Source organism: Pristiophorus japonicus, chromosome 5, assembly GCF_044704955.1.
Source record: "Pristiophorus japonicus isolate sPriJap1 chromosome 5, sPriJap1.hap1, whole genome shotgun sequence".
NCBI lineage: Eukaryota > Metazoa > Chordata > Chondrichthyes > Pristiophoridae > Pristiophorus > Pristiophorus japonicus.
In genome coordinates this window covers 65,603,529-65,891,886 of record NC_091981.1, presented here as the reverse complement: position 1 = coordinate 65,891,886, position 288,358 = coordinate 65,603,529, and the positions used below count along the sequence as shown (strand labels likewise).

The 288,358-nt window shown below is 46.3% G+C and overlaps 1 protein-coding gene across 1 annotated transcript; it reads right to left on the bottom strand.

Moving 5' to 3' along the window:
- Positions 1 to 47,171: 47,171 nt before the first annotated feature.
- On the bottom strand, positions 47,172 to 245,023 carry gfod1 (glucose-fructose oxidoreductase domain containing 1). Its single transcript, XM_070879875.1, has 2 exons — positions 244,771 to 245,023; positions 47,172 to 48,295 (listed from the first exon to the last, which is right to left on the bottom strand). Exons 1-2 carry the CDS (start codon positions 245,021 to 245,023, stop codon positions 47,376 to 47,378), a joined length of 1,173 nt encoding a protein of 390 aa, XP_070735976.1. The 3' UTR covers positions 47,172 to 47,375.
- Between the last annotated feature and the right edge of the window lie 43,335 nt (positions 245,024 to 288,358).

Genomic DNA, 288,358 nt, shown 5'->3' with positions numbered 1-288,358 from the left:
TCTTGTCAACTAATTTCTCTTCCTGGCCTACACCCTAGAAGGCATTGCAAATATTTCCCTCTCTTTGTCCTCTAATTCAAATCCGCCAATATTACTCTGCTCCTCAAAAAAAATCCCCCTGGATCCTCTGTCCATACTGACCGATCTCCAATGTCCCATTCCTTTTAAATATTCTCCCAAATCCTTGCCCACCTTTTCCAGAACTCCCTGTTTGAATTGCTCCAATCATCCCTGCCAGAGCACTGAAACGGCCCTAATCCAAGTTGCAAATAATATCCTATGTGGCATGACCACAGTGCATTATCCTTCTTCATCCCCTTCAACCTTTCTGCAGCCTTTTACATGGTCAACCCGCACTATTTTCCTCCAATGCCTCTCTGTTGTGTAGCTCAGTGGGACTGCTTTCGCACGGTTACACTCTTACCTATTCAATCGTAGTCAGCGCATCTCCAACAATGGCATCTCCTCCTATCTTTGTGTTTTTGGCTCCAGAGATCCCTTAGCAACATGACTTTTATACATGGGATCAGCTTAAATGTATGCTGACAACACTGAGCTCTACCTCTCCACCAACTCCCTCGACCACACCACTGTCTCTGTGTTGTCAGACTGTTTGTCCGACATTAGTTTTTGAAGAGCCATAATTTACTCAAGCTAAACACTGGAAAGATCAAGGCCTAGAAATTCAAACCTTTAGGGCCAGCCATTAAGGCCAGTTTTGAAAAAAAAATGGTGGCTGTCTCCCCTCCGCCCACTTCTAGTGTGGAACAAGGCGACTGCCATACTGGTCAGCCATTGCCAGCGCTCGCTTCAAATATTTTAATGATCAAGAACATGACATCAATCGGTGTGCAATGCCAAATTGACACATGCTGAGCAATTTTGAACATCGCCGCTCCTTTTAACGCACTCTCCAATGCACGTAGCTGTTTCCAGTGCATGGACTGGGAGTAAGCGGAGGAGATCTATATTTTCTGAGGAGTCTTCAATAATTATACACAGTATGTGCAGCTTCATTGAACCGAGGCTCTGTGGCAGGGTTACATTTTTCACTGATCACCGTCTCAAATGCATTTGACATTGTTTGCACTGGATGGTGTAATCAGAAATGTTATGACATATGTAGCATGAGTTTTCATAACTTCAAGTATTTGGAACCTCAAACTGCAAGAATGAGTCCACCCAAATTGCAGTCATTCAATCAGGTAATGATTACTTTTTTTGATTAATAATTGTATTTGACAAATTAGCCAGCTAATTTGAGAGTATCAGCAGTTGAAACAGAATATATAGCTATTATTAAAATTAGTTAACTGTTTGCACTGAGCAATGCAAACACTAATATAATCATGCCTAAATACAAAGGGCTAAACATTCCACTTTGCTGGCTATCGCCCAAAAAATGGGCGATGTTCCAGTGATGTACGATATCTCAGCCTTACCGATCGCTGGAACATTGCCAATTTTTTGGATCGCGATTTTCCTCTTGGCGATAGGCCAGCGATGTGAAATGGGCGATGCAAAAGATCGGCGATGTGACGTGCGCCCAGAAAACAGCCAGCGACATGGAAGGCAAAAGCTTCCCTAGCAACGGCCTTCTGCGCATGCAATTTTTTTTTCTTGGTGACTAGTTTTCCCGAATTTCAGGAGCTCAGGGGTCATCCACACATGCGCAGAAGGCACAGGGAGGGGCAGAGAGAGAGAGAGAGAGAGAGAGAAAATACTGAGAAGGCAGTGGAGGAGAGAAGAGAACAGAGCAGGCTTAAAAGATATTTTACACTTTATAAAACATTATAATATACAGTTTAAACTTATGTCTAAATGCATATGCATCATGATGCTGAGGGGAGAGGAAGAGGACAAAACCCTTTAGTAACGAGGCCAATGAGGCCCTCGTCGACGAGGTGCATTCCTGGTGAGGACAATTGACTCGGGGTGTGCACGAGAAACCCCCACCCCATGTGTATCGGAAAATTTGGACGGAGATCGCTGACGTGGTGTCCTCGGCATCCCATGAGGCGAGGGGGTCAGACCAGTGCCGGAAATGCTGGAACAGCTTGGTAGCTGCAGCAAAAGTAAGTTGCATTTTATATTGTACTTATGCAAATTTTAATTATAATAATGAATCTCCTGGATTGAATTTAAGTTTGTTATTCATAGATGTATTACATAAACTCCATGTAAGATCCGGACAGGGCTCTGAACCTGGGACTATGTAGAAGTAGCTTTACCCTGTAAATAACCCCATGCTGTAGCTGTCCTGGGAGTGATTGATGGGACAGTGTAGAGGGAGCTTTAATCTGTATGTAACTTGTGATGTACCAGCCCTGGGAGTGTTTGATGGGACAGTGTAGAGGGAGCTTTAATCTATATTGAACCCATGTTGTACCTGCCCTGGGAGTGTTTGATGGGATGGAAGTCTCTCTGGCTGCTGCAGTATAGAGAGATGTATATGTGTCAAGCTGTAGCATGTAATCTTTTAAACTGTCGTGACTCCATGATACTACCTAGTCAGTTAGCTTATGCTATGCTCTTTTCTCATTTGCAGAAAAAGATATCTAACAACTGTGCTGAGCAGAGGTGCACCGTTCGGCCATCACCTGCGGTCTGGCGGAGCCCAGCTATGCGTCTCGTGATTAATGTGTCAGACAGTATTAAAAAGTAATGTAATGTCCTGTAATTATAATGCAATATGCAATATACGAATTATGTCATGTCGTACATGCAACCTTTGTGCATAAGAAGCAGGGGATGCAGCCGCTACAGCTCTCTGGGGTAGTGAAATGTATTGATATGTAACTTCCCTCATTAATGTGCACTGTTATCTTCTAATAAGCTCTGTAATAAGCTCAAATGTGCTGTTAAGGTCATCCTGAGAAGCTGGTTGAGCACCAACACCTGGTGAACAGGAGGAGGAGGAGTGCGACACCACCATTACCACCACTGTAACAATGGCAGATGACAAATGTTGAGGGGGATGAACCTGCGGTCATCTCATTTGAGACTGAAGAGGTCGGGACCAAACGGCGTGCAGCCGGCAACGCCAAGGTGCATTATATTGCGCATGCCGACCCCACGGAGGCCAGGTCAGCGAAGTCAACAATCGCCTCCCTCGGACGATCAGTTGGAGGGCTTGATCTCCCTGTGCCCGGAGACGGTTGCGATAGGTCGCGAGCTTCTCCAGGGATTCTCTCAGTTTGCGCGTGACTTTTCACAGGTATCTGCAGTGTAAGTCAAGCTACTGGAGGTAGCACGGCAGACCCTGGAAGTGATGCGCGAACAGACCGCCGCAACAAATGCCCTTCGGCATGCGCTGCTGGCTGAGCACAGCGCTGCACCCCAAGATATCGTGTTGGGTTTGAATATGACCCCAAGCACTCAAGCGAGTATGGAGAATACACTTCCTCTTGACTCGGAAGACGAACCGGCAGCTTTGTCTTCCACTCCAAAACTCCCACAACGGCAGGAAGTCTGTCCGTCGCCCGCTGAACGCCAGCGTCATCTCGGACTGGAGGGAGCAAAATGGGCGGGTGGTGCTAAGACACGGGGGTGGTTACAGGATCCGGAGAAAAACGTGGCCGCAGGTAGAGAGGGGGGGTGTTTTTGCAATGTTAGCTTATTCTGTTCATGTTCATGTTCATGTTAAATTTTTTAGTGTTGATGTTAAAGTGTTAAATTGTTACTGCTAATGTGCGTTCATAGTTGTGGGGGGGGGGGGGGAGGGGGGGTATTGATAAAAAAAAATTTAAATTCTTTGTTTGCAATAAATTTTTTTACTGAATTTTACAATTGTTGTGCATTCTCTTATAATAACATAAGTTTAGTTAAGTTAAGCATTACTGAAAATATTGTACAACAATGGACAGGCCAGGCCAGTGCAGGCAAGGCTAAAACGTAACTCAACGCAAATGCAACTTTTGTTTAACCATAACTGTAACTGTATATGTGACTGTCCCCAATGTAAGTTCATGCAAAGCGTTCATTTATGAGCTGCTCATGCGACAGCTTTGCAGCCGCATAACTCCCACGGGGTACTGGTCTTCGGGGGGGGGGGGGGAGGGGGGGGCGGGGTGGTGGGACCATAGCTACATCACCAGGCTGATTGTCCTCCCCGACGTCCTCACCAGCCTCCTCCTCCTCCTCCTCTTGCTCTTCGCCATCTGGCTCTTCCATCTCCTCTCCTTCTAGAGGTGGACCTGCAGCCCCATCTAGCATTTGTTGTCCTCTCCTTATAGCTAGGTTATGCAACATGCAACACACCACAAAGAACTCAGAGACCTGGTCAGGGTAGTACTGTAGGCTGCCACCAGAGTCCAGGCATCTGAAGTGCTGCTTTAGGACTCCAATTGTCTTTTCGACAATGTTGCGTGTAGCTATGTGGCTTTCATTGTAACGTTTCTCGGCTTCAGTGACATGATTACGCTGGGGGGGTCATCAGCCAGCTGGCAAGGCCATATCCTTTATCCCCCAGCATCCAACCGTGACCTTCTGGCTGATTGACAAACAGGTCAGGGATAGCACTCTCATGCATGATGTGCACATCATGGATGCTGCCAGAAAATGTAGCATTTGCTGTCATAATTATTTGGTTGTGGACAAGCTGCACATTCAGAGAGTGGAATCCCTTTCTGTTATGAAACACCTCCGTGTTCTGTAAAAGGGCTTTCAGGGCGATGTGCGTGCAGTCTATTGCTCTCTGCACCTTGGGGACGTTTGCTATTCTTGAGAAAAATAAAGCTCTCCCAGTCTGTGCCTCCCTGGTCATAGAGAAATTTATAGTCCATCCTGCGAGTGTAAAGGGCTTCAGTCACCTGCCGAATGCAGCAGTGTGTGGCTTGCTGAGGGATACACAGATGTCACCAGCTGAAGCCTGAAAGGATCCAGATGCGTAGAAGGATAGTGCCGCAGTAACCTTTACCTCAACGGGCACTGCAGTTCTGATGGTGCTGGAAGGCTGCAGATCCCCCTTGATGAGCTGGCAAATCTCATCGATGACCTCCTTCCAGAAGCGCAGCCTCCTAAGACACGCATTTTCAGACAAGTTGAGGTCAGATTGCTTTTCCTTGTACCTTTGTTGGCTATAAGCTCACCTCCTCTGTCTCCTCTGTCTCCACATTATTCTGCCACTTCTTCGATTGATCCTTTCAGAAACCAGTGTGTGAGCAGTTACACGTAATGGCAGAGAAAGCATAGGCCCCGTCACTATCAATAATTATTTTCACTTGCTATAAATGCACATTTTAGTAAAAAAATGCCTAATCTACTAAGCTATTATTAATACAATTAAATATAAGTATAAATGTGAGTGAATCTATCTGTAAAAGACCCTTAAATAACTCACAATATATAAGATCAAGTTTTTTTGCTGCCTCCTCTCTTCCTTCGAAATTTAAAATGGCGTCCGTAGTGCCCAGTTCGGTGAGGAAGGCCCAGGAAAAGCAATTATTATCCAGCGATATTCTCGGCGAGCGATGTGCTAGCGATATATTGAAAGTTCCACTTGGCGATGTGCAGGCGATCACCTCAGCGATCAGCTCAGCGGTGTGAGCCCAAACTTGGGGGCTTAATTTTCCAACGATACTCCAGCCTGAATTTCCAGTTTTTGCTCAAAATGGGCGATAGCTGGCCGTTTTGGGCGATATATGGACGATATATGTATGGGCAATGTGAAGTGGAAAGTCTAGCCCAAACTTTTCCTTGGTCTACTTACATGTGCATATGGTCCACTAGGGGGCAGGAGCATCACAGCACTTAATAACAGTTGAGGCATTGAGTGTGTGGCTCAGCTTCTAATTTCAGATTGAAATCACCAGTGTATCGGTTATTAGTGCTGTACAGAATATCAAGTGTCAATGCTGTAAATGTCATTATGAATTTAAAAGCAACTACAATTCATGTGTTTGATATCTGCATTCCTGCTGATCAATGGAGCTTGAATGATTTTCAGTGACACTAATGCAGTGACTGAACCCTGATTTTCATTTAAATTTAGATGGTATCACAGCATGAGTTGCTGTCTTCAGGAGAGGAGAGATAAGAGAGGGGGTAAAATCTAAATTCTAATCAGGAAAGGATTGGCATGCAGGAAAACTGTTAAAGTGCCCTGGTGTATCCATGATCACAATTTTGATTGTTCCAGGGATGATATTTTTGTAACCCCTAGTGCTATACCAGCATGAGCTCCCGGATGTTTTTAATTCACAGTAGAACTATACAGATATTTATTGTCAAGCACCACTTCCGATGCCTGTTCCGCTCTGGAGCATGCCTTCAATACTCCCCTCAACAGGTCTCCGAATTCATTGTGGTGTGCTGCATGCTACACAACTTGGCCATCATCATCATCATAGGCAGTCCCTCGAAATCGAGGAATACTTGCTTCCACTCTAAAAGTGAGTTCTCAGGTGACTGTACAGTCCAATATGGGAATTATAGTCTCTGTCACAGGTTGAAGGAAAGGGTGGGTGGATAATCTGGTTTTCCACACGCTCCTTCCGCTGTCTGCGCTTGGTTTCTGCATGCTCTCGCGACGAGACTCGAGGTGCTCAGCGCCCTCCCGGATGCTCTTCTTCCACTTAGGGCGGTCTTGGGCCAGGGATTCCCAGGTGCCGGTGGGGATAGGTTGAGTAGGTTGGGCCTATACACATTGGAGTTCAGAAGAATGAGAGATGATCTTATTGAAACTTTTAAGGTAATGAGGGGACTCGTTAAGGTGGATGCAGAGAGGATATTTCCACTCATAGGAGAAACTAAAACTAGGGGACATAAGGCTAGAACCTGGACTTTTTTTGCATGCTTAATGCCCATTTAACACACATTTTACTACTGAAATGACGTATAACGCCCATATATCGCCCATTTTGGCAGAAAATGGAAAATGGCGGGCAATTTTCAGAAACTTATCGCCAAGTGTTACTTTCCCCATGTGCTTAATGCCAAGAAAAAATATTACTGCCCACCCACTGTTTTGGGGCAGAATCAGCAGAATGGGCAATTTCAACGGCCATAATATCGCCCAGCTTTACTTTCCGCGTGGAATTAACGGCGAGATTCAATATTAACGCCCGCCCACTGTTTTTTGTCGTAAAGAGCATATTTACCCAAACTAGCAGTCATGGAAACATAGAAACATAGAAACTTAGAAAATAGGTGCAGGAGTAGGCCATTCGGCCCTTCGAGCCTATACCACCATTCAATATGATCATGGCTGATCATGCAACTTCAGTACCCCATTCCTGCTTTCTCTCCATACCCCTTGATCCCTTTAGCCGTAAGGGCCACATCTAACTTCCTTTTGAATATATCTAATGAACTGGCCTCAACAACTTTCTGTGGTAGAGAATTCCACAAGTTCACAATGGAGATCGGCCATCGTCAATTTCACCACCTCGCACACATATCGCCCACAATATCGCTCGCCCAAAAAAACACCCACAAAAAGTGGAACTAACCGGAACATGGATGCCATGTTCCAGATCACATGCAGCGTCCTTTAAAAGGCTGCTGTGCTTCAACCTCGGCGGAGTTCGGATGTACTCTGCAGGTCGTTGGAGTTGATGTGAACATCTCTCAAAACATTTTGACCACACTGTAACCGAATGGAATTGAAGAGGTGTGTTCGTCGGGACATTCCTTGTTTGTGAGCAATCGGTGGAAAGCAGAGAGCTACTGCAATGGGGCCTGTCCTTTCTCACCGTCTCTTGGTGACCAAATACATGCAGCAGACTCGACATCACCGAAGGAACGCTCCACTGCATTATGTGCCCAATTTAAGAAGTGACAGTCGGATGAGGACGACCGGACATTACACCTCCCGCAAGTACAAGGAGAAGCATTCTTACCTGCCTGACACCACCTGCCTTCGGAAACTGCGCTTCCACAAAGAGGTTATCACTGAGGTATGCCAGCTGATAAGGGCAGATCTGCAGCCTGACAGCACCATTAGTACTGCACTGTCCGTTAAGGTCAAAGTCACCGCGGCACTGTCGTTCTATGCCTCGGGTTCTTTTCAGGTCACAGCTGGCGACATGTGCAGACTTTCTCAGCATGCCACACATCACTGCATTAGAAAGGTCACTGAAGCCCTGTATACACGCAGGAGGGACTTGATCAGCTTCTCTATGACCAGGGATGCACAGAGTGAGAGGGCTCGAGGATTCTCTAGAATTGCAAACTTCCCCAAGGTGCGGGGAGCAATAGACTGTACACACATTGCGATGTGAGCACCTTTTCAGGATGCTGAGGTTTTCAGGAACCGTAAGGAATTCCACTCCCTGAATGTCCAACTGGTTGTCGACCACCAGCAAATTATACTGGCAGTGAATGCTCAATTTCCGGGCAGCATCCATGATGCTCACATCTGTGTGAGAGCACTGTATCTGACTTGTTTAACAATGAGCCACAAGGTCAATGCTGGATGCTTGGGGACAAAGGATATGGCCTTGCCACCTGGTTGATGACCCCCCTGTGTGACACCCATGCCGAGGCCGAGAGGCAACACAACGAGAGCCACAGAGCAACTTGCAATATCGTGGAGAAAACCATTGGAGTGCTGAAGCAGTGCTTTGAATGCCTGGACCACTCAGGAGGCGAGCTCTAATGCCACCCTGAGCAGGTAGCTCAATTCGTGATGGTGTGCTCCATGCTACACAACTTGGCTAACAAGAGGGGACAAGAATTGCCTGACGAGTCTGACAGTCCACCTCACCAGAGAGAGGAAGAGGGGGCAGACGCTGACATCAGCCCAGACAATTAGGCTGACACTGAAGCCATGCCCCCACCCCACCCCCCCCCTGTAGACCACATGAAAGGGCCCATGGTGGCATGATAGCTGCAAGAGCCTTACATCAGGAGCTCATAAATGATCGCTTTGCCTGAAAGAATGTTGGTGTTATTTACAAGGCTGACACACTGCTGTGTGTGCAGGTCATACATCAATGGTGGGCATCACCTTGGTGACAGTTAAAGTTTAAGTTGATTGAAGTTAAGTGTAATTATACCCTTTGATGTTAAGGAATCACCAGCATGTAATGGTGCAGCTATCTGAGCCAATGTGCTACAAGGTTTTGTTAGATAAAAAACATTTAAACCGAACATTAGTCTGAATTCATCAGTATTTCTGTAAAAAACAACCCTTCCCCTGCTTCTCCTCCCCACCTCTATCCCTTCCCCTTTTCCTCCTGACTCCAAGCCGCCTGGCCGAGGAGGTCCTCACGTGATGCTTCATTGGGAGGGGGGCAGGGGGGGTGTGATAGCCGAAGCGCTGCTTGAATGGATACGGGAGAGGACGGTCCCGAGGTGGGAATGTGCTCCGAGCCATAAGCAAGATGTTGCTGCTGGCTCTCATGTGTGGTTAGCAATGGGGGTGCGTCACCTTGGGGTGCAGTGTGGCACTCCAGGACTACTGGGAGCCCTCTGCCACCAGTGTTCCTGGCTACCAGCTCCAGGGCCTCCTCCATCCCTTCCATGTTATATCTTATTGGACAAAAACTCGGTGCTAACTATGTTCTATGTTCTTGGTGCTTAGTGAGCTTTTTGCTGGTGGTGAATCTCTGTTGTTCCTCCCACAACAGCCAAACAAACACACACCACAGCCACACACACTTTCAATGCCTCTGAGCTCCCTCTCTCTCTGTCTCCTCATCTGTGCATGTCATGATGACCCTTGACCTCCTGAATTGCAGGAATCGAGCGTTGCCATGCCGTTGCTAAGGATGGCCACACTTTACGGCAGAAGGTCAAAAAAATTTAACGCTACCGCCCATTTGATATCGCTCACGGTAACGGCCATTTTCAAAAATGTAAACTAGATGTTTTGAGAATGGGCGAGAAGACGGCGATCTGAAAACTCTTTTTTAACGCCCACACCGGAAATAATGCCCATTTTTGGGCGATAAGCACAAAAGTGGAGGTTCTAGCCCTTTGTCTTAGAATAAGGGGCCGCCCATTTAAAGCTGTGAAGAGGAGAAATTTCTTCTCTCAGAAGGTTATAAATCTATGGAATTCTCCGCCCCAGAGAGCTATGGAGGCTGGGTCATTGAATATATTTAAGGCGGAGATAGACAGATTTTTGAGCGATAAGGGAGTAAAGGGTTATGGAGAGCGGGCAGGGAAGTGGCGTTGAGTCCATGATCAGATCAGCCATGATATTGAATGGCAGAGCAGGCTCGAGGGGCCAAATGGCCTACTCCTGCTCCTATTTCTTTGTTCTTGTGATATTGCACTTTATCAAGGAGGCTTTGAGGGTGTCCTTGAAATGTTTCCGCTGCCCACCTGAACTTGGCCACAATGAGGGGCCAGGCATCGCCAGTGGGGATTGCAGGTCCACCTCAGGAAGAGGAGAATGACGAGGAGGAGCCTGGCGAGGCACCCTTTGAACAGCCACCCCATTCGCGGGGAGGCAGCGTGGAGATGTACGTCGACAGCTCATAGTGGTTGGTTTGCTTGAATGGAGGAAGCTGAGGGATGCAACTAATACTGGCCACGCTATGTGCCACCATAAAAGCACAGCTCCGGTGAACTTTGGAATTCTACATATGACACCAATGGCAAACAGTTAAAGTGACAATTTACTAAAAAAAATAACAAACAGCCAACCCCCACAAAACAAAACCATACAATAAACAGCGTTCTGCTGCAAGGCACTCAAGAACAATAAAGTGGCTTACTTCAACTCAACTATTTACATCCGTCATCACAATACATCAGGACATCTCTACAAGGTTGTCCCACCCTTAATGGGACTTGCCCTGTGCTTTCCCCCCTTTCCCTCATCCTCCTCCCACGCCTGATGCTCTTCCTCAATGAGGCCTTAGTGCTTACAGCAAGGCTGCTTAAGGGCTGCTGTGTTAGTGGGCCAGACAGTGCAGACGGCCAAGGATGACGCCCTGGACAAGCTCTGGGCCTGGAAGGCCTGGCTGCGGACTGCTGCGCCTCAGCATCGGCGGCAGCAATCTCTGATGGCTCGGGTGTGGACTGCGTAAGGTGCATGGTGGGAGAGTCAGTGGTGGGAGCCGCAATGCTGTCATGATGAGCAAGGACAGCACCTTCCATTTCATGGAAACCAATGTCACTCACATGGGGCTGGGCCTCAGCATCCAGAGATTGATGTGTCACCACTACTTGCTGGTCTGCTTTGGCATCGTCACTTCCCCGTTGGACAGTGGGGAAGACAGAGAGGATGGAAGCTGTCAGTGACCACATGACATCACCAAGCTGGAGCGTAGTTTGTGCCTGCGATGCGATCATTGCGACCACATCACCCATGGCACACGCCACACACTCTGGAATGCCACTGCCGCTGCTGGAGCCGATCTGCCTCTGTGAGCGACCAAGGATGGGCTCGCTGGAGTCCTCAGATGCACGTGCAATGCATGAGGCGGCCTTCGCCACACACAGCAAGTGCGTCTATGCTCTGGGGGACCCTAGCCAATACACCCATGAGCTCGCGTTACATTTCTGAGGTCTCCCTGGACATTGCCACCAAGTCCAGCTCCACGTCTGCCTGTCCTTGAGCAGGACTACTGGGCTGACTCGCCCTCCGGAGAGCTGGCCTCCAAGCTTCCCCTCCCGCTCAGCGTTGCTGTCGGCCACTGGGGCCAGGAGCCTTAGAGACCTCAAACCCCTCGAAGTTGTCTTCGTCCCCTGATGTTGTGTCCCCACACGGTGTGACTGGTGAGCTCTGACGCTCAGGCAGTAGACGATCAACCCCTCCTTCATCATCTGCCCCATGGCCAGACGTCGATGGCTCACGGGAAGGCTGCCGTGCTTTTGGCTGCTCATCTGTCAGCACAAAATAGCAGATAGAAACATAGAAAACATAGAAAATAGGTACAGGAGTAGGCCATTCAGCCCTTCGAGCCTGTACCACCATTCAATAAGAGCATGGCTGATCATTCACCTTCGTACCTCTTTCCTGCTTCCTCTCCATACCCCTTGATCCCTTTAGCCGTAAGGGCCATATCTAACTCCCTCTTGAATATATCCAATGAACTAGCATGAACAACTCTCTGCAGTAGGGAATTCCACAGGTTAACAACTCTGAGTGAAGAAGTTTCTCTTCATCTCAGTCCTAAATGGCTTACCCCTTATCCTTAGACTATGTGCCCTAGTTCTGGACTTCCCCACATCGGGAACATTCTTCCTGCATCTAACCTGTCCAGTCCCGTCAGAATTTTATGTTTCTATGAGATTCCCTCTCATCCTGCTAAACTCCAGTGAATACAGGCCAAGTCAATCCAGTCTCTCCTCTTATGTCAGTCCTGCCATCCCGGGAATCAGTCTGGTGAACCTTTGCTGCACTCCCTCAATAGCAAGAACGTCCTTCCTCAGATTAGGAAACCAAAACTGAACACAATATTCCACTAAGGCCCTGTATAACTGCAGTAAGACCTCCCTGCTCCTATACTCAAATCCCCTAGCTATGAAGGCCAACATACCACTTGCCTTCTTCACCGCCTACTGTACTTGCATGCCAACTATCAATGACTGATGTACCATGACACCAAGGTCTTGTTGCACCTCCCCTTTTCCTAATCTGCCGCCATTCAGATAATATTCTGTCTTTGTGTTTTTGCCCCCAAAGTGGATAACCTCACATTTATCCACATTTTACTGCATCTGCCACACGTTTGCCCACTCACCTAATCTGTCCGAGTCACCCCGCAGCCTTTTAACATCCTCCTCACAGCTCACACCGCCACCCAGCTTAGTGTCATTTGCAAACTTGGAGATATTACACTCAATTCCGTCATCCAAATCATTAATGTATATTGTAAATAGCTGGGGTCCCAGCACTGAGCCCTGCGCCACCCTACTAGTCACTGCCTGCCAATCTGAAAAGGACCCGTTTATCACAACTCTCTGCTTCCTGTCTGCCAACCAGTTCTCTATCCATATCAGTACATTACCCCCAATACCATGTACTTTAATTTTGCACACCAATCTCTTGTGTGGGACCTTGTCAAAAGCCTTTTGAAAGTCCAAATACACCACATGCAGTGGTTCTCCCTTGTCCGCTCTATCAGTTACATCCTTTAAAAAATTCGAGAAGATTTGTCAAGCAGGATTTCCCTTTCATAAATCCATGCTGACTTGGACCGATCCGGTCACTGCTTTCCAAATGTGCTGCTATTTCATCTTTAATAATTGATTCCAACATTTTCCCCACTACTGATGTCAGGCTAACAGGTCTATAGTTACCCGTTTTCTCTCTCCCTCCTTTCTTTGGTTAGCAGCAAGGGAGGGGGCAGGGTGATAACAGGAAGGTGGCATTGGACATCTATATATAAAGGGGCTATGCCACTTGATATTAGGAGTCAAGAAATTCACAGGAATTCGCAAGTGCCACTGCATCCCGTCACTACCCGAAAGGGGGCTCGGCATCGTCCCTGGCCATTGTGTGAACTGGGGTGCCCATGAGGGCCGACACTCGCTGCTAGATTTCTGTCAGCTTCAGCAGTTCCGGCTGTCCACCTCCGGTACGACGTTGCTCCCTTCTATTATGGGAGAGCTTGGCCTGCAATAAGAGCAAGAAGAAGGGTTCAGTCAGAGTCCACCTCCTCTTGTGTCACATGTGCCTTCCATAGTTCAATAGTTGCCACTGTGTGGATGTACAAACGTGTTCAGTTCAATCTGTGTTGACTTGAGATTTTTCAAAGACTGGGAGGAGGTGAGAGGCAGGTAGCATAGTGACTCAGGGTGAAGTTTGGACAACACATATCAACAGTGGGAGTGGAATGCGCAAAGGCTTGACAATGATTAGGGAACAAGAGGGTACATGCATCCTGAATGCAGAGGGAATGGCTGGAGAAGTGAACTTCCAGCTTTCTGCTGGATTCAACAACACACACCATGGCCTGTAACACACTGATAAGGGCCAGCTGCATTAAAGACTTAACATTGTGTGAGACAGTGATCTTGCAAGCATGGCAGGCCTACATAAATGTGAAGGGTACTCACCCTGACGACCCTCGTGAGGTCGTTGAACTTCTTGCAGCATTGTGTGCCAGTTCTCGCCACTGTGTCTGCAGCTGATACCTCCCGGGCAATCTCCCTCCAAATTCTCCGAAAGATGCTGGGCACGTGCCTCTTTCCACCAACCAGATGGAGTGCAGGCCATCTCCTCTCAATGGCCTGCACCAACACCTCAGCAGTTGCTAGAGAGAATCGCTGTGCATGCTGTTGCCCTCTTGCTGCGCCATCTCTCCCGCTGTGTTGGAAGTGGGTCGGGTCATCTGCGCATGCGCGAAGGAAACTGCCACGCTCTGAAGTACCGCCTGTGCCCAGGAAAACCTAAACATGTCTGCGTTTACAGTTTGTGTACAGAGTACCCAAGGAAGGATATACATGCCATATAGGAAGTGCAACGAAGGTTCACCAGACTGATTTCTGGGATGGGGGGATTGTCCTTTGAGGAGAGATTGAGTAAAACGTGTCTGCGATTGTAGGATTGCTTAGCTCTATAGCATGCTGCTTCCACTGATTAGCATGCATGTAGTCCTGTGTTGCAGTTTCACCAGGTTGGCACCTCAGGTTGATAAAAGTGCAGAAGTAATGTGAGGTAGCTATAGAGAAAGGACTAAGGATTTTTAGGTTGTATTGCTAGGACCATTGAATACAAAATGAGGAATGCTACACTTGGGCCATATGATACCTTGGTGCATCCACACTTGGAGTATTGCATCCAAATTTGTCGCCACACATGGCAAAAGATATCAAGGCTCTAGAATGGGTGCAGAGTAGGCCAATTGAACATTAGTTATGAGGATAGGGTCAAGGTTATTTTCTTTGGAGAAGTACAGAATGGATATGATTGAATGGTGAAGAATTGGATGCCACCCAGTTAGATACCATGGCCCAGAAATCCAGGTTTCTCCTTCCCGCGGGCATTTGACTGGATTATAGAAAAAAGAAGAACACTTACATGAAGCTGCTGCGCCCACGCGAGTTCCCGGTCCTGAGGCCTCCACTGACTGCGCGTCGCAGCACGTGCATGTCAGGATGTACGCAGGGCTGGAGCTACAGTCACATGGCTCTGGGCAGCCAATCCAGGTAAAGTATGTTCTCAAAACACATTAATAAAAAATAGAAAAAATACACTACATATTTAACATTAATTTAAATTAAAGTTATTTATGTATTTTTTTTTTTAAATTCCGATTTTTTAAAAAGTTTTAAAAATTATGCTTTAAAATAAATTTAGCGTCGGGGGCAGGGTTTTTAAAAATAAAATGTGTTTTTTAAATTTTATTTTTTATGTTTTAAATGTGTTTTAAAACACTTACGCCTGTAAAAGTAGGCTATGCACCTGCTTTTATCAGGCGCAAGAGTTTTCAGGACATTTGCTGGGCAAGATATGCGTTAGCTCTGTCAAACTTCAGCTTGATAGATCGGAAAAGCCGACTTTCAGCGCCTGCGCATTGTACACTGAAAAACGGCTTTTGCGATGCCTTCCCGTGTCCGTACACACTCCGTACGGACCCAGGAGGCTGGAATTTATGGGCCATTATTTGAAATGGATAGGAATAGTAAGACTACAGGTCATACGTATAAAATCTATAGGTAAAGTATTAGTTTAGATATCAAATGTTTGAATCCTTGTTTCTTTGGTTCGTTTATTGTGGGCTCACCATTCAAGTTCATATGAGCCTCCAACTAACATGGATTGCCTGAGTACGGAATAATGGATTACTAGGAGAATCTTACAAGGCATTAACACATGAAAGATGTCAAGATGCACTATTGCCTCAAAAATATATAGGGGCCGAAATTCATCAGCCCACCGCCCGCTGCCGCCGACTGCCACCCACTCCCGCCGACATTCCTCCTGAAGATCCATCTAGTGCCACTTTCCAGGTGGCCTGGAGCTGGTGGGAGGAGAGAGCCGCCGGGAACTGCCCGCTGACGTCAGCGGACGGCCAAGTGGCACAACTGACCTCCCGCCCGCCGAGCTCCCAGATTCCTGCGGACGGCACTCATTGCTTCCCAGGATGCCTGGACTATCCTCATTATTGCGAGGTTCACATAAGTTCCACCAGTCCACCATGACACAATGCAAAAGCCACTCCCCCCCACCCCCCCACCTCCCATCCCCCACCTCCAATGACACTAAAACAAAGCAGTCCTGCAAACAACCAAGCATCCCTTTCACGGCCCCCCATTGCTCGATGTTAATTCATGTCTTGCCATTCATCACAGGTGAAAAGGCCACTTGTCAGGCAGCATCCAAAAATGGGCAAGATTAAATAATATTTATGTGGCTCAAAATTAAAACAAAATCTTACCAATCTAACATTGTGTAATACACCCATGTGCATATCCTTGTGCAATACAAATCTTTACTCTTCCTCTTCCTAACACTTCTACGTGGTGCAATCCTGTGGCTTGAGCAGAGGTAGAGGCAGACAGCTCAGATCCCTGCTCTGACTGCTGAGATACTCTTGACCAATGTCCTCTGGGTTTTGGAACCCATGAGGTCTTCGGCAAAGACTGCTCCACCTGCATCTGTGCAGGGACAGATACGGCCATTGGAACATGAGGCAGCATGTAGGGTACTGATTGAGGGGAGGGAGCAAAAAGTGAGAAATCAAAGTGCTTTGAGCTGAGTCCCCACTTCCATGCCCCCTTTTACCATCATCCCTCTCAAGGTCTACCCACACTTCCCTGCTAGCAATGAGCTGGAGAACTCTTTTCTGCAGATCAATGGGGTGATGAATGGCCACTGCTAGGGTACCATTCATCCTATTTAAGGTGGTGTAAGAAATCATGGATTGGAAGAAATGATAAATTGTAAAGAAATAATAGTCTTATATGGGTTCCCTAGCTCAACAGTTTGCCTAAGTTGATGACACAGAAGGATTCCAGTCATATCAGATAAGGAGTTGTACAGATAGTTGAGTTACAAGGGCATAATGCAAAAACAAGCCTTGATAAGAGGTTGAGCAAGGAACCTTGAGATAAACAAACTATCCAAGAGAAGGTATGATCTCATGGGACAGGGAGGGTTTTCATCTGAGAGTTGAGACAAAGAACTCAACATACCATTGGGCATCTTGGTTTGGGAAGAGCCCTTACAAGTTAGATAGTCCTGTCCTTCTACCCCAGGCCTACCCCTAAAAAGAGAATAAAAGAGAAATCTAAAGGGCTTTTTAGCACAGACAGTGCAGAGAAGAGCTGTTCGCGCTCGCCAGCCTTCTATCCGATCGGGGCCTGCTTGTCATGGTCGTATGTCTACTATGTCTATCCTGATTATGTGTTGTATTTGACTATATTTGAAGTACCGCTCCTTATGACTCCCAAGACCCTTTGGGTAATCTGTGTGAGCTGTGATCCAAATCTTACAGTGGTATTCAGAGTGTGCAAGCCATTGGTGAAGGCCAGCATGCACTGATTTGATTGCCGCGTTTGATGCTCCATGAAGGTGGCCATTTTCCCATGGATGAAGACATCATCGTAAAAGCTTCTGACATCATGCTACTCATACTTGAGAACGACTCCTCCAATCTCTCTCCAAGCATGCACAGTGTGGCTGGAACGCCTGCCAGTACATCACACATTCTCTTCTACTGCTCTAGAAGTATCCTGTTCAGCAAAGGCCCCCGAGTTACACCATCCATGTCTAGCTGCGGACACTCCACTGCTGTCCCTGTCTCCCCATCTGCTCTTGCTCACTTGTGATGTGTGAGTCACCAGGTGAAAACCCAACTGGTCCTTACTTCCTTACTGGTCCCACTGAAGTGAGGGTATCTGAGCTGGTGCATAGTCTGCATGCGTCCTATGATGTTGCACCCTCAGAGGGAGTGACCTCCTTTGAGGAGTCGTTGTCATCCTCCTGAATCATCTTATGCAGGATGCTTGAAGGCCCTGTGGTAGATTAAGGACATGAGTTAGAACTGTCAATGTAATAATGTTTTAAATGATCATTATGCACATGATCATATTTCACTCTCTACTGACATCAAGTTAACATGAGTGAGTGTTGCATGCTGTATGGCTGACTGATATTTAATTCTGTCACCAGGTAGCTGGGAGGCCCCCATCTCCCCATTTCTGATGGCCAGGCACGCCGATACTCCACTGATGTCCAACGCCTCCTCCTATGTAGCTGTCAGTTGCGCAATGCGCCACCTCTGATTCTTCTCCTGCAAGGAGGGAAAGAAGAAACCTATGAGCGAGAGTAATGGCGTGTGTTGAACAAATGAATGGATGGAGATCATTTGTTGAGGGTAACTATGAGGGAGAGGCATGACATTGCACAAGGATGAGGGTGAATGCAGCGGTGGTTGGATAGTGGGGATGTGAGGAAATGCATAGCCAGAGGAGTGATGTGCTAGAGTAAGCTTGAGAAGGCAGAGTGAGAGGGTTGGGGTGATATGCAAATTAGGATGTAAGTGAATGTGCCACTGTGTTCACCTTTCCTGCCTTGTTGAGGTCATTAAACCGCTTTTGGTATAGAATCCATGAGCATGGTATCACGTTCCTGCTGACCTCATGGGCAACCTCCAGCCACACCTTTTTGTTTCACCTGCAGGCTTCTTCCTCCCATCATTAAAGAAGAGTCCCCATTACAGCCCTTACAACCCCCAGCAGCACCTGCAGGGAGGCGTCTCTAAAACAAGGCACAGGCTTTGAAGGTCTGGACTCCATTCTGCCAATTCCTTCTGTTGTGCTCCCAACTCCAAACTTCATCAAATTGCATGTTTGGAGTGTCCCTTTAAATACTGGAGTTGAAATCGTCGCATGCGGGTTGTCATCATGCCCGCTCATGCTGATTGGTTGGGAAACCTGGAAATAATATGGTAATACAGTGACTGGGTTAAAAAACTACTGACAGAGGCACTGCACTTACTTGCCACGTACTACCCCCACTCTCAGTATGTCATGAAGTTAAAATCCAGCTGATTGTTTTAACTTTGTGGTGTCCACTAAAATAACTGCATAACTTGTCTTACAAAGAATGTACAGTACAGAAACAGGCTATTCGACCCAACTGGTCTGTGCCAGGGTTTATCCCACACACAAGACATCTCTCACTCTAATTATCCCTTCCTGTCCTGCCCTTGTATTCCTCTATTCCCTTCTCCCTCATATATGCATCAAGCCTGCCCTTAAATACAACAGCACTATCTGCTTCAACCATTCCTTGTGGCATTGAGTTTCACAATCTCATCGCTCTGTGTAAAATAAATTTCTATTCAATTCTGTATTTGACCTGTTAGTGGCTATCTTATATTTGTGCCCACTTGTTCTAGACTCATCCACAAATGGAAACAGGTTCTCCACATCCACTTTATCAAACTCCTTCATAATATTGAAGATCTCTATCAGGTCTTGTCTTAGACTTCTCCTTTCCAGAGGAAGTAACCAGCCTGCTCAATACTTCCTGATAGTTGTGTCCTCTCAGTTCTGGTATCATCTTTGTAATTTTTTTCTCGGCTTTCTCCAGTGCTTCAATATCCTTATTGTAGTATGGAGACACAGTACTCCAAGTGCGATATTATTTCCGTGCTGCTTGAGTGAAGGTTAATGATGAAATAGTGCACTTTCTGTGGCAAATAATGGGGCCTGAGTACAAATTAAAAATTTTAGGTTAATGCTGTGGCTCAGTGGGTAGCACACTCACTTCTGAGTCAGAAGGTAGTGGATTCAAGTCCCACTCCAGGGACTTGAGCACAAAAAATCTAGGCTGACATTCCAATGCAGTGCTGAGGGAGTTCTACACTGTCGGAGATGCCGTCTTTCAGATGAGACGTTAAACCTAGGTCTCGTCTGTTCTCTCAAGTGGATGTATTTCGAAGAAGAGCAGAGGAGTTATCCCCGATGTCTTGGCCAATATTTATCTCTCAATCAACATAACAAAAAAACAGATTATCTGGTCATTATCACATTGCTGTTTGTGGGAGCTTGCTTCTGCGCAAATTGGCTGCCACGTTTCCTACATTACAACAGTGACTACACGCCAAAAGTACTTAATTGGCTGTAAAGTGCTTTGGGACGTCCGGTGATCATGAAAGGTGCTATATAAATCCAAGTCTTTCTTTCTTATCTGGTTCTGTGACGATTGTAGAAGCTGATGGCCACTTGCCTTTAGGGCAGGTAGCTATTCAAAATGCCAAGTTTCTCTCCTAGAGTACTGGTACTTGTGGAGAATTTATATGGAGCTGATTTGTCATTTAAAGACAAAGGGGGTTAAGTTCAGAAGCTGCCTCAATGCAGCGTTATTTTCCTGTGCACAAATAGTGAGGTCCAAGGAGCACCAGATTTTGGGTCTTAGACACTCATCATCATGAATACGGCTCTGCAGGAAGAGGTAGGTTCTCCAAGATTAGGCCGCTCAGGTAGGTACTTGAGCACAGGGTCGGGGGTTCAAATCGTGATCAGGAGCCTGAACTTGGGATCGGGAGCTGGTAAGTCAGGATTGGGGGCTCGAGTCATGATCAAGGGCCTGAACTTGGTATCGGGGAGAAGGATCAGGGCCTCGGAGGAGGGATCGGAAGCCATGGGGGGAGGGGGACTAAGGCACGGAGGAGCGATTGGGGGCCAAAGGGGGCCTGGATCTCGATACTGGGGAGTGTGGGTTTGGAGTGACTTTGATTGACAGCTGGTCGTGATCCCGCTCTGAAGCCGCCTCCGTATGAGTTTCTCAACTGGCAGGTCGGCATTCGGATGACCGACCCGACAGCAAGCGGCAGATAATTAACATCATTAAAAAGTACTTAAATGCTAGTTAACAGGCTTAAAAGCAGACACTTACAATTTTACCAATCTTTTGATAGTTTTGCCATCCCTCGGGTTTCACGCCAGGTAAGTGTGTCAGGTTCTCAGTGACTCTCTATTGCTTTGGCTAATTAACAGCTGCAGAAGTGGTATAAAAGCTACCATTTCACAGCTGTTCCCTTTCCAATGTCAGAAGCTGAAGCCTTCAGGTTTTGGAAAAGATTTATGAGATGAATGTACTTTGGAAGTGTTTGCAGTGAACTCTCTATTCAGTGTCACTTCCTTGGAGCAACCTCTCTCACCACTGACAGGGTGCTTCTGTCATCTCAACCTCACCTGCCATCTATTCAAGCAGCATCGGTGCCCTTGAAAAAATCTCATCTTGATCTTCAGAATCTCATCATGATCAGCCCCGACACCAACATTACTAAACAGACCAACATCACTACCAACAATACCAACCTTCTCCGCAATCACCACAATGCTGCCCGGGAGGCTAGTGATGGCCTCACCATGGCCACTTTTACTTCACTTCAAGCTGTACACCCTGACTACCACATGATGCGCCAGGTTGGAACCACCCCACACCAGCTCTATAAAGCATCCCTGCACTGCCAAACCTATTCCTTTCACACTCATCACCATTGTGGGAGGTACCCTTATGTCTCACCATTCACTATAACTCACAAAGCCACTTCCAAAGGTGCTCACAAATCTGTCCAAGAACACAAAGTCCTGAAAATAAAGATTTCAATGTTTGACAACACGTTAGCAGAAACATTACATGAACATTGGCTATAGTACCTTGGGGCTAGACTTTCCACTTGGTGGCTAAGGCCGAAAAAAATGGGCCTTGTTCCAGCGATGTGGAACGTATTGCCCGTGCTGATCACCGGCTCAAGGCCCATTTTTTTTTGTGATTTTCCACTCGGCCTTACCCCAGCGATGTCAAATGGGCGATGTGATTTCTCGGCGATGTCACGATCGCCCAAAGAAAACAGAACAGAATGAAAAAAAAAGCTTCCCTAGCAACGCATTACTGCACATGTGCAGGTTGATTTTTTTCTTCAGGTTGATGCTCTTTCCCGCGTTTTGAGAGGTCAAGGGTCTTCGCACATGCTCAGAAGCTCTGTGTGGGTCTGGGAGAGAGAGAGAGAGGGGAGACAGGAAGCAGGTAATTTGAAAAAGCCTTAATTCATATCAATTTAAAGAATGGAGGGATCTGTAGAAAGGCGGAGGACCAAGCCCTTCAGCGAGGAGGCCAATGAGGCCCTAGTTAACAGTGTTAGCGTGAGGTGGGATGATCTGACACGGGGTGGGCATGGGAAACCTCCACCCCGTGCATAGCGGAGGATTTGGGCAGAGATTGCCGACGTGGTCACATCGGCATCTAATGAAGCCCGAACATGGGACCAGTGTCGCAAAAGATGGAACAGTCTATTGGCAGCTGCAAGAGTAAGCTTAAATTTATATTTGAAATCATCCATATTTATTATTTAATAATATATGGAAATTCTAATTAGAATCTGCAATGTTATCTCGTAATCTTTAAGCATAACTAAATAACTAAATTAGGATTAAATTATGATTACATTTATGCACCGCAACATAAATTTGAATGTTACAGTATGAAATATCTTATTCCTATGCAATGTCGTGCAAACTTGTAACTGAACTTATAAATCTGTCAGTCATAAATGTTTATTGCCAAATCCATTTGCTTATGCCGTGCAATGTTACCTTATCCATCAACCAGCGAGAGCAACGCAGGACGGGCGGGGGCTGTGCCATGCTGCAGTTGCTCAACATCTATGAGGAGCTTGCAGTGGCCTTGGTGAGGCCAAAAAGCCGTTCGGTCACAACCCGTGGTGTGGCCGAACCCACCCTAGAGTCACGTGAGTAATGAGAACTGTGCATTGTGCAATGTGAGAATCAATAGTAAATATTTGTTACGCGAGTAATCCTATGCAATGATACTTTAATTTGATATATAATTAAGTTATACTATTGAGATGTACTATTGATCTTCAAATGAGGTCATGTTAGGCCTGGTGAGCGCTTGTGCATGTGGGCTAATGGTAATGTTTTGAGTTCTTGAAAAATTGAGATGAATTGATTTGATTTGTTAAACGTTGTTTATAACTTCCATTTGTCTTTCAAAGGTCAACAAGTATTACTGGAGTCAGCGGACACGTCCACTGAACATTCAGGAACCTCCCAGGAGGAAGAGCCAGAGGAGGAGCCAGTGCAGACTCCTGCTGCGGCTGTGCGTGAGGAGGAGGAGGAGGAGATTTTTTTGTGGAGGGGGAACAACCTGAGCCCATCTCTTTTGAGACAGATGAGGCACCGGGACCAAGCGGTGTACAGGTGGTGACGCCAAGGCACGTGACATTGCAGACGCCGACCCCACGGCGGTCCGGTCAGCGTGATATGCACTCGCCTGCCATGGTGGACCAGACGGAGAGCTTACTATCCCTGTGCAGGGAGACGGTCGCGATCGGTCGCGACCTTATCCAGGGGTTCGCGTGTTTCTCAGCCAATTGGAGCCAGTTCTCCACAACCTGGAGCGGGTTCTGCTCGCGCTTCTCCAGCTGGTCTTCTGAGCAGTCACAGACTGCTCGGGAGACGTTGGAGGCGACCAGGGAGCAGATAGCCACAACAAATACCCTACAGCATGCGTTGCTGGCTGAACATGGCACTGCACCCCAAAGTGTTGTGTCCACTCGCAGCGAGACCCCAAGCACACAAGCGAGTACGGAGGACACAGTTCCTCCTGACTCGGAAGTAGAGCCTGAGGCTTCCGCTTCTACCCTGTTACCTCCACCATGGCAGGAAGTCTTGCCGTCCCACTCTGCACGATGTCTTGGTGTCGGTCTGCGTAGACCAAAACGGGCGGGTGGAACTGAATCTGGAGGGAAATGTGGCCGCAGGTAGGGAGGGGGGAGTGCTTTTCAATAGTTCACTTGTTTCATAAATGTTCACTTGTTATTATCACTTTATTATTCTCTTGTTATTGTTACTAAATTGGACACTTGTATTCAATACTTAAATGTTCACTTGTTATCATTACTTAACTGTTCACTTTCCATTCTTACTGAAATGGTCACTTGTTATCGTTACTGAAATGGTCACTTGTTATTATAGCCTAAATGGTCACTTGTTAGCATTACTGAAATGGTCACTTGTTATCATCATTGAAATGGTCACTTGTTATTATTACTTAAATGGTCACTTATTTCACTTGTTATCATTACTTAAATGACACTTGTTATTAATATTAAATGTTCAATTTCTTCTTCTAACGTTTTGGGGATTTTGAGGGAAGGGTGGGTTGGTGCGGTGGGTGGGGAGTTGGAGGGAGGGTGTTGTTCATTAGTTCTTAAAAAAAATTTTGTTCCTTAATAAAAAAAAAATTTCTACAACTTTTGTACCTTCTCTCTTAGTTATATAAGTTTTACAATGTACAGTTTTTCATTCTTATTTGTTTGTTTATTCTGTTTCCCCACGGAAATGAAACTTTTGATTAACCGTAACTGTAATTGAACGTTTGAATATCAACAATAATAGTTCACGCGAAGCGTTCATTAATGAGCTGCTGACACAAAAGCATAGCGGCCGTGTAACTGCCACTGGCTACCGGTCCTCGGGAAAGGTGTGGTGGTACCGGTGCTAGATCGCCATGCTGATTCAGCTCCCCTATGTCCTCGCCCGCGTCCTCTCCCGCCTGTTCCTCCTCTTCATCTTCGCCGGCTGCCTCATCTGTCTCATCTCCTTCTGGTGGACCTGCAGCATGATATAGCATTATTTGTCCTCTCTTTATAGCTAGGTTATGCAGCATGCAACACACCACAATCTGCTACCTGATCAGGGTGGTACTGGAGGCTGCCTCCAGAATGATCCAGGCAACTGAAGCGTTGCTTTAGGACTCCAATTGTCTTTTCAACGATGTTGCGAGTCGCTATGTGACTTTCATTATACCGTCTCTGTGCTTCAGTGACAGGATTACGCAGAGGGGTCGTGAGCCAACTGGCAAGGCCATATCCTTTATCCCCCAGCATCCAACCGTGACCTTCTGGCTGATTGGCAAACAGGTCAGGGATAGCACTTTCACGTAAGATGTGCGCATCATGGATGCTGCCAGGAAATGTAGCATTTACTGTCAGAATTGTTTGATTGTGGTCGACAACAAGCTGCACATTTAGTGAGTGGAACCCCTTTCTGTTACGAAACACCTCCGCGTTCTTTAAGGGTGCTTTCAGGGCAATGTGCGTGCAGTCTATTGCTCCCTGCACCTTGGGGAGGTCTGCTATTCTCGAGAAACCCAAAGCCCTCTCGGTCTGTGCTTCTCTGGTCATTGGGAAGCTTATGAAGTCCATCTTGCGAGAGTAAAGGGCTTCAGTCACCTGTCGAATGCAGCAGTGTGTAGCGTGCTGAGAGATATGGCAGATGTCGGCAGCTGAAGCTTGAAAAGATCCCGATGCGTAAAAGGCTAAAGTAGCAGTAACCTTCACCTCAACGGACAGTGCGGTTCTGATGGTGCTGGAAGGCTGCAGATCACCTTGACGAGTTGGCATATTCATCGATGACCTCCTTCCGGAATCGCAGCCTCCTAAGACAAGCATTTCAGACAAGTTCAGGTAAGATTGCTTTTCCAAGTACCTTCGTTGGCTGTACGGTCTCCTCCTCTGTCTTCGTCTCCGTCTACGCATTACTGTGCCACCTCTTCGATTGATCCTTTCAGTAACCTGTGTGTGAACAGTTGCAATTAAAGGCAGGGAAAGCATGGGCCCCATCACTATCGATAATTGCTTTCACTAATTTTAATAATCTCTCTACTCTATACTCTCTAATCACTGTACTCTGCACTCTCTGTACTCTCTAAGCCGTATGCCAGTCAGTTTGATAGACACCAACAATATCATTACATAACTTCACTATGTAAAACCTATTTACAAAATAATTCCAATATATGAAATCTATTTAGCATAAATAAGTTGATAATAGCTATTTATATTCCCTGTCCCAAATTTCTGAGTACAATTTTCTTCAATTTTACTCTCTAAATGACTCACAACTAATTCTCCACCCTTCCTCCAAAGTTCAAAATGGTGTCCGTAGTGCCCATTTCCTTCTCTTAGGTCCTGAAAAAGCAACTATTTCTCAGCACTCTTTTGGGCCTTGCATCGGCCCAGCAAAGTGCATGCTAGGTGCCGAAACTTGGGATGGGCCTTGTGTGGGCGATCATTTCGGCGATCAAAGTGGAAACTTAGGCACCTGTTTTTCCGGCGATGTTTTGGGCCTAGTTTTCACTTTTTGCACAAAATGGGCAATAGAGGTCCATTTTGAGCGATAGATGGGCCATAGATGGGCGATGTGAAGTGGAAAGTCTAGCCCTAAGTGCCTACCCTTGTGTGTTGTTAATTGGTATGATTGGACAAGGATGAGGGTGAGTGTGAGGAGTGGCTAGTGAAATGGGGAACTGATAATGTAGATAGAGGGGACTGGGTGGAGGTGCAAGGTAAGTTGGTGTGAAAAAAGATGTGCAGGAGTAGAGTAGGGAAGGCAGAGTGATGGGAATGTGATGAATGGCAAAGTAGGATAAGGTTAGTGTGTCTTTGCAGTAACATTTTGTGATCTGCTGAGATCATTGAAGGGTTTGCACCACTGCAGCCTGGTCCTCCTGACGACGTCCCTGCTTGTGCACTTCTGCACAATGTGCACCCAGGCTGCGTTGGTATCCTGGGGAGGTCCCTTCCGCTCATGGGAAGGGAAGAAGACTTCCCTGCATGCTTTGACTCCCTTTAATAAGATCATCTTCTACCTCAACTTCACTTTCCTGCACTATCCCCATATCCCTTGATTCCCTTAACATTCAAAAATCTATCAATCTCTGTCTTGAATATACTCAACGACTGAGCTTCCACAGCTCTCTGGGGTAGAGAATTCCAACGATTCACCATCCTCTGTGAAGAAATTTCTCCTCATCACAGTCCCAAATGGCCGACCCCTTATTCTGAGACTGTTGACCCCTGGTTCTAGACTCCCCAGCCAGGGGAAACATCCTCCCTGCATTTATCCTGTCAAGCCCTGTAAAAATTTTGTGTGTTTCAATGAGATCACCTCTCATGCTTCTAAACTTGAGAGAATATAGGACTGGATTACTCAATCTTGGAAATCAGCATTGTGGGCCTCACTTCTACTCTGATGTTATCCCTCCTTGCCCCGGTTGAACTTTCTCATGGTTGGGTGGAACTAGAAGGTATAAAGCTCTGGTTAGTCCCCATTTAGAATACAGTGCTCAGTTCTGGGCACCATACTTCAGGAAGGATATATTAGCCGCAAGTTTTCATACCGGGTCGGGAGTAAGGCAGGCGATTTCGCATGCGGACTGCAACCTTGCTCTCTTTTCATCCGCCTCTGTCCAAAAGATTTAACATGGATGGGGCTTGTTAAGACTGCCCTGCGAGGTTCCCGGCCAATTAAAAGGAAGCGGGTCTGATGACATAATTCGATGATGGGTCATCGGTCAGTTTTCTTAAAGGGACCATGTCCACATTCATTTTGATAGTTGTGCTGTCAGTGTTGCACCCAAGCTCTCCCATGACTCCCTCCAGATGCTTATGGAGGGAGTCACAACACTCAGGTGAGGTTCTCTTCCCTTCCAATGGGTGGAAGTGACCTCCCCAGGACACCAATGCAGCCTGGTTGCACATTGTAGAGAAGGTCACAAGCAGGGACATCAGGAGAATCCGGGTACAGTGGTGCAAACCTTTCATAGAAACATAGAAAATAGGTGCAGGAGTAGGCCATTCGCCCCTTCGAGCCTGCACCACCATTCAATAAGATCATGGCTGATCATTCACCTCAGTACCCCTTTCCTGCTTTCTCTCCATACCACTTGATCCCTTTAGCCGAAAGGGCCATATCTAACTCCCTCTTGAATATATCCAATGAACTGGCATCAACTCTCTGCGGTAGAAAATTCCACAGGTTAACAACTCTCTGAGTGAAGAAGTTTCTCCTCATCTCAGTCCTAAATGGCTTACCCCTTATCCTTAGACTGTGTTCCCTGGATCTGGACTTCACCAACATCGGGAACATTCTTTCTGCATCTAACCTGTCCAGTCCCATCAGAATTTTATATGTTTCTATGAGATCCCTTCTTATCCTTCTAAACTCCAGTGAATACAGGCCCAGTCGATCCAGTCTCTCCTCATATGTCAGCCCTGCCATCCCGGGAATCAGTCTGGTGAACCTTCGCTGCACTCCCTCAATAGCAAGAATGCCCTTCCTCAGATTAGGAGACCAAAACTGAACACTATATTCCAGGTGAGGTCTCACCAAGGCCCTGTACAACTGCAGTAAGACCCCCCTGCTCCTATACTCAAATCTAGCTAAGAAGGCCAACATGCCATTTGCCTTCTTCACCGCCTGCTGTACCTGCATGCCAACTTTCAATGACTGATGTACCATGGCACCCAGGTCTCGTTGCACTTCCCCTTTTCCTAATCTGCCGCCATTCAGATAATATTCTGCTTTCGTGTTTTTGCCACCAAAGTGGATAATCTCACATTTATCCACATTATACTGCATCTGTCATGCATTTTCCCATTCACTTAACCTATCCAAGTCACCCTGCAGCTTCTTAGCATCCTCCTCACAGCTCACCCAGCTTAGTGTCATCTGCAAACTTGGAGATATTACATTCAATTCCTTCATCTAAATCATTGATGTATATTGTAAATAGCTGGGATTCCAGCACTGAGCCCTGCGGCACCCCACTAGTCACTGCCTGCCATTCTGAAAAGGACCCGTTTATCCCGACTCTCTGCTTCCTGTCTGCCAACCAGTTCTCTATCCACATCCGTATATTACCCCCAATACCATGTGCTTTAGTTTTTCACACCAATCTCTTGTGTGGGACCTTGTCAAAAACCTTATGAAAATCCAAATACACCACATCCACTGGTTCTCCCTTGTCCACTCTACTAGTTACATCCTCAAAAAATTCCAGAAAATTTGTCAAGCATGATTTCCCTTTCATAAATCCATGCTGACTTGGACCGATCCTGTCACTGCTTTCCAAATGCGCTACTATTTCATCTTTAATAATTGATTCCAACATTTTCCCCACTACTGATGTCAGGCTAACTGGTCAATAATTCCCCATTTTCTCTCTCCCTTCTTTTTAAAAAAGTGGTGTTACATTAGCTACCCTCAAGTCCATAGGAACTGATCCAGAGTCGATAGACTGTTGGAAAATGATCACCAATGCATCCACTATTTCTCGGGCCACTTCCTTAAGTACTCTAGGATGCAGACTATCAGACCCTGGGGATTTATCAGCCTTTAATCCCGTCAATTTCCCTAACACAATTTCCCAACGAATAAGGATTTCCTTCCATTCCTCCTTCTCACTAGACCCTCGGTTCCCTAGTATTTCCGGAAAGATATTTGTGTCTTCCTTTGTGATGACAGACCCAAATTATTTGTTCAATGATCTCATTAGATCATGAAACGTTAGTACAAAGCCACACTCACTTTCATCCTGCTGTAGTTCTCATCACATCCCCATCACTCTGCCTTCCCTACCCTACTCCTGCACATCCTTACTCACACCAACTTACCTTGCACCTCCACCTATTCCACTCTCTCTAGCTACATTATCACAGCCCCATCTCACTAGCCACCCCTCACACTTATCCTCATTCTTGTCCAATCATACTAACTAACAACACACAAAGGTTGGCACTTGGACGTTATCGCCAACGTTCATGTAATGTTTCTGCTAATGTGTTGTCAAACATTGAAATCTTTAATTTCAACACTTTACCTTCTTGGACAGATCTGCGTGCACCTTTGGAAGTGGCTTCGTGAGTTGCAGTGAATGGTGAGACATAATAGTACCAGTGTGAAAGGAATGGCTTGGGCATTGTAGGGATGGTTTATGGTGTTAGTGTGGGGTGGTGCCAACCTGGCACATCATGTGGCAGCCAGGGTGTGTACAGTGTCAAGTGAAGTAAATGTGGCCATGGTGAGGCCATCCCTGGCATCCCAGGTAGCAATGTTATCAGGTGCTGATGCCCTGTGTACTGTGCAGCATCAGGTGATTGCAGAGAAGGTTGGTGTTGTTGCTGGTGATGCAGGTGTGCCTGGTGATGTTGCTTTTGGGGCTGATCGTGGTGGGATTCTGAGGATCAAGGTGAGATTTTTTTCAAGGTCACCGATGCTGCTGGAATAGATGGCAGCTGAAGTTGAGATGACAGAAGCGATCTGTCAATGGGGAGCTTTGTTCCTCGAAGGAGGTGACACTGGATAGAGAATTCATTGCAAACACTTCAAACCTCCATAAAGCTGAAAAGTTTATTCCAATTCCTGAAAGCTTCAGCTTCTAAGTTTGGAAATTAAACAGCTGTGAAATGGTAGCATTTATACCACCTTTGCCGTTGTCAACTATTCAAACCAATCCAGAGTTGTTCAGAACCCGACACACTTGCCTGACATGATCCCCGTGTGATGGGAACCATGTAATAAACTTAGAAAAATCATTAGGACCTGGTAAAAATGCTGCTTAAATAGCTAAGCAGCTTCTTAACTACCTCAATTGCTTGACACGCCGCTTAATGCCAGAACTGCAAGCCGCAGGCAGAGCCGGCACTTGGGAAATTCATAAAGAGGCGGGTCCGCTGTCAATCAGGGCTATTTTGATAGCGGACCCGCCTCCAAACTCGCACTCACAGTGCTGGTAAGATGCCGAGCATTGTGTGCTGTGCAGATTTATCAGAATTATATCGGCGCTAAAAGGGTTAAATTATGAGGAAAGTTTGCATAGACTAGGCTTGTATTCCCTTGAGTATAGAAGATTAAGGAGTGAACTAATTGAGGTGTTTAAGATGATTAAAGGAGTTGATGGGGTAAATAGAGAGAAACTATTTCCTCTGGTGGCGGTAGTCCGGAACAAAGGGGCATAACCTTAAAATTACAGCTCGGCCGTTTAGGAGTGATGTCAGGAAACACTTCTTCAGACAAAGGATAGTGGAAATCTGGAACTCGCTTCCCAAAAGCTCTTCAGGCTAGGTCAATTGAAAATGTCAAAACTGAGATTGATAGATTTTTGTCAGGCAAAGGTATTACGGGATATGGAACCGAGCCAGGTGGATGAAGTTAAGATGCAGATCAGCCATGATCTAACTGAATGGTGGAACAGGCTCAATGGCTGAATAGCCTACTCCTGTTCTTATGTTCCGATATTCTCCCAGGCCCATATAAGTCAGAAAATGTTTTACATATGTTGAATGAAGTCAGAAACTCAGTAGCCTGTCATTACAACATAGAAATATGTCCAGTAACATGAGAAGAGAGTACATTACATCCTATTCTTTACCATATTAAAAAGTTCGTAAAAAGAAAAATGCCATAGTGCAATTTGTGTCTGAATAACCTATCAGGCAAAATGACTGCTACCCACTTCCTTTTTTACTGCAGTAAAATTAATGTATTGTTAACTGCGCTGGACTGAACACTTGAAGGTGTAGAACAGAACTCAATGAATCTAGGGCACACAATTTCAAATGCAAGACTCAAATATTAAAACTAGGTCATCTCTAAACCCTCAGATGTGAGGTTACTTGCAGCTATACATAGCAACGAGATCCTTTTTTAGATATCATCCTGCAGATTTATGCCAATTTAAAATAGAATAAGCATTCATCTCCAGGTTAAATACTAAACGCCATATTAAATAAACACAGTACAAGAGTCTGGCATCCAGCAATCCAGTAAGGATTGTATTTCAGTTACAATCCACAAACAAATTAAAGAATGATTTTGTATATAGCGTTAGTGAATGTCAATAGGTTCTTCAACTGTGGGGAGCATCATAGCAGAGCCCGATTCTCTCCTTACCCAATAGCATCCTGTACATACTTCCCAACATGGGTTACTAAATAAGATCCAGAGGATATCTTGAGTTGTTGTATCCCCTCTCTATCCCAGAAGCACTAAGGCCAATTGTTGCAGTAGGATTGGCTATCTCAGCACAGACCACGGATTGTACCTGAGACTTTCCTTGTCTATATGGCTCAGTTCCATAATAGACAGTGCACTTAGTAATGGAGCCTTAAGGGGAGACATTTGGCCCAAGTTTCCACACAAAAAAAAATGGGCGCCCCTCCGAGCTGGGCGCCCGTTTTTCGCGCCTAAAACGGCGCCTAAAAAAAACTGTGCTAATCTCGAGCGCCCTGCAGCTCCTTGTCTGCCTGGCGCGGCGTGCAGGGGGCGGAGCCTACACTCGCGCTGATTTTGTAAGTGGGAGGGGGTGGGTACTATTTAAATTAGTTTTTTTTCCTGCCGGCAACGCTGCACGTGCGCGTTTGAGCATTCGCGCACGCGCAGTGTGAAGGAAACATTGGCACTTGTAGTTCTTTGCAGCTGTTTAATTTTTGAACATTTTTTAATAAAAGCACATTGCCATCAGCATTGAGGCTTCTTGCAGCCTTCTCACTGTCTCCTCCCCCCCGCCCTCCGGGAATGAACGGCTGTTTCCTTCCCCCCCCCCCCCCCGCACAGCGGCAACGGACGGCTTTCTCCTCCCCCCCCCCCCCGCTCAGCGGCAACGAACGGCTGTCTCCTCATCCTCCCCCCTCCCGCTCAGCGGCAACGGACGGCTTTCTCCTCATCCTCCCCCCTCCCGCTCAGCGGCAACGGACGGCTTTCTCCTCCCCCCCCCCCCCGCTCAGCGGCAACGAACGGCTGTCTCCTCATCCTCCCCCCCCCCCGCACAGCGGCAACGGACGGCTTTCTCCTCCCCCCCCCCCCCGCTCAGCGGCAACGAACGGCTGTCTCCTCATCCTCCCCCCTCCCGCACAGCGGCAACGGACGGCTTTCTCCTCCCCCCCCCCCCCGCTCAGCGGCAACGAACGGCTTTCTCCTCATCCTCCCCCCTCCCGCTCAGCGGCAACGAACGGCTTTCTCCTCCCCCCCCTCCCGCTCAGCGGCAACGGACGGCTTTCTCCACCCCCCCTCCCGCTCAGCGGCAACGAACGGCTGCAGAATTCTCCCTGGCTGAAGCACTTTCACACAGGTAGGAAGATGGTTTATTTAATCTTTTCTTTGCTTATAAATGTTTATTCAGGTTGGATTTATTTGTATAATATTTGTAGAAGTATAAATAAGGATTTATTGTAGAATTTAATGACTTCCCTTCCCCTCCCCCCTCTCCCCCTCGTTCTGGACGCCTAATTTGTAACCTGCGCCTGATTTTTTAATGTGTAGAACAGGTTTTTTCAGTTCTACAAAAATCTTCACTTGCTCCATTCTAACTTAGTTTGGAGTACGTTTTCACTGTGGAAACTTTGAAATCAGGCGTCAGTGGCCGGACACGCCCCCTTTTGAAGAAAAAATTCTGTTCCAAAGTAGAACTGTTCTACCTGACTAGAACTGCAGAAAAAAAAATGTGGAGAATTGCGATTTCTAAGATAGTCCGTTCTGCACCAGTTGCTCCTAAAAATCAGGCGCAAATCATGTGGAAACTTGGGCCCTGTGTGTCAATATTAGCTGATCTCAACCAGGGCACATTAACGATGCTGTAATTGGTCTTACTGCCGTGGACTAAGGAAGGGACAAACAAATCAGTTTATGTCTGACCTATCTATTAGACAGCCACTTTCTAAAGTTATAGGAAGAATGGCTGAGGTACTGATGGAATGTGTGAACATAAATCTCAGCAAGTGTCAGCATTTCGGGGGGGTGGGGGAAGAGTGATGGGGAAGAATAAAAAATTAAGAATATGTGGTAAAGTCCACTTGGCTCATTGAGACCGTACCTTACAACATCCCAACAAAAACAGAAAACAATGGGCTGGATTTTCGGCTTTGGAGATTTCGGGGCGTTAATCACAGCGGGTGGTCCTGATAGCGATTGGAAAAAGTTTGCACCTTCGTCTGTAAAATTCAGCCGAAACTAAGGATCAATGATCAGGAGCGCTAAATCAGGCATTACACACCTGTGCTTGGCCGCCCCAGCCGGAAATCACGGCGCAAAAAATGCTCTAGAGTTTGCACATCGCAGATGCGCTCAAAACTTCCTGGACCCAAGTGAAAGTTTAGGGAGCGCCTATTTTGTTTGCGCATGCGCAGATGCACCGGCCCACTTTGTTCAGAGCGGGAGACATAGCGCAGCATGCTGCTTCTCTGCAACGGCTGCTGAGGGCCTAGTTCAGGCCACAGAGAAGAGGTGGTCTGCACTGCATCTCGTGGGAGGAAGGAGGCCCATGCCAAGGGTCTTCAGAAGGATTTGGATGGAGATAGCCCTGGAGGTGTCAGCGACAGACACGGTGACTAGAACTGCCACTCAATGCCGCAAGAAGTTTAACGACCTCACGAAGGTCATCAGGGTGAGTACATTTATGCACCCCTGCCACGGTGGCAAGATCACTGTCTCACACAATGTTAAGTCCTTGACGGAGCTGCCCCTTCTCTATGTGTTCCAAGCCATGGTGTGGGTTGTTGAAGCCACCTGTAAGCTGGAGGTTCAGTTCACCAGCCATGCCCCCTGCATTCAGGCGGCACAAACCCTCTTGTGCCCGAATCATTGTTACCCCTCCTCGCACTCCCCTTCCAGTATTGATATGCGTTGCCCAAACGTCACCCTGAGCCACAATGCTAGTAGGCTCTCACCCCCTCCCTGTTTTTCCAGTCCACAGCCACACAGATTATACTGACCACATTTGCACTTCCATACAGTGGCAGCTATTCTATTATGGAAGGCACATGTGGCACAAGAAGAGGTGCACACTTACTCAACCCTTCTTCTTGCTGTTATTGCAGGCAAAGTTAGAGCCTATTCGGAGGGAGAAGCATTGGACCAGAGGCAGACAGTCTGATCAGCAGGACCTTACCGAGGTAGAGCAGTGATTGTCGGCCCTCATGGGCACCCCAGTTTGCTTGGTGCCGGCAGCAAGCTGAATCCCCGATAGGTAGTGATGGTATGTGAATGGCTTTTGCAATTGATGTGACATCCTTGTCCCCTAATATCAAGTGGCCTAGCCCCATTACATATACATGTCCATTGTCACCTTCCTGTTATCTCCCTTCCCCCTCCACTGCTGCTAACCACACGTCTGTTGCTTTGTGCTTACAGATGACCAGCCAGAAGCACAGCAGCTTCCCATGAGCCGTTGACATCTGAGAACGGAGAGATGACGAGGGAGCGTGAGACCCCATCAGTCCCACCGTCTGGAGACACAACATCAGGGGAGGAGGCTGATTTTGAGGGGTTTCATGACTCTGAAGCTCCTGGCCCCAGAGGCCTACAGCAACGCCCAGCGGGAGGGGAAGCTCGGAAGCCAACTCCATGGAGGGTGAGTCGGCACAGTAGTCCTGCTCAGAGACAGGCAGGCGTGGATCTGGACTTGGTGGCTATGTCCAGGGAGAACATGGAAATGCACCGCGACCTCCTGGGTGCATTGAGTAGTGTGCCGCAGAGCATAGATGCACTTGCTGTGAATGTGGCGGAGGCAGCTACACGCATTGCACATGCATCTGAGGATTCCAGAGAGCCCATTCTTGCCTGCTTACAGACGCAGATGGGCTCCAGCAGCGACAGTGGAGTCCCAGAGGGGATGGCGCATGCCATGGGTGACATGGCAGCAGCGATCGCATCACAGGCACAAGCTATGCTCCAGCCAGGTGATGCCATGCAATCACTGCCATCCTCTCTGTGTTCCCCATTGTCCAACAGGGAAGTGACGGTACTGAAGCAGGCCAGCAAGTTGTGGTCACACATCGTGCTCCAGATGCTGAGGCTCAGCCTCATGTGAGTGGCAGTGGTCCCCTGGAAATGGAAGGTGCTGTCCTTCCTCAAGATGACAGCATTTCGGTTCCCACCATTGCCACTCCGGCCGTGCACCTAACGCGTTCTGCACCCGAGCCATCACAGACCTCTGCCACCGATGCTGAGGCGGAGGAATCCGCAGCCGGACCTTCCAGGCCCAGAGCTGGTCCAGGTGTCCTCGTAGGCCATCTGGACTGTCTGACCCACTCACACAGCGGCCCTCAAGCAGCCTTGCTGTAGTCCCTAAGGCCTCATTGAGGAGGAGCATTAGGCATGGGAGGAGGTTAAAGGGTAGGACAAAGCTCAGGCCAAGTCGGATTAAGGACTAGTACCACATTGGGGTGATGCACTGAAAATTGTTAATTCTGGCTGTAAATAGTTAAGGTACATTGCTGCACTTCATTGTGGTTCAGTGCGTTGCAACAGGACGTTGTATATTGTATGGTTTTTGGCGGGGTGGGGGGGGGAGGTGGCAGTTTGTTTCTTTGTTTCAGTAAAATGTTACGTTGACCGTTTGCCATTGGCATCTTCTGTATAATTCCAAATTTCACCAGTGATGTGCTTTTATGGTGTTACATAGCGTGGCCAGTATTAGGTGCATCCCTCAGCTTCCTCCATTTAAGAGAACCGATCCATTATGAGCTGCCAATGTGTGGCTCTTGGTCTGGTAGCATCTCCACGCTGCCACCCCTGTGGATGGTATGGCCGTCCATTTGGGGCCTCGCCAGGCTCCTGTTCGTCGTCCTCCTCCTCCTGTGGTGGGGCTGCAATCCCCACTGGCAATGCCTGGACCCTCATGATGGCCAAGTTGTGCAACATGCAGCACACCATAATGAATTCTGAGACCTGTAGAGGGGAGTACTGAAGGCTGCCTCCAGAGCGGTCCAAGCAACGAAAACGCTGCTTGAGCACCCCTATTGTCTGTTCATTGATGTTGCGGTGGCCGCATGGCTCTCATTATAGCGCTGGCCACTTCTGTGGTGGGGTGTCATGAGCCAGGTGGCTCGTCCGTATCCTTTGCCTGCGAGCAGCCAGCCACACCCTTCCCCTGGTGGCCGAAACAATCATGAGACAGTGCCCTCATGCAAGATGAAAAAGTCATGTGCGCTCTCTGGATAGCGGGCATTCACTGCGAGGACGCACCTCGTGGGGTCGCACACTGAGGGAGTGGTATCCCTTTCGGTTTCTCAATACCTCTGCATTGTAGAATGATGCTTGTAAGGCCACGTGTGTGCAGTCATTGACTCCTTGAACCCTCGGGAAGCCCGCTATTCTGCCAAACTCACATGCCCACTCATTCTGGCTCTCCCTGCTCATTGGGAACATTATAAGATAAGAAATACGAACAGGAGTAGGCCATATGGCCCCTCGAGCCTGCTCTGCCATTCAATAAGATCATGGCTGATCTGATTATGGACCCAGCTCCACTTCCCTGCCCGCTCCCCATAACCCCTTATCCCCTTATCGTTTAAGAAACCGTCTATTTCTGTCTTAAATTTATTCAATGTCCCAGCTTCCACAGCTCTCTGAGGTAGCAAATTCCACAGATTTACAACCCTCTGAGACAAGAAATTTCTCCTCATTTTAAATGGGCGGCCCCTTATTCTAAGATCATGCCCTCTAGTTCTAGTCTCCCCCATCAGTGGAAACATCCTCTCTGAATTCTAATGAGTAGAGGCCCAACCTACTCAACCTTTCCTCATAAGTCAACCTCCTCATCTCCGGAATCAACCTAGTGAACCTTCTCTGAACTGCCTCCAAAGCAAGTATATCCTTTCGTAAATATGGAAACCAAAACTGCACGCAGTATTCCAGGTGTGGCCTCACTAATACCCTGTATAGCTGTAGCAAGACTTCCTTGCTTTTATACTCCATCCCCTTTGCAATAAAGGCCAATATTGATTGGCCTTCCTGATCACTTGCTGAAACTGCATACTATCCTTTTGTGTTTCATGCACAAGTACCCCCAGGTCCCGTTGTACTGCAGTACTTTGCAATCTTTCTCCATTTAAATAATAACTCGCTCTTTGATTTTTCCTGCCAAAGTGCATGACCTGACACTTTCCAACATTATACTCCATCTGCCAAATTTTTGCCCACTCACTTAACCTATGTCCTTTTGCAGATTTTTTGTGTCCTCCTCACACATTGCAAACTTGGCTACGAAACTTGGTTGTGAAGTCCATTCTGCATGTGTAGAGTCTTTGTGATGTGGCGAATACAGCAATGTGCAGCGTATTGAGAGATGCTGCATATGTCCCCTGCTGCAGCCTGGAAGGAGCCGGAGGCATAGAAGGCCAGTGCCACAGGCAGCTTTACTTCGATGGGCAGCGCAGTCCTGTTGGCGCTGTAAGGCTGTAGGAGATGGCATATCTCTGTCAGCACTTCCTTTCGGAAGCGCAGCCTTCTCACACTCTGCTCCTCAGAGAGCTGGAGGTATGAGCGTTCATGCCAGTAAACCCGTGGAGGATAAGCCCTCCTCCCCAGACGTCTTCGGCCTCTCCTCCTCCATGGGCCAACATGGCCAATAGCCCTTCTTCTATCTTGACTCCATCTTGCAATAGCATGGAGCATGATACACTGGGGAACTAGTAATGCCCCCATTAAATTCTTTCACTGAAGTTGTAAGGACCCTGTAATGGCAGATAAAGCTACCACTTTAAAGTCTGAGGTTCATGGAGTATGCTGTGCGCAAACGTTGCAGGCAATGTGACCTCCGATTTAGGATCCTCCTCCTTCAATTTAAAGACATGGCAAATACCACCTACTCAACCATGGTACTGCCTGGTTTTTCAGGCGACACTTGGGGCGGACGTTTATTGTGGCGCTACCACCTAATTTTTCAACCGGGACACTATCGGAACGCCGCATGATGATTGACGTCATGATCTGATTGAAACTATAGGGCGGGCCAGTAAGTTTTTGGGTCGTCGCAAACCCTGAGCTGAATTTGCCAGTCGGGGGGGATAGATTTTTGGAGTCTAGGGAGATTTTTGGAGTCCAGGGGAACCAAGGGATATGGAGATTGGGCTGTGGAGGCTAAATCATTGAGTATATTCAAGACAGAGACTGATAGATTTTTGGATATTAAGTGAATCAAGGGATATGGGGATAGTGCAGGAAATTGGAGTTGAGGTAGAAGATCAGCCATGATCTTATTGAATGGCGGAGCAGGCTTGATGGGCTGTAGGGCCTACTCCTGCTCCTATTTCTTATGTTCTTAAAAGCTGGCTGCCCGGCGTTATGCCTTTAGACACTGTTTACCGCCCCTCTGGGGCGTGAACAGAGGCGCATGCTTGCCGAAAATCCAGCCCAATGAGGTTTGATGGTCAACATGTGTACACTACACAGCTTCAATTCATGAACTGTGTCTGTTATATGAGCAGTCTGTTAGATTAATGACCTTGGAGGTTGCTTTGCTACATTGATTGTGTTGAAGTAGTATTATTAAAGCGAGACAACTGAAAAAGTTGCAAATTTACTGGCCTGAAACAGTATTGAGCTGAATGTAATATATTATGATGTGATTAAAGTGTAGGAAATATGGTTATATTAATTTAATCCCTTATCTCAATCAAACCATTAAAAATAGTGACCGTCACCATGGTGGCTGCTGTGCTTCTGTATTGCCTTATAGGTCATACTTTCTTTCCCAGCATTTTCTAATTTTTTTCGACACTTCTTGAAATTAGACATTGGCCGAAATTTAAATATGGAGGCTGGTTAGGAGCGGGGCTGGGGGGGTTGGCGGCTAGAAAGTGTCCAGGAAACAGGAAACCCGGGAGAACAGGTTTCCTGAATGCCCTTCCAGATTTAACGGTAGGTGATCGCTGGCTCAGGAAGGTGATCAAATGGGGGAATCGTAGGCCTCGTGGTGGGATCAGAGGCCTCATGGGGGGAGGATTGTAGGCCTCGTAGAGGGGATCCGCGACCTCGTAGGTAGTATTTGAAGCCTTGTAGGAGAGTCGGAGGCCTCATGGGGAGGGATTGGTGGCCTCACGGGGGAGGTGGGGGGTGGATAAGGCAGGAACACTGGATCCAGGAGTTCAGTGTTAAGGCACCTACCTTCTGGATCCAGCAGTACTTGCCTTACATTAGCTGGCGGGTTCCCCGAGACCTGCGAAACCCGGCCAGCCAGAGATAAATTTGTAATGTGGTTAAATCTGAGGCTGGCCAGCCTCATTATAATATTTAAATGAGTGACCCACCTCCTGGGAGCAGGTTGGCACTACCACCTGTCCCACCTCTAATACCGGACGGAAGTGGGCAGGTTGGAGTCGGGATTCAGGTTTTTAACACTTTAACCTCCCACCCGACCCCAACCCACCCATTTTGGGGGGTTAAAATTACCCCCCCCCCCCATTGTTTCACAAATCATAGGTTCTGAAGTTAATTTGTATTTTGAGTATAATATTCTGTCTTCCCAAAGTTCTTCATCAAGTGAGCCGTAAAAGTCTCTCGAATAGTTTTGAAACTAATTGCTACTAATTGCTGGTCTTCCCAGCCAGGTTTCCACAGCTAAAGTCGGATTGTATCTGCATTATGATGTTTGAAAGTGGCGTATTTAAAATGTTATTTAAGTAATGTTTTCATCCATGTTTCCTTCTAAATTATGTTGAACTTAAATCATACTTGTTATGTATAATATTCATAACATAGCTTGAAATATGTTACAATGCTGGAGAACACTCAAGATATTTTGCTGAAACTGTAACCAACAAGAACAAATCTTAGATTATGACCAGTCTCTGAACTCCTTTCAGTGTGTTATATATAGCCTTGAATGTACTCCCAGCCAATTCTCATTCTCACCTTTGATCTTTAACAATTTCACTTTCGTTTGTGGCCAATGAGAGTTCAAATCTTTGGTTGCAGTTGATCATTTTCCCCTCATGTTAATACCTGCCACTTGTATTAATTCCAGTTGATTATGATGATTTTATCTGACCTTGTAACCACATATGAACTGCTCCATTTGAGAGACGTGCAGATTTTCTTTGTTCCTATGGCACGAATGTTGTGTTGAACAGCTGTAATTAAAATGCCAGGTGCTCCCAGTTATACTTCCTTCAGTTTCATGCAATATAAATCCATTAATAATCAGAAAAATGGTGAACCACAGCACATTATTAACAATAATTAAAACAGAAAATGCTGGAAATCTCAACAAATCAGGCAGCATCTGTGGAGAGAGAAACAGAGTTAACATTTCAGGTCAATGACCCTTCGTCAGAACTGACGAATGTTCGAAATGTAACAGATTCTTAAGGAAGTGCTGGGGCTCTGAAAGGGGAAGAGGAGGGGTGGAAAGAACAAAAAGGAAGGTCTGTGATGGGATGGAAGACAGAAGAGATTTGAGAGACAAAGGGGATGATGGGCTGAATTGAGATGGTAATAGAACCAGTTAGGAAACAAAAGATAAGTCTAGATAGGGTGTGAATGGTGGAATAAATGCCAGCTGCCGTGGAAAACAGAGAGAAACAAAATAAAAATAAAAAAGGGGGGGAAAGTTTTTGTAAAAAAAGTGAGGAAAGGGAACAAAATATGGGCAGAGGTTAAGCTCTGAAATTATTGAACTCGATGTTGAGTCCGGAAGGCTGTAAAGTGCTTAAACGAAAGATGAGGTGCTGTTCCTCGAGCTTGCATTGATTTTATTGGAATAGAAACATAGAAAATAGAAAATAGGTGCAGGAGCAGGCCATTCAGCCCTTCTAGCCTGCACCGCCATTCAATGAGTTCATGGCTGAACATGAAACTTCAGTACCCTCTTCCTATAGAAATAGTGTAGGAGGCCGAGAACGGAGAGGTCAGAGTGGGCGTGGAGCGTAGAATTAAAGTGACAGGCGACCAGAAGCTCGAGGTCACCCTTGCGGACTGAACTGAGGTGTTCCGCAAAGCAGTCACCCAATCTGCATTTGGTCTCCCCAGTGTAAAGGAGACCACATCTTGAGCAGTGAATACGGTATACTAAATTGAAAGAAGTACAAGTAAATTGCTATTTTAGCTGGAAGGAGTGTTTGGGGCCGTGGACAGTGGGAAGGGAGGAGGTAAAAGGGCAGGTGTTACATCTCCTGCACTTGCATGGAAAGGTGCTATGAGAAGGGGAGGGGGTGCTGGGGGTAACTGCGGAATGGAAGGAGTGGTCTCTTCGGAATGATGAAAGGGGAGGGCAGGGGAAGATGTGATTGGTGTTGGGATCACGCTGGAGGTGGCGGAAATAGCGGAGGATGATCCATTGAAAGGTGAGGACAAGGGGAACCATGTCGTGGTTCTGAGAGGGAGGGGAAGGGGTGAGAGCAGAGGTGCGGGAAATAGAACGGACACGGTCGAGGGCAATTTTAACCCTGGTGGAGAGAAACCCTCGGTTGAGGAAAAAGGAAGACATGTCAGAGGCACTAGTGTGGAAGGTGACGTCGTCAGAGCAGATGCGACGGAGACGCAGTATTTTGCTTTGTACACTATTAACAATGCTCTTCTCTCACTTCTGAAATAACAGCCTTGTCCCTACTGTCTGGAATTTTCTTCTCAATCCCCCATCCCCCTTCTGCCCACCTCTCCCATTCCATCTTATACATTTTCTCTGACCATATCCCTTCAACCAACTTTCTGGTTTATCTTTCCTAGTCCTACTTTTTCCCTTTGTGAAATTCCTTGAGACTTTTTCTACAGTAAAGGTGTTATATAAATGCAAGTTGTTATTTAATTACCGGTAGTATAATAGACAACAATGTAGTTAGCTCAGGTATGTAGAGTGAGAAACTGATAGTATTGAAAATGGCTGCCCGAAATAATGATAGATTGAGATGCAATAATTAGGATTTGGATGTCCTGCTGGACTCCATTATTGAAAAGCTGGATACACTGAGCGTGTGAGCCACAAACATCCCCGGAGTGACAAGTTTAGGAGGGGGATGAAGAAGAATGACCCCACTGCCGCAATCACCATGACTTAATATTTTAAAAGCACCACATCAATTTGCTTGAAATAAAAGTTCTCTTAATTCTTTTTATTTTCATCAGAGGAAATGTATTGTTCTAACATTTTCACCGATCACACAATATATGACTGAGTAATGCTTCATGCTGTCATTACAAAAAAAGGAATATTTCACATTCCACCACTATCAATACTTTTAAAGAGTACACCTCTACATATTATACATGTAGCCTGTTGAATCACAAGTACTCTCTTAGCTACTTTTGTATAATGGATACCTTATAAGTATTAATAGGCAATCGATGAAATTGTGCTCATTTTACTAGAATTTGTCTATAGCCACACATTAGACTTGAAATGCTCTGTACCTATGTCCATAAGGCAATCAATGTCCTAAAGATACAAACAACTTGTAAAATTTAAAATAAAATAGATAGATTTCAACACATTATTGCATTTTCTTCAGAAATACGTAACACAATTTCTGGTAATCCTTTCAGTGGATAGTATTCCTTAAGTTGCAAATGAGGGCATGTAGCATTAGAAAACTGATAAACTCAGTTGGACAAACTGTAAAAAGAATAACAGAATACCACAGTGCATACAGAATCATTTGCATCTTACAAGCTGCACATACCAGGAAGCTCAGACAAAGAACACCACATTCATTTAGCATTACAAAAAAAAGCACAAACTACGTGTAACAAGCAGAGACAGACAAACACACAATAAGCTTACCTAACATTATAGTATCTTTAACCCTCTTCACAGTACTAGGATCTTAAAGTCCGATTGTTTTGTGCATATTTTAAATAAGAATATTTATTTTAACAAACCAAGTATGTTTTGGTCTGTCCTATCTATTATATTATATAAAATATAAACTTTGTATAGTTTCTAGTACTTGAATGTTTTACCTTGATAAATATCTTTTCCGCATATATACAGATATTCATGCTAAAAATACATTACCATAAATAACACAAATAATTGATGGACAAGTCTCCTCTGTACATATATCTAACATTTCAAAAACCATTAAAAGAACACATTTAGTAATGATTATTAATTCACATCTTGTCATCAATAACATTTAATTTCAAGTACAAACACAGACAGTGGTTTGAGAGAGCATATTTAATGTTCTAATTCAGCCATTGTTTTTATCTCTGAGTGCTTGTTTTACAAATTGTTTTTATGTTTCGTTATATGACTCTGGATGGTAAATGTTACAGACCTGTGTATGTTAGTAAACTGATCTTGCTATTCTAGAAACTGGTGCGTCAGCCTCTATTGGAACTCATGTTTTGGTTTCACCTCGGTGGGGACAGGGGTTAGCTCTATTCTACTCCATTTGCATTGTTTGGGTTCATATCCATTTATACTAACTCTGAGTCACAGCTAGCCAAATCTAAATAGGGGTGGCTTGTAATACAGTATTGAAGTCACCCCAATACGTGTGATTTTTATTATTGTACGCCTTTAGGTATTGCTTACCATGCACAGTTTTCATTTACCTCCTTAAGTAGTTTATTGTACAGAGCTGCATTATCTTACACAAATTAAAGTTTTGATGTAAAAATACTGTAATACAGGTATTGCAGAATAAATTGTTCTTAACTTTTTTCAGCTCCCAGTTTCCTCTAGCCACAAGTAATATATTCTCCGACAGAGAACTGATTTCCCTTTCCATGATATCAGTGTTTGGTATACTGCTTAAGAATCCACTACTGGACGCAAATCAGATTATACCCTACACCGCTATCCAAACAAAATAAATACCTAAAGGGCACTTATCTACTTTATGGCTTTTTTAGCCTTTGATTGCATGTGCCTTTGGTATAGGGAGTGGTCAAAGTAGATAATTTTGACTCTTTTTAATTTATTTTTTAAGATGATGGGACAATTTTACAAATTAATGCTGGGAGCTTCACTGACTGGGAGCATATATTAGGAATTTGGGCTCGTCCCCACAATTTTCCTTCCTGAATTCTTGATATATGCTCATGGTGGGTGAAGCTCCATGGTGGGAGCGCAGATTATTAATATTACCCCTATATGTACGTTCCGAATCCATCAGTGCTGAATGGAAGGTGAAAGTAACATAGTTAGCACTTATGGATTTCTGTGCTATCACAAGTTCAAAGCCTCAGGGAAAAGATCATGGCCTCTATCTTATGTGGTCCAGCAAAGCAGAAGAATTGTAGAGATTGCCATTGTAACTACAGAGAAATCCTTCAGAACAAGAATCTGAATTTCCTAATAATAGGATCAGCATCCAAAAATCAATCTGTCATTTTTTAAGATGATATAACTTTAACCCATGGGTGAAATTTACTTCACACAATTTGCAGGATGTAAAGTACAATTTTCACCACAGAACAAAAAGTGCCATTATTTTTGACTAGAATAAATATTACAACTTGGCAGGGCCTGCCTCTGCACCCATTTTAGGCTGTTTTGTTTATATAAGGAATGTTTCAGGGATCAAGTTATGTGTCCAAAACATTTCAAAATGTATATTTTTAAAAAGTCAAATTAAACATTTTATTTTTTACTGGCTCCTGTTCTGCTGTGGTAAGGAATTCATTTACAGCCATTTTTTGCCTCCTGTGGAGCAAGGTTACATATAACATGTTTCAGAACTTAAATTTGCATTTGGACTCATAGAGGAATATTCAGTGTCAGTCTGCCCAATGTTTCCTGGTGCCTATTAATGCCTATTCACACATTCTCCCTCATGATGGCCAGCACCATCTTCTCAGTGCCAAAGTAGGGGGGAGGGTGAGAGTTGCATGGTTTCTTCACAGTATCTTGGCAGAAAGCTGCCATAATGAGCATTCAGTGTGTGTGGGGGAGGGAAGGAATTGAACCTTTTCTAGCATACTAGTAGCTAGCTCCATCTTGTAAACCCAAATGAAATTGCACTGTTTGTGTTCCAAGCATCACTTTCTTTAAATTTCTGAAACTTCAGATTTTAAGAAATGTCCTTTAGAAGGGAGAAAGTTAGCTCCTAAAGTTATCTTCTACCATGGAAACTATCACAACTACTATTCATTAGCATTCGTTGTGTGTACAGCACTAAAAACTTTTGTTGGCAAGGCTTACAAGGATTGGATGTTAAAATTCTTGCTCTTCAATCCTTTTTATTTATTTTATGGATTTAAATGTTGAGAATTATTTTATACTCTTTTTCCCCATTATATGCTGCATAATTTCTTCAGCTGCAATGCAAATATTAAGCAAGGCTGTGATACGTAAACAAAAATCACAAATATCTGGACTTTGGCAGAGGGGATAGGTAAGTGACTTGTGAGCGTCTCCACAGCCTTCATCATTGTTGCTGTGCAAGAGGTGATGAGTGTTGACCTGAGGTGGAACTTATGCTTGCTGGTTATTTTTGATTCACTACCTCTTCACTGCTCAGTGATTTGCCTACTAGTCCTACTGAGACTGACAATCTATCACTTGGATGCAAATGCAAATGTCAGCAAAGGGTGGGATGTTTACCCTTTTCCCAGTTTATGGCACAACTTATGCACCAGTGAGCCATGCCTATTTGTGATTTTTATTTACATATCCCAGTCTTGCTTAATACTTGTATTACAGCTTAAGAAATTATGCAGCATATTAAGGGATGAAAAACAGCACCCACCTTCATGGTCATTTTATTCATTCTGGGGGTGAGGCATGTCGCTGGCACGGCTGGCATTTATTGTCGATCCTAAGTTGCCCTGAGAGGGTGATTCTTTGGTAGCCCCACTGAGTGGTATGCCAGGCCACTTAGAAGGGCAGTGAAGAGTTAATCATATTGATGTGGGACTGGAATCACCTATCGGTCAGATTTCCTTCCCTAACGGATATAAGTGAAGCAGGTAGGTTTTTTTAGACACATTTTTAAGACAGCTTCATGATCACTTTTACATTGATTTTTTTTAATTTCCAGATTTTGTTTTAAGCTGAATTCTCAAACTGTCAGGTCTCTGGATTACTAGTCCAGTAACATAACCACTACACTATCGTACTGAATTATAAAACACACCATATGTTATTTAAACAAATTATAATTTAAATAAAAAGTAGTTTTCATTTTTTAATTCCCCACTTTATCCTTTCCTTCTTTAGGTCTTCCCATAACACGCACCTGGTGAAAAGGGAACTGTGCAATCTACTTTCATGTGTTCACCAATGGTGTTCTCCAGCCAAGCACCAGGAAATCTACATGTGTCAGGTTACAAGGAATATTTCTGTCACTTCACTGTGAAAGCCACTAAGATTACAATCACATTGCATAGTAAACTGCTAAATCAGACCCGGAGCCTACTGGCTGCAAAATTCTAAGATTTAAAAAAATGATTTCTGAGTGTAGGGGATAAAGTTTAAGATTAGCGCTTCTGGCACAGAGCTTTGTGCAGCACTGCGCATGCCAGGAATTCATGTGTAGAGGTTCGTGGCCAACTCCATTTTCAGTCAACTAAAATTAATACATCTCTTCATGCACTGATATATGCTCCAGTTCTGCAAAGTTCTGTGCCTGGAGGTGCTAAATTGTAAAATTTACCCCTTTCCAAACAAGATGAGCTCTTGAATTCAAGTCACTTGAATTATTAGGAAGTTAACATGTCACACGGTAATGAAAAACTCTTTTCAAAAGCTTACAATAATCATCAACTGGGATGGTCCTCAATAGTTATTAATACTTGTTTGCTTTAATAATATTTTTGTTGTCAGACACATCTTTTTAATCTTAATTGGTATGTTGCAAATAAACTCTGTAGATGTGTCAGGAAGTCCCACTGGTACAGCATTAACATATCTGCTCATCCAGAGCTATTAATTCCCTTTACATACTGGCCTGAATCTACTTGTTATGAGAAGTTGTTAAAAGTAGTTAGTATAATAGGGACATTCTACTACGACGCATAGCCTCACTGATCAAATACGCAGGGCTAATCTCTGGTTCTTCTGTCATAATCACAATATTTTGCCATTCACCAGTCTCATTTGATTTTTTAATAGTATCCACAACACACAGTGCATACAAGCAATCCTCAAATGTTGCTGCCATAGTTAGTGGTCTCCCATCCCAGGTCCGTCGATCTTCTTGGTCTTGAAATGCTTGTCGAATGGCTTGAACCATCATGATAGTACCCCTGAGGAACGGGGATGGGATATCCCTGAAAGCTTTTTCTGGGAGCAATGCATTACTTACAGGAGTTGTGTCTTCTAAAATCAGTTCCTTTTGAGTTGCGCTATTTCTTTGTCCAAACAAGTCGCTACCACTTACCATCAATCGGCCAGTGGACCCCACCACAATGATTTCCTGTTTAAAATCACCAGGGACATTGAAATTCAAAGTCACAGTACAGCACACACCGCCTTCTAAAACCATCTGAAAGGTGCAGAAGTCATCACTGGTGATCTGACGGATCCCTCTAATATGCTCTGTCTGCTTCACAAAGGTTTTCAGGAAGCCATGGACTTTGACTGCTTTTTGGCTGGTCAGAAAAGTCAAAAGGTCAATAATGTAGCTTCCCACTGAATGAAGCCCTCCACCGCCCATCAGGTCATCACAGCTCCAGTTGTACTTCTTACCCAGAAGACTTCCACTATGAACCTGAACCTCACAGATCAACAAGTCCCCCACGTAGCCCTCTTGAATCATTTGCTTCATCTTAACAAAGGCAGGGAGGAAGCGGAGAACATTACCCATTATACTCATGAGTTTGGGATAATAATGTGCTGCGGACATCATCCTAAATGCATCCAGAGGAGTTGCAGCTCTGTCACAGATGACATTCTTCCCAATTCCTAATTAAAAATTAAAAGAAAATGCATTAGCATACAGTCACAAATACTTATGCCTACTCACAAGCACAGTGTTTAACCCACAACTAGATAAGATTTCTCAGAGTCAATCCGCAGTCTGTACTGAGTTAGTTGATCTCTGCTAGGACAGCAATACGGGCACTCCAACTGACCTCAATGTCCCTGGAACATGGGAAGGAAATTTGTCCAGGATTTCTACTCCTGTCTCCAGCTGGAAGTATGTGCCAGTGAACATTGCTTGTGGGAAGTAACAAGCTTAGATACTCCACAGTCAAATAACCTGCTGACTCAAAGCTCATACATCAATAATGGGTACTTGGGTATAGTACCAGAATACATTCATGGAACTGGAGAGAAAATTGGCAAGTAACTTAAAAAAACCTCAGCAATGTTATTTCTCTGTCTCCATATCAGAAGAATATAAAGAAACAGCACAATACAAGTCATAGTGGAAAATACCAATACTAGTCACCGATACTCCAACAAAAAATAGAAAAAATATAAATGTAGAGAGTTCAAATAACTACCTTACATTATAACTGGGAGCCAGAAGAATGCTCCAATATATTTATTATATGTTAAAAATGCTCAGTGGGGTGCAACATTCCATTTCAAAATGCATTGAAAACTCCCATGTCACGCTCTGTCTATGGAAAAAACCATTGTAAAAATGTCAATATTTGGAAGCAGTTCCCGTTAATAAACCGTTGTTAAAAAAAAGAAAGACTTGCATTTATAAAGCTCCTTTCATGACCACCGGAAGTCTCAAAGCGCTTTACAGCCAATGAAGAACTATATTTTTGAAGTGAAGTTGTAATGTAGGGAATAAGGGATGGTATTAAATTGAAAACAAGAGCATATAATATGGCCAAGACTAGTGGGAGGCCAGAGGATTGGGAAATTTTTAAAAGCCAGCAAAGAACGACTAAAAAAATGATAAAGAGGGAAGATAGATTATGAAAGTAAACTAGCACAAATATAAAAAAAGATAGTAAGAGTTTCTACAGGTATATAAAAAGGAAAAGAGTGGCTAAAGTAAATGTTGGTCCCCTAGAGGATGAGACTGGGGAATTAATAATGGTGAACAGGGAAATGGCAGAGACATTGAACAAATATTTTGTATCGATCTTCATGGTAGAAGACGCTAAAAACATCCCATAGTGGATAATCAAGGGGCTATAGGAGGAAGGAACTTAATACAATCACTATCACTAATGGTAAAATAATGTGACTAAAGGTGGACAAGTCCCCTGGACCTGATGGCTTACATCCTAGGGTCTTAAAAGAAGTGGCTGCAGAGATAGTGGATGCATTGGTTGTAATCTACCAAAATTCCCTGGATTTTGGGGCGGTCCCAGCGGATTGGAAAACCGCAAATGTAATGCCCTTATTTAAAAAAAGAGGCAGACAAAAAGTATGAAACTATAGACTGGTTAGCCTAACATCTGTCATTGGGAAAATGCTGGAGTCCATTATTAAGGAAGCAGTAGCGGGACATTTGGATAAACATGATTTAATCAAGCAGAGTCAGCATGGTTTTATGAAAGGGAAATCATGTTTGACAAATTTGCTGGAGTTCTTTGAGGATGTAACGAGCAGGGTGGATAAGGGGGAACCAGTGGATGTGATGTATTTGGATTTCCAGAAAGCATTCGATAAGGTGCCACATAAGAGGTTACTGCACAAGATAAAAGCTCACAGGGTTGGGGGTAATATATTAGAATGGATAGAGGATTGGCTAACTAACAGAAAACAGAGAGTCGGGATAAATGGGTAATTTTCCGGTTGGCAAAAAGTGACCAGTAGGGTGCCGCAGGGATCGGTACTGGGTCCTCAACTATTTACAATCTATATTAATGACTTGGATGAAGAGACTGAATGTAATGTAGCCAAGTTGGCTGATGATACAAAGATGGGTGGGAAAGCAAATTGTGACGAGGACACAAATAATCTGCAAAGGGATATAGACTGGCTAAGTGAGTGGGCAAAAATTTGGCAGATGGAGTATAATGTAGGAAAATGAGAGGTTATCCACTTTGGCAGAAATAATAGACAAGCAAATTATAATTTAAATGGAGAAAAATTGCAAAGTGCTGCAGTACACAGGGACCTGGGGGTCCTTGTGTATGAAACACAAAAAGTTGGTATGCAGGAATAGCAAGTAATGGAATGTTCGCCTTTATTGCAAGGGGGAATAGAGTATAAAAACAGAGAAGTCCTGCTACAACTGTACAGGGTATTGGTAAGGCCACACCTGGAGTACTGTGTACAGTTTTGGTCTCCGTATTTAAGGAAGAATATACTTGCAATTGGAGGCTGTTCAGAGAAGGTTCACTCGGTTGATTCCAGAGATGAGGGGGTTAACTTATGAAGATAGGTTGAGCACATACGCACTGGAGTTCAGAAGAATGAGAGGTGACCTTATTGAAACATATAAGATAATGAGGGGGCTCGACAAGGTGTTTTCAGCAGGAATCGAATAACATAAAAGTAATTTTTTGTAAAAATTGAATATAGGAATGGGTATTGTATGTATACTGTACGCTCCACCTGTGTACATATACAAATGATGGATACAGTGCGTTCTACCTGCACATAAGAACATAAGAACATAAGAATTAGGAACAGGAGTAGGCCATCTAGCCCCTCGAGCCTGCTCCGCCATTCAATAAGATCATGGTTGATCTGGTCGTGGACTCAGCTCCACTTACCCGCCCTCTCCCCGTAACCCTTAATTCCCTTATTGCTTAAAAATCTATCTATCTTTGACTTGAATACATTCAATGAGCCAGCCTCAACTGCTTCCTTGGGCAGAGAATTCCACAGATTCACAACCCTCTGGGAGAAGAAATTCTTTCTCAACTCGGTTTTAAATTGGCTCCTCCGTATTTTGAGGCTGTGCCCCCTAGTTCTAGTCTCCCTTACCAGTGGAAACAACCTCTCTGCCTCTATCTTGTCTATCCCTTTCATGATTTTAAATGTTTCTATAAGATCACCCCTCATCCTTCTGAACTCCAACGAGTAAAGACCCAGTCTACTCAATCTATCATCATAAGGTAACCCCCTCATTTCTCGAATCAGCCTAGTGAATCGTCTCTGTACCCCTTCCAAAGCTAGTATATCCTTCCTTAAGTAAGGTGACCAAAACTGCACGCAGTACTCCAGGTGCGGCCTTACCAATACCTTATACAGTTGCAGCAAGACCTCCCTGCTTTTGTACTCCATCCCTCTCGCAATGAAGGCCAACATTCCATTCGCCTTCCTGATTACCTGCTGCACCTGCAAACTAACCTTTTGGGATTCATGCACAAGGAACCCCAGGTCCCTCTGCACCACAGCATGTTGTAATTTCTCCCCATTCAAATAATATTCCCTTTTACTGTTTTTTTTCCCAAGGTGGATGACCTCACACTTTCCGACGTTGTATTCCATCTGCCAAACCTTAGCCCATTCGCTTAACCTATCCAAATCACCTTGCAGCCTCTCTGAGTCCTCTACACAACCCGCTTTCCCACTAATCTTAGTGTCATCTGCAAATTTTGTTGCACTACACTCTGTCCCCTCTTCTAGGTCATCTATGTATATTGTAAACAGTTGTGGTCCCAGCACTGATCCCTGTGGCACACCACTAACCACTGATTTCCAACCATTTATCCTGACTCTCTGCTTTCTGTTCGCCAGCCAATTCTCTATCCATGCTAATACATTTCCTCCGACGCCATGTACCTCTATCTTCTGCAGTAACCTTTTGTGTGGCACCTTATCGAATGCCTTTTGGAAATCTAAATACACCACATCCATCGGTACACCTCTATCCACCATGCTCGTTATATCCTCAAAGAATTCCAGTAAGTTAGTTAAACATGATTTCCCCTTCATGAATCCATGCTGCGTCTGCTTGATTGCACTATTCCTATCTAGATGTCCCGCTATTTCTTCCTTAATGATAGTTTCAAGCATTTTCCCCACGACAGATGTTAAACTAACCGGCCTATAGTTACCTGCCTTTTGCCTGCCCCCTTTTTTAAACAGAGGCGTTACATTAGCTGCTTTCCAATCAGCTGGTACCTCCCCAGAGTCCAAAGAATTTTGGTAGATTATAACGAATGCATCTGCTATAACTTCCGCCATCTCTTTTAATACCCTGGGATGCATTTCATCAGGACCAGGGGACTTGTCTATCTTGAGCCTGTCCAGCACTACCGCCCTAGTGATAGTGATTGTCTCAAGGTCCTCCCTTCCCACATTCATGTGGCCTGCAAATTTTGGCATGGTTTTTGTGTCTTCCACTGTGAAGACGGAAGCAAAATAATTGTTTAAGGTCTCAGCCATTTCCACATTTCCCATTCTTAAATCCCCCTTTTCATCTTCTAAGGGACCAACATTTACTTTAGTCACTCTTTTCCATTTTATATATCTGTAAAAGCTTTTATTATCTGTTTTTATGTTTTGCGCAAGTTTACCTTCGTAATCTTTCTTCCCTTTCTTTATTGCTTTTTTAGTCATTCTTTGCTGTTGCTTAAAATTTTCCCAATCCTCTAGTTTCCCACTAACCTTGGCCACCTTATACGCATTGGTCTTTGATTTGATACTTTCCTTTATTTCCTTGGTTATCCACGGCTGGTTATCCCTTCTCTTGCCGCTCTTCTTTTTCACTGGAATATATTTTTGTTGCGCAATATGAAATAGCTCCTTAAAAGTCCTCCACTGTTCCTCAATTGTGCCACCATTTAGACTACTTAGCCAACTCTGCCCTCATCCCACTGTAGTCCCCTTTGTTTAAGCATAGTACGCTCGTTTCTGACAAAAATTCCTCATCCTCAATCTGTATTACAAATTCAACATGTATACCAATTAATGTACTCGTGGATGTATACAGATTGTGTTGCACTTCTGTATGTGTACAGTGCTGCATATACATAAAAACAACAAGCATACAACATTCTGTATACATATACAGGTAGAGAACTGAACACAGATAGCATACTGTATACATACAAAGGTAAGCACTCTGTGTACATATATAGGTAGAACATTGTGCATATTTATAGAGTGTTCAATGTATGCATATGGACAGTATACTCTACCTGTGCTTGTATACAGAACATTGTGCCTGTGTGAATTGTGTTGTATCTGTGTGTGTGCAATTTTCTACATGTGAATGTATGCGTATTGAAGCTGTATCAACCACAGAGCCGATTTTAGTATCAGCTGCAAACTTCTTAATCATACCCCCGACATTCAAGTCTGAATCATTGATATATACCACAAAAAGCAAGGGATCTAGTACTGAGCCCTGCGGAATCCTACTGGAAACAGCCTTCTGGTCACAAAAACACTCATCAACCCTTTGTTTCCTGCCTCTGAGCCAATTTTGGATCCAACTTGCCACTTTGCCCTGGATCCCATGGGCTTTTACTTTCGTGACCAGTCTGCCATGTGGGACCTTATCAAAAGCCTTGCTAAAATTCATATACATTACATCAAACGCACTATCCTCATCGACCCTCCTTGTTACCTCCTCAAAAAATTCAAATCAAGTTAGTCAGACACAACCTTCCCTTAATAAATCCATGCTGACTGTCTTTAATTAATCTGTGTCTTTCTAAATGAAGATTAAACCTGTCCCTCAGAATTTTTTCCAATAATTTCCCCACCACCGAGGTTAGGCTACCTGGCCTGTAATTACTCGATCTATCCCTTTCTCCCTTTTTAAACGAAGGTACCATGTTAGCAGTCCTCCAGTACTACACCTGTAGCCAATACAAGTCATTAGAAAAAAAAAGAAACTACATTAAACAGCTTAGAAAAAATTGTTTTACGTTAGTTCATATTCCAGCACTAAAGAAGGAATTTGCCATGTTAGCTCAAGGTGCCACATAAAAGGTTACTGCACAAGATAAAAGTTCACGGGGTTGGGGGTAATATATTAGCATGGATAGTGGATTGGCTAACTAACAGAAAACAGGGAGTCGGGATAAATGGTTCATTCTCTGGTTGGCAACCAGTAACTAGTGGGGTGCCGCAGGGATCGGTGCTGGGATCCCAACTATTTACAATCTATGTTAACGACTTGAAAGAAGGGACTGAGTGTAACATAGAAAAGTTTGCTGACGATACAAAGATGGGAGGAAAAGCAATGACACAAAAAATCTGCAAAAGGACATAGACAGGCTAAGTGAGTGGGAAAAAATTTGGCAGATGGAGTATAATGTTGGAAAGTGTGAGGTAGAAAAAAATCAAAGAGCAAGCTATTATTTAAATGGATAAAGATTGCAAAGTTCCGAAGTACAGTGGGACCTGGAGGTACTTGTGCATGAAACACAAAAGGATAGTATGCAGGTACAGCAAGTGATCAGGAAGGCCAATGGAATCTTGGCCTTTATTGCAAAGGGTATGGAGTATAAAAGCAGGGAAGTCTTACTACAGCTATATACGGTATTGGTGAGGCCACACCTGGAATACTGTGTACAGTTTTGGTTTCTATATTTACGAAAGGATATACTTGCTTTGGAGGCAGTTCAGAGAAGGTTCACTAGGTTGATTCCGGGGATGAGGGGGTTGACTTATGAGGAAAGGTTGAGTAGGTTGGGCCTCTACTCATTGGAATTCAGAAGATGATCTTATCGAGACGTATAAGATTATGAGGGGGCTTGACAGGGTGGATGCAGAAAGGATGTTTTCACTGATGGGGGAGACTCGAACTAGTGGGCATGATCTTAGAATAAAGGGCAGCCCATTCAAAACAGAGATGAGGAGAAATTTCTTCTCTCAGAGGGATGTAAATCTGTGGAATTCGCTGCCTCAGAGAGCTGTGGAAGCTGGGACATTGAATAAATTTAAGACAGAAATAGACGGTTTCTTAATCAATAAGGGGATAAGGGGTTATGGGGAGCGGGCGGAGAAGTGGAGCTGAATCCATGATCAGATCAGCCATGATCTTATTGAATGGCGGAGCAGGCTCGAGGGGCCGTATGGCCTACTCCTGTTCATATTTCTTATGTTCTTATGTTCATTTTGGGAGCAGAACAATGATTTGCTGCATTTGGTTGTGTGTGTTTGCACTTTTGAGCAGCAAATCAAATCTGCCACTTAGCTTGGCCATCAATCACTGTGCTGTGTTTTACTTTCAATCAAATCTACTAACTCCCACTATATGATTTTTGCTGATCGTGCTCATTTTCCAACATGTTCACCAACTCCCTAGCACCTGTCAGTAATAATTCTTGGATACTAGACTTTATAACCAATCTGCTTATGGAGCTACCAGATGGGTTTATCAACGCTGGATGACAATAAACCTAAGATGAAAAAAGTTAATGGTTTTTGAAAAGTCAACAGGCACGTTAGAAAAAATCTGAAGGACAAACATCTTTCAATACATTTCATTTATTATGAAAATATGACTCAAAATAGAATAAAGGCAAACCACCAAGTGCGGTGCAGCAGTTGTATATTGCCCTTTATCTCAGGCTTCAAATCCTGCACAGGCTATTGAGATAACAGTCTTCTCTCTCTCTCTCTAACTGTCTCTGTTTCTATGGACTGGTTGGTAGGTTCCAAATTCAATTAATGAGTTCAGTCTTAACTCCTTCTTGGTGGGAATGGGTCCACGACATAAAACGGCCCATAAATCAACACTAAACTGAAAATCTTGCTCAGGGAAGCTGTAAAGATGACAGATGTTGAAAATGAAATGTCACAATGGTACAGAACAGGATCTAGGCACCAGATCGAAGAATAGGGAGTTTTTTTTCCATATCTAACTCATTCTGTACCTGACCTGGGACGGCCTGTGGGCAATGTAGAAGGAGGTTTTCTGTGTATCTGACCAATGCTATATCTGGCCTGGGAATGCTTGATGGGTAGTTAAAGAAGCTTTACTCTATATCTGACGTATTCTAATAACCCATGGTAAAAATAATATTTTGAGATTTGCATGGGCAACAATACTGCATGCCTTATTTTGCTTCAAAGCAATCTTTTGCAAACTACTGCAAGCTGCCATTACTCACTATCCTTCATGGTGCACTGCAAAAGCAAGTATCACAATTAATGAATGATATAGCAAAATAAACCCAATTACTTGAATTGTGGTAAATGGGATTGTCACAACACAAACTGAAGGAATGAACAAAATGCCCTAAACCCTGAACTAACGCCAGATGGAACTATGACACAAATTGAATATCTGGTCAGTCGTTTATTTTTTTTTCCATTTATTAAGGTTCTTTGTTGAAAATTCCTTTTAAAAATACCTCCCTCAAAATGCCAGCATATTCAACTCATAGGTTGAGGCAACTGCACAATTCTACGATGAAACAAAGAAGACAAAATGTCTTGAGTTACTTACCCACCCTGGAGCCGCCATCCCTGATTTTAATGTGCTCTCATGTGCAGGCTAAAAGAACATCTGTCCAAATCTGACAAGGTCCTTCTTTACATATGCATGTCAAGTCTGGTTCACCATCATTAGGACCTGACTGCTATTTTAACACGGCTCCATGCATGGATGCGGTTGTGATTTTCCTGCCAGGCCATTCCAGGACAGAAGAGGATGAGCCCCATGAGGCTGAAAAAGATTGTGTTTTTCTTTCCTTTGTGGGGCAAGGAGGAGTAAGCGTGCTCCTCCCGGGCTCACAAGGAAAGCTTAGGCCTTCCGTGCTCCTGACGTCCTCCCTGCCCACTTTCCTGAACATGAGACTAACCTCCTCCCACCGAGAGACACCCTTGGAATCGTTCCTGCGTCCTTGTTAATGTCAGCAGTGTCATGTCTCCTACATGGTTACTGCTTGCACTATTACAATGTGTGCCACCAGAGGGCACCGCAGTGGGAGACTTGCAGATGTGCCTGGCCTAGTATAAAATGCAGGCCACCGTGTGTGATCCTCACTCTGGAGTGATCAAGTACAACACATTGCCTCGTGGAATCATTGTCAGGGCATCTAAAGATATAACAATTGGTGACGAGATTACGGACATTCACGCGAAAACGGCTACCCTTGGTACGTTGCAGCAGTTCACCGATGGTGATGCCTTTGTGGAGAGGCTCAACCATTTCTTCACAGCAAACGACCTGGCAGGTGACAATCCGGCCACACTGGCTGATAAGGGCAGAGCTATCCTGCTAACTAGTTGTGGGCCCACCGTCTATGGCCTCGTCAGGGATTTTCTGATGCCAGCGAAGACAACGCCCAAGACGTACGAGGCGCTCGTAACGCTGATACAAGAGCAACTGATGCCCAAGGAGAGCATCCTCACAGCCAGACACCAGTTCTACACCCACTGACGGCCCAAGGGCCAGGAAATCGTGAAATATGCTGCAGACCTCAGGAGGCTGGCGGCACCGTGTGATTTCGGCAACCACCTCACCGAAGCGCTGCGGGACATTTTTGTCATTGGAATCGGCCATGAGGGCTTTCTTCATAAGCTACTGTCTGCGGCTACTACAGTCACACTGCAGAAGGCCATCTCTGTGAGCCAGGCATTCATGACCTCGACCTGCGGCTCTAGAAAGATGACTCATCCTCAGGACTCAAACCCGGCAAGTACTGTGCACAGAGTGGCGCCTTTTAAGAGGCTGGACTGTAGAACGCGAACCCTCTCAGGGAAGAGAGAACAGGCCCCCGAGTCCCTTAACACAGAGTCTGCCGAGGGGGGCTAGTCGAGTAGCTCCATACTGGCGTTGTGGAGGGAATCACAGGGCTCACCAGTGCCGTTATAAAGACTATATGTATAAAGGCTGCAGAACAAAGAGCCACCTCCAGCGAATGTGTAAGAGAAATATGACTCACTGTGCCGATGAAGAGTCTGCAGATGGCCATGAATTTAGCGCGGATTATGAAACGATAGGCAGAGAGGCAGCTCAGCCCCACGATGAGGTATATAGCAAGTTTACCAGCACCACCGAGTGTTCCCCATTGAGGATGGAAGTCGAGATAAATGGCGTTCCAGTCTTCATGGAAGTGGACACGGGGGTGAGCCAGTCAGCAATGAATCAAGAGGCCTTTAAGAGGCTATGGGATAATCAAGCTGAACGACCCAAATTGGTCTCGGTTCAGGCAAAGCTGCGCAACTACACCGATGAACTTATCCCAGTCGTTGGTAGTGTGGATGTAAAGGTACTCCATGATGGCGCGGTGCACAAGTTACCTCTGTGGATTGTTGCAGGTGATGGACCAACGCTACTTGGAAGAAGGTGAGTGGAGAAGATTCTTTGGAAGTGGGAAATCTTCATCCCTCCAGCGATCGACGTCCTCCGCGCTTGGAGGCAAAGCAAGCCCTCACCTTAGGTTGGATCCGGCACCAGAGAGCAGACCAGCACAGCATCCGAGGCACAGACCGCTCAGCACGACTGCGTGGAGATGATCCAGCTGAGATGACCCGAACGCACCTTCCAGGCTCCAGTGGCAGGACTCCGGAGGAAGAAAATCGGATCCAAAGGCGACTTCCCAGCTTCAGTGGCAGAACCCGGGGAGAAGAGAATCATGCAGTTGACATTGTGGATGGAGGAAAGATGCCGCCCAAACCATGAGGAGATACGCTGAAGAAAAAGATGGCCGCGGCAAGACCACGAGGTGCAGCGCTGATGGAGCAACACATAGCACCAAGCGGAGAAGAGGATTGGGGCAGAGAAAGCAAGGTTCTCTTAAAGGAGGCCTGCAACCCATCACACTTAAAGGGACAGTTCCACATTCTCAAACAATGTAAGAGCAACTGTGTGTTAGATGTAAAATATTCAATTGATGATCAGATTGTGTACATGCAATAAGCAAAAAAAAAGGCACGTGTTCGCGATCAGAGCTACAGGTTATTTACTATGAGTAATGAAACGTTGTGCGATGTAGGATTTCAACTGGACACCGTCAATGCAGCGGGCAGACACCCATTGGGAGCACACAGGTCGAGCGAGCTATCCAATGTAGTAGCCTGCGTCCCTGGGACAAGAGTTTTGCACCATCGATTGTGGCTACAAACAGCCAATACATACGAGCTGCAGAGCAAGCGATCTCAGGAGGACAACGGCACCGGTATCCTGCCCCTGATCGGCTTCACCTCTCAGGCACCCGTTGGCACCAACCGCCACGAGCCGGAACGAGCAAACTATGCTAAGGCGCAGCCCCCAGACCCCATCGCCATACCCAGGAATGAAGGGTCACTCGTGACATTTCTCCCAAAGGGGACTGGGACCAGCCAGGATTCCAAACCAAACAACGCCCAGGCAAGCGAGTCAGCAGTTTCCTGTACACTGCTAGACGACAGCTCCTCAGGGAGCAGCAGTGAACCAGGGTGCAAAGAAAGGACAGGGAGGTCACAGATATCTGTGAACCTGCCCGACGCTAGGAGCAGCGGCAATATAGAAACATAGAAACTAGGTGCAGGAGTAGGCCATTTGACCCTTCGAGCCTGCACCACCATTCAATAAGATCATGGCTGATCATTCACCTCAGTACCCCTTACCTGCTTTCTCTCCATACCTCTTGATCCCTTTAGCCATAAGGGCCATATCTAACTCCCTCTTGAATATATCCAATGAACTGGCGGCAGGAAATTCCACAGATTAACAACTCTCTGAGTGAAGAAGTTCCTCCTCATCTCAGTCCTAAATGGCCTACCCCTTATCCTAAGACTATGTCCCCTGGTTCTGGACTTCCCCAACATCGGGAACATTCTTCCTGCATCTAACCTGTCCCATCCCGACAGAATTTTATATGTTTCTATGAGATCCCCTCTCATCCTTCTAAACTCCAGTGAATACGGGCCCAGTCGATCCAATCTCTCCTCATATGTCAGTCCTGGATCCCGGGAATCAGTCTGGTGAACCTTTGTTGCACACCCTCAAAAGCAAGAACGTCCTTCCTCAGCTTAGGAGACCAAAACTGAACACAATATTCCAGGTGAGGCCTCACCAAGCCCCTGTACAACTGCAGTAAGACATGGCTGATGTACCATGACACCCAGGTCTCGTTGCACCTCCCCTTTTTCTAATCTGCTGCCATTCATATAATATTCTGCCTTCATGTTTTTGCCACCAAAGTGGATAACCTCACATTTATCCACATTATACTGCATCTGCCATGCATTTGCCCACTCACCTAACCTGTCCAAGTCACCCTGCAGCCTTTTAGCGTCCTCCTCACAGCTCACACCGCCACACAGTTTAGTGTCATCTGCAAACTTGGAGATATTACACTCAATTCCTTCATCTAAATCATTAATGTATATTGTAAATAGCTGGGATCCCAGCACGGAGCCCTACGGCACCCCACTAGTCACTGCCTGCCATTTTGAAAAGGACCCGTTTAACCCGACTCTCTGCTTCCAGTCTGCCAACCAGTTCTCTATCCACACCAGTACATTACCCCCAATACCATGTGCTTTAATTTTGCACAACAATCTCTTGTGTGGGACCTTGTCAAAAGCCTTTTGAAAGTCCAAATATACCACATCCACTGGTTCTCCCTTGTCCACTCTACTAGTTACATCCTCAAAAAATTCCAGAAGATTTGTCAAGCATGATTTCCCTTTCATAAATCCATGCTGACTTGGACCGATCCTGTCATTGCTTTCCAAATGTGCTGCTATTTCATCTTTAATAATTGATTCCAACATTTTTCCCACTACTGATGTCAGGCTAACCCGTCTATAATTACCCGCTTTCTCTCTCCCTCTTTTTAAAAAAGTGGTGTTACATTAGCTACCCTCCAGTCCATAGGAACTGATCCAGAATCGATAGACTGTTGGAAAATGATCACCAATGCATCCACTATTTCTAGGGCCATGTCTTTAAGTACTCTGGGTTTCAGACTATCAGGCCCCGGGGATTTATTGGCCTTCAATCCCATCAATTTCCCTAACACAATTTCCCGCCTAATAAGGATTTCCTTCAGTTCCTCCTTCTCACTGGACCCTCGGTCCCCTAGTATTTCCGGAAGGTTATTTGTGTCTTCCTTCGTGAAGACAGAACCAAAGTACTTGTTCAACTGGTCTGCCATTTCTTTGTTCCCCATTATAAATTCACCTGAATCTGACTGCCCTGAGAGCAGGCAACTTGAGTCAACCAGGTTCCCACTGCCGGCACGGAGCACCGTGCTGCCACCAGACTGCCTGGACACCATCCAGCAGTTTGGGACTAGCTTGTCCTTACACATCGGTTACCGCTCCCCAGTACGTATCCATAATGTATCTCATCATTCGAATGCACTTGCCTCACAACTGAACCACAAATGTAATGCAAACTTTTTTTTCTGGACTTGAATGTATGTGGATGTAATGAGCCTCCGTCATAATCTATAAGTCGGGGGGAGAGAATGGAGTGGTCATGGACACACACAATCAGAAACCACAAGCACTCTACTGCCAACGAAACACCAACCACTCACCCAAGATAGAAACGACCCACCAAAGGTCAACCAGATAGAGGTAAGCCCAGAGCACAGTCAATGCAGAGGCGATTTGCACTAAAGGCTTGGGGGAGAGTGATGTCATGTATCCTACATGGTTACTGCTTGCACTATCACAAGGTGTGCCACCAGAGAGCACCACAGTGGGAGACTTGCAGGTTACCTGTACAACTGGTGTGACTGGTCTAGTGTAAAAGGAGTTATCAATAAAGGACTAAAGTCACTACAGTTCAAGTACAACACATTGTCTCGTGGAGTCATTATCAGAGCATCTAAAGACGTAACAAGCGGTGGCGTTCAGGCTATGCAATTGTCTGCTGCTTCCCACCAACTTCCTCCCTGTTCCGGACAGGATGTCATCCAGCAGGATTTAAATGAGGACTGACCATTAAAATTGACCGGGTCTCATTCTGCCGTGGGTGAATGGGTGGGAAATTAACTCACCAGAAGCCCGCTGAGAATTAATTACTTTGACCCTGAACTTGGTGGATTCAATGCCTGCTGCCGCCGACTGCCGACGAGTTTTCTGGGCGGTCTCTTCTCGATGCCAGTTTCGTGGAGGTCTCCCGCAGGTGCGAGAGAAGACCACTGGGAACCGCCTGCTGACGTCCACTAGCACACAACGCACGTTAGTGTCCTCCCGCTCACTGCGCTGCCAGTTTGCTCCGGGCGGGAGTCGGCGGGAGCAGGGGCATGGATCGCCGCGTGGAGGCAGGTCTAACCTCAATGGTAAGTAAGAAGACCTGCAATAAAAGATTAGTAAACTTCTTTTCCTTCTTTTTTTTTAACAGCGATTCAGGTGGATGGGGTCCCCTGAAGGTTTTACAGCATTTTCTTTGGTGTAAATTTTTATTTTTATGTGCTCTCCCCTCCCTGGGCCTGACTCGATGCTCGGCAGTACTTTGCTGAGGATTGCATTTGCCGCCGAGATTCGGAGCTCCCGTCCACTGCCGCCCAGATTCATGGTGTAAGTTGTTTTTTTTGCTGCAGGGCGGTTATTCCAGGGCTTTTTAACGAAACTCCCGCCTAAAGTACCGTCAGGTCTCTCAGCGGTCCTTTGGGCGGCACTTGGGCGGCACTTAGCTTCCATCAAGTTCAGGCCCATAGAATTTACAGCACAGAATCAGGCCATTCGGCCCAACTGGTCTTTGCAAGTGTTAATATTTCACACGAGCCTCCTCCACCCTACTTCATCTATCCCTATATGCAAAGCTTTCTATTCCTTGGTCCTTCATGTACTTATCTAGCTTCCCTTTAAATGCATCTATGCTATTCGCCAAGCCAAAAAAGGAGATATGATGAATGGTAACCGAAAGCTTGGTCAAAAAGGTGGGTCCTAAGGAGGGTCTAAAAGGATGATCTGAAGATGGAAAAGTAGAGGGATTTAGGGAAAGAATCCCAGAGCAAGGGGCCAAGGAGACTGAAGGTGCTTTGTATATAAAGTCATACTTTAGTTCATGGGGAGCAAGGGCTTGCTCATGGGAGTGTTTTTTGTTTTCCTGAACAAAATACCTGGTAAGAGCTTGAATTGTAAAACAGCCGAAAAATCATACATAATCTGAAAATGATGAGCTTAAGGAGCTGAGAATGATTAAGGAGGAATTATTGGTGCCAAAATGAAATGCTTTCCACAAGATATTAATCCCTGGAAGAACTGGTTATGGTAGGCAGAGAAGAGGCTGAGATTAGTGTTAATGCTCATGCTCTAGCTCATGGATATTAGTATGGTCCCAATTTTTGACTCCCTCAATGCACTCATACTATACTTGAGGACTTTCTCTTAAATTAACACCACAACAGCCAATGGGAGGTTATCCATAGCAAATTGCTCAACATTCAAAATAGTGCTGGCATATCTCAACAAAACAAACAAACTAAACAATATCAAAGTGGTCACAAGTTTAAAAGAAAAAACAAAATGGAAAATAAATGGAGTGAAGATCAGAAATACAAAATAGTCCTTTTATATGAAGTCACTCCACTGTGTGGTCAGTTTTGCTGTTGCCTGTTTTTCTTGCTCTGAGGACTTTATTATGCTATCTGTAGTGATGCAGTGATGCTATAGGAAACATTACAAGAACACCCTCAAAGCCTCCCTGATAAAGTGCGACATCCCCACTGACACCTGGGAGTCCCTGGCCATAGACCGCTCTAAGTAGAGGAAGTGCATTCGGGAGGGAGCTGAGCTCCGAGAGTATCGTCGCCAAGAGCATGCAGAAATCAAGCGAGGCAGTGGAAGGAGCGTGCGGCAAACCAAGCTCCCTGCCCACCCTTTCCCTCAACAACTATCTGTCCCACCTGTGACAGAGACTGTGGTTCTCCTATTAGACAGTACAGCCACCTAAGAACTCATGCTAAAAGTGGAAGCAAGTCTTCCTCGATTCCGAGGGACTGCCTATGATGAGTGATGCTATTTGATCCACATAGGGAAATTTGACAACATATGTTGACCAATTTCAAAACCTGGTCAGTGAACTGGTTAATGGAATTTGTTTACAGAAATTGCCTGCTTATTTTCACTTGTAATTCAGAGAACCATGGAAACTAGTCATAAATTAGTCTTTAAATGAAAAACCAAAGTCCTATATGCCTGGCCAGATGGAAATAAAATATCCCATGGCACTTTCCACGAGCAGGGAGCTCTCCTAATGTTCTGACCAACATTCCGCTTTCAACCATCCTCCAGAGCCAGATCATCTGATCGTTCGTCCATTCTCTGCTTATGGGACCTTGCTGTCCATAAAATGGCTGCCCATTTTCCTAGATAACAACAATGACAGCACTTTAAAAATAATCCATTGGTTGTAAAGCACTTTAGAATGCCCTGAGGATGTGATAAGATGATATATAAATGCAAGCGTTTTATTTCTTAAACTAATCAACAGATTTTCTTTGTGTCAGACAGTTAGATTTGCTGGTTTCGTGTTTATAGTAGCTACTAGGAAATTCCAGAACTATACAATAACTTGTGATTTGTTGAAAATAAAGCAACAAAATATCAGCTTTTTTAAAAACACTTTATTATGCATTTTATCTTCCAGTCAGAAGTGTGAACAACAACTTCTAATGGATAAGGAACAAATGTTAAGGTTTATATCTGAAAACAATGGCTCATTGAATTTGGTTTAATGTTTGTGGTTTTATGATTTGCCACCTTTCATTAGCTTCCCCTCTAGCATTGTTCAAGATTCTGGGTTGGTCTGCCTCCAGATCACTGGAGCCAAGCAATTCCATGCATTCAGGATTGGCAACGATGTTCAGTCACTGGTGGTGACCTTTAAGATCAGCCAAAGTTTCATTATAAACATATCTAATGGCTTTAATAGTGTGAATGATGATCCTGACCTGATGGTCCTGGACTCTCCAGGGAGTCATTAGTCAGGTTACCACGCCTTTCCTTTGCTTAATAATTAAAAGCTCCCAGATAAGCTTTGGCTTGTTGCATGGAGGTGGCCTCATGAAGGCGGGGTGAGTGAGACTCGAAAACTGCCTGCCAATGCAATTTAAACAAAAGTGACCACATAGAGGGGACAAAACATCTTAAGAGTCTTTAGAAAGGTTCAAAAGGCATATTAAGATGATAGGAACCTTTAGCAAAGTTGTAGAAGGAGGGGGAGAGAATTGACAGACAAAAAGAATATCCAGTTTGGAGGCACCATATATAGTCAGGGCATTTGAAGAAGCAGCCCAGCTCGTGAACCCTTTGTGGCTGGAGAAGTGGGCGTTGTGCTGCCTGAAGTGAGTGAGCAAAGTGTTGGCCCTCTTTGGCACTCCAAGATACCTGCCCATAGGGCAGCAGTGTAGCATGTCTTCAATAAGCCTGAGGCACAAAATAAAAAGGCCTATAAATTTGTCTCAGGCAATGGCGCAAACAGTTGGTATGGGGTTGGTCACCCGTTATACACAGCGCCTGATATTCAGTACCATTGACTGCACTGGGACTGAACATATAGCGTATAATGGGCGGCTGATCTGAAACTGCCCGTTTTGTGCCACCGCCCTTGACAAATTTCAAGGTGCTCAGCGCCCTCCCGGATGTTCTTCCTCCACTTAGGACGGTCTTTGGCCAGGGACTCCCAGGTGTTGGTGGGGATGTTGCATTTTATCAAGGAGGCTTTGAGGGTATCCTTTGAGGGTTTCCTCTGCCCACGTAGGGATCGCTTGCTGTGTAGGAGTTCCGAGTCTTGTGTCAGGCATGCGAACAATGTGGCCCGCCCAATGGAGCTGGTCGAGTGTGGTCAGTGCTTCGTTGCTGGGGATGTTGACCTGATCGAGCACACTGACCACACTGCATCTGTCCTCCCAGGGGATTTGCAGGATCTTGTGGAGACATCGTTGGTGGTATTTCTCCAGCGATTTGAGATGTCTACTGTATATGGTCCACTTTGGACATCCCATTGGATGTGAGTACCCCGCGGATGTCAACCCAGTATTCAGAGACTGGAACTCCCGTCTTTGCTTGCCGGGGCTATCTGTACTGGGGCTCGAACCCAGAACCTCATGACTCAGAAGCGGAAATGCTGCCACTAAGACAAGGCTCATTCCTGTCCTGCCTCCATTAGTATACTGAAAAGAGGCTCCATCTCCTGGCAGGAGCTTCCTGTACTGACTTAAAGAGCCCTTGGAAATGAGTGTCAGATATAAAATGGGGGCTTCACTGATCTCGGTCTCTATCTTTTCCGTTACACCTTGTGTGTGCGCATTTATAAAAATGAAAATCATGCCCTCGGTATCATATCTTCAAAAATAGCCCTGAAAACAAGTCCCTATTCCCCTCCCAGCTCATGTAGTTAGACTGAAAGTACATTGGGGTATGGGCTTATCATGGTTTAATTGCAGGTATGCCAATATTCCACTACCTGCATAGCAGAAGATTGTGACAAAGTATTACAGGAATTTATTTGTTATTTCTTGTAGAGAAATTATAGCCTATTCCAGGGGTGGACACTTAATAAGTTTTAGTGAGCTGTAGAGGGCCGCACACATAAAATAAATTGTGTTATCAGCTACCATTAAAATTTGTTATGACTTTTATTGTATAAAGAAACCTTCATGTCGCTTCCACACTTAATAAAAATAACACTTATTAACATGCTAACGAACATGATACAGGTTTGCCCAGTACTTATCTTAGCCATTGATATTATTCTGTCGTAATTAAAACTGTAAAACTGGATTCTTGACAACATCAGCCATGATCTTACTGAATGGTGGAGCAGGCTCAAGGGGCCATATAATTTATGCCTAGTCCTATTTCTTATGTTCTTATAAGCACCGGCATTGAACAGTTGGGCCGAATGGCCTGTTTCTGTGCTGCACGTTCTATGTAAGCAGAAAATATTTACCCCACTTGCTTCTGTTCAAACTTGACTATAAGCATCTGGTTGTCATTCACAAGCACGAAAGTTGTTAACATTAACTGGCCTTTCACACAAGATGTGTAGTCAAGATGAAAGCTTGGATTGGACGACAGTCCATTAATCACATTGATCCCCAAATGTACTCCATCCTGAGCATATTCCAGAATATGTTTAATTTATTGCGTGCACTATCACTTTACAAAATCCTAGAAGAGATTTTTTTTCCCTCAGCCAATTAGTGATTAATTGCAAAGAAATAAGGGCTAAAAATTCGGGTGTTTTATGCCACCTGTTACTGGAATAATGTTGCGAAAACATAGCATCCGCCGCTCTTTTGCCAGCTGATGGCAGATCTCATGGAGTCTGCCATTTTCCGAGGGCCAGCAGCACTGCCGGTAAAAGTGATGGCCTTAGCGAGAGGGTAACATCACCGTCGACTTAATGTCATCTCAGTGAACTTGGACCTTATCGCTGAGTTCAGCGCTGGGTCCTAAGCTTGCCATGAAAATCTAGCATTCAGCAAACTGACAGAGGAGCTGTCAGCACCTTCTAAAGGGACACACACATCTTTCAGGTAAGTTTGTAATTAAGCTTTTGGACTGGATTTAAAAAAAATTATTGAAGTATTGGCTTGCTGCGATACATGTGAAAAGATTTTTAAGTGTGCAGGGAGTGCTGCTAGAGGCTTGCAATGCCTCGGATGGTAAATGAAAGGCCTCGGAGAAGACAGAAAATGCTAGAAATACTCAGCAGGTCAGGCAACATCTGTGGAGAGAGAAACAGAGTTCACATCTCAGGTCGAGATGCTGCCTGACCTGCTGAATATTTCCAGCATTTTATGCTGTTATTTCAGTTTTACAGCATTCACTCGCAGAGGGAAGAGGAAGACGCAGAAGAGAAAGAAGCAGATGAGAAGGAAGCAGAAGGAAGGATGCAACCCAGACAGTCCCTTTCTGGCTGAGATATCTAGGTTGGAATCATCCGCCTCTGGTACCAGTGACTACAACCCCGATTCCCCTTTCAACATTTGTCTCACAGCTTACCTTCCTTCTGTTACTGACCATCACTGTGTTCTCTTGACTACCATGCTGAAATAAAAGGTGCCAGAAAACAAACTTTCCAATCCAACTTTATACACCTATCCATCCAATATGACATTGAGAAATCTATTTTCTACCTGCAGAAAACCGCAGGCTGGCAAGCGCAAAAGCAGAAAATTTCCACCAAAATGTAATTCTATTACAAATCTGTGATTTGTTGATTTAAAATTATTGTCTAAAATTGTCTAAAATTGCATATGCAGGAGGAGGTGGGGTTGGTTAGAGCAAGATTATTATTATATAGCTAACTATTGGGAGAAATTCTAGAGTGCCTCAATTGGTGTGCAACCTTTTGAAAATCGAAAAGATTTACAGCAGGCGCTAACGTTTTTCAGCTTTTAAAAATTTCGGTGTTTACACTCAAGGAAGGAAGTAGAGCGTTAAATCAGGTGCTCACTTCCTTCTTCGACTGCTAAAGGACGCAGGCGGGGCAGTAGTTGTGCAACGCTGCTCGATGGGCTGTGTGTCGTTTCCGCGTTCCGAGGCTCCTTTCCTCCCTTAACAGGAAGGGCCATCGTGCAGGCTCTGCATTGGGACCTGTTAGTTGGATCCCAACGGCAACCGAGTGGTGCGGAGAATTAAAATGACAGGCAATCGGAAGCTCAAGGTCCAATTTACGAACTGATTGGAAGTGTTCTGCAAAGTGGTCACCCAATCTGTGTTTGGTCTCCCCAATGTAGAGGAGACCACATCTTGAGCAGCATATAAGTACAAGTAAATCGCTGTTTCACCTTGAAGGAGCCGTGGGAAGGGGAGGGGGTGTTGGAGGTGATTGAGGAGTGGACCAGGGTGTCGCGGAGGGAGCGGTCCCTTTGGAATGCTGAAAGGGGAGGGAGGGGAAGATGGGTTTGGTGGTGGGATCATGCTGGAAGTGGCGGAAATAGCAGAGAATGATCCATTGAATGTGGAGGTTGATGGGGTGAGGACAAGGGGAACCCTATCATGGTTCTGGGACGGAGGGGAAGGTGTGAGAGCAGAAGTGCAGGAAACAGAACGGACGCGGTTGAAGACCATGTCAACCACGGTAGAGGGGAAATCCTCGGTTGAAGAAAAAAGACATATCGGAAACACTAGTATGGAAGGTGGCATCATCAGAATAGATGCGATGGAGACGGAGCAATTGGGAGAATGGAACGGAGTCCTTACAGGAAGCGGGGTGGGAGGAAGTGTAGTCCAGATAGCTGTGGGAGTCAGTGGGAATCGATATGAAAAAGTGTTGCAATACAGGATATGCTAATAGGGTTAGATGAAGGAGGGTGAGAGGTGGCTTGTGTGGAGCATAAACGCCAGCATCGACCAGTTGGGCAAAATGTTCTGCAGCCTCTACAGGTCTGAATTTTAATACTTTGGCAGGTTGGGAATGGAACGGCTCGGAAGCGGTTGGGAATCCCGGGAGAACGGACTTCCTACAGGCCCTGCCGAATTTAACGGCAGAGCCTGATCTGCATTTGAAACCTCTGTTTATCACCCGCAGCCAACCAGATTGGGAGGCTGGCTGCGGCATTAGGCCACAGAGAGGAGGGAGGGATCGCACTAAGGCTAGGGGTTGGTCGGGGAGGCTGGAGGAGCACGGGCAGGGAGTTCCGGGCACTTATGGGGGCTAGAGGAATGGGGGTGGTGGGGTGGGGGTGGGAACCGGGAGCTCATCAGGAGCTCTCTGATCAGCCAGAACAGCTGATCGAGGGCAGGAACGGCACATCGGGGGAAGGGGGGGAGCAGAGGAGCATGGGGGTTGGGGGGAAGAGGCAGAAGACATCGGCGGTCTGGAGGAGCGATGGTGGGGATGGTGGCCTCGTGGAGGGGGATCGGAGGCCTGGGATAGAGGGATCGGAGGCCGCGTGGGGGGGGGGGGGGGTGTCACTCATCGTGGGGAGTGGGTTAAGCAGCGATGCTATCCAGGAGATAAATGTAAAGGTTCTTAACTCCTGGATCCAGCAGTCCTTATTCCATTAGCTGGCAGGTTTCACAAGGCCTGAAAAACCCGACCAGTCATAGTTAAATTTAAAATGGTGGTTAAATCTGAGGCACGCCAGTCTCATTATAATTAGAAGGCGCGCCCCACCTCCTGGGAGCGGGTTGATTTCCCAACCCCATCCCACCTTCACTAAAACTTTAAGTAGGTGGGGTGGAAGCGGCTTCTGCTCGGAATTTAGATCTTTAATGCTTTAACTTCCCACACGACCCCAACCAATCCGTTTTTTGGGGTTAAAATTTCCCCCTATGTAACTCAGTGCAATATTGAAAATATTACTTCCCAGTAACCATTTTGTGATTATTACTTCATAAATCTGCAGTAAGTATGCCACAGTTCCGTGAAACGGGTGGGAAATTGGGCTGCGTCATTTAAATGAGACCCGAATGTTAAAATATGCCAGGCTTCTTTTTTGCTGCAGTGGCAGAGTTTAGAACTGACACCAAAACTCAACAAAGATTGTCCCTCAGTTAAAATTGGGACCAAAATGTTTGAAGCTGTGGATACCTGGAGCATCCGTGTGGGATAAAAGTTGAGGATCATGGTGACCTTCACTGCTACTGCAGCTGATTGTCTCTGCATTGTCCTGTCACCAGATTGTGCATCTCCCTGGTGAGCCTCAACCTATCATGTGCTCGTCTCCCACTCTGTTGCAGTAGATGCATTGCGTGGGACAGTACCTGCTCTGTCTTTGGACTAACAAGTGGTCTTTCTTACTGTTGCTCTGCTGCGATGCATCTGCTCCTTTCTACGTTTCGCTCCTTTCACTGCTATGGTGGTACAGGTGTAGCGTCCCAAATCCGGAACCCTTGGGACCAAGGCCGTTCCGGATTCCGCGTTTTTCCGGACTTTGGAACGTTTTTCTGACATCACGAATCCAGAAACACCCGAGCCCAGGTTCGGGTATTTCCGGATTTCGGAATGTCAAATGGGGGTGGGGGGGGTTTGCTCTCCGAGGAGCTGATCGGGTCGCTGGCCTCGTCAAGGAGGTCATTGGGTGGGGCCCCGCTGCCGAGGAGTTGTTTGGGCGGGCCCCGCCGAGGAGAAGGTGTTTGGGTGGGCCTCGCCAAGGAGGAGGTGATCGGGTGGACCCCGCCGCCGTGGAGCTCTTCGGACGTGGCCCCGCTGCCATTGAGGTGTTCAAGCAGGCCCCGCCACCGTGGTGCTGTTCAGGCGGGCTCCGACGAGGAGAAGGTATTCGGGTGGACCCCGCCGAGGTGGAGCTGTTCGGGCGGGCCCCGCCGCCAAGGAAGTGTTCGGGCCGGTGGGCCCCATCGCAGTGGAGCTGTTGGGGCGGGCCGATGAGGAGACCCCGAGGTAAGGGCAGTGGCGGTGAGCGGGGCAAGGCGAGCGGCAACGGGGTAAGGTCAGCGGCGGCAAGGTGAGGCCCGAGGTTGAGCAGTGGCGGGGCCCCGAGATAAGGGCAGTAGCGGCGAGCAGGGCGAGGTGAGTGGAGGCGAGGTCCGAGGTCGGGCAGCGATGGGGCCCCGATGTCGGCAGGTTCGGCGGGTCTGGATTCCAGAACATTTTACAAATTCCGGACGACCCTGCTACCAATCGTCCGGAGTCCGGATTCCGGAACATTCCAGATTCCGGAACTCTGGATTTTGGACGATCAACCTGTACCCCAAAATCTTCCCTTCAGTTAAAATCACTCATGTCCGTCTGATCTGGGGTATGAAACTATTCCTCTGCAGCTGAGGAATGCTTTGTGAGTTCATCATTAATCTTTAACAAGCAACAAAGCTCAATTTCTCACTGTTGTATTTTACTTTTTTTTAATAAGTAAAAATCCTCAGAGCAGCAGAGATGAATTGTCTGCTGGTGCTTTCTCATGACATTCTGCTATACTTTACTCACCAATTTCTTTGTTACAGGCTGGTGAGAACAGGAACGTTGATCTACCAAGCCTGAAAATCTCCTCTTCTGAAATGCTTCAAATTAGGAGAGAGAAACTGGAACAGTTTGTTTTCGAAGTGCAAGCAGTAAATAGTAATTGGAGAAGAGTAAATGATCTTGTGCTTCCAGTGGGGAGCTTGGGTCACACAATCAACACCGTGGTATAATCCCGCCATCTGTGCTCCTTTCCAATGCAGCTCCCGTTAAGAATTCAAAGCCAGCACTTTTGTGAGTTTCTACTGAAACTATTTATTCAGCTGTGAGTGCCATCCTTACACTCTATGCTAGTATGAATGAATCCCTGCAATACGCCAGTGACAAAAGCTGTGGCACCTCAGTTGTCAGCAATTCAATTGATAAACACATTTGCTATTGCCATGTGCTGACATCAAGTACACAGGAGCAAGAGCCGGCACTTTAACCAAAAACTTTGAGGCTCCAGTTAGCGCCCCCGGCTTTTCACCCGGGCGTGGCGTCGTTACCTATTCCAGTGCAATTCCGCAGGAATTTAGTGGCGACGGTAACCGTTAGCGCCCCGGTCCAACTAGTAGCGCACCGCTCCGCTGTGCTGGCGATGACCATGTCATCATTGTGCGCAGCAACCTGTTTTTGCCCCGGAGTGAAAATTCAGTATTTGCTGCGGGCAAGCCTGTAGGCCGCTCGCGCAGTGAAAATTAAAGGGGAGGTGTGGAATTTTTTTTTTAATTGCCGACTTACCAGTCGTGGCCTTCTTCCTCCTCAATCGCGGGGTCTGTGCCGTGATCTTGCTGCTGCGGCACCCCGCTCCCTGGTGGTCCTGGGATTGACCCGTTTCCCGCCTGCTGGGTCGACAGCTTAAAGGGGAGGGCCCTGTCTACGCGACAGCGATACGCGTTCCTTCGTGGAGTCCTACTGCCCTGCTCTCGCTCGGCTTGCACTCCACAGAGCAAGTGGAGCCTCAGCGGCGGTAAGTCGAATTTAGGTTGCAGGTGGTACTTCCGCGCCTTGCGGCAGTTACCGCCCTGAAACGGGGCAGTATGCAATTTCGGCTCTTAAGACTTTAGCACAAAATCAAGGCTGACTCTACAGTGCAGTACGAAAGCGCTGAGTTGTTAATGTGCTGTTTGTCCAGGTGAGAGATTACATAAAGGCCCTGTCTCCCTCTTCAAACTAATGTTAAAGATCGCATGAAACATTTTGATGACGAGCAGGGAGTTCTCCCGGTGTTCTCTCTTGGCTAACATGTGTTCCTTGACCACTAACATTAAAAACAGAATAACTGGCCATTTCTCATAATTGCTGGACCTTGCTGTGCACGAACTGAGAGTCATGTGAGTCTACATAACAACAGTGACTGCACTTCCAAAAGTAACTTATTGGCTATGAAGCACTTGGGGGTGTCCTGAGTATATGATAAGGTGCTTTATAAATGCAAATTCTTTAAGCTAAACCAAATGATGCCCACAATATAATTAACCATTTTTAAATTAAATTACACCCTTATGTTGAAAATCTATTCTATTATTTGGTATGGGTATAACGCAGAACGCAGCTAAAGTCTCACTTATCACTAGAATTTAAGCAAGTACCCTTAAGATCTCACATCAGATGGCATGATAAGAAGTTTTCAGGGCCTCCAGTCTAACAACAACAACAATAACAACTTGCATTTATATAGCGCCTTTAACATAGTAAAACGTTCCAAGGCACTTCACAGGAGCCTTATCAAACAAAAATCAAACTCCTCTTGGATGGGGAGATGCATAGATTTTCAAAAATGTTTGATTTTTTAAAATTGTGATGCAGCACATTGGCTTGGCTAATGTCAGAGAATCCTGCAACACTAACAAAAAAGTTGTAAATCAAATGCATTGGCTTACCCAAACCCTACGAGTACCCTCGTCCAAAAAACCTTATACAGGTTATTTAAGAGGCGGAATTTCCCACTGAAGTAACTCAACATACTGCAGCAATTGGGAGATTATTGTTGGATCCATTTTCCTGGTGGCTTATGTGGTACTTCCTTCTTTAGTCAAAACACCAGCTCTGCTGATGTCAGATAAGGAGCATTGTTTAAAATTTCTTTCACACAAAAGCAGTTGGCCAAAAATTACTCCTCAATCATAATAACAGCAATTATAGTGACTGGAAACTCATTTGTGAAGGCATATAATTTTACAGTTCCTGTCACCGCATTTGTTATCCAAATTGTGTGGAGCAGGATTCAGTACACTACCCTAAATTTCTGAATATAAGGCTGCTTTCTATTTTATAGGATTTTTGGTCTCCATGCATCCCTCTCTATTTAGTCAGCTCTGCATCAGGGAACTAATCCCTGCATCGATGCTCGGCTGTACAGCATAGGTCCATAGCACTGTTATAGTGCAGCCAGTGGACAAAGAACTACCAGCTGCAATCAGCTGCATTCATTAGTATAAAGGAGATGAAAAATTCACATCCTTGGATCGCACCTTACTTGTGTGTAATAACTGCAGAGTTGCCTACAATTTAAAATGAACGATGGCAACCTGAGCTGCAGCTAAGAGCAAGCGTTGTCATTTTAAACAGCAAAGTTCAAAAAGTGGAGACTGTCTCTGGTCAGTCAGGAGCTGGTAATCCTGGAGACAGTCCCTGGTAGGTCAGCTGTAGATAATCCTGGAAATTGTCCCTGGTCGGTCAGGTGTAGGTAATCCTGGAGACTGTTCCGGGTTGGTTAGGAGCCGGTAATCCTGGAGACTGGTGCCCATTCAATCTCGTAGAGGAGCATTTGTTGAACCATGACCGGGTTCATTTGCCAAAAGTGAAACTTCAGATATTCAGTAATCGATTACATTGGCCTGAAAATTCCGGTAGGAGGCTTCCTGCGGGCAATTGCCTCCTACCGGAGAATTTTTACAAATCTACCTGGTGGTCTAGGAGACGCCCTGGATTCCGTTGGGGAGGCCTTCTCTTTCCGCTCTGCGAAGCGCGCTCCCGTCCGGAGGGTTCCCACGCAGAATATGCAGTCATGTGTGACTGCTCAGCCAATCAGGTATGTATTCCACAGCTTTCCCATTAATAACAATGAGACCTCCTTATCTTCGAGTTCTCATTGCTATTAATGGAAAAAAATTAATAAAAAATAAAAAACAGACCTCACATAATTAAAATTAATTGAAATTAAGGATGTCATAGCAGCGCATTTGGAAAGAGGTGACATGATAGGTCCAAGTCAGCATGGATTTGTGAAAGGGAAATCATGCTTGACAAATCTTCTGGAATTTTTTGGGGATGTTTCCAGTAGAGTGGACAAGGGAGAACCAGTTGATGTGGTATATTTGGACTTTCAGAAGGCTTTCGACAAGGTCCCACACAAGAGATTAATGTGCAAAGTTAAAGAACATGGGATTGGGGGTAGTGTGCTGACATGGATTGAGAACTGGTTGTCAGACAGGAAGCAAAGAGTAGGAGTAAATGGGGACTTTTCAGAATGGCAGGCAGTGACTAGTGGGGTACCGCAAGGTTCTGTGCTGGGGCCCCAGCTGTTTACATTGTACATTAATGATTTAGACGAGAGGATTAAATGTAGTATCTCCAAATTTGCGGATGACACTAAGTTGGGTGGCAGTGTGAGCTGCGAGGAGGATGCTATGAAGCTGCAGAGTGACTTGGATAGGTTAGGTGAGTGAGCAAATGCATGGCAGATGAAGTATAATGTGGATAAATGTGAGGTTTGGTGGTAAAAACAGAGAGACAGACTATTATCTGAATGGTGACAGATTAGGAAAAGGGGAGGTGCAACGAGACCTGGTTGTCATGGTACATCAGTCATTGAAGGTTGGCATGCAGGTACAGCAGGCAGTTAAGAAAGCAAATGGCATGTTGGCCTTCCTAGCGAGGGGATTTGAGTACAGGGGCAGGGAGATGTTGCTACAGTTGTACAGGGCCTTGGTGAGGCCACACCTGGAGTATTGTGTACAGTTTTGGTCTCCTAACTTGAGGAAGGACATTCTTGCTATTGAGGGAGTGCAGCGAAGGTTCACCAGACTGATTCCTGGGATGGCGGGACTGACCTATCAAGAAAGACTGGATCAACTGGGCTTGCATTCACTGGAGTTCAGAAGAATGAGAGGGGATCTCATAGAAACGTTTAAAATTCTGACGGGTTTAGACAGGTTAGATGCAGGAAGAATGTTCCCAATGTTGGGGAAGTCCAGAACCAGGGGTCACAGTCTAAGGATAAGGGGTAAGCCATTTAGGACCGAGATGAGGAGAAACTTCTTCACCCAGAGTGGTGAACCTGTGGAATTCTCTACCACAGAAAGTTGTTGAGGCCAATTCACTAAATATATTCAAAAAGGAGTTAGATGTAATCCTTACTACTCGGGGGATCAAGGGGTATGGCGAGAAAGCAGGAATGGGGTATTGAAGTTGCATGTTCAGCCATGAACTCATTGAATGGCGGTGCAGACTCAAAGGGCCGAATGGCCTACTCCACCTATTTTCTATGTTTCTATGTTTCTAAAGTTAATAAATGCCTTAGAAAAAAACAATATTTTTCCGATTTTTAAAAAAGTTTTGTAATTCGGGTTAAAAATAAACTTATCTTAGTGGACAGAGTTTTTAAACAATAAAATGTGTTTATTTAATTTAATTTAATTATGTTTTTAAACACTTGCGCCTGTAAAAGTAGGCTATGCGCCTGAATTTTGAGGACATTTGCTGGGCAAGATACGCATAAATCCCGCAATCTTGCCCAAGCAAATATCCTCGCTCCCGATCTGCGGATCCTCTGTCAAGCTCCAGCTTGACAGATCGGAAAAGCCGGTTTTCAGCGCATGCGCATTGCGCGCTGAAAACTGGCTTTTCCGATGCATTCCCGGGTCCGTAGACACTCCGTACGGACCCGGGAGGCAGGAATTTCTGGGCCATTGTGTTGCTTAAACAGACTAATGTTGTAGCTTGACTTTTTCCCACAACTATCAGTACTAGCCTTGAGGTACTCATTAATTGTCTGAGTTGCAGTTATGGCAATAATACTCTCCAAAGATGGTTACAATGAATCTTTTATTCTGGAGTCGGATGGCAGAGATGATTAAAAGTCCACCGAGCATTTAATCGGTTCAAATGGGAACTTTCATTTTAGCCCATGCTGAGTAACAATTGAACACAAATGCAAAATACTGCGGATGTTGGAAATCTGAAATAAAAACAGAAAATGCTGGAAATACTCAGCAGGTCGGGCATCACCTGTGGAGAGAGAAACAAGAGTCAACTTTTCAGGTCGAACATCTTTCGTCAGAACTTTCTTTTGGGTCTGAGAGAATGGAGCTTTGCAAATTCAGAGGGAGTAGATTAGACTGAGTGAGTGGAGCAGGGAAATTGAGAAGGGCGATGTCACGCCAGCAGTTCACAATTAAAAGATCTAGAGAGGGTTAGAGCAAAGTGAGGGTTCCAAGTGGAATGAGAATTCTGAACGGTGTGAGGACTGCTGGCCAAAGAAGTGGGTGCAGAGGCGTAGACGACGGAAGAAGAGCTCAGTGTCGTGCTGAGCTCGAAATTCTTTGAGGTGTTAAAGGGGATGAAGCTGTGGCCTTTGCTGAGGACTAATTGCTCGGGGTCAGGCAGGGGAAGGTCAGAGGGGATAGTGAAAACACAACAAGGGGTGAGTTTGGAAGAAGGGATAGAGTCTGAGGAAAGTGAAGAAGAAGAAGGTTCTGGAGGGGCATTGGTGTCCAAGAGTTGTTGAAGCAAGGCAGGTTCTGATGAAAGGTCATCGACTTGAAACGATAACTCTGTTTCTCTCTCCACAGATAAGAACATAAGAAATAGGAACAAGAGTTCCTTCGAGCCTGCTCCGCCATTCAATAAGATCATGGCTGATCTGATCATGGACTCAGCTCCACTTCCCCGCCGCTCCCCATAACCCCTTATCCCCTTATTGTTTAAGAAACTCTCTATTTCTGTCTTAAATTCATTCAAATTCCACAGATTTACAACTCCCTGAGAGAAGAAATTTCTCCTCATCTCAGTTTTAAATGGGCGGCCTCCTATTCTAAGATCATGCCCTCTAGTTCTAGTCTCCCCCATCAGTGGAAACATCCTCTCTGTCAAGCCCCCTCATAATCTTATATGTTTCGATAAGATCACCTCTCATTCTTCTGAATTTCAATGAGTAGAGGCCCAACCTACTCAACCTTTCCTCATAAGTCAACCCCCTCATCCCCGGAATCAACCTAGTGAACCTGCTCTGAACTGCCTCCAAAACAAGTATATCCTTTTGTAAATATGGAAACCAAAACTGCACGTAGTATTCCAGGTGTGGCTTCACCAATACCCTGTATAACTGTAGCAAGACTTCCCTGCTTTTATACTCAATCCCCTTTGTGATGAAGGCCAAGATACCATTGGCCTTCCTGATCACTTGCTGTACCTGCATACTATCCTTTTGAGTTTCATGCACAAGTACCCCCAGGTACCGCTATACTGCAGCACTTTGCAATCTTTCTCCATTTAAATAATACCTTGCTCTTTGATTTTTTCTGCCAAAGTGCATGACCTCACACTTTCCAACATTATACTCCATCTGCCAAATTTTTGCCCACTCACTTAGGCTGTCTATGTCCTTTTGCAGATTTTTTGTGTCCTCCTCACACATTGCTTTTCCTCCCATCTTTGTATCGTCAGCAAACTTGGCTACATTACACTCAGTCCCTTCTTTCAAGTCGTTAACATAGATTGTAAATAGTTGGGGTCCCAGCACCGATCCCTGCGGCACCCCACTGGTTACTGGTTGCCAACCAGAGAATGAACCATTTATCCTGACTCTCTGTTTTCTGTTAGTTAGCCAATCCTCTATCCATGCTAATATATTACCCCCAACCCCGTGAACTTTTATCTTGTGCAGTAACCTTTTATGTGGCACCTTGAGCTAACATGGCAAATTCCTTCTTTAGTGCTGGAATATGAGCTAACGTAAAACAATTTTTTCTAAGCTGTTTAATGTAGTTTTTTTTTTCTAATGTCTTGTATTGGCTACAGGTGTGGTACATGGAGGACTGCTAACATGGTACCTTTGTTTAAAAAGAGAGAAAGGGATAGATCGAGTAATTACAGGCCAGGTAGCCTAACCTCGGTGGTGGGGAAATTATTGGAAAAAATTCTGAGGGACAGGTTTAATCTTCATTTAGAAAGACACAGATAAATTAAGGACAGTCAGCATGGATTTATTAAGGGAAGGTTGTGTCTGACTAACTTGAGTTGAATTTTTTGAGGAGGTAACAAGGAGGGTCGATGGGGATAGTGTGTTTGATGTAGTCTATATGGATTTTAGCAAGGCTTTTGATAAGGTCCCACATGGCAGACTGGTCACGAAAGTAAAAGCCCATATGATCCAGGGCAAAGTGGCAAGTTGGATCCAAAATTGGCTCAGAGGCAGGAAACAAAGAGTTGATGGGTATTTTTGTGACCAGAAGGCTGTTTCCAGTAGGATTCTGCAGGGCTCAGTACGAGATCCCTTGCTTTTTGTGGTATATATCAATGATTCAGACTTGAATGTCGGGGGTATGATTAAGAAGTTTGCAGCTGATACTAAAATCGGCTCTGTGGTTGATACAGCTTCAATACGCATACATTCACATGTAGAAAATTGCACACACACAGATACAACACAATTCACACAGGCACAATGTTCTGTATACAAGCACAGGTAGAATATACTGTCCATATGCATATATTGATCACTCAATAAATATGCACAATGTTCTACCTATATATGTATACAGAATGTTTACCCTTATATGTATACAGTATGCTGTTTGTGTTCAGTTCTCTACCTGTATATGTATACAGAATGTTGTATGCATGTTGTTTATGTATATGCAGCACTGTACACATATGAAATGCAACACAATCTGCATACATCCACGGGTACAATAACTGGTATACATGCGCAGGTAGAACGCACTGTATATGTATACAGGGACCATCATTTGTATATGTATACAGGTGGAGCTTACAGTATACATACAATACACATTTCTATATTCAATTTTTACAAAAAATTACTTTTATGGTATTCGATCCTGCTGAAAACAGTATGTAATATGCTGTTTTCAAAGCACTTTCAGGAGTTAGATACGTCCCAGACTGTCTGCTGAGTCATGCTGCCACCTCGATAAAACTTCTTTATTCATGATAATTAAAAATCTATCACCTGCCTGAAGGGGCAATTGCTGACTCAATAAAGAGAAGTACTATGTAATGAATACCTTTCCTCTATCTTTCACCATTTAGCTGCCTCTGATCTGCAGTGCAAGTCCACAAATAGCATTATTTTATTGAAGAGAGAATAAACACTCATTATGTTGTGCAGACTAGGCCTATATTCTCTCGAGTTTAGAAGAATGAGAGGTGATCTCATTGAAACATACAACATTCTTACAGAGCTTGACAGGGTAGATGGAGGGAGGATGTTTCCTCTGGCTGGGGAGTCTAGAACCAGGGGGTCACAGTCTCAGAATAAGGGGTCGGCCATTTAGAACTGAGATGAGGAAAAATTTCTTCACTCAGAGGGTGGGGAATCTCTGGAATTCTCTACCCCACCTTGTCAAATGTCTTCTGGAAGTCCAAATACACCACATCGACTGGTTCCCCTTTATCCACCCTGCTGCCTGATCTGCTGAGCATTTCCAGCAGTTTCTGTTCTTATTTTGTATTAATAACAGTTGAACTATTGGAGTTGAACTTATTCCTGGAATGTGAATTTTATCATGTAACAAAGCCTATTCTCTAAATGCCCACCAATATTGATTCAACATCTCTTGATGTGAGAATGTTGGCGTGGATAAGGGGTGGCCTAACATTGATATACTCTGGAATACACGGAGGTCTTATTGGAAATTCTTTTGGATGGGGTAGGGGTCATGGTAGTTTGCTAAAAGCCTTGTATTATTGACCCTTGTTTGACATGAGGCTCATGGATTTTTTGGGGGTACATTTTGAAGATGTTTTGTGTATGAGTTGCCTTATATGCAAGTATACATGGATTGCGGTGCAGTGGATTAGAATGCTGTCATTTCTTGTCCAGGACCGGAGATGAATTCAATCTCAAATAGGTATTATGAAAACCTCCTCTTTCAGACGGCAGACAGAGAATCTAAGTGAAAATTTGTTGAGTAGTCTCAACCTAGTTCCAAATTCACTAGTGTCCACAGCATAAAACTGTCCATAATTTAGCACGATTTGGCACCAATCGTCAGTTTCAGCAAAGGCATTTTTATACTTTACAGAATTTTTGATCCTCCTTCAGGAGAGCAACGTTTGTGGGTTGGTCTCTTCAGTATCCTCCAGCTGATCTGGGATGAGGGTATGATTTATCTGGAGGTTGTCACAGTATATAAATATAAGGGTAACCATGCTAACTGTAGAAAGTAGCATTGCATCTCAGCCTATCTGTTGCTGGGGACATCCTTCCCATTTCCGCCTAAACAAGATCATTATAGACAATGTGCTCTCCTGGGATGAGGTGTGTGCATGATTTTTGTTGCAGGGCAAATTCAGGAGTAATGTAAAGAACAAAACAGAGTTCTGTTTATGGTCATCATTGTAACAATATAAAGTCCTCAGTTACAAAATGGAATTTGGGTCATCAAGCCAATCATGTATAATCATAATCATGTATGATTATCTTATCATCACAGTATTAGCTGTGGCTCAGTGGGTACCACTCTCGCCTCTGAGTCAGAAGGTTGTGGGTACAAGTCCCACTCCAGAGACTTGAGCACAATAAAATCTAGACTGACACATGTGCTGAGGCCCCGTCTGCTCTCAAGTGGACGTAAAAGATCCCATGGCACTATTTCGAAGAAGACCAGGGGAGTTATCCCCGGTGTCCTGGCTAATATTTATTGCCCCTTTCGCGGTATTGGCCCGTGGGAGCAGTCCCACCGCCGATCGGTGTCCCCGATTGCTGTCAGTACATTCATTGTGGCATGGTGGCCCAGCCCTTAAAGGGGAGTTGCGCACTGCTGCGGCTGCCATGTTGTTTGTTTTTGTCAGCTGACTGCCAAGTCGGTCCGGAAATTATGTCAGCGCCCTTGGGTGCCAGGCCGCTGGCCTGGCCAAAACCCTCCCTGGTGGCCCAGTGTTTGCCACTACAGTGGCTGCAGAGTTCGCAGCTGCTCTCTCCTTTAACTGAAGGGGAGAGATGTAGTGACGCGCTGATGACTGACAGCCTTGGCTACTCCGCCCCACCCCCACTACTGACGGCCACTCCACCCTGCTCCCACTTCCGCCCCCATAATGAGGCCACTTCCGCCACGCTCAAAAAAAACACCGAACTGCTGAATTTCTACAGTTAGGTCGCCCCAATGCATGGGGCAGCCAGAACACATTGAAACCGGTAGGTGCGCCTCTTTTCGGGCGATGGACAATTGCGGCCCCATCATCTATTGATCCACTTTAAAGAAAGCTAAGTTCCTTCTCGAACCTGCCCCCCCCCCCCCATAAATCAAACAGGGCTGTTAATATCTCTATAGCTTTCAATTCCCTTTCTCAACAAATCCAGTTTACTCTCCTTAATTCAAAGTTATTTAACCCAAATTATTTGTTAATTGGAATTAAATGCAAATAGAGCCTCCTGTGTTGCTTCATTAAAATTTCTTAATTCAAATTACTGGATAATGCAACTTTGTTTCAAGTAAAAAAAAATTCTAATTAACAGGAGTAGACTGTATCGATGCAGCCCTTTTTAAAGTTGTTCATTGACCCTGAATCAGTTACCTCTCTGGGGGTTTACTGTGCCGTTAATTTAACAAAGGTTTTAAACACGGACCATGACAGCTCCTGGCTAAGTTTGGCTGTCACAACAAGTTTATTAATGCCATTCAACAGCTACATGATGGGATGTAGGAAAGGATGATTACTAATGGGGTGATGTCTGATGGTTTCCCCGTCATTAATGAAGGCAAGGCTGTGTTCCGACACTCATCCTGTTTAGCCTGTTATTTTGTGCTATGTTGAAGGAAGACATGTCTGATCTCTGGGAAGGAGTATACATCTAGTTCAGGACAGAAAGCTGTTCACCTTACACATCTACAAGGTATATTCAAAATTACAGAAGCCATCGTACATGAGATCCTATTCCCTGACAACTGTACTCTGTTGGACAGCCCACAGACCTTCACCAACCATTTTGCTACAGCCAAAAAGTACAACCTATACATCAATTTGAAGAAGATTGACGCTATAGCCAGGGCTAAACAATGCATACAAACCCACACACATTCTATTCCCTGGGCAGTTCAAGTGTCATAAGGACACACTGAAAATGAATCTAAAGAAGAGAGATCAATGTGGAATCCTGGGAACAGCATGCTAGTGTCTAGTGGCTGAATGTCATTCACAAGAGTATCCTCGACTTTTGATTGGCATTATTTTAATGCTGGATTGGTATTATTTTAATGCTGGATTAACCCATTTAAAATAATTGGATTGATGCCAGCATTAAAATGCCAAATTAGAAAATCTGGGCTAGTGTGCACAAGAGAAAAGAAAATGGAAAATAAGGAGAAAGACAACCAGACTGGAACAAACTCTGAACTCACCTATAAGCAGGGAAGTCTTGTAACAGTTATACAGGGTATTGGTGAGGCCACACGTGGAATACTGCAGCAGTTTTGGTTTCCATATTTACGAAAGGATATACTTGCTTTCGAGGCAGTTCAGAGAAGGTTGATTCTAGGTTGATTCCGGGGATGAGGGGGTTGATTTATGAGGAAAGGTTGAGTAGGTTGGGCCTCTACTCATTGGAATTCAGAAGAATGAGAGGTGATCTTATCGAAACGTATAAGATTATGAGGGGGCTTGACAAGGTGGATGCAGAGAGGATGTTTCCACAGAGGGGAGACTAGAACTAGAAGGAATGATCTTAGAATAAAGGGACGCCCATTTAAAACAGAGATGAGGAAAAATTTCTTCTCTCAGGAGGGTTGTAAATCTGTGGAATTCGCTGCCTCAGAGAGTTGTGGAAGCTGGGACATTGAATAAATTTAAAACAGAAATAGACAATTTCTTAAAAGGTAAAGGGATAAGGGGTTATGGGGAGCGGGCAGGAAAGTGGGCCTGATTCCATGATCGGATCAGCCATGATCGTATTAAATTGCAGAGCAGGCTCGAGGGGCCGTATGGCGCACTCCTGCTCCTATTTCTTATGTTCTTATACTAAATCCGCTTGCATCTGCCTCTCACATATTCGACTGGCAAGCCATACAAAAGCTCATGAGAGGAACCACACCACCCAAATGTCACGTGATCAAGATGTCATTGTTATTCTGATGCGTAAATAATAAGCTAGAGGAAAGGACTATCAAGGTGCCTCTACATTTGGCAATAGTGTCAGCTGTGGCTTAGTGGGTAGCATACTTGCCTCTAAGTAAGAAAGTTGTGGGTTCAAGTCCCACTTCAGAAATTGAGCACATAAATTGAGGCTGACACTCTGGTGCAGTGCCGAGGGAGTGCTACACTGTTGGGGTTGCCGTCTTTCGAATGAGATGCTAAACCGAGGCCCCGTCAGCTCGCTCAGGTGGAAGTAAAAGATCCCATGGCACTATTTCGAAGAAGAGCAGGGGAGTTATCCCAGGTGTCCTGGCCAATATTTATCCCTCAATCAACAACAAAAACAGATTATCTGGTTATTATCACATTGCTGTTTATGGGAGTTTGCTGTGCGTAAATTGGCTGCCATGGTTCCCACATTACAGCAGCTACTAAACTCCAAAAGTACTTCATTGGCTGTAAAGTGCATTGAGATGTCCAGTGGTCGTGAAAGGCGCTACATAAATGCAAGTCTTTTTTTTAATTTTTCTGTAGTTCGGATTGTGAGAGAGCAATGTTCATGTGGCAGCTGCTCATGATCGCATCACTAAAACTGGCTCACTTATCCCAAAGGCAGAATCACAGACCTACATATTCATACATCTATACTACTGCTGTTGGCATTAGGAAGCCAGTTTTAATAATATAAACACAGGGGCAAGTCTGGGCCGGCCGGCATTGGTGGTGTATGGAGAAGGCATTCCCGGCTCCAGCCTGCCCTCTCAACAATCTTCCATTGATGAGGCTTGTTAAGCCCACCCGGCGAGGTTCCCAGCAGAGTAACAGGAAGCGGGTCTGATGATATCATTTTATGACGCGTCATCAGTCAGTTTCCTTAAAGGGACCATGTTCAACATTTTTTTGACAGTTGTTTTGTCAGTATTTTGCAGCATTGAGGTGCTACAAACACTGACAAGCACTGCACAAAGGTGTATCGCTACACGCAGGCTCTCCCATCACGCCCTCTAGATGCTTATGGAGCGAGTCACAGCATGCAGGGAGGTTCTCTTCCCTTCCAATGAGCGAAAGAGACCTCCCCAGAAGACTAATGCAACCTTGTTGCACATTGTACAGGAGGGCACAAGCAGGGATGTCGTCAGGAGGAACGGGCTTCAGTGGTGCAAACCTTTCAATGATCTCAGTAGATCACGAAACGTTACTGCAAAGCCGCACTCAACCTCATCTTGCTGTGCCACTCATCACATCCCCATCACTCTTCCTTCCCTACCCTACTCCTACACATCCTTACTCACACCAACTTACCTTGCACCTCCACCCATCCCTCGCTCTTTCTATCTACATTATCACATCCCTATTTCACTAGCCACCCCTCACATTCACCCTCATTCTAGTCCAAGCATACCAACTAACAAAAGACAAGAGTAGGTACTTGAGTGTTTTAGCCAATGTTCAAGTAGAGTTCCTGCTAATGTGTTGTCAAACATTGAAATCTTTATTTTCAACACTTTGTGTTCTTGGACAGATTTGTGTGTACCTTTGGAATTGGCTTAATGAGTTGTAGTGAATGGTCAGACATAACATGATGAGTGATGAGTGTGAAAGGAATGGCTTGGGCATTGTAGGGATGCTTTATGGTGTTAGTATGGGGTGGAGCAGGGTGGTGCCAACCAGGTGCATCATGTGTACAAGTGAAGTAAATCTGATCTTGGCGAGGCCATCCCTGACATCCCAGGCAGCAATGTGGCCGAGTACTGATGCCCGGTGTCCTGTGCAGCATTAGGTGATTGCAGATAAGGTTGGTGTTATTGTTGGTGATGCTGGTGTGTTTAGTGATGTTGGTGTTGGGGCTGATCGTGGTGGGATTCTGAGGACCAAAGTAAGATTTTTTCAAGGGCACTGATGCTGTTGGAATAGATGGCAGGTGAGGTTGAAATGACAGAAGCGCCCTGACAATGGTGACAGAGGTTGCTCCAAAGAGATGAAAGTGGATAGAGTTAACTGCAAACTCTTCCAAACTGCATACAACTCAAAAGTGGCTTCCAAAGCCTGAATGCTTCAGCTTCTGAGATTGGAAAGTGAACAGCTGTGAAATGGTAGCTTTTATACCATTTCTGCAGCTGTCAACTAGTCAAAGCAATGGAGAGTCACTGAGAACCCGACACATTTACTTAGCGTGAAACCCGAGGGACGGCAAACTCGTTAAAAACTTGGTGAAATAGTAAGTGCCTGGTACAATTCATTTAAATTACCTTTAAAGTGCCTCTTAACAAGCTGGCTGGCCTGCCGATTGGTGTCAGGTCTGACAAGGAGGCAGGTTCAGAGTGGACTTCTGACCCGCTGTCAATCAGGGCCGTTTTGACAGTGGGCTTGCCTCCAAACCCGCACTCGGATGGCTGGGAAGATTCCAACTCGAGAGTGGCACTTGATGTTTCTGCTCCATGATCTGAAGTCATCATCATCATAGGCAGTCCCTTGGAATCGAGGAAGACTTGCTTCCACTCTTAGCATGAGTTCTTAGGTGGCTGTACAGTCCAATACGAGAACCACAGTCTCTGTCACAGGTGGGACAGACAGTGGTTGAGGGGAAGCATGGGCAGGGAGCCTGGTTTTCCATACACTCCTTCCGCTGCCTGCGCTTGATTTCTGCATGCTCTCGGCGACGATACTCGAGGAACTCAGTGCCCTCCCAGATGCACTTCCTCCACTTAGGGCAGTCTTTGGCCAGGGACTCCCAGGTGTCAGTGAGGATGTTGCACTTTATCAGGGAGGCTTTGAAGGTGTCCTTGTGACGTTTCCTCTGCTCACCTTGGGCTCATTTGCCGTGGACGAGTTCCGAGTACAGCACTTGCTTTGTGTCGTGACTGGCATGCGAACTATGTGGCCTGCCCAGCGGAGCTGATCAAGTGTGGTCAGTGCTTCAATGCTAGGGATGTTGGCCTGGACGAGGACGCTAATGTTAGTGCTTCTGTCCTCCCAGGGGAGTTGTAGGATCTTGCGGAGACATTGCTGGTGATATTTCTCCAGCGACTTGAGGTGTCTACTGTACATGGTTCACGTCTCTGAGCCATACAGGAGGGCGGGTAGACACAAGTGCCAAATGTACAACTGCCTTCAAATATTGTTCAGGTGCTTAGTTTGCAGAGTGTTGTTGTTCACTAGTTTATTGAGTCCTATTTTTTGACTGCCCTATCTGTTGTCTGTCTGTAACATTGGTCTCCATTAAATCTCAAATCATATCTTTCATCAAAACAGCCTCCATGCAACTTTGTCGGCCTCCACCCATATTACAGCTTTTCACTGCTGAAACTTTGCCTTTCCTACATTACAACAGTGACTACATTTCAAAACTACTGATTGGCTGTAAAGCGCGACATCCTGAAGTTGTGAAAGGTGCTATTTAAAACGCAAGTTCTTTCTTCCTTCTTTCTATATCTTTGTCACCTCCAGACTCGGCTACTCCAGAACTCTGCTAGCTGGACTCCCATCCTGCAGCCTTCATAAACTGCAACTTGTCCAAAACTCTGCCTTATGTATCCTGTCTCACACTAAATCCTGCTTGTCCATTACCCCACCCTCGAGGACCTATACTACCACCTGGTCCTCCAATGTAACACATTTAAAATCCTTCCACTAGCCTATAAATCCCATGTCCTATTTCAGGATTTCTAACTATTTCATCATGAATAGATCTTTGTATGATTTTTATTAAAATATTACTTTTAATTTAAATGGTTGCCCATAAGGGATTAAAATCGTCCACAGCAGTCTAAGGTGAGGGGGAAGATTGTGTTTTAAAGCTAGATGAACCAGTTTGCTTGAGACAATTGAAGTTCATCAAAAAACTTCCCAGCATTCACACATCAGGAATTGGAAATTCTTAGCAGGAGTTAGTTTCAATGGGCTCAAAATCGGCCTCTGGAGCAAGTTTATTGGGGAAAGTGGGGATTTTTAACTTACGCCAGAAAAACCAAGTTACTCCAAAAAAAACGGAGCAATTCCTGGCCAATTTTGAGCCCTATGAACCCCACCTGGAGGAGGAGGGCAGTAACAAGGTTACCTGGTCAATCCCCAAAGAGGGGAAGCATCAAAGGTCAAGCTGTTGACTTCCTGTCTAGCTAAGGAACAAAAGAGCAGAGGAGAAAATATGTCTAGTGGAGGTCTAACAAGTTTGCTGAGAGAGACAAGAAGCAAGGCTTCTTTTTTTACGAGCCAACTAGGTCTAAAGGAAACCTTGGTCCAAAAGGTTAATTTAGTCTGATAACAGGGAAAGTATTTTGTTATTTTCTCTACTATGAAATCTATGGAAGTAATTTAACAACTGTAAAATAAAACAAGTTTTCATTTGCAATCAGTCTCATCTCACTAAAGTGTTAATCAGTCTGCCTTTTGGAAGACAGGAGCAGCACATGTGGGGGCACATGCAAGATTACAGTATCCAGTTCATTTCACATGGGGTTTAATTGTTATGGCCCAAGGTTACACATGATTAATATCGGGAAGTAATGGTAAATTCCTGATCATAAAGCATATGGGATCCTCTTACAAGAGAGATACTGAATTTGAGAAAATATCTGGAGCAAACCCAAAATTTGTAAGGACCCCTCCATACTCCACCATAATCTCCTCTAGTTATATATCACCTCACAAATGCTCTATTTCTCTAACTCTAGCCTTCTGTGCATTTCCCCTCTCTTTTTTGCGCATTGGTGGCAGAGCCTCTCCCTACTTAAATCTCTCTGCCTTGCCACCTTAAAAGTCCCATCTCTTTTAGCAAGCTTTGATTCACTCATCCTAATCTCCATCTTCCAGCTCAACATCTGTTTGTGAATTAACTTGGGAATAATTTCTTACATTAAAGACACTTTATGGGCCCAAGTTTCCACAAGAAAAAAAACGGGCGCCCCTCCGAGCTGGGCGCCCGTTTTTCGCGCCTAAAACGGCGCCTAAAAAAATCCTCGGTATTCTCCACCGACTTACAGGTCCTCTGGCACTTGGCGCAGTCAGCACGAGCTGTGGGGGGGGGGGGCGGAGCCAGGTCCCTGCGCTGAAAACAGTGCCGGGACCTCTGCACATGCGCGCTACAGTCGGCACGCATGTGCAGTAGCTCCAGGCGCCGAACTGTGTGGGAGGGGCCCGAAGCACGCAGCCCCTAGCCCTGGCCCAATGGCCTCACTGGGGCTGCGTGAATAAGGCTCCTCCCACGGCCAGCTCCTGCTCCCCGCCCGACCAGACCCGACACTCGCTCTCCCCCCACCCCCCCCCCGCCGACCCGACCCGACACCCGAGACCCGCTCCCCCCACCCAGACCCGACCCGACACCCGCTCCCTCCCCCGACCCGACACCCGCTCCCTCCCCCGACCCGACACCCGCTCCCTCCCCCGACCCGACACCCGCTCCCCCCCCGACCCGACACCCGCTCCCTCCCCCGACCCGACACCCGCTCCCCCCCCACGACCCGACACCCGCTCCCCCCACCCAGACCCGACCCGACACCCGCTCCCTCCCCCGACCCGACACCCGCTCCCTCCCCCGACCCGACACCCGCTCCCCCCCCGACCCGACACCCGCTCCCCCCCCACGACCCGACACCCGCTCCCTCCCCCGACCCGACACCCGCTCCCCCCCCACGACCCGACACCCGCTCCCCCCACCCAGACCCGACCCGACACCCGCTCCCTCCCCCGACCCGACACCCGCTCCCTCCCCCGACCCGACACCCGCTCCCTCCCCCGACCCGACACCCGCTCCCCCCCCACGACCCGACACCCGCTCCCTCCCCCCCCACGACCCGACACCCGCTCCCCCCTCTACGACCCGACACCCGCTCCCCCCCCGACCCGACACCCGCTCCCCCCCCCGACACCCGCTCCCCCCCCCCCACGACCCGACACCCGCTCCCCCCCCCGACACCCGCTCCCCCCCCGACCCGACACCCGCTCCCCCCCCCGACACCCGCTCCCCCCCCGACCCGACACCCGCTCCCCCCCCCGACACCCGCTCCCCCCCCCCACGACCCGACACCCGCTCCCCCCCCGACCCGACACCCGCTCCCCCCCGACCCGACACCCGCTCCCCCCCCCGACACCCGCTCCCCCCCCCCACGACCCGACACCCGCTCCCCCCCCGACCCGACACCCGCTCCCCCCCCGACCCGACACCCGCTCCCCCCCCCGACACCCGCTCCCCCCCCCCCACGACCCGACACCCGCTCCCCCCTCTACGACCCGACACCCGCTCCCCCCCCGACACCCGCTCCCCCCCCCCCACGACCCGACACCCGCTCCCCCCTCTACGACCCGACACCCGCTCCCCCCCCGACACCCGCTCCCCCCCCACGACCCGACACCCGCTCCCCCCCCCCCACGACCCGACACCCGCTCCCCCCCCCCCACGACCCGACACCCGCTCCCCCCTCTACGACCCGACACCCGCTCCCCCCCCGACACCCGCTCCCCCCCCCACGACCCGACACCCGCTCCCCCCTCTACGACCCGACACCCGCTCCCCCCCCGACACCCGCTCCCCCCTCTACGACCCGACACCCGCTCCCCCCCGACACCCGCTCCCCCCCCCCCACGACACGACACCCACTCCCCCCCCACGACCCGACACCCGCTCCCACCCCCGACCCGACACCCGCTCCCCGACCCGACACCCGCTCCTGTTCCCCGACCCCCCCCTCTCTTCCCCGACCCCCCCCTCTCTTCCCCGACACCTCCCCCCCTCTCTCTCCCTCCCTCCCTCTCCCTCCCTCGCACTCTCGCTCAGCGGCACGAACGGCTGCAGAATTCTCTGAAGCACTTTCACACAGGTAGGAAGATGGTTTATTTAATCTTTTCTTGGCTTATAAATGTTTATTCAGGTTGGATTTATTTGTATAATATTTGTAGAAGTATAAATAAGGATTTATTGTCGAATTTAATGAGTTCCCTTCCCCCCCACCTCGTTCTGGACGCCTAATTTGTAACCTGCGCCTGATTTTTTAATGTGTAGAACAGGTTTTTTCAGTTCTACAAAAATCTTCACTGGCTCCATTCTACTTTAGTTTGGAGTACGTTTTCACTGTGGAAACTTTCAAATCAGGTGTCAGTGGCCGGACACGCCCCCTTTTGAAGAAAAAATTCTGTTCTAAACTAGAACTGTTCTACCTGACTAGAACTGCAGAAAAAAAAATGTGGAGAATTGCGATTTCTAAAATAGTCCGTTCTCCACCAGTTGCTCCTAAAAATCAGGCGCAAATCATGTGGAAACTTGGGCCCTATGTCAGCAAATTTGCCTGATGAGACAATTCTTACCTACACCAACCCTCCATTGGTTTCAACTGAGAACCAGAGTGCAGAATGTTCCAACATGGAGTCTCTGCCCCTTGTTGCTTCCTCTTGTGTCTCTGGCCTTGCAGGAATTGGCAAAAGTTTCACCCTCAAAGGCTAGACCGGAAATGTCAGTGCAAGGTTTCCGAAAGATCGTTTGAATTGCCCTACAGCAATTTAAAATGAGGAACAAAAGGAAACGTGGTCAAACTATTTTGACTTTTAGAAAGGCTGTACAATAATTCAACCCACAGATAACAGATAAGACTGGATGACACAATCACGCTATTTATGAGGCAACGTCCCAAGATACCAGTTTCATATTGATGTCGTAATTTAAGCATTTTAAGATAATTTAGAGTTTTTTTCCTGTTCATGCATGCCAAAGTACTTGTTAAAATTCCTCAGTATTACAATAATTTGTTAATGTAGAAGAGTAGAACTTTTGATTGGCGAAGCTCACCTACGAACACTTAACGCACTTGGACGACATTCATACATGTCATTTTTATGTAGGCTTCATTACAGGGCTGCACTATTGAAGGAATTTTTAAGACGGATTACAATCTACTTTAATGTTATAAATTTGTTATGGTGCTTGCAAAACCCATCCATGTTTGTAGAGCAACTTGGTCCTTAAAGATGAAACTCACAAGATATTTTATAATATTATCAGACATTATTAAACCCAATCCCATTTACAGCGCATTTGCTGTAATGTGAGAAGATCCACATTGTCAAATGATCCAAAAATAAGTCTCAATTCCTAATACCGCAACATACTTCATGGGTAATTTGACAAATCTAGCCAGCCCAGACAGTGATGCTTATCACATAAGTACCTAGCAAGATGGGTATGGCAAGACCAGCTATGTATGATCTATGAGGCCCATGCTTCACTAATAAGATTAACTGTACGACCTGTGTTTATGTTTTGTGAAATGATTTGCTCAGACCAGTTGAGTGTGTCTGTATATTCACTAAGATGAATGAATACAGACTTGAGGAAATTTGGTCAGGATTGGCATGGGTTTAATGAATACTAATTTTTGGTTATAGTCTGAATATTTAATTTCCTATACACCACTACATATTCCTGCCAGAAGCTGCAGGCAGTTTTATGCTGCAAATTCTGGGAATTGGAATGAAACATTTTTCTTAAAGTTCAGACTCACCTCTTTGTGTCTAGGATGTATTCAGTTTTAGGTCAAGGAGGTGAAAGGTCATTTTGTTGTCCTAAAGGCCCCAATATTTATGTGGAGGCAGGGCGGGAGCGAGCGATGGTGCAGAGGCACATATCTGCTGCCGGCAAACCAGGAAGGTAGAGGTCCTGCCGAATTTAACGGCAGGGCCTTATTACAATTTTATTTACTCCGTCTCCCACCCAGCAGAGTGCAGGGCCTCCTTGACATTATTACAAATTGACTGAATCGATGTATCACCATACCCAAAACAATTTTTCAAAAAATCACGAGGCAGACCACAACAGTATGAATATTTTGGAGCTGGTCTTTTGGTTTTGCTACGAGTTCACTCTCTAGTATCAATTTGTCAGAGCAGCTATTTTATTTGGTGCCAGAGTATTTTGATTGTTCTTCCATTGCTTGCTTTGAGGCTGTAACTTCACTTGCATAATCTGTTTTCTATTTCCATTAATCTTCATCCATTTCCCATATTTATCTCTATTTGCTGCTGATAGTGTGAGCCATGGCTCAGTGGTAGAGTCTTGCCTCTGACCCAGACAGTTGTGGGTTTAAACCCCACTCCAGAGACTTGAGTCCATAATCCAGGCCAACCCTCCAATGCAGTACTGAGGGAGTGCTGCACTGTCAGAAGTACTATCTTTTGGATGAGACATCTGCGCTCTCAGGTGAATGTAAAAAATTCCATGGCACTATTCAAAGAAGAGCAGGGGAGTCCTCCCCAGTGTCCAGACCAATATTTATCCCTCAACCAGCATCACGAAAAACAGTTTATGGGACTTTGCTGTATGTAAATTGGCTGCGGTGATTTTTATATTACAATAGTAACTACACTTCAAAATTACTTAATTGGCTGTAAAGCGCTCATGGGCATTCTGAGATCATGAAAGGCACTATATACATGCAAGAAAGGGAACGGTAGCATAGTGATTATGTTACTGGACTAGCAATCCAGAGGCCCAGACGAATGATCCACAGACATGAGTTCCGGAGTTTAAATTCAATTAAATAAATCTAGAATAAAACATTAGTATCAGTGATGGATTGTTCACTAAGGTTCTTTCGGGAAGGAAATCTGGTCTATCTGTGACTCCAGACTCACAGCAATCTGGCTGACTTTTACCTGCCCTTTGAAATGGCCTAGCAAGCCACTCAGTTGTAACAAACCACTACAAAAAACAATAATGAGAATAAAACTGGATGGATCACCTGGCATCACTGGCTTCGGACATGACAATGGCACACCCAGCTTAGTCGACCTTGCAAAGCCCTCCTCACTAACATCTGGGGACTTGCGGCAAAATTGGGAGAGCTGTCCCAATAAGTGATCCCACAATTAACGGATCAAATCAAAGCTCTGTAGTCCTGCCACATCCAGTCGTGAATGGTGCTGGACCATTAAACAAATAATGGGAGGAGGAGGCTCCATGAATATCCCCATTCTCAACGATGGCAGAGCCCAGCATGCAAAAGCAAAAGACATAGCTGAAGCGTTTGGAACCATCTGCAGCCAGAAGTGCCGAGAGGATGATCCATATCGGCCTCTTCCTGAGGACCCCATCATCACAGAAGCCAGTCTTCAGCCAATTCGATTTACTCCACGTGATATCAAGAAACGGCTGCACACACTGGATAAAGCAAAGGCTATGGGCCCCGACAACATCCCAACTTTCATGCTGAAGACCTGTGCTCCAGAACTAGCCGCATCTCTAGCCAAGCTGTTCCAGTACAGCTATAACACTGGCATCTACCCGACAATGTGGAAAACTGCCCAGGTATGTCCTGTCCACAAAACGCAGAACAAATCCAATCCAACCAATGACCGTCCCATCTGTCTATTCCCAATCATCAGCAAAGTGATGGAAGTTGTCGGCAATACTTACACACCAATAACCTGCTTACTGACCACAATGACCACTCAGCTCCAGACCTCATTACAGCCTTGGTCCAAACATGGACAAAAGAGCTGAATTCCAGAGATGAGGTGAGAGTGACTGCTCTTGACACCAAGGCAGCATTTGACTGAGTGTGGCAGCAAGAAGCCCTAGTAAAATTGAAGTCAATGGGAATTAGGGGAAAACTCTGCACTGGCTGGAGTCATACCTAGCACAGAGGAATATGTTTGTGATTGTTGGAGGCCAATCATCTCTGCCCCAGGACATCGCTGCAGGAGTACCTCAGGGCAGCGTCCGAGGCCCAACTATCTTCAGCTGCTTCATCAATGACCATCCCACCATCATAAGGTCAGCAGTGGGGATGTTTGCTGGTGATTGCACAGTGTTCAGTTCCATTTGCAACTCCTCAGATAATGAAGCAGTCCATGCCCGCATGCAGCAAGACTTGGATGACATTCAGACTTGGGCTGATAAGTGGCAAGTAACATTCACGTCACACAAGTGTCAGGCAATGACTATCTCCAACAAGCAAGAGAGCCCAACCTACCGCCCCTTGAAATTCAACGGCATTACCATTGCCCAATCCCCCACCATCAACATTCTGGGGGGTCACCATTAAGCAGAAACTTAATTGGACTAGCCACATAAATACTGTGGCATAAAGAGCAGGTCAGAGGTTGGTGTTCTGTGGTGAGTATCTCACCTGCTGACTTCCAAAAGCCTTTCCACCATCTATAAGGCACAAGTCAGGAGTGTGATGAAATACTCTCCACTTGCCTGGATGAGTGCATCTCTCACTACTCTCAGGAAGCTCAACATTGTTATATATGTAAACCTGTAAATACAATGTTTAACCACCAGAGGGCTCATCCCCTGGAGTCGCAAGGGATCCAAAAATCCCTTGGGAGCACAGGTACATAAGGAGGCCTCACAGGCTGGAGAGGCACTCTGAAGACCTGTAATAAAGGACTACGGCCACACATTACTTTGAGCTTACAGTATCTGGTCAAATTCTTCATTCAATACATAACAACTGGCAACGAGATACAGATGTCGAACCCCAATGCAACAATGCAGAGAACCGTGGGCATCCTGGAGAAATTTTCAGAGGGAGATGATTGGGAAACCTTCGTGGAGCGACTCAACCAATACTTCGTGGCCAACAAGCTGGAGGGAGAAGCGAATGCTGCCAAACGAAGGGCGATTCTCCTCACCGTTTGCAGGGCACCAACGTATGGCCTCATGAAAGATCTGCTTGCACAGAGAAGTCGTACGATGATTTGTGCACACTGGTCTGGGAGCATGAAGGAAAGCATTCTGATGGCGAGGTACCGTTCTACATGTACAAGAGATCTGAAGGCCAGGAAGTGTCGAGCTACGTCGCCAAGCTAAGGCACCTTGCAGGACATTGCGAATTTGAAGGACACTTGGAGCACATGGTCAGGGACTTCTTTGTACTTGGCATTGGCCATGAAATAATACTTCACAAACTTTTGAATGTAGAGGCACCAACCTTGAGTAAAGCCATAACGATAGCCCAGGCATTTATCGCCACCAGTGACAATACCAAACAAATCTCTCAGCACACGAGTGCTGTTACAAGTACTGTGAACAAAGTAATGTTGTTTTCGATTCGCAACGTACAGGGCAAGACTCACATGCCTGCAGCTGCACGTCCGCAGATGTCTCAGAGTCCACCATCAAGGGTGGTGAATGCACGGCCATTAACACCTTGTTGGTGCTGCAGGGGTGATCATCGTTTCTATTCATGCAACTTCAAAGGGTACGTTTGCAAGGGCTGTGGAACAATGGGACACCTCCAGTGTATGTGCAGGCATGCTGCAAACCCTGCTAATCCTGCAAACCACCATGTTGCAGAGGAGGGCAGATCCACAGTGGATCACGACGAAACAGAGCCTCAGGCTGAGGAGGCAGAGGTATATAAGGTGCACACATTTACCACAAAGTGTCCCCCGATAATGCTGAAAGTTGAATTAAATGGACTCCCGGTGTCAATGGAGCTGGACACAGGTGTGAGCCAGTCCATAATGAGCAAAAAGACTTTTGATAAACTGTGGTGCAGCAAGGCCTCCTGACTCCAATTCGTACCAAACTGAAAACGTATCCAAAGGAACTGATTCCCGTAATCGGCAGTGCTACTGTAAAGGTCTCCTACGATAGAGCAGTGCACAAATGACCACTCTGGGTGGTACCGGGCGATGGCCTCACGCTGTTCGGCAGGAGCTGGCTGGGAAAGATACTTTGGAATTGGGACGAAGTCAGAGTGCTCTCGTCCGTCGACGACACTTCATGTGCCCAGGTCTTAAACAAGTTCCCCTCGCTGTTCGAATTGGGTATCGGGAAGTTCCAAGGAGCAAAAGTGCAGATCCACTTGATTCCGGGGGCACGACCCATCCATCACAAGGCGAGAGGGTGGAGATCGAGCTGGACCGGCTGCAATGAGAGGGCATCATTTCGCCGATCGAATTCAATGAGTGGGCCAGTCCGATTGTTCCAGTCCTCAAGGAAGACGGCACCATCAGAATCTGTGGCGATTACAAAGTAACTATTAATCATTTCTCCCTGCAGGATCAATACCCGCCACCAAAAGCAGATGACATATTTGCGACGCTGACAGGAGGAAAAACGTTCACGAAGCTGGATTTGACCTCGGCCTACATGACTCAGGAGCTGGAGGAATCATCGAAGGGCCTCACCTGCATCAACACGCACAAAGATCTCTTCATTTATAACAGATGCCTGTTTGGGATTCGATCAGCCGCGGCGATATTCCAGAGGAACATGGAAAGCTTGCTGAAGTCGGTCCCGCGCACCATGGTCTTCCAGAACGACATCTTGGTCACAGGTCGGGACACCGTCGAGCATCTGCAGGACCTAGAGGCGGTTCTTAGTCGGCTTAATCGTGTGGGGCTCAGGTTAAAATATTCGAAGTGCGTTTTCCTGGCGCCTGAAGTTGAGTTCCTGGGGAGAAGAATCGCGGCGGACGGCATCAGGCCCACCGATTCGAAGACGGAGGCATTCAAGAACACACCGAGACCACAGAACTTGATGGAGCTGCGGTCGTTTCTTGGACTCCTGAACTACTTTGGTAACTTTTTACTGGGTCTTAGCACACTGTTAGAACCACTGCATGCCTTATTGTGTAAAGGAGATGAATGGGTATGGGGTAAAAGCCAAGAAAATGCCTTTGAGAAAGCTAGAAAACTGTTACGCTCAAACAAATTGCTTGTGTTGTATGATCCATCTAAGCGTTTGGCACCAGCATGTGATGCGTCGTCATACGGTGTAAGGTGTGTATTGCAACAAGCTAATGAATCAGGGAAATTGCAACCGGTTGCTTTTGTATCCAGAATTCTGTCTAAGGCTGAGAGGGCCTACAGCATGATCGAAAAAAAAGCATTAGCATGTGTTTATGGGGTAAAGAAAATGCATCAATATCTGTTTGGGCTCAAATTTGAATTGGAAACTGACCATAAGCCAGTTATATCCCTCTTTTCTGAAAGTAAGGGGATAAACATGAATGCACCGGCCCGCATCCAGAGATGGGCGATAACGCTGTCCGCATACAACTACACCATCCGCCACAGGCCAGGCACAGAAAACTGTGCCGATACTCTCAGTAGGCTGCCATTGCCCATCACGGGGGTGGAGATGGCGCAGCCCGCAGATTTAGTTATGGTAATGGAAGCATTCAAAAGTGAGCAATCACCTGTTACCACCCGACAGATTAGAACCTGGATGAGCCAGGACACCTTACTGTCCTTTGTAAAAAACTGTGTGCTCCACGGGAGTTGGTCTAGTGTCCTGTTAGGGAGTTGGGAGGCGGAGCGGCAGCGTGGTGAGGCCTACAAGAGGCCCAACGTCGGAGAGGAGGCCCAGCAGGGAGTAGGGAGGCAGAGCGGCAGCGTGGTGAGGCCTACAAGAGGCCCAACGTCGGAGAGGAGGCCCAGCAGGGAGTAGGGAGGCGGAGCGGCAGCGTGGTGAGGCCTACAAGAGGCCCAACATCGGAGAGGAGGCCCAGCAGGGAGTAGGGAGGCGAGCGGCAGCGTGGTGAGGCCTACAAGAGGCCCAACGTCGGAGAGGAGGCCCAGCAGGGAGTTGGGAGGCGGAGCGGCAGCGTGGTGAGGCCTACAAGAGGCCCAACGTCGGAGAGGAGGCCCAGCAGGGAGTTGGGAGGCGGAGCGGCAGCGTGGTGAGGCCTACAAGAGGCCCAACGTCGGAGAGGAGGCCCAGCAGGGAGTAGGGAGGCGGAGCGGCAGCGTGGTGAGGCCTACAAGAGGCCCAACGTCGGAGAGGAGGCCCAGCAGGGAGTAGGGAGGCGGAGCGGCAGCGTGGTGAGGCCTACAAGAGGCCCAACGTCGGAGAGGAGGCCCAGCAGGGAGTTGGGAGGCGGAGCGGCAGCGTGGTGAGGCCTACAAGAGGCCCAACATCGGAGAGGAGGCCCAGCAGGGAGTTGGGAGGCGGAGCGGCAGCGTGGTGAGGCCTACAAGAGGCCCAACGTCGGAGAGGAGGCCCAGCAGGGAGTAGGGAGGCGGAGCGGCAGCGTGGTGAGGCCTACAAGAGGCCCAACGTCGGAGAGGAGGCCCAGCAGGGAGTAGGGAGGCGGAGCGGCAGCATGGTGAGGCCTACAAGAGGCCCAACGTCGGAGAGGAGGCCCAGCAGGGAGTAGGGAGGCGGAGCGGCAGCGTGGTGAGGCCTACAAGAGGCATGCTCGTGCAGCTGCAGCAGGCAGAGAAAGCAAAAAAGAAGTAGAAAGAAATCGAAAGGTGACGTCACAACCAAGGAGGTAAGTGATGGGCTGGTGATTGGTAAGTAGTTTTTCTTTTTCTTTTCTATATCAGTAAATAACCTTTAGCATTGTTGTTGCTAATTTAAGTTTATCTAAAGGTTAATGCATGGCAGGATAACTCGGACATGTGTTATGCTCCTCCTGTACTATGTGGGAAGTCAGGGACGCTTCCGGTGTCCCTGATGACTACGTGTGCGGGAAGTGCATCCGCCTGCAGCTCCTCATGGACCGCATTGCGGCACTGGAGCTGCGGGTGGATGAATTCTGGAGCATCCACGATGCTGAGAATGATGTGAATAGTACATTTAGTGAGTTGGTCTTACCGCAGATAAAGGGTACACAGCCAGATAGGGAATGGATGACCAACAGGAAGAGCAGTGCAAGGAAGGTAGTGCAGGGGTCCCCTGCAGTTATCCCCCTGCAAAACAGATACACCGCTTTGGGTACTGTTGAGGGGGATGACTCATCAGGGGAGGGCAGCAGCAGCCAAGTTCATGGCACCGTGGGTGGCTCTGCTGCACAGGAGGGCAGGAAAAAAGTGGGAGAGCTATAGTGATAGGGGATTCAATTGTAAGGGGAATAGATAGACGTTTCTGTGGCCGCAACCGAGACTCCAGGATAGTATGTTGCCTCCCTGGTGCAAGGGTCAAGGATGTCTCGGAGCGGGTGCAGGGCATTCTGAAAAGGGAGCGTGAACAACCAGTTGTCGTGGTGCATATAGGTACCAGCGATATAGGTAAAAAACGGGATGAGGCCCTACAAGATGAATTTAGGGAGCTAGGAGTTAAATTAAAAAGTAGGACCTCAAAAGTAGTAATCTCAGGATTTCTACCAGTGCCACATGCTAGTCAGAGTAGAAATCGCAGGATAGCTCAGATGAATATGTGGCTTGAGGCGTGGTACACAAGGGAGGGATTCAAATGCCTGGGACATTGGAACCGGTTCTGGGGGAGGTGGGACCAGTACAAACCGGACGGTCTGCACCTGGGCAGGACCGGAACCAATGTCCTAGGGGGAGTGTTTGCTAGTGCTGTTGGAGAGGAGTTAAACTAATATGGCAGGGGGATGGGAACCTATGCAGGGAGACAGAGGGAAGTAGAATGGGGGCAGAAGCAAAAGATAGAAAGAAGAAAAGTAAAAGTGGAGGGCAGAGAAACCTAACGCAAAAAGCAAAAAGGGCCACATTACACCAAAATTCTAAAAGGGCAAAGTGTGTTAAAAAAAACAAGCCTGAAGGCTTTGTGCCTCAATGCGAGGAGTATTCGGAATAAGGTGGACGAATTAACTGCGCAGATAGCAATTAACGGGTATGATGTAATTGGCATCACGGAGACCTGGCTCCAGGGTGACCAAGGCTGAGAACTCAACATCCAGGGGTATTCAACATTTAGGAAGGATACACAGAAAGGAAAAGGAGGCAGGGTGGCATTGCTGGTTAAAGAGGAAATTAATGCAATAGTAAGAAAGGATGATGTGGAATTGGTATGGGTGGAGCTACGGATTACCAAGGGGCAGAAAACGTTAGTGGAAGTTGTGTACAGACCACAAAACAGTAGTAGTAAGGTTGGGGACAGCATCAAAAAAGAAATTAGGGATGTGTGCAATAAAGGTACAGCAGTTATCATGGGTGACTTTAATCTACATATTGATTGGGCTAACCAAACTGGTAGCAATGCGGTGGAGGAGGATTTCCTAGAGTATATTAGGGATGGTTTTCTAGACCAATATGTCGAGGAACCAACTAGGGAGCTGGCCATCCTAGACTGGATGATGTATAATGAGAAAGGATTAATTAGCAATCTTGTTGTGCGAGGCCCCTTGGGGAAAGAGTGACAATAACATGGTAGAATTCTTTATTAAGATGCAGAGTGACACAGTTAATTCAGAAACTAGGGTCCTGAACTTAAGGAAAGACAACTTTGATGGTTTGAGGTGTGAATTGGCTAGAATAGACTGGCAAATGATAGTTAAAGGGTTGACGGTGGATAGGCAATGGCAAACATTTAAGGATCGCATGGATGAACTTCAGCAATTGTTCATCCCTGTCTGGAGTAAAAATAAAACGGGGAAGGTGGCTCAACCGTGGCTAACAAGGGATGTTAAGGATAGTGTTAAATCCAAGGAAGAGGCATATAAATTGGCCAGAAAAAGCAACAAACCTGAGGACTGGGAGAAATTTAGAATTCAGCAGAGGAGGACAAAGGGTTTAATTAGGAGGGGGAAAATAGAGTATGCGAAGAAGCTTGCTGGGAACATAAAAACTGACTGTAAAAGCTTTGATAGATATGTGAAGAGAAAAAGATTAGTGAAGACAAACGTAGGTCCCTTGCAGTCAGATTCAGGTGAATTTATAATGGGGAACAAAGAAATGGCAGACCAATTGAACAAATACTTTGGTTCTGTCTTCATGAAGGAAGACACAAATAACCTTCCAGCTGCACTAGAGACCGAGGGTCTAGTGAGAAGGAGGAACTGAAGGATATCCTTATTAGGCGGGAAATTGTGTTGGGGAAATTGATGGGATTGAAGGCCGATAAATCCCCGGGGCCTGATAGTCTGCATCCCAGAGTACTTAAGGAAGTGGCCCTAGAAATAGTGGATGCATTGGTGATCATTTTCCAACAGTCTATCGACTCTGGATCAGTTCCTATGGACTAGAGGGTAGCTAATGTAACACCACTTTTTAAAAAGGGAGGGAGAGAGAAAGCGGGTAATTATAGACCAGTTAGCCTGACATCAGTCGTGGGGAAAATGTTGGAATCAATTATTAAGGATGAAATAGCAGCGCATTTGGAAAGCGGTGATAGGATCGGTCCACTTCAGCATGGATTTATGAAGGGGAAATCATGCTTGACAAATCTTCTGGAATTTTTTGAGAATGTAACTAGTAGAGTGGACAAGGGAAAACCAGTGGATGTGGTGTATTTGGACTTTCAAAAGGCTTTTGACAAGGTCCCACACAAGAGATTGGTGTGCAAAATCAAAGCACATGGTATTGGGGGTAATATACTGACGTGGATGGAGAACTGGTTGGCAGACAGGAAGCAGAGAGTCGGGATAAACGAGTCCTTTTCAGAATGGCAAGCAGTGACTCGTGGAGTGCCGCAGGGCTCAGTGCTGGGACCCCAACTCTTTACAATCTACATCAATGATTTGGATGAAGGAATTAAGTGTAATATCTCCAAGTTTGCAGATGACACTAAACTGGTTGGCAGTATGAGCTGTGAGGGGGACGCTAAGAGGCTGCAGGGTGACTTGGACAGGTTAGGTGAGTGGGCAACTGCATGGCAGATGCAGTATAATGTGGATAAATGTGAGGTTATCCACTTTAGGGGCAAAAATGCGAAGACAGAATATTATCTGAATGGTGGCAGATTAGGAAAAGGGGAGGTGCAACGAGACCTGGGTGTCATGGTTGATCAGTCATTAAAAGTTGGCATACAGGTACAGCAGGCGGTGAAGAAGGCAAATGGTATGTTGGCCTTCATAGCTAGGGGATTTGAGTATAGGAGCAGGGAGGTCTTACTGCAGTTGTACAGGGCCTTGGTGAGGCCTCACCTGGAATATTGTGTTCAGTTTTGGTCTCCTAATCTGAGGAAGGGTGTTCTTGCTATTGAGGGAGTGCAGCGAAGGTTCACCAGACTGATTCCCGGGATGGCAGGACTGACATATGAGGAGAGACTGGATCAACTGGGCCTTTATACATTGGAGTTTAGAAGGATGAGAGGGTATATCATAGAAACATATAAGATTCAGATGGGACAGGACAGGTTAGATGCAGGTAGAATGTTACCGATGTTCGGGAAGTCCAGAACCAGGGGACACAGTCTTAGGATAAGGGATAGGCCATTTAGGACTGAGATGAGGAGAAACTTCTTCACTTAAAGAGTTGTTAACCTGTGGAATTCCCTGCCGCAGATGTCAGTTCATTGGATATATTCAAGAGGGAGTTAGATATGGCTCTTACGGCTAAGGGGATCAAGGGGTATGGAGAGAAAGCAGGAAACGGATACTGAGGGAATGAACAGCCATGATCTTATTGAATGGTGTTGCAGGCTCGAAGGGCCGAATGGCCTACTCCTGAACCTATTTTCTATGTTTCTATGTTGGAGATGCAGGATGAAATAAAGCCGTACCAGCGGCGCAGAGCTGAAATGTCCATACAGGCAGCCTGCCTCCTGTGAGGTAATCGGGTAGTGGTGCCTAAAAAGGACAGGGACTCTTTCATTAGTGACCTCCACAGTACCCACCCATTGTAATGATGAAAGCGATAGCCAGATCCCACGTGTGGTGGCCCGATATCGATGCGGACTGAGAGTTCTGTGTGCACAAATGTAACACATGCTCCCAGTTAATCAATGCACCCAGGGAGCCGCCATTAAGTTTATGGTCCTGGCCCCCCAAACCGTGGTCCAGGGTCCATGTCGACTACACAGGCCCATTCTTGGGAAAAATGTTCCTTGTGGTTGTCGATGCATATTCCAAATGGATTGAATGTGAGATAATGTCGGCAAGCACATCCGCTGCCATCACTGAAAATTTGCGGGTCATGTTTGCCATGCACGGCCTGCCTGATATCCTTGTAAGTGACAATGGGCCGTGCTTCACCAGTGCCGAGTTCAAAGAGTTCATGACCCTCAATAGGATCAAACATGTCACTTCGGCCCTGTTCAAACCAGCGTCCAAAGGTCAGGTAGAGCGAGCAGTGCAAACAATCAAGCAGAGCTTGAAGTGGGTAACTGAAGGCTCACTGCAGACTCGCCTATCCCGAGTCCTGCTTAATTACTGCACAAGACCCCACTCGCTCACTGGGGTTCCCCTTGCTGAACTGCTCATGAAAAGGGCACTAAAGACAAGACTCTCGTTAGTCCAACCTGATCTACACGAACAGGTAGAGGACAGGCGGCTTCAACAGAATACATATCATGATCGCGCAAATGTGTCCCGCAAAATTGAGATTAATGATTCTGTTTGTGTGCTAAACTATGGACAAGGCCCCAAATGGCTTCCTGGCACTGTCATGGCCAAAAAGAGGGGAGTAGGGTGTTTCAGGTTAAACTTTCAAATGGACTCACCTACAGGAAACACTTGGACCAAATCAAACTAAGATTCACAGACTATCCAGAACAGACCCACAATAGACTCTACCTTTTTTGACCCCCCAACACACACACACAAGTGGCAACCGACTCAACGGTTGACCACGAAGCAGAACCCATCACCTGCAGCAGCCCAGCAGGACTCACCACACCCAGCAGCCCTGCAAGGCCAGCTGCGCAACAGCCCAGCAAGGACCCAGCAAACGACTCACCAAAACCAGCATTTGCACCAAGACGATCAATCAGGGAAAGGAAAGCCCCAGATCAACTCACATTGTAAATAGTTACACTATTGACTTGGGCTGGGGGTTGAGGGGGTGGGGGGGTGTTGTTATATATGTAAACATGTACATACGATGTTTAACCACCAGAGGGCTCATCCCCTTGAATCTCAAGGGATCCCACAATCCCTTGGGAGCACAGGTATATAAGGAGACCTCATAGGCTGGAGAGGCACTCTGGAGATCTGTAATAAAGGACTACGGCCACACATTACTTTGAGCTTACAGTATCTGGTCAGATTCTTTATTCAATACATAACAAACACCATCTAGGACAAAGCAGCCTACTTGATTGGCACCTCATCCACCACTTTAAACATTCACTTCCTCCACCAGCGGTTCAACGTTCCATCTACAAGGTGCACTGCAGCAACTCACCAAGGCTTCTTCGGCAGCAACTCCCACACCCACGACCTTTAAAAAGAAGGTCTTGCATTTATATAGCGCCTTTCACGACCACTGGATGTCTCAAAGCACTTTACAGCCAATGAAGTACTTTTGGAGTGTAGTCACTGTTGTAATGTGGGAAACAAGGCAGCCAACTTGCGCACAGCAAACTTCCACAAACAGCAATATGATAATGACCAGATAATCTGTTTTTGTTACGTTGATTGAGGGATAAATATTGTCCAGGACAACAGGGATAACTCTCCTATTCTTCTTCGAAATAATGCCAAGGGATCTTTTACGTCCACCTGAGAGGGGTTAACGTCTCATCCGAGAGACGGCACCGCCGACAGTGCAGCACTCCCTTAGTGCTACACTGGAGTGTCAGCCTAGATTTATGTGCTGGAATGGGACTTGAACCCATAACCTTCTAACTCAGAGGCGAGTGTGCTACCCACTGAGCCACAGCTGACACTTGCCTAGATGAGTGCAGCTCCCACAACACTCAGGAAGCTCAACACCATCCAGGAGAAAGCCTACCACCGAGAAAGACAAGGGCAGTAGCTGCATTGGAGTACCATCACTTGCAAGTTCACCACCAAGTTACACAACATCCTGACTTGGAAATATATCACCGCTGTTCCTTCAGCATCGCTGGATCGTAATCCTGGAACTCCCTCCCTGACAGCACTGTGGAAGCACCTTCACCATATGGACTGCAGCGTTTCAAGAAGGCAGCTCACCACCACCTTTTCAAGGGCAATTATGATGGGCAATAAATGCTGCCAACGACGCTCACATCCCAGATATTAATAAAAAAATATATTTTATTCATTTTATGTGGTTACTGCCATGACTCCGACTGCAGCCATTCTGGGATCTACTGAATGTAACAACACTCATGGTAGGATCAGAGGGGGAATTCTAGTTTTCTGCTCATCCATCTACCTGCCACAAGTTAAACAAAATGCCTAATATTGGAATCTGATAGATTGAAGCAATCAGTCTGCTTCCTATTTAGTATATTATTACCAACCTACTATTCCAGTGGGAGAGGCACAGCCTTGTGGTAATGCTGTCCATCTGTTTGAATTTAATACCATCAGTATTCCAGAAAAGATCAGTTAACATTTCAGGTGTCGATCCCTCTTTAGACCGCAATGCTCTGACACAAGTATTTACTCAAAACATTAACCTGTCTTTACTCTTTTCATTTCTGACAAACCGGTTGTGTAATCCCAGCAATTTCTGACTTTTTCCCCATAGGATTACCTGTCACAGGCTGTACATTTAGACTTTCTGAAAACATTTCACCTCAGGGGATAGAAACCTGTCACTGTCCATTCAACATGCAACAAGTTGAGCTATAGTTAAAACGCAATGGTCCAGAATTTGCGGTCGGACCGCAAAGATTTCTCCGAAAGTACCTGTTGTTCTCGGAGTTTCGGAGACTTCTGGTCCTGGGCCTCTACGCGAAGGCCTGCGTAGAGGCCCATGTATCCCAGCAGCATAAGCACTTCGTACGCATCACAGGGATCACGTGGGCAGGCCCAGGCTATTAGTGTAGGAGTATTCCCATTCATACTTATGGTGCACCATAAGTATGAATGGGAATACCCCCAAAAACACACAAACACTCGAGATAATTTTTTATTAAAAACATTACATATTCAAAATTAATCAAAATGGAATTTAGTTAATTATTTAAAACAAACATTTTATTTTTTGAAAAATAAATGTACATATTTTAAAGGGTCTAAAATAAACTTAGCTTATTTAATAGGATTTGAAATGTTTAAATTGTTGAAAAAAAATATTTTGTGCTTTAAAAGTCTTATGCGGATAAAAGCAGGCCGCTTTTATTAGTCTTAAGTATTTAAAGGGCATTCACTGGGCAGGAGTTGGGCAACTCTCCTCCCGCGGAGGCCTTTTACTTTCACATGCATGCAATCTGTCAAGAGGATTCTTGAAAGATCGCAATTTCCGGGTTTAGACACATGCGCTTCGCATGCCTAAACCCGGAACATGCGCAGCACCTCATATGCACCCGTAGAGGCACGAATTCAGGGCCATTAAAGTACTGACATCAACAATAAGTCCCAACAAGTGAAATAACAGTGATAACAGCCGCTAGCAGACGGACAGCTGATCCTACTCAGACCAGACTTTAGTATCTTCCATCATGCACAGTGCTATTCATATTTGTATAGAAAGACTTTGTTAGTTCCATACTCTATACTGTTCCTGCCTCAGAATTCTATAGTTATAAATCATCGACATGAGAAAGTTACTTATAAAATGTATAAAACAATCATGCTTTGTTCCTGAGTTAGCACAGCCAGCGCAAAGCCTCGGTTGGTGAGTGGGTAGTTAGGTGCAAGAGTGGCGCACCCAATTCACATCCCTTCCAGATTTTTGGTTATTAATTTTAATGACCAGAATATTGGCGGCTATAAATCAGGTGTGCTGGCATTGCACTGAGCAAAGCTCCATGCTAGGAGTGCTCACTTGTAAAATAATCCCATAAGCAGCTTATGAGTTTCTGATGTCTATAACAATCATTATTAATGATTTAATAATAACCTTCCTATGATGAATGTGTGCACTTCTAGATACTTGGCTAGAATTTGGATCTCATGCCTGTTTTATGGGCAATGTCAGCCATTGGCTCAGTTGGTAGCACCCTTGTCTCTGAGTCAGAAGGTTGTGGATTCAAGTCCCACTCCAGAGACTAGAGCACACTCCAATGCTATAGTGAGGGAGTGCCATCTTTCAGATGAGACATTAAACTGAGGCCCCACCCGCTCTCTCGGTTGGATGTAAAAGATCCCATGGTACTATTTTGAAGAAGAGTAGGAGAGCTGGCCAATATTATCTCTCAATCAACAAACCAAAACAGATTATCTGGTCATTATCACATTGCTGTATGTGGGATCTTGCTGTGTGCAAATTGGTTGCCACATTTCCTACATTATAACAATGACTACAGTTCAAAAAAACACTTTATTGGCTACAAAGCACTTCGGGCTGTGAAAGGCGCTATATCAATGCAAGTTTTTCTTTCCTTTCATAAGAAGGGCATAACAGTGTCAATTTCAGGAACCAACATTCCATGCAAAAAGGTCACCTGAAAGACGTCTAACCTGATATTGGGTCTAGCCATTGATCAGCTGTTCCTAGCAACCACCTTCCATATTTAAAAGAGAAGTCAACTGCCTGTTTCAGCCCCCATTGCCGAAATTACAGTGGAATGAGAGGAGTAGGAGCCGGGCCTGCTCTGCTGGATATTCTTCAGGACCTGCTGCGGACTAAGGGGTGTTTTTTTTTACCCATCCCCTTTCACTTAGAGAATGGTAGGGCAGCATATGCTCCTCGTCGGTAGCATGAACTCAGAAAATCATCTCATAATTACAGAGAGAATAGAACTTTGCCTGGGGTGGAGTACAAAGATGAACTATAGAGATAATTCTGAGTATCAGAAATTTAAGTTGTGAGGAAAGGTTAAGGAGTTAGGGTGTGTTCTCTTTGAAAAAGTGTCTTCAACATAACTGAATTAGTGTTCCCAAGATAGTGAAAGATTTTATCTGAATATTTCACCAAGGTGAAGAGTTTAATTACGAGAGAAAATTAGTTAGGAGCAAGCAGAGAAGTCAGATGCAACTTTTGAAAGAATCAATTTGCATTTATGTACGACTTGTCACATCTTGCCTTTAGTAGCCAAGGCATAGAATACAAGAGCAGGGAGATTATGCTTGAACTGTATAAAACTGGGATGCGCTTATTTGTACTGCAAAAATGGCCACCATGCTCCACCCTTTGTCTATGACTGTTCCCCGTTGAGGATAAGCCACACTCTGAAGTTTCACAGGAATGTGTAACTGGAACCGCCCATCCCAAGGTCTCACTGACTTTGTAAATTGTAACTCGATCCACTTTGACTTCCTGAAGCGACAGAGGACAGAGCTCCCCAGAAGAAATCAAGGGCCAGCCAAAGTACCTTACATCAATCCAAGTGCATGCCTCCCCCAGCCGAAGTACCTTACCCCATTTCAAGTGTATGCCTCCCCCAGCCGAAGTGCCTAACCCCAGTCCAAGTGCACCTTTCCCCAGCCAAAGTGCCTTACCCCAGTCCAAGTGCCTCCCTCCCCCAGTGCAAGTGCCTTAACCCAGCGCAAGCTCATCATCCCCCCCACCCCCCAACCATAGATGGGGCAGGCATTGTGTATGGATTGTTAACAGGTTTATTGGGTATAAAATGAATAGTGACAGTATTGTGACTTCTGGATATCATCCACTCCAATTATGTCCCTTGTAGGGGGTTGGAAGAATGAGATCCGTCTTCCCTGAGTTCCCTCTCTCCTCTCCGATCCACCCCACTCCCCCACCCGTGTCTCTCCCCCCACTCCCCACCTGTGTCTCTCCCCCAAGCTCTCTCTCTCGCAGTCTCTCATGTTCCCCCTAGCCTCTCTCTCTCTCTCCCTCCTTCTCTCCTAGTCTCTCTCTCCCAGTCTCTCCCTCCCCCAGTCTCTCCCTCTCTTCCACGTCCCTCTCGGCCCCCTGCCGCTTCTCTGCCCGCCGCCGCCGCTCTTGGCCCCCCCCCGGTGCTGCTCGCCGGACCTCTTGGCCACACGGCGCCGCTCTTGGCCGCCCACAGGCCCTCTCGGCCACTTACTGGCGCTCTCGGCCCCACAAGAGGGGTCGGGGTCGGAGCGAGGGAGAGAGTCGGGGCCAGGGACTGAGCGGGGGAAGAGAGTTGGGAGGGAGAGAGTCGGTGGGGGGGGGGGGGGGGGGGGGAGAGAGTCAGGGTTGGGGCCTGAGCAGGGGAAGAGAGTTGTGGTGGAGAGAGTCGGGGGGTGGGGGGGCGGTGGAGAGTCGGTGAAGTGGGGGGGGGGTGGTGCGGGGGGAAAGTTTGGGTCGGGGCCTGGGCGAGGGAAGAGAGTCGGGACCTCAGCGGAGTCTCGGGCCTCAGGTCCTGCTTCTCGGCACCATGTGGAGGAAATGATTCGGGGCCAGGGGGCAGAGCTTGACAGGGGGACTGGGCTTAAATGTCTGTCAAAAAAAGTGCAGTACAAATAGCTACACTGATAAAACACTAGTTAGGCCACAACTAGAGTACTGCAGCAGTTCTGGTCACCACATTACAGGAACGATGTGACTGCACTAGAGAGGGTACAGAGGAGATTTGCCTCGACTGGAGATTTTTAGTTATGAGGAAAGATTAGATAGAAATATAGAAACATAGAAATTTACAACGCAGAAGAAGGCCATTTCGGCCCATCGTGTCCACGCCAGCCGACAAAGAGCCACACGGTTACATATAAATCTATGAACGATGACAGAAAGGCAAAGAGCAACCAGCCCAACCAGGCCGCCTCACACAACTGCGACACCCCTTATACTGAAAACATCTACACTCCACCCCAACCTGTGATCTCCTGGGAGAGGCAAAAATCAGATTAAAAACCCAGGCCAATTTAGGGAGAATAAATCTGGGAAAATTCCTCTCCGACTCATCTAGGCGATCGACAGTAGTTAGGCTGGGTTTGTTTTCTTTGGAACAGAGGAGGCTGAGAAGAGACCTGATTGAGTTGTATAAAATATGAGGGGCCTAGATAGAGTAGATAGGCAGAACCTATTTCCCTTAGCAGAGGGGGGTCAACAACCAGGGGGCATAGATTTAAAGTAACTGCTAGGAGGTTGAGAGGAGATATGAGGGGGAAATTTCTTCACCCAGAGGGTGGTGGGGGTCTGGAACTCACTGCCTGAAAGGGTGGTAGAGGCAGAAACCCTCACCACATTTAAAAAGTACTCAGATGCTCACTTGAAGTGCCATAACCTGCAGGGCTACGGACCAAGAGCTGGAAAGTGGGATTAGGCCTAAATGGTCTCTTTCCCTGCTGTAAATTTCTATGATTCTATGATCTCAGAAATGTCCCAAAGTTCTAACACCCTGAGACTATCACTATAGAAAAAGTACTAGACAAATTACTGGGACTAAAGGTGGACAAGTTCCCTGGACCTGATGGCCTGCATCCTAGGATCTTAAAAGAAATGGCTGGAGAGATATGGATGCATTGGTTTCAATCTACCAAAGTTCCCTGGATTCTGGAGAGGTCCCAGTGGATTGGAAAACCACAAATGTAATGCCCCTATTTAAGAAAGGAGGGAGACAGAAAGCAGGAAACTATAGACCAGTTAGCCTAACATCTGTCCTTGGGGAAAATGCTGGAGCCCATTATTAAGGAAGCAGTAGCAGGACATTTAGTAAATCATAATGCAGTCAGGCAGAGTCAGCATGGTTTTATGAAATGGGAATCATGTCTGACAAATTTGCTGGAGTTCTTTGAGGATGTAACGAGCAGAGTGGATAAAGGGGAACCAGTAGAGGTTGTGTATTTGGATTTCCAGAAGACATTCGATAAGGTGCCACATAAAAGGTTACTGCACAAGATAAGAGCTCACTTAGTTGGGGGTAATATATTAGCATGGATAGAGGATTGGCTAACTAACAGAAAACAGAGAGTCAGGAAAAATGGATCATTTTCTGAATGGCAAAAGGTAACTAGTGGGTGCCACAAGGATCAGTGCTGGGGCCTCAACTACTTACAATCTATATTAATGACTTGGATGAAGAGACCAAGTGTAATGTAGCCAAATTTGCTGATGATGCAAAGATAGATGGGAAAGCAAGTAGTGAGGAGGACGCAAAGAATCTGCAAAGGGATATGGATAGGCTAAGTGAGTGGGCAAACATTTGGCAGATGAAGTATAGTGTGAGGTTATCCACTTTGGTAGGAAAAATAAAAAAGCAAATTATTATTTAAATGTGAAGAGATTACAAAATGCTGAAGTACAGAGGGATCGGGGGGTCCTTGCACATGAAACACAAAAAGTTAGCATGCAGGTACAGCAAATAATTAGGAAGACAAATGGAATGTTGGTCCTTATTGCAAGGGGGATGGAGTATAAAAGTAGAGAATTCCTGCTGCAACTGTACAGGTTATTGGTGAGACAACTACGAGGTTGATTCCTATGAAGGGTTTGTCTTATGAAGAAAGGTTGAGTAGGTTGGGCCTATACTCATTGGAGTTTAGATGAATGAAAGGTGATCTTATTGAAACGTATAAGATTCTGAGGGGGCTTGACAGGGTAGATGCAGAGAGGATGTTTCCCCTCATGGGAGGGATCTAGAATTATTTTCAGAATAGGGTTCGTCCATTTAAAACGAGATGAGGAGGAATTTCTTCTCTCAGAGGGTTATGAATCTTTGGAATTCTCTACCCCAGAGAGCTGTGGAAGCTGGGCCACTGAATATATTTAAGGGAGATAGATGGATTCTTGAATGATAAGGGAATCAAGGGTTATGGGGAGTGGGCAGGAAAATGGAGTTGAGGCCAAGATCATATCAGCCATGATCTTATTGAATGGCGGAGCAGGTTCGAGGGGTCAAATGGCCTACTCCTGCACCTATTTCTTATATTCTTAAGACAGTGCCAAGGTCAAAGGTTATTGGCCACCACCAGCTGTTAAAAGGTAATTGTCTGCTCTTAAAGCAGTGCCTGAATTTCTTTATATGACTTATGCAATGAATCTGGGCGGCAGCTCCCAATCTCGCCGGCAAATGCAATCCTCGGTAAAATACCGCCGAGGATTGAGTCGGGCCCAGGGAGTGGGGGGGAAACACATAAAAATAAAAATGTACACAAATAAAAAAACACTGAAAAATCTTCAGTGGCCACCAGCCTTCTCCCTGCTGCCGCTGACTCCCGCCCGGAGCAAACTGGCAGCTCGGCGGGAGGGAGGACACTTATGTCAGTTGCGCGCTAGTAGATGTCAGCGGGCAGTTCCCAGCGGTCTTCCCTTGGGAAGCCTCCACGAAACTGGCACCAAGGGAAGATCGCCCAGAAAACTCAGCAGCAGCAGGCGGCAGCGAGCGGTGAATCCACCAAGTTCAGGGCCTTGGTTTTTAATATTTTTGGTTGCAGTGAGTCACTGATTTCAGTTAGCTAAGTAGAAAATAATATTTTTTGTGTGATATAATCAAAACATTTCATTTTGAAATCGGATTTTCAATTTGGCAACTAAACACCTGTGGAAAGTGGCAAATTACCCATAATATTCATTATAGCTGCCATCAAAAATGTATAAGTTATTATTGGCCCAAATTTTGTGATAAGCGACGAAGGAACATGTTCACCACGCTGACAGCTACCCACAGAAATTTTGTGGGCCTTTGAAAGTAGACTTGCGTTCATCGGGCATCTGATCCAGCACGGTGCCCTCCACAAGAATGTTTGGCATGTGTGAGTAGGTAAAGCTACAGCAAGGCTCTTCAACCAGTCAGATTGAAAAATGTTCACTGAACCATGCAGACTAAGCCAGGAAGTATAAACCAGGAAGTATAAATTTAGATTTAAGAACATAAGAAGTAGGAGCAGGAGTAGACCATCGGCCTCTCGAGCCTGCTCTGTCATTCAATGAGATCATGGCTGATCTTCTACCTCAACTCCACTTTCCTGCACTGTTCCCATATCCCTTGATTTTCTTAATATTCAAAAATCTATTGATCTCAGTCTTGAATATACTCAACGACTGAGCTTCCACAACTCTGTGGGGTAGAGAATTCCAAAGATTCACCAACCTCTGAGTGAAAAAATTTCTTCTCATCTCAGTCCTAAATGGCCGACCCCTTATTCTGAGACGGTGACCCCTGGTTCTAGACTCCACAGCCAGGGGAAACATCCTTCCTGGAGCTCTCTGTCAAGCCCTGTAAGAATTTTGTATATTGCAATGCGATCACCCCTTATTCTTCCAAACTCTAGGGAATTTAGGCCTAGTCTACTCAATCTCTCCTCATAGGACAATTCCCCCCATCCCAGAAATCAGTCTGGTGAACCTTTATTGTACTTCCTCTATGGCAAGTATATCCTTCCTTAGGTAAGGAGACCAAAACTGTACACAATACTCCAGGAGCCCGAAATGCAGTACTGCTGGAAAGCTGGTGCTTCCCCCAACTTTTTGGGGCCATTAGCACCGAAATTTTTTCGTAGATGGGCCATCCCACATTTAGCTCTAAAAGTGAAAAAATGGGTTCCAGCGCTAATGAACCCTTCCAAAGTGTATTTTTAGCGGTGTGGCTGTCTTGAGCGTTATGACCACTGAGAAATTCAACATGCAGGTAAGGGTTTCTAATGAACCAGCTGCTCCCTGGCCTTTTTAAAGGCCAGAGTTTGCAGCAAGGCCCTGAGGGGGGAAGGAGTTTGGAAGGAGGTTGGAAGGATGGATCGTGTAAGAGGTACAATGAGAGCCAACAGGCTCACTGATATGGAGCTGGAGACACTGATGGACAGTGTGGAGGACAGAAGAAGAATACTGTGGGTAGACTTGGCAGACCGCCAGTACATAATGCATGGAGGGAGATTGCAGGGGAGGTGCCAGGCACCTCCATATATGTGAGGACGCACCCTCCCAGGAGGGTGCTGGCCAGTCTGCACCTGGTCCTTCCAGGTCCAGAGATGTTCCAAGGCGTCCTAGAAGGACAGCTATAGTTTCTAGACAACAACCACAGCAGCCTCCCCGGCCCATGATGCAGCCACAGGGATGACAGTTAGGCGTAGTGTTAGAGTAGTCACGCGTAACAGGTGTTATAGTGAGATGCACAGGGGTAAAAAATGATTACAGTATTATTATAATGGCCCAGAAATCCCGATCGAAGTCTTCTTGTGGCAAACTACTGAAAAAAGGAAAAGAAATGCGCACTTACCTGAAGGTGCTGCACCCGCTCGAACTTCCGATCCTGAGGCCTTCACTCCGTACTCCCTACGCATCGGAGCGCATGCACATTGGGACATCCGTATGCTGAAGCTGGAGTCACATGGCTCTGGGCAGCCAATCAAGGTACAGTATTTTCTCATACATAATAATGGGAACTCCTCAAACACACAAAACACTAATAAAAAATAGAAAAATACACTGCATATTTAAGATTCATTTAAATTAAAGTTCTTACAAAAAAATCTTTTCCCGACTTTTTAATTATGCCTTAAAATAAACTTACTGTGGTGGGGAGGGTTTTTAACAATAAAATATGTTTTGATATGTGTTTATTTAATTTAATTTTAATGTTTATGTATGTTTTTAAACACTTGCGCCTGTAAAAGTAGGCTATAAGCCTGCTTTTTCAGGCGCAAGATTTTTGAGGACATTTGCTGAGCAAGATATGTGTAAATATCGCAAATCTTGCCCTTGCAAGTGTCCTTGCTCCAGATATGCGCGAGATCTGTCAAGCCAGAAACTTGACAGATTGGAAAAGCCAGTTTTCAGCGCATATGCATTGCGCGCTGAAAACCGGCTTTTCCGATGCCTTCCCGGGTTCGTAGAAACTTCGTACGGACCCGGGACATTGGAATTTCAAGCTCGTTGTTCTTTATGTTCTGTTTTTGCAGTGATTTGGATAATTTGATAAATCTTTATTTTTGGCACATATATTTGGCCAGGGGTTTCATTTGGAAGTGGGCAATACTGCATTCAGGCACTCATTGCTGTGGCCATTGAAAGTGGGACCTGAAGGGTGATGTGTAGATGGGATCATCTGAAGCGAGCAGCTATGAGACACAGCTGCACCTCCCTTCTAGGATTGCGATGGGGATGCCTCCTAGCTGTGGGGCAATGGGGATCCTCCTCCTCCTCCTCCTCCTCCTCAGGTGGTACTGCTAGCTCGATCTCCGGCGGCTGTCCCCTCATGATGGCCAGGTTGTGCAGCATGCAGCAGACCACGACAATTATGGAGACCCATTGAGGAGAGTAATGCAAGGTGCCACCAGAGCGGTCCAGGCATCGGAACCTCTGCTTAAGGGTGCATGTGTGCATGCTCTGGCGCTGTCCTGGGGTTCCGCAGTGTAGTGAGCAGCCAAGTGAGCAGCCAGCCGCAATCCTGATTTGGGCCGGTGAAGACAGCGGGCACACTGGTCTGGCACAGAATGAATGAATCGTGGCTGCTGCCTGGTTACCTTGCATCAATTGCCAGGACGACACTGGTGGTCACACACAAGCTGCACATTCAGCGAGTGGAAGCCTTTGCGGTTGACAAAGATCTCGGAGTGATGATATGGCACCCTCAGCCCAACGTGTGTGCAGTCATTGGCACCCTGCACCTTCGGGAAGCCTGCCATTCGGGCAAATTTGGCCTGCCGCTCCACCTGTTTTTACTTGTCATCGGGAAGGAGATGTACTGGGCCCTTCTCCTGTACAGTGCATCTGTGACCTGCCGGATGCATCGATGTGCCAAGAATTGTGAGATGTTGCCAATGTCTGCAATGGCATACTGGAAAGACACCGTAACATAAAAATTCAAGGCGATGGTGACCTTGGTCGACAGAGTAATGGCAGTCCTGAGTCTTGTTTGAGGCTGCAGATCTTCTTGCAGGACAGTGCAGAGCTCCCTGAGTACTTCTTTCCGAAATCGTAGCCTTCGCAGGCATTGCTCATCACTGAACTGGAGGAAGGAGAACTGAGGTCTGTAGACCCTTTGAGGGTGTGGCGTCCGTCCTCCATGTCTGCGTTGGCCACCTTCCCTGGCCGCTGGCTACTGGCCATCTCCCTGGTTCTCCTCATTATCGGGTTCCTCTGGAGGCTCTTGCTGGAAAGGCTCCTCTCCCAGTATTTGGAGGGAGGGGGTCAGCATCCTCCTGATGCCATCTCCCTCCGGGCCACCCTCTCTTGCTGCACCTCTGCACACATCTGCACGCCCTTCTCTCCGTTGTGCAGCCATGGCTGTTGCCTCACTTGCCCGCTGCCTCTGTGCAAGCCGCTGATGGTGACACCTTCTCCTGCGTGCCGCCCTGTTTCTGACCAGGTGTACCAGGTGTCGTCCTCCCAACACTCCTCCCATCCTCAGGGTGCACCCTGCCAAGCAGGTCTGTAGCCCACAATGAGGCTTACAGGCCTCCTAAAGAGTCAGACCTGAAAGTTGTACAAAAGTCTGTGAAAACCTCTGAGTATCACTCAGCAAGTTTAATGGAGCCAAAACAATTACTAAAACTATTTACCTACCAAACGGACCTGATCGTGGCCAAAACTCCAGTGGTGTTGCGTTCGTGCACTGACTGGAAAACCTCGCAGGGGCACTGCCTGAAGAAGTCCTTTAGGGACGGTGAATTTCGGCCCCTAGGTGTAGTCTCTCCAGGACCCTATATAATTATAGTTAGACGTCTTTACTCTTATACGCAAATCCTCATAATAAAGCCCAACATACCTTTTGCTTTCTTAATTGCTTGCTTTACCTGCATGTTAACTTTCAGTGATTCATGGACAAAGACACCCAGGTCCCTCTGAACACCAACACTTCCCAATCTCTCACCATTTAAAAAATACTCTGCTTTTCTATTTTTCCTACCAAAGTGGATAACTTCACATTTCTCCACTTTATATTCCATTTGACATGTTCTTGCCCACTCATTTAGCCTATTGATATTACCTTGAAGATTCTTTGCATTCGCCTCACCATTTACATTCCCACAAATCAGCAAATTTGGATATATTACAATTTGGTCCCCTCATCCAAATCATTGATATAGATTGTGAATAGTTGGGGCCCAAGCACTGATCCTTGCGTACTCCACTAGTTACAGTCTGCCAACCTGAAGATTACTCGTATTTTTCCTACTCTTTGGAGGCGGTAATCTTCCAGGGCCGGGACATTTATCGACCGGCCTGGATGTTTCGCCCCCGATTGGAATTTGCCCCTTCTGCCCCTCAATGGAGGAGGAATGCTATTGGACGTGTCCGGCAATTCCCCCCATGGGGCGCAAAGGATTTAGCACGGAGCGGTGATGATGTCATCGCCGTGTGTGCGCCTTCCCGGGGCGTTAACGGTACAACGCCCCCCAAACCTCCGCGGCAATTTCCCCAGAGATGCTATCGACCTCTTCCCCTGGTGGATAACCTTCTTACCCCCCATTAGTGCCCCATCCCCATAGGCTATTTGATCAAACCTATTCATTACTATCTGCACTATTAACTGATCTATTTTGTTGCGAATGCTTCATACATTCAGATATAGTGCCTTTAGCTTTGACTTTTTCTATTTTTCCCTGTTGTCATCTTAGTCACTATTACCTTTGTTACTCTCTCTGTCCCTTCCTGACCCACTCTGCTTATTTTTACCCACAATTTTGCTCTGCTCTGGAGCTTTGACATTTCTCTTGCTGCTTTTAAATTGACTCTTTCCTGAATTCTCCCACCCCCACTTCATTCGTTTAAAGCCTTGTACAGAAAGCAAAATGAAGATTGGGAATGAAAGATGGGATTAAGAAAGAGAAATAAAAGACAGACAGAAAAGGTAAAAATATTAATTTAAAAAAAAATCTCTAGCACTAATTAAATTCTGAAGGAATCAGACTCCACACTTCTAAACTCTAAATTTCAGGGCCAGAGAGGTTGTTTGGCAGTAATTATGACTTATGCCGTTAAAAATTCACTTACACCTGAATGCATCAGCCCTAATTTTTCTGCAGTGTTTAATGATTATCAAGTCGGTAAGTACAGCAACTTCACGCCCTTATGTTGATTTCAATGCCGAGTCTATGGGTGAGGTTCTGTCATAGCTCAGCCTGTGGAGGAGCAGGTTAACTTGAACTGTAACTTCCCGAATCCGCATTTAACTGCACATGTGCATACTCCGGAAGTTGCTGTCCAATTTACTACCTAATAAAGGTGAGCGCTGTTAGCCTCACCGCTATTCACAACGCAAAATCCAGGCTAATCTGTTAAAAAAATTGTTAGAGTGGTGCAGGCAGAATATTGTATGACCTTCACTAATCGCTCCATCGTTGGTAGCATAGCCTTCAGCTGACTCAGCGACATGTCAATCAATACTGGTGTAATGTTGCATCCATAGCCAAGTACATAGTGTTCCCTGACTGTTCCCTCTGACCTGGAACTGTTTGTATTATTGACAGCTGCATGTAGCCCAGTTGATTACATCCGAGCCAGGGTGTCCCTGGAGATGGAGCACGCGGTGTCCACCGGTACACTCGCGGCCTTCCGCGAGAGGTGGGCGCTGGAGGGACTGGAGTGCATCATTACCTCGGCAACCAAATTTTTATTTGATTTTATATGTTTTAAAGTTTAATTTGTTTTATTGCCGGGTTTTATTGTCCTCCTCCCCTTTTATAGGGGGAACTTGTATAGTTTATGGTTTTAGTGCCCAAAAAACCCCACAAAAAACACACAAAAAAACCAAAACACAAAAAAGGACCTTGATAAGTGTTTGGAGTGTCCCCCAGATCAGGGGGCACTTGATTTAACTGTTCAATTTTGTTTTCTACAAAAAGAGTTCTAGCCCAGTTGAAATGGCTGATCGATAAACAGCACAGCACCAATGATTCTAATGTGATTTCACCGGTCAGGTATCTCTGTCATTGACACCAATGGACTTTCTGAGTCATGGGAGGTTCGCTAACTGGACTGCCATTGGCAGTCACCCGTGCCACTAGGGGCGCATCTGGGGTGTCCACCATCACAGCAAGGTAGGAAAGTTGGTGAAAGGCTGGCTGAGGGGGGTACCGAGACCCCCTGTACTGGGAGAAACCTGAAGGTACCACCATGGCTTTAAAAAAGTTTTAAATTATTTTGTGGCCTGTTCTTTGGAGATCCAGGCCTCACCTACAGCCTGGACCTTCAGATGTTCTCAACATCCAGTGGTAGCCCAAGAGGTACACCTGGTCTGAGTTGGCATACATCCAGTGACTATACGCTGGGTCTTTGGAAGGCATGAGGCGCTGGAACTCCTGATGTTATTATGTTCCCTTTACTTCTTAAGACGATGGCCTTGTAAGGGGTAGGTAGAGACAGGAGTATGCCAGAACACCTGCAGATTTTCAGGACGCACGGGGGAAATTTCAATTAGCATATAAAATGGGCGGGTAATGGGCGAGGCGTCCACTTCGCCCGCCCGATGACCCAAACCGATTTAAAGGTCGGGCTTCATTTCGATAATATCGATAAGCTGCCAGCATTGAATATGTGCTAATAGATATTTTGCCAATCGAGGGGGCTGTGGAAATTCTGCAGAACCTCCGCAGAGCTGAATCAGAAGTGAAGCATTAAAGGTAGGAAGAGGCAACCCCTGGGGTTGGGGGATGCGGGGTGGGCACAGAGGGACCGGCAGTGAGTGGGAAGATTTTTGTGGGGCCAAGAATAGCATTAATGCTCCTGGCCCAACAACTTTCTTTTATCAAAGCCATTTTTAATAATTTTCTAGGTGGCCTGCAGCTGTTTGATTAATGGTTGCTAGTCTGGCTGCTCAATCGAGCAGTTGACCAAAATTGCATTTGGGTCCTAAATATGCCATATGGTCTGCCAATCTACATATTGTAAGTAAGTTACCGCCTGCCTGTTTCGGGCAAGGGCACAGAAGTCGGCGGGAAGGGGGCAGTAACGGCTGCGATGCAATTTTCGGCCCGGAAACGTGGATGAAAATCACCACCCACATTTTGAATTCTGGGATTGAAATTGTTCTTGGGCAGGATTGATGATAGCCAATCCAATTTTACTTTCTATTAAAGTTAATGAAAAAGAAAATTAAGCGGAATGTAAAATGGGCTCCCGATTCACTAACATCTGTTTTGCACTGCTGGCCAAGACAACTTTCACCTCCTTGACTTTTTTTCTAGTGTGTTACTAACAAATGCTACAGCCCAAGTCTTTGGAATTCCTTTCCTAAACCCAATTGCTTCTCTATCTCTGTCTGCGGTTAAAAGCCTCCTCTCTGCCCATCTTCCTCTCTTGGGATGTTTTTCTGCTAGCAAGTCCAAAGTCTCCACTTTAAGATATGGATTTAATTCACTGAATCAATAGGAAGTCCACAGGACAACACAACAAAAACTGGGACCTGTCCTTTGAAGGTTACTGAAAGCATTAGATTTCTCAGGCCATTTGGCATTTAGCCAGTGAGGTAACTTTGATGCCCCAGAACACATGGTTAGCAAATACTGCATTGACAGGCTAGTCTTTAAACAGTTATTTTAATGCTAATCAACAATTTTAAATTTTAGCAAAGTTCTGAATTCAAAATGAACTACAAGAGGGTTGTTATTTCATGACATTTCGTGAATTTATTCTTTCATCAAGTAAAAGCTAATACTTAACAAGCAATATTTTGGAGCTAAGTTCAAACCAATAATACTTCTATTTAGAGCACAAATAATGCTTCATCATAATTAAATTATACAACGGTAAATGGATGTACACTCAATATTAGGATTACCCCTAAAATGTTGCACTATTCATAACATGCATGTTTTAAGTAACACACATTAACCTGTATTGGGCACTTAAAAATGTTAAGGAAGAGTTGCATTTATATCATCATCATCATCATCATTATAGGCAGTCCCTCGGAATCGAGGAAGACTTGCTTCCACTCTAAACATGAGTTCTTAGGTGACTGTACAGTCCAATACGAGAACCACAGTCTCTGTCACAGGTGGGACAGACAGTTGTTGAGGGAAAGGGAGGGTGGGACAGATTTGCCGCACGCTCTTTCTCTGCCTGTGCTTGAATTCTGCATGCTCTCGGCGATGAGACTCGAGGTGCTCAGCGCCCTCCCGGATGCACTCACTGCATCTCAGGCATATTTCAAATATTTGCTGTACAATGAAGTGTAGTCACTGTTATGAACGTGGCAGCCATTTTGCACACGACAATGTTCAACAAATCATCATAGGCAGTCCCTCGAAATGAGGATGACTTGCTTCCACACCAAAAAAGGATGAGTTCACAGGTGTTTCAATGAAGGACCTAATATTCCAGGTCCTGAACTACATCCTGAAGGGTGGAAGATGCCTGTGCATGGATTTTTTTTAACTTGTGGTGGCCATTGCACACCAGCCACCACACGGGCTCGACAGAGCTGGGTGTTGGTCCAGTGGCAAGGGTTACCCAAGACGACTGGAGACCTGCTCTGCTGCACGGACCTAGCGCACACACATATTGCAGTATGGGTTGGCCCATGCTGCCCCTGGGCCCCTGGCCCCGAACTCACGCCTCTCCTGGACCCCGATCACAACTCTTCACAGTCTCTCGCCGCTCCTGCTGTATCTGCCCACACTCCAATCACCGACTTGGACCTTGATGATGTCACTCTGCACTGCTCCCTGAAGTGGCATGCCTCCACGCTGCTCCCGGGCCGCCACACCTCCACTCCTTTTATGGCCCCGACCTGCTGCTGATGTTCTCACGCAGGTCGGGGTTCAACAAATAGCAATATGAATGACTAGTTTATGTTGTAGTATTGGTTGGGGGAAAAATGTTGGCCACGACGCCAAGGGAACTCCCTACACTCCTTCAAATAGTGCCATGGATCTTTATTGTACATTTGAACCATCAGAACAAGTAGAGAAGTCCTTACTTTAACATTTCATCTGAAAAGACGGCAATGGTTAAATTAGTTAGCCCCTAAAAACGGGCGCAGGGATCGCGATACATGATTAAACCATGCCCGTTGAGTACAATGCAGGCAGCACCCCAGCTCATTATAGTGATTTCAACGTGTAGCCAGCTGTTCATTGGCTGCACGCTTCAGCAGGGGGCGCTTAAAGCTAGCCTGCATTATTTAAAGCTAGCCTGCACCTCTTAAAGGAGAGTTGCAATGTGGCTGAAGCAGGTGCTAGGAGTCTTTCTGTAAGTGAAAGTGAGCTGGGAAAGAGTGAAGAATGGCTAAGCATGGGAGAGAGCAGGCGTCCAGGATTTCAGACGCTGCACTGGAGGCCTTGGTGGAGGAGGTGTAAAGGAGGAGAGATGTCCTATATCCTCAGGGGAGCAGGAGGCCCTCCAGACAGATGATGCGAAGGCAGTGGAAACAGACAGCCGCAGAGGTCAATGCCAGAAGTATAGCTCCAAGGACCTGGATGCAGTGCTGGAAGAAGTTTAATAATCTCTTACAAGTGGCCAAGGTCAGTGAATACATCTTTAAAAGCCATACCCTATCAACTGCACCACCAGCCTCAGCCACATCTCAATTCACCGTCCCCGCTCTTTACTCAGCTACCAACAATCTCTTTACTCAGCTACCAACAATCTCTATCAAACAAGTCTTATACCCAACATTCGTATGCTTCACCTCGCCCTCATACACTTAGCACTGTTGTAAGCCTCGAATTCACATCTCACAGCTTGCACATACTGGCAGCTATTCAACCACGATAGCCACGTCACCCAAAGCATGACACTCAGTGACACATTTCCCTCTCTCTTGCAGGAGAAGGTGGTGCATAACCGGAGGCAGCAGGAACTAACTGGAGGGGAACAGACACGCCTGCATGTTCTAACCCCATGGACGAGATGGCGCTGGCCATTATGGGAAGGGCCATTGCCTCAGCAATGGCCACCAGCAGGACTGAAGCTATTGAAGATGAGGGTATCCACATACTCAATCCTCCTTCTCCCTCATCTCTCAATCTCTACTGACTGAGAATCTGCTGATGGTATAAGCATGCACTTCTTACTTTCTCCTCTCCCCTCACCACAACCCTACCCTTGTCACTTTTTCCTTTCAGATATCCAAGAACTGCAATCTGCCCAGGCAGTGGAGGAAGACCAAGAAAACAGTGAAGATAAAGGGACATCGTCACTCAATTTCACAGTCGCAGCCATTGACATTGCACATAATTTAGAGGATAAGATAGAGACGGGATCTGCATGTGGGGAGATAACGGGCACAAGTACGCTACAACCAGGGCAGGGGAAAAGAATAGTGCAGCTGCAAGCTCGCTGGAGGGTCAGGTTACACACTAGTTCTGCTGCAGAGGAGTCAGATGAGGACGTCGATGGACCAGACCTCAAAAGAAGGCTGATGGATGTACCCACTAAAATGCTTAGTGCACTGGAAAGCCTGCCAGGAAACCTGCGCTCAATGTCAAGGAGCATGGAGGAGTCCAGCACCAAGTTGGCACAGGACTTTGTGCAGAACTTGGAGCCTATCCTTTCCAATATGAAATGGGTGGCCACCTCCAACAATACATCTGTGGAGCCAACCATGATGCAGCATCTGATGGCCGATGTCTCAGCTTCCATTGCAAATAAGCAGCATCCACCCAAAGTCTGAGTACTGCAGTGGAAGCTCAGACTGCTGTCATCATGGTTCTGGATACCAGTGTGAAAGGAGCTTCCAGCGTGTCACAGCACCCCAATAATTTGTTCTCCAACAGACCTGCTCCCTAAAGACCACCTGCGGATATGGCCTTGTGCTGAGAGCCCTTCTCCCTCTCCCTCTTCTAGCAACATGTCCTGCTCTGCGTGGCCTCTGCCTATTCGCCCAGTCATGCTTAATGCAAAGAAGAAGCCCTACTAAGCACCCACGTCTGGAAGCAACTGATTTGTGTACAAGTTTTGCAGCACCAGCCAGACCACTCCTTGTAGACTATTGAAACTTTAACCAGCTATAGGTAGCATCCAAAATGCATAAAATTTCAGCCACAGCCAGTAGAAATCAATCAGCAACTAACATACAAGTAATTGATAATCCCTTTAAATAATGCAGGTGGTGGTGGCTGAGGCAGAGGAACCTTCATGCTGCTGAACGCCTGTTCAGCTGTGAGAGGTTAAGAAAGTGTGTAGGCTGGAGTGTGGAGCTCCAAAATGGCATCAGAAAGGTCATCGATCTCACCAGCGGAGTATTTCTAGCATTTTTTATGTTTATTTCAGATTTCCAGCATCCACAGTATTTTATTTTTCCAAAATGGCAGCACTGGCGTCAAATCAGCATTGCACGCTGGTGGACTTTAGGTGCACACATGCGTACCACTTTACCAATATGGAGTCCGGCATCAGAAGTGTGCGTGCGCGCCGTGGACTCCATTTTGAAACCTTATGAGGCCTTGCCAATTTCGCCCCTGTCATCTCTCAGTAAAGTAGATCATTGAAGTGTCAGCCTAGAATATGTGCCCAATTTTATTGAAAATCTACGATAAAGTGACATCACCAAGGTTGGATTTTAAAAGCTTAAAGATTGTGAGAGGAAGGTAATGAATTCCACAGTATTCAGTTTTAAATTCCTGGAAAAGCATGAGTTGGAGTAGAAGACGATTTGATGACTCTTGATTTCAACACAGTGAGCTATAGGAAGCAGGAGCATGTATAATGGCATATTTAGAGCTTAGAAGGAACAAGAGAAGAAAGTTCAGAGAAGCATTTACTATAGTATATTGATAAAATAAAGAGGTTGAAACAGAAGAAAAAAAAAGACTTGAATTAATATAGCGCCTTTCACAACCACCAGACGTCCCAAAGCACTTTACAGCCAATTAAGTACTTTTTGAAGTGCTGTAATGTAGGAGATGTAGCAGGAGAAATGTTGGAAACTAGAATCACATAGCTATAGTTTTCCTTGTGTACTTCCCAGGAGTGTGCAGGAGATGCTGGATGATATGGGAGCAGTTTTCATGTTTTAGAAGGCCTCGAACTTTATAAAGATTCATGAGTTGTTGAAGGGAAAAAAAATGTTTGACACTAAAGAGGAAACCACAGTGTTTAGAGGTGTCTTCAACAATGGAGGCGACGTAGGAATTCTGCTTAAGGACAGAAGAGATAGTGAGATCAGAAATGGTAACAGATGAAGAAGGACTAAGGAAGGTGTCATCCGAGGCCAAATATGTAGCTATTTACAAGAAACATGATGAAACTATGTTATTGACAAATGTTTTGGGGCCTTGCTGTGTGCAATATGCTTGCTGAATTTAGCTACATTAGAGTAACTACACATTGTAATCCACTGCATGTGAACATAGGAACAGGAATAGGCCATTCAGCCCCTCAAGCATGTTCAGCAATTCAATGAGATCATGGCTGATCTGTGGCCTAACTCTATATACCTGCCTTTGCCCCATATCCCTTAATACCTTTGGTTAACAAAAATCTATCAATCTCAGATTTAAAATTAACACCTGATCTAGCATCAATTGCAATTTGTGGAAGAGAGTTCCAAACTTCTACCACCCTTTGTATGTCGAAGTGTTTCCTAAATTCACTCTTGAAAGGTCTGACTCGAATGTTTAGACTATGCCCCTCGTTCTAGATTCCCCAACCAGCAGAAATAGTTTCTCTTATCTATCCGATCTGTTCCCCTTAATATCTTGAAAACTTCGATCAGATTACCCCTTAACCATATAAATTTCAGGGAATACAACCCTAATTTGTATATTCTCTCCTCGTAATTTAACCATTGGAGCCCGAGTATTATTCTGGTAAACCTTCGCTGCACTCCCTCCAAGGCCAATACATCCTTCCTAAGGTGTGGTGCCCAGAGCTGCTCACATTACTCCAGGTGTGGTCTAACCAGGACTTTGTACAGCTGCAGCATAACTTCTACCCCCTTGTATTCTAGTCATCTAGATATAAAGAGCAGCATTCCATTAGGCTTTTTGATTATTTTCTGCACTTGTTCATGACATTTTAATGGTTTATGTAACTAGACCCCCAAGTCTCTTTGGACCTCCACTGTTTTTTAGCTTTTTACCATTTAGAAAGTATCGTGTTTCAATCCTTTTTAGGTTCAAAATAGATGACCTCACATTTGCTGACACTGAAATCCATTTGCGACAGTTTTGCCCATTCACTTAATTTATCAATATCCCTTTGTTATGTTATGCTTTCATCTACACTGCCTACAATACTGCCCATCTGTGTGTCATCAGAAAATTTTGATATATGGCTTTTTATGCCATCATCTAAGTTGTTAATAAATACTGTGAATAGTTGAGGCCCCAACACAGATCCCTGCAGGACACCACTAGTCACATCCTGCCAATTAGAGTACCTGCCCATTATCCCTACTCTCTGTCTCCTGCCACTCAGCCATTTCCTAACCAGGTCAATAATTTGCCCTCAAAGCCATGGATTTCAACTTTAGCTAACAGTTTCTTATAAGGGACTTTATCAAATACCTTCTGGAAGTCCATATAAATAACATCCATAGACATTCCCCTGTCCACCACTTTAGTCATCGCTTCAAATAATTTAATCAGGTTCGTCAGGCATGATCTACCATTTCAAAAATCTATGCTGGCTGTCCCTGATCAACTGAAAATTTTCAAGGTGTTCAGTCACCCTATCCTTAAATATAGACTCTAGAAATTTGAAGCACTCTAGTAATTTGAAGACATGATAAGGCGCAACAAAAATGCAGGTTCTTTCTCTTTCTTCAATTTCATTTCCCATTGTCCTGATTACCTTTTTAACAGGCTTCTGAAGTTCCTTCCATTCCTCTGAAAGAACCCTCCAATAATCCTCTCATTTTACTAGTCAGCTGGCACTTTCCTTGTAATTCATTCCTTTTATCGAAAGTATTTTTGAGAAGTCTGTTTACCATCATTCATCATTGATGATTGGGATTGATTATATTTCTGAGCCTGTTACTGCTCAGTTATAAACGCTATTTATAATGGGGAACAAAGAAATGGCAGACCAGTTGAACAATACTTTGGTTCTGTCTTCATGAAGGAAGACACAAATAACCTTCCGGAAGTACTAGGGGACCGAGGGACTAGTGAGGAGGAACTGAAGGATATTCTTATTGGGTGGGAAATTGTGTTAAGGAAATTGATGGGTTTGAAGGCCGAATAATCCCTGGGGCCTGATAGTCTGCATCCCAGAGTACTTAAGGAAGTGGCCCTAGAAATAGTGGATGCATTGGTGATCATTTGCCAACAGTCTTATCGATTCTGGATCAGTTCCGATGGACTGGAGGGTATTCTTCCCGCATCTAACCTGTCCAGTTCCGTCAGAATCTTATACATTTCTATGAGATACCCCTCATCCTTCTAAACTCCAGTGAATAAAGGCCCAGTTGATCCAGTCTCTCCTCATATGACAGTCCAGCCATCCCTGGAATCAGTCTGGTGAACCTTCGCTGCACTCCCTCGATAACAAGAACGTCCTTCCTCAGATTAGGAGACCAAAACTGAACACAATATTCCAGGTGAGGCCTCACTAAGACCCTGTACAACTGCAGTAAGACCTCCCTGTTCCGATACACAAATCCCCTAGCTATGAAAGCCAACATACCATTTGCCTTCTTCACCGCCTGCTGTACCTGCATGCCAACTTTCAATGACTGATGAACCATGACACCCAGGTCTTGTTGCACCACCTCTTTTCCTAATCTGCCGCCATTCAGATAATATTCTGCCTTTGTGTTTTTGTCCCCAAAATGGATAACCTCACATTTATCCATATGATACTGCATCCACCATGAATTTGCCCACTCATCTAAATTGTTAATGTATATTGTAAAGAGCTGGGGTCCCAGCACTGAGCCCTGCGGCACTCCACCAGTCACTGCTTGCCATTCTGAAAAGGACCCGTTTATCCCGACTCTCTGCTTCCTGTCTGCCAACCAGTTCTCTATCCACGTCTGTACAATAATCCCCATACCATGTGCTTTATTTTGCACACTAATCTCTTGTGCGGGACCCTGTCAATAGCCTTTTGAAAGTCCAAATACACCACATCCACTGGTTCTCCCTTGTCCACTCTGCTAGTTACATCCTCAAAAAATTCCAGAAGATTCGTCAAGCATGATTTCCCTTTCATAAATCCATGCTGACTTAGACCGATCCTGTCACTGCTTTCCAAATGCGCTGCTATTTCATCCTTAATGATTGATTCCAACATTTTCCTCACTACTGATGTCAGGCTAACAAGTCTATAATTACCCGTTTTCTCTCCCCCTTCCTTTTTAAAAAATGGTGTTACATTAGCTACCCTCCAATCCATAGGAACTGATTCAGAGTCAATAGACTATTGGAAAATGATCACCAATGCATCCACTATTTCTAGGGCCACTTCCTTAAGTACTCTGGGATGCAGACAATCAGGCCTCGGGAATTTATCGGCCTTCAATCCCATCAATTTCCCTAACACAATTTCCCACCTAATAAGGATATCCTTCAGTTCCTCCTTCTCACTAGACCAACTGTCCCCTAGTACATTCGGAAGGTTATTTGTGTCTTCCTTCGTGAAGACAGAACCGAAGTATTTGTTCAATTGGTCTGCCATTTCTTTGTTCCCCATTATAAATTCACTTGAATCCGACTGCAAGGGAGCTACGTTTGTCTTCACTAATCTTTTTCCCTTCACATATTTCTAGAAGCTTTTGCAGTCAGTTTTTATGTTCCCCGCAAGCTTCCTCTCGTACTCTATTTTCTCCCTCTTAATTAAACCCTTAGTCCTCTGTTGAATTCTAAATTTCTCCCAGTCCTCAGGTTTGTTGCTTTTTCTAGCCAATTTATATGCTTCTTCCTTGGTTTTAACACTATCCTTAATTTCCCTTGATGGCCACGGTTGAGCCACCCTCCCCGTTTTATTTTTACTCCAGACAGGGATGTACAATTGCTGAAGTTCATCCATGTGATCTTTAAATGTTTGCCATTGCTTATCCACCGTCAATCCTTTAAGTATCCTTTGCCAGTCTATTCTAGCCAATTCACGCCTCATACCGTCGAAGTTACCTTTCCTTAAGTTCAGGACCCTAGTTTCCGAATTAACTGTGTCACTCTCCATCTTAAAAAAGAATTCTACCATATTATGGTCACTCTTCCCCAAGGGGCCTCGCACAACAAGATTGCTAATTAGTTCCTTCTCATTACACATCACCCAGTCTAGGATGGCCAGCTCTCTAGTTGGTTCCTCGATATATTGGTTGAGAAAACCATCCCTAATACACTCCAGGAAATCCTCCTCCACCGCATTGCTACCAGTTTGGTTAACCCAATCAATATGTAGATTAAAATCGCCCATGATAACTGCTGCACCTTTATTGCATACATCCCTTATTTCTTGTTTGATGCTGTCCCCAACCTCCCTACTACTGCTTGGTGGTCTGTACACAACTCCCACTAGCGTTTTCTGCCCTTTGGTATTCCGCAGCTCCACCCATACCAATTCCACATCATCCAGGCTAATGTCCCTCCTTACTATTGCATTAATTTCCTCTTTAACAAGCAATGCCACCCTATGTCTCCATGATGCCAATTACATCATACCCGTTAACTGCTGTCTGCGCAGTTAATTCGTCCACCTTATTTCGAATACTTCTCACATTGAGGCACAGAGCCTTCAGGGTACACACCTTCACCACGAAATGTCCACCGATCATGTTAAAAGTTGAACTGAGCAGAATTCCAGTATCCATGGAATTGGACACGGGTGCGAGTCAGTCTATCATGAGCAAAAAGGCCTTCGAGAGGCTGTGGTGGAACAAGGCACAAAGGCCCAAGCTGAGCTCTATTCATACCAAGCTGAGAACTTACACGAAAGAGCTGATCCCTGTAATTGGCAGTGCAGCAATAAAAGTCTCCATGATGGAGCGGTGCACGAACTACCACTATGGATTGTACCAGGAGATGGCCCCACACTGTTCGACAGAAACTGGCTGGGGAAAATCCGCTGGAACTGGGACGACATCCAAGCGCTTTCGTCTGTTGACGATGCCTCATGTGCCCAGGTTTAGCAAGTTCCCGTCGTTGTTTGAGCCAGGCATCGGAAATTTCTCTGGGGCGAAGGTGCAGAGCCACTTGGTTCCCGGTACACGACCCATCCACCACAAGGTACGTGCGGTGCCATACATGATGCGAGAGAAAGTGGAGACCGAGCTGGACAGGATGCCACGAGACGGCATCATCGCGCCGGTTGAGTTCAACGAGTGGGTCAGTCCAATTGTTCCGGCTCTCAAGGGCGATGTCACGGTCAGATTTTGTGGGGACTATAAAGGAATGATTAACCGTTTTTCGCTGCAAGACCAGTACTGGCTACCCAAGGCAGACGACCTATTTGCGACGCTGTCAGGAGGAAATACGTTCACCAAGTTGGACCTGACCTCGACCTACATTACGCAGGAGCTGGTGGAATCATCGAAAGGCCTCACCTGCATCAACACGCACAAAGGTCTGTTCATCTACAATTGATGCCCGTTTGGGATTCGATCGGCCACGGCTATTTTTCAAAGGAACATGGAGTGTCTGCTAAAGTCGGTTCTGCGCACCGTGTTTTTCCAGGACGACATATTGATCACAGGTTGGGACACCATCGAACACTTGCAGAACCTGGAAGAGATTCTAAATCGGCTAGATCATGTGGGACTCAGGTTGAAACGCTCGAAGTGTTTTTTCCTGACGCCAGAGGTCGAGTTCTTCGGGAGAAGAATCGCGGCAGACGGCATCAGACCCACCAACGCCAAGACGGAGGCCATCAAGAATGTGCCAAGATACAGAACGTGATGGAGCTGCGGCCATTCCTGGGACTCCTCAATTATTTTGGTAATTACCTACCCGGGTTAAGCACCTTGCTAGAACCTCTACATGTGTAGCTACGCAAGGGAGATGACTGGGTATGGGGGAAATCACAAGAGATTGCTTTTGAGAAAGCCAGAAATCTGTTATGTTCCAACAAACTGCTTGTTCTGTTTGATCCAGGTAAACGTTTAGTGCTAGCTTGCGATGCGTCTTCGTACGGGGTCGGGTGTGTGTTACAACAAGCAAACGAATCGGGATCATTGCAACCGGTCGCTTATGCGTCCAGGAGCTTGTCCAAGGCCGAAAGGGCCTACAGCATGATTGAAAAAGAAGCTCTGGCATGCATTTACAGGGTGAAAAAATGCACCAGTATCTGTTTGGACTTAAGTTCGAGTTAGAAACTGACCATAAGCCGCTCATATCGCTTTTCTCAGAGAGCAAAGGTATTAATACCAATGCCTCTGCTCGCATCCAAAGATGGGCGCTCATGCTGTCTGCATATAACTATGTAATTCGCCACAGGCCAGGCACAGAGAACCGCGCTGATGCTCTCAGTCAGCTACCATTGCCCGCCACAGGGGTGGAAATGGCACAGCCTGCAGACTTGCTCTTGGTGATGGATGCATTTGAAAACAAAAAGTCACCCATTACGGCCCACCAGATCAGGACCTGGACCAGCCAGGATCCTTTACTGTCCCTTGTAAAAAACTGTGTCCTCCATGGGAGCTGGTCCAGCGTCTCAGCGGAGATGCATGTAGAGATCAAGCCGTTCCAGCGGCGCAAAGACAAAATGTCCATAAAGGCGGACTGTCTTTTGTGGGGTAATCGCGAAAGAAGGCAGGGATACGTTCATAGAAACATAGAAACTTAGAAAATAGGTGCAGGAGTAGGCCATTCGAGCCTGCACCATCATTCAATAAGATCATGGCTGATCATTCATCTCTACCCCTTTCCTGCTTTCTCTCCATACCCCTTGAGCCGTAAGGGCCATATCTAGCTCCCCCTTGAATATATGCAATGAACTGGCATCAACTCTCTGCGGTAGGGAATTCCACAGGTTAACAACTCTCCGAATGAAGTTTCTCCTCATCTCAGTCCTAAATGGCTTACCCCTTATCCTTAGACTATATCCCCTGGTTCTGGACTTCTCCAACATCGGGAACATTCTCCCTGCATCTAACCTGTCCAGTGCCGTCACAATTTATATGTTTCTATGAGATCCCCTCTCATCCTTCTAAACTCCAGTGAATACAGGCCCAGTCAATCCAGTCTCTTTTCATATGTCAGTCCTGCCATCCCGGGAATCAGTCTGGTGAACCTTCGCTGCACTCCCTTAATAGCAAGAACGTCCTTCCTCAGATTAGGAGACCAAAACTGAACACAATATTCCAGGTGAGGCCTCACTAAGGCCCTGAACAACTGCCGTAAGACCTCCTTGCTCCTATACTCATCAAATCCCCTAGCTATGATGGCCAATATACCATTTGCCTTCTTCACCGCCTGCTGTACCTGCATGTCAACTTTCAATGACTGATGTACCATGACACCCAGGTCTCGCTGCACCCCATCTTTTCCTAATCTGCCGCCATTCAGATAATATTCTGCCTTCGTGTTTTTGCCACCAAAGTGGATAACCTCACATTTATCCATATTATACTGCATCTGCCACTCATTTGCCCACTCACCTAACCTGTCCAAGTCACCCTGCAGCCTTTTAGCATCCTCCTCACAGCTCACACTGCCACCCAGCTTAGTGTCATCTGCAAACTTGGAGATATTACACTCAATTCCTTCATCCAAATCATTAATGTATATTGTAAATAGCTGAGGTCCCAGCACTAAGCCCTGCGGTACTCCACTAGTCACTGCCTGCCATTCTGAAAAGGACCCGTTTATCCCGACTCTCTGCTTCCTGTCTGCCAACCAGTTCTCTATCCACGTCAGTACATTACCCCCAATACCATGTGCTTTAATTTTGCACACCAATCTTTTGTGTGGGACCTTGTCAAAAGCCTTTTGAATTCAAATACACCACATCCACTGGTTCTCCCTTGTCCACTCTACCAGTTACATCCTCAAATAATTCTAGAAGATTTGTCAAGCAGGATTTCCCTTTCATAAATCCATGCTGACTCGGTCCGATCCTGTCACTACTTTCTAAAAGTGCTGCTATTTCATCTTTAATAATTGATTCCAACATTTTCCTCACTACTGATGTCAGGCTAACTCGTCTATAATTACCCGTTTTCTCTCTCCCTTCTTTTTTAAAAAGTGGTGTTACATTAGCTACCCTCCAGTCCATAGGAACTGATCCAGATTCGATAGACTGTTGGAAAATGATCACCAACGCATCCTTAAGTACTCTGGGATGCAGACTATCAGGCCCCGGGGATTTATCGGCTTTCAATCCCATCAATTTCTCTAAAACCATTTCCCGCCTAATAAGGATTTCCTTCAGTTCCTCCTTCTCACTAGACCCTCGGTCCCCTAGTATTTCCGGAAGGTTATTGTGTCTTCCTTCGTGAAGACAGAACCAAAGTACTTTTTTAACTGGTCCGCTATTTCTTTGTTCCCCATTATAAATTCACCTGAATCTGACTGCAAGGGACCTACGTTTGTTTTCACCAATCTTTTTCTTTTCACATATCTATAGATGCTTTTGCAGTCAGTTTTTATGTTCCCAGCAAGCGACCTACACAGTATCCACCCAGGCATAGTAATGATGAAAGCTATAGCCAGATCCCATGTGTGGTGTCCCGGCATCAACTCAGATTTGGAGTATGCATGCGCCAATGCAACACTTGCTCTCAACTGAGCAATGCACCCAGGGAGGCACCGCTAAGTTTGTGGTCATGGCCCTCCAAACCGTGGTCTGGGATCCACGTTGATTTTGCGACCCGTTTCTCAGAAAAATGTTTTTAGTTGTTGTGGATGCTTATTCAAAGTGGATTGAGTGTGTAATAATGTCTGTAAGCATGTCCACTGCCACCATCGAAATCCTATGAGCCACGTTTGCCATGCATGGCCTGCCTGATGTCCTTGTCAGTGACAATGGGCCGTGTTTCACCAGCGCTGAATTCAAGGAATTCAGAACCTGCAATGGGATCAAGCACATCAATTCTGCCCCGTTCAAGCCCGCATCTAATGGCCAGGCAGAACGGGTAGTCCAAACCATCAAGCAAAGCTTGAAACACGTGTCGGAAGGCTCCCTGCAGACCCGCCTGTCCCGAGTCCTGCTCAGCTACCGCACAAGACCCCACTCGCTCACCGGGGTTGCCCCTGCCGAACTGCTCATGAAAAGGGCACTTAAAACAAGGCTCTCTCTAGTCCACCCTGATCTCCGTGATCATGTCGAGGGCAGGCGGCATCAACAAAGCACGTATCATGATCGTGCAAATTTGTCACGTGATATTGAAGTCACGCGATATTGATTATTTGTACTCAACTATGGACATGGTCCCAAATGGTTTGCTGGCACTGTTGTAGCCAAAGAAGGGAGTAGGGTGTTTGAGGTCAAACTTGCAAATGGACTAACTTGCAGAAAGCATTTGGACCAAACCAAACTGCGATTCACAGACAGTCATGAGCAACCTGAAGAGGACACCATCAACTTCGACCCTCTGATACACACACAAGTGGAACTGACATCACGATTGACCACAAAGCTGAACTCATCATCCCCAGCAGCCCAGCAAGGCAAGCTGCGCAGCAGCCCAGCGAAGGCTCAACCAACTCACCTGCACCGGTGTTTGTACCGAGACGATCGACTAGGGAGCGGAAAGTCCCAGATCGTCTCACCCTGTAAATAAGTGTACTATTGACTTTGAGTGGGGGAGTGATGATATGTATGCAACACCTTGTAACCAGCATTCTCCCGCTACCAGAGGGCACATCTGTTGGAATCCCAAGGGATCCCAGCATCCCTTGGGAGCACTGTATATAAGCAGGCCTCCCATGCTGTGCCAGCACTCTAGAGTCAGAATAAAGAGACTAAAGTCACATTTACTCAAGTCTACAGTACTCAGTCACATTACTTTATTTGAGACATAACAGAGGGCATGCCAGGCGATTTCAGAGACGCCGTAATCGGACCATCTTCAAGAAAGAAGACAGGTCCAATTGCAGTAATTACAAAGGAGTTTCCCTGTTGTCTGTCACAGGGAAAATTGGCGCAAGAATCCTCCTCAATTGTCTCCTCCCAGTGGCAGAAGAGCTCCTGCAAGATTCGCAATGTGGATTCCTCCCACTAAGAGGCACAAAGGACATGATTTTCACCGCATGACAAATTCAAGAAAAATATAGGAAGCAGCATCAACCTCTGCACGTGGTCTTTTTTGACTTCACAAAGGCTTTCGACTCTGTCAAGCAAAAGAGATTATGGAGTGTCCTTCTCAAATTCAGCTGTCCTCAAAAATGTATTGCCTGATTCACGATGACTTGCAAGCTGTGATCCTTACCAATGATACACCACAGACCCGATTATTTTGTTTTTCATTTTGCAATAACCGAGTCACTCTCTGTCTTCATAAATAGGCAGTTATGTGGAGTGGTCAGATCATATGTGATTATGGAAATGTACAAGATGTCTGAGTTATAAATAACAAGACATAGGTAGGACAAACAAAGAGGTTCTGCTGAGGGATTATGAGCAGCTAGGGGCCAAATTAAAAAGCAGATGCACAAAAGTAATAATCTCTGGATTACTACCTGAGCCACGAGCAAATTTGCATAGAGTAAATAAGATCAGAGTTAAACACGTGGCTCAAAGACTGGTGTGGGAGAAATGGGTTTTGGTTCGTGGGACACTGGCACCAGTACTGGGGTAAGAGGGAGCTGTTCCGTTGGGACGGGCTCCACTTAGACCGTGCTGGGACTAGGGTCCTGGCGAATCGAATAACTCGGGCTGTAGCGAGGACTTTAAACTAATTAGTGGGTGGGGGTGGTGGGGGAGGATTCAGGTGAGCAAAAATTTAAAAAGTCAAAGAATAAGGAGAAGGCAATAGAGCAGGGTAGCACTGGGGGATATGAAGAGCAGGGTAGCACTGGGGGATATGAAAACCAGAGCGTGACAGGAAGAGACAGAATATATAAACATAAAAGTGAATCAGAAAGTGGGGTCAAAGCAGGAAAAATGGTAAAAAAACAAATTTAAAAGCTCTTTATCTGAATGCGCGCAACACTCGTAACAAAATAGATGAATTCACAGCACAAATAGATACAAATGGGTATGAGCTGATGGCCATTACAGAGACATGGTTGCAAGGTGGCCAAGGCTGGGAACTAAATATTATGGGGTATTTGACAATTCAGAAGAACAGCCAGAAAGGAAAAGGAGGTGGGTAGCACTGTTAATGGGATCAGTGCGTTAGTAGAAACGATATTGGCTCAGAAGATCAAGATGTTGAATCAGTTTGGGTGGAGATATGGAATAATAAGGGTAAAAAGATACTGGTGGCCATAATCTATAGGCGCCCTAACAGTAGCTATACTGTTTGACGGACTATAAATCAATAAATAATGGAGGCTTGTAAAAAAGGAACGGCAATAATCATGAGCGATTTTAACCTTCATATTCATTGGAAAAAGCAAATTGGTCAGGGTAGTCTTGAGGAAGAGTTCATAGAGTGTATCCGGGAGAGTTTCCTTGAACAGTACACTGCAGAATCAACCAGGCAGCAGGTTATCTTAGATCTGGTACCGTGTAATGAGACAGGATTAATAAATGATCTCCTAGTAAAGGATCCTCTAGGAATGAGTGACCATAACATGGTTAAATTTCAAATTCAGTTGGAAGGTGAGAAAGTTAGATCACAAACCAGTGTCCGAAGCATAAATGAAGGAGACTACAAAGGTATGAAGGCAGAGTTGGCTAAAGTGGACTGGGAAAATAGATTAAAGTGTGGGACGGTTGATGAGCAGTAGCAGACATTTAAGGAGATATTTCATAACTCGCAACACAAATATATTCCAATGAGAAGGAAAGACTGTAAGAGAAGGGATAACCATCCATGGCTAACTAAGGAAATAAGGGATGGTATCAAATTGAAAACAAGGGCATACAGTGTGGCCAAGACTAGTGGGAGGCCAGAGGATTGGGAAACTTTTAAAATCGAGCAAAGGATGATTAAAAAAATAATAGAGGGAAAATAGATTATGAAAGTAAACTAGCAAAAAATATAATATCAGATAGTAAGAGCTTCGACAGGTACATAAAAAGAGTGGCTAAAGTAAATGTTGTCCCCTAGAGGATGAGACTGGGGAATTAATAATGGGGAACAGGGAAATGGCAGAAACTTTGATAAATATCTTGTATCGGTCTTCATGGTAGAAGACACTAAAAACATCCCAACAGTGGATAATTATGGGGTTAAAGGGAGGGAGGAACTTATTACAATCACTATCACTAAAGAAGTAGTAGTCGGTAAAATAATGGGACTAAAGGCGGACAAGTCTCCTGGACCTGATGGCTTGCATCCTAGGGTCTTAAAAGAAGTGGCTGCAGAAATAGTGGATACATTGGTTGTAATCTACCAAAATTCCCTGGATTCTGGGGAGGCCCCAGCGGATTGGAAAATGCAAATGTAACACCCCTAGGAGGTAGACAGAAAGCAGGAAACTATAGACCAGTTAGCCTAACATCTGTCGTTGGGAAAATACTGGAGTCCATCATTACAGAAGCAGTAGCAGAACACTTGGAAAAGCATAATTCAGTCAAGCAGAGTCAGCATGGTTTTATGAAAGGGAAATCATATTTGACAAATTCTCTGCCGTTCTTTGAGGATGTAACGAGCAGGGTGGATAAGGGGGAAACAGTGGATGTGGTGTATTTGGATTTCCAGAAGGCATTCAATAAGGTGCCACATAAAAGGTTACGGCACAAGATAAAAGTTCACGGGGTTGGGGGTAATATACATTAACATGGATAGAGGATTGGCTAACAGAAAACAGAGAGTCGGGATAAATAGGTCATTGTCCGGATGGCAAACAGTAACAGGGGTCGGTGCTGGGGTCTCAACTATTTACAATCTATATTAATGACTTGGATGAAGGTACCGAGTGTAGTGTAGCCAAGTTTGCTGATGATACAAAGATGGATGGGAAAGCAAATTGTGAGGAAGACACAAAAAATCTGTAAAGGGATATAGACAGGCTAAGTGAGTAGGCAAAAAATTGGCAGATGGAGTATAATGTGGGAAAATGTGAGTTCTCCAATTTGGCAGAAAAAATAGAAAAACAAATTATAATTTAAATGGAGAAAAAATGCTGCAGAGGGTCCTTGTGCATGAAACACAAAAAGTTAGATTGCAGGTACAGCAAGTAATCAGGAAGGCAAAAGGAATTTGGTCTTTATTGCAAGGGAGATAGAGTATAAAAGCAGAGAAGTCCTGTTACAACTGTACAGGGCATTGGTGAGGCTACATCTAGAGTACTGTGTACAGTTTTGGTCTCTGTATTTAAGAAAGGATATACTTGCATTGGGTCTGTTCAGAGAAGGTTCACTAGGTTGATTCCAGAGATGAGGGGGTTGATTTATGAAGATAGGTTGAGTAGGTTGGTCCTATGCTCATTGGAGTTCAGAAGAATGAGAGGTGATCTTATCGAAACATATAAGATAATGAGGGGGCTCGACAAGGTGGATGCAGAGAGGATATTTCCACTCATAGGGGAAACTAAAACTAGGGGACAGTGTCTCAGGATAAGGAGACGCCCATTTAAAACTAAGATGAGGAGGAATTTCTTCTCTCAAAGGGTTGTAAATCTGTGGAATTCTCTGCCCCAGAGAGCTGTGGAAGCTGGGTCATTGAATATATTTAAGGCGGAGATTGACAGATTTTTGAGCGATAATGGAATCATTGGTTATGGGGAGCGGGCAGGGAAGTGGAGCTGAGTCCATGATCAGATTAGCCATGATCTTATTAAATTAAATGGCAGAGCAGGTCGAGGGCCAAATAGCCCACTCCTGCTCCTATTTCTTATGTTCTTATGAGTGCAGACCGGAGTCAAGCAAGGCTATGTCATTGCAGCAATGTTCTTCTCAATCTTTCTCGCTGCAATACTTCACCTTTAAAAAGCTCTATGCTGGAGTGGAACTAATCTACAGGTCGAACAGGAAATTGTTCAATGTCCGTCGCCTCCAGTCCAGAAGCAAGGTTGTTCCAACCTCTGTCATTGAATTACAGTATGCAATGTACTGTATTGCTGGAGGCCAAACTCGAAACATCATTGGCACCTTCAATGAAGCATTTGAGAGACTGGGCCTTACATTAAACATCCATAAGACAAAGGTTCTCTACCAACCTGCCCCCGCCGCACAGCACTGCCCCCTGATTACCAAGATCCATGAAGAGACCGTGGACAGAGTGGATCACTTTCCTTGGGAGCCTTCTGTCAATGAGGGCAGACATTGATGACGAAATCCAACACCGCCTTCAGTGTGCCAGTGCAACCTTTGGTTGCCTGAGGAAAAGAGTGTTTGAAGACCAAGATCTCAAACTCGGCACCAGGATCATGGGGCCCGAAATTGGTGGACTTACCGTCCGCTGCCGCCGTGTTTCTAGGCGGTCTCCCCTCCGAGCGAGTTTGGTGGAGGCCTCTCGCCGGCGAGGAGAGAAAACCGCTGGGTCCCATCCGTTGGCGTGCGTGGCATGCACCGCCCAGAAGAGTCCTCTTGCCCGCTACGTTGCCAGTTTGGTATGGGCAGTCCTCCACTCCATCAGGGGAAAAGACCACCTCGTGGAGGCAGGTCTAACCTCAACAGTAAGTATGAAGACCTGCAAAAAAAGGTTAGTCCACTTCTTTTCTTGATTTTTTGGTCAGGGATTTAGGTGGATGGGGTCCCCTGAAGGATTTCTAGTGGATTTTTTTTTATGTTTTGAAATTTTTTTATTTGATCAGTTCCTCCCTCTCTGGGCCCGACTCAATCCTCAGTGGTACTTTGCCAAGGATTGCATTTGCCACCGAGAATGGGAGCTACCACCAGCTGCCGCCCAGAATCGGTGCGTAAGTCCCATTTTTGCTGCCTGGCGGTCTTTCCCAGATTTTTCCATGAAACTTCTGCCCAAAGTACCATCAGGATCTCAGCGGTCCTTTGGACGGTACTTGGGCGGAACATCCCCACCAACTCTTGGGAATCCCTGACCCAAGATCGCGCAAAGTAGAGGAGAAGAGTTTGTGAAGGCGCAGGACACTTGGAGTTTTTTCGTCAGGAGCACGCGGAAGCCAAGTACAAACAGCAGAAGGAGCGTACGACACACCAAGGACCCCACCCACCCGTCCTTTTAACCACCATCTGCCCCACCTGTGACAAGAGTCTGTAGATCCTGCATTAGTCACCTTAGAGCTCAGTTTAGTGTGGAAGCAAGTCATCCTCGGCTCCGGGGGACTGCCTAAGAAGAAGGGGTGAATCATTGACCGTGTCCAAATTCACAATATGCACCCCAGCCAGAAGCCCAAATTTGTAAAACTTACCCTTTGATTCCATGGAAGCTGGGCTATATGGTTGTATGCACACCAGTCCTGTTGTTCCACAAATGACAGGTACTATGTAATACCTTGCCAAAATGGTAGTGAGTATTAGCATTGTTTGATTATACACTGGCCATTATTCTCAGCTAATGTCGAGCAGGATAGGGGTGACTGAATTATGATAAGGAGCAGGAACTCTAGCCAATATTCTACCCTCTAACCCAGAAGCACTGAGGCTATTTATAGTCCTCTTACTGCTACCCTGGCTGTGATCAGCTAACTCAGCAATGAACCTGGGACCTTCTTGGTCTAGTATAGCTCAGATACTTACTGGATAAGCCATCTGGGGATCTAACGTAAAGCCTCAACCTTCAGGAGGGCGTAGAGGGAATTTACACTCAATCTGTAGATGATTTTCCATCCATTAAATGGATAGCAGGAAAATCAAAGGGGGTCGGGGGCAGTGTGCACAAATTTCTGTGATGACCTTCATAAAATAGTGTTTCAAAACTCACAAAATAGGAAAATCCTTTGACCGACCATATACAATATGCCCAATCATAGACTCTACCCCACCCATTTAATCACTTGAGGAAAAATCCGACAAAGAATCTCCCTGATTCTGAAAAGTGATCAGATACCTATACGTACACCTCCATTAAACTATATTCCACGCAGCATCAAAGTATTGGGTTCCATGAAGTACTTGCTCATTTCTGTGTCCTTCAACCTCATTGGAACACACTTTCTATACTGTATTTACTACTGTGGCTTTATATAGCTGAGTTAGTAACATAGAAACGTTAGTAATATGGAATCCAAATGTCAGATAGAGAAATGGATCTACAGCTGGGGGCGCAGGGGGTCCAGGACACCAAAGGGTTGATATGAACTGTCATCTCTCACCTAGTGGCACGGAGATATATTTTTGAAGGACTAATTTTAACTCCGAGCAGGAAGCTGGGTGAGCAAATGGCTATCATGTGTGGGAGTGTGATATGGAAGTCCAGCAGATTTTAACTGCAGGGCCTCATTATAATGCCACCGGTCAGCTCCTCGGCCGTTTTCAACAGTAGGCCACTGGAGGAGGACAAAGATCGCCAGCATCAGAAGAAAACTGCCAGCAGCAAAGTAAGTCCGAAAGGGGGGGGGGGGGTTCTCCGAAGATCTCACAGCTGAGATGGGGGGAGACCAGAGCAGCAGAGGCCCAGACTCTTTGGGGGAGAAATTCAGGAGTGTCTTGTTTAGGGCACTAACTTTTAAAAGTTTGAAAAATTAGCACCAGGTGTTAATGTTTTCAAACTTTAAAAAAATGTGGCGGTTGTGCTCCAGGAAGGAAGTGGAGTGCTAAATCAGTCGGTCCACTTCCTTCCTGGAGCACAATCAGCAGCAGGCAGGTTGTGAGTTGAGCAGCGCTGCCATGTTGAAAGGCACCATCCCTCCCTTAAGGGAAGGGCTATCGTTGCAAGCTCTGCAAAGCAAAAAAACGTACCTTCTCCACCACGGCAGCCGCGATCCCACCCGATCAGTCTGGCACTCAAGCAGAGTGCCGGTCTGATCGATCGCGGGCAGGAATCCACGAAAAAACCTGCAAGAGAGGTGGTCATTTTTTTTTTACTTACCTCGGCCACCTCGCCTTTAAGCATTGGCCCCCGAAGTGCCCGGCCTCCCAATGGTCACCTCCTGTAGCTGATGGTGTTGTTGCCTGGCAATGCTGCAGGGGGCAGAACGCAATTTTGGGTCCGGGGCGCTACCGGGGCGATGAGCATGGTGATGATGTCATGATCTCCGGGCGAGGCAGATTGAGCGCAACGATGTACCACCGGCACAAAGTTCCCGCTGAATGTGGCGGGAATCGATGTTATCGCTGCGCCTGATCGCAACTCGGTCAGCGCACACCGGAGGCAATAACGGGAGGTGCTAACGAGGCCAATTTCTAGGCCTTACTCCTCCAGGTACCACTAAGGAAAGTTTTTTTTACTTATCTTATTGAGCCTGTGACAGATTAACCTGGTGGGGCAGTCAAGGTGGGACCCCCATGGCCATTTATTAATGAGACCCACTGCAGTTCGGCGGGAGGCTCATTCCCCAACAAAGCCAGCGGTGTTAAAATCACAGAGCAGTGGGAACGGAGTGGGAAATAGAGCCACTCCTTTCCTGCCGATTGGGGAGAGCTAGAATTCCCCCGCGAGTTCACATTCCCAGTAGGGCATTTTGCTGCTTGTAGCATATATTGGAAATTCAGAAAGATATTTCATTGGGTTGTAAAAGAATGTGGGAGACATGTTAAAATTGAAAGATTAATTTATTGGTGTTTAATAGCAGGAGAGAAAATGTGAAGTAGAATGTTATTTTTTAGAATAAACCATTTCTTAACTGCAGTTTCTTTGAAGTGACATACATATATTGCACTATTATATTTTGCGAAACTCAATCAAAGCACTGTTTAATGGAAAATAAATTATAGGCATTACTATTCTGGTGGGCACGCCACAGTTAATGATGGTCAAGGCTCTGACGCTTTCATATCAGAATGAAGGAATAAAGATTCTCATTAAAATGCATGAAAACTTCATAGTTGTAACATCACTGACAGCTCCGTGAGCTCCAGTAACCATTCACTCATCTCCAGCTCATCTGGAATTCACAGGACTCTACAATCAATCCTGAATTTCAGTGAAAAAACAGAACCTTCTTGCCAGTGTAGGAATTACTAATGAAAGGATAGTGTGCAAAATTAAGGCACATGGTATTGGGGGTAATGTATTGACGTGGATAGAGAACTGGTCGGCAGACAGGAAGCAAAGAGTGGGAATAAACGGGTCCTTTTCAGAATGGCAGGATGCCGCAGAGTTCAGTGCTGGGACCCCAGCTATTTACAATATACATTAATGATTTAGATGAAGAAATTGAATGTAATATCTCCAAGTTTGCAGATGACACTACGCTGGGAGGCAGTGCGAGCTGCGAGGAGGATGCTAAGAGGTTGCAGGGGGACTTGGACAGGTTAAGTGAATGGGCAAATGCATGGCAGATGCATGTATAATGTGGATAAATGTGAGATTATCCACTTTGGTGACGAAAACAAGAAGGCAGATTATTATCTGACTGGTGACAGACTAGTAAAAGGGGAGGTGCAAAGAGACCTGGGTGTCATGGTACATCAGTCATTGAAGGTAGGCATGCAGGTACAACAGGTGGTAAGGAAAGCAAATGGTATGCTGGCCTTCATAATGAGGCAATTTGAATATAGGAACAGGGAGGTCTTACTGCAATTGTACAGGGCCTTGGTGAAACCATACCTTGAGTATTGTGTGCAGTTTTGGTCTCCTAATCTGAGGAAGGACATGCTTGCTATTAAGGGAGTGCAGCGAAGGTTCACCAGACTGATTCCCGGGATGGCTGGACTGACATATGAGGAAAGATTGGATCAGCAAAGCTTATATTACTGGAATTTAGAAGAATGAGAGGGGATCTCATTGAAACTTATAAAATTCTGATGGGACTGGACAGGTTAGATGCAGGTAGAATGTTCCCGATGTTGGGGAAGTCCAGAACCAGGGCTCTAAAGATAAGGGGTAAGCCACATAGGACCGAGATGAGGAGAAACTTTTTCACCCAGAGAGTTGTGAACCGGTGGAATTCTCTGCCACAGAAAGTTGTTGAGTCAAGTTCGTTGGACATATTCAAAAGGGAGTTAGATGTGGCCCTCACGGCTAAAGGGATCAGGGGGTATGGAGAGAAGGCAAGGGTGGGGTACTGTATGGAGAGAAGGCAGGGGTGGGGTACTGAGGTTGCATGATCAGCCATGATCATATTGAATGGCGGTGCAGGCTCAAAGGGCCAAATTGCCTGCTCCAGCATCTATTTTCTATGTTTCTATAATAGCCAAGAAAATGAGGGCAAAAGATTGGGAGTAAATGCTTACTGTTTCTTGCCATGGGTCCTGTATTCTTCAGTTTACTATACTGCTGTTTTCAAATGCTGAATGTTACATTGATTGTTGGAACAAAATTGTTTCTTATTCACGGCCACCAACCTGACCTTGCCATCTCCTGTGGCCTCCTACTCTGTTCTCCCATTGTGTCTGTCACAGACAGGGCCATCTCCGTCCACACTCCTTTCCAACAGCACTTCTTGGAAAAAGCCCTCCGCCATCACTTACAACTGCACTTTCTCAACCCCAATTGCCTAGGTATTTGCCTTCCATTCACTATGATACTTCTGCAGCTATTGGTCTGTTTAGCCACTCTCTCACTTCCATCTTGGATGCTGTTGTCCCCAGTGTTATATATGTGGACTTGTATTTACTCTGTACAGCCACCAGTGGGCTCATCCTCTGGAGTCCCAAGGGATCCCATAATCCCTTGGGAGCACAGGCATTTAAGGAGGCTTCACAGGCTGGAGAGGCACTCTGGAGACCTGCAATAAAAGACTACGGTCACACTTTACTTTGAGCTCACAGTGTTCAGTCTGACTCTTTCTCCATACACAACAACTGGCGACAAGGTACAGATAGCAAACCCAAAGATGCAGAGAACAGTGGGCATCCTGGAGAAATATTCGGAGGGAGATAATTGTGAAACTTTTGTGGAGCAACTCGACCAATACTTTGTGGCCATCGAGCTAGATGGGGAAGAGAGTGCTGCCAAACGAAGGGTGATCCTCCTCACCGTCTGTGGGGCACCAACGTATGGCCTCATGAAGAATCTGCTCACTCCAGCAAAACCCACGGAGAAATCGTACGACGATTTGTGCACACTGATCCGAGAGCATTTGAACCCGAAGGAAAGCGTTCTGATGGCGAGGTACCAGTTCTACACCTACAAAAGGTCTGAAAGCCAGGAATTGGTGAGTTATGTCGCCGAGCTAAGACGCCTTGCAGGACATTGCAAATTTGAAGGACATTTGGAGCACATGCTCAGAGACTTTTTCGTACTTGGCATTGGCCACGAAACCATACTTCACAAACTTTTGACTGTAGAGACCCCAACCTTGAGTAAGGCCATAGTGATAGCCCAGGCGTTCATTGCCACCAGTGTCAATACGAAGCAAATCTTTCAGCACACAAGTGCTGCTACAAGTACTGTGAACAAAGTGATGTTATTTTCGAATTGTAACGTACAGGGCAGGTCACACATACCTGCAGCTGCACGTTCGCAGTTGAGTCAAAGAGTTCACCATCAAGGGTGATGAATGCAAGGCCATTAACACCTTGTTGGTGCTGCGGGGGTGATCATTGTTTCCATTCATGCTGATTCAAAGGATACGTTTGCAAGGGCTGTGGAACAATGGGACACCTCCAACGAGTGTGCAGGCAAGCTGCTAAGCCTGCTAAACCTGCAAACCACCATGTTGCAGAGGAGGACAGATCTACGGAGGATCACGACAAACCAGAGCCTCAGATAGAGGAGGCAGAGGTACATGGGGTGCACACATTCACCACGAATTGTCCCCCGATAATGCTGAATGTTGAACTAAATGGACTCCCGGTGTCAATGGAGCTGGACACGGGCACGAGCCAGTCCATCATGGACATAAAGACTTTCGAAAGGTTGTGGTGCAACAAGGCCTCAAGGCCAGTCTTAACTTTGGTTCGCTTGAAATTAAGAACTTACATAAAAGAACTGATTCCAGTATTCGGCAGTGCTACCATAAAGGTCTCCTACGATGGAGCAGTGCACAAGATACCACTCTGGATGGTACCGGGCGATGGTCCCACGTTGCTCAGCAGGAGCTAGCTGGGAAAGATACGCTGGAACTGGGACGACGTCCGAGCACTATCGTCCGCTAACGACACTTCGTGTGCCCAGATCTTAAACAAATTTCCTTCACTGTTTGAACCAGGCATTGCGAAATTCCAAGGAGCAAAAGTGCAGATCCGCCTAATTCCGGGGGCCCGACTCATCCATCATAAGGCGAGAGCAGTACCGTCCATGATGAGAGAAAGGGTAGAGATTGAGATAGACCGGCTGCAAAGAGAGGGCATCATTTCACCAATCGAGTTCAGCGAGTGGGCCAGTCCTATTGTCCCTGTCCTCAAGGGAGACGGCACCGTCAGAATCTGTGGCGATTACAAAGTAACTATCAATCGTTTCTCCCTGCAGGACCAATACCCACTACCAAAGAGCGACGACCTCTTTGCTAAGCTGGTGGGAGGAAAGACATTCACGAAACTGGATCTGACTTCAGCCTACATGACACAGGAACTGGAGGAATCATCGAAGGTTCTCACCTGCATCAACACACACAAGGGCCGTTTTATTTATAACAGATGCCCGTTTGGAATCCGATCAACGGCGGCGATATTCCAGAGAAACATGGAAAGTTTACTGAAGTCGGTCCCGCACACCGTGGCCTTCCAGGACGACATCTTGGTCACAGGTCGGAACACAGTCGAGCACCTGTAGAACCTAGAGGAGATTCTTAGTTGACTCAACCGCGTGGGGCTCAGGTTAAAATGCTCGAAGTGCGTTTTCCTGGCGCCTGAAGTGGAGTTCCTGAGAAGGAAGATTGCGGCGGACAGCATCAGGCCCACCAACGTGAAGACGGAGGCAATCGAGAACGCACCGAGGCTACAGAACATGATGGAGCTGCGGTCGTTTCTGGGACTCTTGAACGACTTTGGTAACTTCTTACCGGGTCTCAGCACATTGCTAGAACCACTACATGTCTTGCTACGAAAAGGGGGTGAATGGGTTTGGGGCAAAAGCCAAGAAAATGTCTTTGTAAAAGCGAGAAAATTGTTATGCTCAAACAAATTGCTTGTGTTGTATGATCCATGTAAGCGTTTGGTACTAGCATGTGATGCGTTGACATATGGCGTCGGGTGTGTATTGCAACAAGCTAATGATTTCGGGAAACTGCAACTGGTTGCTTATGCATCCAGGAGTCTGTCTAAGGCCGAGAGCCTACAGCATGATTGAAAAAGAAGCATTAGCATGTGTCTATGGGGTAAAGAAAATGGATCAATACCTGTTTGGGCTAAAATTCAAATTGGAAACTGACCACAAGCCACTTATATACCTGTTTTCCGAGAGTAAAGGGATAAATACCAATGCATCGGCCCACATCCAGAGATGGGCGCTCACGTTGTCCGCATACAACTACGCCATCCGCCGCAGGCCAGCCACAGAAAACTGTACCGATGCTTTCAGTAGGCTGCCATTGCCCACCACGGGGGTGGAATTGCCGCAAATCTAGCCATGGTTATGGAAGCATTTGAGAGTGAGCAATTGCCCATCACTGCCCGGCAGATCAAAACCTGGACAAGCCAGGACCCTTATTATCTCTAGTCAAAAGCTGTGTGCTTCACGGGAGCTGGTCCAGTGTCCCAATGGAAATGCAGGAAGAGATAAAGCTGTTCCAGCGGCGCAAAGATGAAATGTCTATACAGGCAGACTGCCTTCTGTGGGGCAATCGAGTAGTGGTCCCCAAGAAGGGCAGAGACACCTTGATCAATGACCTCCACAGTACTCACCCAGGCATCGTAATGATGAAAGTGATAGCCAGATCCCACGTGTGGTGGCCCGGTATCGATGTGGACTTAGAGTCCTGCGTTCACAGATGTAATACATGCGCACAGTTAAGCAATGTACCCAGGGAGGCGCCGCTAAGTTTATGGTCTTGGCCCTCCAAATCGTAGCCTAGGTTACACATCGACTATGCAGGCCTATTCTTGGGTAAAATGTTCCTTTTGGTTGTAGACAGGTACTGCAAGTGGATTGAATGTAAGATAATGTCGGCTACCACGTCTGCTGCCACCACTGAGAGTCTGCGGGCCATGTTTGCCACACATGGCTTACCTGATGTCCTGGTGAGCGACAACAGGCCATGTTTTACCAGTGCTGAGTTCAAAGAATTCATGACCCGTAACGGGGTCAAACATGTCACATCTGCCCCATTTAAACCAGCGTCCAATGGTCAGGCAGAGAGAGCAGTGCAAACCATCAAGCAAGGCTTGAAGAGGGTAACTGAAGGCTCACTGCAAACTAGCCTATCCCGAGTCCTGCTTAGCTACCACACGAGACCCCACTCACTCACTGGGATCCCAGCTGCTGAACTGCTCATGAAAAGAACACTTAAGACAAGGCTCTCGTTAGTTCACCCTGATCTACATGAACAGGTAGAGAGCAGGCGGCTTCAACAAAGTGCATACCATGACAGCGAAAATGTGTCACGCGAGATTGAAATCAATGATCCTGTATTTGTATTAAGTTATGGACAAGGTCCCAAGTGGCTTCCCGACACTGTCGTGGCCAAAGAGGGGAGCAGGGTGTTTCGGGTCAAACTTTCAAATGGACTAATTCACCGGAAACACTTGGACCAAATCAATCTCAGATCCATGGACTATCCTGAGCAACCCATCTTGGACCCTACCTTTTTTGATCCCCCAACATACACACCAGTGGCAACCAGTACCACGGTTGACCACAAAGCAGAACCCATCATCCACAGCAGTCCTGCAGGACCCAACACACCAGACAGCCCAGCAAGGTCAGCTGCACAGCAGCCCAGCGAGGGCCCAACAAATGATTCAACAACATCAGCTTTCACACCGAGACGATCAACCAGGGCAAGAAGGGCCACAGATCGACTCACATTGTAAATAGTTACACTATTGACTTTGGGAGGGAGTGCTGTTATATATGTGGACTTGTATTTACTCTGTACAGCCACCAGAGGGCTCATCCCCTAGAGTCCCAAGGGATCCCATAATCCCTTGGGAGCACAGGTATTTAAGGAGGCTTCACAGTCTGAAGGGACACTCTGCAGACCTGCAATAAAAGACTACGGTCACACTTTACTTTGAGCTCACCGTGTTCAGTCTGACTCTTTCTCCATACACAACACCCAGCAAATCCTTCACTCTCTCCCAATCCAGCTGATTCCTCTGATATGGCCCCTACTTCACTCCCTCAAGTCCAAGGGGTGCAGATTTGAGCAGATTTGACACACAACTAGTTTAGTCATGCATCGTCATATTTGACTGGACCATATCAAGGACTATTGAGCCTCACTCCCCTCTGTCAAAGCCACCCACCTTTGGGAATAATCCCAGAGAGCAAAGATAACCCCCAGTTTTGTTTCTCCACAACCATCTCCTTAAACCCCTCTCCCCTGCGCCCTCCACACTCACCTCCAGCCAACAAGTGCAAGGAGCTCATGGACCTCTTTGTCACTAAGATTGAGAATTATGCAAACAGCTGCCTCTGCTGCTTTCCCCCTTCCCCTCGCTCCTCTCCATCAAGCCAAACCTACCCCCCACCATAGTCTCTAGCTTATCTCCCAATCCCCTCATGCTCTCTCTGAACTCACCTTTTTCAAGGGATCCACCTTCTATCCCCATTCCTAATCAAGTGTTGACCACCAAACTTCCCAATTTGTTCCACATGCTAGCTGACATTATAAATGGTTCCCTCTTATCAGATACAGTCTCTCTCCCTTTGAAAACTTCCATTATTACCCATTCTCAAAAAAGCCTTAACCCCTGTCCTTGCAAACTATGCCCCATCTCCAACTTCCCTTTCCTCTCCAAAGTTCCTGAACATGTTGTCATGTCACAAATTCATGCTGATCTTTCCCACAACTCCATGTTTGAATCGCTCTAATCGGATTTCTGATTTCAGAATAACCTGTGTCTGTCTTTACTTCAGGCACAAAACTTCATTTCAGCAGAATAATACATGGTATAAAACCTTAACAGCAATTTGATTTTGTGGCATTTCAGGGACACAACTGTACCTTAGCAGCAAGATAATGTATTGTTGCCCCGATTTTAACTCAGGAAGGGAGTTAAAGACCCACGTATCCCACAGACACAGGCGCTTCGCACACGTCCCTGGGATCACGAGGGCCGGCCCAACCAATCAAGTAGGGGTATTTCCATTCATACTTGTGGTGAGTTCCGTATATACGGAATCATCATAAGTATGAATGAGAATACCCCTCAAAACACACAAACACTTAAAATATATATTTTTCAAACATCACACATTTGAAATTAATCAAAATGAAATTCAATTAATTATTTAACACAAAAATTTTATTTTTTGAAAAATAAATTTACATATTTTAAAGGGTCTAAAAATAAACTTACCTTATTTAACAGGATTTAAAATGTTTAAATGATTGAAAAAAATGTATTTTTCTGTCCTTTAAAAGTCTTGCACTGATAAAAGCAGGCTTTACGTCTGCTTTTATCAGTCATAAGAATTTTACGAGCATTCGCTGGGCAGAAGTTAGGCAAATAGCCCAATTCTCCCCCCACGGAGGTCCTTTACTTCCGGATGCGTGCGATCTGTCAAGAGGATTCTTGACAGATCTCAAGTTCCGGGTTTAGGTCGCATGCCTAAACCCGGAACTTGCGGGACCCCTACGTACGCGTCCGTAGGGGCCATGAATTCAAGGCCAATACTATTAGTTTGTTAGTAACATTATTAAATTCTAATAGTCAAGCATCATCTTCAAGGGTAAAAACCGATGCAAAGTACTCATTTAGTATTTCTGCCATACCCAGTGTGTCCTTTGTAACCTGTCCTTGAACATCCTTCAATGGCCCAATATCGTCTTTGACAGTTCTCTGACTCATCACGTAACTGAAAAAGCTTTTCCAATTACTTCCACAGTTGTCTACAATCCTTTCTCCATTAGATTTTTGCTGTTCTAATAGCAGCATTTGGTTTCTTTAGTTGTTCCTTGTACTCAACTATTTAATTGAGTATTAAATGCCTGTAATTTATAGAAACATTTCTGTTTACATCTTATTTAACTTTGTACATAACCCGTCAGCCACCTTGGTTTTTTGTGACCACCTCGTTCATCCTCTCCTCTCCGCTTCCGATCTCCGCACCTTAGAGGTCCCGACCTCCAGATCTCTGATCTCACCAAGGCCCTTATGAAGGCCAACATGCCAGTTGCATTCCTAGTTGCTTGCTGTACCTGCATGCTAATTGTCTGTGTTTCCTGTACGAGGACACATAAATCTTTTTGAACACCAACATTTAATAGTTTATAAGAACATAATAAATAGGAGCAGGAGTAGGCCATTCAGCCCTTCGAGCCTGAGGAGCGGGGAGGTCAGAGCCTAGAGGTGGAGCAGTGTGGATAAGACCAAAGGAAGATGCAGCACGGATCAATAGAGAGACTGTGAGATTGTGAGGCTCACATTGCATACTATTAATTCCATGTAGAGAGAGGTGCTGTGGGAAGGAGGAAGGAAGGAGGACAGTAGGAGTATGTTTGAGTTTGTGTGTATGTATTGGCACATGCGGCGGAGACTGGTCTCCAGTCGTCTTGGATCCCCTTGCCACTGGACCAAGACCTCGCTCTGTCGAGCCTGTATGGTGGCTGGTGTGCAATGGCCATCCCATGTTAAAAGAATTCACGCACAGGCATCTTTCACTGTTTAAAATGAGTTCATCAGTCACCTGAGTACTCATTTTTAGTGTGGAAACAAGTCATCCTCGACCCCGAGGGACTGCCTCTGATGATTACTTTTTTTAACAACACTTCCCTCTTTTGACTTTGGGTACATATTTGTTTTCCACATTTTTTAATCTTGTTCTTAAAAACTTTCCATTTGTATTCTACATCGATCTCAGCACCACTCTATAGGGTTAGCCAATTTACCCATTCCAATCAGGTGAAATATAATTATAAGTTTACCCATTCCAATCAGGTGAAATATAATTATAAGTTTACACATTCCAATCAGGTGAAATATAATTATAAGTTTACCCATTCCAATCAGGTGAAATATAATTATAAGTTTACCCATTCCAATCAGGTGAAATATAATTGTAAGTTGTATTGTTGTATCATTGAAATTAATTGCTACTTTCTACCCTTTACCACCTATTTGCTCCCTTAAGCAACAACCAGTTAACAAAGGATTTGCCGAAAAAATGCTTGCTTAAAAAATCACAATGGAACAGCTCTACAACTATTTAAAAAAAAGAGCCAGAGAGATATCAAACTTGTGACTCAATAGGAACTAACTGGCTTTTGTAATATTTACCATCAAAAGTGACTTACTGCCCCCTTACAGAATGATAGCCCCAAAGTATAAAGTTCAATGGGCTATGCTAAATATCAATTCTTCTTTTGTTAGATATCTGAACAGTGTTGATTGATAAAATAATGACTGAAAATTGCTTCTGCAATCATTCTGAGAATCAGAGCAAGAGTTAATTGTCCCTGAAGATGGAGGAGCTGCTCTTTGAAGTGACCTGTTTATCCAGTATCAAGATACCTTTCTAGAAATAACCAGTTGGTTCCAACCAAATGCAATTGCTTCGATGATCGACTGTTTTTCAGCAAACATACAACTCTGCAAGCTGGGATCCCAACAGTTTGTGTCAGCAACAGGCTGTAATTTCTTTTTCACAGCAAAATCAATAGTCACTTCCTTTATGATGTCTGTTCCTCCTGGAATTCGAGAAGCAAACACAATAGGATAGTTGGCCAAGCACCCCAAGCTAAGAAAGCAAAACTTAGACTTCCTTGTTCCTGAATGCTATCCAGTATACCCTGCTGTGAATTACGTGTGCATGTGGAAATCAGGTGAGGAGAGGAATGGCTTTGACAGTGCTGCCTCCCACAGCTGACTAGCCTGGAAAGTGTCCCTGTCTATGCTCAAAAATAATAATGGCCATTTGGGAGAGGGACCAGAACTATACCCCCAACAAGAGCACCCAAGTGAAAAGAGGGAAGAAGACTGGCCAGAACCATTAACAAATATTTGAAAAAGATAGATATTTCTGCTTGTTGATTTGTAACCAAATGCACATGACTGAAAGAGGGAATGTTTTACAACACATGCCCAGTAAAAATAATGTGCCCAGTGTAAGTAGTTTATCAGCAAATTAAGAAACTCGACAAGTAAAGCTGCAACTTTTTACTATGCAATTGGGGGTTAATAAAAGAAGTTGATTAACACAGTGTACTCCACAGAACTGTTTATTCATTTCTGTAGCATGATCATTAAGCTTTATGTAAACTCCTAAAATCAAATGAGAGTTTCCTATTGCAAACGTTTTTATTCTAGTAAGGGTGGGTGAGAGAGCTCAGGATTTATTTGAAGGTTACAACCTCTGATGTGGCTTCTCAGCCCTTTCATGGCTTTTTAGAGCTGCCAACACTAGTAGTGGAAAGAGTGAGGGGATCACCATGACTTAACATTATATGTTTCATGAAAAACATGCTGCCTTCGGTTGTAGAGAAGATACCTTAAGCATATTAAAGAAACTGCCAGTTAAAGTAGCACTAGTTGTCCTCACAAACAGGTTTCAGGAAGGGAGGGACAAGACCTGGCGAAGCTGACAGTAACATGCTCAAACCTCTGCTGCAATGCAGCCATACTGACCAGCAGGGAACGTTCACAATGTAACAACAGATGCTTAATCTCCTCAAGTTACCGATCAACTCAGTGAGCTCTGCTGTGTTTACTAACCTTGGAAGTTGTCCTCAAGCAAACAGTTCATATCCTCTATTATAAAATTGGATAAAAACAATTAGATTTGGTGATCCCGTGCTGCAAGCAGGGAACAGCACTCACAGGGAGAGAATCTCAGGAAATCATCATTGCTCGCCACCACCTCATCGCCCCTCCCGACCCCCCCACTCCTCGCTCCCACCATGCACACACACACACACACACACACACAATCAATGTAGCAACCAGGTCACTGAATTACCCCAAATATTCTTTGAACGTGAAAGCTCAGAAATCACAAGATTCTGTCTAACCGGATGGGAGCACATAATGATCAAAAAATCAAGTGTGCTGCAAATCAGGTGCACTAACTTCGATGCCTGAATCTCTGATCTGCCTCCGTCAAGCCAAACACAGAAATTACAGCACAGACACAGGCCATTTGGCCCAACCAGTCCATGTCATTTACCCTCCACACCTGGATTGTTTATTTCTTTATGTGACAGCATAGGCAGGAGTCATTCTTGGCTGTTTCAGGAAATTTAAAGGGGGAAAAGTTCCGTTGTGCCCCATTTGGTGCAAAGTCTCACGCATCGTGAGTGTTACTGCCCCCAAACGGGGCACTACGGAACTTTTCCCCCTTTAAAGTTCCTGAAACAGCCAAGAATGACTCCTGCCTATGCTGTCACATAAAGAAATAAACAATCCAGGTGTGAGGGTAAATGACATGGCCTGGTTGGACCAAATGGCCTGTGTCTGTGCTGTAATTTCTGTGTTTGGCGAGAATTGGGGTTCCCCTGCCACCCGCCCCCCCCCCCAAAAGGAAGTGGAGCGCAAAAAACGCACTCCACTTCCTTTGTGGGATGGTAGTAGGACAGTGACGTTGGGAGCAGGGCACAGCACTATGCACTGAGCCACATAGCACTGCTGCGTAGGGGAGGCTCGTCCCTTAATTAAAGGCAAAGGCCCAAGCTGCAAACTCTGCAGTGATGAGAGGGTCCTACCTGGACCACCCCTACCTGGACCACCGGGGAGCGAGGGTGACGTGCCAACAGCCGGGCATTAAAGCAGAGTGCCGGGCTGACCGATTGCGGCATGGTCCCCGTGTTCAAAGCAGGACAAATTGGCACTTTTTTTCTTTAAAGGCCCACACCTCCCCTTTAACTTCCTGTTTCATGTTCCCTGAAGCTGTCGCTGTTATCCCTGGCACAGCTTCAGGGTACGCTATCCAATGTAGGGTCCGGGGCACTACTATGGTGTTGTGCACGGGGATGGCGTTGTCATCGCTGGCGGAGCGGGGCGCTGTGGGTTACCGCTGCTGCTAAACTCTGGCTGAATTTAGCAGGAGTCGTTGCTGCGCCCAAGCGAAAAATCGTTTGCACCCCGTTAGCGCCCCCAGGGGCACTAATGGGAGGAGCAAACGACCCGAATTTCTAGGCCAAAGCCTCTATGAACCACATTAAGAATTTCTGCACCAAAATAAAAACACAACGAGGCCTGTCTTTCCACCCCTTTCCACTGCCTTGCTTATGTATAAACCTGTAAATCCAGTTGACTACTTTTTATAATTTTCTCCTGATAACCCCTCGAGATATCTGCGCTCCTCAAATTCTGCCCTCTTGAGCATCCCTGATTTTAACTGCTCAATCATCAGTGGCCATGCTTTCAGCTGCCTGGGCCCTAAGCTTTGGAACTCCCTCCCTAAACCTCTCTACCTCTCTTTCCTCCTTTCAGACGCTCCTTAAAACCTACCACTTTGACCAAGCTCTGCCGTAATTTCTTCTTTTGTGGCTCGGTGTCAAATTAATTGTTTTTGTCTTATAACACTCCAGTAAAGTGCCTTGGGACCTTTTACTACGTCAAAGGCGCCATACAAATACAAGTTGTTGTTGTTGATACTTCACTATACTTTCTTTAATTTTTCCATGTATCAATGTTAAGCTCACAGATTCATAGTTCCTTTGTTAGTTCATCTTGTAGTTTCAAGTTCTAATGAATCGTCCACACCTGAAATATTAACCTGTCTTTCCTCTTTTTAAAAGCTCATCAACCGACTATGTATTTCTAACACTTTTGTTTTTATTTTATCAGAATATTGTGCAGGAGGCAGAAATTTGAGATTTGTTTTGCTATGTGTTCTGAGGGGTTTATGCAGCTTTAAGGATTATTTCTCACATCATTGAAATGACAATTTCAGTTTGCTAAGGAGTATTTTAAGGCTGAAGTAGTAAGAATATTATGCAAATTCCAGTGCTTCAAAACAGTAATATTTTAGCCCTGGGCTACATAATGTAAAACACATAACCGGTTCTCGAGTGGTGTGGCTCAATCGAAGGAAGTCCAGAACACGTTTTGTAATAGTCATTAACACGTGCACCATGTTGAGCTTTTGTATTAATCTTGAGCAGACACTTGCCTCCAAACCCATGATAGAACAAGATATGGACACACAGTCAGCTGCTCTCCAGTGTAGCCTGACATTATGCAGGCAGCAACATTAACGGCAAATGGAGTAATTTTCATGAATGCTCCCACTGCTGCTGTGTTTGACGTCCAGGATCCAAGAAGCAATCAAGGTCAGCTTCGACTCATCGAACAGTGTTTACAGAAAGATATTAGGGATGGATTCCAAAGCATCATTTAATGCCATGTTCTGTGCTCAGTTACCACTGTGAGGAGATAGCCTTCAGCTGTAGCATGCAAGCAGAAATTCAAGAGTAGTCGCCGAAGAGCAATGTCAGTGGCAATTCTGGGTCACCACACAGTTCAAAAAAAAAGTGCGAAGTGATACATTTTGGTAGGAAGAATAAGGAGAGACAATATAAATTAAAAGGTACAACTCTAAAGGGGGTGCATGAACAGAGAGACCTGGGGTTATATGGGCACAAATCATTGAAGGTGGCAGGGCAGGTTGAGAAAGCAGTTTAAAAAAACTTACGGAATCCTGGACTTCATGAATAGAGGTAATTGAGCTAGAAATTCGGTTCTCAGCGAAAACGGTATTTTTTCGCCAAAATTACCGTTATCGCTTCACTATCGCTACCAGGCCGGAAATTCAAGCTTTAATTTGTTCAGCGATAAAAATCGACATTGCACGAGGATTCGCTGCTCAAACCGCAATCCTCGACAACTTTAGTCCGAGGCCAATACCGCTGCGAATTGGGCTTTGGGAGGGTGGAAAAATACCTAAAAATAAATTGGAAATTTTTTTTTAAAAATTCACAAAACATTTACAAGACACTTACCTATCAAATCGCTGAAAAAGAATTAATAAAAACTTTAACTTACCTTTTTTGCAGGTCTTCATACATACCGCTGCTCCAAGGGCTGTAACGCAGCTTTTTACATGTCGTTATTTTTCGCAGGTTGTTCTCCTTAGAGCAGTGAAGATTGAGAGGAGATTTGACCGAGGTGTTTAAAATCATGAGGGGTCGGGACAGGGTGTATAGAGGGAAACTGCAGAAGGCAGATTTAAGGTGATTGGCAAAAGAACCAAAGGCAACATAAGAAAACACATTTTTACACAGTGAGTGGTTAGGATCTGGAATGCACAACCTAAAAGGGTGGTGGAGGCAGACTCAATCACAGCTTTCAAAAGGGAGTTGGGTAAGTACCCGAAAGAAAAAAATTGCAGGGCTACGTGGAAAGGGCGGAGGAGTAGAACTAGCTGAGGTGCTCTTGCAGAGAGCTGAATCAGACGTACAAAAGTCAAACTAGTAAACTGGTCAGCTCAATGAAGCCCTCTGTGGATGCCGGGATGGTCCCTAAAGCATAAACATTCAGAACAGTGAATACTTTCACTGTCGCGAGTAATGTGGCACACAAAGTTGTGGATGATGTAAGACACCTTAGTCACAGCCTCCCTAATTAACCTGAGCATTGTCATGCACTGCTCATCCATCGTACCCAGGTATGGACTCTGTTACAGTACACCAGCTTCCTGGTGTAGTCCTCACTGTGAACTGTGTGCTTTCCTATGCTCCCAAGCCAACCCCCTGATGTTCTTGCTACCAGAAGGAACTCACTAGTGGCTGCTATGGTGATGAAAACACATTTAATATAGAGAGAAATTTTGCGAGGGCACGAGTGTGGGAGATAGAACTATAACGCTACAGGAGTGATGCTGTAATAATGATCCTATTAGGCTTCACCCTGGGAATGGTGCCTTGCAAACCTACTCAGTATATTTAGTTATTTCCATGCTCCGTTGAAACTGTAATCTGTCCCTTCTTTCTTAAGACTCATCATCATCATCATCATAGGCAGTCCCTCGGAATCGAGAAAGATTTGCTTCTACTTCTGAAGTGAGTTTTTTGGTGGCTGAACAGTCCAATACGAGAACCACAGACTCTTTCACAGGTGGGACAGTTGAGAGAAGGGGTGAGTGGGGCTGGTTTGCCGCACGCTCTTTCCGCTGACTGTGCTAACTCGCAGGTAGGACTGTGACTGATTAAATCAGTTCTCAGGATTTATTCTCCAGCCCTCACCCCCAATTCACAAGCAAAAAGCTACACGAGTATCCCCTGACTGCCCTTTAACAAGGATTTAGCATCCTCAACAAGTTTTTTGTAGCTTAACTTCTGAAATTATTTCAACATGGGAACAAGACTGAATATCAGTAACAATGGAGGATTTCTGTACTTCCCAGCTCCACATTCAGGTAAGTATTTTTGGTCTTGCTCACGTGTTTACTCATGTTTACATTTTTGTTAAACTTTATGTACGGTGGAAAATACGATCTCATGAGTTTTGACTTCAGTTGTTGGGGGTTTTAGTATTGAACAGGAAGTTGACACCACCCTAGTTTAACAATTTGGATCAACGTTTTAGTGACTCAGCTTATCAAACAATACCATTTGCTACACAATTTCCATTTATTCATAAGAAAATAACTGACATCATTAGCATAAAGGTCACAACCTTCGAGTAGATTATAGGGTGTCTGAGATCATGGCCCTGAAATTCCGATGTCCCGGGTCCGTAAGAAGTTCCTACGGACCCGGGAAGGCATTGGAAAAGCCGGTTTTCAGCGCGCAATGCGCATGCGCTAGAAACCGACATTTCCGATCTGTCAAGTTTTTGGTCTTGACAGGTGGCTGCATCTCGGGAGCTAGGACACTTGCAGGGTAAGATTTCCGATATTTACGAATATCTTGCCCTGCAAATGTCCTTTAAAATCCTGTGCCTGAAAAAGCAGGCGTATAGCCTACTTTTACAAGCGCAAGTGGTTAAAAATACACATACAAATAAAAAATAAAGTTATAAAAGCACTTTTTATGTTTAAAAACCCTCCCCACTGTGGTAAGTTTATTTTAACTGTTAATAAAAATGTTTTTTTTAAAGTCGGAAAACTTGTTTTTTTATAACAACTTTAATTTAAATGCATGTTAATTGTATACTTTATTTTCTATTTTTTATTGGTTTTTAAATGTTTGGGGGGGTGTTTCTCATTCATAGCAATAGGAATTCCATACTTACGGAACTCCTATTGCTATAAATGAGAAATTATACTGTACCTGATTGGCTGCTGTCACTAGATCCCGGCCTGCACACGTCCCCAAGTGCACGAGCTGCGCGCTCAGTCACCTCTGGGCCTCAGGCTCGGAAGTTCGGACAGTTGCAGCAGCAGCAGGTAAGTGCGTATCTTTTTGCTTTTTTTCGGTCGTTTCCCCGCGGGAAGAGGTCGAACGGAATTTCAGGGCCAATGTGTTTGTAACCTCTGGTCTAAACTCATTCAGTTAAATAAATAAGTTAATGGATTATTTTTGAAATACAGTTACTATGTTATATAGATACATGAAGCAGCCAAGTTGCATACAGTAAGAGTCCACTGTAAATGAATGAGTGACCAGATAATGTGTTTTGGTGATGTTGTTTGAGGGAGTAATATTAGCTCAGACACTAGGAGAACTCCCTGCTCTGATTCAAGTAAAGCCACAGATCGGTTACATCCTGAACAAGTGGATAGAGCTTGTTTAACAATTCATCAGAGAGTTGGCACCTTTTAACAGTACAGCACTCCTTTAGTACTACAGTGGAGTATCAGCCAATATTATGTGCACAGATTCTGAGGTGAGGCTTGAACCCACAACCTTCTGACACAGAGGTGAAAGTGCCAACTGAGCCAAGCTGCTCTTAAAATGCTTTTATCTTATTCTTTGCCCACTAAAGTCTGCAGCCCAGGTTTCCCGCAGCCAATGGCCCAATGAAGTTGAAACTACCGAATTTTGTTAGACTGATGGTCAAGAAGATCCATTATTCCCCAGGTTCTTAGTATCTGCACTAGTCTATCTGTGCCCAGTAAAAGTGCTGAACCAGCAGCAGTGTGATTTAGGCACTGTATATAATCCACATCTCTGAGCCATATAAGAGGGCAGATATCACTACTGCCCTGTAGACCATAAGCTTGGTGCCAGAATTGAGGTCCTGGTTTTCAAACACTCTTTTCCTCAGGTGACCGAAGGCTGCGCTGGCACACTGGAAGTGGTGCTGGACCTCATCATCGATGTCTGCCCTTTCTGACAGTAGAAAAATGGTCCACGTTGTCCAAGGCCTCGCCGTAGATTTTGATGACCGGGGGCCGGGCAGTGCTGTGTGGCAGCATCAGGTTAGTGAAGGACCTTTGTCTTACGAATGTTTAGTGTAAGACCCATGCTTTCGTACGCCTTGGTGAAGGTGTGACGATGGCTTGGAGTTTGGCCTCCGAGTGTGCACAGACGCAAGCGTCATCTGCGTTCTGTAATTCAATGACAGAGGATGGGACGACCTTGGATCTAGCCTGGAGGCGGCGAAGGTTGAACAGATTCCCATTAGCTCTATAGTTTAGAAGTGCCACCAGTGCTGCCTCCACAAGATTCTTCAAATCCATTTGGAGGACAGACGCACCAACGTCAGTGTTCTCGTTCAGGCCAACATCCCCAGCATCGAAGCACTGACCATGCTCGATCAACTCCATTGGGCGGGCCGTATCGTCCACATGCCCAACACGAGACTCCCAAAGCACGTGCTCTGCTCGGAGCTTCGACACGGCAAGCAAGCCTCAGGTGGGCAGAGGAAACGTTTCAAGGACACCCTCAAAGCCTCTTTGATAAAGTGCAACATCCCCACCGGCACCTGGGAATCCCTGGCCAAAGACCATTCAGAGTGGAGGAAGATCATCCAGGAGGGTGCTGAGCACCTCGAGTCCCATCGCTGAGAGCAAGCAGAAAGCAAGCGCAGACAGCGGAAGGAGTGTGCGTCAACCCAGGCTCCCCATCCACCCTTTCCTTCTGTCTGCCCAACCTGTGACAGAGACTGTAGGTCCCACATTGGACTCTTCAGCCACCTGAGAACTCACTTTGAGAGTGGAAGCAAATAATCCTCGACTCCGAAGGACTGCTTATGATGATGATGATCTAGGCACATTCCCACAAAGACATTATCATGGCACAACACATACATGACCTTATCCAGGACATGTATGTGCATCATGACATCACTAGTTTGCCTATCAATCAACTCATTGGTCTTTAAGTTCTTTGGCAAGTTCTGAGGTTGTGAAAGGCACTATATAAATGCACTAAATCTATAAACAAAAGCAGCTAACCTTAGCATACTGCTACCAATATTGATGTAATGTAAATCAGTCAAAGCTGCTGGCACCAGAGACAGTGTGCATTACTAAAGGAGCTGGTTTCAATGGATACTTCCAGAGACAGCACTGCCCCAATGACAATATAAAAAGAAATGGGGTTTTCTTCTTGTGTTTTTTTTGTGAAAATTTAAGTGAATGTTATTAGTGCTGGGGAATGGAACATCTTACATTTCAAGCCCCCACTGTCAGCATCAAATGTTCCCAAGTCAAGTATAGCAGACCCAGAAGCAGAGAAAAACTCCCTCAACTGTGCTCCAACAATGTGCCTCAGCCCAAACTCAGAACAGGATTCTCTTCTGCAGCAGAGTAACATTTTTTACATTTGCCACATCTTTACCTTGTGGCCTCTCTGAATGTAATTTCCAATTAGAGCCAAATTAGCAGCAGTTCTCTGCTGGGTCTATGCCATTAGGACCTGGATTGGGACTTCCCAAAATTCCACATCGTACCCTCAAAGCCAGCAGATAGAGGAGTCTTTCATCCCCTCAAGCTGGGCTGGAGTTCAATCTCTGTCCCAGAAGTGAAAGGTCAATATCTCATTGTGGTGTTCACTGGGTTTTCTGAAGCAATTCTCGAATGTAAATATGCCATTAACTGGTAAGTGCCTCCCATCTGTTCAATTACAGGAGCAATCAGAGATGGGTTATGTACTGCAAGCAGTTTAGGGCTGTAAATTATGAATTGTACACATTGCTTCCAAGTGTTACCCCACTGTTCCTGTGCTCATTGGGTTTTTTTTTTGGGGGGGGGGGGGGTTGCCAGGAGGCAAGTTTAAATTTTAGAATTAAACATCATACATTCTCATTAATTTTAGAATATTCTTTTACTTCACAATACAGCAGCTGTAATAGCTGCTGGCTGGGGTAATTCTGGCTGCCGCCCAAAAACAGCAACTAACAGGTTTCGAGGCCAAGGATCTATAAAGGTATTTTTTCAGGCTCCGACTTCTTGTCACTTGCCCTTCTGATCTGAGAGAGTCTGAATGCAGGGCCTGAGGCCCACTTTTTCTACCTGCCCTTCAAAATGGGCACCTGCCTGGCATTGTGGGAAGAAAATGACATAGGAGGACTGGTTCTGCCCCCTCTGGTGAGTGGGTATGGAAGACCTGGGTTGTAGTCTGGCCTACTTGGCATTCCTCTGCTGGTTCTCCTTTCCCTCTTCTACAAAGATCACATATATGGGTACTAATGGAGCAGGAGGAAAAGAAGAAGCAGCATAGCAATTACCATAGAGGCTCATGGGAACTTAAGGGAACCAAAAAAACCTAAAATTGGTGCAGAAAAAACCTCAAAACTATTAATTTAATTTGCTTCCTTTCCCCATGAATTTTTACTTGCAGCTGGTTGCCTAGCAATCCTGAATGCAGCCGTTATATACAGCCATGATTTGGAACTGGTGCTGTTGCACAAAATGGTCAGAAAAAGATGTGAGATCTGAAATGACCTCCCTCCCAAGCTTTCTGTTTCATGCAGGAGCTTCCTGCGTCCACCTCAGTCGCAAATAGGGTGGCGACCCAGCATTACCCAGCATTACGGAGGGTAAGATAGCAGAGGGCTGTAGAGCCACATCCCAATGCAAACACTACCGTCAGAAAAGGAGCAGAGAAAATTGGGGTTGAGGGAAAATTTATATAAACAACTTCCAAATTGCCCGACGTTCATGATTAGGATAGCAATAGGCAAGTAGACCCAATACATCAAATTATTAATCTGTGAATTGAAAATAAGTGACTGCAGAATTCAACTGTTTGTTCAAAGTAACTCAAGGAAATAATTCACTCTCTGATAAAATATACTCTATTTATGTTTAGTTAAACATAATGGGGCTAAGTTTCGGCCTGAGTTGCTCCTGTTTTTTTGGAGTAACTGGTTTAGAATGGATATCTTAGAAATTTGAATTCTCAGCATTTAGTTTGCTCCAGTTTTAGTCAGTTAGAACAGTTTCACTTTGGAACAGAATTTTTTTTCAAAAGGGGGCATGTCCAGCCACTTACGCCTGTTTTCAAAGTTTAGGCAGTGAAAACTTACTTCAAACTAACTTAGAATGGAGTAAGTGAAGATTTTTGTACGTTCGAAAAAAACTTGTCTACACTTTAGAAAATCAGGCGTAGGTTACAAATTAGGCATAGGGAATGGGGGGGGGGGGGGTTTAAAGGGAAGTTTACAAACATTAAACACTTCAGTTTTACAAATAAAGAGCCATCATCAATAATAAATGATAAATACATCAATAAATCAACCAATAAATCAATCAAAAAAATGAAGAAACATTTTTTTAAATCAATAAATAAAACATTTCTACTTACCAACTGCAGCACTGGGAGTCCTCCAACAGCGTGCTGGGACAGCCCCCCCAGTGTGTCTCTGTCAGTGTCTCTATCTCTCTGTCTGTCTGTGTGTGTGTCGTCACTCTCTGTCTGTCAGTGTCTGTGTTTCTGACAGCGAGGGGAGTGGGAGGAGGGGGGGTGGGAGGGGGCGGGGGAGAAGGGGGGTGGGAGGGGAGAGGAAGGAGGAGGGAGGTAGAGGGGGGTGGGGGAGGGAGGAGGTAGGTGGGGGGGGGAGGAGGTGGGGAGGAGGAGGGGGTGGGGGAGGAGGTGGAGAGGAGGGGCGAGGGGGAGGAGAAGGGGAGGAGGAGGGGGGAGGAGGAGGGGGGAGGAGAAGGGGGAGAGAGGGGGAGAGAGGGGGAGAAGGGGGAGAGAGGGGGAGAAGGGAGAGAGGATGGAGGGAGGGAAGGAAAGAGGAGGGAGGGAGGGAAGGAGAGAGGAGGGAGGGAGGAAAGGAGAGAGGAGGGGGGGAGGGAAGGAGAGAGGAGGGGGGGAGGGAAGGAGAGAGGAGGGGGGGGAGGGAAGAAGAGGGGGGGGTGAAGGGAGAGAAGGAGGCTGAACGGCCGGGCCCAAGACTTCGGGCTGGATTTACAGGTAGGTGGCATCGGGTCTCGGGGGGTTGTCGCGGAGGTCCAGTGTGGGGGGGGGGGGAAGAGTCGCGGAGGTCCAGCGGGGGTGGGGAGGGGGAGAGTCGCGGAGGTCCGGGGGGGGGGGGAGCGGAGATCGGGTCGCCGGGGGGGGGGGGCAGGGGGAAGCAGAGGTCGAGTCGCGGAGGTCCGGGGGGGGGGTGGAGAGCGGGGGTCTGGTCAGGTGGGAGGAGCCTTATTCATGCAGCCCCAGTGAGACCATTCGGCCAGGGCTAGGGGCTGCGTGCTTCAGACCCCTCCCACAGTTTTGGGCGCCTGGAGCTACTGCACATGCACACCCACTGTAGCGCGCATGTGCAGAGGTCCCGGCACTTTTTTCAGCGCAGGGACCTGGCTCCGCCCCCTACAGCTCGTGCTGCGCCGCGCCCAGCTCCAGAGGGCCTGCAGGGAGCCGGAGAATAGGTCAGTTTTTTTTAGGCGCACTTTCTGGCGCGAAAAACGGGCGTCCAGTTCCAGGCTGCGCCGTTTTAGGCGCGGCCCGAAACTTGGGCCCAATGATTCAGATAAAAATGAAAGGAAACACATTTTGTTGATGAAGTCTATGTATTTCTACATGAAGTGTTGTGAATGCAGTGAAATGAGTAACAAGCTTTTGATTTAGCTGCTGAAAGATGTGGTGGGTCATTGTGCAAAGAGCATTGTTCAACACCATCTTTACTGTACTCATTGATTATTTCTGTCAATGTTGTTGCAGTAAGGAGAAGACAGTTGACCGGAATTCAACAATATGGGCCATTGATGCAACTTGTGGCTTTGACATTAAAGTTAATTAATGTTTTATAGATCAAGCCGCTGTCATCAGTCGCATACTTGACCCTTTAATAACATCTGAAGAGACTGACTTGATTGTCATTTGGTAAGGAGCAGAAAGGTGAAATGGAAACAACTGAAATGGCACAAATGCAATCAGCACAGATGTAGTCTTGCTATGTCCTCACTTTAAATATATTGCTGCTACAAACACAAAATACTTTTTTGAAAGGAGTATGATATGGTTGAAATTGACCCGACTGAAACCCACCTGAGAGGCATTTGCGACTGATCAAACCAATTCCAAACTGAATCAGGCTGTAATAACACATGGTTGGGAGAACATGCTATTCTGTTTCCAAGCTACCATGACTTCAACAAACTAGGCCTCGAGTCTACACATTTGCTACAGGGATCAATAAGGAGTCAACTGACCGGATTGTGCTGTGGGTGCTGTTCGTTTGACTTGCCTTCACCAAGAGACTTTCTGTGGTGTTTTGCACTGCAAATTGCTGCCAGCCAAACATCCAAACAGTGCAACGCCATCTTCAGGGTATCGGGGACCTATGCAAACTGGGCAAGCAACTGTGTATCTCCTTGACCAATCAGATTGAAGAATCGTTAATGAGCAGCAGCGTCTGAACCAGGAAGTGTCAGTTAGAATAGTGAATTCAATATCAAATCAGATACAGAAAGTGAAATAAAGAGAGGGAAAGAAAGATTGGATTAAGAGAATGTGATAAAAGAGAAATAAAAATAAAAAAGCAATTTAAAAAATAATCTCCAACAATAATTAAAAGTTGAAGGAATAAGACTCCACACTTGTGAGGTTTTTTTTTAGCAATAATTAAGATTTACCAAAAGGATACCCTGGAATGGACAAGCCCTAACTTTTCTTTGGCGAGTTTAGTCTGTTTCTATGATGTTCTTACAGGAACTTCAATTCATTTGAATGGGGAGCCAGACGGCAAGATGTCTTTCTATAAATAGTGCCACAGAATCTTATATCCGTCTAGGCAAGCAAATATGGCCTCAGTTTAATATTTTATATGAAAAATAGCTCCTCTAATAATTCAGTACTTCCTCAGTATTAGACAGAAGTGTCAGGCTAGATTATGTGTTCAAGTCCTGGAGTGCGGCTTGTAACTACAGCATTTTGACTCATAAGAGTGCTATCAACTGAGCCAAGCTGACACTTTTAGCTCCTGTTGGAATTTGTAGTTATGGAGTCTGTTCCATGATAGGAAGACAAAATATCCTTGTGAAAAGGGTGCGGACTATGGTCTCTATGACAGCTAAACTCGCCGCATGAACCACTGAGCAGCCCGAGGAGGTAAAAAGAAGAGTAGTGTCAAGGTAGAAGAGTTCCACAATGACTTTAGCAGTAGTTAAAATTGTGAACTTCATCAAAGCACGTTCAGTTAAACTCACAGCTCATTGTCGTGTTGCACAAAAAGTTAGGGACAAAGTACCAACGGTTATTGCTGCAGAGTGAAGCCCATTCGCTGTTCAAAGGGGAAGTTTTCACGTGCTTCCATGAGGAAGTCTACATCTTTCTTACAGACAGCAAATAATCTCTTGTTCAAGAGACAAGCTTGTACAGAGTTGAACAATCTCCAAATTAGACACAGGAAGCTTTTACATCATCATATAGGCAGTCCCTCGGAATCGAGGAAGACTTGCTTTCACTCCTAAATTGAGTTCTTTGGTGGCTGAACAGTCCAATGCGAGAGCCACAGACTCTGTCACAGGCGGGACAGGCATTCGTCGGGGGAAGGGGGTGGTGGGACTGATTTGCCGCACGCTCCTTCCGCTGCCTGCGCCTGACCTCTTCACGCTCGCGCCGTTGGAATTCAAAGAGCTCAATGCCCTCCCGGATGCACTTTCTCCACCTAGGGCGGTCTTTGGCCAGAGACTTTCAGGTATCAGTGGTGATGTCGCACTTTACCAGGAAAGCTTTGAGGGTGTCCTTGTAACATTTCCGCTGCCCACCTTTGGCTCGTTTGCCATGAAGGAGCTCCGCATAGAGCAATTGCTTAGGGAGTCTCGTGTCTGGCATGCGAACTATGTGGCTTGCCCAGTGGAGCTGATCGAGTGAGGTCAGTGCTTCAATGCTGGGGATGTTAGCCTGGGTGAGGACACTGATGTTGGTGCACCTGTCCTCCCAGGGGATTTGTAGGATCTTCGGAGACATCGTTGGTGATAAATCTCCAGCGACTTGAGGTGTCTTCTGTACATCTTCCATGCCTCTGAGCCACACAGGAGGGTGGCCCTGTAGACCATGAGCTTGGTGGTAGATTTGAGGGCCTGGTCTTCGAACATTCTTTTTCTCAGGCGGCCGAAGGCTGCACTGGCGCACTGGAGGCGATGTTGAATCTTCGCATCAATGTCTGCTTTTGTTGATAAGAGGCTCCCGAGGTATGGGAAGTGATCCATGTTGTCGAGGGCCGCGCCGTGAATCTTGATGATTGGGGGGGCAGTGCTGTGCGGCGAGGACAGGCTGGTGGACCTTTGTCTTACAGATGTTAAGCGTAAGGCCCATGCTTTCATATGCCTCAGTGAATACATCGACTATATCCTGGAGTTCAGCCTCAGAATGTGCTCAGACTCGGGCGTTGTCCGCGTACTGCAGCTCAACGACAGAGGTTGGGGTGGTCTTGGACCTGGCCTGGAGGCGGCGTTGGTTAAACAGCTTCCCACTGGTTCAGTAGTTTAGTTCCACTCCAGCAGGGAGCTTATTGACTGTGAGGTGGAGCATGGCAGCGAGGTAGATTGAGAAGAGGGTTGGAGCGATGACGCAGCGCTGTTTGACCCCGGTCCGGACGTGGATTGGGTCTGTAATGGATCTGTTGGTAAGGATCACAGCCTGCATGTCGTCGTGGAGAGGCAAAGGATGTTGACAAACTTTTGGGGGCATCCAAAACGGAGGAGGCTCGAAAACCCTCACAGTTTGACAGTGCCAAAGGCCTTTGTAAGATCGAAAAAGGACAGGTATAAGGGCTGGTGCTGCTCCCTGCATTTTTCCTACAGCTGTCGCGCTGCAAATATCATGTCTGTTGTGCTCCGTAGGCTTTGAAATCTGCACTGTGATTTCGGGAGGAGCTCCTCAGCCACAGGGAGAAGACGGCTCAGGAGAACTCTAGCGACAACCTTCCAAGTGGCTGATAGCAGGGAGATTCCCCTGTAGTTGCCACAGTCGGCCTTTTCCCCAGTTTTAAAGATGGTCATGATCACTGCATCTCTGAGAGCTCCCAGCATGCTCTCCTCCCTCCAAATGAGAGAGATAAGGTCAAAAAGGTTAGTAAAGACAAACGTAGGTCCCCTGCAGTCAGAATCAGGGGAAGTTATAACGGGAAACAAAGAAGTGGCAGACCAATTGAACAAGTACTTTGGTTCGGTATTCACTAAGGAGGATACAAACAACCTTCCGGATATAAAAGGGGTCAGAGGGTCTAGTTAGAAGGAGGAACTGAGGGAAATCCTTATTAGTCGGGAAATTGTGTTGGGGAAATTGATGGGATTGAAGGCCGATAAATCCCCAGGGCCTGATGGACTGCATCCCAGAGTACTTAAGGAGGTGGCCTTGGAAATAGCGGATGCATTGACAGTCATTTTCCAACATTCCATTGACTCTGGATCAATTCCTATCGAGTGGAGGATAGCCAATGTAACCCCACTTTTTAAAAAAGGAGGGAGAGAGAAAACAGGGAATTATAGACCGGTCAGCCTGACCTCAGTAGTGGATAAAATGATGGAATCAATTATTAAGGATGTCATAGCAGCGCATTTGGAAAGAGGTGACATGATAGGTCCAAGTCAGCATGGATTTGTGAAAGGAAAATCATGCTTGACAAATCTTCTGGAATTTTTTGAGGATGTTTCCAGTAGAGTGGACAAGGGAGAACCAGTTGGTGTGGTATATTTGGACTTTCAGAAGGCTTTCGACAAGGTCCCACACAAGAGATTAATGTGCAAAGTTAAAGCACATGGGATTGGGGTTAGTGTGCTGACATGGATTGAGAACTGGTTGTCAGACAGGAAGCAAAGAGTAGGAGTAAATGGGTACTTTTCAGAATGGCAGGCAGTGACTAGTGGGGTACCGCAAGGTTCTGTGCTGGGGCCCCAGCTGTTTACACTGTATATTAATGATTTAGACGAGGGGATTAAATGTAGTATCTCCAAATTTGCAGATGACACTAAGTTAGGTGGCAATGTGAGCTGCGAGGAGGATGCTATGAGGCTGCAGAGCGACTTGGATAGGTTAGGTGAGTGGGCAAATGCATGGCAGATGAAGTATAATGTGGATAAATGTGAGGTTATCCACTTTGGTGGTAAAAACAGAGAGACAGACTATTATCTGAATGGTGACAGATTAGGAAAAGGGGAGGTGCAACGTGACCTGGGTGTCATGGTACATCAGTCATTGAAGGTTGGCATGCAGGTACAGCAGGCGGTTAAGAAAGCAAATGTTGGCCTTCATAGTGAGGGGATTTGAGTACAGGGACAGGGAGGTGTTGCTACAGTTGTACAGGGCCTTGGTGAGGCCACACCTGGAGTATTGTGTACAGTTTTGGTCTCCTAACTTGAGGAAGGACATTCTTGCTATTGAGGGAGTGCAGCGAAGGTTCACCAGACTGATTCCCGGGACGGCGGGACTGACCTATCAAGAAAGACTGGATCAACTGGGCTTGTATTCACTGGAGTTCAGAAGAATGAGAGGGGACCTCATAGAAACGTTTAAAATTCTGATGGGTTCAGACAGGTTAGATGCACGAAGAATGTTCCCAATGTTGGGGAAGTCCAGAACCCGGGGTCACAGTCCAAGGATAAGTGGTAAGCCATTTAGGACCGAGATAAGGAGAAATTTCTTCACCCAGAGAGTGGTGAACCTGTGGAATTCTCTACCACAGAATATTGTTGAGGCCAATTCACTAAATATATTCAAAAAGGAGTTAGATGAAGTCCTTACAACTAGGGGGATCAAGGGGTATGGCGAGAAAGCAGGAATGGGGTACTGAAGTTGTATGTTCAGCCATGAACTCATTGAATGGCAGTGCAGGCTAGAAGGGCCGAATGGCCTACTCCTGCACCTATTTTCCATGTTTCTATGTTTCTATGTATCCGTGCCAACAGCGCCTCTCCGCCATACTTTAGCGCCTCAGCAGGAATTCCATCCGCACCCGTAGCCTTGTTATTCTTGAGCTATTTTATGGCTTTGCCTACCTCGTGCAACGTTGGGTTTTCACTGAGTTGATGGCGGGTCGCATGCTCAAGGATGGAGTTGAGAACACTCGAGTCAAAGGCAGAGTCTCGATTGAGGAGATCTTTAAAGTGCTCCTTCCAGCGGGCCCTGACAGCCTCGGTGTCCTTGATAAGTGTTTCCCCTTTCTTGGCCAGGAGTGGGGTGGGGCCTTGGGAGTTTGGACCGTAGGTGGCCTTGACTGCAATGAAGAATCCTCGCCTATCGTGGCCTTCGGCCAGTTGTTGTATCTCCTGTCCTTTCTCTATCCACCACGTGTTCTTTAGGTCCCAAGTTTTTTGTTGGACCTCAGCCTTGAGCCATCCGTAATGTTGCTTTGCAACTCCCGAGTTGGGTTGTTGCTTGAGGCTGAGAAATGCTCTGCGCTTACGATCTATTAGTTCTTGCGCAGATCTATTAGTCCATGCCCCATGGTTATTGACCTCTCTGCTAACTGAAATAGATCCTTCCTATTCACTCTATCTGGGCCCCTCATAATTTTACACACCTCAATTAAGTCTCCCCTCAGACTCCTCTGCGCTTACAATCTATTAGTTCTTGGATCTCCTGATCATTTTCATCAAACCAGTCCTGGTGTTTTCTGATTGAGTAATCAAGTGGCTCTTCACAGGCACTGGTTATGGAGGCTTGGAGGGCAGACCAAGCGCTGTGGGCATTCAGCATCTCAGAGTCATCAAGGCACGCCAGATTAGCTGTGAGGCGCTGGCTGTATAGGGCTCTCTTAGCTGGGTCTTTAAGTGCCCCGGCATTAACATTTTTGCGGTATTGCTTCTGCTGTCCCTTCTGCTTTGGGGCTATGTTAATATCGATGATGGATCGGATTAGACGATGGTCCGTCCAGCAGTCATCAGCTCCTGTCATGGTGCGGGCGATGAGCACATCCTTGCGATCGCTGGCTCAGACGATGGCATAGTCGAGCAGGTGCCAATGTTTGGAGTGAGGGTGTTGCCATGATGCCTTGAATTTGTCCCTTTGGCAGAACAGGGTGTTGGTGATGAGGAGTTCGTGTTCTAGACATTTTGTCAGGAGTAGGGTACCGCTGGAGTTAGCTTTCCCTACCCGCTCTCTGCCAATCACGCCTCCCCAGAGGGCTGTGTCTTTGCTGACCCTCGTATTAAAGTCACCCAAGGGGATCAATTTGTCGCCTGTGGGGACGCGGGACAGTGATGTCTCGAGGTTGGAATAAAAACCCTCTTTAGCCTCATCCGTTGCATCGAGTGTTGGGGCGTACACACTGATGACTGGCGCATTGGTTCCGGGATAGGGTGAGGCGAAGAGTCATGAAGTGTTCGTTAACCCTGCAGGGGGAGTCTTTGAGGCGGTCGACCAGTTCATTTTTGACTGTGAAGCCGACTCCATGAAGGCGGCATTCTTCCTCTGGTTTTCCTTTCCAGAAAAAGGTGTAACCTCCACCATGTTCCTTGAGCTGGCCTTCCACTGCCTGCCGTCTAGCTTAGGGCGGCGATGTCAATGTCAAAAGGTCTATGTTCCTGGGCAACTATGGCGGTGCGGTGTTCCGGCCTGTTGCTGTTGGAATTGTTCATGAGGGTCCTGACGTTCGAAGTCCCGAAGTTCATATTAACAAAGTGGAAGATGTCTGTGCATGAGTTTTTTTAACGTGGGGTGGCCGCTGCATACTGGCAACCACACGGGCTTAGCTGAGCAAGGTCTTGGTCCAGTGGGAAGGGGGTCCAAGACGACTGGAGACCAGGCACTGCTGTACAAGCCTAATTGCCTACTGCGAGATGTTGGCCGCAAGCTCAGCGCTGAGTAGCGCCACTGATGGTAGATGGCCCGAGGTTTGGATGGGGGATAGGCATCAGGAAGGTCAGCTGTCCGCTGGGGTTCCGAGGCATGTTTTGGAGAGTTTCTTCCAAGGTTAAAAATTTCTCCAAAGGTTTCCAAGTTTTAAAAGTTTAAGAGTTTAAAAGTATTTCCAAATTATTTTTTAAAAAGTTACACAGGTTGAATGAAGGTTTAATAAATAGATTAAGAGTTGATTAAAAGTTTATAAAAAAAAGTCTGAAATGTAATTCAAGTTGTTTAAAAGTTAGTGTTCACCACTAGCGACCTAGGGCAGGTACAGCCCGTCGTTGGACCCGGAGTGCGAGGCAGGGCCGGCTGGTCAAAGGGACCCGGAGTGCGTCGTTGGGCCGGGCCGGCTGGTCAAAGGAACCCGGAGTGCGTCGTTGGGCCGGGTCGGCTGGCCGAGGGTACCCGGAGTGCATCGTTGGACCGGGCCGGCTGGCCAAAGGAACCCGGAGTGCATCGTTGGACCGGGCTGGCTGGTCAAAGGGACCCGGAGTGCGTCGTTGGGCCGGGTCGGCTGGCCGAGGGTACCCGGAGTGCATCTCATCCGCTACCTCAGATAGAGCCGCCCCACCGCCCACTAATGGCTGTCAGTGGCACACATTTCAAGCAGCCCAATGCATTCGGTGCAGTGTAGAGCATTTTTCAAATAATCCAAAGACACGGCTGCTCGAGCTCCGCTCCCGCACACAGCAGCTCGCGCTCCTGGGACTCACGTCCACTCTGTCACAAGGGACAGCCACCGACCAATCACCTCACTCGACGCGTTGTGACGTCATGCTCGCCACGCACCCAGGTCCACACTGCCAACGAAGCTTTTACACACGAAGCTTGTTACAAGATAATGACCTCATAGAAGCATTTAAGCGACTGACAATACAACAACAGAAGGAGTTACTTGGGATAGCAAAAAACGATTAGAGCCCACCCTGGCCCCCCTCCTCGCACTAAAACAACAAAGGGGAGACGGGCTATATATAACTGTGAGGGTGGGCGATGAGGATGTGGACTGTCTTTTAGACACAGGGGCAGAATTAACATGCTTACCCCTACAATATGGAGACTTTTTGCCGTTGGATGGTAGGGCACGTACAGCCTATGGAGTTGGGAGCCATAAAATGGAAATTAAAAGGACAACACCGGTACATATAGGGCTGGGTCCACATGAACTAACCACGCCGGTCTGGATAGGCCCAGTAGATCAATCCCTTTTGGGAATGGACGTTCTAATCCAAGTAGATTCATCGTTGCATTTTGAGGATGGTCGGGTGACATGGTCAATTAGAACTTTGAAGAAAGAAGAATTGAAGGAACACCCGATATGGGCTAAAGATAAGAACGATTGTGACCTACTCCAGATGGAGCCTGCGGCATTTACCGGTACCAAGCCTCCATGCACTAAACAGTATCCCATCAGTCCAACTGCTATCGTGGGAATCTTACCAGTTATTCAGCAATTGGAGAAACAAGGGTTGCTTATTAAAACGCATAGCTCCTCCAATAGCCCCGTGTGGCCAGTGCAGAAATCTAATGAGACTTGGTGTTTGACTGTCGATTATAGGAAAGCTAACCAGTGTATTGATCAAAAAGCTCCTTTGGTCGCAGATCCCTCCACCATTTTTAATGCTCTCAAACCGGAACATAAATATTTCTCGGTTATCGATATGGCCAATGGATTTTGGTCGGTGCCTCTGGCACCGGAGGTTCGACAGTGGTTTGCTTTCACTGTCCAAGGACAACAGTGGACCCGGTTACCGCAGGGTTTTCATAACAGACCTACGGTATTCCACATGGCTTTACAAAGCCATTTGCGAGAATTACCTCACCTGTCACCCACAGTCATCCAATATGTAGACGATATCCTGCTAGCTTCAAACACGGAAAAACAGCATGAACAAGATTTACGAGCTTTGCTGGACCATCTTTGGCTGAAAGGACATAAAGCCAGCATCGATAAAGCACAAATATCTCAAGAAGAGGTTGTATACCTGGGATAAAAGATTTTCAGAAGGAAAGAGAGAACATACCCAGGATAGAACTACAGCTATTCGGGCTGCTAAAAAACCCACCACTATTCAGGAACTAAGGTCTTTTTTGGGATTGTGTAACTTTAACAGAAATTGGATTGACTCCTTCACACAGCTTGCTCAGCCACTGAATGATATTTTAAAGGGGAAACGTGCCTCTAAAGAAGCCATCACCCTCACTAAAGAACAGCAAGAGGCCTTCCTGAGTTTGAAAAAGGCTTTGTGTTCGGCACCGGCTCTGGGAATCCCCGACAGTGGTGAGCCATTTACCCTGTTTGTCCATGAGAAAGAAGGATATATGACAGCTATACTGACACAAGAACATGGGGATCGGCAAAGACCTATTGGCTATTATTCGGCAAAACTGAATGCGGTAACCCTCGGATGGGGAAGTTGCCTAAGGGCCATGGAAGCTACATGTCGAGCGGTAATGACCACTGCGGGTCTAGTCCTCGACCAAAAGCTGATTGTCAAGTGTCCCCACACCGTACGCACTTTGCTGTCTATGAATAGAATGTCTCAGGTGACGGCAGCTAGATGGACCCGCTGGACAGCAGTTTTGGAAGCTCCTAATCTCCATATCGTCCGGGTCAGCCCGGTTAATCCCGCAACTATGCTCCCGATGTCAGAATCGAGGAAGCAAGAGGGGGGAGAATGTGAAGAGCATGACTGCGTGGAGATTTTAAAAGAAACAGAAGAAGCAGCCTTAGCAGCAGAGGAGCCTCTACACAACCCAGACCTCATCCTGTTTACAGATGGTTCCTCCTTTGTTGACAATGGTACCAGAAAAGCAGGAAGGGCAGTTACAACCTTATATGAGGTAGTGGCAAAAGGATGTTTACCCTCAGGAACATCAGCACAACAGGCCGAGTTACGGGCCCTGTCAGAAGCATGTCGAATAGCAGAAGGACAGACAGCTAATGTCTACACAGATTCGCGTTATGCTTTTGGAGTCGCTCACAACTTTGGTCTGTTATGGCGGAAAAGAGGATTACTCACTGCTGCTGGTACACCTATCCGAAATGGAAAAGAAGTCTGAGACTTACTGGAGGCCATACAATTACCTCAGGAAGTGTCCATCCTGAAATGTAAGGCCCATACCAAGGAAAATACCACAGAAACACAGGGAAATGCCCGAGCCAACCAGGCAGCTAAAGATGCCGCCTCACAGGGCGTTCCTCCAGAAGAACCAACACAGATGTGCAGATTGAAAGCACTCAGGACTCTGACACGAGACCTTCAAACAATGCAAGGCGAGTGCTCCCGAGAGGAAAAATGGACTTGGATTGAGGCAGGAATTAAGCTATGCGAAGATGGTGTCTGGAGACAAAGAGTTACCGACAAGCCAGTCGTGCCACAAGCGCTTATGCCTTTTTTTAGCCCAACATATCCACTCGTGGGGACACTTGGCCTCACAACAGATGACGGCACGGTTCCAGAAAAGCTGGTGGGGTCGGCGATTTAAAAAACATGCCCAGCTGGTAGCAGACCGCTGTGTGGTCTGCCAGAAAAATAATTCTGGACCCATCACGGCAATGTCCCAACATCTGCAGGTTGATTATATATCTCTTCCTTCATGCCAAGGATACACTAACATTCTTGTCATGGTCGACAGATTCTCTAGATGGGTAGAAGCTGTCCCAACTAAAAGAGCCACAGCCAATCACACTGCAAAGGTCTTGTGTAAGGATTACATTCCCCGATGGGGAGTCCCGAGTAGCATTGACTCAGACAAGGGAACACACTTCACAGGTGCTGTCTGCCAAGAAGTCTGTAGGTTACTGAACATTACGTGGGATTTACACTGTCCTTATCATTCACAATCATCAGGACAAGTAGAGCGAATGAATCGAACTCTGAAACAACGGCTTGCCAAATATCACCAAAAAGAAACACCATGGCCCCAGGCACTACCAATAATGCTATGTAGCATTAGGGCAACCCCAAACAGAACTACAGGTCGAAGCCCATTTGAAATTATAACAGGAAGACCCATATCGCTGCCAGGAACTATCGATTTATGGAAAGCTGAGGTTCACTTAATGAGTGACACTTTGTTATCCTACTGTCAGAACCTAACCAATGCTATTAGTTCTGTTTCCCGACAGGTATCGGCAACTTGGGGTAATCCACCCGAAGGAGGACACGACATCATCCCGGGAGTCTGGGTGTAAGTGAAAAAGTTGCATAAAGAACATTTGGGTGCCAAGTGGGAGGGACCTTACCAAGTGTTATTGACCATCCAGGCAGCTGTTAAAGTCCAAGGAAAGAAAGCCTGGATCCACGCTTCACACGTTAAACAAGCACCCGTAATTGAAGCTGAAATCTAATAAGGACAATTACTTTTTGCCAAAATGTATAAATTTACTGTATTACTGACTGTAGGTATTCTAGGCAACCCTCTGCACCAAAGAGAAATAGTAGAGTAGCAAGAGAATTAAATGTAAATACCTTTTTATATATGTCATACATTTATGCCAAACAAGGTAACATTTCTAGTTGTTGGGTGTGTGCGCATATTCCTATTCACTCAAAGGGAGGGATTCTCTTGAGGCAAGTTCCCTTGAATATCTCGGAAATGGCTGAGTGGATAATTAATCAAAACAAAACAGGCAATCCGTTTCAGGATACGGAAAACTGGGCACGTAAATGGAAGTCAGCAGGTTACAATCTGACTACCTTTGAAGGGAGATACCAACCGTGGTACAATAATTCCAAACGGTCCCCATTTTTTGTTATCACTAATATAACGGGAATAGGAAGACCGGGGGAATCGGTCTGTCTGATTAGAAACATCAAAGGAGGCCAAAATATGGGGTATAGTAACTGCTCCCAGAATTATAATGTAATCAAGCCACGGAACCGTCCAAACTGGGCCGATGTGGGAATTCTTAACATAACGGGGATTCTGAATAAAACAGATGGAAAAGCCTGGACAGGCCCCGGAGTGTTACTGACAAAGAAACAGCTAACATTCATTGCCTATAATGGTACCTATTGGGTGTGTGGCCCAGAATTGGACGGGATCCTGCTATTTAGCCTATATTGTGCCATATATGTATCATATAAAGTCACTGTCGGAACATCTACACCGTCCAAAGAGAGCTATCACAGAAACAGAGAGGTTCTTTGCCATTCTGATCCCCAGGTATGGGACCGCCAAACTGGCAAGGGAATCCATTAACAAGGCATCCATTGTGGAACGGGTAGCCAATGATACCTCAGAGGCCCTAGTTAAAATCAATGCAGAAATGGTACCAATCCACACAGTAGCCCTACAGAATAGACTGGCCCTTAACTACATCCTGGCTGAAAAGGGAGGTACTTGCGCCCTACTCGGAACTGAGTGTTGCACGTATATCCCAGATAGCTCTGAAGAAATTACCCACTTAGCGGAGCGTATCCAAAAAGAGGTAGAAAAACTTAAGCAACCCCCATCATTCACTTTGTGGAGTGGAGCCACTGAATGGCTAGATTCAATAGGAACTTCATTGGTGGAAGATTTAATTCTATTCATTGGTGTTATTTTACTTTTATATTGTTTGTTTATGTTGATTAAATGTTGTTGCGACCAGGCGGCTGCAGCTGCTGTCCCTCAGGTGAGACGGCTAGCAGGTCCCAGCAGACCATCTGTACGTGGCACAGGGGTATGTTATGCTTAAGGGAAGGTTGTTTATTGTTGAATTAAAATATTGATTTGGATTAAATTGAAATAAGGTTAATTAACCTACTAAAACCAGACTTCCATTGTGGCCACGATGGAACTCAGGTTGGTGTAAATTTGTGTGGAAGCTACTAATCCGGACATGTGGCGAAACACATCAACAAAATTTCGAAGGAAACTCTATTAACATGTATGAAATTATTTTGTAGAATGTTTAACCAATGATACTTGATGTTTTATGATTCAGTTTGTGAAAGAATCAAAGGGGAGATTGATAGAGAATTCAAACAGGCTGCATTCATTCAGGCTGTGAGAATTCACAGACTTCCAAGTCAGAGTTGCTACGTGAGTGGGAGCATGTTGCATTAAGTCATCAATCAACTTGACATTTTAGGACCTTTGGTAGCGAGCCAATTTAAGGTTAACAGTATATCAATTGAGCCAATCAGGTCAAAGAAGGCGCGCTATTTTCTATAAACTGAGCCAGGTATAAGGTGGCCATGTGGTCTCAGAAGGACAAAGGCCTGGCTTAAAGCCAGAAGCTTGTTGCTGCTGCCAGAATAAAATTACATTAAAACTACAACCGGAGTTCGTATTTCATTGGAAATTAGAGATTTAACACCATCTGGCCAGTTCATTGGCAGACTACAGCTTTCTTCCTCACTATCAACCACACGGCCAATTTTTGTATCACCTGTAAACTTCTTAATCATGCCCCCTTCACTGATGTCTAAATCATTGATATGTACCACAAAAAGCAAGGGACCTAGTACTGAGCCTTGCGGAACCCCACTGGAAACAGCCTTCAAGTCACAAAAACACTGGGTGACCATTACCCTTTGCTTCCTGCCTCTGAGCCAATTTTGGATGCAACATGCCACTTTACCTTGGATCCCACAGACTTTCACTTTTCTGACCAGTCTGCCATATGGGGCCCTATAAAAAGCTTTGCTAAAGTCCATGTAGACTACATAAAACATGCTACACTTTTCAACCCTTCTTGTTATCTCCTCAAAAAATTCTATCAAGTTAGTCAGACACAACCTTTCCTTAACAAACCCATGCTGGCTGTCCTTGTCATTAGAACATAAGCATTTGGAGCAGGAGTAGGCTATTTTGTCCTTCAAGCCTGCTCCACCATTTAATAAGATCATTACTAATCTGATCTTGGGCTCAGCTCCACTTCCCTGCCCGCTCCCCATAACCCTTCACTCCGTTATAGCTCAAAAATCTGTCTGTCTCCAACTTAAATATGTTCAATGACCCAGCTTCCACAGCTCTCTGGGGCAGAGAATTCCACAGATTTACGACTCTCTGAGACAAGAAATTCCTCCTCATCTCAGTTCTAAGTGGGCGACCCCTTATTCTTAAACTATATCCCCTAGTTCTAGATTCCCCCACGAGTGGAAACATCCTCTCTGCATCTACCTTGTCGAGCCCCCTCAGTTTCAATAAGATCACCTCTCATTCTTCTAAACTCCAATGAGTATAGGTCCAACCAGCACATCCTTTCTTCATAAGTCAACCCGTTCATCTCTGAAATCAACCTAGTGAACCTTCTCTGAACTGCCTCCAATGCAAGTATATCCTTCCTGAAATACGGAGACCAAAACTGTACGCAGTATTCTAGGTGTGGCCTCACCAATACCCTGTACAGTTGAAGCAGGACTTCCCTACTTTATACTCCATCCCCCTTGCAATAAAGGCCAACATTCCATTTGCCTTCCTCATTACTTGCTGTACCTGCATACTAACTTTTTGTGTTTCATGCACAAGGATCCCCAGGTCCCACTGTACTGCAGCATTTTGTAGTTTCTCTCCATTTAAATATAATTTGCTTTTTTATTTTTCCTGTCAAAAGGAATAACCTCACACTTTCCCACATTATACTCAATCTGCCAAATGTTTGCCCACTCACTTAGCCTGTCTATATCCCTTTGCAGATGTTTTGTGTCTTCCTCACAACTTGCTTTTCCACCCATCTTTGTATCATCAGCAAACTTGGCTACATTACACTCGGTCCCTTCATCCAAGTCATTAATATAGATTGTAAAATAGTTGAGGACCCAGCATCGATTCCTATGGCACCCTACTAGTTACCATTTGCCAACCAGAAAATGACCCATTTATTCCTACTCTCTGTTTCCTATTAGTTAGCCAATCCGCTATCCATGCAGATATATTACTCCCCAATCCTATGAGCTCTTATCTTGTGTAGTATCCTTTTATGTGGCACCATATCGAATGCCTTCCGGAAATCCAAATACAACACATCCACTGGTTCCCCCTTATCCACCCTGCTCGTTACATCCTCAAAGAACTCCAGCAAATTTGTCAAACATGATTTTCCTTTCATAAAACCATGCTGACTCTGCTTGACTGTATTATGGTTTTCCAAATATCTTGCTACTGCTTCCTTAATATGGATTCCAGCATTTTACCAACAACAGATGTTAGGCTAACCGGTTTATAATTTCCTGCTTTCTGTCTGCCTCCTTTTTTAAATAGGAGCGTTACATTTGCGATTTTCCAATCCACTGGGACCTCTCCAGAATCGAGGGAATTTTGGTAGATTACAACCAATGCATCCGCTATCACTGCAGCCATTTCTTTTAAGACCCGAGGATGCAGGCCATCAGGTCCAGGGGACTTGTCCACCTTTAGTCCCATTATTTTACCGAGTACTTTTTCTTTAGTGATCGTGATTATCTATTATTGGGATGTTTTAATGTCTTCTACCATGAAAACCGATACAAAATATTTGTTCAAAGTCTCCGCCATTTTCTTGTTCCCCATTATTAATTACCCAGTCTCATCCTTTAAGGGACCAACGTTTACTTTAGCTACTCCCTTCCTTTTTATCTGCCTGTTGAAGCTTACTATCTGTTTTTATATTTCTTGCTAGTTTACTATCAAGCTCTATCTTCCCTCTCTTTATAATGTTTTTAGTCGTCCTTTGCTGATTTAAAAAAATTCCCAACCCTCTGGCCTCTGACTCATCTTGGCAACTTTGTATGCCATTGTTTCCAATTTGATGCCATCCTTTAATTCCTTAGTTAACCATGGTTCTCCATTCTCTTAAAGTCTTTCCTTCTCACTGGAATATATTTTTGTTGAGTGTTATGAAATAGCTTCTTAAATGTCTGCCACTGCTTATCAACCGTCTTACACTTTAATCTATTTTCCCAGTCTACATTAGCCAACTCTGCCTTCATATCTTTGTAATCGCCTTTATTTAAGATCAGAACACTGGTTTGAGATCCAACTTTCTCACCCCCCAACTGAATTTGAAATTCAACCCTGCTGTCTGTGATCACTCTTTCCTTGAGGATCCTTCACTAGGAGATCACTTATTAATCCTGTCTCATTACACAGTGCCAGATCTAAGATAGCCTGCTCCCTGGTTGGTTCCACAACATATTGTTCAAGGAAACCACATTGGATACACTCTATGAAGTCTTCCTCAAGGCTATCTTGGCCAATTTGATTTGTCCAATCAATATGAAGATTAAAATCGCCCATGATTATTGCCGTACCATTATTTCTTTATTTATACTCCGTCCAATGTTGTAGCTACTTTTAGGGGGCCTATAAACTATGCCCACCAGTGACTTCTTCCTCATATTATTTCTTATCTTATGTTTGTCTTACGCTAAACATCCGTAAAGACACAGGTCCTCTACCAACCTGACCCCGCCACACAGCACTGCACCCCGATTATCAAAATCCACGACGAGGCCTTGGACAACGTGCACCATTTTCCATACCTCGAGAGCCTACTGTCAGCAAGAGCAGGCATTGACAACGAGGTACAACACCACCTACAGTTTGCCAGTGCAGCCTTCGGAGACCTGATGAAGAGAGTGTTTGAAGACCAGGACCTCACACCTGACACCAAGCTTATGGTCTAAAGGGCAGTAGTGATACCCGCCCTCCTATATGGCTCAGAGATGTGGACTATATAAAGCAGACACCTCAAAACGCTAGAGAAGTACCACCAGTACTGCCTTCACAAGATTCTTTAAATCCATTGGCAGGATAGACGCACCAACATCAGTGCTCTCGCTCAGGCCAACATTCCCAGTATTGAAGCATTGACCATGCTCGATCAGCTCCATTGGGGGGGCCACACTGTCCACATGCCCGACACAGACTCCCAAAGCAAGTGCTCTACTTGGAGCTTCAACACGGCAAGCGAGCCCCAGGTGGGCAGAAAAAACGCTTCAAGGACACCCACAAAGCCTCCTTAATAAAGTGCAACATCCCCACCGACGCCTGGGAATCCCTGGCCCATGACCTCCCAAAATGGAGGAAGAGCATCTGAGAGGGCGCTGAGCACCTCGAGTCCCATCACCAAGAGCAAGCAGAAACCAAGCGTAGACAGCGGAAGGAGCGTGCAGCAAACCAGGTTCCCCACCTATCCTTTCCTTCAACCACCGTCTGCTTCACCTGTGACAGAGACAGTAGGTCTCGCATTGGACTCTTCAGTCACCTGACAGCTCACTTTTAGAGTGGAAGCATGTCATCCACGATTCTGAGGGACTGCCTATGATGATGCTTCCTTATCTCCACCTAAACTGATTCTACATTTTGGGGCTAAACTTTCACCTTCATTTTCGGCGTTTTTTTCGGCAGTTTTCTCAGCGGTACAGCTGTTTTTGGGACAGAAACCGCCTGGCGAAAGTTTCCCCCTTACTTTTTTAATGGTACCACCCGAATCTCAAAACGCCTGCCGGGAGCTAACCGCCAACGTGCACCACCGAGAAAATCGCCAGGGCGTAAGTTTGGCCTCAATGGAAGCCCGTCCAGATGGCTGAGGAAATCGCCCTATAAAAGCTGCTTAAACAGGGCGGTAGGTGTCTACTCTGCAAAGAAAGATGTTAAAGGTTCTTTATTTATTTATTTTTAATTGTAAAATGGTGATTAGCTTTAAAACTGTCGTGGGAATGTTTTTTAACTTTTTTTTGGTGAACATTTTTCCCCCATCCCTTGGCCCAACCGCAGCCTCAGAGTACATTTTCAAAAACAATTGAAGAAACGCCCGTTTCACTTAGTTTCGCCTTTAACCTTCGCAAAACCATCGAGAATATTGGTGCAAGATCCATTTTCTCGCCGGGCGATTATTTTTAACTTAATTATGGAGATTTTCGCTAGCATTACTTGCAAAATGTTAGCGGTTTTTCTGGGCAGGCAATCGGGCTTTGAACAGTTCTCGGGAAAGTCTAGCCCTTGATCTTCTAAGCCAATATCATTTCTCACTACTGCACTGATCTTACACTCTTATTTGTATACATTCTGTCCCTTCCTGTCACACTCTGGTTATCATTTCCCCCACCACTAACCTGCTCTATTGCCTTCTCCTTGCACTTTTAAAATTTACGTTCACCTGAATCCATACCCCCCCTCTATTTAGTTTAAAGACTTCTCTAAATCCCTAGTTATTCGATTCGCCAGTTCAATAGTCCCAGCATGGTTCAAGTGCAGCCCGTCCCATTGGAACAGTTCCCTCTTACCCCAGTACTGGTGCCAGTGCCCTATGAATCGAAACCCATTTCTCCCACACCAGTCTTTGAACCACGTGTTCATCTCTCTGATCTTATTTACTCTATGCAAATTTGCTCGTGGCTCAGGTAGTAATCCAGAGATTATTACTTTTGTGATTCTGCTTTTTAATTTAGCCCCTAGCTACTCATACTCGCTCAGCAGAACCTCTTTCTTTGTTCTACCTATGACGGTGATACCTATGTGGACCACGACAACTGGATCGTTCTCCTCCCACACCAAGTTTCTCTCCAGCCCAGAGGAGATAGAAACATAGAAACATAGAAAATAGGTGCAGGAGTAGGCCATTCAGCCCTTCTAGCCTGCACCGCCATTCAACTAGTTCATGGCTGAACATGCAACTTCAGTACCCGCTTCCTGCTTTCTCGCCATACCCCTTGATTCCCCTAGTAGTAAGGACTTCATCTAACTCCCTTTTGAATATATTTAGTGAATTGGCCTCAATACTTTCTGTGGTAGAGAATTCCACAGGTTCACCACTCTCTGGGTGAAGAAGTTTCTCCTCATCTCGGTCCTAAATGGCTTATCCCTTATCCTTAGACTGTGACCCCTGGTTCTGGACTTCCCCAACATTGGGAACATTCTTCCTGCATCTAACCTATCTAAACCCGTCAGAATTTTAAATGTTTCTATGAGGTCCCCTCTCGTTCTTCTGAACTCCAGTGAATATAAGCCCAGTTGATCCAGTCTTTCTTGATAGGTCAGTCCCACCATCCCGGGAATCAGTCTGGTGAATCTTCGCTGCACTCCCTCAATAGCAAGAATGTCCTTCCTCAAGTTAGGAGACCAAAACTGTACACAATACTCCAGGTGTGGCCTCACCAAGGCCCTGTACAACTGTAGCAACACCTCCCTGCCCCTGTACTCAAATCCCCTCGCTATGAAGGCCAACATGCCATTTGCTTTCTTAACCGCCTGCTGTACCTGCATGCCAACCTTCAATGACTGATGTACCATGACACCCAGGTCTCGTTGCACCTCCCCTTTTCCTAATCTGTCACCATTCAGATAATAGTCTGTCTCTCTGTTTTTACCACCAAAGTGGATAACCTCACATTTATCCACATTATACTTCATCTGCCATGCATTTGCCCACTCACCTAACCTATCCAAGTCACTCTGCAGCCTCACAGCATCCTCCTCGCAGCTCACACTGCCACCCAACTTAGTGTCATCCGCAAATTTGGAGATACTACATTTAATCCCTTCATCTAAATCATTAATGTACAATGTAAACAGCTGGGGCCCCAGCACAGAACCTTGCGGTACCCCACTAGTCACTGCCTGCCATTCTGAAAAGTACCCATTTACTCCTACTCTTTGCTTCCTGTCTGACAACCAGTTCTCAATCCACGTCAGCACACTACCCCCAATACCATGTGCTTTAACTTTGCACATTAATCTCTTGTGTGGGACCTTGTCGAAAGCCTTCTGAAAGTCCAAATATACCACATCAACTGGTTCTCCCTTGTCCACTTTACTGGAAACAGCCTCAAAAAATTCCAGAAGATTTGTCAAGCATGATTTCCCTTTCACAAATCCATGCTGACTTGGACCTATCATGTCACCATTTTCCAAATGCACTGCTATGACATCCTTAACAATTGATTCCATCATTTTACCCACTACTGAGGTCAGGCTGACCGGTCTCTAATTCCCTGTTTTCTCTCTCCCTCCTTTTTTAAAAAGTGGGGTTACATTGGCTACCCTCCACTCCATAGGAACTGATCCAGAGTCAATGGAATGCTGGAAAATGTCAATGCATCCACTATTTCCAAGGCCACCTCCTTAAGTACTCTGGGATGCAGTCCATCAGGCCCTGGGGATTTATCGGCCTTCAATCCCATCAATTTCCCCAACACAATTTCCCGACTAATAAAGATTTCCCTCAGTTCCTCCTCCTTACTAGACCCTCTGACCCCTTTTATATCCGGAAGGTTGTTGGTGTCCTCCTTAGTGAATACCGAACCAAAGTACTTGTTCAATTGGTCTGCCATTTCTTTGTTCCCCGTTATGACTTCCCCTGATTCTGACTGCAGGGGACCTACGTTTGTCTTTACTAACCTTTTTCTCTTTACATAGCTGTAGAAACTTTTGCAATCCGCCTTAATGTTCCCTGCAAGCTTCTTCTCGTACTCCATTTTCCCTGCCCTAATCAAACCCTTTGTCCTCCTCTGCTGTCCTTAACCCTGGCATCGGGCAGGCAACACAGCCTTCAGGACCCATGCTCTCGGCTGCAGAAAACAGTATCTATCCTCCTAATTAACTGTTCCCTACCACTACACCATTTATTTTTACTCCCCCCACTTGAATGGCCCCCTGTACCATGTTGCTGTGGTCAGTTTGCTCATCCTCTCTGCACTCCCTGCACTTGTCCACACAGGGAGTAAGAGCCTCGAACCTGTTGGACAAGAGCAAGCACTCAGGCTCCTCCATCGCTACCTCCTGGGTCCCCATACCTTCCTCACTTGTAGTCACACCCTCCTGTCCCTGACCATGGAACAAATTTGAATTAATTAATCTAAGGGGCGTGACTGTGTCCTTGAACACAGTGTCCAGGTAACTCTTCCCTCTCCCTGATATGTCGCAGTGTCCGCAGCTTGGACTGCAGCTCATCAACACGGAGCCGAAGTTCCTCGAGCTGCAGACACTTACTGCAGATGTGGTTGCCATGGTCCTCAATGGGGTCAACCAGCTCCCACATGCAACAGCAGAAACACATCGCGTGCCCTGCCATCATTAATATAGTTTATTAATTACATTTTGAAATTTTTGAACATTTAGTTTTTAATCCGGTTCTAAATTTAAACTAATGCCCAAGAAAGAAAGAAATACTCGCCAACCAGTCACTTCCCTGCTTTCCTGTGATGTCACACTTTCAATCTTTTTACTTCTTGTCCTCCCAGGTCAGTTGGTGCTGCTCTGTCCAGCTGCTTGTTGTGCTGCTCCTGTCGATTTTGCCCCCTTTTATCTGGGGTCCGATCTCCCGCTGCTTGTTGTATCTTTCTAAATGATGATTAATACTGTCCCTCAGAACATCTTTGGGTTTTCCTTGATTTTACTAGCCAATATTTTTTCATACACTCTCTTTGCTTTCCAAATTTCCTTTTTAATATTACCCCTGCACTTTCTATACTCTTCTAGACTTTCTGCAGTACAGGTTGAACCTCCCTTATGCAGCACCCTCAGGACCTGGCCTGTGCCAGATGAGGGATTTTGCCGGACGAGGGGAGGTCATCGGCCTGGGTGGGCGGGGGTGGTGGGGGGAGAGAAGGAGGTTGCCCGAGGTCGGGAGGGCAGGAGGTCAGCAGTCCCAGTGGCCCTGAAGCATCGGTGGGACGAGCGGGCCCCAAGGCATTGGCAGATCGAGCGGGCCCCGAGGTGTCGGCGGATCGAGCAGGCCCCGAGGTGTCGGCAGTCTATCGGGCCCCAAGGTGTCGGTGGATCGAGCGGGCCTCGAGGTGTCGGCGGATCGAGCGGGCCCCGAGGTGTCGGCGGATCGAGCGGGCCCTGAGGTGTCGGCGGGCCGAGCGGGCCCCGAGGTGTCAGTGGATCGAGCGGGCCTCGAGGTGTCGGCGGATCGAGCGGGCCCCGAGGTGTCGGTGGATCGAGCGGGCCCTGAGGTATCGGCGGATCGAGCAGGCCCCGAGGTGTCGGCAGTCTATCGGGCCCCAAGGTGTCGGTGGATCGAGCGGGCCTCGAGGTGTCGGCGGGCCGAGCGGGCCCCGAGGTGTCAGTGGATCGAGCGGGCCTCGAGGTGTCGGCGGATCGAGCGGGCCCCGAGGTGTCGGCGGATCGAGCGGGCCCCGAGGTGTCGGTGGATCGAGCGGGCCCTGAGGTATCGGCGGATCGAGTGGGCCCCGAGGTGTCGGCGGGCCGAGCGGGCCCCGAGGTGTCGGCGGATCGAGCGGGCCCCGAGGTGTAGGCGGATCGAGCAGGCCCCGAGGTGTCGGCAGTCTATCGGGCCCCAAGGTGTCGGTGGATCGAGCGGGCCTCGAGGTGTCGGCAGATCGAGCGGGCCCCGAGGTGTCGGTGGATCGAGCGGGCCCTGAGGTATCGGTGGATCGAGTGGGCCCCGAGGTGTCGGCAGGCCGAGCGGGCCCCGAGGTGTCGGCGGATCGAGCGGGCCCCGAGGTGTCGGCGGATCGAGCAGGCCCCGAGGTGTCGGCAGTCTATCGGGCCCCAAGGTGTCGGTGGATCGAGCGGGCCTCGAGGTGTCGGCAGATCGAGCGGGCCCCGAAGTGTCGGTGGATTGAGCGGGCCCTGAGGTATCGGCGGATCGAGTGGGCCCCGAGGTGTCGGCGGGCCGAGCGGGCCCCGAGGTGTCGGCAGTCTATCGGGCCCCGAGGTGTCATCGGACCCAACAGGCCCTGAGGTGTTGGCAGTCTATCGGGCCCCGAAGTGTCGATGGGCCGAGCAGACCCTGAGGTGTCGGCGGGCCGAGCGGGCCCCGAGGTGTCGATGAGCCGAGTGGACCCTGAGGTGTCATCGGACCCAACAGGCCCTGAGGTGTCGGTAGTCTATCGGGCCCCGAAGTGTCGATGGGCCGAGCGGACCCTGAGGTGTGTTCAGGCCCAACAGGCCCTGAGGTGTCGGCAGTCTATCGGGCCCCGAGGTGTCAGCGGATCGATCGGGCCCCGAGGTGTCAGCGGATCGAGCGGGCCCCAAGGTGTCGGCGGATCTAGCGGGCCCCGAGGTGTCGGCAGTCTATCGGGCCCCGAGGTGTCGGCAGTCTATCGGGCCCCGAGATGTCAGCGAATCGAGCGGGCCCCGAGGTCTCGGCAGTCTATCGGGTCCTGAGGTGTCAGCGGATCGAGCGGGCCCCGAGGTCTCGGCAGTCTATCGGGTCCTGAGGTGTCAGCGGATCGAGCGGGCCCCGAGGTCTCGGCAGTCTATCGGGTCCTGAGGTGTCAGCGGATCGAGCGGGCCCCGAGGTCTCGGCAGTCTATCGGGTCCTGAGGTGTCAGCGGATCGAGCGGGCCCCGAGGTGTCGGCGGATCTAGCGGGCCCCGAGGTGTCGGCAGTCTATCGGGCCCCAAGGTGTCAGCGGATCGAGCGGGCCCCGAGGTGTCGGCAGTCTATCGGGTCCCGAGGTGATGGTGGGCAGAGCGGGCCCCGAGGTGTTCTAGGCTGAGGGGGTTTCTGCTATTGCTGATCACTTTCTTTCTGGTAAATCATAAAGGAAAGGTATCACCATTGTGCCTAAAAAGGGAATGGGAAACCTGGGGGGGTGGGTGGGTCGAAGTTCTGCACATGCACCACCCAGCGACCAGGAATGGTGCCGGATAAGGGAGTTCTGGATAAGAAAGGTTCAACCTATATTTAGCTCTCGATATCTGATCTTGGAACAAGTACATCAAACCTATATCCTTTCTGAGATAATTACAACCCATCTCCCTGGCCAGAATAGAATATTCTTCAACTTTTAGAGTACCCAGTGTCAAACCCAGGTCAGATTCAGCACAGATGTTTACAGGGAGGCACTCCCTCTATTCTGCCCCAACAACATTCCTTGACCATAACCACAAAAGAGGACCGTGCTGCACCAATGTGAATTGCACAACTCTACCACTAGCTAACTGTGTCATCTATCTGAGTAAATTTGCCAGTTTAATGTTAATTGGTTGATAATCTTGTGCTGTGACACTTTTCAGATTTAGGAAATGTTTAGACTAATTTCATCTGAGAGTGTTTTTACATCTGGTAAATGTTTCCCTCAACTACACCTCCATAAAGTGACCTCTGTGCATCATTCTACATCTAATATTTAATGAAAGTGTCGAAAGGGCTTGGCTCTACAGTGCAGTACAAAGAGATAGTTGTTCTAACAGTGGAGATGCAAGACCACCTTGTGTATAATTTTCTTTCATCCAATGATATACTCAGAGAGACACATGTTCATGCATCAACAATGGTGTCAGTTCCTCAGGCGTGGGAATGTAAATACTATGGGTTGTAAATTGTGGCCCCTCTGAGGCGTACGATATGCGCACGCACCCAGAGATTTATTTTGACAGCTCGCCGCCTCCCCAGGAGAAGGGCCTTCGCAGGCAGCGATTTGGGCTATTTGCCCAACTCCTGCCCAGCGAATGTCCTTAAAACTCTGCTTTTACCAGCGTAAGAGTTTTGAAAGATAGAAAAATTTAATTTGATCACTAATTTTTATATTAAAAACCCTGTCCATTAAGGTAAGTTTATTTTTAACCCTATCGAAACATATTTTTAAAAATTCCCCAAAATAATATTTTTTCCAAAACATTTTATTTAATTCAATTTCAATTGATTTTAAATATGTGAGGTGTTGTTTTTATTTATGTATTGTGCTTCTGTGTTTTGGGGGGGCTATTCTCATTAATAGTAATGGGAGCTCCGCACAAATGGAACTCATCATTGCTATCAAAGAGAATACTCCTTGTATGCGCATCCTGGGATCACGGGCCTCTACGCTGGGCTGTATTTCTAGGCCAGGGAGCCAAAGTGTTCTTTCCTCCGGGACAACCAGGTACTTAAGCAAGTAAAATTTTGGTCGGAGGCATCTGCCCATGGGAAGCATCCGACAGCAATTTCTGGCCCTATCTGTGCAGACGGTAAGGATTATACTGAGGAGTGTAATCAGGAGAAGTTACACAATTGAGTATAGATGGACGGAGTGTATTATGGAGTGCAGTCGGGATGTTTATATTCGGAGTCAGACGGGATGTTTATGTTGGGAGTGTAGTCGGGATGTCGGGAGTGTGGTTGGGATGTTTCTGTTGGGAGTGTAGTCGGTATGTTTATGTTAGGACTGTAGTCGGGATGTTTTTGTCAGGCACGTAGTCGGGAGGTTTATGTCAGGTCTGTAGTCGGGATGTTTATGTCAGGAATGTACTCGGGATGTTTATGTTGGGAGTGTAGTTGGGATGTTTATGTCGGGAGTGTAGGCAGGATGTTTATGTGGAGTGTAGTCGGGATGTTTATGTCGGGAGTGTAGTTGGGATGTTTATGGCGGGGGTGTAGTCGGGATGTTTATGTTGGGAGTGCAGTCAGGATGTTGGGAGTGTAGTCGGGATGTTTATAAGAATATAATAAATAGGAACAGGAGTAGGCCATATGGCCCCTCGAGCCTGCTCCGCCTTTCAATAAGATCATGGCTGATCAGATCATGGACTCAGCTCCACTTCCCTGCCCACCCCCCATAACCCCTTATCCCTTTATCATTTAAGAAACTATCTATTTCTGTCTTAAATTTATTCAATGTCCCAGCTTCCACAGCCCTCTGAGGCAGCAAATTCGCAGATTTACAACCCTCTGAGAGAAGAAATTTCTCCTCATCTCAGTTTTAAATGGGCGGCCCCTTATTCTAAGATCATGCCCTCTAGTTCTAGTCTCCCCCATCAGTGGAAACATCCTCTCTGCATGCACCTTGTCAAGCCCCCTCATAATCTTATACGTTTCGATAAGATCACCTCTCAATCTTCTGAATTCCAATGAGTAGAGGCCCAACTTACTCAACCTTTCCTCATAAGTCAACCCCCTCATCTCCGGAATCAACCTAGTGAACCTTCTCTGAACTGCCTCCAAAGCAAGTATATCCTTTCGTAAATATGGAAACCAAAACTGCACGCAGTATTCTAGGTGTGGCCCTGTATAGCTGTAGCAAGACTTCCCTGCTTTTATACTCCATCTCCTTTGCAATAAAGGCCAAGATTCCATTGGCCTTCCTAATTACTTGTTGTACCTGCATACTATCGTTTTGTGTTTCATGCACAAGTACTCCCAGGTCCTGCTGTACTGCAAAACTTTGTAATTGTTAAACATGGAAGAACTTCACAAGACTGAGTACTGTGAGCTAAAACTGACGTGACCTTAGTCTCTTTAATACAACTCCAGACTGTCTAAGCAGCATGGTAGACAACCTTTTATACTCCCTTGCACGAGGTGTGCAGGTGACCCTTTGGCCTCCAACAGTTGCGCCCTCTGGTGGCAAGTCTTACACAGTTACAATGTTTAGATACATAACTCACTCCCTCCCAAAGTCTTTGATACAAATTATTTACAAGATGAGACGATCCGGGACCCTACGCTCCCTGGTTGATCGTCTGAGTTCAAACTCTGGCATGGGTGAGTTGGTCGGACCATTGCTGTACTGCGGAGCGGCTGGTCTGACAGGACTGTTGGGAATTGTGGGTTCATCCTCTTGATTGACAGTGAGGTCGATTGCTGGTTGGGTGTGTGTTGGTGGATCGATGATGGTGATGTCCTCCTCAGGTTGTTCCTGGTTGTCGGTGAACCGCAGTTTGGTCTGATCCAAATGCTTTCTGCATGCTTGTCCATTCAATAGTTTGACTATAAACACTCTATTCCCCTCCTTGGCCAAGACAGTGCCAGCGACCCATTTAGGACCATGACCGTAATTAAGGACAAACACAGGGTTGTTAACATCAATGTCACGCGATAGAGCCGCGCGATCGTGGTACATGTTTTGCCGGTGACGCCGGGTTTCCACATGATCATTTAGATCCGGGTGGACTAGGGAGAGCCTGGTTTTGAGTGCTCTCTTCATTAATAATTCTGCAGGGGGAACCCCAGTGAGCGAGCGGGGCTCGCGTCCGGTAGCTAAGCAGAACCTGAGATAGGCGGGTCTGCAAGGAGCCTTCCGTCACACGTTTCAAGTTTTGCTTGATAGTTTCGACTGCCCGTTCCGCTTGACCGTTGGATGCCGGCTTAAACGGGGCAGACCTGACATGCTTGATGCCATTGCGAGTCATAAACTCATTGAATTCTGAGCTGGTGAAACACAGTCCATTGTCACTGATAAGAACGTCAAGCAAGCCATAGGTGGCGAACATAGCCCGGAGGCTTTCAATGGTGGCAGTGGATGTGCTGGATGACATGATTACGCATTCAATTCATTTAGAATAAACGTCCACTACAACTATAAACATCTTTCTGAGAAAGGGGCCAGCAAAATCTACGTGGATCCTGGACCACGGTTTGGAGGGCCATGACCACAGACTCAATGGAGCCTCCCTTAGTGCATTGCTCAATTGTGAGCACGTGTTGTATTGGCGTACGCATGATTCTAAGTCTGAGTCAATGCTGGGCCACCAAACATGCGACCTGGCTATAGCCCTTCATCATGACTATGCCTGGGTGGGTATTGTGTAGGTCGCGTATAAACATTTCCCTGCCTTTTTTTGACAAAACCAGGCGATTACCCCATAAGAGTCAATCCGACTAGATGACATTTCACCTTTGCGTGAAACGGCTTAATTTCATCTTGCATTTCCCCGAGAACGGCCGACCAGTTCCCATTGAGGACGCAACTCCTTAATGAAGAAGCCATCATAATAAACATCATACATAACTTTCCTGTTTATACATAACACAGGGTATAAACTTATTTTTTTTTCCATATTTACAAATTTAACTTTACCACTTGTTTTCTGTTTTGAAGAGGATACCCTCGCTCTCGAACAGAACCTTCCAAACATGGTGTCGATTTCACACTCATTCGAGGCTCATCCTGAGGAACGTTTTCCTCCACGGAATTTCCTTGATTTTCATTGGAAGTCACTCTAACTTCAGGCTCTTTGTTTTCCTGACTCAGACTCAGACTTTCATTCTGATTCTCTCCTGGATTTGTTTCCATTACATTGGATTTAGGATTTGCTACTGGTGTATCAAAACTATCTGATGAGTCAGAAATAATCATTCCCACCTTCAACTCCTTCCATATCTGTAGGTAAAATATGATCAATATGGACAAACCTAACCTGTTCATTGTCAAACATCTTTACCAAATATGTGCGAGGACCACATATCTTAACCACTTTCCTGGTAACCATTTTACTCATTTATGGTGATGGTTCTTCACTCTCACCTTCTGGTTTAATTTCACACTTCTCTCTTTTACTCCACCTTTATCATGATTCTCTTTCTGTCTTAATTGTGTCTCTTCTATGGACTGTGCCAAATTTGGCTTTAACAACGAGAATCTGGTTCGTGGCTGTCGTTTGAGGAACAACTCTGCTGGTGTTCTACCAGTAGTTGTATGAGTATTTCGATATGTAATCAAAAAATTAGCCAATTTGTGATCCAATGACAACTGTCGTTTACTTGGATTTTGATCTAACATTTGTTTTATGAGGGTACGTTTTACAATTTGTACAGTGCACTCTGCTGCACCATTCGAAGCAGGATGGTATGGTGCAACCTTGGTATGTTTCACACCATTTTTGCTCGTGAATTATGCAAATTCTTCTGAACGAAATTGTGGTCCATTATCCGAAACAATTTCTTCAGGGAGGCCAAATGAAGAAAATAATTTTCGTAAAATGTCCAATGTTTTACTTGTTGTTATTTTCCACATTGGAAACACCGTAAACCGCTTCGAATGGCTATCAATCACAATGAACAATTGTTGTCCTTCGAACTCAGCAAAATCAATATGTAGCCTTTGCCACACCCTGGGAGGCCATTTCCATGGCTGTAATGGTACTGGTGGTGGTTGCTTGCTTACCGATTGACATGTCGTACACTGACTCACGATGTACTCTATATCTTTATCAAGACCTGGCCACCATAAATAACTGCGTGCAAAACTCTTGGTCAAGCACATTCCCAGGTGCTGGTCATGGAGATCTCCTAATAATTTGGACCTGAATTTATTTGGTATAACCACTCTTGCACCCCACATGATACAATCTTTATCGACTGATAATTCATTCCTACGAATGAAGAATGGATGTGTATCTTTGTCTGTTACCTGGTTTGGCCATCCATTTACGATATACTCATACACCTTTGACATCACTGGGTCACGTTTGTTCTACCAATCTCTTCAGCTGTGACTGGCAGTTCATCAATGTATTAAAAATAAAACACTTCTTCCCTATCAGGTGTAACTTGTGATGGGGAAGGCAATCTAGACATTGCATCAGCATTACTGTGATCAGCTGATCGTCTGTATTCAATATCATATGTATATGTTGACAAAATCAAAACCCATCGCTGCATTCGGGCTGCAGCTAAGGTTGGAACTGGGGACTTTGGATGGAGGATTGCTGTTAGGGGCTTATGGTCCGTAACGATTGTAAATTTATGGCCATACAAGTATTTGTGAAACTTCTTGACCCCAAAAATTAATGCCAAAGCTTCCCTTTCAATTTGCGCATAATTACTCTCACTGGCACTGAGAGTGCGTGAAGCAAAAGCAAATGGTCTCTCCTCCCCACTACTTAATACATGAGAGGTTACTGCCCCAACTCCATATTGAGAGGCATCACATGCCAGCTTAATCTCCTTATATATGTCATGATGAACTAATATGGTGCTCTCTACCAATTTGCTTTTACACTCCTTGAATGCTGTATCGCATTCTTTTGACCACTTCCAATAGACCTGTTTTTTCAAAAGTTCATTCAGTGGATGAAATACTGTAGCCAAATTTGGTAGGAACTTCCCACAATAGTTCAAAAGACCCAAGAATGAACGCAGTTCAGTGACATTCCTGGGAGTGGGTGCATTTCTAATTGCATCCAATTTTTCCATGGTTGGATGTAAACCACCTTTGTCTACTCTGTACCCTAAGTACGCCACCGAGTTTTTAAATAACTCACACTAATGAACAGACATTTGTACTCTGTACTTCTCTAGCCATTTGAGGACTTCATTCAATATGTTATTATGAATTTGCCTATTTGGTGCTGAAATTAGTATGTCATCCAAATAACATATTACCCCTTGCAAAATCACCCCTTGGAATTTGGCAGGGGCGGAAGACACTCCAAACGGTAGTCTATTAAATTGATATAGGCCGAGATGAGTATTTATAGTCAAACATGATTTGGACTCCTCATCTAGTTCAAGATGTAAGTAGGCATTCGTAAGGTCCAGTTTTGAGAAGATTTGACCACCTGTCAGTGTTATGAACAAATCTTCTATATTTGTCAATGTATTGGGGGCAGTACCCTCCAGAACCTGGTTTACGGTTACTTTATAATCAGCACACAATCTTACCTTACCATCGGACTTAGGTACAACAACAATGGGTGTAGCCCAATTACATCGATCTATCTTACAAATAATGTTCTCCGTCTCTAGTCTTTTGAGTTCTTGCTCAACTTTCTCCTTGAGTGCATATGGTACGGAACATGACTTGTAGTAAACCGATCTAGTGTCCTTCTGTACCCTGACACTCGCCTTGAAGCCTTGGATCGGACTGCCCGTTTCGCAGAACACCTTCGGATACTTCTTGATAACCTCATCCGTTGATGAAAATCTCGCTTCCACACAGAAAATCTTACTCCAATCCAGCTTCAGTGAGCTCAACCAATTTCTGCCTAGTAAGGCAGACTTGTCTCCTTTCATATTATTAGAGGCAAGTTCTGAAATTGATCTTTATATTTCACCAGTACGGAGATACGGCCTACCACAGGAATTTTCTCTCCCGAGTAGCCTCGCAGCTCTATCTTGGATTTCTCCAGTTGAAAATCACGCAATTTGTCGAGGTACAGTGACTCCGGTACTACACTCACGGATGCACCCGTGTCAATTTCCATTGGTATCTTGAATCCCACAACATTTGATGCTTTCCGAATCGTTGTCCGTTAACCTCATGCACCTGATGACGTGTAACTCTAACATCTCCTCGTCCTGTTGTTGTTCTTCCATGGTCTGTAGTCTCTTGGGATTTCTACTCACAGCTTTAAAAGCTGGTTTACCCTTCAGTCGGCATGCCTTCGCAGTATGCCCAGTCTTTCTGCAGAAGAAACACTCTGCCTTTACGTATGGACAACTTTGAGCAATGTGTTGTCCCAGGTACCTATAGCATGACTTCGATGCTCTGTTAGAATTTCCAGTTTCTGAGACTTTCGGCCATGCCCATCTTTTTCTTTGAACCTGCAGGTGATTTACCTCGGTTGACTGACAACCGTAATCATTATTTAATTCTCGGGAATATTGTTCGGCCTTGCCCATCGACCTCGCTGTCTGACAAGCAAACTCAAAAGTTAAGTCATCCGTCGACAATAATTTCCTTCTGATCGCATCATTTTTCACCCCACAAACAAAATGATCCCATAATGCTCGGTTTTGAAAGTTTCCAAAATTACAGTGCATCGATAGCTTTTTTAATGCTACAATGTAATCACTGATACTTTCATCAGCCTTTTGATTCCGAATCCTGAAATGATAGCTTTCAGCAATTTCTAATGGTTTGGGGTTATAGTGCTACTCCAGCTTCATTAAAATCTCTTTAAGCGTTGTGTCCTTTGGCTCGTCAGGCACAAGCAGATTTACAAGGGTTTCGTATAATGCCGGACTTGGCTCTGTTAAGATGATCGCTTTCTTACATACCAACACAGCCCGGTTCTTCGATGGTAACTTCGATGCTATGTAATGTGAAATGGCTAGAATAGAATGGCGAATGATACTTAAAGGGTCGATGGTGGATAGGCAATGGCAAACATTTAAAGATCACATAGATGAACTTCAACAATTGTACATCCCGGTCTGGAGCAAAAATAAAACGGGGAAGGTGGCTCAACCGTGGCTAACAAGGGAAATTAAGGATAGTATTAAATCCAAGGAAGAGGCATATAAATTGGCCAGAAAAAGCAGCAAACCCGAGTGGGAGAAATTTAGAATTCAGCAGAGGAGGACAAAGGGTTTGATTAGGAGGGGGGAAATAGAGAATGAGAGGAAGCTTGTTGGGAACATAAAAACTGACTGCAAAAGCTTCTATAGATATGTGAAGAGAAAAAGATTAGTGAAGACAAACATAGGTCCCTTGCAGTCAGAATCAGATGAATTTATAATGGGGAACAAAGAAATGGCAGACCAATTGAACAAATACTTTGGTTCTGTCTTCACGAAGGAAGACACAAATAACCTTCTGGAAAAACTAGGGGACAGAGGGTCTAGTGAGAAGGAGGAAATGAAGGAAATCCTTATTAGTCAGGAAATTGTGTTAGGGGAATTGATGGGATTGAAGGCCGATCCCCAGGGCCTGATAGTTTGCCTCCTAGAGTACTTAAGGAAGTGGCCCTAGAAATAGTGGATGCATTGGTGATTATTTTCCAGCAGTCTATCGATTCTGGATCCGTTCCTTTGGACTGGAGGGTAGCTAATGTAACACTACTTTTTAAGAAAGGAGAGAGAAAACGAGGAATTATAGACCAGTTCGCCTGACATCAGTTGTGAGGAAAATGTTGGAATCAATTATTAAAGATGAAATAGCAGCGCATTTGGAAAGCAGTGACAGGATTGGTCCAAGTCAGCATGGATTATGAAAGGGAAATCATGCTTGACAAATCTTCTCAAATTTTTTGAGGATGTAACTAGTAGAGTGGACAGGGGAGAACCAGTGGATGTGGTGTATTTGGACTTTCAAAAGGCTTTTGACAAGGTCCCACACAAGAGATTGGTGTGCAAAATTAAAGAACATGGTATTGGGGGTAATGTACTGACGTGGATAGAGAACTGGTTGGCAGACAGGAAGCAGAGAGTCAGGCTAAATGGGCCCTTTTCAGAATGGCAGGCAGTGACTAGTGGGGTGCGGCAGGGCTCAGTGCTGGTACCCCAGCTATTTACAATATACATCAATGATTTAGATGAAGGAATTGAGTGCAAGTTTGCAGATGACACTAAGCTGGATGCCGGTGTGAGCTGCAAGGACGATGCTAAGAGGCTGCAGGGTGACTTGGACAGGTTAGATGAGTGGGCAAATGCATGGCAGATGCAGTAGAATGTGGATAAATGTGAGGTTATCCACTTTGGTGGCAAAAGCACGAAGGCAGAATATTATCTGAATGGCGGCAGATTAGGAAAAAGGGAGATGCAACGAGACCTGGGTGCCGTACATCAGTCATTGAAAGTTGGCAAGCAGGTACAACAGGCGGTGAAGAAGGCAAATGGCATGTTGGCCTTCATAGCTAGGGGATTTGAGTAGAGGAGCAGGGAGGTCTTACTGCAGTTGTACAGGGCCTTGGTGAGGCCTCACCTGGAATATTGTGTTTAGTTTTGGTCTCCTAATCTGAGGAAGGATGTTGTGCTATTGAGGGAGTGCAGCGAAGGTTCAGCAGACTGATTCCTGGGATAGCAGGACTGACACATGAGGAGAGACTGGATCGACTGGGCCTGTATTCACTGGAGTATAGAAGATTGAGAGGGGATTTCACAGAAACATATAAAATACTGACGGGACTGGACAGGTTAGGAAGAATGTTCCCGATGTTGGGGAAGTTCAGAACTAGCGCACACAGTCTAAGGATAAGGGGTAACCCATTTAGGACCGAGATGAGGAGAAACTTCTTCACTCAGCAAGTTGTTAACCTGTGGAATTCTCTACTGCAGAGAGTTGTTGATGCCAGTTCGATGGATATATCCAAGAGGGAGTTATATATGGCCCTTACGGCTAAAGTGATCAAGGGGTATGGAGAGAAAGCAGGAAAGGGGTACTGAGGTGATGATCAGCAACGATCTTATTGAATGGTGGTGCAGGCTCGAAGGGCCAAATGGCCTACTTCTGCACCTATTTTCCATGTTTCTATGTCTATGTTTATGTTGGGAGTGTAGTCAGGATGTTTATGTTGGGAGTGTAGTCTGAATGTTTATGTTGGTAGCGTAGTCAGGATGCTTATGTCTGGTGTGTAGTTGGGATGTTAATGTTGGGAGTGTAGTCGGGATGTTGTGAGTGTACTCGGGATGTTTATCTGGGGATTGTAGTCGGGACATTTATGTCGGAGTGTAGTTCGGATGTTTATGTCGGGAGTGTAGTTGGGATGTTTATGTTGGGAGTGAAGTCGGGATGTTTATGTTGGGAGTGTAGTTGGGATGTTTATGTTGGGAGTGAAGTCGGGATGTTTATGTTGGGAGTGTAGTGGGGATTTATGTCGGGAGTGTAGTCAGGATGTTGGGAGTGTAGTCGGGATTTTTACGTTGGGACTGGATTCGGGGAGTTGGGAGTGTCGTCAGGATGTTTATGTTGGGAGTGTACTCGGGATGTTTATGTCGGGAGTGTAGTCGGGATGTTCATGTCGGGAGTGTAGTCGGGATGTTGGGAGTGTACTCGGGATGTTTATGTCGGGAGTGTAGCTGGGATGTTTATGGGGAGTGTAGTCGCAATGTTTATGTCTGGAGTGTAGTCGGGATGTTTCTGTTGGGAGTGTAGTCGGGATGTTTATGTTGGGAGTGTAGTCGGGATGTTTATGTTGGGAGTGTAGTCGGGATGTTTATGTTGGGAGCGTAGTTCGGATGTTTATGTCGCAAATGTAGTCGGGATGTTTATGTTGGGACTGTATTCGAGATATGGGAGTGATTCGGAAAGTTTATGTTTGGCGTGTAGTCGGGATGTTTATGTCGGGAGTGTAGTCGAGATGATTATGTCGGGAGTGTAGTCGGGATGTTTATGTCGGGAGTGTAGTCGGGATGTTTATGTCGGGAGTGTAGTTGGGATGTTTATGTCGGGAGTGTAGTCGGGATGTTTATGTCGGGTGTGTAGTCGGGATGTTTATGTCGGGAGTGTAGTCGGGATGTTTATGTTGGGAGTGTAGACGGGATGTTTATGTCGGGAGTGTAGTCGTGATATTTATGACGGGAGTGTAGTCAGGATGTTTATGTTGGGAGTGTAGTCGTGATATTTATGACGGGAGTGTAGTCACGATGTTTATGTTGGGAGTACAGTCGCGATGTTTATGTTGGGAGTGAAGTCGAGATGTTTATGTTGGGAGTGTAGTCGGGATGTTTATGTCGGGAGTGTAGTCGGGATGTTTATGTCGGGAGTGTAGTCGGGATGTTTATGTTGGGAGTGAAGTCGGGATGTTTATGTTGGGAGTGTAGTCGGGATGTTTATGTTGGGAGTGAAGTCGGGATGTTTATGTTGGGAGTGTAGTCGGGATGTTTATGTTGGGAGTGAAGTCGGAATGTTTATGACGGGAGTGTAGTCGAGATGATTATGTAGGGAGTGTAGTCGGGATGTTTATGTCGGGAGTGTAGTCGGAATGTTTATGTTGGGAGTGTAGTCGGGATGTTTATGTTGGGAGTGTAGTCGGGATGTTTATGTCGGGAGTGTAGTCGAGATGATTATGTCGGGAGTGTAGTCGGGATGTTTATGTCGGGAGTGTAGTCGGGATGTTTATGTTGGGAGTGAAGTCGGGATGTTTATGTTGGGAGTGTAGTCGGGATGTTTATGTTGGGAGTGAAGTCGGGATGTTTATGACGGGAGTGTAGTCGAGATGATTATGTTGGGAGTGTAGTCGGGATGTTTATGTCGGGAGTGTAGTCGGGATGTTTATGTCGGGAGTGTAGTCGGGATGTTTATGTCGGGAGTGTAGTCGGGATGTTTATGTTGGGAGTGTAGTCGGGTTGTTTATGTCGGGAGTGTAGTCGGGATGTTTATGTCGGGAGTGTAGTCAGGATGTTGGGAGTGTAGTCGGGATTTTTACGTTGGGAGTGTAGTCAGGATGTTGGGAGTGTTGTCGGGATTTTTACGTTGGGACTGGATTCGGGGAGTTGGGAGTGACGTCGGGATGTTTATGTTGGGAGTGTACTCGGGATGTTTATCTCGGGAATGTAGTTGGGATGTTTATGTCGGGAGTGTCGTCAGGATGTTGGGAGTGTAGTCGATATGTTGGGAGTGTAGTCAGGATGTTTATGTTGGGAGTGTAGTCGGGATGTTTATGTTGGGAGTGAAGTCGGGATGTTTATGTTGGGAGTGAAGTCGGGATGTTTATGACGGGAGTGTAGTCGAGATGATTATGTTGGGAGTGTAGTCGGGATGTTTATGTCGGGAGTGTAGTCGGGATGTTTATGTTGGGAGTGTAGTCGGGATGTTTATGTTGGGAGTGTAGTCGGGATGTTTATGTCGGGAGTGTAGTCGAGATGATTATGTTGGGAGTGTAGTCGGGATGTTTATGTCGGGAGTGTAGTCGGGATGTTTATGTTGGGAGTGAAGTCGGGATGTTTATGTTGGGAGTGTAGTCGGGATGTTGGGAGTGTAGTCGGGATTTTTACGTTGGGAGTGTAGTCAGGATGTTGGGAGTGTTGTCGGGATTTTTACGTTGGGAGTGGATTCGGGGAGTTGGGAGTGACGTCGGGATGTTTATGTTGGGAGTGTACTCGGGATGTTTATGTCGGGAGTGTAGTCGGGATGTTCATGTCGGGTGTGTAGTCGGCATGTTGGGAGTGTACTCGGGATGTTTATGTCGGGTGTGTAGTTGGGATGTTTATGTTGGGAGCGTAGTCGGGATGTTTGTGTTGGGAGTGTAGTCGAGATGTTTATGTTGGGAGCGTAGTTCAGATGTTTATGTCGCAAGTGTAGTCGGGATGTTTATGTTGGGACTATAGTCGGGATGTTGGCAGTGATTCGGAAAGTTTATGTAGGGCGGGTAGTCGGCATGTTTGTGTTGGGTGTGTAGTCGAGATGATTATGTCGGGAGTGTAGTCACGATGTTTATGTTGGGAGTGTAGTCGGGATGGTTATGTCAGGAGTTTTGTTGGGATTTTGGGACTGTAGTCGGGATGTTGGAAGTGTAGTCGGGATGTTTATGTTGGGAGTGTATTCGGGATGTTTATCTCGGGAATGTAGTTGGGATGTTTATGTCGGGAGTGTCGTCAGGATGTTGGGAGTGTAGTCGATATGTTGGGAGTGTAGTCAGGATGTTTATGTTGGGAGTGTAGTCGGGATGTTTATGTCGGGAGTGTAGACGGGATATTTATATTGGGAGTGTAGTCGGGATGTTTATGTCGGGAGTGTAGTCGAGATGATTATGTCGGGAGTGTAGTCGGGATGTTTATGTTGGGAGTGAAGTCGGGATGTTTATGTTGGGAGTGAAGTCGAGATGTTTATGTTGGGAGTGTAGTCGGGATGTTTATGTCGGGAGTGTAGTCGGGATGTTTATGTCGGGAGTGTAGTCGGGATGTTTATGTTGGGAGTGAAGTCGGGATGTTTATGTTGGGAGTGAAGTCGGGATGTTTATGTTGGGAGTGTAGTCGGGATGTTTATGTTGGGAGTGAAGTCGGGATGTTTATGACGGGAGTGTAGTCGAGATGATTATGTTGGGAGTGTAGTCGGGATGTTTATGTTGGGAGTGTAGTCGGGATGTTTATGTTGGGAGTGTAGTCGGGATGTATATGTTGGGAGTGAAGTCTGGATGTTTATGTTGGGAGTGTAGTCGGGATGTTTATGTTGGGAGTGAAGTCGGGATGTTTATGATGGGAGTGTAGTCGAGATGATTATGTTGGGAGTGTAGTCGGGATGTTTATGTTGGGAGTGTAGTCGGGATGTTTATGACGGGAGTGTAGTCGAGATGTTTATGTTGGGAGTGAAGTCGGGATGTTTATGTTGGGAGTGTAGTCGGGATGTTTATGTTGGGAGTGAAGTCGAGATGATTATGTTGGGAGTGTAGTCGGGATGTTTATGTTGGGAGTGTAGTCGGGATGTTTATGTTGGGAGTGTAGTCGGGATGTTTATGACGGGAGTGTAGTCGGGTTGTTTATGTTGGGAGTGTAGTCGGGATGTTTATGTTGGGAGTGAAGTCGGGATGTTTATGTTGGGAGTGTAGTCGGGATGTTTATGTTGGGAGTGAAGTCGGGATGTTTATGATGGGAGTGTAGTCGAGATGATTATGTTGGGAGTGTAGTCGGGATGTTTATGTTGGGAGTGTAGTCGGGATGTTTATGACGGGAGTGTAGTCGAGATGTTTATGTTGGGAGTGAAGTCGGGATGTTTATGTTGGGAGTGAAGTCGGGATGTTTATGTTGGGAGTGTAGTCAGGATGTTTATGTTGGGAGTGAAGTCGGGATGTTTATGTTGGGAGTGTAGTCGGGATGTTTATGTTGGGAGTGAAGTCGGGATGTTTATGATGGGAGTGTAGTCGAGATGATTATGTTGGGAGTGTAGTCGGGATGTTTATGTTGGGAGTGTAGTCGGGATGTTTATGACGGGAGTGTAGTCGAGATGTTTATGTTGGGAGTGAAGTCGGGATGTTTATGTTGGGAGTGTAGTCGGGATGTTTATGTTGGGAGTGAAGTCGAGATGATTATGTTGGGAGTGTAGTCGGGATGTTTATGTCGGGAGTGTAGTCGGGATGTTTATGTCGGGAGTGTAGTCGGGATGTTTATGTTGGGAGTGTAGTCGGGTTGTTTATGTCGGGAGTGTAGTCAGGATGTTTATGTTGGGAGTGTAGTCGGGATGTTTATGTCGGGAGTGTAGTCGGGATGTTTATGTCGGGAGTGTAGTCAGGATGTTTATGTTGGGAGTGTAGTCGGGATGTTTATGTCGGGAGTGTAGTCGGGTTGTTTATGTTGGGAGTGTAGTCGGGATGTTTATGTCGGGAGTGTAGTCGGGATGTTTATGTCGGGAGTGTAGTCAGGATGTTGGGAGTGTAGTCGGGATTTTTACGTTGGGAGTGTAGTCAGGATGTTGGGAGTGTAGTCGGGTTGTTTATGTTGGGAGTGTAGTCGGGATGTTTATGTCGGGAGTGTAGTCGGGATGTTTATGTCGGGAGTGTAGTCAGGATGTTTATGTTGGGAGTGTAGTCGGGATGTTTATGTCGGGAGTGTAGTCGGGTTGTTTATGTTGGGAGTGTAGTCGGGATGTTTATGTCGGGAGTGTAGTCGGGATGTTTATGTCGGGAGTGTAGTCAGGATGTTGGGAGTGTAGTCGGGATTTTTACGTTGGGAGTGTAGTCAGGATGTTGGGAGTGTTGTCGGGATTTTTACGTTGGGACTGGATTCGGGGAGTTGGGAGTGACGTCGGGATGTTTATGTTGGGAGTGTACTCGGGATGTTTATCTCGGGAATGTAGTTGGGATGTTTATGTCGGGAGTGTCGTCAGGATGTTGGGAGTGTAGTCGATATGTTGGGAGTGTAGTCAGGATGTTTATGTTGGGAGTGTAGTCGGGATGTTTATGTTGGGAGTGAAGTCGGGATGTTTATGTTGGGAGTGAAGTCGGGATGTTTATGTTGGGAGTGAAGTCGGGATGTTTATGACGGGAGTGTAGTCGAGATGATTATGTTGGGAGTGTAGTCGGGATGTTTATGTCGGGAGTGTAGTCGGGATGTTTATGTTGGGAGTGTAGTCGGGATGTTTATGTTGGGAGTGTAGTCGGGATGTTTATGTCGGGAGTGTAGTCGAGATGATTATGTTGGGAGTGTAGTCGGGATGTTTATGTTGGGAGTGAAGTCGGGATGTTTATGTCGGGAGTGTAGTCGAGATGATTATGTTGGGAGTGTAGTCGGGATGTTTATGTTGGGAGTGAAGTCGGGATGTTTATGTTGGGAGTGTAGTCGGGATGTTTATGTCGGGAGTGTAGTCGGGATGTTTATGTCGGGAGTGTAGTCGGGATGTTGGGAGTGTAGTCGGGATTTTTACGTTGGGAGTGTAGTCAGGATGTTGGGAGTGTTGTCGGGATTTTTACGTTGGGACTGGATTCGGGGAGTTGGGAGTGACGTCGGGATGTTTATGTTGGGAGTGTACTCGGGATGTTTATCTCGGGAATGTAGTTGGGATGTTTATGTCGGGAGTGTCGTCAGGATGTTGGGAGTGTAGTCGATATGTTGGGAGTGTAGTCAGGATGTTTATGTTGGGAGTGTAGTCGGGATGTTTATGTTGGGAGTGAAGTCGGGATGTTTATGTTGGGAGTGAAGTCGGGATGTTTATGACGGGAGTGTAGTCGAGATGATTATGTTGGGAGTGTAGTCGGGATGTTTATGTCGGGAGTGTAGTCGGGATGTTTATGTTGGGAGTGTAGTCGGGATGTTTATGTTGGGAGTGTAGTCGGGATGTTTATGTCGGGAGTGTAGTCGAGATGATTATGTTGGGAGTGTAGTCGGGATGTTTATGTCGGGAGTGTAGTCGGGATGTTTATGTTGGGAGTGAAGTCGGGATGTTTATGTTGGGAGTGTAGTCGGGATGTTGGGAGTGTAGTCGGGATTTTTACGTTGGGAGTGTAGTCAGGATGTTGGGAGTGTTGTCGGGATTTTTACGTTGGGAGTGGATTCGGGGAGTTGGGAGTGACGTCGGGATGTTTATGTTGGGAGTGTACTCGGGATGTTTATGTCGGGAGTGTAGTCGGGATGTTCATGTCGGGTGTGTAGTCGGCATGTTGGGAGTGTACTCGGGATGTTTATGTCGGGTGTGTAGTTGGGATGTTTATGTTGGGAGCGTAGTCGGGATGTTTGTGTTGGGAGTGTAGTCGAGATGTTTATGTTGGGAGCGTAGTTCAGATGTTTATGTCGCAAGTGTAGTCGGGATGTTTATGTTGGGACTATAGTCGGGATGTTGGCAGTGATTCGGAAAGTTTATGTAGGGCGGGTAGTCGGCATGTTTGTGTTGGGTGTGTAGTCGAGATGATTATGTCGGGAGTGTAGTCACGATGTTTATGTTGGGAGTGTAGTCGGGATGGTTATGTCAGGAGTTTTGTTGGGATTTTGGGACTGTAGTCGGGATGTTGGAAGTGTAGTCGGGATGTTTATGTTGGGAGTGTATTCGGGATGTTTATCTCGGGAATGTAGTTGGGATGTTTATGTCGGGAGTGTCGTCAGGATGTTGGGAGTGTAGTCGATATGTTGGGAGTGTAGTCAGGATGTTTATGTTGGGAGTGTAGTCGGGATGTTTATGTCGGGAGTGTAGACGGGATATTTATATTGGGAGTGTAGTCGGGATGTTTATGTCGGGAGTGTAGTCGAGATGATTATGTCGGGAGTGTAGTCGGGATGTTTATGTTGGGAGTGAAGTCGGGATGTTTATGTTGGGAGTGAAGTCGAGATGTTTATGTTGGGAGTGTAGTCGGGATGTTTATGTCGGGAGTGTAGTCGGGATGTTTATGTCGGGAGTGTAGTCGGGATGTTTATGTTGGGAGTGAAGTCGGGATGTTTATGTTGGGAGTGAAGTCGGGATGTTTATGTTGGGAGTGTAGTCGGGATGTTTATGTTGGGAGTGAAGTCGGGATGTTTATGACGGGAGTGTAGTCGAGATGATTATGTTGGGAGTGTAGTCGGGATGTTTATGTTGGGAGTGTAGTCGGGATGTTTATGTTGGGAGTGTAGTCGGGATGTATATGTTGGGAGTGAAGTCTGGATGTTTATGTTGGGAGTGTAGTCGGGATGTTTATGTTGGGAGTGAAGTCGGGATGTTTATGATGGGAGTGTAGTCGAGATGATTATGTTGGGAGTGTAGTCGGGATGTTTATGTTGGGAGTGTAGTCGGGATGTTTATGACGGGAGTGTAGTCGAGATGTTTATGTTGGGAGTGAAGTCGGGATGTTTATGTTGGGAGTGTAGTCGGGATGTTTATGTTGGGAGTGAAGTCGAGATGATTATGTTGGGAGTGTAGTCGGGATGTTTATGTTGGGAGTGTAGTCGGGATGTTTATGTTGGGAGTGTAGTCGGGATGTTTATGACGGGAGTGTAGTCGGGTTGTTTATGTTGGGAGTGTAGTCGGGATGTTTATGTTGGGAGTGAAGTCGGGATGTTTATGTTGGGAGTGTAGTCGGGATGTTTATGTTGGGAGTGAAGTCGGGATGTTTATGATGGGAGTGTAGTCGAGATGATTATGTTGGGAGTGTAGTCGGGATGTTTATGTTGGGAGTGTAGTCGGGATGTTTATGACGGGAGTGTAGTCGAGATGTTTATGTTGGGAGTGAAGTCGGGATGTTTATGTTGGGAGTGAAGTCGGGATGTTTATGTTGGGAGTGTAGTCAGGATGTTTATGTTGGGAGTGAAGTCGGGATGTTTATGTTGGGAGTGTAGTCGGGATGTTTATGTTGGGAGTGAAGTCGGGATGTTTATGATGGGAGTGTAGTCGAGATGATTATGTTGGGAGTGTAGTCGGGATGTTTATGTTGGGAGTGTAGTCGGGATGTTTATGACGGGAGTGTAGTCGAGATGTTTATGTTGGGAGTGAAGTCGGGATGTTTATGTTGGGAGTGTAGTCGGGATGTTTATGTTGGGAGTGAAGTCGAGATGATTATGTTGGGAGTGTAGTCGGGATGTTTATGTCGGGAGTGTAGTCGGGATGTTTATGTCGGGAGTGTAGTCGGGATGTTTATGTTGGGAGTGTAGTCGGGTTGTTTATGTCGGGAGTGTAGTCAGGATGTTTATGTTGGGAGTGTAGTCGGGATGTTTATGTCGGGAGTGTAGTCGGGATGTTTATGTCGGGAGTGTAGTCAGGATGTTTATGTTGGGAGTGTAGTCGGGATGTTTATGTCGGGAGTGTAGTCGGGTTGTTTATGTTGGGAGTGTAGTCGGGATGTTTATGTCGGGAGTGTAGTCGGGATGTTTATGTCGGGAGTGTAGTCAGGATGTTGGGAGTGTAGTCGGGATTTTTACGTTGGGAGTGTAGTCAGGATGTTGGGAGTGTAGTCGGGTTGTTTATGTTGGGAGTGTAGTCGGGATGTTTATGTCGGGAGTGTAGTCGGGATGTTTATGTCGGGAGTGTAGTCAGGATGTTTATGTTGGGAGTGTAGTCGGGATGTTTATGTCGGGAGTGTAGTCGGGTTGTTTATGTTGGGAGTGTAGTCGGGATGTTTATGTCGGGAGTGTAGTCGGGATGTTTATGTCGGGAGTGTAGTCAGGATGTTGGGAGTGTAGTCGGGATTTTTACGTTGGGAGTGTAGTCAGGATGTTGGGAGTGTTGTCGGGATTTTTACGTTGGGACTGGATTCGGGGAGTTGGGAGTGACGTCGGGATGTTTATGTTGGGAGTGTACTCGGGATGTTTATCTCGGGAATGTAGTTGGGATGTTTATGTCGGGAGTGTCGTCAGGATGTTGGGAGTGTAGTCGATATGTTGGGAGTGTAGTCAGGATGTTTATGTTGGGAGTGTAGTCGGGATGTTTATGTTGGGAGTGAAGTCGGGATGTTTATGTTGGGAGTGAAGTCGGGATGTTTATGTTGGGAGTGAAGTCGGGATGTTTATGACGGGAGTGTAGTCGAGATGATTATGTTGGGAGTGTAGTCGGGATGTTTATGTCGGGAGTGTAGTCGGGATGTTTATGTTGGGAGTGTAGTCGGGATGTTTATGTCGGGAGTGTAGTCGGGATGTTTATGTCGGGAGTGTAGTCGGGATGTTTATGTCGGGAGTGTAGTCGGGATGTTTATGTTGGGAGTGAAGTCGGGATGTTTATGTTGGGAGTGAAGTCGGGATGTTTATGTTGGGAGTGAAGTCGGGATGTTTATGACGGGAGTGTAGTCGAGATGATTATGTTGGGAGTGTAGTCGGGATGTTTATGTTGGGAGTGTAGTCGGGATGTTTATGTTGGGAGTGTAGTCGGGATGTATATGTTGGGAGTGAAGTCTGGATGTTTATGTTGGGAGTGTAGTCGGGATGTTTATGTTGGGAGTGAAGTCGGGATGTTTATGATGGGAGTGTAGTCGAGATGATTATGTTGGGAGTGTAGTCGGGATGTTTATGTTGGGAGTGTAGTCGGGATGTTTATGACGGGAGTGTAGTCGAGATGTTTATGTTGGGAGTGAAGTCGGGATGTTTATGTTGGGAGTGTAGTCGGGATGTTTATGTTGGGAGTGAAGTCGAGATGATTATGTTGGGAGTGTAGTCGGGATGTTTATGTTGGGAGTGTAGTCGGGATGTTTATGTTGGGAGTGTAGTCGGGATGTTTATGACGGGAGTGTAGTCGGGTTGTTTATGTTGGGAGTGTAGTCGGGATGTTTATGTTGGGAGTGAAGTCGGGATGTTTATGTTGGGAGTGTAGTCGGGATGTTTATGTTGGGAGTGAAGTCGGGATGTTTATGATGGGAGTGTAGTCGAGATGATTATGTTGGGAGTGTAGTCGGGATGTTTATGTTGGGAGTGTAGTCGGGATGTTTATGACGGGAGTGTAGTCGAGATGTTTATGTTGGGAGTGAAGTCGGGATGTTTATGTTGGGAGTGAAGTCGGGATGTTTATGTTGGGAGTGTAGTCAGGATGTTTATGTTGGGAGTGAAGTCGGGATGTTTATGTTGGGAGTGTAGTCGGGATGTTTATGTTGGGAGTGAAGTCGGGATGTTTATGATGGGAGTGTAGTCGAGATGATTATGTTGGGAGTGTAGTCGGGATGTTTATGTTGGGAGTGTAGTCGGGATGTTTATGTTGGGAGTGAAGTCGAGATGATTATGTTGGGAGTGTAGTCGGGATGTTTATGTCGGGAGTGTAGTCGGGATGTTTATGTCGGGAGTGTAGTCGGGATGTTTATGTTGGGAGTGTAGTCGGGTTGTTTATGTCGGGAGTGTAGTCAGGATGTTTATGTTGGGAGTGTAGTCGGGATGTTTATGTCGGGAGTGTAGTCGGGATGTTTATGTCGGGAGTGTAGTCAGGATGTTTATGTTGGGAGTGTAGTCGGGATGTTTATGTCGGGAGTGTAGTCGGGTTGTTTATGTTGGGAGTGTAGTCGGGATGTTTATGTCGGGAGTGTAGTCGGGATGTTTATGTCGGGAGTGTAGTCAGGATGTTGGGAGTGTAGTCGGGATTTTTACGTTGGGAGTGTAGTCAGGATGTTGGGAGTGTAGTCGGGTTGTTTATGTTGGGAGTGTAGTCGGGATGTTTATGTCGGGAGTGTAGTCGGGATGTTTATGTCGGGAGTGTAGTCAGGATGTTTATGTTGGGAGTGTAGTCGGGATGTTTATGTCGGGAGTGTAGTCGGGTTGTTTATGTTGGGAGTGTAGTCGGGATGTTTATGTCGGGAGTGTAGTCGGGATGTTTATGTCGGGAGTGTAGTCGGGATGTTTATGTTGGGAGTGAAGTCGGGATGTTTATGATGGGAGTGTAGTCGAGATGATTATGTTGGGAGTGTAGTCGGGATGTTTATGTTGGGAGTGAAGTCGGGATGTTTATGTTGGGAGTGTAGTCGGGATGTTTATGTTGGGAGTGAAGTCGAGATGATTATGTTGGGAGTGTAGTCGGGATGTTTATGTTGGGAGTGTAGTCGGGATGTTTATGTTGGGAGTGTAGTCGGGATGTTTATGACGGGAGTGTAGTCGGGTTGTTTATGTTGGGAGTGTAGTCGGGATGTTTATGTTGGGAGTGAAGTCGGGATGTTTATGTTGGGAGTGTAGTCGGGATGTTTATGTTGGGAGTGAAGTCGGGATGTTTATGATGGGAGTGTAGTCGAGATGATTATGTTGGGAGTGTAGTCGGGATGTTTATGTTGGGAGTGTAGTCGGGATGTTTATGACGGGAGTGTAGTCGAGATGTTTATGTTGGGAGTGAAGTCGGGATGTTTATGTTGGGAGTGAAGTCGGGATGTTTATGTTGGGAGTGTAGTCAGGATGTTTATGTTGGGAGTGAAGTCGGGATGTTTATGTTGGGAGTGTAGTCGGGATGTTTATGTTGGGAGTGAAGTCGGGATGTTTATGATGGGAGTGTAGTCGAGATGATTATGTTGGGAGTGTAGTCGGGATGTTTATGTTGGGAGTGTAGTCGGGATGTTTATGTTGGGAGTGAAGTCGAGATGATTATGTTGGGAGTGTAGTCGGGATGTTTATGTCGGGAGTGTAGTCGGGATGTTTATGTCGGGAGTGTAGTCGGGATGTTTATGTTGGGAGTGTAGTCGGGTTGTTTATGTCGGGAGTGTAGTCAGGATGTTTATGTTGGGAGTGTAGTCGGGATGTTTATGTCGGGAGTGTAGTCGGGATGTTTATGTCGGGAGTGTAGTCAGGATGTTTATGTTGGGAGTGTAGTCGGGATGTTTATGTCGGGAGTGTAGTCGGGTTGTTTATGTTGGGAGTGTAGTCGGGATGTTTATGTCGGGAGTGTAGTCGGGATGTTTATGTCGGGAGTGTAGTCAGGATGTTGGGAGTGTAGTCGGGATTTTTACGTTGGGAGTGTAGTCAGGATGTTGGGAGTGTAGTCGGGTTGTTTATGTTGGGAGTGTAGTCGGGATGTTTATGTCGGGAGTGTAGTCGGGATGTTTATGTCGGGAGTGTAGTCAGGATGTTTATGTTGGGAGTGTAGTCGGGATGTTTATGTCGGGAGTGTAGTCGGGTTGTTTATGTTGGGAGTGTAGTCGGGATGTTTATGTCGGGAGTGTAGTCGGGATGTTTATGTCGGGAGTGTAGTCAGGATGTTGGGAGTGTAGTCGGGATTTTTACGTTGGGAGTGTAGTCAGGATGTTGGGAGTGTTGTCGGGATTTTTACGTTGGGACTGGATTCGGGGAGTTGGGAGTGACGTCGGGATGTTTATGTTGGGAGTGTACTCGGGATGTTTATCTCGGGAATGTAGTTGGGATGTTTATGTCGGGAGTGTCGTCAGGATGTTGGGAGTGTAGTCGATATGTTGGGAGTGTAGTCAGGATGTTTATGTTGGGAGTGTAGTCGGGATGTTTATGTTGGGAGTGAAGTCGGGATGTTTATGTTGGGAGTGAAGTCGGGATGTTTATGTTGGGAGTGAAGTCGGGATGTTTATGACGGGAGTGTAGTCGAGATGATTATGTTGGGAGTGTAGTCGGGATGTTTATGTCGGGAGTGTAGTCGGGATGTTTATGTTGGGAGTGTAGTCGGGATGTTTATGTTGGGAGTGTAGTCGGGATGTTTATGTCGGGAGTGTAGTCGAGATGATTATGTTGGGAGTGTAGTCGGGATGTTTATGTTGGGAGTGAAGTCGGGATGTTTATGTCGGGAGTGTAGTCGAGATGATTATGTTGGGAGTGTAGTCGGGATGTTTATGTTGGGAGTGAAGTCGGGATGTTTATGTTGGGAGTGTAGTCGGGATGTTTATGTCGGGAGTGTAGTCGGGATGTTTATGTCGGGAGTGTAGTCGGGATGTTGGGAGTGTAGTCGGGATTTTTACGTTGGGAGTGTAGTCAGGATGTTGGGAGTGTTGTCGGGATTTTTACGTTGGGACTGGATTCGGGGAGTTGGGAGTGACGTCGGGATGTTTATGTTGGGAGTGTACTCGGGATGTTTATCTCGGGAATGTAGTTGGGATGTTTATGTCGGGAGTGTCGTCAGGATGTTGGGAGTGTAGTCGATATGTTGGGAGTGTAGTCAGGATGTTTATGTTGGGAGTGTAGTCGGGATGTTTATGTTGGGAGTGAAGTCGGGATGTTTATGTTGGGAGTGAAGTCGGGATGTTTATGACGGGAGTGTAGTCGAGATGATTATGTTGGGAGTGTAGTCGGGATGTTTATGTCGGGAGTGTAGTCGGGATGTTTATGTTGGGAGTGTAGTCGGGATGTTTATGTTGGGAGTGTAGTCGGGATGTTTATGTCGGGAGTGTAGTCGAGATGATTATGTTGGGAGTGTAGTCGGGATGTTTATGTCGGGAGTGTAGTCGGGATGTTTATGTTGGGAGTGAAGTCGGGATGTTTATGTTGGGAGTGTAGTCGGGATGTTGGGAGTGTAGTCGGGATTTTTACGTTGGGAGTGTAGTCAGGATGTTGGGAGTGTTGTCGGGATTTTTACGTTGGGAGTGGATTCGGGGAGTTGGGAGTGACGTCGGGATGTTTATGTTGGGAGTGTACTCGGGATGTTTATGTCGGGAGTGTAGTCGGGATGTTCATGTCGGGTGTGTAGTCGGCATGTTGGGAGTGTACTCGGGATGTTTATGTCGGGTGTGTAGTTGGGATGTTTATGTTGGGAGCGTAGTCGGGATGTTTGTGTTGGGAGTGTAGTCGAGATGTTTATGTTGGGAGCGTAGTTCAGATGTTTATGTCGCAAGTGTAGTCGGGATGTTTATGTTGGGACTATAGTCGGGATGTTGGCAGTGATTCGGAAAGTTTATGTAGGGCGGGTAGTCGGCATGTTTGTGTTGGGTGTGTAGTCGAGATGATTATGTCGGGAGTGTAGTCACGATGTTTATGTTGGGAGTGTAGTCGGGATGGTTATGTCAGGAGTTTTGTTGGGATTTTGGGACTGTAGTCGGGATGTTGGAAGTGTAGTCGGGATGTTTATGTTGGGAGTGTATTCGGGATGTTTATCTCGGGAATGTAGTTGGGATGTTTATGTCGGGAGTGTCGTCAGGATGTTGGGAGTGTAGTCGATATGTTGGGAGTGTAGTCAGGATGTTTATGTTGGGAGTGTAGTCGGGATGTTTATGTCGGGAGTGTAGACGGGATATTTATATTGGGAGTGTAGTCGGGATGTTTATGTCGGGAGTGTAGTCGAGACGATTATGTCGGGAGTGTAGTCGGGATGTTTATGTTGGGAGTGAAGTCGGGATGTTTATGTTGGGAGTGAAGTCGAGATGTTTATGTTGGGAGTGTAGTCGGGATGTTTATGTCGGGAGTGTAGTCGGGATGTTTATGTCGGGAGTGTAGTCGGGATGTTTATGTTGGGAGTGAAGTCGGGATGTTTATGTTGGGAGTGAAGTCGGGATGTTTATGTTGGGAGTGTAGTCGGGATGTTTATGTTGGGAGTGAAGTCGGGATGTTTATGACGGGAGTGTAGTCGAGATGATTATGTTGGGAGTGTAGTCGGGATGTTTATGTTGGGAGTGTAGTCGGGATGTTTATGTTGGGAGTGTAGTCGGGATGTATATGTTGGGAGTGAAGTCTGGATGTTTATGTTGGGAGTGTAGTCGGGATGTTTATGTTGGGAGTGAAGTCGGGATGTTTATGATGGGAGTGTAGTCGAGATGATTATGTTGGGAGTGTAGTCGGGATGTTTATGTTGGGAGTGTAGTCGGGATGTTTATGACGGGAGTGTAGTCGAGATGTTTATGTTGGGAGTGAAGTCGGGATGTTTATGTTGGGAGTGTAGTCGGGATGTTTATGTTGGGAGTGAAGTCGAGATGATTATGTTGGGAGTGTAGTCGGGATGTTTATGTTGGGAGTGTAGTCGGGATGTTTATGTTGGGAGTGTAGTCGGGATGTTTATGACGGGAGTGTAGTCGGGTTGTTTATGTTGGGAGTGTAGTCGGGATGTTTATGTTGGGAGTGAAGTCGGGATGTTTATGTTGGGAGTGTAGTCGGGATGTTTATGTTGGGAGTGAAGTCGGGATGTTTATGATGGGAGTGTAGTCGAGATGATTATGTTGGGAGTGTAGTCGGGATGTTTATGTTGGGAGTGTAGTCGGGATGTTTATGACGGGAGTGTAGTCGAGATGTTTATGTTGGGAGTGAAGTCGGGATGTTTATGTTGGGAGTGAAGTCGGGATGTTTATATTGGGAGTGTAGTCAGGATGTTTATGTTGGGAGTGAAGTCGGGATGTTTATGTTGGGAGTGTAGTCGGGATGTTTATGTTGGGAGTGAAGTCGGGATGTTTATGATGGGAGTGTAGTCGAGATGATTATGTTGGGAGTGTAGTCGGGATGTTTATGTTGGGAGTGTAGTCGGGATGTTTATGACGGGAGTGTAGTCGAGATGTTTATGTTGGGAGTGAAGTCGGGATGTTTATGTTGGGAGTGTAGTCGGGATGTTTATGTTGGGAGTGAAGTCGAGATGATTATGTTGGGAGTGTAGTCGGGATGTTTATGTCGGGAGTGTAGTCGGGATGTTTATGTCGGGAGTGTAGTCGGGATGTTTATGTTGGGAGTGTAGTCGGGTTGTTTATGTCGGGAGTGTAGTCAGGATGTTTATGTTGGGAGTGTAGTCGGGATGTTTATGTCGGGAGTGTAGTCGGGATGTTTATGTCGGGAGTGTAGTCAGGATGTTTATGTTGGGAGTGTAGTCGGGATGTTTATGTCGGGAGTGTAGTCGGGTTGTTTATGTTGGGAGTGTAGTCGGGATGTTTATGTCGGGAGTGTAGTCGGGATGTTTATGTCGGGAGTGTAGTCAGGATGTTGGGAGTGTAGTCGGGATTTTTACGTTGGGAGTGTAGTCAGGATGTTGGGAGTGTAGTCGGGTTGTTTATGTTGGGAGTGTAGTCGGGATGTTTATGTCGGGAGTGTAGTCGGGATGTTTATGTCGGGAGTGTAGTCAGGATGTTTATGTTGGGAGTGTAGTCGGGATGTTTATGTCGGGAGTGTAGTCGGGTTGTTTATGTTGGGAGTGTAGTCGGGATGTTTATGTCGGGAGTGTAGTCGGGATGTTTATGTCGGGAGTGTAGTCAGGATGTTGGGAGTGTAGTCGGGATTTTTACGTTGGGAGTGTAGTCAGGATGTTGGGAGTGTTGTCGGGATTTTTACGTTGGGACTGGATTCGGGGAGTTGGGAGTGACGTCGGGATGTTTATGTTGGGAGTGTACTCGGGATGTTTATCTCGGGAATGTAGTTGGGATGTTTATGTCGGGAGTGTCGTCAGGATGTTGGGAGTGTAGTCGATATGTTGGGAGTGTAGTCAGGATGTTTATGTTGGGAGTGTAGTCGGGATGTTTATGTTGGGAGTGAAGTCGGGATGTTTATGTTGGGAGTGAAGTCGGGATGTTTATGTTGGGAGTGAAGTCGGGATGTTTATGACGGGAGTGTAGTCGAGATGATTATGTTGGGAGTGTAGTCGGGATGTTTATGTCGGGAGTGTAGTCGGGATGTTTATGTTGGGAGTGTAGTCGGGATGTTTATGTTGGGAGTGTAGTCGGGATGTTTATGTCGGGAGTGTAGTCGAGATGATTATGTTGGGAGTGTAGTCGGGATGTTTATGTTGGGAGTGAAGTCGGGATGTTTATGTCGGGAGTGTAGTCGAGATGATTATGTTGGGAGTGTAGTCGGGATGTTTATGTTGGGAGTGAAGTCGGGATGTTTATGTTGGGAGTGTAGTCGGGATGTTTATGTCGGGAGTGTAGTCGGGATGTTTATGTCGGGAGTGTAGTCGGGATGTTGGGAGTGTAGTCGGGATTTTTACGTTGGGAGTGTAGTCAGGATGTTGGGAGTGTTGTCGGGATTTTTACGTTGGGAGTGGATTCGGGGAGTTGGGAGTGACGTCGGGATGTTTATGTTGGGAGTGTACTCGGGATGTTTATGTCGGGAGTGTAGTCGGGATGTTCATGTCGGGTGTGTAGTCGGCATGTTGGGAGTGTACTCGGGATGTTTATGTCGGGTGTGTAGTTGGGATGTTTATGTTGGGAGTGTAGTCGGGATGTTTGTGTTGGGAGTGTAGTCGAGATGTTTATGTTGGGAGCGTAGTTCAGATGTTTATGTCACAAGTGTAGTCGGGATGTTTATGTTGGGACTATAGTCGGGATGTTGGCAGTGATTCGGAAAGTTTATGTAGGGCGGGTAGTCGGCATGTTTGTGTTGGGTGTGTAGTCGAGATGATTATGTCGGGAGTGTAGTCACGATGTTTATGTTGGGAGTGTAGTCGGGATGGTTATGTCAGGAGTTTTGTTGGGATTTTGGGACTGTAGTCGGGATGTTGGAAGTGTAGTCGTGATGTTTATGTCGGGAGTGTAGTCGGGATGTTTATGTCGGGAATGTAGTTGGGATGTTTATGTCAGGAATGTAGTCGGGATATTTATGTCGAGTGTGCGCGTGTGTAGTCGGGATGTTTATCTCGGGAGTGTAGTCGGGATGTTTATGTCAGGAATATAGTCAGGATGTTTATGTTGGGAGTGTAGTCGGGATGTTTATGTTGGGAGTGTAGTCGGGATGTTTATGTTGGGAGTGTATTCGGGATGTTTATCTCGGGAATGTAGTTGGGATGTTTATGTCGGGAGTGTCGTCAGGATGTTGGGAGTGTAGTCGATATGTTGGGAGTGTAGTCAGGATGTTTATGTTGGGAGTGTAGTCGGGATGTTTATGTCGGGAGTGTAGACAGGATATTTATATTGGGAGTGTAGTCGGGATGTTTATGTCGGGAGTGTAGTCGAGATGATTATGTCGGGAGTGTAGTCGGGATGTTTATGTTGGGAGTGAAGTCGGGATGTTTATGTTGGGAGTGTAGTCGGGATGTTTATGTCGGGAGTGTAGTCGGGATGTTTATGTTGGGAGTGTAGTCGGGATGTTTATGTCGGGAGTGTAGTCGAGATGATTATGTCGGGAGTGTAGTCGGGATGTTTATGTTGGGAGTGAAGTCGGGATGTTTATGTTGGGAGTGAAGTCGAGATGTTTATGTTGGGAGTGTAGTCGGGATGTTTATGTCGGGAGTGTAGTCGGGATGTTTATGTCGGGAGTGTAGTCGGGATGTTTATGTCGGGAGTGTAGTCGGGATGTTTATGTCGGGAGTGAAGTCGGGATGTTTATGTCGGGAGTGTAGTCGGGATGTTTATGTCGGGAGTGTAGTCGGGATGTTTATGTTGGGAGTGTAGTCGGGTTGTTTATGTCGGGAGTGTAGTCAGGATGTTTATGTTGGGAGTGTAGTCAGGATGTTTATGTTGGGAGTGTAGTCGGGATGTTTATGTCGGGAGTGTAGTCGGGATGTTTATGTTGGGAGTGTAGTCAGGATGTTTATGTTGGGAGTGTAGTCGGGATGTTTATGTCGGGAGTGTAGTCGGGATGTTTATGTCGGGAGTGTAGTCAGGATGTTTATGTCGGGAGTGTAGTCGGGATGTTTATGTCGGGAGTGTAGTCGGGTTGTTTATGTTGGGAGTGTAGTCGGGATGTTTATGTCGGGAGTGTAGTCGGGATGTTTATGTCGGGAGTGTAGTCAGGATGTTGGGAGTGTAGTCGGGATTTTTACGTTGGGAGTGTAGTCAGGATGTTGGGAGTGTAGTCGGGTTGTTTATGTTGGGAGTGTAGTCGGGATGTTTATGTCGGGAGTGTAGTCGGGATGTTTATGTCGGGAGTGTAGTCAGGATGTTTATGTTGGGAGTGTAGTCGGGATGTTTATGTCGGGAGTGTAGTCGGGTTGTTTATGTTGGGAGTGTAGTCGGGATGTTTATGTCGGGAGTGTAGTCGGGATGTTTATGTCGGGAGTGTAGTCAGGATGTTGGGAGTGTAGTCGGGATTTTTACGTTGGGAGTGTAGTCAGGATGTTGGGAGTGTTTTCGGGATTTTTACGTTGGGACTGGATTCGGGGAGTTGGGAGTGACGTCGGGATGTTTATGTTGGGAGTGTACTCGGGATGTTTATCTCGGGAATGTAGTTGGGATGTTTATGTCGGGAGTGTCGTCAGGATGTTGGGAGTGTAGTCGATATGTTGGGAGTGTAGTCAGGATGTTTATGTTGGGAGTGTAGTCGGGATGTTTATGTTGGGAGTGAAGTCGGGATGTTTATGTTGGGAGTGAAGTCGGGATGTTTATGTTGGGAGTGAAGTCGGGATGTTTATGACGGGAGTGTAGTCGAGATGATTATGTTGGGAGTGTAGTCGGGATGTTTATGTCGGGAGTGTAGTCGGGATGTTTATGTTGGGAGTGTAGTCGGGATGTTTATGTTGGGAGTGTAGTCGGGATGTTTATGTCGGGAGTGTAGTCGAGATGATTATGTTGGGAGTGTAGTCGGGATGTTTATGTCGGGAGTGTAGTCGGGATGTTTATGTTGGGAGTGAAGTCGGGATGTTTATGTCGGGAGTGTAGTCGAGATGATTATGTTGGGAGTGTAGTCGGGATGTTTATGTTGGGAGTGAAGTCGGGATGTTTATGTTGGGAGTGTAGTCGGGATGTTTATGTCGGGAGTGTAGTCGGGATGTTTATGTCGGGAGTGTAGTCGGGATGTTGGGAGTGTAGTCGGGATTTTTACGTTGGGAGTGTAGTCAGGATGTTGGGAGTGTTGTCGGGATTTTTACGTTGGGACTGGATTCGGGGAGTTGGGAGTGACGTCGGGATGTTTATGTTGGGAGTGTACTCGGGATGTTTATGTCGGGAGTGTAGTCGGGATGTTCATGTCGGGTGTGTAGTCGGCATGTTGGGAGTGTACTCGGGATGTTTATGTCGGGTGTGTAGTTGGGATGTTTATGTTGGGAGCGTAGTCGGGATGTTTGTGTTGGGAGTGTAGTCGAGATGTTTATGTTGGGAGCGTAGTTCAGATGTTTATGTCGCAAGTGTAGTCGGGATGTTTATGTTGGGACTATAGTCGGGATGTTGGCAGTGATTCGGAAAGTTTATGTAGGGCGGGTAGTCGGCATGTTTGTGTTGGGTGTGTAGTCGAGATGATTATGTCGGGAGTGTAGTCACGATGTTTATGTTGGGAGTGTAGTCGGGATGGTTATGTCAGGAGTTTTGTTGGGATTTTGGGACTGTAGTCGGGATGTTGGAAGTGTAGTCGTGATGTTTATGTCGGGAGTGTAGTCGGGATGTTTATGTCGGGAATGTAGTTGGGATGTTTATGTCAGGAATGTAGTCGGGATATTTATGTCGAGTGTGCGCGTGTGTAGTCGGGATGTTTATCTCGGGAGTGTAGTCGGGATGTTTATGTCAGGAATATAGTCAGGATGTTTATGTTGGGAGTGTAGTCGGGATGTTTATGTTGGGAGTGTAGTCGGGATGTTTATGTTGGGAGTGTATTCGGGATGTTTATCTCGGGAATGTAGTTGGGATGTTTATGTCGGGAGTGTCGTCAGGATGTTGGGAGTGTAGTCGATATGTTGGGAGTGTAGTCAGGATGTTTATGTTGGGAGTGTAGTCGGGATGTTTATGTCGGGAGTGTAGACAGGATATTTATATTGGGAGTGTAGTCGGGATGTTTATGTCGGGAGTGTAGTCGAGATGATTATGTCGGGAGTGTAGTCGGGATGTTTATGTTGGGAGTGTAGTCGGGATGTTTATGTTGGGAGTGTAGTCGGGATGTTTATGTCGGGAGTGTAGTCGAGATGATTATGTCGGGAGTGTAGTCGGGATGTTTATGTTGGGAGTGAAGTCGGGATGTTTATGTTGGGAGTGAAGTCGAGATGTTTATGTTGGGAGTGTAGTCGGGATGTTTATGTCGGGATTGTAGTCGAGATGATTATGTAGGGAGTGTAGTCGGGATGTTTATGTCGGGAGTGTAGTCGGGATGTTTATGTCGGGAGTGTAGTCGGGATGTTTATGTTGGGAGTGAAGTCGGGATGTTTATGTTGGGAGTGTAGTCGGGATGTTTATGTTGGGAGTGAAGTCGAGATGATTATGTTGGGAGTGTAGTCGGGATGTTTATGTCGGGAGTGTAGTCGGGATGTTTATGTCGGGAGTGTAGTCGGGATGTTTATGTTGGGAGTGTAGTCGGGTTGTTTATGTTGGGAGTGTAGTCGGGATGTTTATGTCGGGAGTGTAGTCGGGATGTTTATGTCGGGAGTGTAGTCAGGATGCTTATGTTGGGAGTGTAGTCGGGATGTTTATGTCGGGAGTGTAGTCGGGTTGTTTATGTTGGAAGTGTAGTCGGGATGTTTATGTCGGGAGTGTAGTCGGGATGTTTATGTCGGGAGTGTAGTCAGGATGTTGGGAGTGTAGTCGGGATTTTTACGTTGGGAGTGTAGTCAGGATGTTGGGAGTGTAGTCGGGTTGTTTATGTTGGGAGTGTAGTCGGGATGTTTATGTCGGGAGTGTAGTCGGGATGTTTATGTCGGGAGTGTAGTCAGGATGTTTATGTTGGGAGTGTAGTCGGGATGTTTATGTCGGGAGTGTAGTCGGGTTGTTTATGTTGGGAGTGTAGTCGGGATGTTTATGTCGGGAGTGTAGTCGGGATGTTTATGTCGGGAGTGTAGTCAGGATGTTGGGAGTGTAGTCGGGATTTTTACGTTGGGAGTGTAGTCAGGATGTTGGGAGTGTTGTCGGGATTTTTACGTTGGGACTGGATTCGGGGAGTTGGGAGTGACGTCGGGATGTTTATGTTGGGAGTGTACTCGGGATGTTTATCTCGGGAATGTAGTTGGGATGTTTATGTCGGGAGTGTCGTCAGGATGTTGGGAGTGTAGTCGATATGTTGGGAGTGTAGTCAGGATGTTTATGTTGGGAGTGTAGTCGGGATGTTTATGTTGGGAGTGAAGTCGGGATGTTTATGTTGGGAGTGTAGTCGGGATGTTTATGTTGGGAGTGAAGTCGGGATGTTTATGACGGGAGTGTAGTCGAGATGATTATGTTGGGAGTGTAGTCGGGATGTTTATGTCGGGAGTGTAGTCGGGATGTTTATGTTGGGAGTGTAGTCGGGATGTTTATGTTGGGAGTGTAGTCGGGATGTTTATGTCGGGAGTGTAGTCGGGATGTTTATGTTGGGAGTGAAGTCGGGATGTTTATGTTGGGAGTGTAGTCGCGATGTTTATGTCGGGAGTGTAGTCGAGATGATTATGTTGGGAGTGTAGTCGGGATGTTTATGTCGGGAGTGTAGTCGAGATGATTATGTTGGGAGTGTAGTCGGGATGTTTATGTCGGGAGTGTAGTCGGGATGTTTATGTTGGGAGTGAAGTCGGGATGTTTATGTTGGGAGTGTAGTCGGGATGTTTATGTCGGGAGTGTAGTTGGGATGTTGGGAGTGTAGTCGGGATTTTTACGTTGGGAGTGTAGTCAGGATGTTGGGAGTGTTGTCGGGATTTTTACGTTGGGACTGGATTCGGGGAGTTGGGAGTGACGTCGGGATGTTTATGTTGGGAGTGTACTCGGGATGTTTATGTCGGGTGTGTAGTCGGCATGTTGGGAGTGTACTCGGGATGTTTATGTCGGGTGTGTAGTTGGGATGTTTATGTTGGGAGCGTAGTCGGGATGTTTGTGTTGGGAGTGTAGTCGAGATGTTTATGTTGGGAGTGTAGTCGGGATGTTTATGTTGGGACTATAGTCGGGATGTTGGCAGTGATTCGGAAAGTTTATGTAGGGCGGGTAGTCGGCATGTTTGTGTTGGGTGTGTAGTCGAGATGATTATGTCGGGAGTGTAGTCACGATGTTTATGTTGGGAGTGTAGTCGGGATGGTTATGTCAGGAGTTTTGTTGGGATTTTGGGACTGTAGTCGGGATGTTGGAAGTGTAGTCGTGATGTTTATGTCGGGAGTGTAGTCGGGATGTTTATGTCGGGAGTGTAGTCGTGATGTTTATGTCGGGAGTGTAGTCGGGATGTTTATGTCGGGAATGTAGTTGGGATGTTTATGTCAGGAATGTAGTCGGGATATTTATGTCGAGTGTGCGCGTGTGTAGTCGGGATGTTTATCTCGGGAGTGTAGTCGGTATGTTTATGTCAGGAATATAGTCAGGATGTTTATGTTGGGAGTGTAGTCGGGATGTTTATGTTGGGAGTGTAGTCGGGATGTTTATGTTGGGAGTGTATTCGGGATGTTTATCTCGGGAATGTAGTTGGGATGTTTATGTCGGGAGTGTCGTCAGGATGTTGGGAGTGTAGTCGATATGTTGGGAGTGTAGTCAGGATGTTTATGTTGGGAGTGTAGTCGGGATGTTTATGTCGGGAGTGTAGACGGGATATTTATATTGGGAGTGTAGTTGGGATGTTTATGTCGGGAGTGTAGACGGGATGTTTATGTTGGGAGTGTAGTCGGGATATTTATATTGGGAGTGTAGTCGGGATGTTTATGTTGGGAGTGTATTCAGAATGTTGGGAATGTAGTCAGGATGTTGGAGTATAGTCGGGATGTTGGAAGTGAAGTCGGGATGTTTATGTTGGGAGTGTAATCAGGATGTTGCGAGTGTAGTTGGGATGTTTATGTTGGGAGTGTAGTCGCGATGTTTATGTTGGGAGTGTAGTCGGGATGTTTATGTCGGGAGTGCAGTTGGGATGTTTATGTTGGGAGTGTAGTCGGGATGTTTATGTCGGGAATGTAGTTAGGACTTTTATGTCAGGAATGTCGTCAGGATGTTGGGAGTGTAGTCGGGAAGTTGGGAGTGTAGTTGGGATGTTTATGACGGGAGTGTAGTCGGGATGTTTATGTTGTGAGTGTAGTCGGGATGTTTATGTCGGGAGTGTAGTCGGGATTTTTATGTCGGGAATGTAGTCGGGATATTTATGATGGGAGTGTAGTCGGGATGTTTATGTCGGGTGTGTATTCGGGATGTTTATGTCAGGAGCGTAGTCGATATGTTTATGTTGGGAGTGAAGTCGGGATATTTATATTGGGAGTGTAGTCGGGATTTTTATGTCGGGAATGTAGTCAGGATGTTGGAGTATAGTCGGGATGTTGGAGTGAAGTCGGGATGTTTATGTTGGGAGTGTAATCAGGATGTTGGGAGTGTAGTCGCGATGTTTATGTTGGGAGTGCAGTCGGGATATTTATGTTGGGAGTGTAGTCGGGATGTTTATGTTGGGAGTGTAGTCGGGATGTTTATGTTGTGAGTGTAGTCAGGATGTTTATGTTGGGAGTGTAGTCGCGATGTTTATGTTGGGAGTGTAGTCGCGATGTTTATGATGGGAGTGTAGTCGGGATGTTTATGACGGGAGTGTAGTCAGGATGCTTATGTTGGGAGTGTAGTCGGGATGTTTATGTTGGGAGTGTAGTCGGGATATTTATGACGGGAGTGTAGTCGGGATGTTTATGTTGGGAGTATAGTCGGGATGTTTATGTTGGGAGTGTAGACGGGATGTTTATGTCGGGAGTGTAGTCGTGATATTTATGACTGGAGTGTAGTCAGGATGCTTATGTTGGGAGTGTAGTCGGGATGTTTATGTTGGGAGTGTAGACGGGATGTTTATGTCGGGAGTACAGTCGCGATGTTTATGACGGGAGTGTAGTCGGGATGTTTATGTTGGGAGTGTAGACGGGATGTTTATGTTGGGAGTGTAGTCGGGATGTTTATGTCGGGAGTGTAGTCGGGATGTTTATGTTGGGAGTGTAGACGGGATGTTTATGTCGGGAGTGTAGTCGTGATATTTATGACGGGAGTGTAGTCAGGATGCTTATGTTGGGAGTGTAGTCGTGATATTTATGACGGGAGTGTAGTCAGGATGTTAATGTTGGGAGTGTAGACGGGATGTTTATGTCGGGAGTATAGTCGGGATGTTTATGTTGGGAGTGTAGTCAGGATGTTAATGTTGGGAGTGTAGACGGGATGTTTATGTCGGGAGTATAGTCGGGATGTTTATGTTGGGAGTGTAGTCAGGATGTTAATGTTGGGAGTGTATACGGGATGTTTATGTCGGGAGTATAGTCGGGATGTTTATGTTGGGAGTGTAGTCAGGATGTTAATGTTGGGAGTGTAGACGGGATGTTTATGTCGGGAGTATAGTCGGGATGTTTATGTTGGGAGTGTAGTCAGGATGTTTATGTTGGGAGTGTAGTCGGGATGTTTATGTTTGGAGTGTAGTCGGGATGTTTATGTCGGGAGTGTAGTCGGGATGTTTATGTTGGGAGTGTAGTCAGGATGTTTATGTTGGGAGTGTAGTCGGGATGTTTATGTTTGGAGTGTAGTCGGGACGTTTCTGTCAGGAGTGTAGTCGGGATGTTTATGTCGGGAGAGTAGTTGGGATGTTTATGTCGGGAGTGTAGTCGGGATGTTGATGTTGGGATTGTAGTTGGGATGTTCATGTTGGGAGTGTAGTCGGGTTGTTTATGTCGGGAGAGTAGTCGGGATGTTTATGTCGGGAGTGTAGTCGGGATGTTGATGTTGGGATTGTAGTTGGGATGTTCATGTTGGGAGTGTAGTCGGGTTGTTTATGTTGGGAGTGTAGTCGGGATGTTCATGTTGGGAGTGTAGTCGGGTTGTTTATGTCGGGAGTGTAGTCAGGATGTTTATGTTGGGAGAGTAGTTGGGATGTTTATGTCGGGAGTGTAGTCGGGATGTTGATGTTGGGATTGTAGTTGGGATGTTTATGACGGGAGTGTCGTCGGGATGTTTATGTTGGGACTGTAGTCGGGATGTTTATGTCGAGAGTGTAGTCGGGATGTTTATGACGGGAGTGTAGTCGAGATGTTTATGTTGGGAGTGTAGTCGGGATGTTTATGACGGGAGTGTAGTCGGGATGTTTATGACGGGAGTGTAGTCGGGCTGTTTATGTTGGGAGTGTAGTCGGGATGTTTACGTTGGGAGTGTAGTCGGGATGTTTATGATGGGAGTGTAGTCGGGATGTTCATGTTGGGAGCGTAGTTGGGTTGTTTATGTCGGGAGTATAGTCGGGATGTTTATGTTGGGAGTGTAGTCGGGATGTTTACGTTGGGAGTGTAGTCGGGATGTTTACGTTGGGAGTGTAGTCGGGATGTTTATGTTGGGAGTGTAGTCGGGATGTTTATGTTGGGAGTGTAGTCGGGATGTTTACGTTGGGAGTGTAGTCGGGATGTTTATGTTGGGAGTGTAGTCGGGATGTTTACGTTGGGAGTGTAGTCGGGATGTTTATGTCGGGAGTGTAGTCGGGATGTTTATGACGGGAGTGTAGTCGGGTGTTTATGTTGGGAGTATAGTCGGGATGTTTATGTTGGGAGTGTAGTCGGGATATTTATGACAGGAGTGTAGTCAGGATGTTTATGTCGGGATTGTAGTCGGGATGTTTATGTCGGGAGTGTAGTCGGGATGTTTATGTCGGGAGTGTAGTCGGGATGTTTATGTCGGGAGTGTAGTCGGGATGTTTATGTCGGGAGTGTAGTCGGGATGTTTATGTCGGGAGTGTAGTCGGGAGGTTTATGTCAGGAGTGTAGTCGGGAGGTTTCTGACGCGGGTGTCGTCGGGATGTTTATGTTGGGAGTGTAGTCGGGATGTTTATGATGGGAGTGTAGTCGGGATGTTCATGTTGGGAGTGTAGTCGGGAGGTTTATGACGGTAGTGCAGTCGGGATGTTTATGACGGGAGTGTAGTCGGGATGTTTATGTTGGGAGTATAGTCGGGATGTTTATGTTGGGAGTGTAGTCGGGATATTTATGACAGGAGTGTAGTCGGGATGTTTATGTTGGGAGTGTAGTCGGGATGTTTATGATGGGAGTGTAGTCAGGATGTTTATGTTGGGAGTGTCGTCGGCATGTTTATGTCGGGAGTGTAGTCGGGATGTTTATGTTGGGATTGTAGTTGGGATGTTTATGATGGGAGTGTAGTCGGGATGTTTATGTTGGGATTGTAGTTGGGATGTTTATGATGGGAGTGTAGTCAGGATGTTTATGATGGGAGAGTAGTCAGGATGTTTATGTTGGGAGTGTAGTCGGGAAGATTATGTCGGGAGTGTAGTCGGGAAGTTTATGTCGGGAGTGTAGTCGGGATGTTTATGTTGGGAGTGTAGTCGGGAAGTTTATGTCGGGAGTGTAGTCGGGATGTTTATGTCGGGATTGTAGTCGGGATGTTTATGTCGGGAGTGTAGTCGGAATGTTTATGACGGGAGTGTAGTCGGGAAGTTTATGTCGGGAGTGTAGTCGGGATGTTTATGATGGGAGTGTAGTCGGGATGTTTATGTCGGGAGTGTAGTCGGGATGCTTATGTCGGGAGAGTAGTCGGGTTGTTTATGTTGGGACTGTAGTTGGGATATTTATGATGGGATTGTCGTTGGGATGTTTATGATGGGAGTGTAGTCAGGATGTTTATGTCGGGAGTATATTCGGGATGTTTATGTTGGGAGTGTAGTCGGGATGTTTATGTTAGGAGTGTAGTCGGGATGTTGATGTTGGGATTGTAGTCGGGATGTTTATGTTAGGAGTGTAGTCGGGATGTTGATGTTAGGAGTGTAGTCGGGATGTTTATGTTGGGAGTGTAGTCGGGATGTTTATGTTAGGAGTGTAGTCGGGATGTTGATGTTGGGATTGTAGTCGGGATGTTTATGTTAGGAGTGCAGTCGGGATGTTTATGTTGGGAGTGTAGTCGGGATGTTTATGACGGGAGTGCAGTCGGGATGTTTGTGTCGCTGAGCGTAGTCGGGATGTTTATGTCGGGACTGTAATTGGGATATTTATGACGAGAATGTAGTCAGGATGTTTATGTCGGGAGTGTAGTCGGTATGTTTATGACGGGAGTGTCCTCGGGATGTTTATGACGGGAGTGTAGTCGGGATGTTTATGACGGGAGTGTAGTCGGGATGTTTATGTTTGGAGTGTAGTCGGGACGTTTCTGTCAGGAGTGTAGTCGGGATGTTTATGTCGGGAGAGTAGTTGGGATGTTTATGTCGGGAGTGTAGTCGGGATGTTGATGTTGGGATTGTAGTTGGGATGTTCATGTTGGGATTGTAGTCGGGTTGTTTATGTCGGGAGAGTAGTCGGGATGTTTATGTCGGGAGTGTAGTCGGGATGTTGATGTTGGGATTGTAGTTGGGATGTTCATGTTGGGAGTGTAGTCGGGTTGTTTATGTCGGGAGTGTAGTCGGGATGTTTATGTTGGGAGAGTAGTTGGGATGTTTATGTCGGGAGTGTAGTCGGGATGTTGATGTTGGGATTGTAGTTGGGATGTTTATGACGGGAGTGTCGTCGGGATGTTTATGTTGGGACTGTAGTCGGGATGTTTATGTCGAGAGTGTAGTCGGGATGTTTATGACGGGAGTGTAGTCGAGATGTTTATGTTGGGAGTGTAGTCGGGATGTTTATGACGGGAGTGTAGTCGGGATGTTTATGACGGGAGTGTAGTCGGGCTGTTTATGTTGGGAGTGTAGTCGGGATGTTTACGTTGGGAGTGTAGTCGGGATGTTTATGATGGGAGTGTAGTCGGGATGTTCATGTTGGGAGCGTAGTTGGGTTGTTTATGTCGGGAGTATAGTCGGGATGTTTATGTTGGGAGTGTAGTCGGGATGTTTACGTTGGGAGTGTAGTCGGGATGTTTACGTTGGGAGTGTAGTCGGGATGTTTATGTTGGGAGTGTAGTCGGGATGTTTATGTTGGGAGTGTAGTTGGGATGTTTACGTTGGGAGTGTAGTCGGGATGTTTATGTTGGGAGTGTAGTCGGGATGTTTACGTTGGGAGTGTAGTCGGGATGTTTATGTCGGGAGTGTAGTCGGGATGTTTATGACGGGAGTGTAGTCGGGTGTTTATGTTGGGAGTATAGTCGGGATGTTTATGTTGGGAGTGTAGTCGGGATATTTATGACAGGAGTGTAGTCGGGATGTTTATGTCGGGAGTGTAGTCGGGATGTTTATGTCGGGAGTGTAGTCGGGATGTTTATGTCGGGAGTGTAGTCGGGATGTTTATGTCGGGAGTGTAGTCGGGAGGTTTATGTCGGGAGTGTAGTCGGGAGGTTTCTGACGCGGGTGTCGTCGGGATGTTTATGTTGGGAGTGTAGTCGGGATGTTTATGATGGGAGTGTAGTCGGGATGTTCATGTTGGGAGTGTAGTCGGGAGGTTTATGACGGTAGTGCAGTCGGGATGTTTATGACGGGAGTGTAGTCGGGATGTTTATGTTGGGAGTATAGTCGGGATGTTTATGTTGGGAGTGTAGTCGGGATATTTATGACAGGAGTGTAGTCGGGATGTTTATGTTGGGAGTGTAGTCGGGATGTTTATGATGGGAGTGTAGTCAGGATGTTTATGTTGGGAGTGTCGTCGGCATGTTTATGTCGGGAGTGTAGTCGGGATGTTTATGTTGGGATTGTAGTTGGGATGTTTATGATGGGAGTGTAGTCGGGATGTTTATGTTGGGATTGTAGTTGGGATGTTTATGATGGGAGTGTAGTCAGGATGTTTATGATGGGAGAGTAGTCAGGATGTTTATGTTGGGAGTGTAGTCGGGAAGATTATGTCGGGAGTGTAGTCGGGAAGTTTATGTCGGGAGTGTAGTCGGGATGTTTATGTTGGGAGTGTAGTCGGGAAGTTTATGTCGGGAGTGTAGTCGGAATGTTTATGACGGGAGTGTAGTCGGGAAGTTTATGTCGGGAGTGTAGTCGGGATGTTTATGATGGGAGTGTAGTCGGGATGTTTATGTCGGGAGTGTAGTCGGGATGCTTATGTCGGGAGAGTAGTCGGGTTGTTTATGTTGGGACTGTAGTTGGGATATTTATGATGGGATTGTCGTTGGGATGTTTATGATGGGAGTGTAGTCAGGATGTTTATGTCGGGAGTATATTCGGGATGTTTATGTTGGGAGTGTAGTCGGGATGTTTATGTTAGGAGTGTAGTCGGGATGTTGATGTTGGGATTGTAGTCGGGATGTTTATGTTAGGAGTGTAGTCGGGATGTTGATGTTAGGAGTGTAGTCGGGATGTTTATGTTGGGAGTGTAGTCGGGATGTTTATGTTAGGAGTGTAGTCGGGATGTTGATGTTGGGATTGTAGTCGGGATGTTTATGTTAGGAGTGCAGTCGGGATGTTTATGTTGGGAGTGTAGTCGGGATGTTTATGACGGGAGTGCAGTCGGGATGTTTGTGTCGCTGAGCGTAGTCGGGATGTTTATGTCGGGACTGTAATTGGGATATTTATGACGAGAATGTAGTCAGGATGTTTATGTCGGGAGTGTAGTCGGTATGTTTATGACGGGAGTGTCCTCGGGATGTTTATGACGGGAGTGTAGTCGGGATGTTTATGACGGGAGTGTAGTCGGGATGTTTATGACGCGAGTGTCGTCGGGATGTTTATGACGGGAGTGTATTCGGGATGTTTATGTTGGGAGTGTAATCGGGATAGTAGTCGGGATGTTTATGTCGGGAATGTAGTTGGGATATTTATGACGGGACTGTAGTCGGGTTGTTTATGTTGGGAGTGTAGTCGGGATGTTTATGTTGTGATTGTAGTTGGGATGTTTATGACGGGAGTGTAGTCGGGATGTTTATGACGGGAGTGCAGTCGGGATGTTTATGTTGGGACTGTCGTTGGGATATTTATGACGGGAGTGTAGTCAGGATGTTTATGTTGGGAGTGTAGTCGGGATGTTTATGTTGGGATTGTCGTTGGGATGTTTATGACGGGAGTGTAGTCAAGATGTTTATGCCGGGAGTGTAGTCGGGATGTTTATGTGGGGAGTTTAGTCGGGATGTTTATGTCGGGATTGTCGTTGGGATGTTTATGACGGGAGTGTAGTCGGGATGTTTATGTTGGGAGTGTAGTCGGGATGTTTATGACGGGTGTGTCTTCGGAATGTTTATGACGGGAGTGTAGTCGGGATGTTGGGAGTGTAGTCGGGATGTTTATGTCAGGAATGTAGTCGGGATATTTATGACGGGAGTGTAGTCGGGATGTTTATGACGGGAGTGTAGTCGGGATGTTTATGTCGAGAGTGTAGTCGGGATGGTTATGACGGGAGTGTAGTCGGGATGTTTATGTTGGGAGTGTAGTCGGGATGTTTATGACGGGTGTGGCTTCGGAATGTTTATGACGGGAGTGCAGTCGGGATGTTGGGAGTGTAGTCGGGATGTTTATGTTGTGAGTGTAGTCGGGATGTTTATGTCGGGAATGTAGTCGGGATATTTATGACGGGAGTGTCGTCGGGATGTTTATGTTGGGAATGTAGTCGGGATGTTTATGTTGTGATTGTAGTTGGGATGTTTATGACGGGAGTGTAGTCGGGATGTTTATGTCGGGAGTGTAGTAGGGATGTTTATGTTGGGAGTGTAGTCGGGATGTTTATGTCGGGAGTGTAGTCGGGATGTTTATGTCGGGAGTGTAGTCGGGATGTTTATGACGGGAGTGTAGTCGGGATGTTTATGACGGGAGTGTCCTCGGGGTGTTTATGACGGGAGTGTAGTCGGCATGTTGGGAGTGTAGTCGGGATGTTTATGACGGGAGTGTTGTCGGGATGTTTATGTTGGGAATGTAGTCGGGATGTTTATGTTGTGATTGTAGTTGGGATGTTTATGACGGGAGTGTAGTAGGGATGTTTATGTTGGGAGTGTAGTCGGGATGTTTATGTCGGGAGTGTAGTCGGGATGTTTATGTCGGGAGTGTAGTCGGGATGTTTATGACGGGAGTGTAGTCGGGATGTTTATGACGGGAGTGTCCTCGGGGTGTTTATGACGGGAGTGTCCTCGGGGTGTTTATGACGGGAGTGTAGTCGGCATGTTGGGAGTGTAGTCGGGATGTTTATGTTGTGAGTGTAGTCGGGCTGTTTATGACGGGAGTGTCGTCGGGATGTTTATGACGGGAGTGTATTCGGGATGTTTATGTTGGGAGTGTAATCGGGATAGTAGTCCGGATGTTTATGTCGGGAATGTAGTTGGGATATTTATGACGGGACTGTAGTCGGGATGTTTATGTTGGAAGTGTAGTCGGGATGTTTATGTTGTGATTGTAGTTGGGATGTTTATGACGGGAGTGTAGTCGGGATGTTTATGACGGGAGTGTCGTCGGGATGTTTATGACGGGAGTGTAGTCGGGATGTTTATGTCGGGAGTGTAGTCGGGATGTTTATGTCGGGAGTGTAGTCGGGATGTTTATGTCGGGAGTGTAGTCAGGATGTTTATGTCGGGAGTGTAGTCGGGATGTTTATGTGGGGAGTTTAGTCGGGATGTTTATGTCGGGAGTGTAGTCGGGATATTTATGTGGGGAGTGTAGTCGGGATGTTTATGACGGGAGTGTAGTCGGGATGTTTATGTTGGGAGTGTAGTCAGGATGTTTATGTTGGGATTGTCATTGGGATGTTTATGACGGGAGTGTAGTCAAGATGTTTATGCCGGGATTGTAGTCGGGATGTTTATGTGGGGAGTTTAGTCGGGATGATTATGTCGGGAGTGTAGTCGGGATGTTTATGTGGGGAGTGTAGGAGTGTATTCGGGATGTTTCTGTTGGGAGTGTAGTCGGGATGTTTATGTTGGGTGTGTAGTCGGGATGTTTATGTTGGGAGTTTAGTCGGTATGTTTATGACGGGAGTGCAGTCGGGATGTTTATGTTGGGAGTGTAGTCGGGATATTTATGACCGGAGTGCAGTCAGGATGTTTATGTTGGTAGTGTAGTCACGATGTTTATGTCGCTGAGAGTAGTCGGGATGTTTATGTCGGGACTGTAGTTGGGATATTTATGACGGGAGTGTAGTCAGGATGTTTATGTCGGGAGTGTAGTCGGGATGTTTATCTTTACAGTGCAACCGGGAATTTTATCCACTAACACAGCCATTAAGTGCTCGCAAACGGTGGTTCATAATTATTTGCATTCCCTATTGGATGGATTGGAATTAAGTTGTTTGTTTCATTTGTGCTTTAATGTTGGTATTCATATTGTATTGAAGTGAGCTAAAAACCCATTAAGCTGCACTGAAAGAAGGTAATCAGATAGTGGTAGTCAAGACAGTGATGAGGGTTGTACGACTGTTAATGTATTGGTGATGAAGTGCTCTTCGATGAGCTTCTCTCAGAGCTCTGGTGGTCAATGCCTCTCTTGCTCTGCCTTTTCTTCATGCTCTTCCTCCTCGTCCTCATTCTCCTGCTGCACTTATTGCAACCCAGATAGTGGTCAGTGCTGGTCCCTCATTATGGCAAAGTTATGGAGCAGCAAACGACCACATATCGGTCGGCACCTGAGTGTATTGCAAATCTCCTCCAGTACGGTCCCAGCATGGGAAGCGTTGCTTGGACATGCCATTGCTTGTTTAATCATGTTTCCATTCACGGCATGGCTCTCGTTGTCGGCCAGCTCTTCCGAGTTCCTGATTGGAAGAAAGGCGGCACAAAGGACTGGCCCAGGATGAATGAATCCTGACTACTGCCAGGATACCGGGTGCAGACCTGCAAGATGGTCTGCCTGTGTCACAAAACAGTTGTACGTGAGAGAGTGGAATCCTTTTCAATTGATAAAGATTCCAGTCTGGTGATGGGGAGCACGCAAGGCAATTTGGGTCCAGTCTGTGATACCTTGTACCCTGAGGAAGCCTGCCACATGGGGGAAACCTAGTGACTTTCGTCCTGCTTCACTCTGTCCACGGAAACAACATGTAGCTGTTGGCCCTGGTGTAGAGCACCTCTGTGACCTCCCTGATACAGCAATGGAGTGGGATCTGTGATAGGTTGCTAATTTGCCCTGCTGCAGACTTAAAGGAGCCTGTGGCATAAATCTTAAGGTGAGAGCCTTCTTTGTGATGCAAAGTTGCCTATACATTGCTCCTCAGTGAAGTTCCTGTCGGAGAAATGATTCCTGAATCCCCACTGTGGGTATGGCACCCTTGCGCAGTGCCCTGCTCCTGCTCCTTTCTTGTCTCAGCTGCTCTGCTCTCTTCCTTGATGCTCCACCTCATCCTCCAGCCCCAAAAGCAGCCCTACCAGACCATCCATGACTGTTTATAAGGCAGCCAAAAATAGCGCTATACCAGCAAAATCTTTGTCTCAGCAGTCAAACTTAATTTTCCAGAGTCTGAAAACAGGCCAAATTATGCCCAAAATTTAACCAGCAGGTTGAAATGTCAAACTAGCAACTAACCTATAAGTAGTGCGTGATGCCTTTAAATAGCGTTAATGAAGGATCCTTTCTGCCGCCTGTTAGTGCCACGAGTTGCTGGGCGAGTTTCACGTGTCGCGAATCATCCTCCAACAAATATAGGGCCCTTATTTATATAATAGCACTTCCGGCTTGAAGTAAACGTTCAATTTGTGCCAGCGATATTGGAGGTTTATGCACCGAAAATGGGTATGGCGCAATCACACTTATAGGCCAATGAGTACTTGTTAGAGGAGTGATATCGTGGTGGGGAAGTACTGAGTGAGGTGGCCCAGGACATATGATGGGAATACTACTGTTTCTAATTTACATAAATGACTTGGATTCAGAATCTTGATGCAAAGTAGTCAAATTTGCTGATGATACAAAACTAGGAGGGTAGTAGAATTGGAGGACGTAGCTCAGAAATTACAGAATGAATGGACAAAATATGCAAGTACCTGTATGCTGAAAAAGTTAATGCAGGCAAATGTAAAGTGCTGCACATAAGAAGGATAAATAGAAGACATATATATTCCCATCATCAGATTTAAACCCAGGTGCCTGGCTTAGGTAACATTTGCGAGGTGCCAGACCTTGCGCCAGTCGCAGAAGTCTCGCCCCGCGCGATAAATTAACCCCAATGCTAAATCAAATGCTACACTTCCTTTCTAGGGCGGCAGTGGGGTACACGGCTCAGCAGTGCTATGCACTGGGCCATGTAGCGCTGTCACGTATGAGGGGCTCTTCCCTGAATGAAAGGGAGAGCCCAAGCTGCATACTCTGCATATGAGGAACCCAGATATCGGGGCCAGCGGGGAGTGGGGGTGCGCACGATCAGCCCTACACTCAAGCAAAGTGCCAGGCTAAGCGATCGCGGCACCGACCCCACGCCCAAAGCGCCACCGGAGCAGAAAGGAAAACGAGAGGTTTTTTTACATAGAAACATAGAAAATAGGTGCAGGAGTAGGCCATTCGGCCCTTCTAGCCTGCACCGCCATTCAATGAGTTCATGGCTGAACATTCAACTTCAGTACCCCATTCCTGCTTTCTCGCCATACCCCTTGATTCCCCCTAGCAGTAAGGACCTCATCTAACTCCTTTTTGAATATATTTAGTGAATTGGCCTCAACAACTTTCTGTGGTAGAGAATTCCACAGGTTCACCACTCTCTGGGTGAAGAAGTTCCTCCGCATCTCGGTCCTAAATGGCTTACCCCTTATCCTTAGACTGTGACCCCTGGTTCTGGACTTCCCCAACATTGGGAACATTCTTCCTGCATCTAACCTGTCTAACCCCGTCAGAATTTTATATGTTTCTATGAGGTCCCCTCTCATTCTTCTGAACTCCAGTGAATACAAGCCCAGTTGATCCAGTCTTTCTTGATAGGTCAGTCCCGCCATCCCGGGAATCAGTCTGGTGAACCTTCGCTGCACTCCCTCAATAGCAAGAATGTCCTTCCTCAGGTTAGGAGACCAAAACTGTACACAATACTCCAGGTGTGGCCTCACCAATGCCCTGTACAACTGTAGCAACACCTCCCTGCCCCTGTACTCAAATCCCCTTGCTATGAAGGCCAACATGCCATTTGCTTTCTTAACCGCCTGCTGCACCTGCATGCCAACCTTCAATGACTGATGTACCATGACACCCAGGTCTCTTTGCACCTCCCCTTTTCCTAATCTGTCACCATTCAGATAATAGTCTGTCTCTCTGTTTTTACCACCAAAGTGGATAACCTCACATTTATCCACATTATACTTCATCTGCCATGCATTTGCCCACTCACCTAACCTATCCAAGTCACTCTGCAGCCTCACAGCATCCTCCTCGCAGCTCACACTGCCACCCAACTTAGTGTCATCTGCAAATTTGGAGATACTACATTTAATCCCCTCATCTAAATCATTAATGTACAGTGTAAACAGCTGGGGCCCCAGCACAGAACCTTGCGGTACCCCACTAGTCACTGCCTGCCATTCTGAAAAGTACCCATTTACTCCTACTCTTTGCTTCCTGTCTGACAACCATTTCTCAATCCATGTCAGTACACTACCCCCAATCCCATGTGCTCTAACTTTGCACATCAATCTCTTGTGTGGGACCTTGTCGAACGCCTTCTGAAAGTCCAAATATACCACACCAACTGGTTCTCCCTTATCCACTCTACTGGAAACATCCTCAAAAAATTCCAGAAGATTTGTCAAGCATGATTTCCCTTTCACAAATCCATGCTGACTTGGACCTATCATGTCACCTCTTTCCAAATGCACTGCTATGACATCCTTAATAATTGATTCCATCATTTTACCCACTACCGATGTCAGGCTGACCGGTCTATAATTCCCTGTTTTCTCTCTCCCTCCTTTTTTAAAAAGTGGGGTTACATTGGCTACCCTCCACTCCATAGGAACTGATCCAGAGTCAATGGAATGTTGGAAAATGACTGTCAACGCATCCACTATTTCCAAGGCCACCTCCTTAAGTACTCTGGGATGCAGTCCATCAGGCCCTGGGGATTTATCGGCCTTCAATCCCATCAATTTCCCCAACACAATTTCCCGGCTAATAAGGATTTCCCTCAGTTCCTCCTCCTTACTAGACCCCCCGACCCCTTTTATAACCGGAAGGTTGTTCGTGTCCTCCTTCGTGAATACCGAACCAAAGTACTTGTTCAATTGGTCCGCCATTTCTTTGTTCCCCGTTATGACTTCCCCTGATTCTGACTGCAGGGGACCTACGTTTGTCTTTACTAACCTTTTTCTCTTTACATATCTATAGAAACTTTTGCAATCCGTCTTAATGTTCCCTGCAAGCTTCTTCTCATACTCCATTTTCCCTGCCCTAATCAAACCCTTTGTCGGCCAGCTCCCCTTTAAATTTCGCCCTGGTAGCGGCCGGCTGTCCAGTATGCGTACCCTGAAGCTGTCGCTGTCATCGCCCGCCGCTGTTTCAGGGGCAAAACCCAATTTAGGGTCCAGGGCTCTAATGGGGCGATGCGCACGGCGTTGACGTCACAATCTCCGGGCGCAGGAGATGGGGGCAGAACACCGCAGCTAAACTCCTGTCGTCTGTGGAGCCGCCAACCACAGCAATTCCCTGGTTCCAAAACACCAGTTGGTTCCTCCGCCTGTGCTATCCTCACTTTCTAACTTGCCATTAATACACACGCTTTATTTTTTTTCTCTTTTAGGATCCAGTGAGTAAAAAGTTATGTTCCAAGAGTCTCATTAAGTTTCTACTTGCCAGTTAAAAAATAATTAATAAAAATTATATCTGTTCTGGTTTCAGACTCCATTTATCAGTCCGGACCTGTGCGTCATGGAATCTGATATCAGTTACACCTAGGATAGGTTGGAACTAAATCCAACTTTGACTGCTGCAGCACCCAAACATCAGTTCCACAGAACCATTTGGCAATTTAGCCCAAGAATGTTTACTAGTTCTATTCATCAATTTGATTCTGTTTTATTTTATAATTCCCTTCACTGGAAATGTATAGAGATTATTCTTATTTTCCTCTATGAAGGAATAACTGCTCCATTGTTGAAGAAGGAAAACATCTTTACATATTCAAATTATCAGCCTGGGCTCATAATCTTCTTTTATAGTGGGTTAGACACTGGCCTATCACCTCTGGGGCCAAGGTTCAAATCCAGATCAGATGGCTGCTTTGCATGCTGACCCAATCGAGTTCCTGGTGGGCATTAACCTACAGCACAAAAATGTCCCAAATCTGGCATTCATTGGCAATAGCACTCAGATAGGCTGAAGGATGGCTGGTATATGAAGTGGAAAACGTGTCATATTGGTGCTCTTCTCAGGATGAAACTGAGGTACACTATTGGGACACAGCTTTCCTCTGCACCTGGCTGACTGTACCTAATCTAGGACTGCTTGAAGTTGACACTGAGTACCCGGGATAGGAAGCGTTCCAGTTGCCAGCACTAACATTCCTCACCTTGTTAAGCATATCTTTTTTATAAAGAAAATAAACAAATCAAAACAAGCGCTTCTTTAAAACATCAGTGACTACTTCACCCTGTTTATACTAGTGATAGAACTCACTTTATTGAAGGTGGAGTATGATCTGTAAGTGGGTCATTTTGGCAGTGAGGGGTAATTTACTCCGACTAGATTTCCGAACAAGAACACTCTCTTCCAATCAGTTTTATCTGACTTTGGAACAGGCTGGTAGAGAAATCAATAGATTTCCTGCTCACTCAAATTGATACAAGCCAGTAAGTCTTTCAAGGGAATAATCTAACAATTACTGGTACAGGGAGACCAAAGTGAAATTGCAGTTGATTCGGATCATCGTGAAATCTGAAGACCCCCGAAATCTGAGGAGCATGAGGGCAGTGTTGGGTGCGCGGGTGGCGTTAGTGGGAAGTTCGGATGGCTGCACATGGGCCGGCCTGGGCCATTTTAACTCCCAGGCCTTCTTTTAATTTTCAAATCGGATTCTTGCCCGAACAACATGATGATCAGCGGGCAGAAGCAGAAAATTACACGTCAGCAGCCTGCCCAAGCCAGCGGTTCCTGGCAAGGTGAGTGACGGGACGGAGTCCGACGCGATTACAGGCACAGGAATAGGAAGGGGAGCCCGGAGCAGTGGAGACCTAAGGATTCTTTGTGGGGCCTGCGTGGAGGAGCACTCCTGCTTCTCCTGGCCAACAAAGGAATCTTTAAAAAATGTAAAGCGTCATTTGCCTGGGCCTCTTCTGGCCCCACATTCACATTGCAGCAACTTTCCCCGGCACTGGGCGCGACTCATGCAGCCCAGGGTTAAATTCACATCGGGCTCCGAATGATGTAATTCCCTGACATTTGACTGTTTATGTGACCTGCCTGCGGCAAGGGCCTCACACCACTTCTGAAACCCGGGAGTACAAATCACGGCCAGCGAGTGTGCATTGCAAACATGGAGGAAAGAAAGCCACTGCGATTTTAAGCCCCGTTCGGTGTTACAGTGTCTGTAAATAGTATTGTGGCTTCGCTCAATGATGTCATCACTAACGACATCATAGTAATCACTCACAAAATGACCACCACAGAATGGAGTAGCTTATGGGGATGGGAAATGTATTTAAAGCATTAGTGGACTTTTGTTTTGCAGAGGGTTATCGGTAAACCTTAATCACGTGCTATTTTGAAATTGCTTCTTAACATTCTGCCTAAAATGATACAAACCGATCCCTTGCCTAAAATGGGGAACTGATTTTATGCTTCTGCACATCTTATGTTAGTTGTACCAAGATGATTGTTCTCAGTGAGCAGCAGCCCAGTAGAAGACCAGAGCAGCCTCCAATGTATCAGTTGATCAAACAAGTGGGTAAGATTTTATTGTTGTGTTTGCACCAGTGCAGCACAAACTACAATTCCACACGTAATGACACAAAAATACTGACCCTACTTAAATTTTCTGCCAGCTAAGTGATACTTATGTCTTTATTTAAATGTTTTTAGTGTTTTAGTAATTATATAGCATTTACAGCATAGAAACAGATCGTTTGGCCCAACAGGTCTATGTCAGTGTTTATGCTCCACATGAGCCTCCTCCCATTCAACTCACCCTATCACCGTATCCTTCTGTTCCTGCCTTCCTTTTTATCCATGTACTTAACTAGCATGCCCTTAAATACATCTATGCTAATCGCCTCAACCACTCCATGTGTTAGTGAGATCCACATTCTCACTACTCTGAGTAAAGAAGTTTCTCCAGAATTCCTTATTGCATTGATTAGTGATTGTCTTACATTTATGACCCCTAATTTTGAACTCTCCCACAAGTGGAAGCATCTTCTCTATGTCTACCTTATAGAAACTCTTCATAATTTTAAAGAGGTCACCTCTCAGTCTTCTGTTTTCTGGATTAAAGAGCCCAGCCTGTTCATTCTTTTCTGATAATTGTACGCTCTCAGTTCTGGTATCATCCTTGAAAATCTTTTTTTCACTTTCTCCAGTGCTTCTATATCCTATTTGTAATTTGGAGACCAAAACTGTACTCAGTACTTCAAATGTGGTCGAACCAAGGTTATATATCCTGCATTACAACAGTGACTACACTCCAAAAGTACTTCATTGGCTGTAAAACGCTTTGAGACGTCCGGTGTTCGTGAAAGGCGCTCTATAAATGCAAGTCTTTATTTCTTTCTTTAATACATCTGTGAGCTGAGGAGGAAAGGGAGGGAAAGACCAAAGAAAAGGGGAATTATCTTGTCAGCTAAGAATGCTCAGAAAGAAAACAGAGGCTGTTACAAACTTCAGCCCATTACAGGCAAACTACCTGCTTGCTACAGGGGCTGACATTTAATTTCCATATTAAAACAGCAGATTTGTAGCCACGTCTAATGTCTGTACAATTAATACGGCAAGGGACTGATTGTTTAATTCTAAAAGCTGACTGTCTTTACTCCCATCATCTATATGAATAGACTAAATCACCCAAACAACTATTCGAATTAAATCATTCATTGAAGGGATGTCCAATCTTTTGCTATTGTGAACCACACAGTCCATACTATAGAACATCGGGCCCACAAATAAAGTTTAAATCTATTTTCCCATTAATTTGCATATAACTCAAGTGCTGAGACTAACAGAACTTTGGGGGCAAAGTTGGGTTCCTTTGCGCCTCCCGTTAGCGCTCCCGGGGTGGGCTAACGGGGCACAAATGAGTTTGCGACCGGGCACGGTACTGTTAACGACTCACGCCATATTGGATGGGAGTTTAGCAGCAGCTCCAAGGCGTTGCGCCCTAATCTCCTGCACCCAAAGATCGTGCCATCATCAAGTTGCACATCACCCCGTTAGCGCCCCAGCCCCAAAATTAGCTTTCGCCCCCTGGAGCAGCACCTGGATGACAGTGACAACTTCCAGGGGACACGTATTGGGCGGCCGATCGCTACCGGGGCAAAAATTAAAGCAGAGGTGGCCGATAACAAAGGAAACAAAAACGTACCTTTTGGTTGCTGCTCCTGATGCGGTTTCTTTGCGGGGTCGTGGCCGCGATTGCTCAGCCCAGCACTCCGCTCGATCGGGCGGCACCCCCACTCCACGGTGGTCCAGGTAGGTGTCTTTTTCTTTTGCAGAGTCGGCAGCGTGGGCCCTTCCTTTTAATTGAGGGATGAGCGCCTCAAATGGGGCAGCGCTACACGGCCAAATGCGTAGCACTGCTGAGGCGTCCGCTCAGTTAGTGCTCTAGGAAGGAAGTGGAGCACTTGATTTAGCATTCCACTTCCTTCCAGGAGCGGTAACCCGAATTTATCGAGAGGGGCGAGACTTCTGTACTTGGCTCTAAGTCTCGTGCCTCCCGAGTGTTACCAGCTCCAAATGGGGCGATAGCGAATTTCTCCCCTTTCCTGTTCTGATTTAGGATTTATCCACCAATGAGGGGAACCGTTGGCTAAATGCTGCACCCTCCAAACCTTCCGGCCCACAAATTCAAATAGCATGTAAGAATTATAAATGCAAACAGGTTCACATGGTGGTGGTTTCAAGAGCCAGATTGCCAAGGCTTGGGTGCTGCAAGTGATCCCAAGACCTCAGGTTAGACACCGCTGCTTTGTCGGCTAATACTGTAACGCTGGCACCTATAACTTAAGAAATAAAATCATTATTTTTAAATTAGTAAATAACTGAGTGTGATGATCACTCCAGTAACCCCACCAGGCTCACTATGTTAACTATGAGTGGGATGAGCATTCCTATAACCCCATTAGGCCCACAATTTTAATTGATTGTAGCTATGTTTTCCACACTATCATTTCTTGGGTGGCACGCAAAACAGTGACAGATGCAACAGGCTCACAACTGTGTCAGTTCATGACGGCCATGAGATTGATGGTAGAACAGAAGGCCATATATATGCTCTCTATAATGGCCTGCACTTTAGGGAAACCTGCCACACGGAAAAAGTGAAGAGCATCTTGTGCTGCTGGTGGTTTTCCATTGTAAAAGTGATGAAAGAGTTTGATACCCAGCAAGTCAAAACCCAAACCAGAAACAAATGCAAGGAAAAAATTCAGAAAAACAAATCTAAAATTAGAACTCTACTCATTGAAACTTCCACAGTGAATACTGGCCAATCGCCTTTAAGAACATAGCTCTACAATTACAAGAACATGGGCTTCTTGACAGTGCCTGTTTTACATCGGTATTGCAGACACCATGTCCAATCCCAGTGAGAAACCTAAGAAATGGCGGCATTAGATGCAGCTTAATGAGGGACCTTTCATGCAAACAATCTCTGGACTAACAATTTTCTTATACTAGAAAATCACAGATTGAAGAATCAGGCATGAAGCAGACCAAAATCCAGTTCATCCAATTTCCTGACGCACAGTCATACGGTTCTTGCCTGCACTAGCAACAAGACCATCAGAAGATCTACCCTATTATGTTTGTGAATACATTCAAGACCACTGTACATTTGAAAGACATGGATGATGCCATAAACTATGAGAGCAAAGCTGGTGTAATCCAAACCCGGAAACAGGGGCAGATTAATGCAAAAATCTACCAGCCCTAGCCCAGGGGCCCTCGCCAAATATGGGGCCTCCACCAAAAGCCTTGTGCAAATAATGGGCCCCCAGTAAAACTCAACACAGCACAGAAAAACTGCATACAGCCGCTGGATCGAAATGTTCTAGCATTTAAAAATACTGTTAGAAAGGGGCATGGTAGAGTCAGCTGATTGTTACAATATAAATACTGACACTTGTGTGGAGGGGGGACGGGGGACGCGGAGATCGCAACAGGGCCACAACAATTCTTTAATTTGGCTCTGTCCTAATAGTGTGTTGCAACCATGAACACTCATCCAAACAGTTTATTTTGTACTAATATCCACATTTTCATACTATTTACCTATTCAATCTCTTATTGGAAAGCCATCAAAATTCATGGTACCACCGCTAAATGTCACCAAGCTTTATATATATGTTGTACTAATTGGCAGAATGTTGGTGGCAGAAATATATTAGTAGTTCCACTGCCAACATCAAATGAAGAATAGTGTCCTTTCAAACTATGAAAAGTCCAATAACATGCTATGAGTATGAATTATGAAAGTTTCTCTCAGAAGTGAAATAAATCACTAATGCACTGTAGTCAGAGCACCTTACATTCCTTATTCTGCTTAAGTTTAGAAACATTCAGCATTCTCTGGATGATGGAAACTGTTCCTTCATGATTTAATGATTGATTTTTTTTCAAATAGAATGTGTGTGAGCCTTATATCAGAATGTATTTAATTAATAATTTAACTGAAGTGAAATATTATTGACAATATGACTGATTAAATTCTCAGTCTGCTGATATACAGGTTGTCTTTCGCCTTAGAGGAACATAAGCTGGGTCACTTTGGAATCAAGGTGGCTCCGGGATGATAGGCCCGATGATGTGAGTTGACCCTCTGTGGCAGACTCAGTAATTCAGTACCTGAACCAGTCAAGTCTGCAGTTTTCCTAAGCACTCGGTGATTGGTCAGCCTGACTGGCTCAATAATGGGGTCTGGAGAGAAGAAGCTTAAGGATTCTTTCCAGTCAGCTCCAACTAACCCTGCAAGTCAAAGCCATGATGGATAGGATGGTCCTAGCTGGTCAAGCAGCAGGAAGCTTACCAATACTTCACACAGAGAAGCAGTGTGGTTTTAGTGTGCTAAGCTCCAGAAGGGGCTCTGTGCACACTTGGGGATCCTAAGCTTTTGTCCTTGCCTACTTTTTCTGGGTTTAGGTAGATGGGGTAACTTGGCAAACTGAAAATCTACTTATATCTCAGTAGTTTGATTTGGAGACTCTTACATATAGTGATGGGTTTCCATACATGCCAGATTCCTGGCTGACTAAAATTAAATATACTCTCATATTATTTACTTTTTTGAGTGATAATTCAAAATCGATTTCTATGAACAGATCTATAATGTTTTGGAGTGGTCACACATGCGTACTGAACAGAGGGTGGAGGAAGTGACACATCACTTCCTAGACCGTGTTTCTGCGAACCAAGAAGCTATTTTCTTATCTCTACACTTTGTGGTGTTACCAAACCATAAATTAATTTAAATATTCTGCTGCAGAAATAGAAAAGGTCAGGGCCAGTGGCACAGTTTGGGTATGTCTCCTCTTATCAGGCTGGCCATAACTCATTTGTGGCTTTGTCACCCACGAGTTATCTACTCAGTGCCAATTCTGGCAATATTTAATATATCCTGCTACTGGCTGTGACATATCCTCGATTTACTTTGCTCATGAGAAAAAGCTATATAACATGTTGAGCCATGTCCCTTGTGACTTATAAGGGTCTTTCTCAGTCATCAATAGTAAAAATCAATAAGCTTCATTCTGGCTGTCCATTGCCTCGTGTTTAAAATGCCACTGCAGTGAAAGATCAGGTTGAGAACCAGGGAAACAACAGCACAGAATCATACCGTACACTAAATTCACTAGGAATTTGTTCTTGCGTTATATACATCTGTGTGGAGATGGAGGTGACTAATAGGTTTACATTAATACATCTACATATATTTATACTCATTATTGACCACCACAACACTAGCAGATACAGACATCCCCTCCGCTGTAAAGGAACAAATTGAGGCAGATAAATGAATAGCTACAGAGGAAAGCGCAACGGCAACCACGGATTCGCCTCGCCCTCTGTCCAGCTCTATACACACGACACACAACCTGATCGGAAACAAACTATCTGCTGCAACTTACCCAGGGTCTTGACAGCGATCTGGCGAGTCAGGGGAGGCGGCAGGTTGATGCAGACCAAATCGACATCCTGGTGCAGCAAGACATCGTCGATCCTGTTGGTGTAGAAGGGGACATCCATCTCCTTCGCCAGTTCCTCCGCTTCTTCTGGAGTCCTGCCCCACAGGGCTTTCACCGGGAAGCCTTGACTCTGGAGCAGAGGGATGATCACTCTGGTCGTCAAGCTGGTGCCAAACACACCGACGCCAGGCAGCATGGTGACTTGAGAAAGGCTGCTCACTCCCCCACCTAGTGCAACATTATTGGGTTATCCCTCGGCCACCTCTCCCATGTCCTTGCCTCGGAGGCTTTGGGTGGGGCGGATTCCTTCTTTGCCAATTGCAGATGAAAGCCAACAAGTTGCAGTAGTTGAGCTCCAGCACACACTTCCTGCCAGCACTGTGAGTGTGTGTGTGGAGCGCTCGCAGCGATGATGATGGGGTTACCACCTTGTGCTGTTCCTGCACCGCCCTCTGGATCCAATCGCCGGGCCTGCGAGCCGCTGATTGCTGCAGCGCTGGGACTGCGCGGGTGGGGGCGAGAAAACACACTCGGGAAAGTCAGAGGCTGCGGCTGTGTGTTGGCCGGGAGCCGGGCCGGCAGCAGATTGCGGCGCCCAGGCTAAGCCATGCTGCGCAGCTGCTCGTTGTTGCCTGCCGTCCGCAGGCTCCACTCCGGCGGATACGTCATGTTACTCGCTTTTCTACAGCCCGCAGATCGCAGGTTGCACCTAACCAATGGATGAGAGGGACTGGTGAACTGCTGTGTGTGGCTGAGGGGAACACACAGACAGTGACAGAGACAAACACACAGACAGACAGAGACAGACACTGACACATAGACAGAGACAGTGACACAGTGACATGCAGACAGTGATATAGAGACAGTGACACACACTGACATACAGATACTGACAGAGACAGTGACACACAGACAGAGACAGTGATAGACATTGACACACAGACAGAGACAGTGACACACAGACAGTGACAGACACTGACACACAGATACTGACAGAGACAGTGACACACAAACAGAGACAGTGATAGACATTGACACACAGACAGTGACAGACAGTGACATAGAGGCAGTGACACACACTGACATACAGATACTGACAGACAGTGACAGATACTGACACACAGACACTGACAGAGACAATGACACACAGACAGTGACACATAGACAGGCTGACACACAGACACTGACAGAGACAGTGACACACACAGTGACACAGACAGTGACATAGAGACAATGACAGACAATGACACAAATACACTGACACAGAGACAGTGACAGACACACACTCACACAGACACTGACAAACCGACACTGGCAGAGAAAGTGACAGACACTGACATACAGATACTGACACAGACAGTGACAGACACTGACACAGAGACACTGACAAAGACAGTGACTGATACCAACACACAGATACAGATTCTGAAACAAGGTGTTGGTTATGACAAGACCATGTTCTAAGCATTTCATCAGGAGGAGGATACCATTTGTGTTGGTTTTCCCTACCCCTTCCCTGCCAATCACACTGCTCCAGAGGTCTGTGTCCCTTCCAACTCTGGCATTAAAGTCGCCGAGGAGAATCAGCTTGTCGCCCATTGGGACTCGGGACAGGGATTGTTCAAGGCTGGAGTAGAATTCCTCTTTGGCCTCGCCCGTAGCTTCCAGGGTTGGGGCGTACGCGCTGATTACCGTAACTTATTGGTTCCGGGTTAGGGTGAGCCGAAGGGTCATGAGGCATTCATTTATCTTGTAAGGGGAATCTCTAAGACACCAAGCTAGCTCATTTATGATGGCGAAGCCAACCCCATGGATACGGCATTCTTCTGGTTTCCCTTTCCAGAAGAAGGTGTATCCACTACCTTGTTCCTTGAGTGGCCCAAGCACTCAAGGCCCTATTCCACTGAGAGCTAAGAACGGAGAGGTGCTCATTAAGGACAGAGAGGCAGTCAGTGCCTACTGGAGGAAGCACTTTAAAGATCTCCTTAACCAAGACTCTGTCTTTGAAGTGACTCCATCCTACAGCATGCTACCCGCCACCACCTCGGCACAGTCTCAGCCTGGCATGAAGTTAAAAAGGCCATCTGACAACTGAAAAACCACAAGGCCTCAGGAGCAGATGGAATCCCAGCCAAAGTACTAAAGCATCAAAATCAAAGTCACAAATGGCATTCTGTGTGACCATAGTACATTATCCCTCCTTTTCCTATTTGTCCCTCTGCAACTTTTAACATTGTCAACCATATCATCCTCCTTCAATGCCTCGCCTCTGTTGTCAAACTTGGTGAATAACTATCAGGAAAGACTGAACAAGCTGAGGCTCCTTTCTCTAGAAAAGAGAAGTCTGAGGGGTGACGGAATAGATGTCTTCCAAATTATGAATGGGTTTGATTGGGTAGATGCAGAGAAGTTGTTTCCACTTGTGGAGTAATCTAAAACTAGGGGTCATAAATATAACATAGTCACTAATAAATCTAATAAGGAATTCAGGAGAAACTTCTTTACCCAGATAGTGGTTAGAATGTGGAACTTGCTACCACAGGGAGTAGTTGAGGCGATAAGCATAGATGCATTTAAGGGAAAGCTAGATAAATAATTGAGTGAGATAGGAATAGAAAGAAAGGAAGACTTGCATTTATATAGTGCCTTTCATGACCTCAGGACGTCCCAAAGCACTTTACAGTCAATGAAGTACATTTAAAGTGTAGTCACGCTAGTACTGTAGTAAACAGCAATGTGATAATGACCAGATAATCTGTTTTTGTGATGTTGATTGAGGGATAAATATTGGTCAGGACACAGGGGATAACTCCCCTGCTGTTCTTCAAAATAGTGCCATTGGATCTTTTACAAGAGCAGACAGGGCCTTGGTTTAACGTCTCATTCGAAAGACGGTACCTCAGACAGTGCAGCACTCCACTGAAATGTCAGCCTAGAATTTTGTGCTCAAGTCTCTGCAGCGGAACCTGAACTCTAAACCTTCTAACTCAGAGACAATGGTGCTACCAACTGAACCAAGCATTCATCCTTGGTCTCCTTCTCCTCTTCCTCTTCTACATGTTGCCACTTGGCAACATCATCAACAGCCATGAGGTCAATTTCCACATGAACACTGATGAGATCTAGCACTAACTCAACACCACCTCTCTTGACCCCACCACTGCCTTTGTATTGTCAGACTGCTTATCCGACATCAATTCTGGGATGAGCCATAATTTCCACAAGCTAAGCAGAGAGAAGACAAAAGTCATCGGGCTAGACTTTTCCTAAAGGCCCTCAACGCCCGATTGTCCACTGAGAAGCATGTTCGGCGAGAAAAGCTGGCGAGAATTTCCATTTTTAGGTTTAAAGTAAGTAAAACTAATCATCCGGGAGAAAATGTGCGTCACACACTCATTGTCAGCGGGTTTCTCGGCAGGTAAGTGGAAAGTTAGCAACATGGGCGGTCGTTACCAGAATGGACAGTAAGTACTAAAATTTCATCTGAGGCTGCTGTTGGGCCGAGGGAGGGGGGGAAACCAAAAAAACGTACAAAGCATTCCCAAGACAGTTTTAAACCTAATAGCCGTTTTAAAATTAAAAAATAAATAAAGAACCTTTAACTTACCTTTCTTTGCAGGGTCCCCCCCCTTACCGCCCTGTTTAAACAACTTTTACAGGGCGGTTCTCTCGGCGATCTGGACGTCGCTGGTTGAGGCAAACTTATGCCCTAGCGGTTGTTCTCGGCGTTGCACGTGGGCAGTTTGGTCCTGGCGGGCAAGTTCAGACGTGGGCGATAACATTGAAAAACTTACGTGGAAACTTTCACCGGCGGAAAAACAGCTGTACCGCCGAGAAAATCACCGACAATGAAGCCAAAAGTCTAGCCCATCATCTTTGGCCCCTCCCTGGCCACTCTCGGAGGCTGAACCAGACTGTTCAAAACTTTGGCATCCTATTTGACCCCACGCTTGCTGGGTTTTAGGATAATCCTCCAAGTACATACAGAGTCAAAGATAGAAGCCTACATACTGACTGACAAAAATGGATTTTTGTCTAAATTGAATTTTTAACTTGTATGTTATATCATTAGAAATAACATGTGAAGGATTAAAAAGCTAAGGGTCACACAAGCTATTATTCAAAGAAAAGCAATCAGCTCAGGCAATAGCAAGTCCAAGCTGTTAATTGGTTACTTGGCCAAAGCTACTCCTCTGCATTCAATATTGACTATTGACCTAATATAATAAAGAGAAATGGAGTCATCTATTGTCTTTTGTTTCTGTACAACTTCAAAGGCATTGTAATCCTATTTCTGTGGGAAGCTTTGCAAACAGCAGCCTAGCCAGCTCTATTTTAAATTTGTGCCAATTAAGCAAGGAAGCTAGGCAAATCATCAGCAAAGCAATGGAAGGTGTCATCGCCAATGCTATCAATCGGCATTTAATCCTCAATAATTTCATGTATGTAACCTTTATGTAACAACACTGCAATACTATATGTATGTAAGAAATGCGCACCTTGACCACAGGGGGTGAACTTGTGGGAGACACTCCTCACCTGGTCATCCAGGTATATAAAGGGAGGTCCCATGCAGGGTCATCACTTCTTGGTCCTGTGAATAAAGGTTCAGGTCATGGAGTGACCTTGTCCATAGAATGTGCCTCATGTGGATTTGTGGTATTGTGTAAGGACTTTACATTGGCGACGAGAAACGGGAATCAATGACCCACGAGAATGGCCACCGGCAGCACAGATGAATGGTACTGTGTTGGTGAGGACTGCGACGATTTCATTGAGAGGTGTCAGCAGAGCTTTGTCACGAAGGACTGGCTGGGAGACGCAGCGGCCGACAAGTGAAGGGTTCATCTGCTGACCAGCTGCGGACCCAAGACTTACGCGCTCATGAAAGACCTGCTAGCATCTGAGAAGCCGGCGAACAAAACGTTTGAAGAGCTCAGCAAACTAATTGGTGAGCACCTCAAACCGGCGAGCAGCGTACACATGGCCCGACAGATTCTATACCCACCGACGTCAGGAAGGACAGAGCATACCGGATTTCATTGCGGACCTCCGGCGCTTGGCCAGCCTCTGTAAGTTCACAGACGCCTGCAGGGGGGAGATGCTAAGGGATTTCTTTATTGAGGCATCGGTCATGCTGGGATTTTCAGAAGCGGCAGCGTTGATGGCTCAGACTTTTATGGCGGGGGAGGAGGAAGCCAAGATAATATACGCACGCAATTCTGCCACCAACAGGATAGATCAGGGAGTCAATATCATAAACGTGACACAGAGCCCCGCAGGCAGGCAAGGGCAGTTCGACACACCCCAGGCAGCAATAGACCCAAGAGTAAGTCTCCAACAGAGACAATGGCAGGCTGAACGGACACCTACGCCCCCCTAGTAGACAATGCAGCCCGGGATGGGACCATTGACACCCACTAACAGGGTGCTCAAGAGCAGTCAAAGGGACAATCAGCGAGGAATGCCTTGTAATATTTCTATGTTTCTATGTAATAGCTCTTTTGTTCACAACAATGGGAATCTCAGTTCATGCTGGCGGTGTGGGGGCAGACATGCTGCCAGGACTGCAGGTTTCAACAGTTCGTCTGCAGAAATTGTAACCTCAGTGGCCATTTAGCCAGAATGTGCAGAAAGCCTGCAACCAGGCTAATATACGAGGCGGATGAACCAGATGAGGGGTATGCGAGGCAGGATGACGCTTGGGGCAAATCAATGGACGCTGAAGTTCAGCGGGTTCGTGTGGAAAACATTCATAGCTTATATACAAAAATGCCACCTATGATGATGAAAGACCTATTAAATGGCATCCCTGTACGCATGGAGCTGGACACAGAGGCCAGCCAGTCTCTCATGAGTGTTCAACAATTCGAAAAGCTGTGGCCACTCAAAGGCAGCAGACCCAAACTAGAACGCATTGAGATGCAATTCCGGATGTACACCAAATAAATCATTCCAGTGCTAGGCAGTGCGATGTTGGCGGTCGCACACAATGGATCGGTGAACCGGCTGCCGTTCTGGATTGTCCCGGGCAATGGTCCCGCACTGTTGTGGAGGAGCTGGTTAGCTGAGATGAACTGGAAATGGTGGGATGTGCACGCCATATCATCTGTGGAGTGAAGTTCATGCTCACAGGTCCAACAGCAATTTGAGTCACTATTTCAACCTGGCGTTGGGATGTTCAAAGGTACCAAAGTAGTGATACGCATCACCCCAGACGCCAAACCGGTGCACCACAAAGCCAGAGCTGTGCCGTATGTGATGCAGGAGAAAATTGAGAGCGAGTTGGACCGGTTGCTAAGAGGGCATCATCTCACCCGTTGAATTCAGCGACTGGGCGAGCCCCATCGTTCCCGTCCTAAAAGCTGATGGCTCGGTCAGGATCTGTAGCGACTACAAGGCTACTATCAACCGGGTGTTCCTACAAGACCAATACCCACTCCCGAGACCGGAGGAGCTTTTTGCCACACTGGCAGGCGGCAAGCTGTTCACCAAGTTGGACCTCACTTCAGCCTACATGACCCAAGAACTGGCTGACGAATCTAAACTACTGACCACCATCACCACGCACAAGGGACTGTTTGTTTACAACAGGTGTCCGTTTGGCATTCGATCAGCGGCCACGATTTTTCAAAGAAATATGGAAAGCCTGCTCAAATCCATTCCCGGAACAATTGTATTTCAGGACAACATCCTCATCACCAGTTGTGACACCGAGGAACACCTCCACAACCTGGAGAAAGTGCTACGCTGACTGGACCGGGTAGGCCTGCGACTCAAGAAGTCTAAGTGTGTGTTTTTGGCTCCCGAGGTAGAGTTTCTGGGCAGGAGGGTTGCTGCAGACGGGATTCGGCCTACCGAATCCAAAACGGAAGCGATTCGACAAGTGCCCAGGCCTTGCAACACATCAGAGTTGCGTTCATTTCTGGGACTCTTGAACTATTTTGGGAACTTTCTCCCGAACTTAAGCACATTGTTGGAGCCGCTACACGTGCTCCTGCGTAAGGGTTGCAATTGGTTTTGGGGGGAGTGTCAGGAACAGGCTTTCAATCGGGCGCGGAACCTGCTTTGTTCAAATAAGTTGTTGACCCTGTACGACCCCCGTAAGAAATTGGTTCTGACGTGTGATGTATCGTCCTATGGGGTTGGGTACGTGTTGCAGCAGGGTAATGCTGAGGGCCAACTACAACCTGTGGCTTATGTCTCCAGGTCGCTCTCTCAAGCTGGGGATATGGGACGGTTGAGAAGGAAGCACTCGCATGTGTCTATGGGGTGAAAAAGATGCACCAGTACCTTTTTGGCAGGAGGTTCGAATTAGAAATGACCACAAGCCGTTAACATCCCTGTTGTCAGACAGCAAGGCTGTCCATGCCAACGCGTCAGCTTGCATACAGCGCTGGGCTCTCACGCTGGCTGCTGACTACACCATCCGGCACTGGCCCGGCACCGAAAACTGCACTGTCGCACTCAGCATGCTTCCCCTGGCCACCACCGAGGGGGCAGCGGAGCAAAGCGCTGAGATGGTCATGGTTGTCGATGACTTTGACAACGCAAGCTCCCCCATCACAGCCCGCCAGATGAAAATCTGGACCAACAGAGATCCCCTCCTATCTTTGATTAAGAAATGTGTCCTGACTGGGGATTGGGCTCCCGCACACGGAGCATGCCCTGAGGAGGTCAGACCGTTTCACAGACGGATGGATGAGCTCTCCATCCAAGCCGTCTGCCTACTATGGGGCAGCCGGGTAGTCATGCCCCAGAGGGACAGCGAAGCATTCATCAGGGAACTCCACAGCGAGCACCCAGGCATCGTGTTGATGAAGGCCATTGCCCGGTCACATGTGTGGTGGCCGGGAACTGATTCAGACCTGGAACACTGTGTTCGCAGGTGCATGACGTGTGCCCAGCTAGGTAATGCCCCCAGGGAGGCCCCGCTCAGCTCGTGGCCCTGGCCCACCAGGCCATGATCACGTATTCACATCGACTACGCAAGCCGCTTCATGTGAAAAATGTTTCTCATTGTGGTTGATGCGTACTCGAAATGGATCGAGTGCATCATTTTGAATTCGTGTACGACATCCACCACTGTGGAGAGTCTGCGCGCGGTCTTTGCCGGACATCCTTGTTAGCGATAATGGCCCATGTTTCACAAGCTACGAATTCCGGGAGTTCATGTCGGGTAATGGCATTAACCATGTCAGGACAGCACCGTTCAAGGCGGCCTCCAATGGCCAGGTGGAACGTGCGGTCCAAATCATAAAACAAGGCATGCTCCGGATTCAAGGACCCTCCCTTCAATGCCGCCTATCGCACCTCCTGCTGGCCTATAGGTCCCGACCGCACTCGCTCACGGGGGTCCCGCCCGCTGAGCTACTCATGAAACGAACACTCAAAACTCGGCTGTCCCTCATTCATCCAGTCCTGTCCGACATTGTTGAGGGCAAGCGCCAGTCCCAAAACGAGTACCATGACCGAAATGCAAGGGGGAGATGTATAGAAATTGATGACCCCGTATTTGTTCTCAATCACACTTTGGGGCCCAAGTTGCTTGAGGGCACTGTAATAGACAAAGAGGGGAATAAGTTCATAGTGGTTAAACTTAACAATGGGCAGATATGCCGCAAGCATCTGGACCAAGTAAAAAAAAGGTTCAGCATGGACACTGAGGAACCTGAGGAAGATCATGAGATGATATTCACACCACCGCCAGTGAACGAGCAACAAGAACATTCAGCAGCATGCACAGTCCCTGCGGTCAGCCCGGACAGGCCGGAATCACCACAGGTGACAGACACGCATACCAAGGCTCAACAACCAGAGCCCCAACTGCGGCGCTCCACGAGAGAGCGCAGAACACCCGAGACTTAACCTATGATCCCAATAAGATGTTGAGGGGGAGGTGATGTCATGTATGTAACCTTTATATAACAACACTGCAATACTGTATATACGTAAGAAATGCACACCTTGACCACAGAGGGTGAACTTATGGGAGACACTCCTCACCTGGTCATCTGGGTATATAAAGGGAGGTCGCACGCAGGGTCACCACTTCTTGGTCCTGTGAATAAAGATTCAGTTCATGGAGTGACCTTGTCCATAGAATGTGCCTCGTGTGGATTTGTGGTATTGTGTAAGGACTTTACAAATAACATGCTCACCATGCGCTATTTGGGTTCAGACCTCATTACATGGACAAAAGAGCTGAATTCCAGAGGTGAGGTGAGAGTGACTGCCCTTCACATCAAGACAACATTTCATTGCGTGTGGCTTCAAGGACCGCTAGTAAATTTGAAGTCAATGGGAATCAGCAGGAAATCTCTCCACTGGCTGGAGTCATACCTAGCACAAAGGAAGATTGTTGTGGTGGTTGGAGATAATCATCTCAGCCCCAGGACATCACTGCAGGAGTTCCTCAGGGCAGTGTCCTAGGCCCAATCATCTTCAGCTGTTTTATCAATGATCTTCCCTCCATCATAAGGTCAGAAGTGGGGATGTTCACTGATGATCACACAGTGTTCAGTTCCATTCGCAACTTCTCAGATAATGAAGCAGTCTGTACCTGCATGCAGCAAGACCTGGACAATATTTAGGCTTGGGCTGATAAGCGGCAAGTAACATTTATGTGACATAAGTGCCAGGCAATGACTATCTCTAACAAGCAATAATCTAACCACCGCCCCTTGACATTCAACTATATTACCATCGCTGAAACCCCCACATGAAAAATTCTGGGGATCACCATTGACTAGAAACTTAACTGGGCCAGCCACATAAATACTGTGGCTAGAAGAGCAGGTCAGAGGCTTGATATTCTGCGGCGAGTGTCTCACCACCTGACTTCCCAAAGCCTTTTCACCATCTACAAGGCACAAGTCAGGAGTGTGACTGAACAGGCCAATGTGGGAATTACAGTCTCTGTCACAGTTGGGACAGTCAGTCGTTCAAGGAAAGGTTGGGTGGGTGGGGTGTCTGGTTTGCCGCACGCTCCTTCCGCTGCCTGCGCTTGTTTTCTGCATGCTCTCGGCGACGAGACTCGAGGTGCTCAGCGCCCTCCCAGATGCTCTTCCTCCACTGAGGGCGGTGTTTGGCCAGGGACTCCCAGGTGTAGGTGGGGATGTTGCACTTTATCAAGGAGACTTTGAGGGTGTCCTTGAAACGTTTCCTCTGCTCACCTGGGGTTCGCTTGCTGTGTAGGAGTTCCGAGTAGAGCGCTTGCTTTGGGAATCTTGTGTCGGGCATGCGAACAATGTGGTCCGCCCAATGGAGCTGATCGAGTGTGGTCAGTGCTTCGAGGCTGGGGGTGTTGGTCTGATCGAGAACACTGATGTTGGTGCGTCTGTCTTCCCAGGGGATTTGCAGGGTCTTGCGGAGACATTTTGGATGGTATTTCTCCAGTGATTTGAGGTGTCTACTGTATATGGTCCACGTCTCTGAGCCATACAGGAAGGCAGGTAACACTACAGCCCTGTAGACCATAAGCTTGATGCCAGATTTGAGGGCCTGATCTTCGAACACTCTCTTCCTTCGGCGGCCGAAGGCCACGCTGGTGCACTAGAGGCGGTGTCTGCCCTTGCTGATAATAGGCTCCCAAAGTATGGAAAGTGGTCCACGTTGTCCAGGGCCACTCCGTGGATCTTGATGACTGGGGGGCAGTGCTGTATGGCAGGGTTAGGTTGGCGGAGGACCTTTGTCTTACGGATGTTTAGTGTAAGGCCCATGCTTTTGTACGCCTCAGTGAAAATGTTGGCGATGACTTGGAGTTCAGCCAGTGCAGATCAATACAAGCGCACACATACATATAGACTCACAAATAAATATTGATCTATGAGAATATGAAACAGAAACTCAGATGCCTAAAGAAACACGTTATAGAGACACACACAGATAGAGATACATTGGGATGGAAAATCAGCAGTAACTTCAGCACGAGTGTACTAAAAATTGCAATTGGAGTGCTAACTAGAACTCAAGAGCCTTACAGTGTCAGCTGTGTATCAGTGGGTAGTACTCTCGCCTCTGAGTCAGATAGTTGTTGGTTCAAGTCCCACTCCAGAGACTTGAACACATAAATCTAGGCTGATACTCCAGTGCAGCCCTGAGGGAGTGCTGCATTGTCAGAGGTGCTGTCTTTTGGATGAAACATTAAGCCGAGGTCCTGTCTGCCCTCTCACATGGACCTAAAAAATCCCATGGCACTATTTATAAGAAATGCAGGGGAGTTATCCCCGGTGTCCTGGACAATATTTAGTTCTCAATCAACATAATAAAATCAGATTATCTGGTCACTGCTGTTTGTGGGAGTTTGCTGTGTGCTTGCTGTGCGCAAGTTGGCTGCCGCATTTTCCATATTAGTGACTACACTCAAAAAAGTACTTAATTGGCTGTAAAGCGCTTTGAGACATCCGGTTGTCGTGAAATGCGCTGTATAAATCCAAGTTTTTGGACTCAATTTTCCCCGGTTATTTGCACGGTTTTTTGGCGCATTTTTTTTCCCAAGTTTCCTCCTGCAATCTGACTTTGGGTAACTGACTTAGTTACGGTTTTTCTAGGCCAGTTTTTTTTTACATTATAGTTCCCTCATGTCTGCGCCGTTTTAAAATTTTTTTCGCAGTTCGGCCAACATTTTTTCCTCCTAGGTTGGTGTATCTGGCCACTCCTGAAAAACCTTCTGGTCACATAAGAAAACCAGCGCACATTCACAAATCGGTGCTGAAAGACGCCATTGTTTTTAAATCAAAGATTTTGGAGGGAGTTAAGAACACTGTCAAAATCAATAATAAAGTTCAACTTTTTTTACCTGCCAACATAGTAAATGTAAATTTGGTGGATTTCAAAAGTTTTCTCTTTTTTTTAGTCACTCACACGCGACCACCGAACATCTTGAAGCAGCACTGTAGCAGCGTAGCTTTGGCCGGCAGAATCGGCCCCGCGCCCGGACACAGGGGCTCGGGACTCGGCTAGAAAACAAACCGTGGGCGGGGGTGGGGGTTCCCCATGACCACCCAAGCAATGCGTGACAGCTGTGGGCTTCTCCAGGATTGCTGACTTCCCAAAGGTACAGGGCTGCATTGATTGAACCCACATCGCCTTGCGAGCACCTTTGGAGGATTCCGAGATATACAGAAACAGAAAAGGCTTCCGCTCCATTAATGTACAGCTCGTATGTGACAACATGCATCGGATCATGTCAGTCGATGCAAGATACCTTGGGAGCACCCATGATGCGTTCATCCTAAGCGACAGCGTTAAAACTGCCATGTTTCAGCAGCAGCAGCCAGAAGAGCAGAGCTGGCTACTGGGAGACAAAGGGTACAGTCTCGCCACCTGGCTCATGATGCCCCTACGCGTAACCCAGACGGCAACTGACCGTAAGTACAACATGTCGCACATTGCGATGCACAGCCTCATAGAGAGGACCTTTTGCATCTTGAAACAGCGTTTCCAATACCAAGACCATTCTGGAAGCTACTTGCTGTACTCCCCTGAGATTGTCAGTCAGTTCACTGTTGTGTGCTGCATGCTGCACAACTTAGCCATCATGAGGCAGCAGCACCGAGTAATGGAAGACCCACTTGCGGTGAGAGTGGCTGATGATAATGATGTGGAAGATGCAGATAACGAGCAGGAGGATGAGGACGAGAAAACCATGCAAGTGCCTGAGGCCAGAACACGACGGCAGAGGAGGGCGAGCCATCGTGCCCCTTCAACGATTGCTCAAACCTTGCGCCAGCAGCTCATCCGTGAACGCTTTACCGAATCCTGAGGGCTCAGCGACAACTATTCCACATGGACATGTTTACTGTTTGGAGCTGTTCCGTAATGTTGTGTTGTGTCAATGGAACATGATTCAGTTTTAATGTAAAATATATTATATTCAAAAGTTTAACAACTAGTTCTTTTGTACTTAACTTTAATAAAATTATTCTTGTAATACTTTAAGATCACTCTTTAAGATCACTTAAAAACTTTAAGATTACTTACAAACTTTTAAACTTGTAAATTTACATAACTTAAAAAAAACTTTTAATTTGAGAACAGTTGCAAAATAACAACAACAGCAGCAAAGAAAGGCTGCACCCACCCATCTCTCCTCCCCCTTATTGTAAGACCGTCTGCTGCATTTGGTCTTGGACTCCACCACCCCTGCCTGCAGGCAGTGGCACAGTGTTTCTGGGCTTCGTACCAAGCTTATTCTTTCTAAGAACACGGGTACTGCACACCTGTTGAGGGTGGGTAGGGGTGGGGGGTGGGAGGGGGGGTAGGTGTTGGCGTCAGGGTTTGGCAAGTTGGAGGGACCAGGCGGAAAATTATAGGGATCGGCTCAGGGCTCTAAAGAGGCTGGTGTGGGGATTGGGGTGGGAGTGCCAGTTGATTTTGTCAATGGGCGATGGCTCTGGGTGTGATCTCTTATTGCAGCAGTTAACTCCAACATTCCCTCCCTCATGTGCCCTGACAGTGTTTCAACGACCTGCAACATTCCCTTCCTCATGGCCAGTGACGTGGTTTGCACTACCTCTGACATTCCCTCCCTCATGGCCACTATTTCCTCACTGATGGTCCTGCATATCGTTCCCATTTCTCGTGTCATCGCTGTTAATTCTCCCGACATTCCCGCTACCTCATCACTCACCCCACTGATGGCATCCAGGAGTGATTAGGTAAGGTCAATGCTCTCCACACTCAATGACATAATCTGAGCCACATCTGTTAGATCCTGCACCTCAGGAGAGCACAGTTGAGCTCTCCTTCCCCTCCTCCCCACAGGTGTGCCTTGCTGCACCCCACCATTGGGACCCGCAACCTCGGAAGGTGCAAAACCATGGAATGTCCCACCAACACTCAAAGCACTAGTCACGGAAGGGGCTGTCACCTCAATGAGCAGCACCTCCTCCAAAGTCAGTATAACAGTGGGGGCTTCATCCAGCTCCATCCCCTCCCCCTCCCTCTCATCCCCATGTTCTTGATCTGGAGGTTTGGATTAGAAGATGTTCTCCTCTTCAGGCTCGTTCACATCCAAATCTTCTTCTGCATCATCAGGGTTGGCCTCAAGTTCTGCGAAATATAACCGAACAGTCAAATGATTAGCAGCAGAGGAGGGGCAGGGGGGGTGACATGAGTAGGCTCACACATCGCAGGCCAGGCAGCAGGCTGATTTGAAGGACCAAGATGAATTTGCAGGACTTACCCTCTCCCTCGAGTATGGGCCCAGCTTGTGCAGTACTGATTGCTTTTTTCCAGGCAGGACCCATCAAAACAGCGACCCTCTCTTCTAAGGGTGTCAGTGGCTACAGATTTGCCGGGCCTCCTTCTGTTCGAGTTCTTTCCCTTTTATTATGTGCCACCTTCCTCTGCAACCCTAACTTTTTAAAGAGGGTGTCTTTCTGCTGGGTGGGACATACAGATGGTCACATTTACAATTGCAATTCCATTGAATAAATGAAAATATTACTTACACGAACTACTTGACCAAGGTCCTGCCACTTCTTTTTACACTGGCCTCCAGATCTCGTGGTGGTCACAGTAATCTTCTGCAACTTGGTTCCAGCGTTTCTTCATTTCTTTTGCTGTGTATGTATATACCCTGTACACTCAATGTACAGTTACATAAGACCTTTGAATGTATCTTTACACTGTATACAATATGCCTGTACCACCAGAGAGTGCAACAGGTGGAGACCTAGAGGTCACCTGTACACTGCAGGTGACCAGGTATAAAAGGGAGCCCACCTTACTGTAACCTCATTCAGGAGCTGCAAAAAATGGACTAAGGTCACAACAGTTCAAGTGCAATACCTTACCTTGTGGAATAAAGTGCCTGATAACGCCACAATTGGCGACGAGAATACGAATTTCACACGAAAAATGGCTAACCTTAGCAACTTTCAACAATTTGCTGATGGAGAAGATTGGGATGCCTTTGTGAAAAGGCTAGAACATTACTTCATCACGAACGACCTGGCTGGAAACACACTGACCTCACTGGCTGATAAGCGCCGAGCCATCCTGCTCAGCAGTTGTGGGCCCACCGATCATGGTCTGGTCAGGGACTTGCTAGCCCCAGAGAAGACGACAACGAAAATGTTCGCGGAGCTCGTAACCCTGATACAGGAACAGCTTAAGTCAAAAGAGAGCATCCTACCAGCCAGACACCGGTTCTACACACACCGGCAGCCTGAATGCCAAGAAATCGCAAAACACACTGAAGATCTGAGGCGATTGGCTACACCGTGTGATCTTGGCGACCTCACCGACGCACTGAGGGACATCTTTGTCATCAGAATTGGCCATGAAGGCCTGCTCCACAGGCTGCTCTCTGTGGACACCACCGTCACCCTGCAGAAAGCAATTAGCGTGAGCCAAGCTTTCATGGCCTCGGCCTGCAATTCCAGAAGGATAATGATTCAACCCCAGTACTCCAACACGGCAAGTATAGTGAACCGAATGGCACCTTTCAGAGGCAAAACTATGACCCCCAGCCCCGCAACCCTGAGTCCGCCGCAGGGGGCCAACCGGCCAGCCCCATGTTGGCGCTGTGGAGGAAATCACAGAGCCCACCAGTGCCGATACAGAGACTGTACTTGCAAGGGCTGTAACACTAAAGGTCATCTACAGCAAACGTGTAAAAGAAACTTTACTCACCAAGTCACTGAGGAGTTGGCCGATCACCTGGGCTCCAGCACTGGTGAAGACGAAGAAAGAGTCCAGGAGGCAGCTCAGCCCCAGGTAGAAGTGTACGGAGTGTTTACCTGCTCCACCGAGAGTTCCCCGTTGAAGATAATAGTTGAAATCAACGGTGTTCCAGTCTCGATCGAGGTCGAGCTAATCGCTGATGAACCAGGCGGCCTTCGAGAAACTCTGGGACAACCCTATCGAACAACCTAAAATGCTACCAATCCAAGTGAAGCTGCTCACTTACACAAATGACCCCATCCCAGTCGTTGGCAGCGTGGATATCCAGGTGTCCCATGGCGGCACGATGCACAAGCTATCTTTGTGGATCGTTGTTGGTGATGGTCCAACACTGCTAGGAAGAAGTTGGTTGAAGCAAATTCAAATCTGTTGGAGCTGGGAAAGCCTCCAGGCCCCGGCGATCGACGTCCTAGGTGGCCCCAAATTTGGATACATTGCAGCATCCACAAAGTTCTCAGCCTCACGGCTGCACCGCAGTGACTCCAGCTGCCGCTCAAGCTCCGAAACACGGATTTCAAGCTGCTATAGCTAGTGACATTTCCTGCACATGTAGTTGTCCAGGCCGCGAGAAGCGCCAGGACCTCCCACATGGCACTGGATGTGCACTCCAGGGGACTGAGCTGCCCTGCTATGTCTCTCTTTAATAGACTAAGAACTAACTTAGCAGAAATAAACTTAAAACTTAAAAAAAACACTCATCAGCTACTCACCAATCTGCTCCTTCCCTTGTGTCGATGTCATTTTTTTACTCTGAAGTCACTTTAGAATTTTGCCTCTGTTGAGTTGTTCCCAGCTCAGCCTGCATTGCCACTCACGCTCTGCTCCCACTACCTCCTCCCTGAGCGAGGGAAGTTTGGCCCAGAGGGTTAGGGGAAGGAAGGGAAGTGGCAAAGGCAGCTGAATGGATGGTCTCAATCTTGGAGGCCAAGAAGTCTATGAGCTCCTCACACTTGTTGTCGGAGGTGACGGTGGAGGAGAGAGAGGAGAAAGCTTTAAGAAGACGATTAGCAGTAGAGAATAGAAACCAGGGTTTATCTTTGTATTCCAGAATGTTTTTGGAATAGCGAGCAATTTTGGCAGATGAGAGCAGGACCCGATCTGGCGGTGCATGGCTGAACCAGTTTTCCACCATATCCATTCAAGTCTGTGTCCCTTAGGCTTAAGGGAGTGACGATCAGGGCAGTACCAGGGAGGATGGCCAGGGTGAGAGAGAATAATCCCTTCCCTCCCACATTAAATAGTGGGGGAGAGGGATCAAGTGAACGGATATTAAAAAAGTCAAAACCAAAGGAGAGAGCGATATTGCAGGGTAGCGATAGGGCTAATGATAACCAGAGTGTGACAGGAAGGGTTAGAGCGTATAAACATAAGAGTGCTCTTTATCTGAATGCACGCAGCGTTAGTAACAAGATAGCTGAGTTGACACAAATTGAAATAAATGGGTATGATCTGATAGCCATTACAGGGTGACCAAGGCTAGGAACTGAATGTTCAGGGGAATTTTACATTTCGGAAGGATAGGCAGAATGGAAAAGGAGGTGGGGTAGCTGTTAATAAAGGATGAGATCAGTGCAGTAGTGAGAAATGATATTGTTTCAGAAGATCAAGATGTAGAATCAGTTTGGGTTGAGATAATAAATAATAAGGGGAAGGAGTCACTGGTGGGTGTAGTCTCATAAGCAGCCCCTCGAAATCGAGGAAGGCTTGATTCCACTCTAAAAGTGAGTTCTTAGGTGACTGAACAGTTCAATACGGGAATTACAGTCTCTGTCACAGGTGGGACAGACAGTCGTTGAAGGAAAGGGTGGGTGGGATGTCTGGTTTGCCGCAGACTCCTTCCGCTGCCTGCGCTGGCTTTCTGCATGCTCTCGCAGATGAGACTCGAGGTGCTCAGCACCCTCCTGGATGCTCTTTCTCCACTTAGGGCGGTCTCTGGCCAGGGACTCCCAGGTGTCAGTGGGAATGTTGCATTTTATCAAGGAGGCTTTGAGGGTGTCCTTGAAACGTTTCTTCTGCCCACCTGAGACTCGCTTGCCATGTAGGAGTTACGAGTAGAGCACTTGTTTGGGGAGTCTTGTGTCAGACATGCGAACAATGTGGCCCGCCCAACAGAGCTGGTGGAGTGTGCTTCAATGCTGGGGATGTTGGCCTGGTCGAGAACACTGACATTGGTGCGTCTGTCCTCCCAGGGGATTTGCAGGGTCTTGCGGAGACATTGCTGGTGATATTTCTCCAGCGAGTTGAGGTATCTACTGTAATTGGTCCACATTTCTGAGTCATACAGGAGGGCAGGTATCAGTGCAGCCCTGTAGACCATGAGCTTGTTGCCAGATTTGAGGGTCTGATCTTCGAAAACTCTCTTCCTCAGGTGGCCGAAGGCTGCGCTGGCGCACTGGAGGCGGTGTTGAACCTCGTCGTCGATGTCTGCCCTTGCTGATAATAGGCTCCCGAGGTATGGTCCACGTTTTCCAGGGCCGCACCGAGGATCTTGATGACTGGGGGGCAGTGCTGTGTGGCGCGGTCAGGTTGCTGGAGGTCCTTTCTCTTACCGATGTTTAGTGTAAGGCCCATGCTTTCATACACCTCAGCGAAGATGTTGACTATGATTTGGAGTTCAGTCTCTGAATGTGCGCAGATACAAGCCCCCTAACAGTAGCTACACTGTCGGACAGAGTATAAATCAAGAAATAATGGAGGCTTGCAAGAGAAGTACGGCAATAATCATGGCTTCATAGTGATTGGACAAATTAAATTGGCAAAGTTAGCCTTGAGGAAGAGTTCATAGAGTGTATTCAGGATGGTTTCTTAGAACAATATGTGTGGAACCAACCAGGGAACAGACTATTTTAGACCTGGTAATGTGTAATGAGACTGGATGAATTAATGATCTCATAGTGAAGGATCCTCTTGGGAAGAATGATTATAGCATGCTATAATTTCAAATTCAGTTTGAAGGTGAGATAGCTAGGTCTCAGACTAGTATCCTGAACTTAAATAAATGCAATTACAAAGGTATGAATGCAGAGTTGGTTAAAGTGGATTGGGAAAATAGATTAAAGGATAAGATTGTAGATGAGCAGTGGCAAACATTTAAGGAGATATTTCATAATTCTCTCAGCAAAGGTATATTCCGGTGAGAAAGAAAGATTCTTAAGAGAAGGATACAGGTATATAAAAAGGAAGAGAGTAGCTAACGTAAACTTTGGTCCCTTAGAGGATGAGACTGGGGAATTAATCTTGGGAAACAGGAAAATGGCAGAGACTTTGAACAAATATTTTGTATTAGTCTTCACAGTAGAAGACACTAAAAGCATCCCAATACTTGATAATGAAGGGGCTATTGGGAAGGGGAACTTAAAACAATCACTATCACTAAAGAAAAAGTACTAGGCAAGCTAATGGGACTAAAGGTGGACAAATCCACTGAACCTGATGGCCTGCATCCTAGAGTCTTAAAAGAAGTGGCTGCAGAGATAGCGGATGCATTGGTTGTAATCTACCAAAATTCCCTGGATTGTGGAGAGGTCCCAGCGGATTGGAAAACCGCAAATATAACACCCCTATTTAAGAAAGGAGGCAGACAGAAAGCAGGAAACTATTGACCAGCTCATTTCTAAATTCATAATGCAGTCAAGAAGAGTCAGCATGGTTTTATAAAAGGGAAATCATGTTTGACAAATTTGCTGGCGTTCTTTGACAATGTAACGAGAAGGGTGGATAAAGGGGAACCAGTAGATGTAGTGTAGTTGGATTTCTAGGAGGCAGTCGATAAGGTACCACATAAAAGGTTACTGCACAAGATAAGAGCTCACGGGGTTGGGTGTAATATATTAACATAGATGGAGGATTTGGCTAACTAGCAGAAAACAGAGAGTCGGGATAAATAGGTCATTTTCAGGTTAGAAAACTGTAATTAGTGGGGTGCCACAGGGATCAGTGCTGGGGCCTCAACTATTTACAATCTATATTAATGACTTGGATGAAGGAACCGAGTGTAATGTAGCCAAATTTGCCGATGATACAAAGATAGGTGGGAAAGCAAGTTGTGTGGAGGACGCAAAGAATCTGCAAAGGGTTATAGACAGGCTAAGTGAATGGGCAAAAATTTGACAAATGGAATATAATGTGGGAAAGTGTGAGGTTATCCACTTTGGTAGGAAAAATAAAAAGCAAATTATTATTTAAATGGAGAGACATTATAAAATGCTGAGGTACAGAGAGAGATCTGGGGGTCCTTATACATGAAACACAAAAAGTTAGCATACAGGTATAGCAAGTAATTAGGAAGGAAAATGGAATGTTGGGCTTTATTGCAAGGGGGATGGAGTATAAAAGTAGGGAGGTCCTGCTACAACCAAGGGCGTTGGTGAGACCATACCTAGAGTACTGCATACAGTTTTGGTTTCCTTATTTAAGGAGGGATATACTTGCATTGGAGATGGTCCAGAGAAGAGTCATGAGGTTGATTCCTGAGATGAAGGGGTTGTCTCATGAAGAAAGATTGAGCAGGTTTAGGCCTATACTCATTGGTGTTTAGAAGAATGAGAGGTGATCCTATTGAAACGCATAAGATTCTGAGGGAGCTTGACAGGATAGAGAGGATGTTTCCCCTCGTGAGGGAATCTAGAACTAGGGGGCAGTGTTTCAGAATAAGGGATTGCCCATTTAAAACAGAAATGAGGAGGAATTTCTTCTCTCCGTAGGTTCATGAGTCTTTGGAATTCTCTACCCAAGAGAGCTGTGGAGGCTGGGTCATTGAATATATTTAAGGTGGAGATAGACAGATTTTTGAATGATAAGGGAGTCAAGGGTCATGGGGAACGGGCAGGGAAGTGGAGTTGAGGCCAAGATCAGATCAGCCATGATCTTATTGAATGGTGGAGCTTGCTTGAGGGGCCAAATAGCCTACTTCTGCTCCTATTTCTTATGTTCTTATAATTGTTTTAATAGGGACTAGGCCATTGACAGTGGTGGTGAGGGTATCATTGAGCATATCGGTAGCTGCAGAAATGTCGTGGTGAATGAAGAGCCAAAGGCTGGACAGTTGGGATTTCGTAAGTGCAGTTGTAAGAGAGTTGGAAGAGAGATTTTTCCAGGGCGGACATAAAACGAAGTAGGGTTGGCTAGGAGTGGGGGGGAGGGGGGCAGAGGGAAGGACAATATGGCTGAAGTGGACAGAGATGGCCTATCTGCAATTGACACAATGGGAGCAGTGAGGCCATGAGAGATGGCAAGGTTGAGGATATGGCTGTGAATATGGGTTGGGGAGTTTACATGGAGGGAGTGATTAAGGGAGGACAGGAGGCTAGTGAACTCAGAGGAGAGAGAGCATGATTAATTGAGATGCAGGTTGAAATCAGTGAGGATGAGAAGTCGCTGTGTGCAGAGGCTGTGGGAGGAAAGCAGTGACGATATCTCAATAATAACATTTTTATGGTACTTGGGTGGGCAGTAGAGAACGAGAATTTTAAATGAGAGTTGAGAGGGGTGGAATAAGGTGAGATGCTTAAATGAGGAGAAAGTGCCAGAGGAGCAGGGGGACAGACCAAGGTGTGATTTGCTGATGAGAGCTGCACTGCCATCATGGCGGTTTGAGTGGGGCAAGTGGTGGAAGGTATAGCCAGGCGGGGAGGCTTCATTTAAGGGTAAAGTGCCATCACTCCTCCATCAAGTTTCCATCAGAGCCATGATGTCTATCCACGATAAGCTCATGGATGGCAAGGGCCTTGTTCGCAAGTCAATAAACATTCTGGAGGGAGATGCGGAGGGGGTCAATGATGGCTGACCCACTGCTAGCATTCACAAAGTCAGCGTGGGAGGGGTGAGTTGGACAGGGAAAAGATTGGCAAGATTAGTCCCCAGTGGGCGCACTGGGAGGCAAGGTCAGCGAGAGAGTAGGATGGGACAGTTGGGGTTGCTACTTGTGAGGAGACAGCGATGACTGCCATGGTGGGCCCTTCGTAGGATGCCAAAGAGGAACAGAGGGAAGCTGTAGACTTATCTAATAGGGAGTCGAGTCTGGGACGGCGGCAGGAGAGTAGGACGATCAAAGAGAAATGAAGGATAGGGGTAGGGATTTGTGAGGGCAGAGTATCCGAGAGAAGAGAAATGAAATGAGGCATGATGACAGGAGAAAGCGATCACGGAGGGATAGAGAGAAAAGAAAAGGGGGAGAAAAAAGTCAAAAAGGAAATGAATGGCTCAGGTCTGGAGCAGCAGCTGAAGTGCGTACATAAATGGACACAGGGAAAAGCTCAGGTTACATAGGCCTAGTTATGTAGTAATTAATGGGATTCCTATTTCTTGGTAGCAGAGAATACGTTGGGGACAAGGGAGACCAGGGTCAAAGTCAGGGATCCCACGGAGTGAGAAAACTGACATAAGCAGGATTATTATAAATGAAAATAAGGAAATGGTGAACATGTTCAATAATTATTTTGCATCAGTATTTACAGTAGAGGAAGAAGATGGCATGACGGACATCCCAAGGAAACTAATATTGAATCAGGGACAGGAACTCAACAAAATTAACGTAAGCAAAATAATAGTAATGAAGAAAATAATGGCACTAAAAAGTGACAAATCTCCAAGACAAGATGGTTTCCATCCCAGGGTTTTAAAGGAAGTAGGTGAGAACAATGCTGATGCTCTAACTAAAGTCACCCAAAGTTCTTTTGATTCGGGAACCGTTCCTTTAGATTGGAAAATTGCACAAGCCGCGCCGATATTTAAGAAAGTTGAGAGAGGGAAACCAAGGAATTATAGACCAGTTAGGCTAATATCTGTTGTCGGGAAATTACTAGAGCCTATAATTAAGGATCCTTCTCCAGTTTCTCTCTGATCTCTCCTTTTGATCTCTCCACGTTCATCTTGTCCATGAGATCCACTTTATGCCCCCTTGACCCTACTCCCATTAAATTGCTGACCATACAACTTCTTTTTCGGTCTCACATGTTGGCTGACATTGTTAATGGTTCTCTCTCCTCAGGTACTGTCCCCCTCTCCCTCAAATTTTCCATCATCACCCCTCTCCTCAAAAAACAACCTTTGTCCCCACAGTGCTTGCAAGCTGCCGCCCCATCTCCAACCTCCCTTTCTTCTCCAGTGTCGCCTCTCAAATCCGTGTCCATCTTTCCCACAGCTCCATGTTTCAATACCTTCGATCCGATTTCCACCCCTGCCACAGTACCGAAATGGCTCTCATCAAAGTCACAAATAACTTGTCTGCAGCCTTTGACATGGTTGACCACTCCATCCTCCTCAAATACCTCTCCACCATCGTCCAGCCGGGTGGGACTGCACTCCTCTAGTTCCATTCATATAAGATTCTGAAGGGGCTTGACAGGGTAGATGAAGAGAGGATGATTCCCCTCGTGGGGGAATCTAGAACGAGGGGGCATAGTTTCAGAATAAGGGGTCGCCCATTTAAAACGGAAATGAGGAGGAATTTTTTTCTCAGAGGGTTGTGAATCTTTGGAATTCGCGATCCCAGAGAGCTGTGGAGGCTGGGTCATTGAATATACTTAAGGTGGAGATAGACAGATTTTCTGATAAGGGAGTCAAGAGTTATGGGGAGCGGGCAGGGAAGTGAAGTTGACGCCAAGATTCAATCAGCTATGATCTTATTGAATGGTGGAGCAGGCTCGAGGGGCCAAATGGCCTATTCCTGCTTCTATTTGTTATGTATGTTCTTATGTATGTTATCTAACTAATCGTAGCCAGAAAAAAATCACCTGTAATGGCTTCTCTTCCCATGCCTGTATCGTTACCTCTGGTGTCCCCCAAGGATCTATCCTTGGCCACTTCCTATTTCTCAGCTATATGCTGTCCCATGGCGACATCATCTGAAAACACGGCATCAGTTTCCACATGTACGCTGACGACACCCAGCTCTACCTCACCACCACTTTTTTTGACCCCTCCACGATCAGACTGCTTGTCTGACATCCAGAACGAGATGAGCAGATGTGTTCTCCACTTAAATATTACGAAGACTGAAGCCATTGTCTTTGGTCCCCGCCTCAAACACTGTTCCCGAGCCGCTGACTCCATCCCTCTCCCTAGCATCTGTCTGAGGCTGAACCAGACTATTCGCAATCTTGGCGTCATATTTGACCCTGAAGTGAGCTTCTGACCACATATCCGCAGCACAACTAAAATCGCCTATTTCCACCTCCGTAACGTTGCCTGTCTCCACCCCTGCCTCAGCTCATCTGATGCTGAAACCCTCATCCATGCCTTTGTTAACTCTAGACTTGACTAGTTCAATGCACTCCTGATTGGCCTCCCACATTCTACCCTACATAAAGTTGAGGTAATCCGAAACTCGGCAGCCCGTGTCCTAACTCACATCAAGTCCCGTTCACCCATCACCCCTGTGCTCGCTGACCTATATTGGCTCCCGGTTAAGCAATGGCTCAGTTTCAAAATTCTCATCCTTGTTTTCAAATCCCTCCATGGCCTTTCCCCTCTCTATCTCTGTAATCTCCTTCAACCTCACAATCCCCCAAGATATCTGCCCTCTTGAACATCCCTGATTATAATCGCTAAACCATCGATGGCCGTGCCTTCAGCTGCCAAGGCCTCAAACTCTGAAACGTTGTCCCTAAGCCTCTGTAACTTTCGTTCCTCTTTTAAGACGCTCCTTAAAACCTACCTCTTTGACCAAGCTTTTGGTCATCTGCCATAATTTCCTCCTATGTGGCTTGGTGTCAAATTTTTGTCTTATAATACTCCTGTGAAGCATCTTGGGACATTTTATCATGTTAATGGTGCTATATAAATACAAGTAGTTGTTGTTGTTGAACACCTTGTACATTTTCAGCTGATCAGAGATGGCCAGCATGGATTTGTAAAGGGTAGGTCATACTTGACGATCCAGATTGAATTTTTAAAGAGGTGACTAAAGTAGTTGAAAGGAGAATGTCTATCGATGTTATTTATATAGGCTTGCAGAAGGAATTTGATGAAGTCACTCATAAGAGAAGTTAGCTAAAGTTGAAGCTCATGGAATGGAAGGCAAATTATTGACCTGGTTAGGAAATTGGCTAAGTGGCAGGAGACAAAGGCCCCGAATTTGGTGGGAGCTAAGGCCCGTCCATTTCTCAGTGGTCCCTGGGCAGAAAGTGAGTTTTGGCTGCCCGCTGCCTCTTGGGCCAGTTGGGCGGGAGTTTAGTCGCGGTTCTGTTAGCGGCAGCGGGAGCGGCAGGCAGCGGGAGTCGGCGGGCAGGAGGAGGCGTGAGTGGGCGGCAGCAGCAATGGGCGTTGGGTGTCAGCCTCTCGACTCGGCAATCATCGGAGGCTGTGCACCGCACATGTGCGAGACTGAGATTTATTTTTGTCGTTTCTTGTGGGCGATGACATCATTTTTCTCCCTGACTGGGGCTGATGGCACAGCTGTGCATGCGCATAAAAGCTCGCTACTCACTTGCACCTGCCAGGTGCAGAGGGGTCAGATTTGGAGCGAGAGAAAAGAGATCATCATCCATCTAAGAAAGCTGTCATGAGTCCGAACAAAGCTTCGAAGAAGTCTAATGGAGGGAGGCCCAGAGCTCCCTGGTTTACTGAGGAGGAGCTGGAGAAACTTGTAAGTGAGGTGGAGCACCGTTATAAAGACCTCGCCTGGGATGGTTGTGGCAAGCTGACACCACCCCAATATAGATGCATTTGGCGGGAGATTGGGGAGGCCCATGACGTCAGTGGGCAGCATTGTGCGGGATGTAGACCAGTGCAGGAAACAATGGAATGATATTGTTGTGTCAGCAAGAGTAAGTAAACATGTATTGTTGCATTCCCGTACTACTCCTGTGTCCGTTGTGTGTGTGGTGTGTGTGTGTGTGTCTGTGTGTGTGTGTCTGTGTGTTGCATGAACAAAACAGGTAAAGGCTGCAACTTTTATTCCTGCTGAAAAGAGCATCCAACGCATCAAAGCAGAGTGACACGGGAGGGGGCCTACCAGATGTCATCGAGGTGACTAGCCTCGAGGAGCGTGCCTTGGCTATGGTGGATGACCAGTCTCATGCCACTACACAGGGTGGTGCAGATCCCGTGCTAGAGCATGGTAAGTGTATCTGAATGTCTGATCTGTGTCATGCTCATGTCATGCACGGTCATGTAATGTTACGTCAAATGCTTTTTACTGCACTGTGTGTCGCCCATTAATGGTGTGCTCATGTAGGGATGGAAGTCCTTGAAGTAAGAATGTGAAATGTGACGGTACACATGTCATCATGACCAACCCAATTACCCTGCCCCCCCACTCCCGCTATATGTTGTCCTCTACTTCCAGATGTTGATTGGACAGCACCGATCAATGCACCCCATCCACCTCTGACACACAAGGGCTGTGTCAAACACCAATGCCTTCCACCTCGACGCCGTCATCAGCCCAACACACCAGCTCCTTCTTCCATCCCACCCGGCTCACCCCAGATCAGCCATATCCACCACATCCACCTCCGCCTCGAACACCAGGAGGAAGAGGATGGAGAAGTCCCAGTCTTCATACCACTTGGGTTGAGGAGCTGCAAGAGGAGGACTCCAGCCTCCTGATGTGTGCCACCTGTTCAGCCAACATCGGTTTCGGGGTCCGACCTTTTGCGCTTCGAATCGGACGACGCGGGAACAAGGGGGAGGGATTCAATTTCCTGGGACATTGGAATCGGTTCTGGGGGAGGTGGAACCAGTACAAACCGGACGGTCTGCACCGGAACCGATGTCCTATGCGGAGTGTTTGCTAGTGCTGTTGGGGAGCGTTTAAACTAAAAAGGCAGGGGGATGGGAATCTATGCAGGGAGGCAGAGGGAAGTAAAAAGGGGACAGAAGCAAAAGGTAGGAAGGAGAAAAGCAAGAGTGGAGAGCAGAGAAATCAAGGGCAAAAATCAAAAAGGGCCACATTGCAACATAATTCTAAAAGGACAAAGGGTGTTAAAAAAACAAGCCTGAAGGCTCTGAGTCTCAATGTGAGGAGCATTCGTAATAAGGTGGATGAATTGACTGCACAGATAGCTGTTAACGGATATGATGTAATTGGGATTACGGAGACATGGCTTCAAGGTAACCAAAGCTGGGAACTCAACATCCAGGGATATTCAATATTCAGGAAGGACAGACAGGAAGGAAAAGAGGTGGGGTAGTGTTGCTCGTTAAAGAGGAGATTAACGCAAAAGTAAGGAAGGACATTAGCGTGGATAATGTGGAATCTATATGGGTAGAGCTGCGAAACACCAAAGGGCAGAAAACGTTAGTGGGAGTTGTGTATAGACCACCGAACAGTAGTAGGGAGGTTGGGGATGGCCTCAAACAAGGAATTAGGGACGCGCGCAATAAGGGTACAGCAGTTATCAGGGGTGACTTTAATCTGCATATTGATTGGGCTAACCAAACTGGTAGCAATACTGTGGAGGAGGATTTCCTGGAGTGTATAAGGGATGCTTTTCTAGACCAATATGTTGAGGAACCAATTAGAGAGCAGGCCATCCTAGACTGGGTCTTGTGTAATGAGAGAGGAATTATTAGCAATCTGGTCGTGCGGGGCCCCTTGGGGAAGAGTGACCATAAAACGGTAGAATTCTTCTAAAGATGGAGAGTGACACAGTTAATTCAGAGACTAGGGTCCTAAACTTAAAGAAAGGAAACTTCGACGGTATGAGACGTGAATTGGCTAGGATAGACTGGCGAATGATACTTAAAGGGTTGACGGTGGATAGGCAATGGCAGACATTTAAATATCACACAATTGTACATCCCTGTGAGGCATAAGAATAAAAAAGGGAAAGTGGCTCAACCGTGGCTAACAAGGGAAATTAGGGAAAGTGTTAAATTCAAGGAAGAGGCATATAAATTGGCCAGAAAAAACAGAAAACCTGAGGACTGGGAGAATTTTGTAACACAGCAGAGGAGGACTAAGGGTTTAATTAGGCGGGGGAAAATAGAGTATGAGAGTAAGCTTGCCGGGAACATAAAAACTGACTGCAAAAGCTTCTATAGATATGTGAAGGGAAAAAGATTAGTGAAGACTAATGTAGGTCCCTTGCAGTCAGATTCAGGTGAATTCATAATGGGGAACAAAGAAATGGCAGACCAATTGAACAAATACTTTGGTTCTGTCTTCACTAAGGAAGATACAAATAACTTCCCGAAAATACTAGAGGACCGAGGGTCTAGCGAGAAGGGGGAACTGAGGGAAATCCTTATTAGTCAGGAAATGGTGTTAGGGAAATTGAAGAGACTGAAGGCCAATAAATCCCCAGGGCCTGATAGTCTGCATCCCAGAGTACTTAAGGAAGTGGCCCTAGAAATAGTAGATGCATTGGTGGTTATTTTCCAACATTCCATGGACTCTGGTTCAGTTCCTATGGATTGGAGGGTAGCTAATGTAACCCCACTTTTTAAAAAAGGAAGGAGAGAGAAAACAGGAAATTATAGACCGGTTAGCCTGACATCGGTGGTGGGGAAAATACTGGAATCAATTATTAAAGATGAAATAGCAGCGCTTTTGGAAAACAGTGACAGGATCTGTCCAAGTCAGCATGGATTTATGAAAAGGAAATCATGCTTGACAAATCTTCTAGAGTTTTTTGAGGATGTAACTAGTAGAGTGGATAAAAGAGAACCAGTGGATGTGGTGTATTTGGACTTTCAAAAGGCTTTTGACAAGGTCCCACACAAGAGATTAGTGTGAAAAATTAAGGCACATGGTATTAGGGCACATGGTATTAGAGAACTGGTTGGCAGACAGGAAGCAAAGAGTGGGAATAAACAGGTCCTTTTCAGAATGGCAGGCAGTGACTTGAGGGGTGCCGCAAGGTTCAGTGCTGGGACCCCAGCTATTTACAATATACATTAATGATTTAGACGAAGGAATTGAATGTAATATCTCCAAGTTTGCAGATGACACTATGCTGGGTGGCAGTGTGAGCTGCGAGGAGGATGCTAGGAGGCTGCAGGGGGGCTTGGACAGGTTTGGTCAATGGGCAAATGCATGGCAGATGCAGTATAATGTGGATAAGTGTGAGGTTATCCACTTTGGTGGCAAAAACAGGAAGGCAGATTATGATCTGAATGGTGACAGATTAGTAAAAGGGGAGGTGCATGGTACATCAGTCATTGAAGGTAGGCATGTAGGTACAGCAGGCAGTAAAGAAAGCAAATAGCATGCTGGCCTTCATAGCAACAGGATTTGAGTAGTAGGAGCAGGGAGGTCTTACTACAGTTGTACAGGGCCGTGGTAAGACCACACCTTGAGTATTGTGTGCAGCTTTGGTCTCCTAATCTGAGGAAGGACATTCTTGCTATTGAGGGAGTGCAGCGAAGGTTCACCAGACTGATTCCCGGGATGGCAGGACTGACATATGAAGAAAGACTGGATCGACCAAGCTTATATTCACTGGAATTTAGAAGAATGAGAGGGGATTTCATAGAAACATATAAAATTCTGATAGGACTGGACAGGTTAGAAGCAGGAGGAATGTTCCCGATGTTGGGGAAGTCCAGAACCAGGGGTCATAGTCTAAGGATAAGGGGTAAGCCATTTAGGACCGAGATGAGGACAAACTTCTTCACTCAGAGAATTGTGAACCTGTGGAATTCTCTACCACAGAAAGTTTGTTAGATGTATTCAAAAGGGAGTTAGATGTGGCCCTTAAGGCTAAAGGGATCAAGGGGTATGGAGAGAAAGCAGGAATGGGGTACTGAAGTTGCATGATGAGCTATGATCATATTGAATAGTGGTGCAGGCTCAAAGGGCCGAATCGCCTACTCCTGCACCTACTTTCTATGTTTCTATGTTGGGAGGTGCAGAAGCCGTACCGGAAAAGCCACCAAGTCGCAACCACCCATGATGATGCAACAAGCCGTTGAGGATACAGGACGGGTAGCAGCAATCCAGGAAATGCTCCAATTGTCGAGGACGAGTGTCGAGACAGGTTGAGATCGGCTGCAGGCCATGGCTGGGATAGCTGCCGGTATTGCCACCTTTACGGAGGAGCATTCTGCCAGTATGTCGCAGCTCATCAGTGCGGTGGAGCGAAACATCGACTCGGTAGAGGCCATGCGCCAAGCGATGCTATCGGGCCATGTCATGCAACCCCCTGATAACACACCAACGAGGCTGACAGATCTCGAGGAGCCGGAGGTGGCAGCGGATTCCATCCCTCCCTCTACATTCTCTCCAAGATGAACACGGCAGCAGCGCTCTGGCTGCCCTCCTGCACATCATGGAGCAGAGGTGGTGAGGGGCAGGGGTTGCCATGGTGAAGGTGGAGCCATGAAGAGGACATGGGCCTCACATCGAGGGGCTGAAAGAGAGATGGTGGTAGTGGATAGAGGGTTGGGTGTTGGTGCTGGTGATGTTGTTAAGAGTTCATTAAGTTGTTGATGTTGTTTCACATGGTTTGTTTGGATCGTCACTTGACTGGTTTTGGAAATAATGTAGACTTTTTGGATTCACTTGTTTGCATGTTCTGTCACGTGCCATGCTGCACTATTCAATACAGACACATTGTTCACCAACTCTCAGTCTATGTTTAACTTTTATATCATCTGGGGTACATGCTGAGAAACAGATAAATCTCCTTCAGGTGTGCTGGTCTCTGAGCAATATCTTGACGTCCACATATGATGCGACTCTTTAATGGGTCCTGTCATCAGGCTATCTCACAACAACAAGTAAGGATAACCAATGCAGGAAGGCTGCCATTGAATGAGAGATTGTTGTACAACTTGGAGACCACACCTTAACGCTTGCACTTCAGTCTACATTTTCTCAGGTGCTACATCGCTGAACCCCTCCTCTGATATGACATGTTTTTCAGTCACATTGCAGTCCATTATATATATGTTCCCATATTCTATACTTGAGCTCATGTTTGTCATGTATTCAACTATCATTGTAACCCATGTATAAGCTGACCTAAGTTGTACACCTTGAGAACATTGACCACAAGGGGTGAACTTGTGGGAGACACTCCTAACCTGGACTTTCAGGTATAAAAGGGGAAGCTCCACCAACCTTCATCACTTGAGGTCTTGGTAATAAAGTTAACTGGTCACAGAGTGACCTTCTCTCAAGTATGGGCCTCGTGTGCATTTATACTTTATACTAAGGACATATCATTGACGACAAGAAACTGGGATTTAAACCACGGGAGCATGGCCACTAGCAGCACAGAAGAGAGGTACTGTGTTGGTGATGATTGGGACGACTTTATTGAGAGACTACAGCAAAGTTTTGTCACTAAGGAATGGTTGGGACAGGATTCGGCTGACAAATGCAGGGCTCATCTTCTGACGGTTTGTGGGTCCAGAACGTACTCCCTGATGAAGGACCTTCTAGTGCCAGAGAAGCCGGCGGACAAGATATTCGAAGAGCTCAGCAAGTTGATCGGGGACCACCTTAAACCGTCGAGCAGCATGCTCATGGCGAGACACCGGTTTTACACGCACCGGCGGCGAGAAGGGCAAAGCGTTCCTGACTTCGTGGCAGATCTTCGGCGACTGGCGAGCCTATGTAAGTTCCCAGATGCGTGCAGAGCGGAGATGTTGCGAGACTTTTTTATTAAGGGCATCGGGCACGCTGGGGTTTTCAGGAAACTGATTGAGACCAAAGATTTGATCTTGGAAGCAGCGGCTCTGATAGCCCAGACATTTATCTCAGGGGAGGAAGAGACCAGAATGATATACGACAAAAATCTTGGCTCAAATGCGGCAAACGACCAGGGAGTCAACATTGTTAACGCGTCACAGTTCTCAAGGCAGACAAGGGCAATCGGACATTCTCCAGCATGTAGTCGAACCCGAAGGGGGTATTCAACAGAGATAATGGCTAGCTGAACAACGATTCATGCCATCGCAATGGACAATGCGGCCAGTAATGGGGCCATCAACACCTGTTAATGGTGCGCTTAAGGACAGTTACAGAGACAGTCAGAGACGATCGACTGGTAATGGACCTTTTGTTTCCAACAACGGGGCCTCCAGCTCATGCTGGAGGTGTGGAGGCAAACAACCAGCCAGAGCTTGCAGGTATCAGCAATATACCTGCAGAAACTGCAACGTCAGCGGTCACTTGGCGCGTATGTGCAGGAAGTCTGCAGCCAGGTTGATGTACAAGGAGCACAGGCCTGATGTAAGCCCTATGAGGCCAAATGAATACTGGGGAAAATCCCTGGAAATTCAGCGAGTTCATGTGGAGCACATATACAGTTCATATACCAGGACGCCACCGATAATGATGAAAGTGCTCCTCAATGGCATCCCAGTATTAATGGAGCTCGACAAGGGGGCCAGCCAGTCCCTGATGAGTATCAAACAGTTCGAAAGGTTGTGGGTGTCCAAGGCCAGGAGGCCAAAATTATTGGCGATTGACGCACAGCTACGGACATATACAAAGGAGATCATTCCAGTGCTCGGCAGCCCCACAGTAGTCGTGACCCACAAAGATTCGGAGAACAGGTTGCCACTCTGGATTGTCCCGAGGGATGGTCCCGCACTACTGAGGATGAGTTGGCTTGCTGTCATGAACTAGAAATGGGGCGATGTCAATGCAATTTCTTCTGTGGAGCGAGTATCATGCTCACAGGTCCTGGACAAATTTGACTCATTATTTCAACCCGGAATCGGCACTTTCATGGGAGCCAAGGTAGTGATTCACATAAACCCGGACGCCAGGCCAGTACACCACAAGGCCAGAGCGGTGCCGTACGTGATGCGGAAAAAGATAGAATGCGAATTGGACCGCCTGCTGAGGGAAGGCATCATTTCGCCAGTCGAATTCAGTGACTGGGCGAGCCCGATCATGCCGGTGCTCAAGGCGGATGGGTCGGTCAGGATATGTGGCGATTACAAGGCCACCATCAATCGGGTGTCACTCCAAGACCAGTACCCGCTACCGAGAGCAGAGGACCTCTTTGCGACGATATCCGGTGGCAAACTTTTTTCAAAATTGGACCTGACCTCAGCTTACATGACCCAGGAGCTGGCGAGTGAGTCGAAGAAGCTGACCACCATCACGACACACAAGGGGTTGTTTGAGTATAACAGATGTCCGTTCGGGATTCGTTCGGCCGTCGCGATCTTTCAGCGAAATATGGAAAGCCTCCTCAAGTCGATTCCAAGGATGGTGGTTTTTCAAGACGACATCCTCATCACGGGTCGCGATACTGAAGAACATCTCCACAACCTGGAGGAGGTGCTATGCAGATTGGATTGGGTCGGGCTGCGACTGAAAAAGGCGAAGTGCATCTTCTTAGCTCCAGAGGTAAAATTCCTGGGGAGAAGGGTAGCAGCAGACGGGATCAGACCTACTGCGTCCAAAACGGAAGCGATCCAGAGAGCACCCAGACCCCGTAACACGACGGAGCTGCGTTCGTTCCTGGGGCTCCTGAACTATTTTGGTAACTTTCTTCCCAAATTGAGCATGCTGTTAGAGCCGCTACACGTGCTCCTACGCAAAGGTCGTGATTGGGTCTGGGGGACAGCCAGGAAAAGGCTTTTGATAGAGCATGCAATTTGTTATGCTCCAACAAACTGTTAACATTTTATGACCCGTGTAAGAAACTTGTTTCAACGTGTGATGCGTCGTCCTATGGGGTCGGGTGTGTGTTGCAGCATGTGAATGCCAATGGTCAGTTACAGCCGGTAGCTTATGCCTTCAGAATATCTATCCCAGGCAGAAAGGGGTTACAGAATGGTAGCATGTGTATATGCAGTAAAAAAAAATGCACCAGTACCTGTTTGGCCGGAAATTTGAGCTGGAGACAGATCACAAACCCCTAACGTCCCTTTTGGCTGACAACAAGGCCATAAATGCGAATGCATCGGCCCGCATACAGAGGTGGGCACTCACGTTAGCCACCTATGACTACACAATTCGGCACAGACCGGGCACTGAAAACTGCGCCGATGCACTCAGCAGGCTCCCACTAGCCATCACTGAGGGGGCAACTGAGCATGATGCTGAGATGGCCATGGCTGTTGAAGCTTTTGAAAGTGAAGGCTCACCTGTGACAGCCTGTCAGATTAAAGTCTGGACAAATAAAGACCCGCTACTGTCTTTAGTTAAGAAATGTGTCCTGAATGGGGACTGGGTAGCCACGTACGGGGCATGCCCTGAGGAATTTAAACCGTTTCATAGGCGCAAGGATGAACTCTCGATTCAGGCCAATTGCCTACTGTGGGGAAACCGAGTTGTCATGCCCCAGATGGGCAGAGAGGTGTTTATCAAAGAACTTCACAATGAGCACCCGGGCATTGTCATGATGAAGGCAATTGCCAGGTCACACGTTCGGTGGCCAGGGATAGATGCAGACCTGGAACTTTGTGTTCACAGGTGCAACACGTGTGCTCAGCTGGGCAACGCACCCAGGAAACCCTTAGCCCCTGGTCCTGGCCTGCCAAGCCATGGTCACGCATCCATGTGGACTACTCAGGTCCTTTCATGGGAAAAATGTTTTTGGTTGTAGTAGACGCCTACTCCAAATGGATTGAGTGTGCCATTTTAAATTCAAGCACATCCTCTGCCACGGTAGAAAATCTGCGGGCAATGTTCGCCACCCATGGCCTATCAGATTTCTTGGTCAGCGACAATGGCCCGCACTTCACAAGCACTGAATTTCAGGACTTCATGGCAGGCAATGGAATCAACCATATCAGAACTGCACCGTTCAAGCCGGCCTCAAACTGCCAGGCAGAACGAGCAGTGCAAATAATTAAACAGGAGATGCTCAGAATCCAAGGGGGTTCCCTACAAAGCCACTTATCACGCCTCCTGTTGGCCAATAGATTCCAACCACACTCGCTCACAGGAGTTCCACCCGCAGAGCTGCAAATGAAAAGGACGCTCAAAACCAGATTATCCCTTATACACCCCACTATGAAATAAATTTTTGAGAGCAGGCGTCAGTCACAATGTGACTACCATGACAGGAATGCGCGGGTGTGATGTATTGATGTCAATGACCCTGCTTTTGTTCTTAATTACGCTGCAGGGCCCAAATGGCTTGCAGGCACTGTGATTGCCAAAGAGGGGAATAGGGTTCTGGCAGTTAAACTTACCAATGAACAAATCTGCCGCAAACGTGGATCAAACTAAAAGGTGGTTCAGCAACCGGAGCCCCAATTCAGGTGCTCTACAAGGGAGCATAAACCACCAGAGAGACTTAACCTGTGATCCCAATAAGACTTTGGGGGGGGAGGTGATGTCATGTATTCAACTATCATTGTAACCCATGTATAAGCTGACCTAAGTTGTACACCTTGAGAACATTGACCACAAGGGGGTAAACTTGTGGGAAACACTCCTAACCTGGACTTTCAGGTATAAAAGGGGAAGCTCCACCCACCTTCATCACTTGAGGTCTTGGTAATAAAGTTAACTGGTCACAGAGTGACCTTCTCTCAAGTATGAACCTCGTGTGCATTTATACTGTATAGTAAGGACATATCACTGTTATTCTCAGATTCACATCCTCCCCCCTGAAAGGACCTTACATGATTTCATTATTGCCTATATATTGTGACATAAGCTCATACCATCTGAACACTGACAATTGTCTCAATAAATCTGTTGTGCCTGCAATGGTGTAAAAACCCTTAGAGCACATCTCATCGAGCCTTACTGTATCTCGTAGCTCATTTCCGCTTCCTATAGCACACCAGCCGAGTACTTTTCATTTATCTGTGAAGTCTTGCTGTGCAGTTTATTTTTCTCATTCTGAGATTGTGATAATGGTGCAGCATATGTATGTTACCCGGGATGTGCAGCTCTGGACCACTCTGTGCGATTGTACCTGCCGCATGATTTACAGCCAGCTCAGATCACCTTTTCCCAGCGGTCACTCTGGCCGGTGGGAGCAGCAACTGAAAGGATCCTAGACCAGCAAAATCACATTTTTGGAGCCTCCGGAATGGGTGGGCGGTAGGAAGTTGCACCGGCGGTATTTCGCTGAAGAAACACCTGCTGCATGGGACCTGGGTGGCAGGGGCGGTACACGAGGAATCTCGGCAAAAATTTTTTTGGGGGGCAGTACCTCAGCGCTTGTGGGCAGTTTTGGGCGGCTCATTCACCAATTTCAGGCCCAAAGAGTTGGTACTCTAATTGGCAGGATGTGACTAGTGATGTTTTGCAAGGATCTGTGTTGGGCCCTCAACTATTAACCGTATTTATAAACAACTTAGATGATGGGATAGAAAGCTGTATATCGAAGTTTGCCAATAACACAAAGATAGGCGGCATTGTAAGCCGTGCATACAATTACAAAGAGCTAATAATCGATTAAGGGAATGAGAAAAACTGTAGCAAGTGGAATTCAATTTAGGCAAATGTGAAATCATCCATTTTGGACATAAAAACGGATAGAATAGAATATATTCTAAATGGTGAAAAGCTAGAAACAGTAGAGATCCAAAGGGACTTGGGGGTCCAGGTACATAGATCATTAAAATGTCATGGACAGGTACAGAAAATAATCAAAAAGGCTAATGGAGTGCTGGCCTTTATATCTAGAGGACTAGAATACAAGGGGCTAGAAATTATGCTGCTGCTAGTTAGCCCACACCTGGAGTACTGTGAACAGTTCTGGGCATCACACCTTAGGAAGGATATATTGGCCTTGGAGGGAGTGCAGTGTACATTTACCAGAATGGTACCTGGACTCCAAAGGTTAAATTACATGAAGAGATGATGCAAACTAGGGTTGTATTCCCTGGAACTTAGAAGTTGAAAGAGTGCTTAGATCAAAGTTTTCAAGATATTAAAGGAAGATGAGAGGGTGGATAGAGAAAAACTATTCTGCTGGTTAGGGAATCTAGGACTGGAGGCATAGTCTAAAAATTAAGAGTAAGGCCTTTCAAGAGTGAAGTTAAGAAACATTTCTGTCATGTATGTAGACCATGTATAGTAACTGTATAGTCACATAAGGTGTGCCACCAGAGGGCACTGCGGTGGGAGACCTGAGGGTCACCTGCATAGGTGTGCAGGGTCCAGTATAAAAGGCTGCGCACCATGCTTGTGCCTCACTCTGGAGTTGCAATAAAGATCACAACAGCTCAAGTACAATACTAGACCTCGTGGAGTCATTCATAAGAGTATTAAAGACATAACAACTGGCGACGAGATTATGAACTTTCACGCAAAAATGACTAATGTTGGTGGATTAGAAAAGTTCTCAGAGGGTGAAGATTGGGAAGCCTTTACAGAGCGCCTTGACCAATATTTCGTAGCAAACGACCCGGTAGGCGATGATCCGGCCACGCTGGCAGATAAGCGCAGAACTATCCTGTTGACCAGTTGTGGGCCTGCGGTCTACGGCCTCGTCAGGGACTTGCTTGCACCAGAGAAAACAATGACCAAGTCATACGAGGAGTTGAAAGTGCTAATTCAGGACCAACTCAAACTGAAGGAGAGCATCCTCACGGCCAGGAATCAATTTTATCCACACCGCCGCCCCGAGGGCCAGGAAATCGCGAAATACGCTGCCGACCTCAGGAGGCTGGCAGGACCGTGTAAATTTGGTGCATCCCTCACCGATGCGTTGCGGGACGACTTCGTCATTGGCATCGGTCATGAGGCCTTTTTTCACAGGCCGAAACCACTGTCACTCTGCAGAAGGCCATCAGCATCAGCCAGGCGTTCATGACCTCAAGCTGTAGCTCCAAGCAGATGGTGACTCACTCTCAGGACTCAAACCCGGCAAGTACTGTAAATAGAATGGTGCCTTTCACAGGCAGAACTGTTGAACGTGAATCTGCCCAGGGCAGAGCGTACAGGTCCCCGAGTCCTTTAAGTCAGAGTCCGCCGAGGGGTGCAAATGTAAGTTGAGTAGCACCATGCTGATGTTGCGGAGGTAATCACAGGACTCATCAGTGTCGGTTCAGAGACTATGTGTTCAAAGGCTGCAGCATAAAGGGCCACCTCCAGCGAATGTGCAAAAGAGCTGTGACTCACCATATGGAAGAAGAGTCAGCAGATGGCTGTGAATCCAGCCAGGATTACGAGGAGATGGCTAGAGAGGCAGCTCAGTCCCAGGACGCAGTGTATGGAATATATATCTGCACCACAGATTGTCCTCCAGTGATAATGGAAGTCGAGATAAATTCATGGAAGTGGACACGGGGGTGAGTCAGTCAGTAATGAGGGGCTATGGAACGATCAAGCTGAACGACCCAAGCTGGTCCCGATTCAGGCAAAGCTGCGCATCTACACCAAGGAACTGATATCAGTTGTTGGCAGTGTGGATGTAAGTGTATCCCATGATGGCACGGTGCACAATTTACCATTGTGGATTGTTTCAGGTGATGGACCAATGCTACTTGGAAGAAGATGGATGCGGAAGATTAATTGGAACTTGGAAGACTTCATCCCTCCAGCGATCGACGTCCCCCATGCTCAGAGGCAGAGCAAGCCCCCACCTTCGGTTGGACCAGGCACCGGAGAGCAGATTCGCGCAGCCCCCGAGGCACAGACCGCTCATCACGACTGCTTGCCGATGAACTGGCCGAGATGACCCAAACGCACCTTCCCGGTTTCAGTAGCAGGACTCCTGGGGAGGAAGATTGGATCTGAGGGCGCCTTCCCAGTTTCAGTGGCAGAATCCCTGGGAAAGAAGATCGCGGCAGTCGACATCATAGAAACATAGAAACATAGAAACATAGAAAATAGGTGCAGGAGCAGGCCATTCAGCCCTTCTAGCCTGCACCGCCATTCAATGAGTTCATGGCTGAACATGAAACTTCAGTACCCCCTTCCTGCTTTCTCGCCATAACCCTTGATCCCCCGAGTAGTAAGGACTTCATCTAACTCCCTTTTGAATATATTTAGTGAATTGGCCTCAACTACTTTCTGTGGTAGAGAATTCCACAGGTTCACCACTCTCTGGGTGAAGAAGTTTCTCCTCATCTCGGTCCTAAATGGCTTACCCCTTATCCTCAGACTGTGACCCCTGGTTCTGGACTTCCCCAACATTGGGAACATTCTTCCTGCATCTAACCTGTCTAAACCCGTCAGAATTTTAAACGTTTCCATGAGGTCCCCTCTCATTCTTCTGAACTCCAGTGAATACAAGCCCAGTTGATCCAGTCTTTCTTGATAGGTCAGTCCCGCCATCCCGGGAATCAGTCTGATGAATCTTCGCTGCACTCCCTCAATAGCAAGAATGTCCTTCATCAAGTTAGGAGACCAAAACTGTACACAATACTCCAGGTGTGGCCTCACCAAGGCCCTGTACAACTGTAGCAACACCTCCCTGCCCCTGTATTCAAATCCCCTCGCTATGAAGGCCAACATTCCATTTGCTTTCTTAACCGCCTGCTGTACCTGCATGCTAACCTTCAATGACTGATGTACCATGACACCCAGGTCTCATTGCACCTTCCCTTTTCCTAATCTGTCACCATTCAGATAATAGTCTGTCTCTCTGTTTTTACCACCAAAGTGGATAACCTCACATTTATCCACATTAAACTTCATCTGCCATGCATTTGCCCACTCACCTAACCTATCCAAGTCACTCTGCAGCCTAATAGCATCCTCCTCGCAGCTCACACTGCCACCCAACTTAGTGTCATCCGCAAATTTGGAGATACTGCATTTAATCCCCTCGTCTAAATCATTAATGTACAATGTAAACAGCTGGGGCCCCAGCACAGAACCTTGCGGCACCCCACTAGTCACTGCCTGCCATTCTGAAAAGTACCCGTTTACTCCTACTCTTTGCTTCCTGTCTGACAACCAGTTCTCAATCCACGTCAGCACACTACCCCCAATCCCATGTGCTTTAACTTTGCACATTAATCTCTTGTGTGGGACCTTGTCGAAAGCCTTCTGAAAGTCCAAATATACCACATCAACTGGTTCTCCTTTGTCCACTTTACTGGAAACATCCTCAAAAAATTCCAGAAGATTTGTCAAGCATGATTTCCCTTTCACAAATCCATGCTGACTTGGACCTATCATGTCACAGGGAAAAGATGGCGTCCAAACCACGAGGTGCAGCGCTAATGGAGCAATGGCACGTGGTTCCACGCAAGGAAGACGACTGGGGTAAAAGTAGTACGGCTATTTTAAAGGAGGCCAGCAACCTGCCATTTTTGAATGAACTGCTTGAAATTGGTAACCAATGTAAAAGTCCAGCTGTAATGAGCAAAATGTTGTTGAGCGATGTCAGGTTAAAATTGCAATCAGCCAATGGAGCAGGCGAACACCTAACGGTCGTATACAGATCCAGCAGGCTATCCAATGCTGTAGCCTGCATCCCCGGGATCAGAATGATGTATCATAAAGTGTCCCCACAGCTGACAGAAGTAGACAAGCCGCAGAGTAAATGATCCCCGGAGAGCAGAGACACCGGTAGCGATACCCTGCCTCAGATCAGTTTAACATTGCAGGCACCCGATGGCATGAACCGCCACGGGCCAGAAACAGTAAACTGCGCCTATGCTCGCTGTCGGCTACCGTCACCCACCACCCGGGTGGAAAAGGCGCAGCCCACAAACCCACTCACCACCACGGCAATGCCCAAGAGCGAAGGGTCACCCGCAGCGGCTCCTCCAAACAGGACCTGGACCAGCCAAGATCCCAAACTAGAGAGTGCTCACAACGGTGCCCTCAAGGAAAGCGAGTCAGCAGTCCCCTGCGAGCTGCTAGACAAGACAAGGCAGCCCCACCGTCACTTAGACGAAATGCTCACTCACTCAGATCGCTTCCCAGGGAGCAGCAGCGACATTGTGCAAACGAAAAGGACAGGGAAGTCACAGACAAATCAGCTGTCTTTGTGCCTGCCTGACACTAGGAATAACGGCAAGAGCCCTGAGCTCCAGCAACTCGAGCAAAATGACCTCACCTCGCCCACAGACCCACTAGCATGGTGCGCTGCACCGTCACCAGACGACCCGGATCTCATCTGGTCGTGCTGGAACTAGACTGTTCTTGTGTACCTGTACTGAGATACCTGTACTGATCATGTAAATGTACAACACAAAAAAAAAACGCAACTGTAATCCAGCCAACAAATATACCAAGATGTAAATGTAAAACCCATGTAAAGAACTTGAATGCAACTTGCATGTAACGGGCATTAGCCTGATCTCTGTGTGGGGGGATGAACCGGAGTCACAACCAGAAACCACGGGGACCTCCACTGGCAACAAATCTCACTACCAACCCACCCAAGCTAGAAGCAACCCTCCAATGGTCAACCAGGAAGAGCAAAGCCTAGGTCATCGTCAATGTACGAGTCAATTTGCATTAAAGATTTGGGGGGAAGTGATGTCATGTATGTAGACCATGTATACTAACTGTATAGTTACATAAGGTGTGCCACCAGAGGGCACTGCAGTGGGAGACCTGAGGGTCACCTGCATTGGTGTGAAGGGCCCAGTATAAAAGGCTGCCCACCATGCCTGTGCCTCACTCTAGAGTTACAATAAATGGGACTAAGGTCACAACAGCTCAAGTATAATACTAGACTTCATGGAGTCATTCATAAGTGTATTAAAGACATAATAATTTCTACACACAAAGGGTAGTAGGAGTTTGATATGGGGGTGTGATAGCAGGTTTAATGACAGATCTCAGCTATATTACATCAGGTCAGAGCATGACCGAGTGTTACAGGAAAATTATTCGTGCTCATCTCCTGACATAGTATGCAGCCTGTTGGATCTTGTTATTTGCAGATGCAAGTGTTGCAGCGTAAGCAGCAGTTGTTTAGTATATTGCAGCCCTTACTGCACTAGTCAACCTATATTTGTTGCTCAACTCCTGCAATTGATCTAAAAAATGCAACCTTATAATTCACAAAAGAGCCAAGCTGACATTGATACAAGATTAAAGGAGATATTTCTATTTAAAATAGATCACATTTGTTGCATATGCTGTTTATTTACAGCACCTTCCTCATTAATGTAATTTAATTTGCATTCCTTCCAGTTTCAGTCTCCTGGCTAACTGAAAATATCACAAAATATGGATGGAACATCCATATACGTCTGTGAAAAATAATATCCAATAGGTTACTTCGGCAGCATCTCCCAGCCCTGCAACTTCTATCACCGAGAAGGACAAGAACAGCAATGTTATGGTCATACCGTCATTTCCAAGTCACATAACATCCTAATTATATGTCACCATTCCTTTATTATCGCTGGGTCCAATTTTATTTGATAACACCCTGTGAAACATCTTGGGACATTTTACTACATTAAAGGTGCTACATAAATACAGGTTGTTGTTATTGTTGTTGGTTCAAAATCTGAAATCCCCTGCCTAACACCAATTCCGGAGCACTATGAGCACAACAATTGCAGCAGTTCCAGAAGAAGACCCTCAACCACCTTTTCAGAGAAACAAGGGATAGGCAATAAATGTGGCCTAACCAGAGTTATCCACACTCTGTGACATGTTTTTTGTAAATTGCAAGTATATGAGCACTGATAATTTCCCTGTAACACTAGTTGCTCCTCTCACTCATTGTGATGTGACTGAGAACTGCCAATAAAACTTCTATTGGCAGATTCTACAGGGCAGATATTTATCTTACTGCTCTTGGGCATACAGGATTGCCTTTAGGGGTGTAACCCATATCGGAAAATCAGGCTGGTAGGATCTCAACCCGTAACAGAGCCCACTAGATTGTTCTGGCAATCCTTTACGCCCAGCACAATAAAAGGAATCTCAACTCTATTTTTTCTCCCCTTATCCAGTCTCTTCCCACCTACATCCGCGACTCCTCCGACACCCTACACCACTTTAACAGCTTCCAGTTTCCTGGCCCCAACCATCTTCTTTTCACTATGGACGTCCAATCCCTCTACACCAGGATGGCCTGAGAGTGCTCCGCTTCTTCCTCGAGCAGAGGCCCAAGCAGTCCCCATCCCCCACCACCCTCCTCTGTCTGGCTGAACCTGTTCTCACATTGAACAACTTCTCCTTTAACTCCACTCACATCCTCCAAACGAAAAGGTGTTGCTATGGGAACTCTGAGTGCCTTTTCGTGGGATTTGTGGAACATTCTTTGTTCCAGTCTTACTCGGGGCTCCTCCCTCACCTCTTTTTCCGATACATTGATGACTGTATCGATGCTGTTTCCTGCTCTTGCCCTGAACATGAAAATTTAATTCACTTTGCATCCAATTTCCACCCTTCCCTCATCTTCACATGGTCCATCTCCGACTCTTCCCTTCCCTTCCTCGACTTCTCTGTCTCCATTTCTGGGGATAGGCTTTCGACCAGTATCCACTATAAGGCCACTGACTCCTACAGCTACCTGGACTATACTTCCACCCTGCATCCTGTAAGGACTCCATTCCATTCTCCCAGTTTCTCTGTCTCTATCGCATCTGCTCTGATGATGCCACCTTTCACACTAGTGCCTCTGACATGTTTTCCTTTTTCCTCAACCGAGTATTCCCCTCCACCGTGATTAACATGGCCCTCGACCGTGTCCATTCTATTTCCCACACCTCTGCTCACACCCCTTCCCCTCCCTCTCAGAACCACGACCTTTCACCCCACCAGCCTCTACGTTCAACAGATCATCCTCTGCCATTTCCACCACCTCCAGCGTGATCCCACCACCAATCACATCTTGCCCTTCCCTTTCAGCATTCCGAACGGACCGCTCCCTCCACGACACCCTGGTCCATTCCGTAGTCATCCTCAGCACCCCCTTCCCCTCCCACGGCACCTTCCCATGCAAGTGCAGGAGATGCAACACCTGCCCTTTTACTTCCTCCCTTCCCACTGCTCAGAGCCCAAAATACTCCTTCCAGGTGAAACAGCAATTTACTTATACTTCTTTCAATTTAGTATACTGTATTCGCTGCTCACGATGTGGTCTCCTCT

Coding starts and splice junctions, on each gene's coding strand:
- gfod1 (XM_070879875.1), bottom strand. CDS start 245,023: ATGCTGCCTGGCGTCGGTGTGTTTGGCACCAGCTTGACGACCAGAGTG. Junction 48,296..244,770: donor GATCGCTGTCAAGACCCTGG/GTAAGTTGCAGC, acceptor ATTTTTAATTAG/GAATTGGGAAGAATGTCATC.